Below are 222,797 nucleotides of genomic sequence, written 5' to 3'. Positions count from 1 at the left end.
TTCGGGGAATTAAAACTCCACCTGCAGTGGCATCGAACTAGTGGTTGTACATAAACTCATCATATATAGATACCAGGATTAAAAAAAAATATTTACGCCAGACGTGCGTTTCGTCTTCACAAGACTCATTAAAGATGATGAAATCAATATGCGCTGTTTAAAACCATACGCTAAATTACAAATCATAACACATCTGGAGGTCAATATATAGATTGCATGTTCTTACATCTTACTTGCATTTCCGGATAACATATCTTGCATTGAAACCGTAAACATAAAATATCATGCCTACATAGAAGCAAACTAAATATCACTCAATTACGAAGTCGGAAATGCAGCAATGTGTGAGGAATGATATATCAATTTTGATTAAATCATTGGAGGCTTAATTACATTTTACTTTTTTTTTTAGATTTCATGTCATTTTTAGAAAATATGTCGGTCTTGGTTTTTTTGGGATTTTTTTTTTTTTTTGTCTGTGTAACTTTGAAATTGACGTGAAAATGTCTTGTTACTTCATAGGGTTGATGAAGATTGTTATGTTTTTTAATGAATTACTTAAAAGACTGTTTAAAATATTTTTTATCTTTCATCTAACAATATATACTGCTTTTCTGCATTTTCGGTTTTTATTATTTTATATTTGACTATAGAGTTTAAATCTTCTATTAAGATCTAGGACTTTTTTCAAAAAGATAAGCAAGTTAAGTTCTATCTTTCTGAAAAAAATGAATAGTACAAATGTGAAAAAAAGTGCTATAAAAATTGTTTTATTTCCTATGTATTATCATATGTCTTTGCAATTAAAAATAATATTCTGTTTTTAACTGATAAACATATCAATTATTTCTTTCAACGAAAAAAACAAATGTATAGTTATTACTGTACAGGGACAAAACCTCGTCATTAATCTCCAAATTATATGTGCGGATACGGAGGAATTACTAGCTTCAGTATTGGCTGTTGAAAACGCTTTGAACGTTTTGAATTTGACGGCTAAGCATCTGGTCCTGCTTCTTCATTCCAGAAAATTTGTACATATTAGCTGTAGTGACCTGCGTCAACACATTTTAGACTGCATCATGTACTGAAGTTTAAATTTAATCCATCGTAGAATTTTGAATTATTTCCGCTGTTATTGTTGTATTAGACAAGCTATGACATTCGCTACTTAAAACAACTTATGAATCACATTCTGATGGTGCGATCATGACAATAGTTGATAACATCACCACCCTTATTCTAACTTTGAATTTCTGGAGGTGATTCTAACAGTTTTCGGTCAAATGTATGTCAGTTTTTTTCATGCTATCGTATAGTTTAGTTGCAGGGTTTATCTTCGATATGTATTTAGATTGTCCCTTTGGTATCTTTCTCCTCTTTTGTGTGATGCGCACTCATTCAATAGCAGCAGCATGATGGCGATTTCAGTTTCTACACATGTGCATGTGCAACTAGAAATTTATTTTCAGTTAGGAAAATATGCAAAAAAATGTAGAATATTATGTCGTTCATACCAAGGGGGTCCTCTTTCTTAGGATTACAGTCAATCTTGTCTCAGTTTCGAGTTTGAATACAGTTTCATACAACAATCCATGGCACATATGAAATACCTAATGCAGATTAAAATAATTCCAAATTAAGAGCATTTTTAAATCTTCAAGAAACCATAAATTTAACAGTAAGATAAAAAAAAATATGATAAATTTAAAGGATGAAATCTAAATATAAAAAGCTATAAGTTCATCAAAATAGACGATTTGAGAACCTGAATCGCTCACCTGACAAAAATGCAACAATGAAACCCTAAGCAACAGTTGAGCCCGCGACAAACATATAATTATATGAAAAAGAAGATGTGGTATGATTGCCAATGACACAACTCATCACAAGAGACAAAATGACACAGAAATTAACAACTATACGATACCGTATGACATTCAACAATGGGCAAAGCCTACACTGCATGGTAAGTTATAAAAGTCCTCGAAATGTCAAATTGAAAACATTTCAAAAGAGAAAACTAACGACCAAACTTCTGTACAAAAAAAAAGATCGAAAAACAAATATGTAACACAGCAACAAAGGACCACCACTGAATTACATGTTCCTAATTTGGGACAGGCACACTCGAAATGTGGCAGGGTTTAACTAGTTTGAAATATCCAACCATTCCCCCAACCCGGGATATTAGTGTAACATTACAACAGAATAACAAACTATAAAATCATTTGAAAAGGTGTAATTAGATGGATACAAATAAAAATACATTTTACGTTTTAAATTGTGATTTAGATGGAGCGTTGTATCTTTGACACTCATACCACATCTTCTTATACCATATTAAACAAAACCACAGAGTGGACGCGGCCAGGTACCACTACAGATAACGTTCGAGCTTCAGTAATATATATAACTCATAGCATACTATATGTAACTACAGGTAATCGTTGACTTTCAACAATGAACACAACTCATGAGTATATCTTTAATAAACTATAAGCAATTGTTTGATGTTCAACCATTAACACAATCCTCCACTGTGATAAACTATCTATTAGTTTTTCAACAATGAACAAAACGTCATGTCGATAATGGTTGGATTTGTGTTTTGTTTGTTTGTTTGGTTTTAATTGCAGTTTCAAATTGTTATACTAGGTTTTGATATTGTATTATCTCCCTTAATATTGTGAGTTTTACCTACCATGAATACACATTCACTGTGCTTAAACGGCTGTGGGTAACTTAAGTTACCCACAGCCCAAGATGGCGGACTCTAAACTCGTTGATATTTAATTCATACAAAATGTACCTTTTGCGACGTTTTTCATGCAGAAAGTAAATATTTATAGGATTATTGAATAAAGAAATGACTAACAATTACCATAAATTTGTTAATATAGAGTTCACTAAAGCGCAAGGTCAACTTTAAAAAATGCATAAGATGTCCGTAACTTTTTGATCGAAACTAAGCAGACTGTCCGTAACTTTATTTTTAAATGTGGGTAACTTTTGATTTAAAATTTTAAGAATTATAATTTCAACAATTAGAAGACAATTGACATCATATTTGTAACCACCGCGGCCGTTTATACTACTCATTCACCACCAAATGTGATTTTATTAACGCATCATACTCACGCCACAGAAGTTTTATGTGGGGTTTGTGGTACTCCATCCTGGTTATGGTTTGAACTTTTATTTACTGATGTGCGTCTTATCGACGTTTTTCGCTTGTCAAACCAAGGCTTTTCCATACTTTTTAATGTTTTGAGTTTAATTATATGTTTGCGGTTTACCTTCACCTCTGTTCCTTTCTATGTGTATTTTGATGAATACTCTTTGACGCGGCTCGGTATTTATACATCCCACAAGTTAGTTATAGTGTTATAATTTTTTGAATATGTTTCCTAGAATGTCTTTTTTTCTCTCTTTTTATGTTATCAGGGGTTGTTAGACTATCAAATTACCCTGTTGTCCTACGTAGTTATTTATATCTATGTCGAATTGTAACACTATGTTGACTGCTCTTTTCCTTTTATTGTCACTGACTTTTACCTATTGTGTCTTTTAGTTTTATTCAGTTTAATGAGATTTAATGCAACTTGCATACAAATGAAATATGCAGCTAGCTAGGTTTATTCATTTATACAAAATGTCCTTTTTTAGGTTTTTCCATTTACTGTAAATTTTGGCCATGGTGCCGCAATATCACCGTGCGCAACGTCCCAGTGTGTCCAGATTGACACCCCTTTTATTTTACTGTCAATGCTGATGGGATTTGTTTTTGTGGGGATGAGAGAAAAGTGTTTTTGGCTTTTTCAAAAAGACGGAAAAAGTTTGTGCACTTAAGTCTCGCATAGTCTATCCACTGCATGCCTGGGCAATTTGGGTTCCCCTCCAAAATCCCGGATTCACGCTACCCTTGTCGTTGCTGGCAGAAAATCAGTAAGTGTATACATGCTACATGTATGTGTAAAAAATACTTGTGTAGTCTACTTGTTCAAAAATAAAAACGAACAATGATGTTTCAACAGTTTATCTGCTATGATCGGAAACAACCCTCCGAACTAGGCGATTCGGGTACCCCAACGTTATACAAAATGAGACCCGAGTTTTGCGGATTTATCGTGATTTTTTTTCATATTTTCCCCAATTTTGTCTTCCATCGATACAATGAATTATATCATACTAGACATCTACTCCGTTTTGTGAATATGTATTCGATGCAATCTCTATCATCAGTTTAAAGATTACATCCGCGTATGTCGATTCTTTGAAAGTTACGGACATCTCTATTGGTATGATGAAAAAAGTTACGGACAAGTTGTTTTGAAGTTACGGACAGCCTAAGTGTTTTTTTAAATCGTGCTGTGATCGTTTATTTTGTAGAATTTAATCACCTTTCCAGTTTAGGGGTTTCCCTAAACGATTAATACAACTTTTAAATTCAGTTGTTTAATTGATGCATTCGTGGTATTGTTATTTTATAGAAGAAAAGTATCTAACCGACGCAAGGCGACTCCATCTTGGGCTGTGGGTAACTTAAGTTACCCACAGCCGTTTAAGCACAGTGACATTGAAACGCATGATAACTTCTAATTCCTGCAGCCAACTCCCTATTGTGCAAACAATGTTATGTGGTGTCAGATGTTCAAGCAAATGATTGAAGTTCTACAAAATTGATTTGATATGCATTCCATCTTCGTCAATGAACTTGGACAGTTCAAACCATCCATGGAAAAAAATTAATGGGAATGAAAAACTTAGTCTAGAAAAAGCAATTCATTTTAACTAGAGTTTTGAAAACTTATAGGATCAATTTGAACCTATGTTACCTATAAGATGGAATAATGGACATGCATTTGCATCAAAATTTGACAATTCTTGTGTACACCTTGCTCCACGTAACCTATTTTCAAGTTTAATTTTAGAGTAGAGCTCATAGAAGATGTGTTGAATGCAGAAATATAATTTGTAAAATAAGAATGTCGATGGTACAAAATAAGCAATTATCATAAATAGTACACTGTCACTCGAAGGAGATCACACGATACCATAGAAAAATAAAAACAAAAACAAACAAATGTTAACAAAACAACACAAAGAAAACTAAATTGATGGATCTTTATCGTGCTGTATTTTTTTTTGTTGTTTACTTATATATGATGATCACATTAATAATATGTTTGTATGCTTTAAATTTCCTACTTCATCGGCATTGGTTAAACTTTCCACCAGGATTTAATATCACAATATGACTTTTGTGTTGTACTGCAATCAATCACTGCGATGGTTTTTTGAAAACCGGTATATTACTGTTGCCTTTTTTACAATTTGATATTAATGTAAAAAAAAGACTTTAAAATCAGTTCAATATATATAAAAAAGGAGATATGATATGATTTCAAATGAGAAATATATCCACTAAATTTCAAATGAATTGGATGTAACCAATTATAGGCAACTGTATGGCCTTTAACAATGAGAAAAAATCATACCATATAAATTGTCCCAAATGAAAAATGTGAAAAACTAATAACGGTCTGCCAGTTTGCCATCAACCATGATGTATTTAAACAAATCCGGGTTACATATTAATTTAACCGAGGAAAACACATCAACTATAAGAGAGGAAAAAAGGAACAACAGAAACACTAAGTGCAGCAAAAACAAACCGTCAACATACATATAAACGGAATATTTGATAAAAACTACCATATTCCTGACTTGGTACAGGACATTATAAGAAAACACGGTGGGTTGAACTTGGTTTTATGACTAGCCAAACCTCTAGCTCATATGGCAAATATCGCTAAGACAGTTTTAAAATAACTGTATAAGTGGTAATGTGGCCACCGTGAGAACGATGTAAACTTTGTATTCGCAGATTGCCTGTGTTTAAATATCTTTTACACAAGTAGCGGCAATTAATAAATGTATACTATAATATTATAGGCATATTTAATTAAATTTCATATTTCTTTATAGTGTTCACTTCTTCCATTCAAATAAATTCCATTCTTCCGGATCAACATTCTCTTCTTGTTCATCAAATTCATTTGAATTCCATTCTGTAAAGAAATCTCGGCGTTCTCTATGCAAAAAGTTTGTTGCGCTCTTTTTATTCAGTTCAACAGTCGATAAACCTCCTCTTTTGATCTTATCTGCAATTACAGTATAATATTTCAATAATACCCAAACACGAACATGTTAATTCATTCATAGACAAATTAAGCTCCACTGAAATTCACCTAAAACGAGCTTGAATATGAAACTCACCTGAAATTTATCACATGAATTTCATGTGAACGCAGATTGTGAATTTTTTTGATGAATTTCATATGAATTTTACCCCAAAATGTTTTTTTTTAATCAAATTTGTAAATGCCGAAAGGTTTTGCCAAACACAGCTATACGTAAATTATTCTCTTCCTGGGATAGAACTTCATCGGGTGTTTTTGAAAAATTCAAAGTAGTTTACAGAATTAATCTGTAAGTATTATAATATCAATTTTAGTTCATGTCAACACAGAACTGGTGTGTAAAAAGAGAGAAACAAACTTAAACTTGCAAATACAAATAAACTCATCATAGATATGGATTTAATAAATATTCTTCTTCTTTTTACTCTTCTTATTATCATACTTATTCTTCTTAGATATCAGAATTGTGTGTATACGCCAGACGCGCTTTTCATCTACAAAAGACTCATCAGTGACGCTCGTAGAAAAGCCTTAGTATTTAAAACAAAAATCAAAGTTTTGTAAACAGTAAAAAGACTGGTATAAATACATACTGTTTTAAACAAATCTCATTTTCATTTTGTCATTTACTATTTCTCGTCCAAGTTGAAATTTTCCGGTCCAATTTGACTTTTCTCAGTTTTAAATTAATTATTTTACCTTCTATTCTATTATTCTAGGCTGTAGACAGGGGGGACCACTATCACCGTACCTTTTCATATTATGTACAGAGATTTTGGCAATAAAGGTTAGAGGTTATATGAAAATACAGGGTATTATCTTTAGAACATAAACTACCTCAGTTTGCAGATGACACTTCATTGATTTTGGATGGAAGTGAAGAATCTATGGAAGAAGTTTTATTAGAGATAGATTGGTATGCAAAATTTTCTGGACTAAGAATAAATTTTACAAAAACTCAAGTAGTAAGGATTGGAAGTAAAAAATACAGTAGAGAAATATTATTCCAGAAAAATTCTGGGAATATAATGATGTATAATAGAATCATTTTAGCATTAGATCAGACTAAGAAGCTGTATTCAAGGGGAGAAAATAAGCTCGCAGAACCTTGTATTCCCTCTTTGGTTCAAACCATTTTAAAAAGAAAAAAAGTAGCTAAAGATATATATTGGATGTTAATACCTAAAGTGGTTCCTAATATGCAGAAAAAGTGAAATGAAATTTTGGTACTTAACGAATTAGAATGCAGGGAAATTTTCATACTTCTTTTTGCAGTTACTAATAACACAAAAATACAATGGTTACAGTTTGGTTTAAATCATAGAATATTAGCTACAGACAAATTTTTGTGTAAAATTTTGTAAGGAAGAAATTGAAACTATAGAACATGTACTATGGAATTGTGAAAATGTCTAGAATTTATTAAAATAAATTGATATATGGTTTTTATCAAATGGTATAAGTATCTCAAAAAGAGTTTTTTGTTTGGTGATGTCTCACATGTATACAAGGGTGAAATTTCAAACCTGATTTTTCTGTGTCTTAAACAATATATGTATATTAGAAGATATTTCCAGAAGGTTTTATCAATTCATTCTGTGAAGAAAATACCAAAAATATCTTTATAATTTAACAAAGTGTATAACAGTAAGAAACAATAAACTTGAGAGTTTCAAAATTGTGGATTCATTTTACTCATTTGTTCGATTGTAATTAAAGTCCTATTATAATTCATATGTAAAAAAAACATAATAGAATGTTAATTTATGAACTAACATCAAAAATTATTATCAGAACATTATATTTATTTATTATTTCAATTTCTTTTTTTATGTACTAATTTTTTATTTATTTTTTTATTGTTTTAATTTTTGTTAATTTCACTTATTTTCCTCAACATTTCCATTTAAAAAAAACATATATCTGTGTGCTAGTTAAAACAATTATTCTAATATTATCATACATTTATTTGTGCTCCTTTTTTTAACATTTATTATGTTAATTTTTTTTTATAGTAACTAAAGCTGATATAATGTTTTGTAAAATGAACTAACAAGTACTTACACATATATATTTACATGATCTATTGCTAACATTAACGAGGCCGGGATAAGGTACCGGTATTCAATGTACAGATTTCAATAAAAAATTAAAATTTAAAAAATATGATTCTACCTTCCAAAAGTCATTTTAGTTCCTTTACGAAATTTTGAATTTTTCGAAAAACTAAGGATTTTCATATCCCATGCATAGATTACCTAAGCAGTATTTTGCACAACTCTTTTTGGAATTTTATGTCCTCAATGCGCTTTAACTTTGTTCTTAATTGGCTTTATAACTATTCTGATCTGAGCGTTACTGATAAGACTTATGAAGACTAAACAAGAGTTAGATTATAATCCTGGTACCTTTGATAACTATTCCCGCTCACTATATTTTTTTACATTATATTATAACTTAATTTTGGATGTAACGCGTCTTCTGATTGGCTGACGTTATTTTGTTATGAACCCATAGACATAATTTAGTCATGTGACCGTGACGTCATCAACGTTTTTTCATGGTTTTCTACGGTTTAAAATGGAATTTAAAATTAAATTATAAGACATTATTGTAAAAAAAAATCTGTCTATTCGAAATAACATAAAAAATGTGGTGCACACTGTTAAATAACCCGCTACGCGCGTTATTCAGTGTGCACCACATTTTTTATGTAATTTCGAATAGACAGAAAAAATATTACAGTCATTCCTTAAATAAACAAAACAATTGTCATGATTATACTAAATCGAGTACACTCGTGATAGCTTGACGACGCTAGTATGGCTAACGGTTATCAGGAAAGAAAAAAATGACCAAATTTAATAAAAACTCTCCAATTCATATTGTTGCCTAGACAAGGAAATTTTGTTATGGAGGAATCTTTTTATAAAATTACAGGAATTGGTGGGGTTTTTTTCCTTCTTTTTAGTAGGAAAAGGATAGGAGGAGTAACAAAATTGAATCTTCCCAATAATTTCGCATATTTCAATACAGTCATATAAGTAGCATGAACATGTACTACAATATAAAAAGAAATTATATTTATATTGTCGATTCAGTAGGATTTAGAAATTATCAATGCACTTGTGAAATTAAAAAAAAAGACTTATTATATAATGAAAAATGAAAGTAATAAATAAATGTTTTGTCAGATTAACATGTTTCAAAATATTGATACTCGTATATAGTAACGAAAAAAAATCAAAAAATTAAATCGTAAAAAATTGGATTTCCTTATGTAAAAACGAATATGTGACTTATAAATCAGTAACTAACCTGCCATTGGTAATGACTGCACAAATGCTGCCAATATCAAAATAACATAAAATGCAACACAAAGTTTAGAAGCCATTGTTAGTCTACTTGATGCTTTTATTGACAATGATCTCTTGTTCGAGGTACAATATTCTAGTTGATGACACTGAGGAAAAGGTTATACTATGTAGCTATTATCATTATAAATGTTGGAGGTGAAATTTTCAAAATGATGACAATTTTTCGAAGGTTATAAACATCACTTACTAGTATCTCTCAAGTTAAATACGTTTGATTACAGTAAATGGTGTCTGACATTTAAAGTGTACATGGACACGATGATGATACAGCTATCAATATTGGTACTACGACCTTAAAGAAGACAGTTTGCAAAGTGCAGAGTCAGAAGCGATTATCTTAGACCATTAACAAGAACCGGTTTAAAGCGGAATATTTGAAAGCCAATGATGTATAATAGAAAACCTCCTTCGTATAATAGAAAACCACCTTCGTATAATAGAAAAGCACCTTCGTATAATAGAAAACACCTTCGTATAATAAAAACCCACCTTATTATAATAAAACAAAAGACACAAAAGACAGCTATGGCGTTCCATATATATGCATAATTTGAAATTTGAGCTATGGAATACTTCTTACACACTATTAAACACAAAACGCAAAAAATCATAAATATGCACGATACCACTAAAAATTTCTGCCTCTGTTGACAATAATTATGCGCAATCACTTATGTATGTTTCCTTTTGTAAAAATAAAAAATGGCATGGTGCTTTGATGTTCAAAATGAAACCTGCAAAAAATATACACATTTATATATCGGACATAAAGCAAAATCAGCGGACAAAAAGCAAAAGTTTCGGACAAAAACAAAATTATCGGACAAAAAACAACGGACAAAAAACAAAAGTGTCGGACAAAAAGCAAAATTCTCGGACAAAAAGCAAAACGGACAAAAAGCAACGGACAAAGAGGAAAAGTGTCGAACAAAAATCAAAAGCGGACAAAGAGCAAATTGCGGACAAAAAGCACCGTATCACACGCGTTAGATTATAATCCTGGTACCTTTGATAACTATTCCCGCTCACTATAGTTTTTAAAATTCTAGGAAATGTCAACATGGAATATCGGCTCAAGCACAAAACTAGTTCATTTTGGAATCAACAATTGACCAATCTAAAGAGGGGTTTTCATTGATGTAAAGAAAAACTTTTCATGAGCTATATATTTTATAAAGAAATGTAAAGATATAGGAAAGATAGATGAGAAAGTCTCCACGTTGCATTATATTATAAACAAAACAATTGTCATGATTATACTAAATCGAGTACACTCGTGATAGCTTGACGACGCTAGTATGGCTAACGGCTATCAGGTTAGAAAAAAAATGACCAAATTTAATAAAAACTCTCCAATTCATATTGTTGCCTAGACAAGGAAATTTTGTTATGGAAGAAATCGTTTTATAAAATTACAGGAATTGATGTATTTTTTTCTTTTTAGTAAGAAAGGGATAGGAGGGGGTTACAAAATTGAATTTTCCCAATAATTTCGCATATTTCAATACAGTCATATAAGTAGCATGAACATGTACTACAATATAAAAAGAAATTATATTTATATTGTCGATTCAGTAGGATTTAGAAATTATCAATGCACTTGTGAAAATAAAAAAAAAAGACTTATTATATAATGAAAAATGAAAGTAATAAATAAATGTTTTGTCAGATTAACATGTTTCAAAATATTGATACTCGTATATAGTAATGAAAAAAAATCAAAAATGAAATCGTAAAAAATAGGATTTCATTATGTAAAAACGAATATGTGTCTTATAAATCAGTAACTAACCTGCCATTGGTAATGACTGCACAAATGCTGACAATATCAAAATAACATAAAATGCAACACAAAGTTTAGAAGCCATTGTTAGTCTACTTGATGCTTTTGTTGGCAATGATCAAGGTTATTCTATGTAGCTATTAACATTATAAATGTTGGAGGTGAACTTTTCAAAATTATGACAATTTTTTTAAGGTTATATACATCACTTACTGGTATCTCTGAAGTTAAATACGTTTGATTACAGTAAATGGTGTCTGACATTTAAAGTGTTCATGGGCACGATGATGATACAGCTATCAATATTGGTGCTACGACCTTAAAGACAGATTGCAAAGTGCAGAGTCAGAAGCGATTATCTTAGACCATTAACAAGAACCGGTTTTAAGCGGAATATTTGAAAGCCAAAGATGTATAATATTAACCGGAACTATGAAGAAATAACATAGAAAAATTGGTGCACACTGAATAACTCGCGTAGCGGGTTATTTTACAGTGTGCACCACGTTTTTTTTATGTTATTTCGAATAGACAGAAAAAATATTACAGTCATTTTTTATAATTTAATTCTAAATTCTATTTTAAACCGTAGAAAACAATGAAAAAACCTTGATGACGTCTCGGTCACATGTCTAAATTATGGCTATGGGCTGATAACAAAATAACGTCAGCCAATCAGAAGACGCGTTGCATCCAAAATTAAATTACAATCAGAAAGACATAATAAAATTAAATAAACAACTCCTTCAAAGGTCATTTTTCTTCTATAGGGTTGTGAAAGCATTGACCGTGCGCACATTTTAGAATAGAGCGCTTTCGTGCTTCATACAAAATGTACTTGTGACAACGCTTTTACACCCCAATACATTTACAAAAAGAAGCATTGAGTTCTGAAGTAATACCCATAGAGGAGCAGAAACCACCTACCCATCCGGCGCACCTGTACTCACTCTGAATTCATGACTATCGATAGGAACATAGAGAATGTATCGGGGTTAAACATTCTCCTAATAAGTGAGGGAACAACACAACAAATGACATATAATATTTGATCATGATTGTGAAATATATTCTAGAACAACATACAAATTCTAATTGGTAAACTAGCCTTACTGTGCCAATTATAAGTTGTATTTTTAATTATTGATGCTGCTTGGTTAGTGACCAAAGAATCGTGCTGAACATATCCTGTGTGTCATGAGTTTTTCAATGCATGTTCAGTTACTGTAGAAGATGTACCTTCCATTTTTATTAATATGCTGACGGTTTAGTTTTATTTTGTAAAAATCGTGGTTAAACCATATTTACTCATTCACATGATTTTTCAAAAGTTATTATTTTTAAATATTAATAAGAAATTATGACAACGGATAATGTCCTGATACTGACCTTCATGCTGTACTTGAATTTGCTTGTATCAAATATTGTAAACAGATGAATTTTTAAACATATGAATCCTATGATTTTAATCAAAGAGGATTTGGGGTATACGTCATTCAAAAGGTATCACAAGGACACAAATAAATCAAAAGGTATCTAGGAATTAATTTATACTTGAATCATGATTGACAAGTGTTAAAATTTACCTGATTTAAATCAATACCAATTTTACAAACAAATATTTCTTTATTTTTATTGTGCCATCAAAGATATACTTGCTACTTGGTTTTATTTTTTTAATGCAATTATTTATGTATTCTAAATGAGTTCACTTAGATAAACACAAGATGATAATGATGTACATGTTAGGAATAGTTTAATATGTATTTTAGATGATGTTACGATCATGTTTGCCGTTTCGATGATTGTCATACTTTAAAACCCCATATATTGTAAAAAAAACACTTCAACTATTTTAAAATTATATTCTGAATTAGTCCACTTTGATAGAATACAATCTAAGAATGGTGAGCATGGTCGTCATAGTGCAGATGAGTGTCGCTGTAAAAATAATTGTTACAAATGATTATTTTTATCCTAGGTAAGGTCCGGTGATCAAGAGGTTGTCAACAGTTTCCTGATCAAAATGGTGGTCAACAATTTCCTGATCAAAATGGCGGTCAAGGTCAACAGTTTCCTGATCAAAATGGTGGTCAACAGTTTCCTGACCAAAATGGTGACCAACAGTTATCTGATCAAAATGGAGGTCAACAGTTTCCAGATCAAAGTGGTGGTCAACAGTTTCCTGATCAAAATGGTGGTCAAGGTCAACAGTTTCCTGATCAAAATGGTGGTCAACAGTTTCCTGATCAAAACGGAGGACAACAGTTTCCTGATCAAAATGGCGGTCAAGGTCAACAGTTTCCTGATCAAATGGTGGTCAACAGTTTCCTGACCAAAATGGTGACCAACAGTTATCTGATCAAAATGGAGGTCAACAGTTTCCAGATCAAAGGGGTGGTCAACAGTTTCCTGATCAAAATGGTGGTCAAGGTCAACAGTTTCCTGATCAAAATGGTGGTCAACAGTTTCCTGATCAAAACGGAGGACAACAGTTTCCTAATCAAAATGGTAGACAACAGTTCCCTGATCAAAACGGAGGACAACAGTTCCCTGATCAAAATGGAGGCCAAAGGTTCCCTGATCAAAATGTTGGACAAGGGTTAGGAATGGTTTAATATGTATTTTAGATGATGTTACGTTCATGTTTGACGTTTCGATGATTGTCATACTTTAAAGCGCTAAATATTGTAAAAAAACACTTCAACTATTTTAAAATTATATTCTAAATAAGTCAACTTTGATGTAATACAATCTGAGAATGATGAGCATGGTCGTCATGGTGCAGATGAGTGTCGCTGTAAAAATAATGTGACTTTTGTTACAAATGATTATTTTTATCCTAGGTAAGGTCCGGTGATCAAGAGGTTGTCAGCCTGTTCATTTACTGTCATGATACAACGTAGTTGTCATCTTTTATACATTAAATATAAATATAAACAACGAAAGTATCAATCGGACTTGTGAGATTAAATACAATAAAAATTACACAGTGAAATCTCTTAAACCCTAAGGATGCAGGCTATTTGTCTCCTTTTAATAGCATGGTTTTGCGTTTCAGTTTCAGGTAAGAATCGATAATGTCTTCTCAAATTATCTTGAACCTGAAGAAGTCTATTTTTCGGTTATCTAAGATTTAAAAAAATATTCACAAAGTTGAGAAAATAAATCTTTTTTTTTTTTTTTGTCGAAGACTTTTAGTTCGAATTTTTAATAATGATTATTTATAGCATGCATGCCTTTACATCACTTTGAGAGTTCAAATCAATCATACTTAATATCAAAATGTCGGTCTTTCTTCATCCCCTTACTTTTTTCAGTATTGTTTGGTATTGTATAGTAATATTTATGTTGTTTTACTTTATATCATATAAAGCATGTTCACATTCAATTTGTATTGTTTTATATATTGTATTGTGGAAGAAGACTTTATAATAGATATATGAGAAGATATGGTATGAGTGCCAATGAGTAAAAGTAAACAATTATAAGTGAAGGTGCGGTCTTCAACACGGAGCCTTGACTCACACCGAACAGCAAGCTATAAAGGGCCTCAATAATAACTAGTGTTAACCCATTCAAAAGGGGAAAATCAACAATGACAAAACGAACAAGTTTACAAAACAAGATACATATAAAACTGAAGACTGAGTAACACGAGCCCAACCGGGATGAATTGAAGTGCTCCGGCAGGTATACAGTTCAAATGCTGCTTGTTGGATGTTACCCTTCGTTATTGGTAGTGCACTTCGTTATTTCGTTAGAGTACAACACGTTTTCTTTTAGATTTTCACCGTCAGATTAGGCCAAAAACTTTGGAAATTCTACAAAAAAAAGGGACAATTATTCGTTCTTAAAATTGTTAATTTTCTATTTTGGGACGGGAATTCTCCTTTGGTACCATCATACGGTGTTTACATTGTAGTTTGTTACCAAAAATACCATAAACCGTTACTTAGTTTTTTTATAGATACAAAAATTTGGTACTAAATTCTGGATGTACATGTAAATTGCTTATTACAAACGGGACAGTACAAGTCGTTCTACGATGATATCATTTACCGAGTCCGTAAATATTGATACGATCCGTGTAAACTTATCACTTCTTTGAATACACTAACTTTAAAGGCTTACCAGTTCAACACTGCGTTATCTTGGATTTTTTTATTGGTACATGTATAAACATTGAATTTGTTATCAATAAATTAAAACAAAATTAAGTATTATTGTTACATGCACAGTCCTATCATTAGTCAGTTACTGATATTCTAAAAATCAAATTGCTCGTCATTTTTTCTCCAACTATCAATGTCGTCGTTATACTAAATCCGTTAAAAAATTTTGGATGTGTACTGATTGGTATCTTAGTCTTAAATACACGTTTTTCATCATTTGTTTCTTCTGTTGTATTCTTATACCACTTTCAAAAGTAAAGGGGTATAGTTTGAAGGCGGCAAAAATGTAAACTCCGCTACATTCTAAGTGTCAGTCTCAAGTCAGGAGCCAATAATTCAATTGTCGTCGTTTGTTGCTGTACTCATAATATATCTTTTTTTTTCGTTAATGGTTTGTACATTTATCTTCGTTAACTTGTTTGTAGTCTTTTCGTGGTATTTTATAGGTTACCATGCAGTATAGGTTTCCATCATTGTTAATGACCGTACGGTAAACTATAGTACTGTTGGAGAGTTGTCTCGTTTGCAACCATATTTATCACGTCTTCCTGATTTTATATTGTTTTAAAGTTTGAGAAGCTTTCCTTTATAATACCATGTTGTACCAAATTACAAAGTCAGAACAGAATGACATCGTTGTACTCAAATACAGAGTAAGAACAGAATGACATCGTTGTACTCAAATACAGAGTAAGAACAGTATGATATCGTTGTACTCAAGTACAAAGTCAGAACAGTATGACATCGTTGTACTCAAGTACAAAAGTCAGAACAATATGACATCGTTGTACTCAAATACAGAGTCAGAACATCGTTTTTCTCAAATCTATGGTAGTAACTGTTGTAAAACTCAGTTAAAACCAAGAAAAGGTAGCAAATTTGCGTTTTTTCTCGTCCTGAATATGATTGAAATATTTGAAACTTAACACTGAACGATTCCATTAAGGATATTGTTTGAACACAAAACTATCTTGTAAAATCAGAACGACCAATTAGCAAGATTTAGTGTTATGACGTCAACATTAGTATTGAACACATAGTCTGGTTAATTGCGTTAGTACCCATCGTTCTACGATGATATCATTCCTGATCAAAATGGTGGTCAACAGTTTCCTGATCAAAATGGTGGTCAACAGTTTCCTGACCAAAATGGTGACCAACATTTTTCTTATCAAAACGGAGGACAACAGTTCCCTGATCAAAACGGAGGACAAGGGTTACCTGATCAAAATGGAGGACAACAGTTTCCTGGTCAAAACGGAGGACAACAGTTTCCAGATCAAAATGGAGGACAAGGGTTTCCTGATCAAAATGGAGGACAAGGGTTTCCTGATGAAAATGGAGGACAAGGGTTTCCTAATTAAAATGAAGGACAAGAGTTTCCAGATCAAAATGGAGGACAAGGGTTTCCTAATCAAAATGGAGGACAAGGGTTTCCTAATAAAAATGTCCAATAGATTTGTCAAAACTGATAGATTGTTTTTGCAGTAAAATCAACAGTAAACATAGTTGGTTTAAACTAACTGCCAGTAACTGCGACTACTCTATGGTTTTGTTTAATCTGACGATCAAGTTCAGTCTTTTTCGACCGATTTTTAAAGTCTGTTCTTATGTAAGATGTTATTCCACTGTTAAGGGAGGGTTGGCGCCTTGAAACGTTTAATCCCGCCACATTCTATAACTAAATTTCTCAAATCAGGAGCCTGTAATTCTGTGGTTGCCGTTTGTTGCTGCGTAACATATTTGTTTTTCGTTCATTATCAGGTATGTCTATGTTATTGTTCAAACATATAAAAGGAACATTGTGAAATTATGTTAGTAGATCCAAAACACAATACACGAGGATAACAATCTCTCCCTAAAAACAGAAAAAACACCTATAAATTTTTTTTTTTTTTATTACATAGATGGTCAACAATTACCTGATCAAAATGGTGGTCAACAGTTTTCTGATCAAAATGGAGGTCAAGGTCAACAGATTCCTGATCAAAATGGTGCTCAACAGTTTCCTGATCAAAATGGTGGTCAACAGTTTCCTGATCAAAATGGTGGTCAACAGTTTCCTGACCAAAATGGTGACCAACATTTTTCTTATCAAAACGGAGGACAACAGTTCCCTGATCAAAACGGAGGACAAGGGTTACCTGATCAAAATGGAGGACAACAGTTTCCTGGTCAAAACGGAGGACAACAGTTTCCAGATCAAAATGGAGGACAAGGGTTTCCTGATCAAAATGGAGGACAAGGGTTTCCTGATGAAAATGGAGGACAAGGGTTTCCTAATAAAAATGAAGGACAAGAGTTTCCAGATCAAAATGGAGGACAAGGGTTTCCTGATCAAAATGGAGGACAAGGGTTTCCTAATAAAAATGGAGGACAAGGGTTTCCAGATCAAAATGGAGGACAAGGGTTTCCTGATCAAAATGGAGGACAAGGGTTTCCTGATCAAAACGGAAAACAAGGGTTTCCTGATCAAAATAGAGGACAAGGGTTTCCTGATGCAAATGGAGGACAAGGGTTTCCTGATCAAAACGGAGGACAAGGGTTTCCTGATCAAAATGGTGGACAAGGGTTTCCTGATCAAAATGGAGGACAAGGGTTTCCTGATCAAAATAGTGGACAACAGTTTCCTGACCAAAATGGTGGTCAAGGTGGTGGAGGTGGTGGTGGTGGTCAACAGTTTCCTGACCAAAATGGTGGTCAAGGAGGTGGAGGTGGTCAACCGTTTCCTGATGAAAATGGTGGTCAAGGTCAACAGTTTCCTGACCAAAATGACGGTCAAGGTGTAGGAGTTGGTAAACAGTTTCCTAACCAAAATGGGGGAAACCAAAATAGGAAAGTCGATGATGAAATTAGAAAAAGAAACAATGAAAGAGATGACGATTCAGAATGGTGGGGTAGTGATTCCTCTGAAGGAAATTATATGTCCGAATTAGAGGCATGGAAAGTTAATAGAAAAAATCTGTTTGAAAAACACCATTGGCCGTTTTATAATCGAGATTCGTCAGACGAAAGTGATAGCAGCGATTGGCATAGCGACATATATACCAAAGAGCACACCGATAAGCTCGGCAAACGTAAAGATCGAATTAGAACAAGAGTATATTACGATTCAAGTAGCGATGATTCGTATTGGGATTCATTTGAGGAAAGGGACAACACCTACCCTGACCGGAACCTCATTATGGTGGGAAAACCACATAGAAAAAACAGAAGGGAATATTCAAGCGACAGCCGAGATTGGGATAACAGCATGTATTCTAAAGAAAATACAAAAACTAATAATCTTGGCATACATAAAGATAACGTAAGAAAAAGAGTAACTTACGATTCAAGTAGCGACGATTCGTATTGGGATTCATTTGAGGACAGGGACAGAGTTTATCTTGACCGGAAGGTCATTGTAGTAACAAAACCACATAGAAAAAATAGACGGCAAGATTCTAGCGATAGCGATAGTGATAGCATCTATTGGGATAGCAAGATAAATTTTAAAGAAAACACAAAAAACAGTAACCATGGCATATATAGAGGTAATATTAGAATCAGATTAAATTACCATAAAAGTAGCGATGACTCGTTTTGGGATTCATTTGAAGACATGGGCATAGCACGTGCTGACCGGAAGCTCATTATGAGAAGAAAACCACACAGAAAGACCAGAATGCAATATTCTAGCGATAGCAGTCAGTACGATGATTTCGATGAGGGTAACAACTATGCTGTTTATAATCATAACAAACAATCTATATTTAATAAACGGGGAAGGATAAACGATGATATCGATAGCTGGGACGATTCTTCTAGTTCATTTTGGGAAGATTCAGAGAGTGATGAAAGAGGATATTATAAATCAGCACGTAGTAAATCCAATTTAATAAATAGGCGAAATTCTTACGATGGTGATAGTTTTTACAGCGATAGCTGGGAAGATAGTAGCGAACCTCGTCCTATTAGAAACCGCAACGAAAGAACACATTTTAAGAACAATCGTGGAAAGAATGGAAAGAGTTATGACTGGGAGAGCGATTCTTGGGAAAGTGATATTTGGGATTACCGAAGTAAATTGAGAGACATTCCGAGAAGAAAAAGTATTTTTAGGCTGAAATAAAATCAAAATGGATGATGAGAAGTATACTGTTGTCGAACAATACTGTACAACGATTATTTTAAGATGGCGGCGATAACCGCAAAATGAAAAACATATTATATACAGGAAAACTTGCTTGATATGAAACTACAAATTTGATTTGAAAGCTAAAACAGTTTTTCATTTTAAGATGTTAGGTCTTGTTAATATTACAAAAATATAAAGACAATGGCGACAAAAAAAACCATAAAATTTATCACAGATTAAATACAGTTAAAATATTAAATGATAAAGAATGTAAAATATCTTGTCTACTATATAAACTTTTATTAGTCAATTTTACTATGTATGGATATGAAAACAAGTGGCTTGTTTATATAAAAAATATTCTAGACAGCTGTGGAATGTCAAACATATGGAATATGCAATTTGCTGATAAATGGGTAACAAATAGTGTTGAACTAAAATCACAAGACCAATATAAGCAGTCATGTTTGTCAGAAATAGATGTTTCACCAAATTATAGAATTATGTTATAGATTTTTTTATGTTTAAGAAAGATATAAGTTTGAGAAATATTTTTATGTTTTGTCAAATAACTACTGAGCCAATTGTATACATTATGTAAATCAAGATGTGGTAGTCACTGATTGCCGGTTGAGACGGAAAGATGGCAGGGTCTTGAAGAGACAATAGAGTATGCCATCTTTGTGACTCAACTGACATTGGTGATGAATACCACTACATTATGACTTGCGAAGCACTAAAAACAGGTAGAACAAATTGTTATCTGACTATTTCTGGAAAATTCCAAACACATACAAATTCTATGTTTTATTCAACTCTACAAATACTGTACAATTAGAAAAACTGTGTAAATTCATTAAAATTATTAATGTGAAAGTATGTCCCCATAGTTAAACTATGGAACTTACATGTAGTATTTCACACATGCATATATTTATTCTATTTATGTATATATATATATGTACCATTCTCTGTAACTTTGTATTTAGTTTATGTGAATAAAAGATTCATTCATTCATTCAGATTATATGAAAATCTATATTCGATTTAATAGCTGAAGCGGATTTTCATTTTAAAATGTCAGCTTTACATTTAATATATGTCCAATTTAAATCTTGATAAGAATAATAATTTGATATATTCGCAAGAAAATATTCAACGCGTTCAATACTTAGGTATGGAAAGCTGTTCTCGTCAAAACTATAATGTTTAAACCCTTTTTTCGAAGAAAAAAAATACACACTGAGATTTAAAAACCAAAAAATAACACACTGAGAAATCGAAATTACACAATGAGATTTAAAAAAATAAAAACACACACTGAGAATTTAAAATTACACACTGAGATTTTAAAAAGACTCACTGAGATGAATTAAATTGAAAAACACACACTGAGAATTGTTCATTACACACTGAGATTTCAAAAATACACACTGAGATTAGATAAAGGCAGATGTGGTGTGAGTGCCAATGAGACAACTCTCCATCCAAATAACAATTTAAAAAAGTAAACCATTATAGGTTAAAGTACGGCCTTCAACACGGAGCATTAATATGCAAATAACTAATGAATATTCATGAGATGAATTATTCAACATAATATCTTGATCTCAAGAACTCTTGTCATTATAATGAAATGTGATTCCTTCAACCAACATTAGTAATAAATTTCAAGACTTAACATCGCTCATATTCATAAGTTTGTTGCCTATAATTCAGATCATTACTACCAGTGTGTCGGGATTTTTTTTTACTTAAAACGGTTTAAGCATGGGTCCCTTTTCAAATGTCTTCCAACTATTACCCTGATTTTGGAAGGTAATCTTTTATATTTTTGTTACGTTTATATGCTATAATAGACACTTGAGTAAAAGTTTTGCATTCTTTGTTTTTTTGCAGATTGTTCCAATGTTTTCTTATAATTTCAATAAAGTTTTCACCATTTGGTTATATTTTGTAATAAGAGTAAGTGGGTATTTTTCGTGTTCTTGTAAATCTAAAGTTTTTTTATAAATAATTTGGAACCAAATCGAAGGACTAAATTCTCAGTGTGTGTTTTCAGTTTATTTAGTCTCGATGTGTCTTTTTGAAATCTCAGTGTGTAATTTTCAATTCTCAGTGTGTTTTTTTCATTTTAATTTGTAATCTCAGTGCGTCTTTATGAAATCTCAGTGTGTAATTTTTAATTATCAGTGCCGCGTAATTTTTAATTCTCAGTGTGTGTTTTGAAGTTTTAAAATCTCACTGTGCTTTGTTGTAATTCTCAGTGTGTAAATTTTTCGAAAAATGGTTTAAACATAGTTTTGACGAGAATGGCTTGCCATACTTAGGCTACTACATACAGTGCAATCCTTATTGTTTAAAAATAAACAATAATTTTAATGAACGACGACTAAAGCGATTATGAATTGATGTATGTTCGAATAAAGGATAAGTATAGAAAGAAAATGTATGAAAAATTATCATTTTTATTCTTCTTTTTTTGCACGTTAATTAAAGCAAATGACGAACGATTACACATTTCATGTAAAACAAATTGTTTCGTCATTTATTGATAAATGGTTACATTTGCTTCGGGGCATCAGATGAAAGTTTTATAGCGGTCAAAATGTCAGAAGGATAGTGTTTCGTGTATATTTTTGACAAATGTGTGTAAATACCTTATACATTAGATTATTTACACATATATAACGATTTTATTTTACAAAATCTAACTTAAGACTTCTAGAATTATTTTTAACTTATAAGGATGTACACCTGTGAAGAGCCAAACATTACTAGTATTAAACTTTATTTCTTTACCTGATTTTTGGGTTAATACGACAGTCACTGTAAAAAAAACAATTGCTAAAGAAACAATATGTGGTGGTATACTCTCTTTTTGATACGGACATTTGAAAGTACCCAATTCTGATGATTTTCACATTTGTCATCAATTTTTACCCTTTTTTGGGCTATTATCATGAAGAAAAAAAACAGTTTCAAAACTTTCACAATTTAAGTTTTTTTCATACTTTCGATAAAGAAGTGAAACAATCTGAAAAATTTTCACTAAAAAAAGCTATAGATAGGTGATGATATACGAATGTTTTATTAAATGTGTTGCTTTTTTCTGTCAGGTTGACCATGCTGTCAATTTTGTAAATATGGGATTTTTCTTTTTTTTAAGAACAAAAAGCATATTATTTCTACTTCTTTGTAATAATTGATTGAAAAACTACATATATATTGTATTAAACAGTACAACACAAGAACAAACTATAAAAATCAGTGTATGGTCTTAGTGACTAACTCCCAATTATTGGTTCTATGTCATAGTTCCAACAACTGTTTTGGTAAAGTCAAAAAACATCTGCGGAACTGAAAACAAATGTTCAAACATTCATTTATATTTAATCGGATATTAATAATACAAAATTTCAAATTTTAGCACAAATAGTATATAAATACAAGGAATATCAAAAACATGACTTGTAAACTTGTAAACACAAACACGTATTTCTTATATCCCTGGCATTCAAATGTCTACGCTGGTTATTTTAAAGTGTGCACCTCATTTTTTTGTTATTTCGAATAGACAGAAAAAATATTATAGTTATTTCTTATAATTTAAAAATTCTAAATTCAATTATAATCCGGAATAAATCATAAAAAAAAACGTTGATGACGTCACAGTCACATGGCAAAATTATGTCTATGAGCTGATAGATAACAAATACGCTGTCAGGCAATCAGAAGACGCGTTACATCCAAAATTGAATTATTTGATAAGCAGGGTTTCCGCTGGCGGTAAAAATAATAATTGTGGCGATAAAAATTCGTCATTTGCAAAAGAATTTGGCGAAAGGAATATATAGAACGATTAATCTTGCTCCATCTTGTTTATTTACTTTTTTCGAGTTTCTCGGACATTACCCGATCAAACAATACTCGGAATTCACCTTGACCTCATTAGGGTTTGGAGAGAAAATCAAGTCCTAACTACACAATAATTTTGGCCACTAAATTAGACACAACTAAAATATGCATTTTGCCGTGCAGACAGACTGGAGCCAGCATTTAATCAAATTTTTAATTCAGTACAATACAATAATCTTATATATACATATGTATACATCATCACTGGTGGTAAGCGGATGGTCGTAACTAAAAGTTACGACCATCTGAATATGGGAGACAACTCTAGGGATAAGTTTTTCTTTTCCGATTTTCGTGCAGTAAAAGGTTCATTTGAGTCAAACCGCTTGTATCATATACCCATATCGTGAGTGCGTTGTTTTTGAAACCAAATTTGACGCATAAAATCATTCCAATTTTCGTAAAATAGTCATTCAAAAATTCGAGCATGATGGTCGTAACTTTAACTTGTGATGGTCGTAATGTCAACTATAGTATTTTGGATGATGGTCGTAACCGACAAAAGATGGTCGTAACTTTGAAAGATGACCGTAACTCAAGTATTTAGACGAACTTTTATCAAATTAATTTAAAAGTACTGTGCACATGCATAACCATGTTAATAAACTCAGTTGTTATATAAAGTTTACTACAAAAAATATTATTTCATTTGTTACTCTGATAATGGTATGCAGAAATTAAGTTAAAGAATTATCAAACTTACATTTTTGATATGTTCCAAACGACCATCATTTAGGAGAAACATTGAAAACTAATCAACTCGCATTAAGCCAAATAGTATGTTAGGGTTGAGTATTAATATATTTTTACTGTACGTTAAGGCATAAAATTGTTGAATATTTGCTTTCAGATTTTTTTTTATTTACGACTTTTTATTACCTGCAATGATGTCGGCAGATGAAATTATTGAACGTACAATTTTGAACAATCTTCTTTAATTTTTAATCAGCTATTGCAGTTTTTATAAACCATTTACTTTCAAATATTCGGCTTTTGGTGAATTATGATAAATGAAAATCCACAAATGCCTGGTGTTTTTAACGTGTTGTCTTTATTTTTTATCGATTGCATGACGATCTTGCGGTATATCATTGATATTTGTTCTTAGTATTGGTTTAGAATAAAAAAAACCTTAATCCATGGTGTCGCAATGAAAATTGTGTTAACCTAGAAAGTATGAATAAGGTTGGTATATATTTTACAATGCTACACGCGTTGAATTTAAGAGTAAGATCAAATATTAGTAGTTTATAGACAGGCTTGTAGCCAGGATAATATTACAAGGCAGAACTAAATGTACTGTGGCAACTATCACATACATATGCAGGTTGAAAATAATGTTTATGCTATATGTTTATATTGTATGAATATACTCAGATTTAAAAGACCAGCACGCTGAGTTGAAGCATAAAGTTCTATCTTTTAAATCATATCCTGGCTACAAGCTATGTATGAATAGTGTTTGCTGAAATTCAAAAAAATACATTATCATCAGCATACAGTAAACAATGTAAATTGCTAACCCCTTTGATATTCTTTAGAAAAATGATTAAGGATTCATACTGTGAAGGATTTTTTTTACTCGTGTAGTAATTTTGACTCTAAATATGGCTCCTCTAGTAATGGAAAGATGATCCCAAATTGTCAAGCCTGTGCTAGTATCTGATCATAGACTTTGCAATGTCAAAATACAGAGTGAATCTACCGAGTTAAGAAAGATTGGCAAAATGTGTTGCTCTTTTGGTAACACCAAGTAAATGTTTACAAAATTTCATGCGTAGTCTTTCTTAAAGAATCTTAGGATAAGCCTGATCTACATTTGTAGTCATAGATTTTTGTTTTGTTTTTTGAAAGGGTTGAAATATCCCCAAATTTTAGTTCTATATAAGAGAATAGGTTTTATTGTATGCTCAAAAACATGAAGGCTGTTTTTTAAACTTGGATTCAGTGACAGAATGTCCTTGCGAAGCTTATAGTAGGCTTTTATCGCCTTATTATAAAATTCTCTCTGAACGAAGGAAAAAAATCCAGATGCACTAAAAGTGATTCCTTAATATTTAAAATGTTAAGCACAATCAATAAGTCTGTTATTAAAATAAAAATCATGTGTGATATGTCTGCCTGCCTTGTTAAATACAAGCACCTTGGTTTCAATGGGATTCATTTTCAAACACCGATCTTAATCCATCAAGTTTACTTTGAAGTCCTTTTGCTGAAGTTGAAAAAATGGCAATATCATCAGCATAATATATATAGTAAAGAATAAACTGGTCGTGAATAAACAACAGCTTGATCAGGGGTACTTTTAATACAATCGGGAAGTTCATTTATACAAATTTTAAACAAATTTGGAGTCGAATTGTCTCCTTCTTTTATTCCAACTTTAGTTCTATAAAGAGATCTTTTACCATACTCTTTAACTATATTCAATAGCTTAAGTTTTATCCCTGGGAGAATGACAGTATCAAAAGCCTTCTGGAAATCAACAAAGCAGGCAAACACTCTACCTTCTTTTGTATTACAATACTTATTAATAATAGTTTTTAGAATGAACATATGGTCAGATGGTCGTGTTTGTTTTTGGTAAACCCAATTTGGCTATCACCAATTATATGATATTTATCTAAGAATTTACAAAGACGTGTATCTTATTAAAAAAAAGCTTCCCCAATGAATCAGTAATTGTAATTCCTCGATGGTTATTAAGATCGGATGCATCATTCCCTTTGTGAATTTGGAATAAAAAACCTGTGGTCCAGGGTTCATGTTATTTTCCATAAGAAACACAAAGATGTATAGCGGATAGCATGGTACCAATAGGCGTATTCAGAACTTTCTAAAACCACGGGTAATAATTATACCTGAACTTCGAAATTGCACCTTATATTAAATCAGCTTGACTATATACCAAATGACCATACGACTTCTCAAAATCCAGGCTAAGAATAAGATGTATGTTCTTTAATTCGATTACGGACCTGCGAATTCGCGGATATGATTGATTCCTTACTTATGCTATCTCGACTTAAAGTATCAATTTTAAATTGTAGATTTTTTTTTTAATTCCGCCTAGTAAGTACATACTAGTTTATAAAAAGTTTATCTTTTCAATACATGCAAAATATAAAGAAAATAAATCAGGATACTGTTATTTTATGTGATGTCAAATTTGTTAAAAGCGCCTTTTCTTAATTCGTAACTAAGAATTATCATCACCAGAGCTGTGTTTTAAAATGAATTCTCCACTTTTGAGAAATTTATATTGTTATCAAATTTAACCGCTTATAATTAGTTGCCTCTTGGTCGTTTTTATACATTATATTTTAAGAAACAGTGATTGGTCATTTCATTTTGTATTGGGTTTTTTTTTTTTGATTCATTCCAATTTTCTTTCCTTTCGCACTTTACAGGTATCCCTCTCTTCATTCCTTTTAGTTTTTATCATTTAGTGAAATCAACTTCACAAATATATCATATAATATATTCATATAACAAAAGACACATTTAAAACTCTTGACTTGTCTTATTCGGTCCTATTTAATAAAGAGTTACGACCATCACAATTTTAAGTTACGACCATCCTGAACATTTTTGTTTTTTAGTTACGACCATCATGCTCGAATAATTGAATGATCATTTTACGAAAATTGGAATGTTTTTATGTATCAAATTTTGTTTCAATATCAATGCACTGACGATTAGCATGTATGAGACAAGAGGTTTGACTGAAATATTTTTTTTACTGCACGAAAATCGGAAAAGAAAAATTTATTACTAGAGTTGTCTCCCATCTTCGGATGGTCGTAACTTTAAGTTACGACCATCCGCTTAACACCAGTGATCATATATAACACAGTAATAGTATCTAAACTAAGTAATTTAACACACAAGTTTGTGAACCAAAAAATATACTTCCGGCAACAATAGTAACAAATATCTATTAACTTCCAAGAACATTCCAAATGATAAATATCGAAATATGAATACCCGTCATAAACAGACACACGCCGCCCAGGAAAAACCAACTTATAAAGTTTGGAAACCTGCGCACGGAGCAATGCAAGAACCGTTTCTGGGTAATGATGCCGTACTCCATCATGATCATGATTATACAAAAACATTTTATTTATGCAAAAAAGGAAGTTTTAACTGTACGATGTCTACGGCTAGAATGACCACCTAGACAATTTTTTCACGAACCCGCGAAAAACAAATTAACATAACAAAACATTAGGTCACCTGACCTATCGAATCATACATCATTGACCCATACAAAATATTATAGAAACTTTAAGACAGTATTTTTCCGCTATACTGCGAAACGCGGAAAAATATATTAATCAGCTGATTTCATTTTATAGCTATCGACACCAAAGGACTTTTAATAAAGGTGTTGATTGAATTGTTTGACAAAATGATATGGTAAAATGGCTTCCGCTAAATGTTACATACAGAATTTATTTACCACTTTGCGACGCACGTGTTTGAAGCAAACTTTTGACGTCTCCTCTCCTTTTAAAGATAGTTTAGAATAAAAACCTGTTGCTGTGACGAAAAATGTTCAAAAGCAAAAAAAATCTCCGATTTAAAACTTTAATTATCCTTTGACTTTAATATCGGTAATTGATTAAGGAGACCACTTTAAAGTCATTTGAGTGACACACATGTTTCAAGTATAGTCTTACGTCTCAACTTTTTCATTTACGATGGTCAAGAAAAGAAAACTGTCGTTATGAAGAAATCTATCCAAAAGGTTGGGAACAAGCCCTCGAATGAGAGTAGCCCTTTAATGCAATGACTACACATGCAACGATGGATCAATTTCATGTGTTAAAAGCTTTTGTTTTGTTGTAAAAACCACTTCTTAGTACAAAAGGGAACATCAGTATTTTTCTTTTTAAGAAACTTTCCCTACGAACTATACTGGTATTATATAATCAAAACATGTCCATTAATTTTGTTATATTCCAGGACTTATATCTTCTTTGTATAATGGCCCAATCATTTAGAAAAGTTGTTTAAAATACAATGAATATTTTTCCCTTTTCAGTTAAAAAAAATCTGTTGTTTTAAAGTAAATATTTAGTGTTTATTCATTAAAATGTTAACTCTAAAATAAGTTTGAGAGCATAATCATAGACACAATGGAGCAAACTCGTCTTATTTAAGGGAGGGGGGTAGAAAAAGGGGTAATTTTTAAACGAAAATATATAGTTATGTTACTTGGCGAAAGAAATTATAAAGTGGCGAAAAATATATTGTTTTGGCGAAAGACGTGGCGAAAAAAATAATTGACCCAGGGGAAACCCTGGATAAGGTACAGAAAAACGCTTCGGACGCACAAAATGTATAAAGTGTTATATCATTTTTTTAACGTAAGAAACAACATAACACAATAGAAAATAATACTTCACAAAATACAACTGTGCAAACTAAAACAAAAACAACAAAAAAAAAATCTTGAAAAAGTTTGATTTCCTTAATATATATATTTTTTTTTAGTCAAGCAGCTATTGCCCAAACGCTCCGATTTCCATCAGAAATATGATTGGATGTTACAAAAAAAACGCACTTCAAATTGACCTGGCCGTTGACTTCAATCGCATGGTCTTCAACAATGAGTAAAGACCGTAAGTAGTCCGCCTTACGTATGACAAAATAACAGCAAAATAAAGGCATTGATTCATAACAATTCAGAGCTAGACATTTTGTATATACACGTATTGCTGAAGACTGTATGTCGCCCTCTATATGTGTTTGTATTGTTGTGTTGGTGTCCCGGTTGACATGTACCCAACCTTTGCATTTGTTCATCGATTAATGTCTAAATTGAGATTATATATTCAGATAACTTTAAACCGTTTAATTATATTAATAATCTCTTTGACCCATGGAACATATCCACACAGTAGTCAGTACATTAGTTCTTGCGTGGTTTGTATAATATTAATTTCGGGAAAAACGCGCTAAAGGTCTCTTTGAATTGTTTAACATTGTCTTATCGGGGTCTTTTATAGCTGACTATGCGGTATGGGCTTTGTTCATTGTTGAAGGCCGGACGGTGACCTATAGTTGTTAATGTCTGTCATTTTGGTCTTTTGTGAATAGCTGTCTCATTGGCAATCATACCACATCTTCTTTTTTCTATCTCCCTTCAGTACTATAGATATTCACTATATCAATTTTGCAATAGTATTAAGGCTGCATGTAATTAACTTTTTTTATAACATGTGTTCTGATAATCAACAAAAAAGCTTGGTTCTGGGGGAAATCCAGTACAGAATATCTATAGAAAAAAGTAAGACACTAGCTATGATCCAAGATCACTCCGATCTACCGGTTCAATCTTTGAAATGAGACTCAAAAGAGTCTTTTGTGTATGCACTATAGTCGTCGGGAAAAATCTAGTAAGTATATTCACCATATCATGTTGCAATATACATCATTATTCAGTACATTGAGTATGCCATCTGACATTTGACAGATCCGCAATCTTGCTACTTAGATTTGAAAAAGACAGCTATACACAGGTTATTCCAGTGGGGGCGTACTAATTGGTATTGTAGCTTGGGAAACATGATTTAATTCATTTATTAATTGTCATTGGCTTTGAATTATATTTAGGTACGGTGCGTTTTTAGTCTTTTTTTGGTTGTTTATTATAAAGTCGTTTCGTGTAGTTTTTACATGAATATCATTTTCTATTGAAGTAAAATTTCGCTCCTTAAGTTATAGCTTTGGACTAAAAATAACGAAAACAAACTGCGGACATGATTGCTATTGCAGTGAGTATTATACTATTTGTATATTACGTTTTATTTATCGCAGTGTACTAAAAAATGTATACGATATGATTTATGCACCATTTTTTGTTATGTCTGTACGTTGACCTTTGTTTTATCCTCGTCCTATACATGCTATAGTTTCTATAATAAATAGTTGTCTCATTTGGCAATCCTATACCATACACATGTCCCTATCGTATGAACTTCCGGGAACAAAATCTTTTTGTTTATGTCACAAGTATAATGTTACTTATATGACAAATAAAGATTATTATTATTATTAACATATGTACACTTTTTACTATAAAACGCGTCACTCTTTGCCATAAATATGACAAATCACGTTTGGAGCATGTATTGGAACTGCGTAGTAACTGCATTTCTGTTCTTATAACTATTTGACACACATTTTTCAATTTAAAAAAAAACACATAAGATTTGGCGTCGATAATTTTTTCATATTAGTCTTTGTGGAGTTTAATTTCTTCGCATTAAAAATAAAATCTTAGTTGTATTTCATTCAATTAAATTTTCTGTAAAATAAGAAAAGTTTATTCAAAATAAAAATAAGAAGATGTGGCAATGAGATAACTCCCCATATGAAACCGAATGACACATAAATTAACAACTACAGGTTTCAATAATAAACAAACCACATAACGCATAGTCAGCTATAAAAGGCCCAAAAACGACAGAGAAAAAAATGAATGTAAAACGATTCAAACGATCAAACTTACGATTTTTTACTTTTCGATTGAAAAAAGCCGGGTTTTTTTCTAATAAAGTCAATAATCATTTACGATTTTGTGCCATCGTGTGAACATATCTATCACCTGTGAATAAACGTGTATTCCCCGCGCAAAACGTCGCATCTCTTTATGTACGTTTATTATTCACGTTTAACCTATTATACGCTGGCCTCAATATATTTTTTAAAGTCATTGAAACCACATAATTATTATTACATCAAATGACATTACTTGTATAGAGTTGTAGCATGATATATACAATGGATGATTGTCGTGGTAATAAACTCCTGCACCCGCAACTCGTGATGTTGATAACAATAGTTTACAAATAATTAGGTAAGGTCTGATGATCGAGAGATTGTCCGCCTGGTCATTTGCTGTCATGCTCAAATATTATTGTCATAATTTATACATAAGATATAAATAAACACGACATAAATATCATTTGATGCGGACTTGTAAGATTAATTTGAAGAAGAAACAAAAATGACATTGTGAAACTTTATCAAACATGGATGTGCAGGAAGTTTTTGTGCTCTTGTTCGCATGGTTTTGCTTATCAGTAGCAAGTAAGTATCAAATATCTGTTATTGGAAATATTTCATTGATTAAACCATAATGATAAAGTCTGCTGATCAGTGTTTTTAGATTAAAACAATCATCAACACGTAAAAAATTTAACCATAAAAACGTAAAAATTTTAACCAATCATTCACTTATTTGATTTTTTTTTATTAAAGGCTTAGACTTTCTCGTTATCAATGAAAATACTTTACTGTATTATCTAATATTTGTTTCCGAAATTGTTTTACTCTTCTTCTTTTTTTCGCATTGTAAACAAAATCTAAGGTATAGGATATCAACATCAAATACGATTGTAAAATTGAAATTGTTAACCGATTGAACTTTGGAGTAGGTTTAGTAAGACCCCTTTTTGGCCTTAAAATATAGCAGTTTTACAAAATTGTGAAAATGTAATCTTTTAGTTATTTACTGGAAAGTAGAATGCTTCTGCTACATAAATATAAGCGGTTTTTGACAATACAATACACATATATCGGGTACTAGCATCATTAAGTCATTCTAATTTACTGAAATCTTCAAAATTTTAGTATTTTAGTTAAATTTTAGACGGTTTCCGTCTTAAATGAAAGTGGCCACATTCGTGTTCATTCATAATATTGAAATGTAAGTTATATTTGATGATAATACATAACATATATAAAGGTTAAGGATGAACACTGATGCGGCCACTTTCATTTTTGACAAAAACCATCCGAAAATTAACATTTTTTGGCATATTTAATAGATTTTTCATATTTCAGCTTGAATCGGAGCGTTTCTAAGGACTAAATTAGTTAAAATCTTTCACATAAACTAATTGAATCAATTGAAATAGACACTAAAGTGTCTAAAAAGTGTTAGATGAACCTGAAATTTGAGGCCATAATCGGCCCTTACCGGACCTACTCCTTTCCTCAATAGTAATCAAACTTAAGGTGGTACCAAATAAATTAACTAAAATTAATTTGGCTTAAAATTTTGACATATATTTATTTTGACATTTTGACAAAAATAAATAAAATAAATAGAAATCCTTGAACCACACACTTCATAGGAAAATTTATATTGCATATATAACAGTTTGACCAACTCTAATATTGATCATTGAGAAGTTTAATATAAATCCTTAAAAACGTTCAACTGATTTTTAAAGAGTTATCTCCCTTAGTGATATGTTTCACCTTAATCAGTTAATGAATAGAAAAGATATTACAGCTGCATGTTTGGAAAATAATACACACATTTGAAAGAGCTTGGTAAATCTTTTCACATAAGTTTCAATTTCAGTTCAATCGTTAAAACTCAGTCAAATGGGTTTCCTTGCGTTTATTACAAAAATGTCAGATTTAACATCATTTAACTAAATAGACAATTTGCGTTAAACACTTCCAATCTGTGTGTGAGACTCATTTATCTCTCCACGTAGTTATTCAGGTAAATATCCATAACAGTAATATAATATAGCTTTACATGCTTGTTCAAACCTTCTTTTAATGATGTGCAATCATTCATCGAATACGTCTTTTTTATGAATCTATTTTAATGTAAAAGCGTTAAACGAAACCCGACAATTATCCTTACTTTACACACATTTTTTATTATATTTAACAGATCCAGTAAAACACTCACCTGGTGGCTCACAAACTAGTCGAGGAACAAACACAGAATATGTGGGAAGGGGACATATTGGTCGAGCGGGTTCGCTAGCAAATAAGATAATTGTACCGGGAAAGAAATTTTCAGGGATAAAACTATTAGAAACATCACATTTTTCAGGCACTGCAGATCCATTCGATGGGAATGTGCTGCCATCTCAAAACGATTTAGGGTTAGATAACTCTTTATCAACATCTACACGCAATAGTGAACTGAGAGACTCAAGGAATAACAAAAGAAGTCAAGACTTTGATGATTGGGATTCTTGGGAAAGTTTTGATGAGCAAAGTCATAGACGAGGAAATGAAATTCGTAGAGATCATTCCGATTGGGACAGTTGGGAATGGGATTCAGGTGAGTTTAATTCAAAAGAAAGATCAGTAAAAAATCATAATATACGTGGTAGTTGGACTGATAGAGATGATTGGGATGATTGGGATTTAGATATATCTTCAGAGGAAATGTATGATCGAGGGAATTTCAAAACCAGACCAATAGGACCACAAAGGGGGTTGAAAAGAACAGTCGATGATTGGGACGACGAGTGGGATTTGAAAAGTTCTGCAGAGGATATAGAATATCAAAGTAGACTCAAAATCAGACAACCATTATTAAATAACGGAAAGAAAGGAACATTCGATGATTGGGATGACTGGAATTCAGATATATCTTCAATGGAAACAGATAATTGGAGAAAAGTCAGAAACATTTTGCCAAATAACAAAAGGAAAGGAACTGTCCATGATCGGGATGACTGGGATTCAGATACATCTTCATGGGAAACAGATGATCGGAGAAAATTCCAAATCAGAACAATAATGCCAAATAACAGAAGGAAAGGAACTGTCCATGATCAAGATGACTGGGATTCAGATACATCTTCATGGGAAACAGATGATCGGAGAAAATTCCAAAGCAGAACAATAATGCCAAATAACAGAAGGAAAGGAACTGTCCATGATCGAGATGACTGGGATTCAGATACATCTTCATGGGAAACAGATGATCGGAGAAAATTCCAAAGCAGAACAATAATGCAAAATAACAGAAGGAAAGGAATAGTCCATGATCGAGATGACTGGGATTCTGATTTTTCTGATGAAAATAGGGATAGGGAACATAACCAAATGAACTCAAAGACAAACAATGGACTAAAAAGAAATTTTAACTATCAAAGTGATAGTAGTGAATGGTTTGATGATTGGTCGGATGAATGGTTCGAACAAAGCAATGGTAATATTCGGAAGCCACATATTAGAATGTTCTCTTCCAGGAAAGATGACAAAGACGACTTCTTTGGTGATTGGTCAAGCGAACAAAGTGAAAGGACAAATAGGAGAGTAGGCAGAAATAATAAAAGAACATTGTATAGCAATGACAGGTCAAATAGGTCAAACAAAGATAACTTATATTTCGAAAGTGATGAAAATGAAATATGGGATAATGCCAGAGACAATGATAATGAAATAAGAAGACGAAACAATCGACGTCAAAACATACATGATCCATTTCTGAAACGTGCGCAAAACGGTTTTTCATTAGACCTGGATGATATGGAAGACTTTAATAAAATGCCAATGATGAGTAAAACCAGTTTACCAAAAGGAATCCAGTTCATTGGACGATATAAATGAGACCACATAGAATTGATTAACAACAGATTATCGGTTCAAAAATCCGATTTGAAATTTTCTGTTTAACAACCTTATTTGATACAGAATGTCTGGTGTAAAAAAGAGAAATACAAACAACATAAACAATGGAATGTATGATCCTGGTTCCGATAAAAGATGTCTTTGTCCTGCTCCTTTGTTAAACATTTTATAGACTTTTATAAGGATGATCTCTACTGAGTTTTATAGTCAGTTAATACAAGTATTCTTATCAAATTTGCTTTTGTCTACTTTTTGATATTCATAAAAAAATATTTAATTGACCTTAACTTATCCTTTGCAACGATGTTATATTTCAATTCTTATGATTTTAGTGCGTTGTTGCATTTGATTTGTCACTGGGGTTTTCATTTCTTAATCACTAACCATTTTGTTCAAAAAGTAAAAAAAAAACCTTTTATATTAGTTGATTTATAATGTTCTATTTGGTAAATGTCCAACAACTAATATGGCATACACGACGTTAACGGGGCACTAGCTACGAGATATATGTTCAATCGTTAATGAAGGTGAAATAGTAAAATAATATGAAATTTGTAAAAATAAGCTATGAAACATTGATGATGAATTATTCACTTACAAGTGAATAATTCGACCTCATTGAATCCGTATTCCTGTGAACTTCAATTTTAACCCCTTTGCCGAGATGGATACCACATGAATTGTGCGTGATCAATTATTTAAAGGAAAAGAATGCCAACATTGAAAATGGAACAAACGTACATCATTTGATTGACGGATTCGATCCACAAACAAATCATTCTTATACAGATGAAAACGATGATTAACATATATTTTTAATCTATAATATAAAATTAATCAGACATAGAAAAATCCAAATGCACGAGTCTGGTATCTATTTGTATCTATATTTACGTTTATATCGCTCATATAGTAATCGGAGGTCTTCGGGGCCAACTCGACAGTTAATAAGATGGCGTATAGACTAAAATACACACGAAACGAAGCTACATTTTATCGAGCCCATGCCACTTATATTGTTAATTTTGTACTATTTATAATTTGGATAAATGATTGTTGTAAATAAAATATGAGAATTTGAGTCAAATCGGTGAATATGAATTTGACAGCTAGTGCCCCTTTAACATGAGAATTAAATATAAGTATATCCTGCTTTGTGCTGATTTTTACGAGTTATCCTCAACGGCTATACTCTACAGACAGCCACAGTATCCTACCTAAACACATTATTATTTCGCCTTTTACAACAGGTCTACTTGAATTGTCATTGATATGGTTATATTTATAAATTGACTGTTTACAAAATATTGAACTTTCTTAAATACTAAGGCTTTTCTACCTCAGGCATAGATTACATTAGCTGTATTTGGCAAAACTTTTAGGCATTTTGGTCCTCAATGCTCTTCAACTTCGTACTTTATTTGGCCTTTTTAACTTTTTTGGATTCGAGCGTCACTGATGAGGCCTTTTTAGACGAAACGCGCGTCTGGCGTATATATTAAATTTAGTCCTGGTAGCAATGATGACTTTATTTCCACTTCTAAATGTCACACTTTAGGTGGTGGAAAATGACTCTCCAGTTTTGAATAGCAAATTACTGTAATTTTTTGCATTCAATGCTCTTCAACTCCCCTCTACATGTTTTGATTTAAGTGACACTGATAAACCTCATGTAGACAAATTAAGAGTCTGATTTTTACAACCCTTGGTTAGATGCCACTGCTGGTGGACAGTTGTCCCTTGGGTATCACCTGCACAGTAGTCAATTATTTTTAGTTTGCATGAGATATCATTGATCATTTAATTTCTGTTAACTTACTTTTACTAAAAGTATTCGAAACCGAATGAATTTTAACATTGAAACAATACATAGCCGTATGTAGCTAACATTTCATAAATTCGAGGGTTTCAATGCTCTTCAACTTTGTATCTGATTTTACCTTCAAACTATTTTTGATTCGAACACAACTGACTAAATTTTGACAAAAAACTGGTCAGGCTTACTAGATGATAAGGTTGATATCATTGACGAGGGGTTACACAAACTTGGTGTATGCCAAGGCTGGCGGATATTTAAATCCCAAGAGTATCACCAATTCAGTTGTCGGCCCTTTAATTTTTGATATTTGATCTTAAATTTCCTGTTAATTTTTCGAAACACAAATACTGTTCTACTCCTAGTCATTGAAAGTCGAAGCCGTATTTGACTAGAATTACGATTTTTTTTCAAGCTCTTCAAATTTCGAGCGCCTCTGATAAGCATTTTGTAGACGAAACGTTGCTAATATTCTAACAATAAGTCGGATGGATAGGAGGATATTTTGTATAGAGTCTTATGATTTGAACTGGCTGTCAATCGATTCGCAATTCCTTCACTCTCTTGGTTTCAACCTTGTGTAAAGAAATTTGATATACACTAGAATTTACAAATCTATTTAATTTGTACAATGCATATAAACTCAATCAAGGTAACGGCAGTAAGGTTCAATATTATAAAGTATTTTCTATGATGCTTGAAGAATCTGGGTATGTCTTTTTCGCCCAATCACTGGTGTCCCAGTTCAGTGTGCCCATATTTACATTTTTCTTTCCGTTCATTTTGTCTGTTTGTTTAAATATACACTAGAACACACCCGTGATATCACGGGTCCGTGACTGAATTAAAGTATATAACTATGCGCAAGCCTTATTTTAGTATAAGTATTGTCATCTGATAAAGTCATGCCGATTATAAGATACACAGTTTTTCTCTGCTTTCAAGTCTTTCTGTTTGAACCCGTCGAACTGAAACAATAATATTAATTATTTGGAAAACAAAAGGTCCTGGAATGGAGTATTTTTTTAATCAACAGCATTGTCCTATATAAGTTATAAATAAAGTTGAATTCTTTGCTTCGCTGTTTTACGTCATGCCCACTAACAAATTGAAAACTGTACCTATACGCCTTATTTTGAGTCCAGATTTTTAGTATTCGTATTGTTATCTTAGAAAGTCTTACTGATTAAAATACTAAAATAGGTAACAATTTGACAATTTAGTAGTGTCAACCCTGTGGTTATGACCCGTGTATATAGCATATTAATCCTGAATACAACGTTTGGTGGTGCGCCTGTCAGATGCGGAACGTACAGATAAGGTAATAGGTAACAGGTGAATATACTATTGGTATCGGTAGCGGACTCGACCCGGAACTACTTAATTACTGGCAATATTAATTACGTGGAAAACAAAAGGGCCTGGAGTGGTGTAATTTTTAATCTACACCTTTGTACTATATTAGTTATATATAAAGTTGAAATCTGTGATTCGTCGTTTTTACGTGATGACGGCTGACAAATTGGACCTCGTAATTTTAGTATTATAGATTGGTGTCATTGTATATGAATTCATTACACCAAATACCATTTAAGAATAAAAGTATATTTATGAAAAAAAATGGTAAATAATCCATAGGCGAAAGGACTCTATTGGCAAACAGTTGGGCAAATATTATATTTGTCAAAAAAACATTCCATTGAATTAAGTTAGGTGTAATATTTTTACTTTTTGGATCACTGTAGAATTAAATGTACAAGGATTTAAAATTATTTTAAATGAACATATGATATACCAAATAAAAACAATTGGTAGATCCTGCAATAGTTGGTCGACCAGTAAAAAAGACGTGAAATTAGGAATCCTACTGGAAATTGAGGATTGAATATTTCGACAAATACAAATAAGGTAATTTATAAAGGCAACAGTACGTAGCATACCGCGGTTCAAAAAGAATAAATTGATTGAAAGAAAAAAATATCGGATTACAAATTAAAACAGAGGAAAACACAGCAACAACAGGAACACTGAAATGTAACAAAAAACAAACGCCCAACATACATAAAAACGAACTATTTGATAACAACTGTCATATTCCTGACTTGGTACAGGTCATTTTAAGAATAAATAGTGGTTTTGATAAGTTTCATGGATAGCCAAACCTACTGCTTATGTGACAATGTTAAAAAAAAACATGGTAAAATGACAACACTACGTGACATAAATTCAACAAAAACACATGCACGCAAGAACACTTATCACAAGGAAACGCTCAAACAAGTAATATTATAGTCGACACAACATGCAAACCGCAGAACAACAACGATAAGTCAACTCAGAAGATGTAACCTCCGTCAACAGTGTCATCGACCCAGTAACTCCGACTTTTGCCTTTAACAGCCTACCCAAGATCAAAGGTTTCCTGTTCTTTTCAATAGCCACTATTATTCTAAATGTGCAGAGATATCACCTAAAAATATATATATATGTGTCACAATTTCACTCTATCAATCATTTAACCTTAAACATAAAGACTTAAAATCAATAGCGATCTTCATCACTAAATGTGGTATTTGGAACAAACAGGCTAAATAGCAGTATTTATTGAAAAAGTCTTTAAAGATATCAAGATAGTTGACAGGTTAAATTATTTACAAAAGAGGTGTCCCAAATATATTTTCTTTGTGAAGGTCCAATACGTGAAGTAAATTAAATTGACATAATATTGTCTTTTTTTTCTTGTGATGTTCAAACGAAACCAAATATCATTTTTTGGGTTGAAGACCTTACTTTGACCTATAACGGTTTACTTTTACAAATTGCGATTGGGATGAAGAGTTGTCTCATTGGCACTCATACCAGATCTTCATATATCCATCGAAGGAAAGTGCTCACTTACTAACCCAAATAGGTAATGAACAGATGATTTCTTTATCAATATTACTGAACAAGATGCACATTTTGACAGCGACTCTTCAGTGAAATTCGAAACAAAATATTCTTAATTACAAAATATGATGCACACGTTGAATTGGGGAATAAGGACAAAACGTAAAGCCATACCGGGACCATGAATCTGAGCTATGCTGGAGTGAGATACATTCCTTTATTTTAAATTATTAAAATTGCTAGAACACACCCGCGAAATCGCAGGCATTCAGAGCGTAGTTTAAAGTATGTAAAGTGTTGTTTGGAGAATTTTGTGAAATATTAAAGTACTGGAGAATTTCAGCAAAAGTATCATAAATCATAGGTTATTGGGGACAGGAAAATGTTTTTTTTAATCCCTCCTCCTTTATTTCCAAAATTCCCAATTTGTGGTTTTCTATCAATTTCAATATGAATATACATTTAGTATGTTATGAACATTTAAGTAAGGAGCCTGTAATTCAGTGGTTGTCGTTTGTTTATGTGTTCCATATTTGTTTTTCGTTCATTTTTTGTACATAAATAAGGCCGCTAGTTTTCTCGTTTGAATTGTTTTACATTGTCATTTCGGTGCCTTTTAAAGCTGAGTATGCGGTATGGTCTTTGCTCGTTGTTGAAGGCCGTCACGATGACCTATAGTTGTTAATTTCTGTGTCTCTTGTGGAGAGTTGTCAACATGGCAATCATACCACATCTTCTTTTTTTTGTAATCAATGAATTTTGTAAAAGATTTAATGACTGAAGAATTTCAGAAAAGGTATCAAAAGTGCACATGAATAATTTTAGCGCTTATCTGTATCTATATATAAATAAAGTGTATTTACTTTCAATTCTAAGTTTTCTAATCGATCCATGGTGGTCATTGATATAGTATACAGACCCTCTCTATTTAATAAACTCTGTGACCACCGTGGATAGTAAACTTGAAAATGATAGCAGATAGAATTCTGAAAATACACTTTATTCGTAGTATATTTTCAGAATTCTATCAAAGTATACAGAAAAACGCAAACCGGAAGTATAATCTGACTTAAAATTTTGTCCAATGACGGGACAATATCCGGATGCCCTTTTTCTCGTTTTTCTCCCAAAATAACTAAATCTGAATAATCATATGAATGGATGACAAATGCGACTATGCACTGTACCTATAGGACACAGAGGCGTGTTGATTAATTTATTGTGGAAAGAAGAGAAGCGACACCCAAAATGAGGTCTTCTCGTTTAATAGTATAGATTTAATAACAGAATAATACAGTACAAAACTATTAATTTGTTCATGTTAGTACTGAAGTATAGATCGATTGGCTAGTGATACCTTCAGGGACTCAAAGACTACCAGCAGAAGTCTTTACCTTGTGGTATTGATGATTCAATGATGAAGTCATATGCATGACTGAAAGGAAATGACTGTATGATCAATCGTCACACGACTGTATATGTGAAGATATAGTAAACCCCAATTTTTGCCTCATTGAATTAAATAAAATAAAAATGTATCATATATCTACCAAATACTATTCTTCAGAAAATCATAAGAATTAAGTCTGTAACACATGTAGACTGGGTTCCAGCTATATACAATCGTTTGTTCCATAGAACTGTTGATATAAGAAATATGTTAGATGCACAATGTATATAGGAGAACTAATTTATAGAATATCATAATTTATATTCATAAATTTGGTTTTATATGTTAACATGGTTAAGCCTCATTTTGAGCTTTTACCATAAATTAGATATGAACAACAGCTTTATCCAAACAGTTTTATCTATTTGCTACAAGATGTATTCATCTTCGGTTCGTCTTATGTGTTTCACCTTATGATTTTGCCGTTTGATAGGGATCTTTCCGTTCTAAATTTTCTTTGAAGTTCGATATTTTCATCATTTTACTTTTTTCAAATATGTGTATGTGTGTAAAATATCATTTTGGTAAGACTGTTGTTCTGATCTAAAATATCCAAAAGGTGTGCGTAAAATGGTCGTTATATGTAAAATATGTCAATTTGAACATGTTTATGACATTGATCTGACCTCACAAGTAACCTTTCTGTAGTAAAATGGTCAGATTAAATTACCTTTTTCATTTATCAATTACATGAACATATATTTGAAAGCATTAGCAATTTAACTGTTTTGGGAATTTTATGGACCAAATTATCACTAGTATAATACATACTTCTTTGAAAGACAAAAAGTCATACAACATAGCTATGATGTACTAAGTTGAAACTAATTATATTTAGAATTTGAAATTGATACTATAATTCGGAAGAGCATTAGTTAAAGAACAAAATAAGCTTGAAATATTGCTGACTCGGACTTTCACCTTAAAGCTATGTTGCATGGTAATATTTGGGTCTCAATCGAAAGATAAGAAATCTAGAATATGCTTTTATATTGGTAAATAACCTTTTATGAGCTATTAAGTCTTCATTGAAAAGAGAAAAATGGATGTTATGAGGCAAAGTATATTCCATATTCTTTTGTATTCTAGATTTTATACTTTTGTATAAATATGGCTTCCATAAATGGAATATTTGTGATCCTTTTTGGTTTAAACTCTTTTCATTTCAAAGTAAATTCACCTTTATAACAGAGTATGTTTCTAAATTCTTGATTAAACGTGAGTGACATGCACTGTCATTGGTTAACAAAACGGAAATACGTTAGAGTTTTTTCGAACTAAATACTATTTTGGTAGGTCAAATTCTTCGGCATTTTGTAATGATCCTTGTAATGCTTTCTACTTATTTTCATTTGTTAAGACTATAAGTGGAACTCAATTATAACACGGTGGCTGTAACCATACATTTGTCAGGAAATATTACATTTGTCTCGTCGGGGTTTCATGTCTTAATTGATATTTTTATCGTAACTGTGTTTATTCGGGTTTTTTATACTATAAAGGTCATCTAATATGAGGGCTCTAATGTTGAGTTGTACATTTATTATGCCTTCATTGTTTATGCTTTTTTACTATATACTGTATTCTTTTGGCCTAGCAATCTCTTTTCTTTATGTTTAAGTGCCCAATAATTTTCTTTTTTTTTTAGCCCTTTTCTGTATTTCATAACTTATTTGATCAACTATTTTCTACTTTCTATTCTATACACCTTATCAAGATCATCTTATATAAATGTGTGCGGTTGACATTTTTTTTTCAAAATTTTTCAAATGCTAATCATGCTTTTAATTAAGATATTTAACATTTAAAAACCAAAACCTTTTGTGCATTTTGAGCACGATCATCAGTGAATTAAGCCATGATAATTCCGTCGTGTAACCCTAAGCTTGTAACGCGGAAACAGGTATCTCATTAACGATGTCAGGGCAATTTTTCCTGTATTTTATTCATGAAAAATTATTTTATATCGACTCAACTTACAAAATTGCAACTTCATACGTGCATTGTCGCAGCTAACAATATCACGCCATAAGATGAAATATGTGTTCTCTTTTGTAGTGGCAAATTCTTAATATTTGTGAAAAATTGAAATTTCAATATCAAAATATTTTAAACGATTATCAATTTACTGCCTTTTTTCATTGATTCAGTTATTATGTGTTTACTGTGATGTGAAGGTAGGGCCAATTTCTAATGTACCGTTTACTCACAGGGTAAAAAAAGAAATGAATACAAAAACTTTAATTTGTACCAACATTTTGTACATTTCTTCAAAAACTCAAAAATGATACTAAATGATTTATATTGCTGTTAAAGACATTCTGATAAAATTGAATTGTTTTACACAGTTTTATACATTTTTGCATAGGAGAATGTCACTAAAATATTTTAGTATATACGTATTAAATATCCAGAAAACATTGGAACTTACACAAATGTCAATTCACAATTTCACTATTAGAATACTATTCGAGTATTCGGAGTAAACTGAGATACAGAAAAAAGAAAATATGTCATCTCATTTCCAATTGTTTACAAAACGTGAATGATCTCCTAGCTGTAATTTTCAAAATAGTAATATACCACACACTTGGTGTATGACAACAGAACTTTTGTAAAAGAAATAACCTGACAACACCACAGAAAAAAAAATCAACAGACAAACAATAGTACATACAACATTTAAAACTCCAGACTGAGCAACACGAACCCCATTAAACACTGAGGGATGAGTAGAAAGATCCTGCTCCACTTTGTAAGTTGTATTTCGTATTTTCTACTGGATATGACAGATAGCAAATAATTACTTTAGACTTTCTTAGCTGTATGCGGCAAGACTTCTAGGAGTTTTTGGTTCTCAATATTCTACAACTTCGTTCTTTATTTGGCCTTTTTAACTTCAGTTTTTCATTTGAGTCGTACTGATGAGTTTTTTGTAGACGAAACGCGCGTCTGGCTAAAATACAAAATTCAATCCTGTTATCTATGATTAGTTTTGTTTTATATCTCTTAAAAAATCATGTGTTATTCTATTCATGTAGTGTATGACTGTATTTGATTAAATATCATTAGTGACGTGTTGATTAAGGAGTGTCTGGTTGGGGGTAACAAAACTCAAAATATTGGAAAAAAATGTGCAGAATATAAGGGGTAAAAACCGAATATAGAGAAAAAGATAATTTATGAGAATTGTGGATGTTAAAATAAAAAAAATAAAAAATAATATTCGAAATAAATTATAGAAATACTTGAAACTATGAGTTTTCCTACCCCAGGAGTAGATTACCTTAGCCGTATTTGGCACAACTTTTGGGAATTTTGGGTCCTCAATGCTCTTCAACTTTGTATTTGTTTGGCTTTTTAACTATTTTGATCTGAGCGTCACTGATGAGTCTTATGTAGACGAAACGCGCGTCTGGTGTATAAAATTATAATCCTGTTACTTTTGATAACTATTTACACCACTGGGTCGATGCCACTGCTGGTGGACGTTTCGTCCCCGATGGTATCACCAGCCCAGTAGTCAGTACTTCGGTGTTGACATGAATATCAATTATATGGTCATTTTTATAAATTTTCTGTTTACAAAACTTTTGAATTTTTCGAAAAACTAAGGATTTTCTTACCCCAGGAGTGGATTACCTTAGCCGTATTTGGCACAACTTTTGGGAATTTTGGGTCCTCAATGCTCTTCAACTTTGTATTTGTTTGGCTTTTTAACTATTTTGATCTGAGCGTCACTGATGAGTCTTATGTAGACGAAACGCGCGTCTGGCGTATAAAATTATAATCCTGGTACTTTTGATAACTAATTACAGATCATTCTCAAACATAAGAATATTTAAATATATTTAATGGAAGCTTTGTTCACCAACATAGATTTGTAATACATAAGCAGACATAAGGGTGTCAAATATTAGAAGACACAAAGGTGCCAAAGACATAAATAAGCAGAAGATACCGTCCATTGACTTTGCAACTTGGGAGATGTTTGTTGGTGATTAGTGGTTTAAATGAACAACTAATGGTATGTATCAATAATAATCCTGATATAGATTTACAATCTCAGTTACACAGTCGTTTAAGTTTTAATAAATGAAACTATGACATAAGGGAAGTAACTGTAACAGACAACTTCGAGATAATGAGATAGTCAAAATAAAAATATCCCAGCCATCTTATTGCAAAAATATGTACGAACGTGGAGGCTCCTCCTCACCTTAATCTTTAAGATAGTAATCTATCACACACTTGGTGTCTGACAAGAGAGATTAATTCAGATTGTAAGTTGTTTATGTGTCTTCTCTTCTATAAGAATTGACAGATAATAAAAAAAAATTGATGTACTGTATATTTAAAATAGAATAGAAAAAAATCTTTTTTTAATTTCTATTAATGTGGTTTATAAATTAAAACAATTAAATAGCATTAGTATGGCTGTGTTGATTAATGAATGTCTTGGTTGTATTAACAGGGGGAAAGGGTCCGAAAATAGAACAAAAATAGGATGTTAGAAATCAATGGAAATGGGGAATGTGTCAAAGAGACAACAATCCGACCAAAGAGCAGACAATTGCCAAAGGTGTTCAATGAGTCTTCTATGCAGCGAAAAACTCTCGCACCCGGAGGCGTGCTTTATATGGGCCCTAAACAAAAATGTATACTAGGTAAGAGATAATGGTCGTCATACTTAACTCCAAAATATACATGAGAAATTAAAATTAAAAATCATGCAAGACTTACAAAGGCCAGATGCTCCTAACTTGGAACAGGCGCGAAAACATATCAAGAGACTAATGGTTGATAAAATGTAAAGAATGAAAGTTAAATAATGGTCAAATCAAATAAAGAAACTCTTATATTGAGGAACGTATAACTGCGAGTTCCATCGAAATGTTTTACATTAGTTTTTTCATGCAGTGCTTCGTAACGATATATTCAGAACTGTCCTTCCGTAATGTCCGATAGCAGATTTGTTTGCTGTAATATCATATAAAGCCTTCTTCTGAAAAAAAAGGTTAATATCCTAGATATAATGACTGGAACTGTGATGAGATTATTAAAGAAGTTCATTTTCTCCTTTATAATATCTTTGTATGTTTTCGGTAAAATGCTTGTCGACAGATTGTATGCATTCTTATTGAAACCAATTGTGTCCCTCTTATACATGTTATAGCAGAATTGCTCCTGTATTGTTATGATAGTATGTAGTAAAATTCATTGAGAGAGAAAAAATAAAATCAGTTACCGTTACGTTTATAATATGGTTGATTTGATTAATCGAGACTGTAGCAATTTAACTAAGGAAGATTACTTAAAACAAATCTTATACAAACAGCATTAAGGTAGCACAATACAAAGATTTTTCATCCCCAATCAGACATCTTTAAACTAATGTAATTCCACTCATCAATCATTAAGTTTTATAAATGAGGTACCAAAAGAAAGAAGAATGATTAATCTTTCACAATATAGCAACTAATTACATAACAATTGATTATGTAATAATTATGTCATAATGAAATTATCACAATTTGAAAGATTAATCTTTTTTCTTTCTTTTTGTACCTCATTTTTTTTTAAATATAAAGAAGTATGAAATGAATTACATCAGTTTAAAGTTGTCTGATTGGGAGTGAACAAATCTTTGTATTGTGCTACCTTAAATGTCCTTTTCTAGATTATGATGTTTAAGTTTCACACGGAAAACTATATACAAGAAATAAGGACAATTTTTGTTCATATTGTAAATGTTCCCTTTTTGGGCGGTGATGTTCCTTCGGTATGTATATTTTGCAACCTTTTTCTCTATGCCCGTGTCTATATTTATAGTGACGTTTTAGATTTTAATGTAGGTGATTTGTGTATAACTAGTTGATTATTGTTTAAGGAATTTCTTTGTCGCAAATTCAAAATAACAACATTTACATAAAACACTTTTATAAAAAGACAATGTGTTATACATAAAAAGTAACCAGAAATGCTCACAAGTTTATTTACTCGTACTGAGTAGCCTGGAGGTCACGAATCACTACTCGGAGATTAGCACCGGGATAGTTCTTTAAATACAAGCTTTGCTAACTTTTATTTCTTTTACAGAATAACTTTTTGTAGAAATAAAGTTAAATTGCAAAATAAATGGAACAAAAAGTGTCAAAATATTCTACCAGAAATATATTACGGAAAAATAAAAAGATTACGATAAATTTCAGATTGGATGACAAAAAAAATTTAATATATGGAAAAGAAGAAATGAGATGTAACAAAATTTTATAAAAAAAATTGAAAACACTGGAAAAACACATCTTAGGACTATGGTTTTTGTTATGAGCAATGAATAAAGGCAAAAGTAGAATATCGCTTTTCAATAGTCATAAAATTTCACTGAACCAAATCCAGGTCACAAATCAAAATGAAGAGAAACACATTAACAAAAAGAGGAAAACAACTGAATAACAGAAACACTGACCTCCTACAAAAACAGACGACAACATTCATAAAAAGGGATTATTTCCTATATCTATTTGATAGCAACTGTCATATTGAATGAGAATGGTTGGTCGTATCTAGTTGTATGGCTAGCGCCCGTTTATACGGCAATAAAAGTGACACATTTTAGCCTTTCAACATCGTTTTTTTGTCTCATATATTTAAACTTCCCTTGTTTGAAATCATAATTTGTCATGTGTTACATTATGATATGTATTGTCTTATGTCACTTTAATGATGTGCAGCTGAATGACCCCACTTAAGATTTGAATTTGAACGGCATACAAATAAAGACTACTTTTAATTTTTCTAGACATTATAATTCAGCTGTACAATCGCAAGTGCATGACCGTATGGGTTAACTTTTGAATTGGTTTAAGCTATAATCAATGCAACTGATGATTTTTATTCGAGTGTCACTGGTGAGTCTTTTGTAGACGAAACGCGCGTCTAGCGCAAATACAAAATTTCAATCTTGGTTTTTATGATGAGTTTATTGTGAGTAACGATGACAACAAATCTATCATATACTGTTCGAGGTAACTGAGATACAGAAATATAAAAAAAAAATAGCTAAGTCATCTTATTTAAAATATGTACGAAACGTAAATGTTCCTCCTCACCTTAATGTTAAAGATAAGTAATCTGTGACACACTTTGTGTCTGACAGGATAGATAAATTTAGTTTGTAAGTTTATATTTCTTCTTTTCTATAAGATATGACATGTAATCCCCAAAAAATAAAGTTAAGTTTGCATATTTAAAAATAAATAGAAAGAACATTCATGTTTGAATTTTATTCATGTCGTTTATGAATACAAAAAAAAATCAATATTTTCAGTTTGTTTTGATTAGTGAGGTTATCACAGTACAGAACAATGATGGATACAAAGTGACGAAGAAAGTGCAAAACAAAATAAAGAATAGTGAAAAATAAGCAGAAAATAATCAAAAGAGAAAACTTATCCGAAAAAAATTAAAAGAATAAAACCATGATTTGAATGACATGTGTTTTAAAACCATGGTTGTAGTTCGTTTGTCTTTTTTTTAAATTGATTTTTATGCAATTTATGCAAAAAAAAAGAAAGGTTAAATGTGCGATTTAATTATTAAGGACAGTTACAACATTATTTAGACGACCAAGGATCTTTGTCAATTAAATGTATGGTTTGCATTAGCATTATTTTGTATGATCAATGAAGTAACAGATCCAATTAATTATTGGTTTATTTTTTTCAAAGGTATGCGTGAAGCGTTTGTTCAACACAATTCAACGACAACAGATTCATAATAAGCCTTTGAAGACGCAGTAAACGCATGATTTATATATACATAGCATAACTCAGTGTTGATTATGTCTACGCCGGGTCTTGAAATTCAAAATAGTATCGTTTTGAGTAACCGGTAGTCTTCATTGAATTGGGAGAAGATCCCCTGGACAGTTTGTGAGATTCAAATTTTCGAAAATTTACAATTTCTGACAGGTAGGTATCTTTTCTGGGGATAATATTGATGTAAAAATGTCTAAAAAAAACTATATATGAAAAATAATAAAAAAAAAAATACAATGTCAAAACGTTTAATCACAAAATTACTGAACTCCGAGGAAAATTCAAAACAGAAAATCGCTAATCAAATGACAAAGTCTTAAGCTCAAACACATCAAACGAATCACGAATAGACAACAACTTTCATATTCCTGACTAGGAACAGGCATTTTCTTAAGTAGAAAATGGTGGATTTAACCTGGTTTTATTTTAAAATATTCTTCAAGAAGTTGAAAATTTGAGAATTATTAATATTAATGGACTGACAAAAAACCTTTCATATATGATGTGGAAAAAAAATCAGAGGCTACAAGAGGATCGGAAAATTTTTACAAGAAGAATGCAGCATTACTTACTAAGACCTTGCTATGCCTTATAACACATAGGACAAGGACAAGTTTCCTCTGTTCTTTTTTTTTCTTTCTTTCCACTGTGCCTAAGGTATATCCTCTTTCCTTTATTTCATATTCTACTGTACGCCTCCCCGTTGGTTTTTGTCTTTCTCTTTTCTTTTTCTTTCTAGTGTCCATCTAAGGTCTACCTTAGTGATGTCTTAGAAGAAGGTTAACACTGAACATGACCAAGCTACCTCCATCTCTTTTGTATCAACACAGTGTTCATTTCCATGGTGTCTGTAATATCATGTAGGTCTTTTTGTATATTTTATTTAGCACGAATAGTGTCCGACATATTTCTGGAAACTGGAGGGTCTGTTGATGTCTTTTATCGGTCGTTCTCCAGCTCTCTGTGCAATCTAGGAGCACATTAGCACACAGTTTTTATTAAGTCTAAGGTTTGTCTTCTTTGAAAATCATGCATTTTTTCCATATGTTTCCATGTTGATCTAGCTATTCCTATTCTGACCTTTGTATCCTTTCTGCGGCAACTTCAGTAACTTTTGATCACCTTCGAATTATATTGTAATACAAATTCCTTGGTAATCAAAGGAGTCATCTGTATCTAGTTGTTTCCCTTCTACAAAATGACAGACAGTTTTTCTGTATTGATGTACATTAACTGCGTTTTCCTGGCATTGTTCTTCAGACCAAAAACTTATACATTTTCTTCTAGCTGCATGGTCTTTTCCTGCGATAAAAGCGTTGATCAGCGTGGTTCGTATTCTCATGCAAGATACGTAGTGTCCAACTCAGTCCGGTGCTACTTTCTAATGGAGTCGTTCTCATAACCAAATCAAATACAATTACAAAAAACACGTTGACATAAAACATCCGTGTCTTATCTCTGATTATACAAAAAAAAACTAGTGTCAGCTTCAGAGTTGGTGGTATATTTGTATAGAACTACTTGATGAGTTGCACTATTTTACTTGGTATTCCATAGTTTCTCAAAATCCTTATACTTTCCTTTTGTAAGCTGTCAAAGGCTTTTACGAGATCTACAAAATTCACAAGGAACAGTATTTCTACTAATGGCACTGTTCTAAGATGTTAAGTAGGACGTATGTGTGGCATATGCAACCTCTGTCTATTCGTAATTCACCAGGTTGTTCTTGTCGTAGTTTCTTATCAACAGATTCTATAGTTCTTGATATTAAAATTATGAAGAAGACCTTACTTATATATAGTAATGTGGTTCCTCTCCAGTTGTTGCAGCTTATTAAGACTCCAGATCTCGGTATTGTTATGATGTTGCCTTTAGACCAACTGTAAGAAGAACAACTTGTTCCCATATTTTGTAGTATACGGGTTTTAAAGTGTCCGTCGCTAGCACTGGATCGGTCTTTTAAAGTTCTCATTTCGTTTGTCGGTGCCATTTACCTTTTTGATATTAAAGACTTTCTTTATTTCTTGTTGTTAATGTAGATCTGTATGTATTTCTAGTTCTAAGGGTATTTCAAATTGCTTGTTTGTTCGTATCTTATCGACTACTGGTATTTTTTAAAGATTTTCTTGAACATGTTGCTATCATCTTAAAAGATGGACGAAAGATACCAAAGGAACAGTCAAACTCATAAATCAAAAACAAACTGACAACGCCATGGCTAAAAATGAAAAAGACAAACAGAAAAACAATGGTACACATGACACAACATAGAAAACTAAAGAATAAACAACACGAACTCCACCAAAAACTAGGGGTGATCTCAGGTGCTCCGGAAGGGTAGGCAGATCCTGCTCCACATGTGGCACCCGTCGTGTTGCTTATGTGATTACAAATCCGGTAAATAGTCTAATTCGGTAAGTCACATTCATGAAAGGGAAGGGGATTGTAGTTACGACGTAAGGAACATATCCGATATCATTTGTGAAACGGTTATTCCATAACGGTCAACCAACTCGTGATTGGGTCCGTAAAGGGATGATTTCAACTTCACCATTTGGAACTCTTGGTTTAATAGCTTCCTTGTGAGCAGTAACCCTCTATCAAGAAAATCATGATAGGAAATGCAAGCGGGAATATCGTATTAAGTGTTGTTCTGTTGAGAGCATATTGATGATTTTGTCTTCCCACCTGTAAGTCGTTTAGTTGCTTGGTAAGTTTGTCCAATTCTTAGATTTGAAGCTGCAGTTTCTGCTTCACTTGTTAGGTCTTCCGAAAATTCCTTCTTGTTCTTATGTGTTGCAATCTTGTCCTTCTTGTTCTTATGTGTTGCTATTTTTTTCCTTCTTTTTTTATGTGTTGCTATCTTTTCCTTCTTGGTGCATTTTGTCTATACGTTTTTAGCTTTTCATTAATTCTCTCAGAATGAGTTGCAATTGATATTTTACAGTCTAAGAGTGTTTTTCTATGTTAAAACGTTACACTACTATTTCATGTTAGGGTGAAAGTCTTCGCCTGTCAAAATGTTTTAACCAGCTGCATTTGTTTGCTTCTATCCTAAGTCAGGAACCTGTTGTTCAGAGGGTGTCGTTTGTTCATATGGTTCATAAAAGTTCTCGTATTTCCGTTTTTTATATCGATTAGACTGGTTTTTTTTCCTGTTTGAATTGTTTACACTTGTCACTTTTTTGGCCCTGTTCGGTGTGAGCCAAGGATTTGTGTTGAATGCAGAACCTTTAATTGTTTACGATTAACACATTGTTACTTGGATGGAGAATTGTCTCATTTTCCCTGATATCACATCTTCTTTCTTCTATTGACTTGTTTCGTTGTCACTTCTTTTCTTTCGACTACCAGTTTCCAAGTTCGATGTGTTATTCATTCTGTGTGTACTTTTCCTGTTCATCCTATTGTCTTGTTACTAACATTATTGTAGATTATGTGTATATATGTGCTGCCATTAATCATTGACTGATATTGGATGTGTATCGTCAGTGATAATGCGACATACGTAGCCAACCTTAAAAGTTCAAGTTTGCAACGTATAGATGGTCTTTAGCAGCATCTGCACCCTTTAAAACACGTTAATTATCATTGATATGGTCATAATTTAAAAAAAAAAACAGTTTACAAAACTTTGAATATTTTAAATACTTAGGTTTTTCTATCCCAGGAATAGATTGAAGACCGATTCGTGGCCTTCGGCTGTTGTCTGCTCTTTGATCGGGTTGTTGTCACTTTGACACACAATCAATTTCCATTCTTAATTTACTTTAGCTGTATTTGGCAAAACTTTAAGAATGTTTGGTTCTCAATGCTCTTCAACTTCGTACTTTATTTGGCCTCTTTAACTTTTTTTTGTTCGAGCGTCACTGGTGAGTCTTTTGAAGACTAAACGTGCCTCTGGCGCAAATACAAAATTTCAATCCTGGTATCTATGAGTGACTTTACGTACATTTTGTAATAATTAAATTTTGGATGAAACACGTCTTCTGATTGACTGACGTTGTTTTGTTTATCAGCTCATAGACATAATTTTGTCATGTGACCGTGACGTCACTAACGTTTTTTCATGGTTTACTCCGGTTTAAAATGGAATTTAGAATTAAATTGTAAGAAATAACTGGAATACTCCATTCGAAATGACATAAAAAATGTGGTGCACACTTTAGAATAACCCGCTATGCGCGTTATTCAGTGTGCACCACATTTTTGATGCTATTTCTTCATAGATAGAAAAAATATTACAGTCATTCCTTTAATAAATTTTACCACTTTCCATCGATTATAATATGGTCTAATTGGTTCTCGCTTCATTCATTATCATTTTGAGAAATCTATGACAGTGTATGTATTGTTTCTCTATGAGTGAAAGATAGTAGTACCCCCTATTACTAAGTTATTGACTCCATATACATGTACTAAGCATTCCCCCATGTCTTTGATTGTGCAGTAGCCGTATAGTCCTATCACTCTTTCAGTTCCAGTGTTAATAATACTTCTAACTTTGGCGTTAAATCACCCATCTCTATTGTAACATCATGTTTTGATACTTTTTCCATCTCTTTTTTTAGAGTTGAATACAGGTCTTTTTTCACTTCTTCGTTTGCTTCATTGTTTTGAGCAAGGCATTACATGATAACTACAGTATTGTTGTTTTTCTTCTTCTGTGTTCGTAAGTATTAATACTGTACATGCAATTTGTAAATATGACTGCTATGTTTTGTTTTTAAGTTCAGTTCATATATATAAGTAATCATTATTTATCTATTTATTTCAAATATTCGCATTTCTGATATCATATAATTATTTTTTGATATATAAGGAAATCATTTTTTGTCCAGCCTACGACTTTTGTCCCAGAAAGCTCGACATAGGGATAGTGATCCGGCGACGACTTTATCTAATATCTTATGATATTCTATAAGGTGAAAGACCTTGATGCTTCATACTTTCTATATAGATGCCTTATGTCAAGAAGTTCCCGTCTGTTCATTGTCCTTTACCTCATTTTCATGGTTTAGTGACTACTTGAAAAAAGTTCAGATTTTGGTAATGTTAGTTTCTCTTTCTTATGAGTAATATGATAACTATAGTTGGTATGTTACCTTGCAAGGTCCTCATGCCCGTCAGACAGTTTTCACTAGCTTGACCTCGACTTCATTTCATAGATCAGTGAAAAAGGTTAAGTTTTGGTGGTCAAGTCCATATCTCAGATACTATAAACAATAGGTGTATGGAAGGATTGTGAGGTGTACATGTCCAGCTGGCGGGTATCATCTGACCTTGACCTATTTTTCATGGTTCAGTGGTTAATATAGTTAAGTTTTTGTGTTTTGGTCTGTTTTTCTTATACTGTATGCAATAGGTCTACTATATTTGGTGTATGGAAGGATTGTGAGGTGTACATGTCCAGCTGGCTGGTATCATCTGACCTTGACCTCATTTTCATGGTTCAGTGGTTAATATCGTTAAGTTTTTGTGTTTTGGTCTTATACTGTATGCATTAGGTCTACTATATTTGGTGTAAGGAATGATTGTAAGCTTTACATTTCCAACTGGCATGTGTCATGGCACCTTGAATTATTTTTCATGGTTCAGTGGTCAAAGTTAAGTTTTTGGGTTTTGGTCTTTTTTCTAATACTATATATGATATATGCAATAGGTCAACTATATTTGGTGTATGGAAATATTCTATGATGTACATGTCAGTCTCACAGGTTTTATTTTACCTTGACCTCATTTTTATTGCTCAGTTTTAAGAACTTGAGTTTTTGCGTTTTGGTCAGTTTTTCTAATACAATTAGCAATAGCTCAACTTTATTTGTTGTACGGAAGGATTCAATGATAAGCTGTGTATATGCATGTCTGACAGGTATCATCTGACCTGGACCTTATTTTGGTATTTCATTGGTCAATGTTGAGTTTTCATGGTTAAGTTTGTTTCTTAGACATTTGTTAGATGCTATAAGCAATATATATATACTGTATAGGTCGACTATAATTAACCACAATTAATGCATATATTGATTGTAAGGTGTACATGTCTCAGTGCCTTTGACATGATGGTTTATCTGACCTTGACTTCATTGGTCCTCATTTTCTTGGTTCATTGGTCAATGTTTTGTCTGTTTCTTAGAAACTATAAGTAATATGTCAACTATATTTAGTGTACTGAATGATTGAAAGGTGTATATGTATTTCTCGTTTGGTTTATCTGACCTTGACCTCATTTTCTTAGATCATGTTAAGTTTATGTGATAGTGAACGTTATATGGGGACGGAGTCCCCAATAACAGTAGAAAATTCAATAAAAAAAAAATACGGGAAAATTTCCCGAATTTTTCATTGTACTAATTAATGAACTCAAAATCGTTCAAATTTTTTTTGTCGTGTTTTGAAATCCCAGACCTGCGCAGAAATGTACAATGTACTTCCTTTTTCCGGTCTCGTTTGTATGAAACTTTGAGTAAAATATATATTTATCAGTCTAGTATAATATAGGAAGGAACGCGCAATACCAATTTCATTTTTAATAATTCCTTGATATGAAAAAACGTTACCTGATGATAGCGTTTCTTTGTTTACATTGCATATGACGTCATAATTTAAATAACGTCACAACTAAATCCTTAACAACAGAACCAAAATCGGAAACGTTACGGCATTTCCGTTTCTTTTTTTTTAAACAAATATTTAAGTTACAAAAAAAATAATTCATACAGACTTCGTCCCCATTTACAGGTAATGCCTGCCTCATATTAGTAAAGCTTTATATTTAGGACCATCAACAGAATATCAATGGTTAGTAATTTACTAAAAGAACGTGACACATTGCATTGTAATAATCTGATATTTAGAATATTTCCCTGATATCATCACTGAAAAGTTTTGTCATTCGGAGATTACACATTGGACATTGTGACGTCAAACAATTCCAGGAAAAGGCACTAGTCATGAAGTTGGGAGTTCATCTATAATATATTACATTTATAAATCATCGGCATTATCAAAACATTAAATTATTTGGAGTTTTTAAAAAGCTATTCGTTTACCAAGAAAATCTAGAAAGTCAGCCAACCTTCTTTTTACTGGCAGTCGAGAGTTAGGGAAATGTCACCGTGTGGTTTGGGAACCAGTTTTCAAGGTCCAGTGATGCTGTACGCGTGTGCAAGGTTTCGTCATCTGGTAAGCTGTAAAGCAGATTTTAGCAAAATATTAAGCTTTCCTCTTTAAAATAACATTTTCTTTCATATAAAATAGACACCCAGTCACTACTTGAATGATAAAATCGTTATTATATATTTAAAGATATGTATTTACAATATTAAAATCAAACATTTACCGGTAAATTTCCATTGATTGCAATGCAATCTCGTTTAAAAACTATATTGCACTGCATTTATAGCAGACAAAACTTTTCGAACATTCTCAATCCTTTGAATAATTTTATAACAAATAAGTAATTACAGTCATATCTGATACAATATGCTTTTGCATTTATTGTAGTTGATATGTATTTTTTTGTATATAGGTTTGACAGTTGGATCACAGGAGGTTGAAACGAGAGAAGCTCTACTGTGATAGTCGAGTTGACATATTTATAGACCCTCATTGATAGGATTTCAACCTCCTGTGGTTGGATACTTGTTTTCTTTTTGTTTTTGATTTTTTTTTTTTTTTTTTTTGAATGGACGAAAATGTAAATTGTAAAGAAACTGAAAGTTTCAAAGAGGGTAGTAAAGGCGGAATTTACAAAAATAAACCATAGCCATTTCACCATGTTTACACATGAACCTTAAAGAATAGCCACAGGCACTATATATATGGACACTTTTTTCTTCCAATTGCCAATATTTTTATACTATTGACAGAACCTCTAGTGGAATAGCTTCAAAAAATGAAGATTAGAGAATAATGGGCAAAAAAAATGAAGATAAGAGAAATGCGTGGTCTAATTTTTTGAAGATTAGAGAAACAAGCATAAGCTTTTCAAAAAGGGCTAGTCGACTCTTAGCTGATGAAAATGGAAAGTGCTCTCCCTTTGTAGATTAATTCATTTACTAGAATAGACAGGTGCATCAATCAACAAATTTTACCACACACGTGAGGTCACACGTTATGAAGTAGTATATATCAGTCTTCACGCTGAACTGCTAATTCTACAGGCCCGCAGCTCAATTTTTGAAAATTTTTAGTTAGATTCTGTTGGCCTGTAGGTCTGATTTTTACAGGCCCAAGAGCAATTTTACCAGCCTGGGCTGCCTGGACTGCCGCTCGGCGTGAAGACTATTATATCGTTTTAACGTTGTTGTTTACGAAACTCCAGAAGATTCGACTATTAATAGATAAAAGTTACCTGTGTACCAATATCATGAATATGCATGATTAATGACCAGGCAAAATCTAATTGCTAAAATAGAGAGGACAAATCCGATACTCTACGGGATTGAAGGACATTTACTAGGTTTGGATTGTCCTAACCAATCAATAAACTTTGATTATTCACGTCTCGTAACATCTTCCAATCAGGTACATGTAGCAAGAAAAATTCATGCACTAACTGTCCATTGTTCAATTCTTAATATCGACTCCTAAGAGTTGATAAAAAGGGGATAAAATTAAATGTTTACAGAATAACAGACCCCCCCACAGACCCTCATATATACATGCAGCTTATACCAATTTCATGCAAAACTTAAATTATAATGAGCTTATAAACTACAGTCTAAGTTAGATATCCTACCGTAGTCTAAAATTGATCATCTTGTTAGTTTGTTCGGTTTTGTGTTTGAACTTAACACAAGAGGCAACTACGCATTGACGTCACTACGCTATTCCCAGCGTAGAAAATTAGTACAGAATACGTTTTTTCTACTCTTTTGAATAAAAAAACATGTCTAAAGGTAAGTTTTCATTGTTGTTCTCAATTATTGCTAAAAAATGCCAATTTTCTAATCCTGACTTCCAAATGTCTAAAAACATTCTAGAACTTCACAAAATCCTACTTCCAGCCTCCATTGCTTTGTGTACATTCCATTCAGCGTCATCAATCTTGTGGCAGGTAATACAGGTCAAGCAAATCGTATTCTTATGAATTTCAAAATGACATGAATGACAAGCTCCTCTTTCACGATTTTCCCGCAATAAAAACCCAACCGAAATGAAAGGAAAACTATATAAAAAAACGATGTCCATGCCATAATTTTGTGCAGGAATATAGAGTAGGTTAATAAAAAACAATTAACATTAATTTTTTATAGAAAAAAAAAATTGATTCATTATAAAAAGATCGATATTCTGACCATCATGACTGTAGGTAAATATTCATACATAATTCCATTGATGTCGAAAGGGATGGCAAAAAATGAGGTTTCCTGTTGATTAAAACCCCAAATTATTGCAAACTATTTTAAAGCAATATCCCACAAACAAATAATGACTTTTTTAATGTAATTGCCGTAAACTGAAAAATCACCTACATGTAATTGACAATAGAGCAATTTGATTGGGTAGAACGATCTTACATCACATGATTTTGACGCCATTGGAATTTGAATGTAAACAAAAGGTCAGTAGGTTCAGTATGGGAAAGCATCGTACATTGAGTTACTGAGAAACAATTATGAGTTACCAAGCTTGACAATATGCATGGTAATAAAAAATCAAAGCTAAGTTTACAGAAAAAATAAGAAAAAAATGTCCTTAGGTAAAAGACTTATGATAGCAGGATACATTAATCATTATACAGATAAAAATTAGATAGAGATTGCAAACATGTTGCTCAAAATTATGCTGTACGGTGTACCACCACATGAACAAGTCTTTTATTTTTAGGAGGTCATCAGTTTCATCTTCTTTTTTGTATGCTTATTACAATTTTTATTTAAAAGTAAAATAATGACACACAGTCATGACTTAATGTTATTTTAGAGAAAAGAGACAAATTGTAATAATCATCTATTTATGTTAAAAAGAGTCCATGGATTTATCTGTAAATCAACCAGAAATGCAACAAAATACCAAGAAACATAGGCGGATCCAGGGGGGAGGGGGGCCGTGTCGAAAAAAGAAACAATTATATCAATGTCATGCATGTCGAAAGGCTGTTTTGCTCAATTTGTCTGTCAGTTTTTGCAGATTGTTTGAATTAAGCATAAAAAGAATGATTTAGTTTTAAGTTTGGACAAAACCTTGCATGAGGTTAATAATAAACTAAAGAAGTCAATGAGGTAGAGTTGCTGATCCCTATCTTGATGATAGAGGAGTTTTGATTATAAGAAAAATCCCAAGGCTACATGTACTTTGAAAGAATAAGTCCATTAACTTACTAACTTACTGGACTTGCATACTCCTGAAATTTATATATATTAACAGAAAGGGACAACAGAATTATGTTAAAACAAGCAAATTACAAAATAAAATCATATAGTGCCTGGAACATTCATAAAATATGTACTTAAAGATCAAAGGAAACTTTAAATTCATTTAAATAGCCTGTTAATAGGTCATGTAAAAAAAAACATGTAGGTGTGATAACTAAAATTTGTAAGAGATAATAAAAACTCTTGTTAAAGTCATACCCCTGATTGTAGATGCAAAATGTTTAATTATGCTACTTAATGTTCATTTCCCAGGAACTTTGAAGTTAAAGGTCAGCTATATACTAGGTACTTAATAAATAGAATGATAGTATATTTCCATCTGACCTTGAAATTTGTTTGACCTTGACCTTATTTTTCTAGGAACAGAAACAATGTTACATTTAAATGTAATTTTCTGTTATACCTGGCTGTATTGAATTTGAAAAATTTCTGTTTCAAGACATCATTTATTTATATAAATACAGAAAAGACATTTCAGCCTGAGTAAACTTGTTTTCTAGCTGTACATTATTAAACCTTTGTTCAAACCTCTCTTAAGCTGGCTCAGGACTATTCGACTGCGCATAATTTCACGCATGAATTACAAAAGTATTTGTCGTAACTTTGATATAATTTTTTAAAATATTTTGATAGATTAGAAATGTTAAATCATTGTAGTTATGTGAATTATAGAATAATTTCGTTATAATCCGTGCTTGTTAAATGGTCAAAGTGACATGTCACCCATTTTCCCGCCAAAATTTGGGTTTTAAGGCAAAATATATTTTTTTCCTTATCGGTGACCTACTTTTTTTATTTGCTCATTCTTTGAAGCTATATTTCAGCTTTTTATATTACAGTTTTGGATCAAGTGTCATAGAACGTTTTTTTGATAATCCGATAAAATTATGTCAACACCTCTATTTTCCCTATCATTTCATTGAAAAATGGTCCCTTTTACATACCTGTTTAAAAGTAAAATTTTGAGCTTAAATGGTCCGTGACCCCCTACTCTTTTTCGACTAATTTGATTTAATTTCTGTAAAGAATAAAATAACAAAAAATACGGCACTTCTGATAGAAACTTTTAATAGGCCCCGAGCCACCTTAATCATGTTTAATCACTTCAACTTAACTTTAAAAAAAATGTTATGAATATACGCATTCAAGATATAAGTAGTTAAATCAATTACTGATTTGGTTCATATGAACTGATTTAAATAAACTATAAGGCCAAATAAAAATATATGTGTGGTTCCAGTAACCCTACCGTCCCTACTTTTTCTGCTGAAAAATAGCCTACCCTAAAGATTTTATTGTCATTTTTCATTAAGCACTGTTAAAGTCAGAATGTTGCTCCCATAGACTCAATGTAAAAAAAAACATAAAATAAAAAAAAAATCCCTACCTACCTACCCTAACTTTTTTTCAGATGTAACTGGAACCACACATACTTTTTAATTTGGCCTAATACATATTAGGAATTACGCAGTAGATTTTAATAATTTTTGTTTACAAAACAATGAAACACTTGAGTAGAGAATTAAATGCAGCATGAATTAAATATTATTCCAAACATTATTTAAAGGATTAAAAGGTAATCCACTATAGTGAGTTAAAGACAATTAATGATTTTGTAGTAATTAAACATTTGTGTATTGAAGTACAAGAAAGTTATTGAAAGTAAATTAAGATGCTTCTAAAAGTCAGCTTTATTGATTTAGATAATGTGACATGTTGTGTACAAATACTTCTAGCTCATTGTAACACTTTGTGTCTGTATTTTAGTCAGTTCTGTAAAAATATTTGTCTGACCTACAATTTATAGATGTTATGAACAGGTTGAATACCCTCATTGAACTTGGTATAAAAAGTTATAGGTGTAGTAAGGCCGCAGATTAATTACAGGTTGTCGACACTATGTCACATTTTATAATTATCTGTTTTGTTGGATGTCTCTTGTTTTAGGATAAAAACATCAGTTTCAAGCTGCATGAAGTATGCCTGGAAGTCCTATACTACTTAGCTCAGCTCCGCTGAAACTCATAGATAAAGAATCCATGATGTCGAACAGTTCTGATTCTAGTGAAGATGAAAATCCTGAACGTGGAAATTGGGGAAATAAAATGGAATTTGTTCTATCCTGCCTTAGTTATGCTGTAGGTCTTGGTAATGTTTGGAGGTTTCCCTATGTTTGCTACAGAAATGGTGCAGGTAATTCAGTTTTCTCTATTTAATCATATAAAATCATCATTAATGATAGCCTAGGCAAATGCATTTTTATACGACCGCAAAATTTTTGCGGTTGTATATTGGTATGACGTTGGCATCGTCGTCGTCCGCACTCAACTTTAGTATATATGTTAATAGAAATCTAAGAAATTTTAACACAAGGTTTATGACAACAAAAGGAAGGTGGGGATTGTTTTTGGAAGTTTTGGTCCCAACAGTTTAAGAATAAGGGACCAAAAAAGGTTCCAATAAGCATTTTTCTTGGTTTTCGCACAATAACTCTAGTATAAATAAAAATAAATCTATGAAATTTTAACACAAAGTTTATGACCACAAAAGGAAGGTTGGGATTGATTTTGGGAGTTTTGGTACCAACAGTTTAGGAATGAGGGGCTAAAAATGGGCCCTAATAAGCATTTTTTTTGGTTTTCGCACAATATCTGTAGTATAAATATATAGAAATCTATGAAATTTAAACACAAGGATTATGACCACAAAAGGAAGGTTGGGATTGATTTTGGGAGTTTAGGTTCTGACTGTTTAGGAGTTAGGGGCCAAAATTAAACTTTGTTTGATTTCATCAAAAATTTAACTTTGTGGGTTCTTTGATATGCTGAATCTAACCATGTATTTAGATTCTTAATTTTTGGTCCCGTTTTCAAATTGGTCTACATTAAGGTCCAAAGGGTCCAAAATTAAACTTGGTTTGATTTTAACAAAAATTGAATTCTTGGGGTTCTTTGATATGCTGAATCTGAATATGTACTTAGTTTTTTTATTATGGGCCCAGTTTTCAAGTTGGTCAAAATTGGGGTCCAAAATTAAACTTTGTTTGATTTTCAACAAAAATTGAATATATATGGGGTTCTTCGTTATGCTGAATCTAACCATGTATTTAGATTAATGATATTTGGGCCCGGTTATCGAATTGGTCCACAGTGAGGTCTAAAGGGTCCAAAATTGAACTTTATTTGATTTCATCAAAAATTGAATTCTTGGGGTTCTTTGATATGCTGAATCTAACCATGTATTTAGATTTTGGATATTGGAATACCACAAAGGGATGGTTAGAATTGTCTTTGGGAGTTATGGCTCAAACTGTTAAGGAATAAGGTGCAAAAAAGGGGGAAAAAGGGTTTCAAGGTTAATGGACAATTACTTAAGTACAAAACATAATTTAAAAGCAGTGTAAGGTTGGTAATTGAAACTCATTTGAATATTTCACCTAAACTGCTTTTAAATTATGTAAATTGGAAATTTGCCAAAAACTTTATTATCTATTAATTCCATTGGAAATTTGCCAATATAAAATGTTGCTGATAAAGCTCTTCTTTGTAAATTGGAGTTATCTTTCTTTGTCCAGAATAGTAGTTGAATCAACTTAAATCAATGCTATATATACAATATACAATGCAATTAACGTTTACTACCAACTGATAAATTAAAACAATCTTTGCCATTCAGTGATTACAAGCACTTTGATTACCATTCTAGGGTTATGCCTCTTTACAAGTGGAAAAATTGAAGATTTTTTTCGTTTCTGTTCTCTTAACTTAAGTTGGTCTCAACTAAATTTAATGAAATGTTTATATAATTCTTAGTACCTCTAAACTCAGTTCAAGTTCAATTTTTGGCAACTTCACTTTAACAGTTCTTGAGTTATGTCCCTTTTTAACGTTATATGCTAGTGGAGGCATCATCTGTGTCCCTTTGGACACATTCCCCATTTTTTTTTTAGAAGTTACTATTAATTAAATTTAATTTTAACCATGACATTTTATATTTTAATATTTTAAAGGGAAAAGGGGAGATGAAAAAAAATTGGATTTCTGAAATAAAAAGAAAATTTCTTCAAACATTTTTTTTTTGAGAGGATTAATATTCAACAGCAAAGTGAATTGCCAACAAAAAAAAAATGATAAAGTTCATTAGACCACATTCATTCTGTGTCAGAAACCTATGCTGTGTCAACTTTTTGATCACAATCCAAATTCAAAGCTGAATCCAGCTTGAATGTTGTGTCCATACTTGCCCAAAGCCTTCAGGGTTCAACCTCTGCGGTCATATATAGCTGTGACCTGCGGAGCATCTGGTTTATTTTTGTTTGAATACAACACTTATTGCAAAGTATTCTTAATTGGACATGTAAGTATGATAAGGCTTTTTTTTTTAAGAAATACAAATCTAATAGTATCTTTTTATCAATTTACAAAAAGGAAAAATTGTGTGACTGAATATAATATGAACTGAACAATCTTGAAATATGGATGAAAGATGACAATGTCATTGGGCTTTTTTACTTGCTCACATAATAGTACCATAATTGGGTATATATATGAGATTAGCTGAAATGATGATATAACTTCTATTTCAAATGCCTGTTTGTAGTTATTATAAAGCGCAATATTTCACTATGAAATTGACATGTTAATATGCAATGGCCATTGCGTTACTAATATCATAATCTGTTTAAACATAATGTTGGTAATTTATCAATGTCATGGGGCAGAAACTGAATAACACAAATAACAGATAACAAGATGGAATTCAGAGGAAAGTATGTTATCTTCTACACTATATGTCCATATACTGGTACACAGTATGACATGCTCTTACTAGTCATGAGTATGAAAAAACTTGTAAATAAATTGAACTGAATCTAGAAATAACCATGACAAATTCTCAAAATTAAAAACTTCTATGAACTAGTGAAGATATTCATGACACAAGTTATGAAGTCCAAATTCACAATAAGTGTATTTAACTGAGTAACCTCTTTGTGTAGTTTCTAAGAAGACTGGTTGAAATCATGTATAATATATTTATGTGTTTTATTTTCAGGAGCTTTCCTAATACCTTTCATTATAATGTTATTTATAACTGGTATACCATTGGTCTTTATGGAGCTATCCTTGGGCCAGTATTGCAGCTCTGGAATTGTCACCTTATGGAAAGCATCACCAATATTTCAAGGTATATGTCTTTACTTTTGGCCTTGTATTAAACTACAAATTTTGATTACATTATACTATGGCAATTTTTGGTTGGATGTGGGTTCTAGATACTTATTTAGTTCAATAAATTGCATTATCACCAATAAAATTGAAGATTGTTTTAAACCTGATTTGCATTTTCTGCAGAAACCATATTACAGAAATTGTAAAATATCAAAAAAAAGATCACTAAGACTTAACAAAAAGAGTGTTCACATGCAAATTACTCATTTGCTATTAGGGATTATTTATTGTTATATTTTTGCACATCTTTCCAGAGCTTAGAACTTAGTTATTTTCCAGCAAAATTACAACCTTTATGTAAATGCAACTACATTGTAAAAATAGTACAATGATTAGTCACAAAGATTGAAACCCAGCCAATTGAGACATTGACCCATTTTTGCTTGATAGTTTTTGTTGTTGTAATTTGTTTATTTTTGACACAAGACAGATACAGACATCAAGCTTGACTACATGTATACATTTTGAAGTATGGTCTTAAAAAATATTTGTTTCCTTTAAACATGTTAAAGTCTATTATCAAATATTAACTCTCCATAGCTAATAAAAAAAATTATATAAAAATAATTTTTATACCAGCTATGCAATACTTAATACATAGCTATGCAATACTTAATACATAAAACAGTTTCTAATGGCAATTGTTTTTATATAATTATGTATATTCTTTTTGTGTAGAGGACAAATGTTCCATTCTCATGCAATATTTAAGACAGTAGTTTCGGTCCAACGATTTACAGAAAAGAGCGACGATTTACAGAAAAGAACCGAAAAGAAACGAAAAGAACCGAAAAGAGCATACATATAAATTATTATTTAATATATATACACCAATTTTTCCCCCTCGTTATAAAGGAATGTATAGTTCAAATTTATTTTGAACATTTATAGGGATATGTAGACTTACAAAAAAAGTTAGATTTCCCTGTATCAGATTAAGGCATTTAAATATTTAAAAAAAAAAATCAAAGTGTCATTTCCTTGCTTTAGAAAATAGAATTGCAAAAAATATTTTAAGAAAATTTCAATTCCTGCTAAATGTAAACCATGGCAAACTTTAAGATGTTCCTGGTTCGATTCAGTTTCTTAATTCAATTTACGGTATAAAACGTTGGGCTACATGTGAATAAAAGGAGATAAATCAATAAAAAAAATACATCATTATCTACATATTATAAATGTTGTGCACATCACAGTCATTTCATTTCGTCTTTCAGGAAATATAGATAAATGAATAGCGCACCCGCTTTCGGTATAATGGATAACTGTTTACCCTTTTATAGGTATATTTAAAGGGTGTGAAAAAGTTAATGGCCTGTTGATTTCTAATAATTTTATCTTATAAATCATTTAAAACAGCTATGTACATTAGCGAAACGATGTCAGATGGTGATAAAATAAATGTTGGCCTGTGCTAGTATATGTATCTATAGAGAAACTTGTGCATGGAGATAGCGGACTTTTCCTTGAAGAATTAAAATCCTTGACAGGTTTAACGTGTCAAAGTAACAATTAATGTGTTTTCATTTAACATGTAAGATCAGGATAGGAATGGGGGTACCTTAATGACGTATAACGGTAAAAATTCTAACCAAAGACGTTAACGATAATTTTTAGTGAATGTCGATAACATGTACACTTTCTTTTAGACGATAAAAAAAATAAGCTGAATTTGACGAATCACGCTATTTTTTCCCAAAAATAACGGTAACGATAATTATTTAAGACATCGGACGAATCACGATAAGGATATTTTGACGAATCACGGTAAAAAATTATATATTTGACGCTTACGGTAGCCGAAAATGACTGTTTGACGCCTGACGGTAAAGGGCATTACCTCCCTCATGTAATACACATACACAAACACAAAAAAAAGAACGAAATATTCGTATTTATTCAATAACTACTGTAAAGTTTTCCGTCACGATATTTTGTTTTATTTTGTTTTTTGTCCGATTGTACGAATGTCCGTGTTATTATATATTCACTGATGAATGGAATATATATACACATTCCAAAAAAATATATATAAGGAACTGATGTAATGTTCGAAATGAATTAGCGACCGAGATTGGACAAAATAATGACACTTAGCTTATAAATACAATTAACGTAGAACGATTGTTTGACAGTAATGAATAAATATCTAATATGTTCTTTTCTGTTCTATGTTTTCTATTCCATAAGTTAGGCATCCGACCCTACCTATAATTTTTCACATGTACAGTAAGTTATTATATGTAGTCCTGTCGCAGTATAAGGTTTAAAAACCTAATGATAAACTTTTGTCAAAAATATCCTTTCATTTTTAATAGACTTAAATAATTTGCAATTTGCTTATTTTCTTCGATTACAAAAAACGTTGATCTCCTTTTCGGTTCTTTTCTGTCCTTTTCGGTTCTTTTTGGTCCTTTTCGGTTTTTTTCTGTAAATCGTCGCTCTTTTCTGTAAGTCGTCGAACCCAGTAGTTTTATCTCGTGAATTTTAAAATGTAACTATAGGAATAATATTTCAAAATTAACATTACATGTTGAACTGTATTATACAGCTCAAATGTTTGCAATACCAAACATAACATTTTTTTTGCTTGTTTAAAAGTTTTAAGAAAAAATAAAATAAAAAGGTTCCAATTTCTGTAGACTTTCCTAAATTGGCCATTCTTAAAGATAGTTTTCATAGAACTCTTTCTCTTTTACTACAGTCCAAGTTGCCTAGAATGTTGTTATGTTCATTTTTTGTCTCATTAAGCATTGCTGCATGTCAAGGTGAACAATTCGTAAAAGACTTAAAAGAGTTGTATTCACTGGAAACAGTTTTTATTAATGATTTATTTTTTTATAAAGGTCAAAAGTTGATGCTTTGTTAAATTTGACATGTAAATATTTGTATGTGAATGATTTATTATGTCACCTATTTGTCATGTTAAAACTATACATCACTTTTGTATGTTTATACAACATTTAGTAGTTAGCTGGATGTGTATTATATGAATTAGATCTTGCTTTATATCACCTGTACTTAATACTGGTGTAATGAAAGCCAAAATATTACAACTAAACTTTATATTTGTTTATAAATGCTTTTAAAAGTGCATCAGCTGTCGAATTCTTGTTAGAATCATCTGGAATAGATAATGACAAATTTTTATATGTTGCAAATATTTTTTTCCCATTCTTATAATGCTATGATGTTGTCATCGTCCTTGTCTTCTACATTGCTTCTTGTTTCACTTTTCAGTATTGACATTCCTTTTTATCTTAACAGGCTTTTAAACCCCAATTTGTAGCCCGTCCCAGTTATGGGTAAAATTGAATTTTACATGTACATGGATTCAAATGAGTTTTAATTTTTGACTTGTAATCCAACAATACAAATTATTTATCAGAGGTTTTTATTTTTTAACTTATTTTGACAAAATGGTATCAAAAAATGTTGCTAAAAGGGAAATATTATTTCACAATTCCATTTTTTTCTATGTTTGAAAAAAAAAAAAAACCTTTTAGATTTTTTTTTGTCAATTTCATAGCTTATATGGCCAATTTATAAATTTTATTCAAATCATATTATTGAAAATAACTGTATGAATTAAAACACAACTTGTTGTAGTTTTATTAAGTTGAGATCTTATTTATTAAAGATCACAATGCTCACAAATATATAGTGTAATAGCTCTACACTTCACCTACCTTAAACATCCAATAGAAACGAACAGAATTTTCGTAGAACTTCATGAATTTTCTTCATTTCACTAATTAGTCAATCCTGAAGTCTACCTTTACTCTCAAATTAATAACTGCCGTAAGGTTTATCCATACAATATATTCAAATAGAAAGAAAGGTATTTCTTCTCTAGAATCAAGTTTATGGATCACCTCTAATGAAAGCTTTTTCTCTATATTATTTCAGGAGTTGGCTGGGCCATGTTTGTTGTGTCAGTTCTGATCTCAGTATATTACAACATGATCATAGCCTACACGTTGTATTTTTTATTTGCATCATTTGCCAAACTTCTACCCTGGAGTGCTTGTGGATCTTGGAGTACTGAAGGTTTGTATATGAATGTTATAAAAAATTAATTCAGTCTCCTTTGTTGATGGGTAAGCCCTAAATGACATTTAAAAAAAAACATGGATAGCACTGAAAAAAGTTTTTTAAAAGTGAATGTTCCCCTTTAACTCACTTAAGACATGGTATATGTCAGCTATTGGCCTCATTAAGCTCCGTATCTGCCTTTTTTCATATTATCATATAAATTTAATTTTAACATTGTAACAAATTATCATAAGTTATATACTTTCAACTTGTTCCATATTCCTTTGATTTATTGCCATAATTAGTATACCATTAAAGGTTTCATACCAAATGTTGAGGCACTGTATTGCATAATAGTTCATAGTAAGGCATTAATCAAGTTTCTGGTGCTTATTGCTCAACTTTAATTGCTGTCAGCGGGTAACTTAATTTTTACTGCGATCCAGACTAAAAGGAAAATTATTATATGTCAAATTAAAGTAGCTGTCAATTGACCATGCTTTTTAGCCAGTTTTTTCAATGAATTTGACCACTACAGTCTGCACGGTTAGCCACTAGTCCGATGCCCCAAACTAGTGAAATTTTATTTGGACTAGTAAGTTTTTGCAAAACTTTGTTTGGACAAATAAAAAAAAAGCAGAATATTGGTCTTTCGGACTAGTAGTTGAAAAAGTTTTTGGTGCAGACTGCCACTACCTCCTGCCATCTCTAAATGTTACCGTTAGATTGACTAAAGAGTAAAATTATAGAACTAGTATAAGAACTTACAACTACTGAATACAACTAGGTATTCGCCCTACATTGTAACTTTGCCTTTACCACATGTCGACTACTTCATGGTGTTAGTTCACTATAACCATTAAATAGAAAAATGTACAAAAAATCTACTTATACTGTAAATTCAGAAATTATTGCCTGCATTTGTTATGTCATTTAAAACTAAAATGCAATTTTAATTTTTGCAATATTGAGAAAAATCCTATTTAATTTATTTTAAAAATTTCAAAATGCAAGTTTAAATTATTGGGAATATAACCCTGTTGCATTTTTCGCAAATTTTTTTTCTGAGTTTACAGTAGTTAATTGAGTAATTGAAACAAAATATGATAGATTGTGATTGTCTCTTGACCTTCTACTGATGATCATGTATAGGATACTCATGTTTCTATGGAACAATTGTTTTTAAATGGTAATAAAGTGCCAGTTCGAAATTAAGGGGTATTAAGTGGGAAATAACTGTTTTATACCAGGTCTAACAAATAAGGTTGTTTTCTTATAGTTTGTAACGATGGAGAATTATTCAAGATTAAAGCGTGTACGAAGAACGGAGGTGAATGGTGTAATGGTGGATGTATAGCTAACATGACAGCACTGAACCAGACATACAGACTGGCTATATCACCAAACTGTTCTAACTTTACATCAGAAATTAAATCACCTAGTGATGAATTCTTCCAGTGAGTATAAATGAGACATGGTATATATTAATTTAAAAGGAAGTCAATAGTACAGCATTAAAAAATTTACCCACAGAATGGTTAGGATAATGGAATAGAAAGGATCTGGTGCGTTAATTCATAAAACAAAATCAGTTACATGACTAAGCACATCTAAAAAAATCTAAAGCAAAGGAATAGTGCTTTTTCTCCTAATCACATGGAGTTTAACATGAAACAAAAACTATCACCATACTGCAAGTTAAAGATGGCCTTTGGTACTGGATTGGAATAGTCTAGCATACTCTATACCTAAGCATTTACTTGAGTAAAGAACACAATTCGGAATGATATCAGCATCTGGCAAAAAAACAAAATGAAAGCTATTGTTAAAAGCTGGACAAGCTCACTGTAAATTTGGAGAAAAACCTCATTGTAAAATAGAGAAGACATTCAAACATTTGGACAAACAACAGCATATACATATGTCAGATAACTTGGCAGGAATTAATGTTTAAATACGGTAATTCATTTGGTTAACAACTTCAATCCACAATAAAACAGAAAAAGTTACCTGCCTAGCACAAATAAATTATAGCTTTTCTTCATTTATTTCCTATGGTATCAAGTTTAACAAGATTTAGAGGTCAAGGACATTTAATATTTTCATGGATACATTGCATTTTGTTGAACACTTAATTTCATGGTTCGACTTATAAAAACAACTGAAAACATCATTTATTATAAAGTATTTAACCTCTACTAATAAAGTTTCTAATAATATCTGTGTTTTTAAAGTGAATATGTATTAGGAATAACTGATGGAGTTCATGAAATGGGAACTATACGATGGGAGCTTGTTGGATGTCTAGCTTTAGCCTGGGTACTAGTTGGATTATGTCTAGCAAAGGGCATTAAAAGTTCAGGGAAGGTGAGTAAAATGTCCAAACCCATTAGTGCTTTGAATTTTGAAATTGTAGATTTTAAGTTGATGTAAAAAAATGTGGAGAAACTAGGGTCATCATGAAATATGTGGCACAAAAAAACAAGAAATAAGCTTATAATAAAAAAAAAACATTAAACTGATGTGGTTCTCACTAGAATTTCATCAGGCAACTGAAGGTAACTTAGATATAAGAAGATGTGGTATGAGTGCAAATGAGACAACTCTCCATCCATATATTTTGACCAATCATAGACAAGACATAACCAAGAGGGACTTTACTGTGACAATTGCTATCTAAAAATACAATGAAGATGATCAATTTTACTCGTTGGACTTTAAATATGTATTTTGGTTTCAGGCTGTATATTTCACAGCATTTTTTCCCTATGTTGTACTGCTGATATTATTGGTGCGTGGATTAACATTAGAAGGATCTGTGGATGGTATTGTATATTTCTTAACTCCACAGTGGAGTCAACTAAGTAAGGCTCAGGTTAGTCATCTGTAGAAATTAAATCCACTCTTGATATTGTTTTGTCATTTTATATCAATTTATATTCCTTTTTGTCTGTCAGGGGTACTACTTGTACAAGTTATTTTTAATTACTTGACGAAGTAATATTAATATACTTATATAAGTAAATTTGTAGGATACTTATACAAGTGAACTTTATTTACTTGTATAGGTAAAAAAAAAATATTGGCTGAGTTATGTCCCTTAGACATTCAGATTTTTTTTACTTGTAGAAGTAAAAAAGTCATCCGATCTTCTTTTATTGAATTTTTATGATTTCTTCTCTCTAAAAGAATTTTAAATTATCTGCCCTTTGCAGATGTCTTTACTAATCATTTAAGTGTAATTTCATGGACAATGAAGATCCCATTTGTCTGTTATCTTCAGAACACTGCTCATTTACAAGCCCCCAAAGAGCAATTTTTGAAGGCCTTGTGCACATACTTAAGATCTTTGCACAATCAGTTTCTTTGTTGAATTAATGAGATGAAACATTGAACCCTAATTAAAAAAATTGAGCAAACCTGGGAAAAATCATTAAAGGCATGAATTTACTTTTAAAAACTTGAGGACTTTAGTGGGATTGTAAGAAAAATTTACTTATACATGTAAAATTTTGAGAAAATTAAGGGGAGATTATTCAAACATTATTTATGTACTTATATGTGTATATTTTTCTTTACTTCTTCAATTAATAAAAATAACTTTTACAAGTAGTACCCCTGACTGTTTGGGTAAAGCGGAAAATGTTTTTAAAAAATTTACAGATTGTTATTGAATTCAATAGATAAAAAGGTCATTTCAAAAGTTGCTTAAGTACTTTAAAAATTAAAATTTCTAGATCTGTTGTAAAGCCTAAAGGTTGTGACTGGTTCATTTCTATTTGAAGTAAAATTATATTTATATATAGGAAATAATTACGCTCTTTAAAAAAGTTGCAAGGATTTTGAGATTTTTTTTCTGAAATAACTTTTTACAGTTGTTATATTGCAAGCATAAAATCTGTATTTGATCTTTAAAGATAAGTAGACAATATGATCAAATATTTTGACGGGTCATGCATGTGAAGTTTGTCTTGAATGTATGTTTAGTTTATGTATCTATATAGTTACAAGACATTGCATTTGAATTTTATTTTGATCTTTGTCATTTTTACACTATAAATGGTGACCAGTTATAATTCTTGTTGAATTAGGCTGTAAATTGATAATATTTTTGTTTTTCACTGATCAAAAGGAAAGGGAGATATAGATAAAAAATTTCAGGGATGACACTAGAATCAATCATTTTCAGAAAAAGCAATGTAATAAACATCTTTTCCCTTTTCACATATGATGACCAAAACCATCCATGATGACTGTACTCGGCGTGGGATTTGCGCTTTTTCATATGACATTTGTGCTTTTTATTTTGGACACATGGGCTTCAAATCATAGCGCTTTTAAAAAAAGGATATTTGTTCTTTTGCAATATTTGGTTTTTATAACTGACCTCCTCTTTTATAAGGGCTTGGGACCCACAGGTTTGACCTGGCAGAGTAAAAGTCATATTTTTCTTTATGGTCAAAAGTTTAAAAATCTATTCATGGTACCTTTCATATCACATTCAGGTCATAACACATTGATATATTTTTTTCGCTTGTCAGATAGTTGAAGCCTAAGGAGTGAAAAATAGCTCTTGTTATCTGTTCTGACTTGTATTTTGTCCACAATTCAAATAAATAATCAAGTTTCTCTTTCTCAATTCTTGAGTGGGTGCCTGTTTATCAATACAATGAATCTTACTGTAGTTCTGTAATTCGCCGACTATTATTCAATGATACTCTTCAAAAAGAAAAACATAGCAGGATGAGTCAAGTAAAACTGTTCATTATAGTGGGCATTGGGCATGGAAGGATTCTGGACCATGTGTCGTATGCTTACTGTATGATGGCTGGAAATCTTGATTCAATTGTCACATAATTTTCTGTCAGGTAGTTGCAAATTTGGAACATCTAGGTTCACTTATACATAGATAAAAAGCGCAAATGTCCAATCACTTTAATACAGGTGAATCAAAATCTAAAGCGCATATGTCCATAGTATTTGAAGTGCAAATGTCCTATCGTTTTACAGGTAAAAAAGTGCAAACGTCCTGTGCCCACTGTACTAGTAGGTCATGACCTTGACCTTTATTGAATTGTTCATATTACCCTTTTTTATGGTAATATTTGATGAAATTCAATGAAGGAAAGTAAAGCAGGCAAGTCTTTGGGAATTTTATTTATCTAAACCATAGTTGCTGATCTGACATGATGTTAAGTAAGAACTGATCTAATTGGATATTATAAGCAAACTGATCTTATTGGATATTATAAAAGAACTGATCTGATTGGATATTATTAACAGGTATGGGCTGATGCAGCTGTACAGATATTTTTCTCTCTGTCACCTTGCTGGGGAGGTTTGATTACTTTAGCCAGTTATAACAAGTTCCGTAATAACTGCTTCCTGTAAGTATTTACAGGGGTGGGGAACCAGTTTACCTGATCCATATACTGCTGTGCAGTCAGTTACCTCCACTTGTCTGTGCACTTACAATTTGTGATTTTTGTTGTTGCTAAAAGAGTGCATTAGATTGATTAATTTATAAATGTGTTTTTGCAACAGTATCACTTTTCTAATACTTCAGCTGCTCCAAGAAAAATAAGCAAGGATCTTTGTAGGAACTTGCATATTTAAAATTTCCATTGGTGGTTATAATAATTTTTACAGTAATTGGGCTTTATCCCACATCTTCTTAAATCTATGAGTGACAGTTTTTTGCTATTCAATTTAAGAATACTAAATAAAGTGAGCTGCATCGAATAGAAATCGACCTTATACATATGAATATCAATTAATCTATTTACTTATTTCAAATTGAAAAAAAATCTTTATGCAAAGTATGTTACTATTTAAAAATTGAGTTTGATTCTAAAAACCATACTAAACAGACCTAAATTTGTCTGTTATTTCGTAATTGAATGTTCCAAAATCAATAAAAGTCTGATATATGTACATGTATAGGTGCAATTGCATTTGGTTGATTTTTATCTGACGAAGCTCAAGTGATACGTTTCTGGAGCACATTTAATTTTGCAGGTCCATACACAAGACATTTGAATTTACATCATATTATCTTATATAACATCAGTAAGTGCTAAAAAACAGTTTCATCAAATTAAAAATAAAAAAAATAACTTATTGACTCAGGGCTATTCCAGAAAAAAATGAATGGGAGGGTTGGAAGGCAGTTTTTGTCAGCACCCGCCACCCAGACAATTGTAATTGAGAATTATAGTGCATTATAGTGTGAAAAGTTGCTCTGATACCCATCACCCATGTATTATTAATATAAAGTGCCTTCCAACCCCCCCCATACATTTTTTTCTGGAATAGCCCTCACCAGATTGCTAAACCAGGCTTATTTCAAAGATTTTGCATGTAAGAATATATCTATATATTTTGGAAGTACTAAATATATTCTTAGATGATATGGAATTCAGATGTCTGATGTATTCTACCCTTGTGACTTAATTTTAATTTTTGATAAAATTGACATGGAGTTTCATACAATGAATAATTCCTGAGATATTGTGCATTTTTGGATTTAAAGCAATGATATCATATACATATATATATTATATATCTAAAAACATAAAATTTTGAGAACTTCATGTCAGTTAATATTTTGTGCATTTGTTTATTTCAATATTGTAATCTTTATAGATCTTATAGAAAATTTCATTGACATTCAATCTACAAGAAATTTTCCATTCCTACATAATATTAAGTGTAAAAACATTATTGCTGTAGCAAAGCCGTTCAATTTAGATATTTTTTTAATATAAAATATAAAAGATTATGTAAATTCATACATTGCTTGAATGTCAAAAATAGCTAGTTTATATTGATTTGTAGAGCTTTAACGTCATAAAAAATATCTGTAATTACATAAATTGTCTGTTTTCCAGCGATGCCATTATTGTATCTGTGATGGATTGTGTGACAAGTGTGTTTGCTGGACTGGTCATTTTTGCCATCATTGGATACATGGCACATGAACTGAACGTAAAACTGGACGAAGTAGCAAGTGAAGGTATATTATATTTAACACATTTTAGGAATAAGAATAAATTAGACAAAATGGAACTTTTTTTTATACTTTGTCAAATTGTATTTTATGTCAGACTGATCATACTTTTTCTATAATTACACAAAAAAGTCAATGTTATTGAGCTTGTTTTCAAGTTTTTGGCAAGGTTATACCAGGGAAATAGTCAAAATGTGTTTGAAATTAAACAATTAAAAAGACTTTTTGGCAGGAGTCAATAACCATGGAAATTACAATAAAGTACGGATATTATGTGGAAATGATTTTGTGTGTGTGTTTTTAACACCACTTTTGGGCTATTTCTGAGCAGTTAAATTTTATTGGTGGGGGAAGTTAGAGTGTCAATGAAAAATCACTGACCTTTATTATTAAAATTGATGTCGAGTGCACCCACACAAGCAGGGTTCGAATTCACAATCTCAGTGTTGACTAGCTAGTGATTACAGTAGTAACTACTTAGACCACTCGACCACCAAGGCCCCTTTCTGTGAAAATGAGATTTGATGATAATTTTGTTATTTTAGGTGCTGGTTTAGCATTTGTTGTTTATCCAGAGGTTGTGACAAAGTTACCAATATCACAGTTGTGGTCTGTTCTCTTCTTTGCCATGTTGATCACATTAGGTTTGGGTACACAGGTACGTATGATCTCAGCTTTCTAAATATCAATCTTAATTTAGAAATTTTATAACTTCAACATACATCAGTTGTTGTGAAAATTATCAGAAATAGCTATTAACCCTACATGTTTTTGGTGATTCTTTGTTTTGAAATGAAATCCAAATATGTTGTTTTTTAATGTATATTCCTGATTTGTATTATATAAATATAAAATATTTGAAAAGAAAAATTGATATCCATGTGCTGAGCTTTATCAATAACATTATAATTCATCTTTCAGATTGCTACTGTGACAACAGTCCATACCACTTTAATGGATTACTGGCCACATGTGTTCCGTGTCAATCAGAGACGCAGGATGTTATTATTGGTCATGATTGCTGTGACTTGCTTCTTATTGGGACTTGCATTTTGTACACAGGTAAGGTTCTGTATGAATGTCTACATTTTATTCTGATCAGATAAAATTTTGATTTTCAAAAGTCTTCTCTGAAAGTTAATAATGATATCATGTGGAAAAATTCCATATATCATGTCAAATTTGAATTTAATACACTGTTTGTTATCACTTTGTAAATTGTTTTCTGAACCCAGTCATTTATAATTTACATTTGTATTCAAGGACGCATTCTTACTGTTTTAAGTTAAATTTCAAATCTGGAAAAGATTGAAATAACTACTTTTCTATAAATCCATTTCCTTTTTTGTTTCAGGGGGGAATGTTTATTCTACAGCTGTTTGACAACTATGCTGCTACATATTCATTACTATTGATTGGTTTAGTAGAATGTATTGGTATCGGGTGGGTATATGGTGAGTAATACTGTTTATTGGATTAAAGGGGGGTGGGGCTGAGATATAATGCTTATGCAGAAAACAGATATCAAGTTGGAATTTGGGGGGCATTGCTTTTACTGTTCTCAAGTTATGCCCCTTTATAACGTTTTATGCAAGTGGGGACATCAGGTAAAAATTGTGTCATAGAAAGTGTTGTAAAAATATATTTGTTGAGGGTCAAATAATTATTGCTGAAATCATCTCCTTCTGTATCAGTGAATCACTAACAGCATATTCATTTTCTGCTTTTATTTTTATCCAGGTGCTGATAGATTTTTGGGAGATATAGAACTTATGTTGGGAAAGCGTCCTTCCAATATATGGAAATACAGTTGGAAGTTTGTAGCACCTACAGCTTTATTGGTAAGATAACTGTGCTTTACATCTATAGATGAAGTTTTGTTCAGTTTTACTTTGAAGACTCAATAATAAGATACCTTTAGCATTTGTTTAGCATAAGAAGTAATTAGAATTAAGAATGGAAATGGAGAATATTTCAAAGAGACAACAACTTCACCAAAATGCAGCAAACAGCCAAAAGCCACAAATTGGTCTTCAAGATATCGAGGATGGAGGTTGGCTTCAGCTGGCCCTACTCAAAAATGTGTACTAGTTCAGTGATAATGGACGTCATACTAATTTCCAAAATATATAAATAAACTAAAATTAAAAATCATACAAGACTAGCAAAGACCAGAGGCTCCTTCCTGACTTGGGACAGCACAAAAATGTGGCAAGGTTAAACATGTTTTGTAAGATCTCAACCACATGATTATATTTATTGCTATTCGGTTGACATGATGGCCTGGAAATAGAATAATGATGGGGGTGACATGTCTTCCTGTGAACTAGCATGTTACATATATACACTTGGTGTTTCTATCTTTTACATATATATATATATAGAAAAACAATGGATATGGGGCATCTATCCATGACACAAAATCAGCATAAGCACAGAAATAAACACACAAAAAGCAAATGTCTGTACCTTAAAATATGTGAGATTAATTTTTGCAATTTCAAGAATTACATAATGATATATGCATAAGATTTTGAATTGAAAGTATTCATTCAATTTGGCACTTGAAGTTAACAGCCATCCATCATCAACATGAAAAATTGAGAGCTGTTGTGTAGTGGTTAGAGCATCTGATAATCAACACAAAGGTTCCTGGTTCAATCCCCGTTCCAAGGAAAAAACTTCAGAGACTGAATGTTCAGCTCTCCCTTGACACCATTTGCGAGTATGGTCCTGAAATACAATGATAGTCTGTGTAGGAAGGCTGATAAAGGCTGACTGGTGTTAAAAAAGAGTCATATCTCTTGCTAGTAAATGACTCCTTCTGAAAAGAGCAGGCTAATGCCGCTACAACTTAGCACTCACACCAGCAAAGTGGATAGGGACTTATGTAAGTTGCAATAACTTGTTTCCCAATCCACTATAAATAAATATGTTTAAACTAACATAAAAAAAAATATTCTTTACATGTAACTTTTTTATTTCAGGCTATTTTGATATTTTCATGGGCTGATTTCAAGTCTTCCAAATATGACAAATACGTGTTTCCATTGTGGGCTGATGGTTTGGGATTCATCATCACCTTATCTTCTATCATACTGATACCAGCTATAGCCATTTATAAAGTGGTTTGTGCAAAGTGTACATCAGGACTTGGATTAGTAGAGGTAAAGTTTTTCTGTTGACTTAAGGATGTTCACTATAAAATTGAGAATGTTCACTACTCTGTTTCAAAATAACAAGCTATCAAAAAGAATGATATAAACTGATAGTATATAAATAAAGGAACTATTAAAGCCAAAAAGAATGAAGGGTCTGTGTGCTTGTTTTCTAAAAGCAATTGAAAATTTGGTGGGAAAAGAATATCTCTAGATTGTTCATACATTTAACATTGTCATCATTTTTCTGTCAAAAAGTATAAAAAAATTACAAGGATTTAATAAGATTATCAAAGATGACATTTTTAAATCATATGTAATCAAATGATGAAAAGAAAAGTAGAGGTTAGTGGGCAAAATAATGTATTGACCCTACATGAGGATTCGGAAATCTGGCAAAAAGTCAAAAACTTGAGGAGCTCACATCCTTAATAGAAGTTTCTGTTACTGAAGAGGTGTTAAGTTAAATAAGTCTTCTGTAAATAGATATAAAATTTTTATATAGCGGATGTGGTCAGCTGGACATGAGGCTACGCATTTTGTTCTGTAGTGTATCAAAAGTGTGAGTTCAAATCCCATTGAGACACCAGAATTTGTCAGCAAAAAAACTAATTCTAACACTGTTTGGTTTTAATTTTTAGACAGATACATATATACATGTATACAATATGTGTCATTATAAGAAATTGATGAGGGTTAATAAAGTGATTGGAATTCATATTTATAGCTCGTAAAGAATTTGATTCCAAAAAGTTGCATATGATAAATACTGATATAGGATTGATTTGATTTTGATTTTTGATGTTTTAATGCCACTTTTAAGCACCGCATTTAGGCTATTTTGTGGCGGCTAGTTTTTATTGGTGGAGGAAGCTGGAGTGCCCAGAGAAAACCACGACCTTTGAAGGGGAAACTATCAAACCTAGTTCATTCAGATTTGAATCGAGTGCTCCAGCACAAGTGGCCTTCGAACTAGCAACCTCACACTGATATAGGAAAATGTGAAGTGAATTATATATATTGATGTGACAGTGACCCAACAACCAGACATCTATAAAAAAAAAAAAAAAATCAGCCTTTATATCATGATACTTCTATTTAAATTCCAGTATTATATTTTTCACATTCATTTTATACAGGTGATAAAAAACTTGGCAAAACCAGCAGATGATTGGGGTCCAGTGTCGAAAGAACACAGAACAGAAAGAAAAATGATTGATGGAACTCCTACTGAACAGTTTGAATCTCAAATTCCATTTGTAGGCTCACAATACTCTGCTGAACAAGACACTAAAGTATAAAGGACAAACCAAAAGTCAGAACTGTTTGATGTTTCAATGTACTATTTAAAAATAGAATATCTGAAATTAAGATTTTTGCTGTATTGGGACCCTCAAGTAGTCACTTAAAAGTTAAAACACAAACAACTATTTAAAAGTCCTAGAACCTAGAACCATTTGTACAAAACTAACCAGATTTTATAGAATGCTCAAATTTATTACATTCATTTCAAGAAAGGATTCTGTAGGATCTGATACATTGGAAACCAAGCAGGATAACATGAAAAGTGAATTTTAGAACTTTGGCTGCAAAATTTGTCTTGATATCCTATTGAGTAGGAGAGGTGTTTGAAAAGTTAAAAAAAATATTTGTTGATCACTTAGCAGAAGTCCATATTTCAACATGGACATATGGTGTAAGGTAACATGCTTACTAACAACTTATTATAAAAATAAGTTTGAAGGCTAGCTTCATTTACAACACATACATATTTTTAGAAAGATTTTGTACAATATATGTAAAGAAGGCAACTTTCTCGAGTTACACTCACAGAGGATGAAAAATGTGTCTATTGAAAATGCAATACATGCATATTTCTCAAAAAATGTAAACTTTTTATAAGAAGATGCATTAAAGACCATAATCAAGTCACTTTTGGTCATTGTATATCCCAGTACCAAAAAAAAAACTAAATAAGAAGAAACATGTTATAGGTCTACACAACGAAATATTAGAAGTAAAAAATTATTTTATTTTTGACTGAGAAGTGCTATTTATTTATGTTTTAATGCTCATTTATATGGATATTTCTATTGAGAATGTGCCAAACTTGAATACAACAAACAATTTATTGACTTTTGAATTGAAGGGTAAATGATATATATTTTTAAGATGAAATTTTTATTATGCCTATAGTATAAATGTTAAGAATTTGATTTCTGGATGTAGATGAACAGGGCTTTGACTAAATAATTAGATTCAAAGGAAGAAAAGAAACCAAATTGCAGATAACGAAGTTTAGATTATGCAAGTTTTAATGGTCTGCTGCTGCCAAAGGGTACAAGTAAGTGTTTCTACTTACTTGGCATAGGTTATCCATCAGACAATACCATAGGAGTTTTTCCATTTGATGAAAATGTCTACCAATAATTTTTGCCTATTATCTCTAAAACATTAATACTACTAGTAATTGTTATTGAAGTATTGCATATTTGGTATGCATTTGTATTTGTATAATGGTCAGTTACATTTACTACTTGAATACTTTAAGATGAATCTCTAGAAATTTTTAGTTCAGAATCTCACTGTTTTTATGATATTAATGATTAATTTTATTTTATTTAACAATTTAAAACATAATTGAATTATGTTAATTTATTTGTTAAATTTCTGTGTTTTATGAAATCTCATATTTGAACTTTTTATATGTGTTTATGTTATTGTTTATTGTTTTATTACTCCTTATATTTTGTTTTGTTTGGTGAAGTCATTTATGTTGTGAATTTACATACTCTTAGTACTATTGCATATGATAGTAGAATTAGTAAAAAAAAAATATGATCTTGAATTAGTTGAAGTTTCTGAAGTGCTTTGTGCTTTATTTTTGTCATTTTGTAATTGACAAGATTGCTGGCATGAATAAAATTTATAAAATTGAGATGAGGCATCAATTTAAGTTACTTCGTATTTTTATCAAGCCATGCTAGATCTTTGTGATCCCTCCAGATTATGAGATGTTACAGATTTCAAAGTTGAAGATACAACATGAAAGTAATTTTTAAAAGGGTTGGCCTAACAGCTACTGTATTTTAGATATACACTTGCACATATATAAAAAAAGAAGATGTGGTATAAATGGCAATGAGACAACTCTCCACAATAGACCAAATGACACAGAAATAACAACTATAGGTCACTGTAAGGCCTTCAACAATGAGTTCAATGAGTCAACACAGTCAGCTGTAAAATACCCCGAAAAGACAAATGTTAAACAATTCAAACGAGAAAATTAACGGCATAATTTACAGATATATCCCAAAAAATGAATGAAAAACAAATATGTAACACATCAACAAATGACAACCACTGAATTACAGGCTCCTGACTTGGGACAGGCACATACATACAGAATATGGGGGGGTTAAACATGTTCGTGAGATCCCAACCCTCCCTTAACCTGGGACAGTGGTGTAACAGTTCAACATAAGAACAAACTATAAAAATCAGTTGAAAAAGGCTTAACTCATCGGATGGATGCAAATAGATATACATTTAACAAAAACACATAGTGGACGTGGCTGGGTACTTGTATATTCCAACAACCACACAAAAAGCACTTAAGTACAGATCTGAGAATACTTACAGTTACTGAAAGCTAGTTCAAAGCCACTAACAACTACCGGTAATAGTTCCTTTGTAAATTAAAATTTTTGTTAAATTACTATTTTTTTTAAATAATGTGAAAAAGTAATATTTCAAATTTAAGGTTTATGTACCCTTCTGTAGCCATTTTTGTACGAACTTTTCAAACTTCAATTGTATCAAAACTACAGATATAATGAATAATAGAGATAGGCCATTTTGTACATATTCCAAGGGGAAACTTGATGCAAAGCATTATTTTTTACTGTTCCATTGCATTTAATAGAAAAAGAGGACTTTGTGGCAAATAAATCAAGATTTTTATATAGAAAATCCACAGCCTTTATCCTTGTACTCTCATATTTGGCAATTTGATGACTGATAGGTATAGGATTATTGCATGCAGTGCTAGCATTGATTTCCTTAAAACAAGTTTATAAATGTAGTTATTGGTTAAGACAAGTATAAATATGGCCAAAATCAAGTACACCTTTTAGGATGCGCTCGACTTTAGTGACTCAGCACGAGGTGTTTTGGAATTTACAGGTTACTTAGAACTTTTTGTAAAAAATAAACACTAGCACATCATAGAAAATCAAGTGAGTAATTTATGTTTCAAATTTTATAACAAAAATCTCTGTATTAAAGGCTGTGGATTTTCTATAAAAATCTTGATTTATTTGCCACAAAGTCCTCTTTTTCTATCAAATGCAATGAAACAGTAAAAAATAATGCTTTACATCAAGTTTCCCCTTGGAACATGTACTAAATGGCCTATCTTTATTATTTATTATATCTTTAGTTTTGATACAATTGAGATTTGAAAAATTCGTACAAAAATGGCTACAGAAGGGTACATAAACCTTAGTAGTTGAAAAAAAAGTAAAATAAAAAAATACTGAACTTCAAGGAATATTCAAAAATGGAAAGTCCCTTATCAAATGACCAAATCAAAAGCCCATACACATTAAACGTGGAAAACAACTGTAACATTTCTGACTAGGTACAGGCATTTCCTGTAGAAAATGGTGGATTAGACTTGGGTTTAAAGCTTGCTTCAACTCTCATTTGTATGACAGTAACATAAATTTACATTTTTAACCGGATTTTTGTGACAAAAATGTCGGTTATTGATTTGGGGATGTACGGCGGGCGGCCGGGCGGGCGGGCGGCAATCAAATGTTGTCCGTGCATTAACTCATGAACCGTTCAACCAAAGCTTTTAAAATTTTAATATGTTGTTACTGACAACTAAATGAAGGTCAAGTTCAATAATGGCGATTTTGACTTTTACCGTTCAGGAGTTATGGTTCTTGAAAGATTGAAAAATGGAGTTGTCCGTGCATTTACGCATGAACTGTTCTACCAAAGCTTCCCAAATTTTAATATGTTGTTACTAATGAAAGAATGGAGGTCAAGTTCAATAATGACGAATTTGACTTTTACCGTTCAGGAGTTATGGTTCTTGAAAGATTGAAAAATGGAGTTTCCAGTCGTGTCCGTGCATTTATGCATGAACTGTTCTACCAAAGCTTCCGAAATTTTAATATGCTGTTACTGATGACAAAATGGAGGTCAAGTTCAATAATGACGATTTTGACTTTTACCGTTCAGGAGTTATGGTTCTTGAAAGATTGAAAAATGGTTTTTCCCGTCGTGTCCGTGCATTTTCTCATGAACCATTCAACCAAAGCTTTTGAAATTTTAATATGTTGTTACTGATGACAAAATAGAGGTCAAGTTCAATAATGACGATTTTGACTTTTACCGTTCAGGAGTTATGGTTCTTGAAAGATCGTAAAATGGCGTTTCCATTCAGGTTGTTGCATTTACTCATGAACCATTCAATCTAAGCTTTTCAAATTTTAATATGTTGATACTGATGACAAAATGGAGGTCAAATTTGATATTGACGATTTTCACTTTCACCATTCATCAGTAATGGTTCTTGTGATATTGCCAGGACACAAATAAATGTTAATAAATCCGGTTTGCTGTCGTTGTGACAGCCTCTTGTATTGATTAAAATGTGTAAACCAAACAAGTAAAAGTATAATAGGTAAAAATGTCAAAAGTTGCTTCAGATAGACTTTGTTTAGAGAAAGAACGGGATATTCTTTGGCATACACCTTGTCCATCAAACTTCTCCTCTGACACTATGGACGTTGAGTAAAGTCTGCAAACTCTAGGAAACAGAATGCGTTGGGATATGTGTATCCCATATGAAGGCGAAGTTGGTATGTTGCTACTGTAGTGGAGAAAATTGATAATTTCAAAATTTAAATCTTCTCGTTTGTCATAGGTTTCTCGGCTTCTGAGATGATCGCTTGAGTGAAATTCGAGGTATAAGTCACAGGAAGCAGTAGCTGTTTCTTAAATCTCTAATTCTGGGGGCTATTTTAGTGAAACCCTTTGGAATTTGGATTGTTAATGGAAAGGGCATCATTTCTACATCTGAATGTGAAATTAAATGATCTGGGATTTGTCTTGTCTGCGATTACTATAACACATTCACTATTAACAAAATATACCATATATTATCCCAAAGTAATTAATGTAAAGGGAATACTACTATTTTCATGTTAAAAAGCATTGTTGGTTATTTCTTAGTTCTTTTATACGATTTTTTAAATTTTTACATGGGGTATACAGTGTTGAAAAATCAACAAGTTTTGATAGAGTTTATTTCAGAGAATGATCGAGATTTAAAATTATATATAAGTTCTTGATCAGTATCTTATAATACAATGAAAGTATTTCATTAGTATTTATTCAATTCTACCATATAGTGACTGCCTTCAACAAATTATTATTGTCACAGGAGGAAACTTACAACAAAACATTGATTGATACAACTTTTAAAAAATACAAAAAGTAAGATGTTATAATTGAGTTAATATTGATGCTTTGAACTTGAAGATTTGAAAGAGTCTACCGAAATGCAATTTATAATGTTATCGGGTAGTTTGTTCCAGTCGGTAATAGTTCTTGGAAACTAGGAGTATTTTCTGTACTGTGTTTTGCAGGATGGAGTTTGGAAGATGTTCGAATTAGAATGTCTTTTTTGTTGGATTGATTTATTATTTTAAGGTATTGCAACCTTTTCGTGTTCAATTTTATAAAGCGTTACCAATCTGGTGTCTATTTCTGTCAGAGAAACTGCGCCATTCAAGATGTAACATGTTACCAACACTTGAGGTGTTTCTGTATTTTTTGGTAACAAAACGTGCATCCCTCCTTTGAACTTTTTCAATGCTATCTATGTCTTGTTGTAAGTATGGATCCCAATCAGAGCAAGCATACTCTAGTGATAGTCTTACTAGGGACGTATATGATTGCTCTTTAATGGATGTTGAGCTTATGTTCAGGTTACTCCTTAGAAAGCCTTGTGTGCTATTAGCTTTCTTGCATATGTTGTTTATATGCACATCCCATTTAAGGTTGGAACTGATGGTAACCCCCAGATATTTTGCTGTTGTTACGTGTTCTAATGAATGATTGTGTAATGTGTAGTTAAATGTGTTTGTTTTTTTTATTTCTGGTGACTGAAATTACATTACACTTATCTTATGTAGTTTCCTACGATTTCAGTTTGTCCAGATCTTTTTGTAATGTGGATGTATCGGATTTTGATTTTATTGCCAAATAAACTATTGTGTCGTCTGCAAATAAACGTACTGTAGATGTTAGACCAGTTGGAATGTCGTATATATAGTACCAGATAGAGACTTGGTCCAAAAACTGACCGCTACTGTCTGTGTACGATTGCTTATAAAATTTTGTATTCAGTAATTTAATTCCCCCTGTATCCTGTAATGGTAACTTATTCTTGTGTAAAGTATTGGAATACATTTGGTACAAATAAGTACGTAAGTAAGTAAGTAAAACTTTTTTTGGATTCGGGATATTGACAAACAATGCAAACATAAGCTCTAATGAGCTTTTCGCCGAATATAAAAACATGTGCAATAACAAATAAAACAAGGCATGCAGCATGCAATAAATAATAAAAAGCAGCACCAAAAATTAACTCTAAGCAATAGCATATACATGTATCTTGCAAAATACCAAAACATATATATGAAGCACTAAATTTTTTTTAAATTTGCAGTTTAAAAATTATTTTTTTAATAATTTATCATTTATAAAGTCAAAATTTCAAATCTTTCAAATTTTAAAAGTTAAAAAACAAAATTTCAGTTGCAATGCAAGCTGTTAATGCAGCATAAAAAGCATAAACACAAATTATCTACAGGCAGAGCAAAAACATTCTGTTCCACTCCAGGACTGAACAAGACTTAAAATGTGAGAAGCTGTTAACAGTCCTGAAATGGTCTGGTAAGCTATTCCATAAAGAAGCAGCAGCAAAACTAAAAGATTTTTTTCCATATGAGGTAGTTCTTACCTGTGGTATTTCCACAATATTACTGTATCTAAAAGAATATTTAGTGTGTTTAATTTGGAGTAAATTTTGTAAACATACAGGAGCCAAATTATTTTAAAAAAAATTAAATAGTGTTTTGATATCAAAGTTCCAGCACTATAGATATGCTTTTTTCCAATCCTTATACGCAAATAAGAGTACTAATACAATGTTATGTGATGATATACAAATGTTATTATTTATAAACAATTCATTTAAAGGTGGGAGTATTAATTGGAATCACCACCCACTTAAATGCCAATCTTAATTGACCACAGACAATAACTTTTTCATTACCATCAACTTCACACACTTTATTATATCTTCAAACACAATTATTGACGTTGACAATATTCAAATAATGTCTTGATCTACAGTACACGCACATTAGTCTGTAAATTATGCGTTAAAGATGATTGATTAAGGATTTAAAAATGCGCTTTTTTGGTAAAAAATACAATAAACAAGACATGTATACAAAATTTATTATAAAATCAGTGTTTAAATCATCCGAAATTAGTCGATAATTAAGGTTAAAAATAAAAAGGAGAAACGATCCTTTCCTAAACTTCCCTTTGCCAACAAAGGTCTCATTGCCACCAACTTGGACAATATCCTTCATCATGAAGTCAGCACTCGATAATACCCCAAAGATAAGTCTGTTTATAATCCTGATACCTTTGATAACTATTTATACCTACACCAAACCAAATGCAACTAAGATTTACAATTACAAACACGTTTTGCAGGATCTCAACATTGACGCCTTCAAGTCTACACTTTTCTAGCTCTCTCATATATAATCCGGCTGGCCACATTATAACAAGTTAGACCTGGACATTGTCAATAATACATCACTGCAAAATGTATTGTCAAAAAGCATGAATTCGGAAATATAATTGGCCTAAATCCATCAATTGGAAAGTCAACTTTACAGTACTAATTAATTCAGTCTTCCTGCCATGGTAGATTGAAATATCCAGCTGTAACTTCTATTGCATTGTGAATATGTGATGCCCTTTCTATATTCTTGTCGAAACTGTCAAAGGCTTTTCGTCAGATAGTGTTAATATTCGGATAGGTAGATGACTTTAATTCCAACTAGCTCTAGTTTGCACTATACCGTTTGCGATTCTGGAACAGATGTGGATATTTCTTACTACTTTACTTTATATGTTTCCATCATTTCCGCATGTATTATTCCAGTTGGGGAAAAAAACCTGAAAGTCTAACAGGCTGATTTTTATTCAGGTTCTGTCAACCAGATTTTGAAGCATTTTTTTTTTTATTTAGTTGATTGAAAATGTAATTCCAAGTTCTCTGATGTTGCTATGATTTTTTAGTCGTCGTGGTGGGTGGTTTTGTTAGTGCGGTTTCGTGGATAGGTTGCATCTAGTATGTTGTTGTTGGACTTAATTGCAAGTGGTTTGAAGTACCGAAGTCCATGCATGGAAACAGAATGTCAAATGATTCGGACAGTTACATGCAATGCATCCATACAACTGCGGGGTCATTCACATGTTCTGGGTAAATACTGGGTTTCCTTGACTTGCAATTGAAATGATAAAATTAATTTTTGACATGTTTATCATTCACATCGTTTGAAGTAATGATGAGGATTTGTTATGAAAATGATTTAGAGCATCTTAAATAGTTCATTGAAGTTATTCCATTGGAAATATAATCTTCATGTGATGAACATACTGGACTATACATGCTATATAGGCTTACCCTTCCGGAGCACCTGAGATCACCCCTAGTTTTTGGTGGGGTTCGTGTTGTGTATTCTTTAGTTTTCTATGTTGTGTCGTATGTACTATTGTTTTTCTGTTTTTTCTGTTTGTCTTTTTCATTTTTAGCCATGGCGTTGTCAGTTTGTTTTAGATTTATGAGTTTGACTGTCCCTTTGGTATCTTTCGTCCCTCTTTTATGGTATATTGTTTCCTCTGTTTATCCTCTGTCGTAGAGTTTTTGATCAAAAACTAATGTAGGAGTGACAAGAGTACGGCATACATGAGTACGGTGGTTTTCATCTTGGTTGGTTACAGTCTGTATGAACATTTGATAGTTTGCCATTTTTGTGGGATTTTTTTTTAAATATCTACACTTGATTATGATTTGATGAAGTGTTGGTGTGTTTGCGTTATTTGAACTGAATTCGAGAAAAATAAATTGAAGTGAGAGGGTTAGCGCTATAGAACCAGGTTTAATCCACCATTTTCTACATTTGAAAATGCCTGTACCAAGTCAGGAATATGACAGTTCTTGTCCATTCGTTTTTGATACGTTTTGTTATTTGATTTTGCCATGTGATTATGGACTTTCCGAATTGATTTTCCTCTAAGTTCAGTATTTTTGTGATTTTACTTTTTGCATACTTAAATAAAAAATCTTCTAGAGTATGCCAGATCAGTATGACCTCTCAAATATTGGTAAATATTGAAAATGGGAATAAAAGTTTCTCGTTTGCAACGTTTGCATACTGGTCTGTTATTAATATAAATAAGGTCAATTTAAGTTTTATAGATGCTATATTTGTGTTTTAATTTGCCTAAAAATGCATTGTTGTTGTTTTTGTCTTGTGAATCAGATGTAAATCCTTCCGATGACCTATTGACCTTTTATTACAAAGCGAAACCGTGATGATTGTAAAATTCGAGGGCACTAATACTTTATTCAGGTAAACCTTATCTAAACATGTAAGTACATAATGTTATCTTAATAGTAAGAAATGATAGTTATGGAATTCATTTTAAAACAGTGTAATGATAATGTAACTATAAATTATTATTGTTATAACTGCAACCAATGGTGTTACTGTGACACTTTATAATACTGAAGCATCTTATATTCTCACTTTATAACCACCACATCAAAAGACAAATCATAGAGATCCAATGGACTTTATTGTGTTCTATGTTCTGATTGGTCCAGATGTCAACTACGTAAATGATTGCACACTGTATTCTAATAGGAAGGAAGTTAAATTCTAAATCAGTTAACTTCCTTTGAACTAAAATAGCGAGATAGTTGCACCATACGAAAGGCCTGTCAAGACAGAGACAAACTAGATTGATACTGCATATCATATTCAAAGATATTTAAACTAGTTAATTTGATTTAACAAAGTAATCAAAATACATTATCCCATCGTAATCTATGTAAATTATCTTTCTATAAAATAGAAATTAATAGATTATCAGAAAAATATGCAAATGAGCGATGCAGATTGTTCGCAGACAACAAGACGCTGAGATCATGTATACTGATATTCAGTAAATATAACAAATACAAATATACAACAAATGGAAGTTTTTAACGACCTTGACCATGATACCAAAAGGACATAACATCCTGCATAATGTGAAAAATTTCCAAGTAACATGGTCGAAAAATTTCCGAGTAACATGGTCGAAAAGAGACACTGGGTTTTGAAATAAAGAAAATCAATGGATCATTAAACACATTGAGCAAATTTAGCCTACAGAAAACAAAAAGAGGTTGTTAAATGTTCAGGAAATCAGTTAACCTCTTGTATTCTTGTCTTTCATTTTTGCTAAGGTGCTTTGTCTGTTTGCCTTTTGGTGTTTATTAATACGACGTGACTCTGTACTTAAACATCCCGTTATTGTGTTATTGTAATACATTTTTGTACTTTTGTCTTTCATCTGTGCTAAAGTGCTATATACCCCCTTGGTTTCTTTGATACATATAATACGTGACTCTGTACTTATACATCCCATCCTTGTGTTATTCAACTATGGTAAATTTGTGTATTCTTGTCTTTTATTTTTGTTAATATGATTGTGCTATTTTGTGCCTTTTTGTTACATATTTTATAGTGATTAAGATTATAACACAATGTTGACTGCTGTACCCCTTTTTAACATTTTACTAATTATGTCTGTTTGTTTTGTTCACACATTGTTGTCAATATAATGGAATTTGATGCGACTGTCATACAAGTGGAGAGGTTTGACTAGCTTTAAAACCATGTTAAATCCACCATTTTCTACATTAGAAAAATCAGTCAGGAATATGACAGTTGTTATCCATACGATTGATGTGTTTGATTTCTGGATTTTGCCATGTGATAAGGGACTTTCCTTTTTGAGTTTTCCCCGGAGTTCAGTATTTTTGGATTAAGTTTTCAATAGAAATATATGATGCCAATTACTTAGCCTTGTCATCATTACGTTGGAGGCTACTATACAACACAAGAATCGTAACTTGACTTACTACAATTAGATAACTTCAGTATATTATCATCATTGCAAGCACCATAATGAACATGCTTTGAAGCATTAAAGACCAAAAATACAAACAGAACAAGTAATAAAAGTAATTAGCAGCTTGTTAACAAATAAAAATCGCTAAAATCTTCAAGAGTTTGTGCATATCAATGTAGATGCATGTAACATCATATTTACTGTTCATATCATCATGAAAACGCAAATGTTGTAGATCCAATCCTGGACCAACTCATAATGAAAGCACTGTATATCCCTGTGATCCACAACCGCAAACCTATAAGATGCGATACATGTAACCAATGATTTCATATGAACAAAATAAAATTTACTATGTTGGTGACCGAAATATTTCAACTAGATTGAATTGTCTCATTTACTCGAACTACCAATTTATTGTTTGACAGCATTTCGAACTAATAAAATTTTAAGCCTATTACTGAAAGGTACATTTGATACCAGCTCATCATATCTACCGAAACTATTATGACGAAAAATCAATAAAGACCGCAGTAGTATACCGCTGTTCAAAAGTCATCAATCGATTGAGAGAAAACAAATTCGGGCAACAAACTGAAACCGAGGGAAACACAGCAACGATAACAGGCAAACAACGAAACAACAGAGGCACTGAAGTGCACCAAAAACAAACGACAATGCAAGTTATGCAACATACATAGAAACGAACTATTAGATAACAACTGCCAAATTCCTGTCTTGGTACAGGTCATTTTAATAAAAACAAATAAAAAAAGTGGGTTGAACCTGATTTTGTGGCTAGCCGAATATACCACTATAATGACAACATTATATGACAAGAATACAGTACATATAAATGCAAGAACATTCAGGACAGAAAAGTACATAAATAAACAATGTAATAGTGCAATAATCAAGCGAGATTATAACTACTTCTTTCTTGTCACAAGTAGTTATGACAAAATTATTCGTCTGTCTAATTTTTATCGGTTTTTTTTATAATTTACGCAGAGTACCTTTGCATTTTTTTTACAATTGACGTTGAACCATGATCGCTTTCTCATCTGTACTTGTGATTTTTCTGGGTATTATCCTCACACTGTATTTTAACACAACGAGAAAAGATGAGGTGCTCAATGTTCATCTAAACTCAACATATGATTATATTATAAGTAAGTATAAATTAGAGTTACTAATTTCTGTCCACTATCCATGAAGTCCGTATGATTTGTGTACACACAAGAGCGTAACGCAACTATTAAAATATGTAAACGCCATACAATGTGATAAAGAGTGTTTCATTGCTGAGAATTGGAAAGTTAACAATTGAAAAGTTCATAATGTGTGTCATAGAATCTAGATGACTATTAGTTTCGAGTGAAATGTAGATAACAATTTTGAGAAGTGCTAGTTCTCTGTCATTCATTTATACAGCATATAAAAACAAAGACAAATAATACTTCTTTTAAAGATAGCTTTTGCATCAAAAATGTCTTTTACTATTTATTGCAGTTGGCGCAGGATCTGCGGGGTCCGTAATAGCCAATCGTTTGTCTGAGGACTCTGGTGCCACGGTCTTATTAATAGAAGCTGGTGGTTCCGAATATGGTAATGATAATATTAAAATACCATTGATTGGTGGAGGTCTGCAAAAGTCGTCAGCTGATTGGAATTATCAAACGCTACCTCAGAAAAACAGTCATTTTGCCATGAATGAGCATGTAAGATAAGAATGTGATTTATCATTGTATATCTATAATGGTTACATTGTTTAATACTAATTTTCAGGATTTAACTAATAGTTATCAAAAGTACGAGGACTATAATTTAGTACGCCAGACGCGCGTTTCGTCTACACAAGACTCATCAGTGACGCTCATATCAAAATAGTTATAAAGCCAAACAAGTACAAAGTTAACTAAATTTGTCTGTTTTTTGATGCTCATGCAATTTTAAAAAGTGAAAGTGTTTAATAATAAAAAATAGTTCTGGAACTAAATGAAATTAGTTTCATACATTCGTGATAAAATGCAACTTTAATTGTTATTGGTAAATAATTTAAGAATATTAAATGTAACTATTCACAGAGGAGTTACTGGCCACGAGGACGAGTGTTAGGTGGAACTAGTTGTCTTAATACTCTAGTATATATACGTGGTAGTAGACATGATTATAACCAGTGGGCTGAGGAAGGGTGTGATGGCTGGAGTTACAAAGATGTATTACCATACTTCATAAAAACGGAAGATTATCAAATGCCAAATGAATATGACTCTGGTATGTCTTTCTATTGTATGTGTTGTATTTAGTTAAAGTATTTCATTTGAATAACAACAAGAACGACACATTAATGTTCAATAAAAAAAGGATAATGCTCAAGATTGAAAGAATGACAATATACGTTATTAATTAACACTTAAACATTCTCCAAACGCAATGATCAAGTTATTGAAAGACAAAAATCCTAAAAAACGAATATTAGTTTAGAGACTGGAATAAATTTTGTGCCTAAGAGGTTAAACATCGAATGAAATCTAACGATGAGACAGAAATGAATCATATTTGGAAAAATACTTGTGGAGCTGAATTTAAACAAAACAAAATTCAATTTTAGCGTATCATGGTAAAGGTGGATATATGAAATTGACAGACAGTACACTAACCCCTCTAGTTGAGGTTTACAGAAGAGGTGCTGAAGAGATTGGATACAAAACCGTGGATGCTAACGGAGAAGATCAGATTGGTGGGTTTCTAAGACTTTTATAATTGTTCTGTGTCGATTAACATTATGTAAAAACAAAATTTATATTTCCCTTTTTGAAAACTAGTCCTGAGAGAATATAAGAATATAGATATAGGATAGTAAGGTAAATTGTAACAAAAATACCGAACTCCAAGAGAAGTGAAAATGGAACATCAAACGAGTGGGAAAATAACTGTCTTATTTCAGGCTTGCTTTACCAATGAGACCTTAAGTAAGTGTAACAATTATACTGCTGAGATTAAAGTATGGTCTGCAATAAATGAATATAATCAAGTATGATGTTGTTAGTAAATATATGCACTCAAATTGTGATAACTACAGGCGGGAACAAGGACAGAAATCGTAAGCAATAACGACTGGTTGAATTAAAGTAGTTGCCATCAATGAAAAGCAAAGATGAAAGCAATTAACTAGCTATTACAAATGATGATTCTGAGACCCAAAAAATAAAACAACACTTTATAAAGTGTATGCTAACGAAGTTCTTCATTTATGCAATTATCTGTGGAAAAGGAGATTGTAAGAACATCATGAGAGATTATCACACATGTCCTAGTTTTGTTTAAAGGGTATGACACTATATTGATAATCGTTTCTCTTGGCTTCAGGGTTCTCGTACGCCCAAGCTTCTGTACACAATGGCGAACGATGCAGCACAGCTAGTTGCTATTTAAGACCAATATTAAGCAGACCTAACCTTCACATTAGCATTGATTCATTTGTAACAAAGGTAAACACATACGTCTTTTGAAACATTCACAATACGTTCGTTATCTTCGATGTATACTTAATCAGTTATTTCATGATACTGAAAAACGACAATGTTTTGTGTCAACGTCAAAGAGGATGTAAAAAGTGAAATCACAAAAATACTGAACTCCAAGGAAAATTCACGGAAAGTCCCTTATAAAATGTGAAGGTCAAAAGCTCACGGTGTATGTTTTTCTCGCGAACTCACGTTATTTTTTTTAATCTTTTCTTTATTTTTCTAGTTTTTATCATGATATGACCTAGCGTTCATCGGTCTAGAAATTTGAATTGCCCTCTTTGAAAGTTTATTTTTTTGTCTGTTTTGTTCCATTAGAAAGATACATTCTTACATGCCTCCCTCGATCATTTATAATATTTTCACGGAATGTTAAAGTTAAATGGAATTGTAAGGTTCAATTCGGATGTTTAGTGTGTCATAAATTCTAATTTTAAGTTTTGTGTGATTCCATTTTATTTTCTAATCTTTTTTTTCTTTTCTTTGTTCCTTCGTCGTTTCTGCTGTATTTTACACTTTCTTTCATCAGGTGATTATAAAAAACAAAATTTGCACAGGCGTTGAGATGTTAAAAAGCAATAGAAAATTGAAAATATCTGCCAAAAGGGAGGTCATAGTATCAGCTGGTTCCATCAACAGCCCACAGATACTTATGTTGTCTGGCTTAGGACCAAAACAACATCTACAGAATTTGAAGGTAGCCACCACTTTAAATTTATTCAAATACTGCAAAATTTATTTGTTTGTCTTCTTTTCAATACTTTTTTTTTCACATCAGCTACTTTCGTAGACAAATAAATAATTAAGCAACATCATCATTCATCATCAAAAAGGAAATCACAAAAATATTGAACAATGAGGAAAATTCAAAACAGAAAGTCCCTAATCAAATGGCAGATCAAAAGATCAAACAAATGGATAACAACTGTAATATTCCTGGTATACGCATTTTCTTATGTACAAAATGGTGGACTCAACCTGATTTTATGGCTTAGCCTAGCTAAACCTTTCTCTTGTATGATAGTCGTATAAAATTCCATTATATTGAGAAGGATGTGTGAACAAAAAAATACACAAAAGGCAAACATGTAAAATATAAGGGTACAGCAGTCAACATTGAGCCACAACCTTAATCCCTTTAAAACAAAAATATGTCAACAACGAAGCACACACAGGCATAAAGACAAAGCACATTAGTAAAAACGAAAGACAAGAATACAAAAATCTACCATACCATTGCACAATAACACAATGACGGGATGTTATTAAAAATTTGTTTTGTGATATATCAAGACGTCATTTCAAATTTTGCTTTTTCTATGGAGATTACATTTTATCTAAAAAATGGATGAACCCTGTTTACTGTTGTGATATTTCAGATTCCAGTAATTGCGGACTTACCGGTTGGAAATAATCTAGAAGATCACCTCCAGTACTTTGTAAAACACAAAATAAACGAGTCGTACAGTTTATCATCAGAATCAAGAAATATGTTTAGCTCACTCCAGTATGCATTGACGAGAACGGGTAAGGTTTGACAAGATATCTCAACATGTGTCTCGATCTGTAGAATTTCGTAGTTCACTTATTCATTTATATTCATATTTGGTTATTACTATAACATGTATAATTATGTTAGAAACAAAATGCTGAATGTCATTTCAAAGTTTTTGTTGTTACCTAAGTAAAATTGTTAGCCACTCATTTCTTGATATTTTTTTATGTTTAGGTCCTTTGTCAGGAACAGGTTTAGAAGCCAATTTATTCGGCAGAATGATAAACAGGGAAGAAAGTTTACCAAATTATCCTGATTACCAGATCCTATTCTTAAGTGTTGCACATGATAACTTTTTCTACGACTATGGTTTACAACTGAATCTGAAGGAATCGGTAACTATTCGTAATTTCCGTAACATAAAAGATATACTAGTATATATACGTTATTCTGTGAATGATCCTTTAAGACTGTGGTCAACGGGAAAAGACGAACAGAAACAAAACACTACTTGCAAAACGAAAGATTGAATAACAAGCTAAAGTTATGGATCAAGATAGATTACGGGAAATCAATGATATTTGGTATACCGTTGTAGCCGCATTGACAGTCTTCAGTCATAATTCAAAAGATGGGATATGCAAAGGCAACAAATGATAAGGTGCTGTTAAAATAGAAAAATTCTTCCCGATTGTTATAAAACATACGAAAATCAAGACTTGAATCAAAGCTGATATATTGCTCGGGGTATAGATGTTTTTCTGATTAATATATAATGTGAGAAAAAAAACAGGATATATTTGTAGGTGAAAGATCTTATAAAAACAAGAACGTCAACAACAGAGTTCACATCAGTATTAATCCAACAACGACCTAAGAGTACCGGAACTATCCGTCTGGCCAGTAAAGATCCGTTTGATTATCCTCTGATTCAACCAAATTACTTAGATCATACATACGACGTCAAAAGTTTAATAGCTGGTATGTTCGTTTAAAATTTGAAATTTAACGCGGGCTAATAAAAAGACAAACCAGTTTAATTTCAACGATGAACAGCTTCAGTACATCCCGGTTAAGTAATCTGTTTGTAACCAATAAATGAGTTTCAATTATTTAGTATTCTCCTTAAAAAGATTATATGTCAATACATAGAGACTTTGAAAACCACTGCTTTGGTAAAATGCATTGTTTTATATTGCTCTCAAAATAAAAAAACTGAGAATGTAAATGGGGAATATGTCAAAGAGACAACAACTCGACCAAACAGCAGATAACAATAGAGGTCCACCAATGTGTCTCAATGCAGTGAGATAATTCCACACCCAGAGGTGGACCTCAGCTGACCAGTAAATAGAATGGGTACTAGTAAAGTGAAAATGGGCGTCTACTTTACTCCAAAACGTATAAATGAACTAAAATTAAAACACATACAAGATTATCAAAGCATATATATGGTAGATTGATGAATTTAAAATATGTTGTACTATACTTTAAAATTGCCTAAAAAGGCATGGATATTCCGAAAAATGTACATTAATGTTTTAGGTATTAGGAAAATACAAGAGCTGGCAGCATCGAATCCTCTCCAAGAAATCGGAGCAACATTAAATAGACAAGACTTTGATGGAATATGTGACAAGGCGAAATTTGACTCTGATGAATATTGGGAATGTATGTTACGTCATTATGCTGTCACGTGCTACCACCCCACTTCAACATGTCGAATGGGAGCGAAAGATGACCCGACTGCTGTTGTGGATACGAAACTAAGGTAACGATAAGATATTTTGGAAATTTGTCAATAGATTTTTTTTTTGTTTATCTTCTAAATATAGTTTCATTTTTTAAATTATTTTCAAAAGTAAAAAATCATTGTGTTATTGAAATTATTGTGAAAATTATGCAGCAACCACAGGAACCATCAAAGGCGTTTGTAAAGAAAAATGTTTTGATTTGGATGTGAACTAACAAATTTATTGATAGATGTTTAGTTTCGGGTGTGAACTAGATTTTTGATTAGGTAATGAATAACACTATGGTTATTATGATTGTAAAACATGTCTGAAATATTGTAATATAGACTACCAATTGATATTTTATCGTGATTTCTATGAACATTGTGATGTTATGCTATTGTTTCAGGAAAAAGGGAGAAGGTTTGGTACCATTAAAACGTTTAATACCGCTGCAAATGTTTGCACCTGTAGTCAGGAATCTGATGTACAGTAGTTGTCGTTTGTTTATGTAAATTATATGTGTTTCTCGTTTCTCGTTTTTTATATAGATTAGACCGTTGGTTTTCTCGTTTGAATGGTTTTACACTAGTAATTTTGGGGACCTTTATAACTCAGTCTCCGTGTTTAAGGCCGTACATTGACCTATAATGGTTTACTTTTATATATTGTTATTTGGATGGATAGTTGTCTTATTGGCACTCACACCACATTTTCCTATATCTACATATAGTGCATGTAGCATTTTGTATATGTGATGCCAATCAAAGAGGGAGAAAATGTTCTAATATTATTTTGTAGAGTTAGAGGAATAAAAGGCTTAAGAGTGGCAGATGCATCTGTGATGAGACACGTCATATCTGGGAACACCAATGCACCAACCATTATGATTGGGGAGAGAGCAGCGGATTTTATTCGTGGAAAAGATACAGTGCAAAAATTTAAGGAACAAATAAAACATTTAAAACTTTGATTAAAAAAATTCCATTACTTGTATGTTAAATTTAATAAAAGAATAATTAAAGATAATGACACAACATTTGTTATTTTTATGCTATCCTTGAAATTGACCTTGACATACCTGAGCCAAAAGCTAACGTGGATGTTGCTTATATCAGCTGTCTTGAGAGCAAAAATGTTCGCGTCGTTAAAACAAAATATATATGCATACATAGCAGTTCATAAAAAATGGTAACGGAAAATAAGTATAAAGTTTTTTTTCTCAGTAATCTCTGTCAATCCTATCTGAGCTCTGCCTCACCTGGCTCAAACTGCGGTGTGAGCTATTCCAATCACTTGGCGCCGTCCGTCATATGTCGTAGTTCGTCGTCGTTTTCCATTAACTTTTACTGAAATGGTCTCCTCTCAAACCATTGAGCTTAATTTAAGCAAATTGTGTTACAGTCATCGTTTGGGTATCTAGTTAAAAAAAATATGCCCGAAAATCCCCTAATTTTTTTTGGAGCCGATTATCTTGAAAACTATAACGGATAGATATAGATAGACACTTTAAATAGCAAAAAAAATATCAAGTCAAGATCTGCGTACATATATCTATTATTGTCAAAACGATGACTTTTTTACACTTTTTGTGTTTTGGGAGAAAAAAAAAACTAAAGGGAATAGAAATAAACTATAAACAGATAAAATAATCAGCAAAACAGATTTAAACCATATCCGTCAAAATATTCAAGCGTTTACAGGTTTCAATATAAATTCCTCTTCTATTGTCCGTCAACTTTTACAAAAATTGTCTCCTGTCAAACTATTGAGCTAAATAGTTATCAAAGGTACCAGGATTATAATTTAGTACGCCAGACGCTAAGTTTAACCAAATTTGGTTTCAGTCATCCCCCTTTAACCCTTTAATGAAGATGTTTTCCATTTTTGGAGTTTTTGTCTAAATTATATTGAAAACTTTAATAGATAGATATAAATAGACGCTTTAATATGCAAATATGACGTACCAGCAAGTCAAGATCATCATTTTTTTGTCATTAAATGACTACTTTTAACATTTTTTTGTATTTTTGAGAGAAATAAACACTATAGAAGATGGAACTGTATATATATATATATGAATACAAATAGAATAATCAGTAATACAAAATCAACAAAAAAATGATTTTAACCGAGAATTATATGTTAGTCTTCCGAGTGTTGTAAATTTATGTATTGTATGTCCGTTTAACATAAGATTAAAAATAATTGTGTATGCATAAACAGTCGTTCACGGCAATGTTATTCATATACAGTGATGTTACATCTTGGCAAATTCTCTTTTCTTCTGGTAAAATTACATATTTGGTCTTGACAACTTCTTATTTAAAAATGATACACAACAGAATAAGATGACAAGTTATACAAGAACTCTGTATGTTATTCAGGGATTAGGTTATAGACATCACATCATCAACAGTACAATAGAATTGAGAATGAAAACGAAGACTGTGTCAAAGCAATTACAACCCGACCATTTTAAAACAGAAAACAGCTCAATGCAACTATTGGGAATTCAACTCAGCGTTCCGCACCTGGTTTCCTAGTATGGTTGACTTATCGACAAAGGAGTTGAGAATCCGGATTACACTACTGTCGCTTAGCCTAGCGAACACCAATCCATTCACATCCTAAGTTTCTTGTTGGCTTTTTACGCACGCTTACGTTTTTATCGTTGTTTTTTTTAATTTTTTATATCAGTTGAGAACCTGAGTGTGTACCTATACTATGCCAGACCAACACAATACGTATTAATAGCTTAGCAAACACCAATCCATTCACATCCTAAGTTTCTAGTTGGCTTTTTCCGCACGCTTACGTTTTTATTGTTTCGGTGGTTTTTTTTGTTTTGTTTTTTTGTATTAGTTGCGATCCAGAGTGTGTACCTATGCCAAACCAACACAATACTTATTGCGGGTACTTGTAGCTAGTGCTATGTAATATAATTATAAATTAATATTGAACAATAAATAGATGTAAATAGACATTTTAAAAAGCAAATATATGATCAGCAAGTAAAGATCCTCAATATTAACAGACATGTTTTAAGACCAACAATACAGAACAGCACTAGCATAAGTTTTTCTGTAGTGGTGACATACATGCATGTAAACCTGCGCGGTCCAGTAAGAAATGCGGCTAAGTACCCATGTACTGTTTGTGAAAGGGGTGTGATTAAAACAAGCAAATTTTAAATGTTATACGTGTAAAAAGAAGACTCGCATTAAATGTATAGTCCTACGACCAAGCGGCAATGAATGCACCATCAAAATATTGCCGTTTGTTAATGATTAATTCTCCATCGGGATATGTATTTTAAAAACATACTTTAGCCATGGATTACACCAGTCTGTATCATAGTACATTCTGAGATAATCGTTCCGTTGGTTGGGGGAGGGGTCCAACCATTTGTCTCATTCAAATGCATTGATCGTCCAAAAAAGTGGGTAACCCCCGAAACCCCCTTCCCCCCAAATATGGCACTGGGTGGACACGTTTCTGGAATCGAATCCTGGTAATAGTGGGAGTAAGATTGGAAGGAATTGAGAGTGAGGCGGGAACCAGGTGACGAGGGTTGTAAAAAAAGGGGGCGGCAATTTGGAATCATCCTATGTGCACCCCCTCAATTACAAGGGTCAGTGTATTAATTAAGTCACTTTATTAATTGAAGAATTCTTTTTTTTTATGTTTCCTGCAATTATTTTACCTTTTCATATATTTATATATGCTCTAAATATGCATGAAATATTTGCGACTGTACATCAAGCAATCAACCAACAAGAGTTAATGTATGTGTTGCAAATTATTATGGTAAATATATATAAACAACTGACTTTGAACAAACCAATGCTAATAAATGACCACGAAGTTGGAGCACTATTCTATTAAAAACTGGCAAGATAAAACTAAATGTATAATATTTGGGGGTTAGTTCAAATTCCCGTCAATTTTTTTACCTATAAAAATGATATCGATGAAAAATTAATAAAGAGCTCTCGCAAGTGAAGATAATTTTTGATTGCGCTATTCTTTTGTATCCCCCACCGTAATAGATGGGGCACTAAGTTTTACCCTTGTTCAACATTGGTTTCCGTTCTCTAACTTTAGTTTTCCTCAAACTAATGTTATGAAACTTATACACAATGCTTATTAATACAAACACAGATCAAGTAAGAGCTTGGATAGCATCACTTTTACAATTCTACAGTTATGCTCCTTTATGTACAAACGGAATAATTGCGTAATTAATTGTTCGTTTCCTTTCTCTCTCGCTTTAGTTTGCCTAATTCAAATAGTATGAAACTTACATGCAATGCTTAAGCTTATTACCACAAAACATTGATCGTGTTTGAATTTTGGTGACCACACTTCTCTAAATGTTCGTCAAGCAAATGTTATGAAACTAATACAAACGCTTATTACCACAAAACACAGATTAAGCACACACTTTTGTAGTGTCACTTTTACCGGTCTTGAGTTACAAAAAAATGTATGTACATTGTGTATCTATAAAATCGTATTTATCCAAACGGAGGCATCATCTGTGTCCAGACTAAGCACACATTTTTTGTAGTGTCACTTTTACCGGTCTTGAGTTATGTACATTGTGTATCTATAAAATCGTATTCATCCAAACGGAGGCATCTGATCATCTGTGTCCAGATTAAGAACATATTTTCATAGTGTCACCTTTACCGTTCTTGAGTTAAGTACATTGTGTATCTGAATCTTATATCCCATGCAACGGGGGCGCATCATCTGTGTCCCATGATCACATTCCCCATTTATCTTAATATTTAGTGCCTGTTTACCCCTCATTGAATGTCGTTAAAAAAGTGGGTTTCCAACCCCCGAAACCCCCTTCCCCCTAAAGATGGCACCGGGTTGACACGATTCTATAACCGAAGCCTTTGAATGAGTGTGAGTTAAGTTTGAAGGAAATAAGAGTGAGGCGGGAACCAGGTGGCGAGGGTAGTAAACTAGAGGCTCTTAAGAGCCTGTGTCGCTCACTTTGGTCTATGTGTATATTAAACAAAGGACACAGATGGATTCAGGACAAAATTGTGTTTTGATGTTGGTGATTTTTTTGAAGATCTTAATTTATTGAACAATCTCGCTGCTTACAATTATCTGTACCTATAATGAACTTGGCCCAAAAGTGACAGTTGAAAATATTTTGTAAAAATTTACAAAATTTATGAAAATTGTTAAAAATTGACTATAAAGGGCAATAACTCCTTAAGGGGTCAATTGAACACTTTGGGCATGTTGACGTATTTGTAGCTCTTACTTTGCTGTACATTATTGCTGTTTACAGTTTATCTCTATCTATAATAATATTCAAGATAATAACCAAAAGCTGCAAAATTTTCTTAAAATTACCAATTCAGGGGCATCAACCCAAAACAAGTTGCCCGATTGGTCTGAAAATTTCAGGGCAAATAGATCTTGACCTAATGAACAATTTTGTCCACAGCAGAGCTGTTCTAAATGCTGTGGTTTCAGAGATATGAGCCAAAAACTGCATTTTAACCTATGTATTATTTTAAGATCATCATACTAGTGACAATAGCAATATTACAAATTGATATACACCCATGTTCAGTTTTCCTTAAAAACATTTTGGATCTTGACAGTGGCGGATCCAGGGGGGGGGGGGAGGGGGTGCTCCGGAGGTTGGAACCCCCATTTTTTTGGCCGATCAATGCATTTGAATGGGGACATATAGTTGGAACCCCCCCTTTGTTCTCCCCCCCCCTTTTAAAATGGCTGGAACAACACTGTTGCATTTCCAAATGTGGAACAAAAGGCTGCAAAACTTGTTTTTAGTAGAAAATAATATTATGTATGAATTTCAATCAGGTTTTAGAAATTCAGTTGTTGTACCTGTTTAAAAATATATTCATTTGTACTTCAGTCACATGTTTTAATTTAAAACTCAGTCAAATCATTAGACATTATAACAGTGTTATAAAAAATAATGTCTGTTTTGATATCTGTTTTGGGAAATTTTGATACTAAAGTATCAGCTGTATATTAATATAGTTGAAAAAAAGTTATTAAAATAGTTAGCCACTCTATATGATTATCGACAATCATTTCTCATTATCTATATTTTACAACTTTACTTTTGTCTGTCTGTTTACGGTACGGCCATGCTTTTAAACTGTTTATCCGATAAGACATTGATGAGGAAGACAGTTTACGTAATAATTCTGAGCTATAATAATTGCTTATGATAGGCATATTTTTTATATGAAATTATCTGAGTGTCTATAATTCGTTCCACGCACGAAAATGATTTACTTAATTTAGCGATTTCTGCAATACATTCGTTTCGTTTCTACATTTTCCGAATTAAAATTTCGGAATCGCGGGAAGTAAATCAGCAACTGAGAAAAACACAACATTTTGCCTTTAAATTCGTTGTCTGGGAGACAAAATGCCGAAGAAGCAAGTTAAAAATGCTTTTTATTTCTATATGAAAGAACTTGAACCACAGCTAAAGCGGGAGGGCCGAGTTTTCCCTCATGGAATGGCAGATATTGTTCCCATTGCTCATCCACGATGGAAGGTGAAGATTCTTTAATAATGCTGAAACAGTTTTTATTTAAAGTCGAAATTATTCAAACAAATACACAGAGCATAAACTTATCTTAGGTTTTCAATAACACACGTAACATGACAATAATTAACTGATAGACATATGAAAAATAAGTTAACCTGTTAACACTTTTAAAATTAATTGCTTAAATTAGGAACTGCCCCTTCTAGTCCAAATAATTACGACGTCTTGAAAGGCTATTATAATTTTTTCTTTGACGCCTTACTTGGACGTCATAATGCTGAAGCCGCCATTTTTGGTTGGACTTTGAGAGCACATTTTGCTCTCAACTTTGAGACCCAATTTAGCCATCAAATTTTCATTGAAGGCTAATAAAAATTGCATATATAAAGATTCTCACCTTTAATGTGTTTGTTTGATCAAAATATTTCCAATTAATTCCTACAGAAATAATAATATAAGTAACAATTCCATCCGATGCGGGAACATGTCGACTGCATTTTATAAAACGTTAATCTGATTTATATATTTACACCAAACTCTGTTAAATTTTACAGACCCGAATTTCCAGAACCTTTCTTTTACATTATCCGGAAATTCAGGTCCATCAAAATGTACTGAGTTTGGTTCAAAAATATATTTTATACTCCTAAAAGTGGGTCTCATTGGGGTCTAAGCGTGACGCGGGATTGCCGATTTTTGGTAAGCGTGACACTTGAAAGTCAAATTATTGTGTCGTGAAAACGGGAAATGAGGTCTTGCGGGACCTGGAAATGACCAAAAAAGTGAAAATTGCTTACGTACATAGTGTAAGCGGGATACGGGAATCTGACAAAACAGTAAGCGGGATCCGGGATCGGAACCCCCCAATGAGACCCCCCTAAAATGAAGCATCTTGAGGAGAAATCAGCTAAACGTTTTATAAAGCTGTAAATTCCCTCTTAAAGTCCAACTGAAAATATGATTTTGGCGTTATGATGTCGAAGTAAGACGTCAAAGAAAAAATTATAATAGCCTTTCAAGACGTCATAATTATTTGGACTATGCCCCTTCATGCCCTTAGACAATGGGTCATTTTGCTGTTGTAGAGCCCTGTTGTAGAAGAGTTAAAAGAAAATGTCATTTTTTTTTTTAACTTAAACTTGTTTAAAAAAGGGGAAACTGACTATTATACTTGTCACGTAACAACTTTTCTAAAACTTTAAGATAGGTCCACTTATTTTTAATAATAAAAAAGATACAAGTAAATAAATATTACAAAATTCATGGACATGTTTTTACCTTATTATACCAGGTAGATGTACATATATAGTTCTTTGGGAAATGTTTCTTCAAATAATATTAATATATGCCTTTTTGTTCAAAGAAGTGTTTTTAACTAAAAATATTTGTTATCACTTTAAATGTACATTTGTACCCCTCATAAAAGGGATGTCATAACACATTTACACTGAGGGGTTGTTCCTAACCTGACTAAGCTAAACAAGAATCACTTCTGAGTACTGTAACATAGCTATTAATTTTTTTGAATCACCATGATCACTGTTATATGGAGAATTCAAGTCTCGGAATCACATGGTCTAACAGTATCATTATAGGATGAATTGTAGACAGTTCAGAATCGAGACAAATCTGCATCTAATTATGAAGCTACATTCTTTATATTCCACTGTTGAGCTTTTAGAATTTATTAGTCCTAATTCTTTTATCACAGTCACTTGATACTAATACATGTGTAGAATATAATTGTAAAGATTAAAAACATATCTTCCATAAATTTGGAAATTTGGTGTAATAAAGCAATTGTTTTGATGTATGGTCACAAATCTTGTACAGAATACAAATGAACTATAGGATATGGAGTACATTAAGAATTCAAATATTTGATATAAGTAGAATTTTATTTGGAAAAGCAGGTGTTAATGACAGTTTCTTTAATTAAACCTGTTGCATGTCCTTAATCATTGTTCTGGCTTTTAACAACACACCAGGGGTGTGGAAATGCTATGCCCGACTCGCCCGACTCGTACATTTGAACAACCGGACAAGTAATTATTTTTGTCTTGGTTGCCCGTGGACAAGTAAAAAAATATATACATGTAAGACAAAGTTCAGATCCAACAAAAACATAAAATTAATTTCAAAACGTATAAAGATTTTTAATTTATGTAAAAGAAACCAATGTTCAGCAAGTAAAAACATCAATGTTCGTGACGATAAATATTACAATATTACATGATACCGGAAATAGATCGATAACCAAAATAAATAAAAATAAGTATGCGAACCTGAGTCGCGTAACATTGCATTGGCTTTGTCCATTGACCCGGGATCGTCGATTAGGTTTTATCCATCATTTACTGGAAGTGTCATTTCTTTAAATTTTGTATCGAGATTCAGATTGATAAATACTTAATAAAAACTGGGAAGGCAAGACAAAAAGAGTCATGAGTCGTGTAGAGAACCTTAAATGCAAATGGAGGACACAGTATTTAAAAAAAAAAAAAAACGGAAGAGAATTTCAGACATTGTGGATATCAGATTGCCCCTGGCTATCTATGGAAATTCGGGAAATAAATTAAGTTTTTGTCTTATTTATAGATGAAAGGTCAACATTATTTGTTGTCAAAGTGGTGAATAGAAGGGACGCTTTAAAGTCCATCAAGACAATAATAAATAATCAAGAAAAGAACAAGTGTGTCAGTTGAGAGAAACACCACAAAATCAATAGTTTATCTATTATTTAGTTTACATTTCTTCAATCACTGTCCTCAAATTTAGTATATGTACAGGTCTACTGGCTACAATTTTTATTCAAAAACTGCTGCAAAATTGTCCTTTACATGTCATTTCATTGGTTCAACTTGGTTTGCTGTTAGGTTTCTCTCCCATTGGTGTTCACCCATTTCCTATTTTCCTAATTTTTTACACATATTTAAACAAATGGATTTCATTTGTTTGTGTGATGCACAACAGTGCTAAGTAAGAATCATATATTAGCTAACAAGAAATACTTCAATATTTATTGGGATGATCAGGGCAAGTGAATTTTTTTCCAGACAAGTAAAATTTGTAGTTTTACTTGCCCAGGGACAAGTGCTCACAACAAATATTTCCACACCCCTGCACACGCTTACAGATCCTTTTATGAGACCTGCTGTATGCACTATGTTGTGCATGTAGCTTGTGTTAATAAAACAATACGCATACTGTTCACCATAGTGGTCTTTCATTTTAAGTTTACAGATTCAGATGTTATTGTACATGATATAATGCAAAAGTTTCTTATAATTCTATTACTATTTTGTCTGTTGTACATGATGTGCATTGTTCATGGTCATTTGCTCTGTAAAAAGTTCATTTACCTTAGGACTATCTGCATTTTGTGAGGATATTGTCTTTGTGGATATGAAATGCATGTTAATATTTGATTTTGATTCAGATTTTACCAGAAAAAGAAAAAGAAAGGTTTGAAAAAATATCTAAAGAGTACAAGGCTAAAATGAGAGGAGCTGAAGGGGACAAGTACAGACAGGATAATACAAGAACATTGTTATCTGTAAGTAATACAAGAACATTGTTATCTGTAAGTAATAGTAGAAGTATAATACAAGAACATTGTTATCTGTAAGTAATAGTAGAAGTATAATACAAGAACATTGTTATCTGTAAGTAATAGTAGAAGTATAATACAAGAACATTTTTATCTGTAAGTAATAGTAGAAGTATAATACAAGAACATTGTTATCTGTAAGTAATAGTAGAAGTATAATACAAGAACATTGTTATCTGTAAGTAATAGTAGAAGTATAATACTAGGACATTGTTATCTGTAAGTAATAGTAGAAGTATAATACTAGGACATTGTTATCTGTAAGTTATAGAAGACAAATAGAAACATGAAATAAAGCTCTTTATAATATTCCCATTTGTACTGACAGAAAGATTAATATTACAGAATATTTTTAAAAGTTAATCATATAAAAAATTATGCAATAAAAAGGAGCAGTCGTCAAAAATGATCTTCGCAAGTGACAGATAAACTCTTTATCCACAGTCAGGATAGTGTTTCAACTTTTGACTATTGATTAATATACTGTATATTAAAAACAATTGTAGGAGAGAAGAGATGAATATGCAGATTTACAGAAGAAAAGAACTAAAGAAAGAAATTCTGTAAAATCTCAATGGCCAACAGGAAAATGTGAGTATTTATCTCTTCTTAGACTCATTTTACTTTATAAAATTTTAGTTTTCTACAGGATATAACATATTTTTGCCAATGTAAAACGGTCCTAGCATACACGATAGCTGTTTTATTTATTAAGATGTGTGTATAAAAGCACAATGACTAAAATGGTTTTTTTATTGCAATCCACATTCTATGCAAACAAGTAAATTAGGTCTGAGTATTTACACAATTGTTTAACAAATATTCGAAGATGTAATGCAGAATAATAAGAATTGCACTGTAAACACAAATGTTTTTTTTTAACAGTATTGGCAACTGAAAAGTTTTATCTACTGAACATACAGACATTATGCAAGACAGATGATGGAGATTATCTCCCCTGTGAGATTGGTGCTATAGAATATAGCATAAAATCTGGGATAACTAAGACACTGCATAGATTCATTGAGCCAGGTAAATATTAAATGATGGAGATTATCTCCCCTTTGAGATTTGTGCTATTGGATATAACATAAATCACGGATAACCAGATGCCACATAGATTTATTGCGACAGGATTTTTTTTTTTTTATATTTGATATGATGATGTCTGTCAGGGGATTACCGCCCTTGTGAGATGGTACAATTGAATAAAGCATTAAATCAGGGATAGCTGAAACACTCCACAGATTCATTGAGCCAGATAACTATTTAAGTTATGTCGGGGGTTGCCTGACCTTGACCTCATTTTCAAGATGCATGATGTATTATTATGATGATGATGATATTACAGACTTTTAACATTATTTATATCATAATTGGGTCTGACGTTCAAATTTTTAACAAGAATATATCATACTAAGACTTTGAAATTTAACTATCTGAAAATCAACCAATCTGTATACTGGATTTGGTTTAAGAAATCAACCAATCTGTATAATGGATTTGGTTTAAGAAATCAACCAATCTGTATACTGGATTTGGTTTAAGAAATCAACCAAAGTACTGACTAAAAATTTTTGAACAATCCTGTTTATTTGCAGCTAATGCATTTCACTTTTTGTGCATTTATAAAACTGCTGCAATATTTTTTGATGTGTTTGCTCTTTATTCCTTAGAAATGATTTTAATTTACAATCAACACTTTTTATCTCTTTGAAAAGATAGAGGAAAACGGAAAAAACAAATAACAATAATTTTGTACAATTCCAGGAAGAATTCCAACTGGGTACAGATATGAGTGCAAAAGTAAAAGTAAGTCTATGTTTACTTTTTTATATTCTGAAAGTTCAGAAAGTATTACTTCCATTTATTTTTATGTTTTTCAAAGAATTTACAAAAAAATCAAGATTAATTATTGCAATTTCAAGAAATCATACAAAGATATGAGTCAGATGTCAGAATGTGAGTTCTAAATATAGCGATATTCACCAAGTAGCATTATTTCTATAAAAAACCTTGCAATAATTTCTGAATTAACAGAATTAATATAGATGAAGGGAGATCTGGTATGAGTGCCATTGAGACAACTCTCCATCAAAGTCACAATTTATAAAAGTAAACCATTATAGGTCAAGTTAACCTTTACTCGGCAATGAAAATAAGGCAGTTGAAATTTTTTTTTTATGGTTAAATATCTTTTTCTGTAAAAATGAAAAGAGAGGACCATTTATTATACACAAGAGTGTTTGATATTGTCAATTCAGAAGTTCAAAAGGATTGGGTGAAAATTGCTGATGGATGTTTGCAAAATGAGGGATGACTTTAGAACATGTGCCACAACCCCACAAATAACTACATGTACATATTTTGACGTTAGTGTCAAAATTACAGTGATTATGTAGTAAACAGAAAACGTCTGCATTTGACTGAATGCTTTAGACTAATAGAAACTTTCTTCTATTGATTATACATTTAATTTATTTTAGGTGAGGATACCCATCAAATTCCTATCGAGAGGTTTGAAAAATCTGATGCCAATTATCGAGGACTTTGGATTCAGTTGGAAAACTTTGTAAATCCAAATGGTGAAAAACCAGAGTACCCTCCATTTTACTGTATGGTAAGGAAATATTAATGAGTCTTTCAATTAAAGTTCTTTCATACTTTATTTAGCTGTTTAGCATTGAATTAAATTTAAAAAAATTCAAGTGTTAGAAGATTCACATGTGAAGGACTGAAGGTAAAACATGACTAATCATTTAGTTGATCACATTAGAGATTGATTTTAATAAAATATTGTCTTAATTCTATGAAATCAGCAGATCTTGAAATTTGGTGTCTAGCTTTATTAGGTCATGCATTTTCACAACAATCTCTCAGTCAGCTGCATATTACTGCATACTAATAATGAGGTATAATTAGGGCACTTATTGCTCACAGAATTGTATGCCCCATTTATGGGCATTACATTTTCCAATCTGTTCGTTTGTCTGTTCATCCATCTGTCTGTCCCGCTTCAGGTTTAAGGTAGTTTTTGATGAAGTTTAAGTTCAATCAACTTAAAACTTATTACACATATTCCCTATGAAATGATCTTTATAATTTAAATGCCAAATTAGAGTTTTGACCCCATTTCCACAGTCCACTGAACATAGAAAATGGTAGTGCGTGTGATGCATCTGTGTACTATGGACACATTCTTGTTTTGTTTATTGTTTATCTTTTATGTACTTAAAAGTGTATGCATACACAAATATGGATTTTATCTATTGTGATAAAATTGTAAAAGCAGTTAATGATTACTGCAAGAATTGAGATGGAAACTGTATTATCTTATATTATAGGGATCAGATGTTGAAGAGCTAGAATATTCATTAAACTGGGTCCATGACAAAGCTTGTTTAGGATATGCCAATAGACTGAAGAGAGTATATAATTTAGAAGGACTTGTTCAGGATTTATTTGGGCATATAGGACATTCTGTGTCAGAAACACAAGTGATTGATTTAATGACAGCACACACATGGGATTTTGAACCAAAAACCAGGTATTTATATAAATAAAACTATGCAAAATTCTTTTGTGAAATGACTTGATCTGCATGGAAAGCAACCTGCAAGCAATACATAAGTTTATCATTAAACGTCCGTTTGTCTGTCTGTCTGTTCTTCAGATTAAAGTTTTTTAGTCAAGGTAGTCATTGCTGAAGTCAAGTCCAATCAACTGGAAACTTAGTTCACACATTCCCTATGATATGATCTTTCCAACTTTAATGCCAAATTTGAGTTTTTATCCCAATTTCAAGGTCCACTGAACATAGAAATTGAAAGTGCGAGTGGGTCATCTGTGTACTATGGACATATTTTTTTTTTCAAATTTCATTGCCAACCTATTATCTTTAATATATTCTTTTTCTATGAAGAGGAATATTCTTTTTTTTTATGAAGAATTATGAATTAATACAGTAACTAATGATTTCAGATGTGAATTCCATGAAGAGTTAGAGTGTAAATTTTGCTCCCTTGGCTTTGTAAACAGATATGCGTAAGTAAATAAATAATAAAAAAATATGTGAATTTAATAACAACTATTTTTACTTTTATCAAGGATAAGATAGTATGCCTTGTTCAAACCATGGATGAAATATTTGCCACTGGACATTGAGCGAAATATTTTATCCATATGAAAACAACAAGACCAAAGACAAGGAAACAGACAAGAGTGTGAATGGGTCTTAAACACATCAAGCACAGCATCCTGCACCAAGAAGCAGGTTTCAGCTGGCCCTTAAACAAAAATGTGGTAATGGAAAAAGAGATCACATTAAACATGGAAACAAACAAAATAGCTAAAATTTAAAAGAACACACACAACTAACAATGGCCAGAGATTCCTGACTTAGGACAGGTGCAAAAATGCAGTCTGTAATACTGTGACTCAAATAAATATCTGGATTATAAATAGAAACAGTTAACAAATTAAGAAGTTTTGTAACATTCATTTCTTTTCTGTGTTTTGTATTGCAAGAGTCTTGGACCTGCAATCCTTTGCATTGATGATTAACACAGGATCTATGCCTTTGTTAAAAAGGGACATGACTATTCAAAAGGTCCTAGACCTTTTTTTTATAGACAAATTTGAACCCTTAAAGCAACACAAGAACACCAAAACTCCATCTAGAAGTCAACCTATATGATAAGATTAGAGCTACTTTCCTAATGCCTGTAACTGAAAAGTTTGGTTGGATTGCTTGCTTTGTTTGTATAAATGTTTGCTCAAGAATTGTAAATAAGAGTGACATCTGCAATAAATAGATAGTTAGGGCTACTGCTTATAAAATGTTATTGGATGCTTAAAGAAACATTTATACAAACAAAGCCAGCAAGCCAACCAAACCTTTGAGCTACATGCATTAGGAAAATAGCTCTAACAATTATCAACATACAAGAATTTGGTCTCAATCATACATGTATATATTTTCAATGTTTACATTCAAGATTTTCACTTCTTGTTAAATTTATGAATTCTAAATTTGTTTTTAGATATGCCATTTCTGATAGTGTGTGTCCATTGTTTGGTGTTCAGATAACACCAAAACATCTGCCGATCCGTGAAGAAGGTTCGGTATCCTGTGTCGTACTACCTCCCTCCTCCATGAAGATTGATAGGAACCAAGAAGCCAGAATGCCATCACGAAGACCCCAGAACGACAATAGACCTCAACAACAGCAACAGACATTTCAACCAGTAAGTTTGTTATTAAAGATTGCATGGTGTAGTTATAAAAAGAGACCAGCATAGCAACACACCATTGTAAAATGTTCTTCACAATATCATACTCATACATTGTGTGACACACCATCATAAAATGTTCTTCACAATATCATACTCATACATTGTGTGACACATCATCATAAAATGTTCTTCACAATATCATACTCATACATTGTGTGACACATCATCATAAAATGTTCTTCGCAGTATCATACTCATACATTGTGTGCCACATCATCATAAAATGTTTTACACACTATCATACTCATACATTGTGTGACACATCATCATAAAATGTTCTTCACAATATCATACTCATACATTGTGTGACACATCATCATAAAATGTTTTACACACTATCATACTCATACATTGTGTGACACATCATCATAAAATGTTCTTCACAATATCATACTCATACATTGTGTGACACACCATCATAAAATGTTCTTCACAATATCATACTCATACATTGTGTGACACACCATCATAAAATGTTCTTCACAATATCATACTCATACATTGTGTGACACACCATCATAAAATGTTCTTCACAATATCATACTCATACATTGTGTGACACACCATCATAAAATGTTCTTCACAATATCATACTCATACATTGTGTGACACATCATCATAAAATGTTTTACACACTATCATACTCATACATTGTGTGACACATCATCATAAAATGTTCTTCACAATATCATACTCATACATTGTGTGACACACCATCATAAAATGTTCTTCACAATATCATACTCATACATTGTGTGACACATCATCATAAAATGTTCTTCACAATATCATACTCATACATTGTGTGACACATCATCATAAAATGTTTTACACACTATCATACTCATACATTGTGTGACACATCATCATAAAATGTTCTTCACAATATCATACTCATACATTGTGTGACACATCATCATAAAATGTTCTTCACAATATCATACTCATACATTGTGCAACACACCATCATAAATTTTTTAACACTATCATACTTATACATTGTGTGACACATCATCATAAAATGTTTTACACACTATCATACTTATACATTGCACTATATAATTGACCGAAACTTTCAGATGGATGAGGCAGATGAAACCAATGGGATATTCAAACTCATAAGTAGATGATAAACTGACATTGCACAACTTTGAATAAACTTAAGACTGAGCAAAAGAAACCAAACCAAAAGTTAGGGGTGATATAAAGTCATATCATTGAATCAGCTGTCATGATTGACTGAACATAGTCAAGGTATTATTAGACAAGCTGTCATGAGACTTCTCAAACAACACAGTTGTTGTAGAAAAAGTAAAAAGGGATTTTTATTATTACCTTTATACCTGCTGATTAATACAAGTGTTGTCTTAACTCCTACTTTTTTAAAGGCTCCTACAAATAGATATGCTCCCACGTTAAACAGAGGTGGTGACAGTGACAATGATGATGACGACGAGGACGATGAAGAATATACCTCATTAAGGAGACCACATAATCCAGGTAATCTTGATTCATCTGGCATGTATTTCTCTTTCTTATTTATATGAATCACAACCTTCTGAAATTTGCTTTGATCTTTTATGTCATAATTTCTATCTCAAGGGACACAACTGAGATGGGTTTTTTTCCCAGGCAAATAGAGTGAGAACGCAATGCCTTCACAAGCCAACAGCATTAAAGTTGGCTTAAAAAATAACAGGAAACAGATTATCTATGATGTTTTAACTAAAGGAAGTTTCTTTCATGTCTATAAAACCACACAGTTCTTTGGATTCATTCATTTTTGTGGGCACCAATTTTCGTGGATGAAAGAAAACGTGCATGTTCATGGACATTTAGTTTCCTGGTTTTGCAGAAATCTTTATACAAGCATTTAGAAAATTTGTTATTGTTGAACATTTAATTACGTTGTTCAATTATACTCCCGAAATCCACAAAAATTGGTATCCAATGAATAATAATGAATTCACAGTTTCTCATATTAAAACTAGCTGATAGCATGCACATATCATTTGAAATATCCTAGATTTTTGGTGGTAAAATTGAAATACAAAACAATAAGCAAAAAGCAAAGATGACATCCAGCAAACCACAACAACCACTGAGTTTCAGACCCTAAATCATGCATTTGATCTAGAACTTTTAAAATATCATGTATTAAAAATATCTGAAGTATGATTAACATAATATGGATAAGTATTTAGTGCTTGTTTAGTACAAAATTGACGTATTTGTATTTAAAGTTGCATAGAAATAAAGGGTTCCAATTTTTAATTGTAATCAATGTTTTGATCAGGGTATGCACTATTTTTGCAGCCTATTCAGGAATGGGTGGGGTACCAGGAGGAGCAGGAAGAGGCTTAGCATCCTTAGCACCATGGTCTGGAGTTCCTGTACGACCCCAGAGTACCCCAAATATTATAGACCAAAGCAGTTTTCCTTCTCTTGGTGGTAGTCAGTCAACCATGGCACCACCTGGTCTGTCTGGCATTGGTCGAGGCAATCCAATCGCTGGTATTGGACGTGGTGCACCTGTAGCTCAAATTGTTAATCCAGGTTTGTACAAAAATAATTATTGGTTGACTAAGTTATAACACTTGAAATATTTGAACTATGTCAGTAAATTATCTTGTTGAAATTTCACATGTAAGCCATGTCCATCTTTTCTCATAATGTCCTAATATTCAATTGTTCCCTGGGACTATTTTGTTAATTCCTATTAACCCTTTCGCCGATGCGTCCCGGTTTACCGGGATTCACGCTTCAGACAGCTGACGATGAGTCCCGTTTTACCGGGATCAGAATACATCTTTTATATTTCCCGCTCAAAACAGTGCAAACATGAGTTATCTTTCTTTGATGAAAACCCGGATGAAAGTGTAAACATGGCGCTTCCGTTTGTTGAAAACCTTGTCAAAATGGAAGGAAATTTACGGAACTTATTTTGAAAGAATATGGAAGAATTGAAGCCAAACTAGTATACTTTTTTGACATAAAATGTCGTTTTATGTACAAAACACTTGGAATGGACATCGTTCAGTGTGAGGAATTTGTACAGCCTCATAAATTTTTTAAAAATTTTGCCGTTTTGGGTTAAAAAATTACGATTTGGGGTCAAAAAGCAGAATTTTGAGAATTTCACATAAATAATGCCGAAAATTTGAAAATTTGAATATTTTATGAAGAAAAAATTATCAAAACATAAACAAAACTGTGAACATTGTGTTAGTGAATGAAATAAATACACAAATAACTACAAACAAGTTTTTATTGACATTTATTATGAAGATCTCCCACTTGAGTAAAAGTAGCCAGGGAAGCTATCGTCTCAGAGTAGCTTCTGTCTGGGCAGCAATCGGTGAAAGGGTTAAGCTATTAAAGATTATTTTAGATGAACGGTGAAACACATACTTGTCGCTGGAATGAGCCCCCTTTATTGATACTCAAGATAAAAAGTCAATGGGTCAGTTATCTTCATTTTCCTATTAGATTTTTATACCCATGTTGTAGGCTGTTTGATTGTCCATCCTATTTTCATTTTATCATGTCATTTCCCAAAATTTCAAATTGAGACACTGGTGAGTTGAGCTGTCAAATTTATTTATAATTTGCCATTTGCTTACAGATCAGAAGTTTGCAGGACGTGCCATGGCTCCAGAGCCAACATTTGCACCTCCACCACCAGCTTCATGGCAAAATGATGTCAAAGAACCACAGAAAATAGTATGTTATTTAAATTCGGTAAAGCAAATAATATGCTGCAATACTTCTTAAACAGAATTATTTTCATATAGATCTCAGATTATAGATACAAGAAGATGAGATATGAGTGTCAATTTGACAACTCTCTATCCTAGTCATAACTTGTAAAAGTAAACCATCATAGGTCAAAGGACAGTCTTCAACACGGAGTCTTGGCTCACACCGAACAGCAAGCTATAAAGAGCCCCCAAAAATGACTAGTTTGAAACCATTCAAACAGGAAAACCAACAGTCTAATCTATTCAGTGACTGATAAATTGATTTTCATCTCTTTGATATGAGGGTATGTTATCCCCCACTCTGCAGTTTTGCAATCACCTAGAATTTTTAGTTTGTTGAATGAAAACAAAAAATATTATCACATACACATATTAAAACACTTGTATGCAAATTTGTCCGCCATTACGTAACATCACATAAGTTCCCGTAAAATTTGACATTACAATTTAAAAAGTTTAAACGTCACAATTAAAAACTGATTGTTGCTAGATGTGAGAAGGTTATTCAGACCAGATCTAATGTAATTTAGAGAGAAAATTCAGCTTTTTACCAAAATTGTAAATGCATTTGATTTTCTTAGAAAATACTGTACAAAATAATTTCATATTTGATCAGCAAATTGTTAGTGATATCTTGTTACACAAGAGTCCTTTAAGAATCTGTCAGAAACATTGAAAGTGGGGGTATGCTTAGCATCACAATGCATGCAGCTTTTTGTGTCTGTGTGTCTGCTTGTTCATCCCACTTCAGGTTAGAGTTATTGGTCAAGATGGTTGATGAAGTTGAAGTCAAATCATCTTGAAACTTTAATAGTACACATGTTCCCAATTCAATGATGTGATCTTTCTTATTGTAATACCAAATTAGAAGTTTGATGTACAAAGCAAAACAAGATTAAAATATTAGTTCCAATTCTTAATTATTGTTTTATAGACAATGGCTGACATATCCAGAGGCTTACAGCAGTCAAATGGACAATCTGGTAACCTGTCTCAACTCCAGGATAGAATGATACAGTCCATGCAATATAATGGGAGTGTCCCAACATTCCCAACACCTGTCAATCAGCAGCAGAGGAGCCAATCAAATGCCAGGGGTAAGTTATACACACTTTAAATTAAACAGGTGATGAAAAATCTAAGTTAACAAAGTTTATTTGTGATGAAAAAACTTTTGTTTTTAGATGAAAAATTATAAGTTTAGAAAGTTACAATTTCACCTGATAGTAACATCCATGAAACTTGGTGAAAGTATGCACCCTTTCTGCTTTTTAGACTATGTTTGACTGTATTTCTGTTCATAATTCTTATTTATTCCAAAATATGTAAGTCTTGACATAGTGTTGTAACACTTCACTGCAGTTTGTAAAAAATATGCACCCTTTTCATTTTGAAAATTCCCTTTTGGTTATCATGACCAGTGATGTAAAATTTCTACTTTGAAATGAAATGAAGGTTTATTTATGTAATAATTAGTATTAGAAATTACCCGCAAATATTGTGAGCCACTTTTTTCTTGATGACATTATATCAGTATGATAATTGACCACTTCTTTGCCTTATTTTGATGCAACTTTGTCAATTTTGAGCATTGAATGTACTTTGTGTTTTGTATTAAGAAATATGTTTATTCTTGCAGGAGGAATGATGGGACAGTTTCAGGGAATTCTGGGTAATCTGCAGAAAGGCAAAAAATTACCAATGGGAAGAGGATATGCACCACCTGGTGCTGGAGGTATAACAGATTCTATTTCTACTGTTTACTTTGTACTTTATATTAATTACTTATACATACTGTAGATTCATTTTTAATCGTTGGATACCTATTTTTGTGGATACAAGTAAACCACGAAAAATTCAAATGTTAGAAAAAATCACAAATTTTTTAATAGGCTTTGTGTGCACAGATTGATAAAACCATGAAATGAAATATCCAGGAAAATGCAATTTTTCCTCTCTCCACGAAAATTGATACCCACGAAAATAATTTAATCCACATGTACAGTATATAAATAAGAAGATGTGGTATGAGTGGCAATGAAACAACTCTCCATCCAAGTCACAGTATTTTAAAAGTTAACAATTATAGGTCAAAGAACTGCTTTTAATATATATGACTAAGTTTTTCTTCTTTTGAGTGTCCATATCATTTTTTTGGGAACCCAAGTGAGTGATTTAAGTTGTTGTTCTTCTGTATCACAAGGTTGATAGTTGAAATGTGTTATGACTTGGATCAGCCAGACGCCTTCAATTTTCTAAAACTTGAAATATGCTAGCTGATATTGAAGGTAACATTCTGCAAGAAGTCATGTCATTTAATTGTTTGTAAACATTATTCAGACTTGGAACTGATTTGTTTGTTCTTACTCTTAATTGTCACATATATTTTTGTATCTGGCAGCAAAACATCAAGTACTGTAAACCAACTAGTTGGCGCAAGCGATTTATTTTTGGGGCTTTTGCGAGTAAATGAATAACGCAAATTTAAGTTGTCCTGAATATGTATAACTTGAATCTTTCTTTATTCAACTGCATCAAGTAAATTAGAAAATTGCGAAATTAAATCTCCGTGAACGGCGTGAAGTGGAGTAGAAAAGGATAAATGCGAAATAAAATATCTGCGAAAATAAATTTGTTTACAGCACTGGTTTTATTTTGGAATGATCATGGCATGCTCTTGACAACAAACAAGCTAATACAAGAGCACCTAGCTAGTTGACACTTAAAAATAGATCGGGTATTTCAGCATTTTTAAAGACTTTGTTTGATAGGCCAGTTTTGGGAAAATGATACAAACCTTTTAGATTAAACTATGATTGAAGCTGTTAAAAGTTTCTCTGAACTTTCTATTTACTATATATCTTTTTAAGATTTTTCTCAAATGGTTGGACAGATGAAGATTTAAAACTAGTGCAATCTGGTACCGGAAGAACCAGTGAGAGCTGACTGTGATGTGAAGAAAGTGCTGTGATAGTGCTCAACAGACAGTTTTATGACAATTGTGAAGTTCTAGTCATTATATGACTTTTTTTAATACTCTGAAGGGATAAAGGTTCATAAGTATTGTATTGTGCCAAAAGGGATGTGACTTGTCAAAATATTGTTATGTATAATTCACTTATTTCATATTGCAATTATGAAAAAGTCATTCGAAGATGAGATTGAGATTTGATTCAAATCAGTTTCACCCATGTATGTATGATGTTAAGGTTTTAGACAAGATGTATGAAGTTCAGGTTTCTGATAAGATTTACTATCTTCAGGATTTAGAAAGTATATATATATATACATGTATATGATGTTTTTTGATCAGATAAGATAATATTCCATCATTAGTTGATTTAAATTCCAATAAAAAAATATGATAGACCTTAATGTTTTAAGAAGTCAAACTCTACGCAATTTGATAAAGGGGCTTTTTTTCCCCTAATGTTATAATTGTGGACTGTTTATATTTCAAAATGCAGTTATTAAAATTGCTGTTTTAATTTCTTTTTTCAGTTTCTGTACAATTAGATTTTTTCTTGTTAAGTTTCTTTAGTATTCAGATGTAATACATTTTAATAAATCAACATTTGCTAATTGTGTGTATTTTTTTATGCCCCATTTATGGGCAGTATGTTTTCTGGTCTGTGTGTCTGTTCGTTCATCTGTCGAGCTTCAAAGTTTTTGGTTAATGTAGTTATTAATGAATTTGAACACATATTTTCAATGATATGATCTTTCCAATTTTAATGCCAAATTTGAGATTTTCCCCCATTTTCACTGTCCACTGAACATAGAAAATGATAGTGCGGATGGGGCATCTGTGTACTGGGGACACATTCTTGATTTAATACATTGAGGTATACCTGCTATACCACTAAACTCCCTCAAGGCATAGTCTACACCACCTTTATATTAGAATGCTTGAATGTTTCAGTCCTGGTTAATTGACTTTGAATGTTTTGCAAAGTTAACATGTTGAAGTATTTTTTTAAAAGATGTGGTATGATTGCCAATGAGACAACTCCTTTCAAGAGACCAAAGGACACAGAAATTAACAGCTATAGGTCACTGTATGGCCTTCTACAATGAGCAAAGCCCATAATGCATAGTCAGCTATAAAAGGCCTTGAAATGACAAATGTAAAATAATTCACAAGAAAACTATTGCTTAATGTCGTTTTAATTTCAAATTTTGCATTAAACTATTAAAAATTACTTGCAAGCAACATATTTCAGTCAAAAGTATATTTTATTTTTATACACCTGTTTATGGGATCTATTATAGTATAAAATGGTCTATGTCCGTCTGTCCGTCAACATGTCTGACAATAACTCCAAAACTCTTTATCCAATTTTCATTTAACTTTGGTGAATTGTTTATATCTACTGATGTAAGCTCCCTGTCCATTTTTGTAAATTTAAGGTTTTATGTTTTTAAGTTGTAGGACTTTATTCATAAAAGAGGTGATTTTCTAGTTTTAGCCCGATATCTGGATGCTGTGAGCAGTTTTTCATGAAACTTTGGTGACTGGATTATCTCTATTAAAAGAGGCTTTCTTTAGTTTTAATATATTTCTGATGTTACATTGAGAAGTAAATTAATGGAATTTTATTTGTTGAAAAGTGTCGAGTGTATCATACTCTCATGACATAGCTTTTTATTAGGGACGACATCAAAAAATCAATGAAGGATAAAAAATTTAATTTAAATGGTTTGGGTATGAGGGAGGTGTCAGTGCAAGAACTATATGAATTAAGCTTTTTATCGAACAGTGAACTTTTGTTGTCTACTATTGAAACAATTTACCCTATTTTTTTTAAAGAAATTTAGAATCCATGGCAAAAGCAGGTCTGGTCATGACACTCATCTTCCATTGATCTTGTCTGTCAAAATCTTTGCTCAGTTTCCTAAATATGTGAGAGGCAAATATCATTCAGAAAATGAGATACAGCTTCAGTCATGTAAATACCTTGAGAAGATACATAATAACTGTTTAGACTTGTTACAAGTGTCACTCTAAATTTTGGCTTCTAGACCCTCACCATAAAATCTAAACAATGAACTAAATAAGAGGGCACACGCTGAAATGTCTCGCCTTCTTTACTAATCATTGATATTTTGATAGTCCTAAATACAAAGCTTTACTACAACTTTCACATAAACATAACATGATCCAAGAAATGAGGTAAAGGTCATATAAACCAAACAAGAAATATATGAACACCTAACAATCATTCAAATATAGTTGACCTTTTGCTTATGGTTTCTAAGAAACAGACTTACCCTAACCAAGAAAACTAAACATTGACCAATGAACCATGAAAATAAGGTCAAGGTCAGATGGACCCTGCTAGACAGACGTGTTTACCTTGCAATCATTCTAGATCCCCAAAATAGTTGATTTGCTTATATTACCTTAAGAGTTATATTAAACCACAAACGCTAAACATTGTCCAATGAACCATGAAAATGAGGTCAAGGTCAATCGACACCTGCCAGACAGAATGAATACCTTATAATCATGCCATACACCAAATCTAGTTGCCCTATAGTGTGTACTATCAGAAATGATAAATTGACCATGTAACATGAACATTGACCACCTTAACATCAAGATCAGGTGAACCAATCTGATGGACATGCATACCTTATAAGGAACCAGTTATCCAGTTACTCATAATAAGTGAGTATTTCACTTGACCAAAACGCTAAAAAAGTTTAAAGCAGTCACTGAACCCTGAAAGTGAAGCCAAAAAATATGTACTTGTGACAAAAGTAAACTTTGTAACAAGGCATCTGTTTACAAGGTATAAAGTACCCAGGTCTTCAAACTTCTAAAATATTTTGCTAGTTAAAAATAGTTTATTTTGGACTTTTCTGCTCGATTGTAATCCCCATCTCGCATTCTGCTGTTTAGAACCTTATGCGATATCTTCATATTAATTGAAGAACTTATTGTAACAGATTCTTGATAGTTTGTTTTAAATTCATTCTCATTTTTTTTTACCATCCCCCCTTTTTCTCTAATTTGCATAGTATCACATAGCTGAATGATACCATAAGCTTCTTTTTTTTTTAATTATAAGCTTCCAATTAATAGAATTTCTTTTCTTTTAACCTATAGACCCTTGTTCCATGAGCCTGGAATGAAACAATTAGTAATTGAATATAAAGATGAAGCATGATTTCACTGCAGACAGCTGGCTTGTATTGATATCTTTAATAGAATAGTAAGCATTCTATATATGTAATGCTATTTCAATAACTGTAAATTAATCTCTTCATATAATACATGATAAAACTCATTAAATTGAGTCTTTGATGTTTGAAATTGGAACCATGTATTATGTGTTTATAGTCATGACTTTTATAATTCACTATTCATACTGCAATATATATATAATACATGGTCTTAACAGGTGTGTGGTTAGATATAGTTTGTGATTTAATGATGCAGCTATGTTTTAAAAAATTTAAGAATAATGATTAATACAAAGCAGAGGCGGATTTAGGGGGGGGGGGGGCAGGGCCCCCCTTTTTGGGAAAAAAAATTGGTTGCTTATATAGGGAATCACTGAAGCGTGACTGGAGAGGGCCCCCTCTTAGGTTAGTCAGTGGGTCAATTTCTGGATCCGCCACTGCAAAGTAACTGCACATTTCTTTTATGATGAAGAAACTTTCTTATTATTTGTTTTAGAAGTATTTAGGCTTCCAAAACATTCATTTTGCTGAACAAGCATAAATTTATCTTACATTATCCACTTGTGGGACAAGCATTAAACAAACATCCTACATGATTTGCCATTTAAACATTCATTAATGCAATTCAGACAAGAGTGCACATGCTGAAATGTCCAGCCTTCTTTACTAATCATTGATATTATGTTGATAGTCCTTAATTTAAGCTTTACTGGTACTAAAACTATCACATAAACTTTACATGATCCTATACACTTGTAGTTCTCAAAAAACATGTTTAACCCTGCCACTTTTTGCACCTGTCCCGAGTTCGGAGCCTCTGGCCTTTGTTAGCCTTGTATGATTTTTAATTTTTGTTTCTTTTATATATTTCAGAGTTTTGTATGACATCCATTATATATATAATTATTACTGAATTAGTACATATTTTTGTTTAGGGGCCAGTTGAAGCACACCTACTGGTGCAGGATTTTCTCGCTGTACTGGAAACCCATTGGTGGCTTCTGGCTGTTTCCTGCTCTTTGTACAGGTTGTTTTCTCTTTGACACATTCCACATTTCCATTCTTAAATTTACTTGTGGATGGATTTGAAACTACAGGTTTATTGTTGGAACTATACTCTTTAATGTAATAATAAACAAGTATGCATGTGTTATCCTTCTATAAGCGTATGGGTAGACAAGAAGTAGTCATTCAACAGATCATACCAGCCCTTTTAACTATTAAGCTGCCTACCACTTATGAAGTCATTCTGTTTACCGGAAGTAGTATAGGAGAAATATTTGACTAAATATTTAAAGAACCTTTGTGAGCACACTCACATTATGACGTATCATTGTCACTCAACAAACATACTTACAGCAAATTCACAAGTTCAAAGACTCATAACTCCTACATAAGTCAACTTATAAATACTGCTTGTTGATATGCACATTTACATACATCGTCCTTATCAAGGTGGTATGGGTGTCTTTCACCATCTTGGATTGTGAAAAACAGAGAATCTAAGGTCCAGATTTTCAATCAAATTAGCAACATTTGATGCAGGAATGCAGTTAACAAATGCTAATTTGCATTTAAAAGACAAAAATTTATAAGATTATAACTTATAAATTTTAATATTTTAACAATTGTAAACTATTTTTGCTTGATTTTTAATGTTTTTTGAATTGGCATTTTAAGGAAAGATAACTCTGAAATAGTGCATTTTCTGAAGGAATCTTCATGGAATTTTGCTACTTTGAATTCTAGCCGGAAAAAACTCACAGTGACCTTATCTTTTCTTTTGATATTCTCAAAGCATTCACTAAAAGCTATCGTCTTGTATTTTATTTTACAATTCTATCATTTAATTTAGCTTCTAATCACATTTAGTGTTTTTTCCTGTATAATCCATACAAAATGTGTCGTTTTGTCACAAACTGTAGCTTGAGAAAATGCGCGGTGACCTATCATTTTTATTATTTTTCGAACATATATCAATAGATACTACGTTTTGGCAAAGTATGAACAAACTCTATCATTTTTAATTTAGACTCCCATACCACCCTACTTAAGTTTCATAAAATTCTGTGGTGTGGTTTCAGAGGAGTTGCAATGACAAACTGTTTAATTATGTGTATTGAGGCCAAAATTCTAAGTTTAAAGGAGTTTAACTACTTGAAATAAAATTGAATCATAATTTCTTGTCAATATTTACCACCGTGTATCATCGTACAGTGGATATAGGTACTAACCAAGCGGGCGTGAGCAATTTTGATCTTACACGGTAACGAAAAATCTTTGTTTTGTTCACACAGTATCAATGTGTACTACAATCTAAACATAATTGCGGTTTTAAGAAATGATTTGGTCGTAGGCAGATGATTATAGATGTCTCATTATTTTCCCAAAACAAGAGGGATTACTAACAGCATGTGCAAATACTTGTAAGTGAAGTTCGCCCTTGTCTCATCCGATATAATTCTATATTCATTGCAACTCTTTTTCTGATAGAAGGTTAATGTGTGTGTGTAATAAGTATAGCTGTTTCAATAATTGGCATTGAAATCTTTCATACATATATGTTATTATTCATATTTTATCCCTAAAGAAGTGTTGTGTAGGGTGTAAAGCTGACCACATAAATCCTTTTGTACAGTGCATAGTTAAGTTGTTGTACACCGTACACAAAAACTTTTTTTCATACTCGTTTATTACCCAAACAGTTTCAAGAAATGAGTAATCACATGTAGGTTTATGATTGGTAACTATTACCTGTTGCCCTGTATTAGGTTTCTTTCAGATAAAACATGTAAATGTCTCAACAACTGCATCGAAATTGAAAGTGGGTGTTGACTTTCACAACTATTTGCTCATGAACAAGTTAATTGTTCCTATTTGAATATCAAAGTTGTTTTATAAATAGGAAAAAATCGATGCAAAAATTATTTGGGAGCAGGAATTTCAAATGTTGAGAAATGTACATTGAATATTGATAAAGCAAAACGAAGATCTTTGTTACCTTGTAAGGTCAAAATCGATCATGCCCACTTGGTTAGTACCTATATCCGGTGTACTGATGATACACAGTGTTTACATCTTCATTGTATGTTCTTGTTATCTACAAAATTTTATGAAATTCTGTTGTGTTGTTTAGGAGTTGCGATGACAAGAACAGGACTGAAGGACAGACGGATGGGTCAAAAAGTGACAAAAACATAATGCCCTATAATTATAAAATTTAGTTTTTTCAACAATTTCATGATATTGAAAAAGGCTAACAGAAAGTAAATGTTTGCCAGATATGAAAATTACTCATATATTTCAACTTATCAGTGGCAATGCAAGCTGTTGACAAAATACCAAGTAATACTGTTCAGTTGTACTGGAGAAAAGTGTGGCTAAAATATTTAAATGACCAACCGACAGATAAGGTGAATGTGATATAGCTGCTACCTCTTCAAAATTAGGGATACAAAATAAATTTTAACTGGAAATATTAAAGATGCTGTATAGATCCTTTAACTATGAAACAATACCATGTTATTTTTATTAACAAAACACATATACAAATTTTAACAAGTTAAATATAATCAAAATACTAATACTGTGAACACAGACTAAATATTATGAATGACTTGTTTACTTTGATGATTATTGCCTATCAAAGGGATGTCTCTGGTCTATAGCTGGTACATACAGAACTTTTTGAAACAAACAAAATACTGTCATTGACTGTGGAATAGATTATTTTTCGTGGGTATCAATTTTTATAGAATGAGGAAAACCAGCATTTTTGTGGGTATTTGATTTCGTGGTTTTGCCAATCTCTGCATTACAAAGCCTAATGAAAATGTGTAATTCACTGAAAATTTGAATTCGTGCTTCACCTGTTCCCATTAAAACCACGAAAATTGGTATCCAACGAAAAGTAATGAGTCCACATTAATGAAAATTAATTGACACACTTGTCAAATCACCATCTTCTTTACGATCCCTTGGATAAATAAATGGCTTTGTATTTAGAAAGTTCTCTAAAAATAATGCCTGTCTCATCTAGCTGATAAAACCAAACATAGATACAAACAAATATATATATTAAATATATCTTTCAATTGGATTACATTTTTTTCAAATCATAAAATTACAAATTAGGATCACTTACTGAAGTCTGAAGAGTAGACAGATACTTTTGTTTGTTGAATAGAACAGTGACCAATGAATTATGTTAATTAGTATTTCATCCTCGAATTTAATAGAAAAATTTAAGTCAATTAATAACACAAAATGACTATGTGGAAATGAAAAAGAAAAAAAGAAAAACAGCAATAAATGTTTTCATCTCAAAGTCACAGTGACATCAAAATGGAACAAAATCTCAACTTGCTACAATCTCTAGACAAGTACAAAAGTGCACACCTTAAAATGTCTTGGCTGCTTGACTGATTATTAATTTTATGTTGATAGTCCTAAATATATATCAAGCTTGAATACATGTATCACATTAAATTAACATGATCCATGAAAATAAATCTAAGGTATGATAAACCAATCTTGAAATGCATGTACACCTTACAATCATTTCATACACATAGTTGACATATGGTTGACCTATTGCTTATAGTTTCTAAGAAACAAACTTGACCAGGAAAATTTAACATTGACTAATGAACCATGAAAATGAGGTCAAGGTCAGGTGAACCACACCAGACAGACTTGCACACTTTATAATCAATCTATGCATTAAATATAGTTGACCTATTGCTTATAGTATCTAAGAAACAAACTTAACCATGGGAATTAGATCAAGGTCAGATGATACCTGCAAGATAGACATACACACCTAATAAATCATAACATGCACCTAAAATATAGCTGACTTATTGCTTATAGTTTAAGAAAAAACGACCAAAACACAAAAACTTAACACTGAGCAATGAACCCTGAAAATGAATTCAGGTTATTTTTCTACAAAAAATGATTTCAGCTTGTTCATTTCAGAAGTAAATTGTAAATTATGAAGAATTATAAATTTCTAGAAATATATATAGCATATAAAGTGTGAAATATATCTACATCATGCAAATACAATTTTCAAATTGTAAAATAGCTTTATAATTAGATAACGAAAAGTAATTCAAACAATGAAGCCACTTAAGTTTGTTCAAATACACATGAACTGGCCATATAATATTTCATTGTCTTCTATTTTTGGAAATTAAAGCACATAAACGATTTACAGAGCACCAATAAATAAATAAAAGTATTGGACATCATAATTCCTCACTCTGTTCACCTCCTCCTGGTAAAGTTATAGCAACATCACTTAACATTTCTAAATTGTAGGTCATATGTTTCTCTTTCTTTTTTTTAGTCGTTGATAAGTCAACAACTTGAAATCCACCCTCTGGGGCCTCTACTATTGTCACATTTATCTCCCTTGGATGTCCACTTCCATCTATATCGGTTAAAGTTGCTATGTGTGAATTTTCCGATGATTGAGTCACCATGGAAACAATATTTCCTATGTCACAGACATTTGCTGATGGAACCATACCTATACTTCCAACATCACAACTTTGTTCTGATGGTTGAGTTACTATAGTAATAGTACTTGCAATATCACTTGTTTTATCTGATGGTTGAGTAACCATGTTGACAATATTTCCTAAATCACAAATCTGATGTCCTTGTAAATCTGTGGTTTTGATAACATACCCCGTAGATTCATCTCCTGTTGCTATGGTAACAACATCAGACGGGGGATTTGTGTCATCCATTTCCATGTCTGTATCATCGTTACAAATCATTTCAGAACTTTGATCATGTACAACAACATATTTGTCCTGGTTTTCATTGACGTCTTTTGATTCACTGCCATCTGTAGAGTCCTGGTTTTGACTAAGCTGCATACTTTCATAACGTACTGTCTGTAATCTCATGTATCCATCTTCATGCATTTTATACCTGACAAAAAAAATAAAAATCAGGTTTATTTATTAAGTCAAATTTTAAAGAACAAATAAAATTGATCTAAACAAAGGTGTTATAGAAAATTTATTTCTGACATGCAGATTGAAAGCTTTATTTTGAAAATATATTTTGTCAATCAATATCACAAAAATATCTTTTTTTAAATCTAAATGCTCTCTAAAATACTAATCCAACAAACTAAGGATAAAACTGCAAACGTTTTTGATGTGTAGCTAATTTAGATAATGTACACCCGAGGATCATTCTATACACCAAACTAAGTTGACCTATTAAACAAAGTATTTGAAAAAGTGACCTCATTACATATTTTAAAATTGAACAATGAGGTACAAAGGACTGATGCCAGTGATGGACAGAAATGTATATGTAATGTAACCTGTATTATCTTACAACAAGAGGCTGTCACAACGACAGCAAACCGGATTTATTAACATTTACTTGTGTCCTGGCAATATCACAAGAACCATTACTGATGAATGGTGAAAGTGAAAATTGTCAATATCAAATTTGACCTCCATTTTGTCATCAGTATCAACATATTAAAATTTGAAAAGCTTAGATTGAATGGTTCATGAGTAAATGCAACAACGTGAATGGAAACGCCATTTTACGATCTTTCAAGAACCATAACTCCTGAACGGTAAAAGTCAAAATCGCCATTATTGAAATTGACCTCTATTTTGTCATCAGTAACAACATATTAAAATTTCAAAAGCTTTGGTTGAATGGTTCAGGAGAAAATGCACGGACACGACGGGAAACACCATTTTTCAATCTTTCAAGAACCATAACTCCTGAACGGTAAAAGTCAAAATTGTCATTATTGAACTTGACCTCCATTTTGTCATCAGTAACAGCATATTAAAATTTCGGAAGCTTTGGTAGAACAGTTCATGCATAAATGCACGGACACGACTGGAAACTCCATTTTTCAATCTTTCAAGAACCATAACTCCTGATCGGTAAAAGTCAAAATCGTCATTATTGAACTTGACCTCCATTCTGTCATCAGTAACAACATATTAAAATTTGGGAGCTTTGGTAGAACAGTTCATGCGTAAATGCACGGACACAACTGGAAACTCCATTTTTCAATCTTTCAAGAACCATAACTCCTGAACGGTAAAAGTCAAAATCGCCATTATTGAACTTGACCCTCGTATAGTTGTCAGTAATAACATATTAAAATTTTAAAAGCTTTGATTGAAAGGTTCATGAGTTAATGCACGGACAACTTTTGATTGCCGCCGGCCCGCCCGGCCGCCTGCCGTACATCCCCAAATCAATAACCGACATTTTTGTCACAAAAATCCGGTTAAAAATGTCTGAATACTCAGGTTTATTCTGTAATGATGACATACTTTGGCACCATGCAAATGTGTTGGTTAAAGAAGGATGTTGGAATACTCAGGTGTCGGATTAGGCAGGTTACACTGTATCTAATAATCGTCAACTGACCAAATACAGTTGAAAGTCAATGATTTAACTTAAACAAGTTATTAAAGAAAACAACTGGTATACTGAAATATCTCTTCCTGTCATGAATTATGTTGAAGTAACACATGTTTGTTATTGTACAAAGAAGCAATGACTGTGATAACACCTTTCAGATATCACAGACTTTGTATTTCCACAATAACAGTACGCCAATCATTTTCTGTAATAACTTGTTTAAGTTAAATCATAGAATCTAATATTTACGCTGGAGAATAGTGTTTTTGAAAATACTTTTCTATCAACACTTAGCACCTTTATCAAGAATAAATACCTAAATCTAGAATGACCTGATGGCCATTTAAATTTGTGTTTTTTCTTGAGATGTACTGTAAGTTTAGAACCTCTGGTAAATACTGATGAACAAACATGGCAGGCATAGTTCTGTATAGCTACCTCCTGTAACAAAAAGTAGAAACTAAGGTGAGGACAGTTCTAAAATATGAAGAAGATATTTTTTATATAAAATAACATATAATAGTTTTCAAGATAATATGCAATTACACTTAAATTGGTAAGCAATATCTTAATAAAGTGCAATATAAGGAGTCAATTCCTATTTTTACAGATCTTTTATACTATAATAAATTCAGAAATTATTGCGATGTTTTTATTTTTTGCGACAGGGTTATAATCACAATAATTTAAACGCACATTTTGAAGTGATTTATATCAATCAATCAAAAAGGATTTTCCTCAATATCGCAAAAATAAAATTGCATATTAGTCAAAATTGAAAAAATGCAATAATAAGTGCACGCAATAATTTCTGAATTTACTGTGGATGACAATTTTTGCTGTTTACAGTCTTTGTTTATTTACAATATTTTCACCATTATCAGTAAAACATCTTGAATTAGGAAAAACTCATCTTTCAAGCACAACTCCTTGAAGAAGTCTATTGACAGTTTCGGTTATTTAGTTTTTAGTGTGAAGATATTGTTTTGATAAAAAGTTGAGCTGTTAACATTTCACAATAGTAAAAACAATAAGAATTATATGTTTCTTTGGTACTCTACATTTGAGTGAAAATGATTTATAAAAGCACTCTAGGTTCTTTCATTTAACATTTCATCTTCCTGTGGACTTGGAAAAGGGAAGTGAAGCTTTTTCTATGAAATATCCTACACAACCACATATGTCTGATACTTAATGGATAAGCGCATTTCCCAAATCAAAAATATACATATTTTCTAAATTATCTTTGCCAAAAATAAGCACACAATAATACATAAATAAGCACTATGCTACTGACTATGTAGTGTTTTTGAGTTTAACTTACTCATCAATAATATAAAGAATGGCTGTACAGTGACCTATAGTTGTTAATTTCTGTGTCATTATGGTCTCTTGTGAAGAGTTGTCTCATTGACAATCATACCACATCTTCTTTTTTATATAAAGATACCAATTTCGCATGCTATCAAAGATACATATAAAAATAACAAGATGTGGTATACTTGACAAGTCTATAATAATGATAGTATATGGTCTTAACAGTTGCTGTAAAAGTTTTCAAGGGTCTTGTGAGTATCTGTCTGTTTTATGAACTTTCCTTATGTTTTCGAGGGTCTTGTGAGTATCTGTCTGTTTTATGAACTTTCCTTATGTTTTCGAGGGTCTTGTGAGTATCTGTCTGTTTAATGAACTTTCCTTGTTTTCGAGGGTCTTGTGAGTATCTGTCTCTTTTATGAACTTTCCTTATGTTTTCAAGGGTCTTGTGAGTATCTGCCTGTTTAATGAACTTTCCTTATGTTTTCGAGGGTCTAGTAAGTATCTGCCTGTTTTATGAACTTTCCCTATGTTTTTTTGAGGATCTTGTGAGTATCTGACTGTTTTAAGAACATATTTTGTGTTTTCGAGAGTCTGTGAGTATCTGCCTGTTTTATGAACTTTCCCTATGTTGTGAGGGTCTTGTGAGTATCTGCCTGTTTTATGAACTTTCCTTATGTTTTCAAGGGTGTTGTGAGTATCTGCCTGTTTTATGAACTTTCCTTATGTTTTCAAAGGTCTTGTGAGTATCTGCCTGTTTATGAACTTTCCTTATGTTTTCAAGGGTGTTGTGAGTATCTGCCTGTTTTATGAACTTTCCTTATGTTTTCAAGGGTGTTGGGAGTATCTGCCTGTTTTAAGAACTTTCCTTATGTTTTCAAGGGTCTTGTGAGTATCTGCCTGTTATAAGAACATATCTTATGTTTTCGAGGGTCTTGTGAGTATCTGCCTGTTTTATGAACTTTCCTTATATTTTCAAGGGTCTTGTGAGTATCTGCCTGTTTTATGAACTTTCCTTATGTTTTCGAGGGCATTGTGAGTATCTGCCTGTTTTATAAACATATCAATTGTTTTCCAGGGTCTTGTGAGTTTCTGTCCTTTTTACCATATTTATGTTTCAGGGTGTTTTTAGTATCTGACTGACCTATGAACCTACCTGATGTTTTCTTTTGAAGTGATTGGTCAGACTAGCAAATGACCTTGTTACATATTTACAAGTTGCAAAATGACAAGTGAATGGAGCTTCAGTGTGGGTTTCAGCATGCTTTCTTAGATCAGAGAATGTTTTGGCACTGAAAAATTAAATAAAAATATATTTTGTGAGTCAGCAATGAACTGCATTGAATTGAATTAGAATAAAAGACAAAGCCTATATATACATATCATCTTGTAACAAAAATGACCGTAGGTAAAGCCAATTCAGTATTTTTTGTAACCAGTGATTAAATGTATTGGGTAAGTTAAACAATGGACAAAATTTGTGAGTTTAAGTATAATGATTTCAGGAATAGCTCTGCACACATCATGCTATCAAGTAAAATGCCATTTTTCTTAGTTGACAAAACCTGTTCAGTCACAATTTAGGCGATAATAAAAACATTGGAAAAGTTTGAATTTGCAGTATTCAAATAAGTAATTCAAACCTAACTGTACCTAATAATATTTTACTCATGTGTAAGGGCAACAATGTATGTTGTTTAACTTAAAAATTTTTGTAGAAATTTTGCAGACAGAATGAAAGATGTGTCAAAGTATTAAGTTCAAATTGGTCCAATAAATGCATATTAGGAATTGAAAATGTCTAACAATAAACAACTATAGAAAAAGTGATGAGAAAAGGTCATGTGACCCTTGAAATTAGGCCTGACAACTAACTAATGTCCTGTGAACAAATCACCAGTAATTGACAGATCAGTCATACACATAACCGATTTTTTTTTCGTCATAAGTTGGGAGTTAACAATGACATATACTTTTTAATTGTTTGTAGGAAAGTGGGTGAACAAAAACACTTGAAAATAAAAAGATTTAATCACTTTATAAATTACATCTGGTGTTGAAAATAAGACTATTTATAATAAAACTTGACAAATATAGATCAATATAAATAAATTTTAAAGTTATGTCACATGTTAAGGTTAAAACTGCAATTTTTTTTTTACTTGTTTTAATTCAATCATCATTAAAATAAAATTTGAAGCACCAAATGACTCACTCTAAAATGTGTTGCCTACTCACAAAATAAGAACATCAACACCAAATGTACTGCATGTAATCAAATATTTATAAATACATTAGAAATTATCTTTAAGTTATAAAGTCGGAGCCCTTTTAATTACGAGCATGTCCTCGTTATAATTAATTCATATACCAAATATTGTTTTCGAACCTAGCATGTTTATTGTTTCTACATAAATACATTTGAAATTGTTTTCAAGTTATAAAGTCAGACCTATTTTAAAAGCATGTCCTCTTTACAAGTAACTCAAATACTAAATATTATTAAAGAACCTAACATGTATTTTCTTTCTGCAATGATTTTGCCAATAACTTGCATACTAAACACTTGGTCGTGACAATTAAATAAAGTAATACACAAACACATTCAATTTGGAATATATTATCTATTATGATATCTGACTTCCTCCAGACAGACACTTATATTTTTCTCCACTCCTTATACCTTAATTGGAGCATAAGAGTACCTTGACAAGTTCCTCAAAAAATAAAGTTCCAAATCAATCACCTATTTTCAAAGTAAACATTTCTTATACTTAAAAGAAAGATTAAAATTTTGATATAAAGTACAAATGATAAATAGTTATTATAATATGATGTTATGGTCTGTATTTTATTGACAACACAATTGAAATTGCAATGTCAGTTGTATTTTAACAACAACAACTTATGTCAAAATAGACATTAAAATAAAATCTTCCTTAAAGTAAGTAATTTAAAAGTATATTTTTTATGGTGAAACAGTTGCTTATTCATAACATTCTGGTTTCATTACATCAAAATGTTGTCTTTTAAAGTGTACTATAGAGAATTGTCTCCTTGGCACTTATACCACATCGTCTTAATAATATATTGAGTCATATAGATTTAATAGAAAATTTAAGAATATTTTATAGGTCCCCTTCAAAGTACAAATATTCTTAAATTTTCTATTAAATCTTTCCTGCCATACTCATTTTAACATGGGAAGGCCATTTTATTTGTCAACATTTTACCTTTTGCTATAAGACATTGATATATGAGCATAAGAGCACGACATGAAACAATTATTTCTTAAATAATATAGGTCAAATTTAGATGTGAAAATGAAGCTGTTAATATGTGTTAGAGATTTTAATACTATGATTATCACCTTTAATATTCTGATGACCAACTTGTTTCTATGTCAAGCTTAAACAGATGTTCTGATTTTAAGATCAAATTACTTAATCAAAGTTCTGGTATCTGATCATATCTATGAAACGAGACCAAATCAGGTAAATTAAATTGAGTTGAAAATGGGGAATCCGAATGTGTCAAAGAGACAACAACCTGACAAAAGAGCAAAAGTGCTGAAGGCCACCAACAGATCACCTAAAAAATGAAGTTGAAGATTGATGTATGACACAAACCATGTAAGGCATCTGAATACAAGGTATGAAGGTCTTTTACCTTCTAAAATATAAAGCTTTATACAAATAGTTTATATGTCATCACTGCCAGACAGTAAGCCCTGTTCTGCATTTGCAACTTTGAAATCAGTAAAAATGGATGGTTCATATTATAAAGTGGAAATTCTGCACGATCTTCATATCAAACTTTATAATTTATCAAAGGGCGTAAGCTTTGATCATTGTTGAAGACAGTACCATGACCTTTACATCCTCAACCATTGGACTCTGATTGATAATTGACAATTTGCCTCATTTAATCTTAATGAAAAACATGGTAAGAACAAATCATAGCTGAAAAAGTGACCTTATCAAAAAACCTTAAAAAAAGCTTGACCCCTGAGGATAAAATAACAAGGCATACACTCCTCAACAGGAATCTTAATGTATTATAATATTGTTGAGGTGTCAGGCATATTTACTTTGTAACTTATTTCTTACAAAAAACATTTGGAATTTGATGCAACTGTCATACAAGTGAGAGGTTTAGCTAAATATAAAACCAGGTTCAATACATCATTTTCTACATAATAAAATGCCTGTACCAAGTCAGGAATATGACAGTTGTTATCCATTCATTTGTTTGATGTGTTTTGAGCTTTTGATTTTGCCATTTGATTAGGGACTTTTTGTTTTGAATTTTCCTCTGAGTTCAGTAATTTTGTGATTTAATTTTTACTACAACTAGAGCATTAATGATTTCACTCACATTGTATGACAGAGTTCTACATATAATGAACCGCCATTATCATTTACATTTACCTAGGTGAAAGAAGACATAACATATTAATTCATCTGCAATGTGTCTTATGTTTTACAACTTTACAAGTAGCAAGACAGAAAAAAACTATCTAAACATATTTAACAAAATCTTACCGATAGTCACAATGATCACACTTGAATGGTTTTTCATTGGTGTGACGATATCGAAGGTGGGATTTCAAACTTGATGGTGTTGGACAGGTCATTTCACAACAAGGACACTTGTATTGGTTGACTACAATGATAAAATAGTATAGTATTAAATCCTGTGCATTCATTCCCTTGTACAAATGGTTTTCTCTTTGAAACCTATTTGATAAAGAGTTATTTCCCTTAACATGCTTAAGGGTTATGTTAACAAATTCCCTCGTTAAAAAGCAAAATTCAGCTTGTTCAATACTGACTTCTAGACACTGAACTAGTATATATTTGTTTAGGGACCAGCTGAAGGACGCCTCCGGGTGAAGGAATTTTTCGCTACATTGCAGACCTGTTGGTGACCTTCTGCTGTTGTTTTTTTCTATGGTCAGGTTGTTGTCTCTTTGGCACATTCCCCATTTCCATTCTCAATTTTATAATAGAAAAATCTGTTTTCTAACGACTGACACACTATAGTATAGAACTTTTTAATTTTCACATACTTCAAGGAACTAATTTTACAGGATCTTTTCTGTATGTATGTGCCTGTCCAAAGTCATCAATTCAGTGGTTGTAGTTTGTTGATGTGTTACATTTTTGTTTTTTGTTCATTTTTTGTTCATTAATTAGGCCATTAATTTTCTCGTTTGTATTGATTGACATTTGTCATTTCAGAGTTTTTATAGCTGACTATGTCATATGGGCTTAACTTGTTGTTGAAGACTGTACAGCCAAATAAAGTTGTTAATTTCTGTGTCATTTGGTCTCTTGTGAAGAGTTGACTCATAGGCAATCCTACCACATCTTTTTTTTTTTTATAATTACGATACTTTGACATTAAATCATGGAAAATAATCATCTGCTTATAATTACAAAACAAACTGCTTGGTTTTTGTTTTGATTGAGGACTTCTCCTAGGAATTTCAGTATAAAATCAACACTGATTGTTTTATTTGGTAAAAGTTACATTCTTGCTTCAGGATTCAACGAATGGAAATAGTTTCCTTACAGAATTATTCTCGCATTTCAAACCACTACATTGTGATGTCATGCTTAATAAATAATTAGGATAACACATGTATGAATGGTATCTTAATGTACTGTATTTTTATTTATATCGTATGTTTCCCTGTAAATTTATATGTAGTTTTCAGAGAATAAAGTATCTATCTACTGTAAACCGGGAAATTTTCGCGCCGTCTTTATTTCGCGATTTACTAACACAATCCACATTCGCGCCGTCTTTATTTCGCGATTTACTAACACAATCCACATTCGCGCCATCTTTATTTCGCGATTTACTAACACAATCCACATTCGCGCCGTTTTGAATTCGCGATTTCCCAGTGGCCCATATCAATATATTCATAAATGATTTGAAAAGTGATCAGCTTTACATATATCAAGTGATCAAATCAATCAGACATCTTTAGTTTTCTGTTCATAAATGTTAAAGTAGATTACAAGTTTGCTTGTAAAAACACATACAGAAAAGTAGACCTAATTTAGATTGAATCAAAATAAAATGATCTCAGGATTAATGATAATTAATCAATCTTTTGATCTAATTAATCTGTGTAGTAGATTCAACGAGGTGATACTTCTATTACTGATTGACATGTATCATTAACATAATTGCAATGAGTATTGTTTAAATAACAAAATCCGTTATGATTGCTTTCGTCTTTATGCTGTCTGTTTGCATTAAATTCATAACTTCTAACATTGCTTTTCATTAAGAGATACAGTTATGATTTCAGTTATATATGTGTCGTCTATGAAATCAGTGTTATACAGTAGTCCTATATATATATTCTATTCATATACGTAGATATATGAAGATGTGGTATGAGTGTCAAAGAGGTAACTCTCCATCCAAGTCACAACTTGTAAAAGTAAATGTAATAAAAAGAGTTTCCTTGATATTTTCGCGTTTCTATTCTTACCGCGAAAATAGCGAAAATAAAACTACCGCGAAAATTTCCCTGTTTACAGTATCTATCTATGGATGTTGGACTGTTGTGTATTTCTACAATTTGATCACTCCTTTTAGCCCTCTAAATTGTCTATGATCTTTAATCTGTAATAATTGTAGGATTACCGTGATGTCTGACATGATCTCTGAGTAATCTCTCTGATGAGAATCTTTTATTACAATGGGAACACTGGTAACACTGAGCTGAAAATATAATGTCACATGATTATTACAATGGTAACACTGCGCTGAAAATATAATGTCACATGATTATTACAATGGGAACACTGGGCTGAAAATATAATGTCACATGATTATTACAATGGTAACACTGCGCTGAAAATATAATGTCACATGATTATTACAATGGTAACACTGCGCTGAAAATATAATGTCACATGATTATTACAATGGTAACACTGCGCTGAAAATATAATGTCACATGATTATTACAATGGGAACACTGGGCTGAAAATATAATGTCACATGATTATTACAATGGGAACACTGGGCTGAAAATATAATGTCACATGATTATTACAATGGGAACACTGGGCTGAAAATATAATGTCACATGATTATTACAATGTCATATAACAATGGGAACATTGGTAATGCTGAGATGAAAATATATTTTAACATGATTATTACAATAGGAACACTTGTAAAACTGGGCTGAAAGTATAATGTCACCTGATTATTTCAAAGGGAACACTGGTAAAACTGGGCTAAACAAGAATGTGTCCACAGTACATGGATGCCCCACTCGCACTATCATTTTCTATGTTTATATAGTGGACTGTGAAATTGAAATAAATTCTCTAATTTGGCTTTAAAATTAGAATGATCTTATCAAAGGGAACATGTATACTAAGTTTCAAGTTGATTGAACTTCTACTTTATCAAAAACTACCTTGACCAAAAACTTTAACCTGAAATTTGCACTACCATTTTCTATGTTCAGTTAACCGTAAAATTGGGGTCAAAACGCTAATTTGGCATTAAAATTAGAAAGATCATATCATAGGGCACATGTGTACTAAGTTTCAAGTTGATTGGACTTCAACTTCATCAAAAACTACCTTGACCAAAAACTTTAACCTGAAGCGGGACAGACAAACAAACGAACGAACAAACGGACAGACGAACGGACGCACAGACCAGAAAACATAATGCCCCTCTACTATCGTAGGTGGGGCATAAAAATATGATGTTACCTAATTTTAAAAGTATAAAATGATATAACATTGTGAACACTGGTACATGTAATACTGCCCTGAAAATATAATGTCACATGATTAAGTGCAATATGGTTTTATAATGTATTCATCATTATGACAGTTACACTGAGGTAAACATGTAATGTCACATGATGAAGTACAATATCATATTCTAATGGCAACATTTATAACACTGGAAGAAAAATTTAGCTACTTTTAAGGGAAACCGTGGATTCATTGTTTTTGGTGGGTATCAATTTTCCTAGACTGAGGAAAATTTACATTTTCAAGGATATTTGACTTTTGGGTTGAGCCAATCTGTGCATAAACAACCTATAGAAAATATGTAATTAGTAAGAATATTTGAATATATGTAGTTCACCTGTACCCACAGAAATGGTACTGTGGATTCATTATTACTCGTTGGATACCAATTTTCATGGATTTCATGGGAACAGGCCAAACTCAAAAATAAAAGTTCAATGAATATCAAATTTTCTAGTCTTGGATGCAGACTCTGGCAAAAACCAGAAATTTAATATCCACCAACGATGTAAGCTAAATTCCTTAATTCACAAAATTGGTACCCACGAAAATAAATGAATCCCCAGCATCCAAAGAATAATAATGTATCTACAGTATGTCAGTCCTTTGAAGTTAGGTTTATAGATATTTACCATAACAATGATGTGTTCCAGTAATGATGTCAGACAAACAATCCTTTCTATCCCAATTAGCACCTTATCTCAGTATTATGAAATCATTTCTTTTTATTTAGATCATTTTATTTCTGTTATATAAAAAGCATAATAAAGCTGACATTAAAAGGTCTCTAAACTATGAGTCATACTCATCACTTGGTTTTCTTTATTGTTTTGTTGATATTTCAGGCACATTGTTGGAGGCCCTTTCATGACCTATAGTTGCTAATTTCTTCATCATTTGGTCTCTGGTAGAGTCAGTTCTCTCATTTGCAATCATACCACAATCTAATTATTTTGAAAACAAAATATTTCAAAGAGAAACCATTTATCCCATTACTTGTGAGAGGACCATGCAGGCTTCCCAAATCCAAAAAATCAACTGATTATTTTATTTTCTGGAAAACCATACAGAACTATTTGATAGTCAAATAAAACAAAGATTACGGTACATATACCACTGATCAACCCTTGCAGAAATTTTTGTAGTACACCTGCACTAGCAAAATTTTACTTCAGGACAGCAAAAGATTTTCACCTTATAGTATATTAATTTTATGCTTTAAAATTCTTACATTGATGTGAAAATTGAGTGATTGCATTTTTGTGTTCATAATTAGAAATTAATTTTTTTTTGGTGTTTTCAATTTTCATGAATTTCTGAAAACTTGCATTTTTGTTGATATTCGATTTCGTGGTTTTTCCAATCTTATACAAATACAAGAGGCTGTCAGAGCAACAGCAAACCGGATTTCTTTACATTTATTTGCGTCCTGGCATTTTTCAATATCACATAAACCATAACTGATGAACGGTTAAAGTGAAAATTGTCCATATCACCCATCCCTAGATTTTCCATCATCTAGCATGGAAAACTTCATGGAATTCCATGGAATATTTTTCCATGGAATTCCATGGAGTATTGGAACCTATTTTCCATGGAAATCCATGGAAAATAAAAAGAGAAAAAAAAGGAAATAATATTTCCATCTGAAACATTTTCCATGGAATTCCATGGAAATATTTTCCATGATGTTTTTCCATGGAATACCATGGAAATATTTCCATCATTTCCATTTAAAATGAATTGCTCAAATTAACCTTTTGGCTATATACCCTGTTTAACTGTACCTGTAATAATGAAGGTATAAAATTTAGGTGCCATGCTTTTTTCGGTTTGATAAGGTCTTTTGAGTCTTGCATTGGTCAGTAATAAGCAATAAAACTCAACCATCATTTTAACCTTTAATTCAAATTCATTTGATGTATTATAATAAATACAATAAACAAGCAAAAACTTTCAAAATTGGTAAATGTTTGCACTGCCTTTATAGCAAGAAATTAAGGTTATAAATGTCACTTTTTTCAACACCAGGCTTCTGTAGATCCACCTTGAAGAACAGCATTAACCATTTATTTGGAGTTTCAGTTCTTCCTCATGATACCTAAAAATAATTTAACTGTTATAAATAAAGAGATATTCTTTAAATAATGTCCTTTATAACACAATAATGGCTAACAACTTTAGTCTTTGTCCTAAATATTTTTTTCTTCATAATTATTGTATATAAATGTCTTCATTGGTATTGTCCATATCTTTAGAACTTAGTTTTATCTGCAGTTTGCTGTAAAGATACACTTTCTTTTACTTTTATGGATCTATTTCTCATTGGCAACCAATTTCAACAGATCTTAAATTTTATAACCAAATTACTTCATTAGTGGATTATTTAGTTATTATGATACACTATATACAGTTTGACTTGTCTTAATACCCAATCATAATAATTATAAGTGAAAAATCTACTATAGGTGTTTTCATTATGTTATTATGTTGAACTAAAGGAACTTGCACACATTCAAAATGGTAGAATGTAATTCAGTGTACTTACCACAAGAAATGCTCCTAAATCCAACTGTCAATGCAAGTCATCAGAGAATAAATCTGCACTATTCGATGTCAAGAACTATTTGGAACTATTTAATCTACATCCAATATAAATTTTACATTTTGTTCAGGAGAGAAGACATCTTTGTTTGTTGCCTGCATATCCATTGCCAGTTCAAATTTTCAATGTGTTGGGGGTTGTATGAGGAGTTATCTGATTTCTTTTAAAAGAGTCCCAATTGAATACTGTTATTTACCTATATCTTGAATATTTTATATATATTTTAATAAAAGATTATCCATTTATTGTTTATTTACCATTTTTATGTTTTAAGTAATAATAATTGCACAAAAATGTATAAATCCATGTGCTACCCTCATTTGGCCTCACACTGTATGGTCATACCACTTCCTGTTTTCTACACAAAGACTTATGAAAAACAGATGGCATTTCTTTCACTGGCTCACATGTTTAATTGATGATAAAGAATTAATGTATGTAATTTGTGTGTACATTTTTTCCATGACTTTCCATCTCAAAAATATTCTAAGTTAAGATTCTATAATTTTTCCATGTTAAAAATATTCTAAGTCCAGATTCCATCCTCTTTTCAATCTCAAAAATATTCTAAGTCCACTTTCCATCTTCTTTTCCATCTACAAAGTTTTATTAGTCTACTTTCCATCCCATTTTCCATCCAAAAAGTATTTTTTCCATGGAATTCCATGGAAAGTTTTCCATCTTATCATGGAAAATGATGGAATAAGTAACACATATAAGTTTTCCATCTATGATGGAATATTTTTCCATGAAATTCCATGGAAATCCATGGAAAAAAAACGAAATTTCCATCATTTTCCATCATTTTTTCATGGAAAAAGTTGAACTGCATGGAAAAATCTAGGGATGGGCAAATTTGACCTCCATTTTATCATCAGTAACAACATATTAAACATCCCCAAATCAATAACTGACATTTTTGTCACAAAAATCCGGTTAAAATTTGAGAATGGAAATGAGGAATATGTCAAAGAGAAAACAACCCGACCAAAGAGAGCCTATTTAAATTATGTTATTTGTTGAACATTTGAAATTGTGGTTCACCTCTACCCATGAAACCCATGAAAATTAGTATCCAACGAATAATGATGAATCCACTGTAGTTCTTTTTGGTACTTTGAGATACTCAATTTACCAAGTGAAAAAAAGAAGATTTTTTAATTTTTTTTATTTATAGAAATTCAAGAACATTATAAAGCTTTATTTTCAAACAGTTGATTAAAAAAATTCTCATGCAAGTCTACAGTAGAAACAGTGACAAAATAGGCCAAAATTGAAACAGTGACAAAATAGGTCAAAATTTCGGCTAACGGTAATTAAACTGTTTTAATTCTTATGAGGATAATAAGTTTAGAACCTCTTTTTCAGGAAAAAGTATGTCACTAGACCAACAAGCACCATAGGACTGGTCTCTATTGAGGATAATGAGTTTATTATCTTTTCAGAAAAATGTAAGTCACTAGACCAACAAATACGACAGGACTGGTCTCTTTTTCAGATATTTGTTGACAACGTGACGTCCACTGATGTAAAACATTAAAGACATCAATACTTAATGTTTACAATGAGATTATGATAAATACTCCAAGAACAATTAGAACCAACGTCAATGTACCAAAATCTTTATATTTACACGAACCCTAAGTATCAATGATGCCTTGGATGTAGGACACATCAATACACAGTAAGATGACAAAAAGTATAATACCCTAACATCCTGTCAACACAAAAGTTTAAATTAGAAAATAAACAACAAAGTGTGTACTCCCACCGTTTTACAGGAAGTTGATCCAGATGGTACCTCTTCAAGTCAAATACTACACTGACGTAAACGGTATATAGTTGTATCCAGAAGTCAAGTCAAAATGACAGTATTGTTTGATTCTGATAATTCTATCAAATATGGTAAGTCACACATTATTTTAGATATTTAATATAAAAATACATATACTACACTTTATCAAATTTAACTGCAACCCTTCTAATCAATACTGTGAGTGCCACAGAAAGTTTTCTGGTGCTTGCTGTCTTGAAAAATTTCTCAAATAACTCTCCCTTTGCTCCCAAATAAAATTAAAAAAGCAACCCCCCCCCCCCCCCCCCCCCCCCAAAAAAAAATATAAAAAATAAAAAATTGCATAATCTTAAAAACATGTCATATTCATTATAAGTCTTTCTTTAATTTCTTAAAGTCTGATTGTCAAATAGTGTGAATATTATTGGGTTTTTTTTTAAATAATTGCAATGAAACTTTTTGAACTATATATGACCATACACAAGTTAGTTATCTTCAGTTATACATGTTATCAATCCATAAATACCTTGTGCTGCTATCAGAAAAATAAATGTTTTGTATATACATTTAACATGTTTTCTATGTTTTAAAAAAACAATATGATAGGTGGGTGGAAAATTGAAATTTATATATTTTTATCCTTAAAACTGGTGTGGTTTAATTTTTTGGCTTGATTTTCTATGTTTTTACGTTTTTGTTTCCTTTCTATAATTTAAATGTAAATATTTTGATCAATACATTTAATAAATTAATAAATAAGTAATACCAGAGCTGTTTTTATTTTATCAAATGTAATAATCTTGATTTAACGATTGCCAATATCCTGAAAAAGGACTATCATTTAGTGAACTACAGTAAAAACTTTGTTTCATTGAAAAATTCACAAGAATTGGTATCATGGATGAATTAATTGACAGAGGCAAGTGATATTTATAATTAATAACATAAGCATTATTTAATACAGTTAAAATCAATCTCCTGTTACTTTTCTTTATTAAAATAGGCAGGCCAAATAATGTGCATTGGTCTTCCTCAATAAGCATTAAATAATAAAACTAGATGTATTAAATAGTATGTAACAGTTGGTAAATCATTCATTCAACCAAGAAGTTTATAGCAGTAACAGTGGTGGATCCAGCCATTTTTAAAAGGGGATCCCAACCCAGAATAAAATTGGGGAGGTCAGTCCCCACCCAGAATAAAAAGGGGGGGTGGCAACAGTATGTCCTTTTCAAATGCATTATTTGTCCAAAAAAAAAAGGGTTGTTTCCAGGGATCAACCATCGAGTAAAATTTCTTATAAATCTAATGAAAGTTGAAATCTCTTTGAACTGTAGTGATAGCTAGTACTAGGAAACTAGAAAACTTAACTCCCAAAAGTTTGAAAAGAGGTCAAGGTCATATTTTGTAAAATAATTTTGGTTAATAGATGTCTCAAATTGTTTCACATACCTCTTACAATGAGGGATGTGTGTTCCTAGTTTTGTTTCTTCAGCTTAGCCTAGATCTGAACAGAAATTTAAATTTACTTTTTTTCATGTGACCTTATTTGGTAGGTTTTTACCTAAAATGGACTTTTTCCAAATTATAAATGTAATTGAATGACATAAATACAGTTCCTTGAAGGATACATTAGCTCTATAATTGAAATGATGTTAATGAGATTAACTGACCAGCTTATCCATACAGCTATATATATCAGGTGTTGACAGATAGATAACCAATGTCAGTCACCTTAATGTCAAAGATAGTACAGTGCACTCAAAAAACTTTGGTGTATGGACACATATTTCTCTTAAGGTATAAATACCCACTTCTAAGGCTGAAGTTAAATCTTTCCTGAAAAACTTTTAGAAGACTGGAACTTTTCTAGATAGTGAAATAAAGTTGTGCAAAGAAAGGCCTCTTTACTGAAAGACTTTTGGATGACTTTGGACAAGTCTAAGGTAAAATAAAAACATTAAGGAATATAAGCTGTTGGAAAGAAAGATTCAAATAGAACTGGACATCTTAACTGTACAATGAAATAAATATCTAAATACAGGTATTGTTTTTATAATAATTTGTTAACTAATCACATTTTTATTGATAATCTGGTTAAAGGATCAAATATGTTCTTTTTCAAAATTAAATCAAGTTAACCATATTGACAATGCGAGATTATTTATAAAAGGTAAATAAGTCTCTAATAGGAGATTTCTTAACACTTTCTTTACTGGATTGAACTGGATTGAGCGTCTCTATGACATTATCAAAATTGCACGCGACCGCCACCCGCCCGAATTGATTTCAATTAAAGTGCATGTTTTTTGTTGTCATTTCGGACATTTCGTAAACCGACGTGTTGATGCATTAAAAATTAAAATACATAGCTTATAGACTAAAATACCATTAGATATACTAGTTTTCAGCATTTTATATTTAATCAATTTTTCAAGTACAAAAATGTAATTTGGACTTTAATATTCAGAAACTAGCAGGGGGATGGGGTTTGTTATCTAAATTCTACATTACTATAAAGTGCCAACATAACGTATTCAAACAAAAACATTTCTGCATGATTTCCAAACTTTAAAAACTGACACTATGTACTAAAATTTCATCTTTCGTCAAGATTTAATCAAAAACATCTGATGAATCATAATCAACATTGGTCAGACTATTAAATTTAGGTCACTGACCAGAATAATAACCTTTAACATAACTGACCAACTGGTAATTGATGTCACAACTTTGATGTCAACACTCAAATATTAAAACAAAGAATAAATAACCTTTTACATAACTGACCAACTGGTAATATGATGTCACAAATTTGATGTCAACACTCAAATATCAAAACAAAGAATAAAAATTATGCTCAAATAAGGCAAGATTCAATGTTGTTGTTTTCTTCATTAAAATGATTGCTTGGGATATTTCAACAGGAATGGTGAGAGAAATACAGCAAAGAGTTGAGTTGAAAGCAATCAGTATGGACCTGATGATAAATGTGTCTTGGGCTACTGCCTCTATCTCTATCTTCCTCCTGTATGTGACTATAGTTTTACACTGGTATAGATCTCACACAGTACAACTAAGGATGAGGGACATTAATGGACTATTTGTGTTAGCAGGCCTAGCTTTCTGTCTAGTGAAATATGGACTGGCATTTCAAGGAAGCCTGGTACTTTTACTTGGGATTATGGTGTCATATCTACAGCTGGCACCAGTTATCCTCCAAATCAACAATAAGGCTATACTCATAACAGGTAATTTAAAACACTAGGCCAGTTATAACAATTTTGGTTTTGAAATATATATACAAGTCGGTTTTGAAATATATACAAGTCAGTTTTGAAATATATACAAGTAAAGCCTTGAAAGTTTAAAGTTACAGGTTACAGTTAGCAAAATAAATATGTATTATCAATTTATGTAATATGTTAATAATTCTATAAAAAAATTCACAAAGTTGGTTGAATTTTTTTAAATACAGAATATCATAATGTCTATGATATCATCTGTTTATTCTTTAGGTAAGGTTATTTATTGTAAGGCACTTTTTTCTTCGTTTCAAACTAAGGGATTTAAGATCTTATATTTTTGGAAGTTGCTAGTTGACCACTTTGTCTTATTTGTCATCTGTCTCAATGGTGTTGACTAAACATCTCTTGTTTTAGTAAAAAACATTCTATTTAACAAAAACTTCATTGACTTAGTTTCTTTAAAAAAAATCCATCAATATGAATAATACATGGTATAACTGAAATAAGTAAATTTATCAAAGGCTTTTTTCTGTTGATTTTTCATTAGCTAAGTCAGGTAAGTGTTAAAATTTAAAAAAAAAAGATATGGACTATGAACTATATAAATTTTAAAAGTTTTATACAAACTAAATTGTGTAGGAGCCCAGGGCAAGAAATTAGTTCCCCCCCCCTTTTTTCCCATTCAGCAAAATTATTACTTGTAAATAAACAAAAGAAAATGAAGGAAACAAACTAAATTCTAGAGTATTTTAAGACTATAGATATGACTGTGTGTGTGTTTTTTCACTTTTTTTGCTAAAAAAGCACTTTAAGAGGTCACTTTGAAACTTTTGGAAAAATAAGTATTATTGAAAATAAAATATGAGAATGAAAATGAGTCTTTGGATACTGACTTCTAGACTATCAAAACTATAGACATTTTCAGAAGTTTGAATCCCCTCCCCATACTATTCAGTCAACTTGTAAGCTAGCTATATAGAATAATATAAACAAAAAAAATTCTCACAAAATTCTATAAATTTGTAATTTGTAAAGCTTAGTCTTTTTACAAAATATCATGAAAAGGTATTCAAGATATGTAACTATAAAGATGCCAAAAAGACAAAATAAATGTATCAACATCGTTGATAAACAATCTTAACGAAACAAATTTATCATGGGTATATAGCCTTAGAGGACATTTGTAAATAAGATTAATTAAAAAACTAAAACCACAGAATTAAAAGGATTTACTTTGAACTATAAGTGGATAAACGATAAGAAATCTTTACCACAATTGTACCACTGTCAAATGACTGTTTAACAAGTAAATAAGGAAGTTTCTAACAAGATTCAAAATCTTAACTGAATACTTCACTATTAGTCTAATCCTTCATAAACAATATAACAGATGACGTAGATAAGCAGTTGACACACGTCACACGATCAATAATTTCCTAGAATGAGCCAAATAATCGAAGTTTTGTTAATTCATCCCATTGCTGCAACCAAGTGGTGAATTAATCTCTTTTACTTCAACTTAAATTAGGACACACATGCTACAAAGTTTGAAACTATTATTATTTATGTATTATTAGGAAAAGTTTAAGACAAACAAACGATTGACACCCAACCCAAAAAAACATCAGTAGAGTTCATCCTCTTTTTAAGATCATAACGCATACAAGTAAAAGTTAGAAAAGGATTGAGAGAGAAGTTAAGCAGAGGCGATTTAGGCAGTGAGGGCAGGGGGCCAGCCCCCCCTTTTGTGGGAAAAATTTGGTTGATTATACAGGGAATGATTGAAGCATGACTGGAACGGGCCCCTCTAATGCAGACAGTTGGCTCCAGTAGTTAATTGGTCTAAGTAGAGACATAAATAGTTCATATGAATGTAAACCCTATTTAGGTTGTGAGACTAATAATAATAGTTTATTTCAATGTGTCAAAGCATCAGAGTAGAAATTTGCAGCAACAAGAAAACTATTAATATCATCTGTTGTCACCTCGGTAGCTGTATATATAGCAAGAAGTCACACATAAATAACATGCAACAAATGTGTGAAATACTTAAGGCAAGACATAACATTTGTACTTTTCAAAGATATTTTATTGAAATTATATAATAAAAACACCTGGGAAGTGACTAAATAAACTCCTTAAAATGAATTAGAAATGGTAGGGTTAAAATCTCTGCAACCCAACCTGTTCCTTGTGCTCTAGTTTTCTATTGAGAAGTCTAATTGGGTTTATGAAGTTCAAATCCAACAATGTATGTAATTTTTTTACCATTTTCAACAAAACTGGAAACTGTTAATTCTCAAAATTTTCAGAGGTTTTTATTAATGCAAATTATGCATCTTCTTCAGTATTGCAGTAATAAGAAATTGCATTCTGAGATATGATACATATCTGTATGAAGTGTTTCCTAAAATTGCAATAAATAAACCAGCAATTTTGTTTATTCTTCAAAAATGCAACAAAAAATGCATGCAATAATTCTGAATTAACTGTATTGAAAAAAAAAAAATGTTTTATTATCATGATAATCAAAGACTACAACTTCTTAAGATGTTACACTTATATATAAATGTATCTTGGACATATAAGCAAATTCAATTTTAAAATTGTCAATTTTTCAACAATTGGTGTTTTATTCATTTCTGCAAATATTTATATTTGACCAAATTAAAAGAAAAGAAATTAATCTATAACAGAATTTACATTAACTGTAGTTGGACCAATTTATATGATTTCTGACCCTTATAACTTCATGACTTAATAAAATTGAATAAAATTGAGAATGTTTACCATTATACAATTCCTGTTTAATTTACTATTAATCAAAATTGACTTTTGGGTCAAGAGTTTGTCTAGTACAATATAAGACAGATCATCTTACTTAGATCTATTGAGAAATAGCATCAATTTTGGAAAAGATATAGGTTTACTGTCAGAGTAGGATATCATTGAAAAAAAAATCATTTTACTAAAGCTCTAGGGATAGAAAAGACATCCTCACCCCACCCCCTTTTTTCCCAAATACAAGTATAAAATTTAAGTACATGAAATGATTAGGATTAGATCTGTGCTGAGGTAAAGCACTGGAATGACATTTATAATCTCTCAGATAACTGACATAACTAGTGTGTGTAAACAACTGAACTTTTACATACAAATTTCTCTCAGACTCAAAAATATGCTGACAGTCTACTTGGGTTTTTTTTTGGCTACTATAACATACTGAAAAAGTAGAATGTATAACATCTCCATATATTCAAAGTAGAGGTAACTCATATATATTTTTCAAACAATTTCAATTTTCCACTTCCATTTTTTATTTTTTTTTATTGATTGATTTTGTCTTATCATAGTCTTTGCAGATATTATTCATATATTGATGACGATAACTAGACATAAGAAGATGTGGTATAATTGCCAATGAGACAACTCTCCATCTAAGTCATAATTTGTAAAAGTAAACCAATATAGTTCAAAGTATGGTCTTCAACACAGAGCCTTTTTGCACCTGCTAATGCCTATGTAACATCAGTCAGATTTTAATTATCTAGTTGTACTAAATATCAATGGGTTTCCAATCACCTGACTTTGTAACAAGAGAAGAACCTCACTTTTACCATTATCTATAATCGACAACAAAAAGAATTTGATATCCAGATATACTTAACTAATGAAATGATTAATTCGTTAATGTTTTCATCACAACTTTTGAATTAGATTTTCTAAAATATCAGTATAACACTTACCGCTGACCTGTACCTGTTTCTTAACTATAATGGTTTGAAATTAGTAAATCTGTATGACAAAGCAATGATAGACTTAAAAGTAACTGATATTTGGGGAAAAAGAGTAGCAAGAAAACATATATCAAAAGTATTCTTTACAAATAACATTAAAAGAATGATTTTTTTATTACATTAAACTCATTTGTTGCAGGTTGTGATCGTGGTATTGGCAAAGCTTTAGCCAAATATTTAGATAAGGCAGGATTCAAAGTTTATGCTGGCTGTTTGGAAAATGAAGGGCACGGAAAACAAGATCTAATAAATTCTTGTTCATCAAGACTTCAAACAATCCAACTTGATGTAAGCGATGAAAGTCAGATAAAAACAGCTGCAGCTTTAGTACAGAAAGAACTTGAAATGTCAGGTAAATAGAAGTGCAAAAGATTTTACAGAATGACCTTAAATGTTAGGTTAATACATGTCCAAAGGTTGAAAGGTTTGTATAGAATGACTTTGAAATGTAAGGTAAATACATGTCCTTACGTTTGTACAGAATGACCTTGAAATGTCGGTAAATACATGTCCTAAGATTTGTACAGAATGACTGAAATGTCCGGTAAATACATATCCTTAGGTTTGTACAGAGTGACCTTGAAATGTCAGGCAAATACATGTCCTTAGGTTTGTACAGAAAGACCATGAAATGTCAATTGAATACATGTCCTTTGGTATGTTCAGAATGACCTTGAAATGTCAGGTAAATACATGTCCTTAGGTTTGTACAGATAAACCTTGGATGTCAGGTACATACATGTCCTAAGGTTTTTACAGAATGACCTTGAAATGTCAGGTAAATACATGTCCTAATGTTTGTACATAATGACCTTGAAGTGTAAATTAAATACATGTCCTTATATTTGTACAGAATGACCTTGAAATGTCAGGTAAAAACATGTCCTTGAGATTTACACAGAACAACCTTGAAATGTAAGGTCAATACAATCAAATTCATTGTAAAATTAAACAATCAAAGCCATTCTTGTTTCATTAAAATAATATTCTCTTGCAGTTAAAAAGAAAATTAACTGATGTATATTTCAATTGTCAGTAAAAACATACATCATTTCTAGTTTTTTTCCAATACAAAAATAAACTATTGATTCTTTAAACATGTTATAATATATCAAAGCAATAACTTGATACTGAATTGATAATATCAAGAAAGAAATTCAGAAATATATCAGAATCTTTTTGTTTGTTTGTGAGGGTAATATTTATCCATCTTTATGTTTTTTGTGCAGTTCTTACGGACCAGTTTTGCTTTTTCAACTGTAGACTTTTTATTGTTCCACGCTTTTTTAATCAAGAATCATAATTAACTAATAATTTGAAGCGTTTATGAAACATTGACTTTTTTTTATGTGTAAGCATACATGTAGTCAAGTTTTTTGTAAATGTGGTAAATAAGTGATTAATATCTTATTTCATATTTAAGAAGGCCTAAAAAAGAAATTTCCTGTTATATATTTATCATACCACTTATATTATATCAAATTTTACATAAAAATCATTTTCAGGTGATTGATTTTTTAATACATTTACATCAATATAAGGTTTCCTGCATAATCTAAATCTAGGTTAAATTGTTGTCATGAGTTTACTCGTTTATCTGCTAAATAAATGTAAATATTTATATCCTTTTACTTCTGTTTAACATTAAAAACAAACTTAATCTTGAACTTGTGATAAATTTAAATAACATTGAAAGTTACAAAGTCAAAGTATTTATACTATTATCAAATTGTAAACTGTATAAAGGTTTCTAAACTTCTTTATCTTGATGAACTTTAAGGTCGTAACCTATTTGTACTGTTTAAAGTATGTTCAATTCTAATTTAAAAATGTCTATACTTTGGTTCCAGAAGTTCTCACAAAAAAACTTATATATTATAAAAGGCGCTGCATGGAGGATGAATATATATAAAAAAAAAAAAAACCTCATAAAATAACTTATTTAAGAGTTCTTCATGCTAACCTTTGCTAGAGGTATTCACTGGTGAACAAAATGGCTAAAAATGTTATTGCTGTTCTTCATTTTATCATTTGATAGAAATTAGAAGTATTTACTAATGAGCTAAATGATTCGCAATATACAGCAAAGCCAAGACAGCTACCAGTGTCAACATATATATAATTAGATGTAGTTGTCTCAATAAATATTCTTCATGAGATCTATACAAAGTTGTGCAATATGAATTCTTCACCTACATTTTTTTTTAATTATTCTAACAGTTATATATAATTATGTGGTATAATTATCAATGCTGGAGTGGTATTTGTTCATTTTGACAATATGAAGTTAAGGGGTTCACATGTTATTTACATGCTGGTATTTGTTTATTTTAACAGGTATGAAGTTATGGAGTGTAATTAACAATGATGGTATTTGTTTATTTTAACAGGTATGAAATTATGGGGTGTAATAAACAATGCTGGAATTTGTTTTATTGGTAATGTTGAGATGATGGTAACAGAAGATATTCATAAAATATTAGCTGTGAATTACCTGGGCCCAGTGACTGTGTGTAAACACTTCCTACCTCTACTGAGAGAAAGTCAAGGCAGAATTGTTAATGTAGCAAGCAATTGTGGTAAGCACTGATTGGTGAAGAAACACCAAAAAAAGAAATTATTTAAATTCCTGGCAATTTTCAATTTTTTTCACCAATAGTTTTCACAAATGATGACAATAAATGAAGATAAAATGTGATGTCAGCCCAAATTTTTAAAATTTGGTCAGAATCAAGGATTTTTTTTATTCCATGAAATTGGCTTTTTGACTGATGATACAAACTACAATTTGGTGAATGCTATATCTGATGTTAACAATTGCAGTTTAATCTTAGTAATACATGCAATATCACAGTTATTTAATCTTTGATACAAGAAAGTGACTTAACTTCATTTATAACTTTAAGAAATTGTTAAAAACAAGAATGTGTCCCCAGTACACGGATGCCCCATCCGCACTATCATTTTCTATGTTCAGTGGACCGTGAAAATGGGGTTAAATCTCTAATTTGGAATTAAAATTAGAAAGATCATATCATACAGAACATATATACTAAGTTTCAAGTTGATTGGACTTCAACTTCATCAAAAACTACCTCGACCAAAAACTTTAACCTGACATGGGACAGACGGACGAACGGACGAACGGACGAACGAACGAACAGACGGACGGACGGACGGACGCACAGACCAGAAAACATAATGCCCATAAATGGGGCATAAAAATCTATAAGTGTTTGTTTGATTTGCTATTAAAATATTTCATTGCATATTTTTGCCAACAAGAAATAGAAAACTGTCAATGTTTTACTTTTAGGCCTTGCACCTGTACCACTGATGGGAGCCTACTGTGCCTCTAAGTCCGCGCTAGCTACAATGTCAGAAGTATGGAGATATGAATTCAAAATGTGGAAGATAAAAGTCTGTACAATCATCCCTAGTGGGTACAAAACAGGTAAAGCATTGTATTTCTTATGACATAAAATCTTGCAATCTGATTGGTTAATTATCAACCCAAGTTAACCATTATTATATCAAATTATCTTTAATTTTATAGAGATTTGTGATAATGTCTAATAGAAGGAAATTTTCCATGATATGGACTTTTTCTGGAAATTTAGTTCTTAAAAAACATACAAACATTTAAGGGACAACATCAAAAGTTCAATGTAGGATAAAAAACTTAATTCACATAGTTTTTTCACTGACCCCCACCCCCTCTTAACTTAATTTGGTAAAAATTGATTTACCTATATGGATATAGGTAAAATCAATTTTGGATTAACAAAACTTGCAGCAATGTTGACCCCCTCCCACCCCCTAACTATTAAATTTCAGTTTTTTATCCTACATCCATCTTTTGATGTCGTCCATAACATGTCATGTTTAATAAGTAAGTGGTGTTTTTAAAATCTTTATTTTTAAATAAATATAAGGAAATGTTGTATGCTTGCCAATGAGATAACTATCCACCAGAGTTTAAATAAAATCAAAACAAGATGTATGGATCTCTGCAATTTATAAACAGAGCAATTGGTCAAGTTTAGTTCTTCAAAGTAAACACATGCCAATTTGCATAGAAGCGAGACTGTTTGTCAACTATTATAATTGGGTTGAGACCAATAAGGGATACTTAACTAGATAACTATGGAAACAGAAGATTGAATGGAATTTGAAAAAGGACAGTCATTTATGATTCTCCAGTGACATTTCAATAAACAACTAAATCAATATTATTGCAGTTATATAGAAAATTCACTGAATATAAATTAAAACTGCAAACAGACAAGGTACGTTTGTGATCTACACAATCTTATCCAGCAAATGGATGGTGGAATTCTGCCCTTTTTCTTCATAAACATTTTTTTGAAATTTTTAGGTATTATGGCTTATGACAAGGCTGCAGTGGCAGAAAGGTGGTGGAAAGGGGCAAGTAAATCTGTCAAAGAAAATTACGGCAAAGACTGTTTTTACATTAAACATAAGATTAAAGGTATGTCCAATTCTTTTCCCATTATAAAGACTGTTTTTACATTAAACATTAGCTTAAAGGTATGTCCAATTCTTTTCCCATTATAAAGACTGTTTTACATTAAACATAAGCTTAAAGGTATGTCCAATTCTTTTCCCATTATCTCTTCAGATTTTTTTTTTAAATACACTTTTATTTCTTATTCCAAATCTGTGTATGAATGATGAAAAATTCTGATATTTTTTCTTTAAATAAAATATATAGTTTCTGTCAATCAATTGTGCTGACCTTTTCTAAGCAATACAAAATCTCAACTTGTTATTGTAAACATATAAACAATATTTGTTGGTCATGATGACTTTGTACATTAATTGTTGTAGATATTGACAGAGAACTAAGAAGATTTTTATGTCAAAGAAGTAAAAGCTTGCAATCACATTGTAACTTAAATTTTGTATTCCTTCAATTAATCAGTGTCACAATATCACTAAAAGAAATTAATTAAACGTTGCAGAACTAGAAACCGTAATTAGATTTATACAATACAGAAAGGGAAAGTTTTAATAAAAACACATTAGTCATATTTCTTGCTTTCTCTTTTCAGATCCAGAAGCTTATCTGAACCCAGACTTCACTGAAATTTTAGACAACATAAAATTAGCACTGTTGTCAGTCAGTCCAAAGTCTCATTATTACAGTGGATTACTTTCAAGGGCATTGCCATTCCTCTACCTGCATCTACCATCCTGTATTGGAGACAGAGTCATGTCAATAATGGCCAACTGGTTTGACTTTGTACCGAAAGCTTTATTGCCACAGCCGAAATCATGTCACTGATTTACAGTTGTTTAACAAATGACAATTAAACATCAACAGTTCTGTTAAATCAAAACATTGATTGATTGATTGAAGGCTGTTTTATCAAAATATTGTAACCTCAGGACAAGACTAATTGGTGCATAATTAATTTATTACAAAGACATAGCTGTGATTATTGGATAGTGACATTGTCAATAGCTGCACACATGATACATGTATATGGATTTGATGAACAGCTAAAACAGTTTTGTTTTAATTTTCTATATATTGTAAGACTGAATTTGTTACCATTAAACATTTTCAAATCATTTAAATTCAAATAATAATTGATTTGTTTAAAATCAGAATTCTCTCATAATATCAAACAGATACTTAACTGTTAACTATAGCAATTACAGATAGTGACAAAGGGAGGTAATCAAATTAAAATTCAAAGGAGTAAAAAAAAATAAGAAACACAAGCAAGAACCTTACTTGTTAAAATAAATCATTCCTTAAAGTCCTATTTTTTATTTTTTAAGAAAAATAGAAAATTTTGAGATACATTTTGTTGTAGGATTCAATTTCTAGTTTATAGATTCTAAATCAAATAAACATTGAGTTTTTGTCTACAAACTGATGAACTGAATTATAAACATAACATATATCAGTGCCTTTACACAACATTCATTCTGAGATGAATATTGTTTATCTTATTTTTTGTTTGTGTGTTTCATAATGTAGCTTATTTAATTTCAAACACTCTATTTTTAAATAACACCTCACATGCTATTTTTGTCTTTTCAAGAAACCTAAATCAAATATGCCATTGCAAATGTTCTTTTATTGTATGTTTATCATATTATTATGGTGGAATCTGTCATTTCAAAAGGTCATAAGTAAGAATGGGTACATGGATGGAGGGTTGTCTCATTGGCACTCACACCACATCTTCCTATATCTACAAAAGGACAACACTTCTGGATGGCCACTTTACCCTCAATACATATATTGAGACATTTTGTAAGACTTGCACATACAATACACTGAAAAAGTGTTAAGCTTTTATAGTCAAAATCTTTACAAAGAGTTGGTTTGAATTGAATGGGTGATTTATGTAAAATGCAAACCGTTGTCTTGAGTTTGTGCTAGTCATAATTAGACATACCGGTAATTTATTTATTAGTCGTTTTTTTATTTTGTTAAATATATAATTTATATTATTTGTTGTTATAGTATGTTGAATGTTAAAAATAAAATGTTAAAACAATTTGATTGTTTATAGAGAAATAACCTTCAGAATGGAACTCCAAACTCTTTGTCTGAACTTGAATACACAGAAAACTTCACTACAACAAAAAGTTTGAAACCCTGACATCTTGAATGAGAAAAATTTTGAAATAAAGTCACCTAGGGGAGATAACAAGAATGTGTCTTACACAGATCCCCCACTAGCACTATCATTTTTTATGTTCAGAGGACTGTGAAATTGGGATAAAAGCTCACAATAAAATCAGAAAGATCATATCATAGGGAACTATGTTTCAAGTTGATTGGACTTCAACTTCATCAAAAACTACCTTGACCAAAATCTTTGACCTTAAGTGAAACAGACAGCTGTAGAACAGACAAACCAAAGAACGCACAAACCGAAAAACATAATGCCCTTAGGTGGGGTTTAAAAAAACCTAGCCACTAGTCAAATAAATAAAACCACAACCATATTTATCTCCCTTTCAGTAAATGTTTGCACATTAAATACACATACACTTACATTCAACCCCTGCCTGTCTTTTAACATGATCTACAAACTTGGTCCTTGATGAGAACAGTCCTCCACAGGTTGGACAAGCTATCACCTTCTCCTGTGTATGACTACGTAGATGTTCACGTAATTTATACTTATTTTTAGCAACAGTCTCACACCCTACAATGATAAAAAAACAAGTCAACCAGTTAAAATGCCTCTGATATTTCTAATATTGAGACTGAGAAAGATCTTTTATATAAGTTATCAAATTTTCAGGGTTTCTGTTTGAAGTTTCAGATTTTGAAAATAATAAACAGCTGCTCCATGAGCGCATGATACGCCTGTTGTCTTGTGTGTAAGTTTTATGCAATATTCATAATTAGTTTCTGAGATACAGCGTGACATGTGAAAATTCATCTTTTTTTACAAAAAACTCAATTACTCTAAAGTAAAATTTTGAATCATCACCAAAAAGTATACAGATCTTTAAATTAACATAACTAAGAAGAGTGTAAAGTTTAAAGCAATAAACATAAATTGTTTTTGAGATACAGCGTGACATGTGACCTCCGCCTACCCCATCCCCCCTTTTTTTTTATACAAAAAACACAATATCTCAATAATAAAATTTTGAATCAAAACCAAAAAGTATACAGATCTTTAGAATAATGTAACAAAGAAGTGTGTAAAGTTTTAAACAATAATCATTAATTGTTTTTGAGATACGGCGTGACATGTAAAATCCCCTCCCCCTTTTTTACAAAATGCTCAATAACTCAAAAATAAAATTTTGAATCATCACCAAAAAGTATACAAATCTTTAGATTAATATAACTAAAAAAAAATTTTAAGCAATACTCATAAATCATTTTTGAGATAAGGTGCGACATGTGAAAAAAAACACCCCTGTTTTAGTTACAAAGTCCTGTAACTCAAAAAGTTTTTATCTTATTTTCACCAAAAAGTATACAGATCATTTGATTATCATAAGAAACAACTATATTGAGTTTCATGAAACTGGATAAGTCGTTCTCAAGTTACAGTGCCACATGTTTACACCGGACAGACAGAGGCACAGACGGAAGCCGGACATTTGTATACAATAATACGTCCGTCAAAATTTTGACAGGCATGTATAATAATCAAAGAGCAGATTGCTCTGAGGGATACGATTGCCATTGTTTTCATTGATACATGTATTATTATTTTTTTCAAAAATAATTCAACTGTACATGTCCATGCAAAATACTCGAAAAATGTAATTTACGTAATCTGAATAGTTATTCAACTTTAAAAATAGCCAATCCTCGATACAAGTGTATGAACAATGTACTTATTGTCTTTTATTTTTGTAATATTAATTTCAAGTTGACTTTCCACAGCATGCACTGAGAGTGAGAGAAGGTATTTCACTTCGTACCTTATCACCTATTTTTCTACATGAATTCTAGGTGGAACCCCTATTCCTAATAACTCTTTAAATATTTAATTTCCTTTGGGTCAGTGGGCATGAATCCTTTCCGTACACATTCCTCTATTAAAAGTGCGATCTGTTTTAATATAATACAACGTCTATAGACAGAACAAGTTAATTTTTCTCAAAGTATCGTTGTTTGACGAAAGTTACTTACGGAAGGGAGACAACTCGAAGCGATAATATGGAAGACTCCATTTTGGCTGAAGGGGTGTTTTAGTTACAACTTAACGTTGTGGACTACATTTATTTTAATTTAAATGATGCATATGATTTAAAATTATGCAACAACAATAACCCTCAATAGCAGACAGACATAGAAAGGATCTCGTGAGTTTCAAATTAATCAATGGAGTGGGGAATCCAGAGCAACCGTTCAATCTGATACCTCCTCAAGTCAAGAAAACTATACGCATACACACAATTACATAAACAAACCCTAGACTTGTGATTTGTAGCAAGGACGTATATTAAATGTTAATTAAACGACCTCCATTTCTTTATGGAAGTACAATATCAAATATCAGTTTCATAACGGTGACATATATGACAAACCAACTTCAGTTCTTATATGACAGAAATAGATTTATCGATCGGAATTCAGAAAACTCTTGCATGTTATCACAAGAGTGCACACGCTGAAATGTCTCGCCTTCTATACTAATCATTGATATTATGTTGATAGTCCTAAGTATAAAGCTTAGTTTTATTACAACTGTCTCATAAACTTAACATTAACCAAGATAACTAAACAAAGACCAATGAACCTTGAAAATGAGGTCAAGGTCAGATGAACCATGCCAGGCAGACATGTACAGCTAACAATGCTTCTATACAACATATATAGTTGACCCATTACTTATAGTTTAAGAAAAATAGACCAAAACACAAAAACTTAACACTGTGCAATGAACCGTGAAAATGAGGTCACCGTCAAATAAAACCTGCGCGACTGACATAAAGATCATAAAATATTTCCATACATTAAATATAGTTGACCTATGGCATACAGTATTAGATAAAAAGACCAAAACTCAAAAACTTAACTTTGACCACTGAACCATGAAAATGAGGTCAAGGTCAGATGACATCTGCCCGCTAGACATGAACACCTTACCATCATTCCATACAACAAATATAGTAGACCTTTTGCATATAGTATGAGAAAAACAGACCAAAACACAAAAATTTAACTATAACAACTGAACCATGAAAATGAGGTCAAGGTCAGATGACACCTGCCAGTTGGACATGTACACCTTACAGTCCTTCCATACACCGAATATACTATCCCTATTGCTTATAGTATCTGAGATATGGACTTGAACACCAAAACTTAACCTTGATCACTTATCCATGAAATGAGGTCGAGGTCAAGTGAAAACTGTCTGACAGACATGAGGAACTTGCCAGGTACGCACATACCAAATATAGTTATCTTATTACTTATAATAAGAGAGGATTCAACATTACAAAAATTCTGAACTTTTTTTTCAAGTGGTCACTGAACCATGACAATGCGGTCAAGGACATTGGACATGTGACTGACAGAAACTTTGTAACATGAGGCATCTATATACAAAGTATGAAGCATCCAGGTCTTCCACCTTCTAAAATATAAAGCTTTTGAGGAGTTAGCTAACGCCGCCGCCGCCGTAGCCGGATCACTATCCCTATGTCGAGCTGTCTGCAACAAAAGTTGCAGGCTCGACAAAAATTATGAGAGCGCCCTCTACAATATCAATAACAAGATGGCGTAACATAAACAAACCACCTCGCCGTAAAATTGAAATTATTTCTTGCTTATTATACTCTATAGTCGGCAACCCCTCTGGAAGGTCCAATTTCGGAGAATAAAACCGTGGACTATACAAGCCTTTCTATAGACAGGTCAAGATGGTTTTTTTTTGTAAATAAAATAAAGTATGTAAACTGGTTCCCGTCCGACTACAACACTTTGTTTGAGTGTAGCGGATTCCAGTTAGTATGTAAAATGTATATATATATATAGTAAATATGAAACCAAGTGCGGTAGGCGGAAATAAAATCGACTTCCAGTTCTGCATGTTCTGGTCCATGGTATTGGAAAAATGCCGCTGATAGCGTCATTTTCCAAAAATGGTAAAACTTAGCGTATAAGGTGATAACTCCTATAAGAAGTCAACTGACATTTTTAACATAATGTCTGTTAATACTTTAGTAACTTGTAAACATTACCTTCCCATTCACACCTAGCTCCGTGTTCCAAATTATTTCCCTCAGGGAATGTCTCTGAATGGTTATCTACGTGGCGGTAAAATATCTCTGGATTGTCAATTATCGTCTAAAAATAAATGTAGCAAAAATGAAAGTTATATTTTAGTTCTACCCTTCTCAGGGTAAATATAAGCAACTTATTGTATTTAAGAACTGGCAGACCTTTATCATGTAATCAACTTACAATTGATCCCTGTTAATTTGACTTTGTATTGATCATGACATGTTACTTAAAATTTATTTTGTTCAGGTCTTGAACTCTGAATTTAAATTGTTTTATCCTTTAATTAACCCTATTACAAATACAACTGCAGCAATAAAAAAAATTCTCACAATGGAACTATGGATTTGAGGTAATAGTTTTGTATATGATATTATTTTGCTCTTTGCTTAATTGGAAATAATAACTAGACTGTTCTTTTGATAAGATGATAAAAAGTTGTTATTATTGATGTGACAATATTTTTATGATTGTGGATTTCTTGTATTTCTCCCTTAGGCAAAGTTGGCCTTGGATGATCCTTGACTTACAAATATTCAACTTTGAGCATTCCTGGTGAAGGTAAATCTAGAAAAGAGCTTATGACACATGAAATTTATAACATGCTGTTTATATCTCACCTCACACATATTCCAGCCACACTGCAGTCTTTCTGGTAACTCTGGTATAAGATTGCGACTTTGGTTCTCTAATAAACATCCCCTTAACCCCATCTTACGTATCATCTGCTCTCCTATATTCTTAATTTTGACATGAAAACAATGGAAGTAGGCATGGCGTAGAAAATCTGTTCTACGTCCTTGGACCATTGTGTTACATTCTCTCCACTCACACAGGAACTCTCCGTCTGAAATATAAACAGCAGTATCCTAAATTTCATATAAATTATATCATGAATATATAAACTACCAAAAGAATCATTCAGAGGGCAAGCATATTACCAAGTAGTTTATTCATATAAAATAGTAACACGCTGATGCATAAAGTTTCATTTCTTTTCTTTTTTATGGGCCAGGTGTCCTAAGAAAATATAAACATCTAACATATTGAACTATTTCAAAGTAAGCCTAATGTTGACAAAAGGAAGTTCTGTTATAAAACTAATATCCCTGGTATCTTTGACAATTACCAACATAACCTTTTAAAGCTAGAATTGACTTTAATCTATCATGTTAATTACTTATGTCATCAACATCATCTAGTTTCCTTTTACTCTCTAAGATCAAGATATTTCTCAATATCCATTGTATCATCATGATAATGAATCTAAATGAAGAGAATTCAAGCAACAATAGGTCACCATTCTAGTCCAAATGATCATGACGTCTGGCAAGGCTATTTTTAATTTTTTTTTGGGACGCCTTCCTACGACAAGGCTATTTTTTTATTCTGGGACGCCTTCCTACGGCAAGGCTATTTTTTTTTTCTGGGACGCCTTCCTACATCAAACATCATAATTATTTGGACTTATCACCATACATTTTTCAACAAAGAGCAAAATTCATACCATATAGTAAATTGTGAACTATAAAAGCCTAAACATGACAAAATGTGATACAAATGAAAACACCAATGCCAGTTGTCATGATTGTAGTTTGTAAAATCACTGATTTAGAAATGCAAGTTTTTGCACCATAAATAATGATATTACAATGTAGGCCAATATGAAACTTAAACAAATTAACCTCTAGTATTATTTGAAAGGGTTTCATATTGCTTTTACTTTTAGACTTTATTCAGTTTATATTCAGTGTTGTATTTGAGTATCCTAATTTTTAATAAATTTGTATCTTTGTTGTTTTGTCTGGTAAGTCTTCTTTATTATTTATCCTTGATGCTGGGACCTAACTATTGTAGGTATATTTATGTTTGTTATCTAAATCTGGGGCTTTGACTCCAGCATATTTTAGGTTTTTTGTTTTCTGTGTAATGTTTTGAAAATAAATGTTTGCATCATGAGGCCATAAAAAAGAATAGGTTTGTTTGCCCAAACCCTATATAGCTACCTACCCAGAAAAAAGCTGCCTACTCAAATTCTTTTATTGTCCTGATTTGAAGAAGTTTTTTTTTAATCAGATAGGCATGAAGACTAATAAACATCCGATACTTCAATTTCTTAAAAAAAAAAAAAAAAAAAAAATGCCTACCTACCTACCCACTGTCTCAACCTTGGGTAGGGTTTGGGCAAACCAAAATATTTTTAATTGTGGCCTGATTGTTTTTCTTTGACTTGAGGTTCTCAACTGCCTTTTTGGTTGTTTTTTTCGAATGGCAAATCTTCTGAAAAAAAATATGCCATAGGAATATAAGCTTATTTAAGTGTTACAAAGGTGAGTTACCTGTATTAGGATCATCCCTTCCGACTTCATAATGATGTCCTATAAGATGTTGACTCATGTGGGATAAGAATTCCTCCATATTATTAAACTGATGCGAGCATTCTCCCCACTCACACAGTAACATCAGTTCGGACATTAAAATCTTTGTCTCTTTGGTATTAGGTTTGGGTGGCATTTTCTTCTATTTATACTGTAATGAAAAAAAAAGTTTAACCAGACAATCATAAAAAAGAAAAATGGCAGATTTTTAAGAAAGGGTGCAACTCAAACTGAAAGAGATATAGGTTTGTATGTACAGTATACCTATGTTTCACAAATAAGCATAATACATGTAACTCTACAGGGGAACAAATCTATTATGACAGACATACATATGTATTCATACATGTACTACATGAAGGCATTCATATGCAATAATGTTTCCAGTTGCAAATGAATATTGTGTAATTTGCATTTTGGATTTTGCATTAGTTCGGATTTTGTCTAATGCTTAGTTCGTTTCTGTGTGTGTTACATTTTAATGTTGTGTCGTTGTTCTCTTATATTTAATGTGTTTCCCTCAGTTTTAGTTTGTGACCAGATTTGATTTTTTTTATCAATTTATGAGTTTCGAACAGCGGTAAACTACTGTTGCCTGTATTTGCAAGTTTCACTCTCTAAGATCCTTTTGTGTTCCATTCTATTAAAGGCATACCCAACAGTTAATTTCTGACGGTGAGAATTTGTTCCTTTTAAGATATATAGGCTATTTTTTACCAGCTTAAATTAAATATGTAATAAAAAATATACCTTCATGTGCTACTTTTTGAGTAAAATGTGGTCGAAATTTCCGATGTTTGCTCAAATTTCGGATTTGTGGACGTATATTTCCCGACAGTAATGCATAACTTTTTTGTTTTAAAAGATAAACACAAGCTGTTTTTGTTAAATTATTTATAAAATCACTTTTATATAAGTTTCATATAAATTTATAAAATATTTTGTTTAGAAATAACTAAAATTTATCAAATGTTCATGAATGTAGAAAAAAACGTCATTTTTTTATATATATTTATCAAATTAAAAAAAATTGCTTCATTGACTTTTTCATAAAAGGTGGTACAAATAATCTTCATACGTAATCAAACAGAATGTCATTTTAAAAAAAGAGGGGTCCATGAACTCGTTTAAAAGTTAAATCAGTTTGAATGATAAAAATCAGTCGAAAAATGAATCTTTTCCCATTATGTCACAGTTTGACATTGCAAAAATACCATTTTACGTTAGCAATGTCATAACCTCCCCTGTAACTGAAACATATATGCCCTTAAAGGAACTAGTATAATTTAAATGTAAAAAAAAATAACATATGATCTTTTTGTTCAATCTTAAATGAAATTGAAATTGTGAAATAATGATTTGCTTTGAGCAATCAATGTTGTCAAAATAAGCTCAGAAACATCACTAATGAATTCTGCACTTGCAAGTGAATAATTCAACCTCATTGGATTCATGTGACCTTCAACCAATAGCCAGAGTTGGGTTGCGCATGAATTGCATGTGCACAACCATCATGACCATCAAAAGGAAAAGAATGTCAACATTGAAAGTGAAACATGGGTAAACCATTTGATTAACTGATCTGATCCACTGAAACTCATGATCATTCTTATACAAGTAAAAGTGATGATCTACATATATTTGTAACCTATAATACAAAATAAAACAGACCTAGAAAAGTCAAATTGCATGACTTCACTATCTATTTATATCTAGATTTTTGTTTGTTTCAGGTTTAATGACTCGACTTTGGAGGTCACATTGATGTTTAATTAGATAGGGTTTAGGCTTAAATACACACGAAATGCTGACATATTATACATGTATATATGAAGCCTATAGATGCATTATTTTAGACTTTTTTTAATTTAATATATTTGATATATATATATATATATACAACTTGTCTAAACATCAACCCAACAATGTTAGATCTGTAAATTTGCTTTCCCAAATTTTTTGTTCTTCCCTCGCCGGGATTCGAACCCATGCTACTGAGATGTCGTGACAACAAATCGCCTGCACTGTATCCAGTGCGCTAGACCACACTACCACCTTGGCTTAAAAAAATAAAGCTTTCAGTGGCCAGGTGTTACCTTTCCTCGTCAGTTTTAATCTAGCGTCGTAATAAAGTACATGATATATAAGGCATGGAGATGTTATTGTTACAGATCAGCTGAATTATCTATAGTAAAGGGTCCTACTAATTAATGACAGAAAATAATTATATTTATAAGTACGTCTGAGTCAGTGACAACTCTACAACAGATTTATCCATCTGATCACCAACAATGATGGTGATACATGTACATGGCTGTGTACATTTTGATATATACAACTCGCCTAAACATCAACGCAGCAATGTTAGATCTGTAAATTTGTTTTCCCAAATTTTTTGTTCTTCCTTCGCCAGGATTCGAACCCATATATATATAGGGCTATTTAAAAAAAAATATGACTTTCCTTCAAACCTTTGTCAGTCCCTTGTGTGATACTTTATACATGTTATATGTGATGTTTTATGTCAGATAAAGTATTATGATAAGTTAGTTCTTACTACCAAAGATGGTAGCAGTATGTGCTATGTATAAAAAATAATGTCCAAAACTGTACCTCAAAATGTCAGGAGTGTAACCCTTTTAGTGTGACATTAACAAGAAAGCATGTGCATCCATTGATGTAAAATAAATAAGGGCAGATACACTACCAAACAATATCTCTCATCCAACTATTATATCTTGACTATGATTTCTAGTTTAATTCTTCCATCTATTTACATTTTTTTGAACAGCATAAGGTAAGTCAAATAAGTTTGTGTGAAACATAAAATGTTAGAAAAAGTCAATGTGCTGCCAGAAAATGGCTTTGTAGGTGAAATAACATGTTTTTGCACATCTTGCAGAGTTTATATTTTTTGTTTAGTATCATAGCTTGGCACTGGTGCATCCATATGACCCTGAAGTTCTACTACTTTAATACTATGGTTACCATAAGAAGACTACCCAAGTTTGTCAGGAGTGTATCAATTGAGTTAAGATGTTATTTTTTTAGAAACAATGTTGTCATACATGTTGTTTTTTCTTGAATTTCAGTGAACATTACCTGTTGCAGTTCATCAAAAACAAGCATTTATAATTACTATTTTGTGAAAATTATGAAGAGTCTAGACAGAACCTTAAGCACGAGATATTCTTTACACAGGATCATTACATATTGATTTAGAACTTTTTTGGTCAATAGAAAAAAACGACAACTAGGTACTCGGTCTCTAATGATTATAAAACACTAATTTTTAGTAATGAGATTGTTGGGTGACTTTATTTTTCGAGTCACACTGTTTTTATTAAGAATCATTATTATAATTTTTTAATTTTTCTTGTTGATTGCTAAATAAATGGATGTTTTTAAATTTTTGTCTAAATATGTTAAGGACAGTTGCCACCTGTAAGTATATATTTAAAGTACATGTGAGTTGTTTACCAAAGTGAAAATTGTACACGCGAGACTTTAATATTTACAAGGGAGACAATCCAGTGTCAACAGTGACATGCACCTACAGAATAAAGAATTCAACAGTATATAAAATAATTAAAGAAATAGGGTACATATTGCCCTTTATCATGTTTATGTTATTGTAAAAACAAAACATTGATGAGCCATGAGCACTTTTCTGTCAATTCTCACCACTTCTCCAAATCACTTTCATCATCAGTTTCCAAAAGAAAAGTCACTTCTGTCCTGAAGTGATGACTGATGTATCATCAATTATTAGGAGTAGGGTACATGAAAAACTTTGAGAGAACCTTATGAAGAAGATAATATTGAAATAAACTTAACATTACTTAAAATTCGTTCATCTGCCAATGCATGCACCATGTACACAAGTCACAAAATTATACACAAAATTATGATTTTTTTTTGTAATGTTGACACATTTTGAGTTTAGAATAGTTACAAACACATCAGACTAAAATAAAAGTCCATACGTTTTCTAGAAAACCGTTGGAAAACAAATGACTTGACGCCACATTTAATGGTTTTCTATACTGTTCAGTGGGTGAAAAAAACTATTCAATATTGTCGCCTGCAGTCTGCATTTTTCCAGAATCGGCGGTCGACTGATCCTGTGATTTTCAACGATCAACGAGCTATATAATTAAAAAATTCGTAAACCAGTTGTAAAAATAAATTAAAAACATTCTCGGTCACATTCGTGTACCAAATACGTAATTAATTCGCAGGGTAAAATTTGTGTCAACTATATAGTGACTGCAGGACGGTCGATGTTTTTTTAAGACAATAATGGTCAAAAATACAGAATGAAGGGGGAACAAGAAATAGGACCCAAAAAGGGGGGGGTCCGGGGGGTTGGACCCCCTTTTTTTGGACGATCAATGCATTTGAATGGGGACATGTAGTTGGAACCCCCTCTTTGTCCTGGGTTAGGAACCCCCCTTTTTAAAATGGCTGGATCCGCCCCTGTTCTGTTCTGTTCAGGTCTTTTTCTCCGTTATATATCGCAACACTCCCACTTGGGGATATATGGTTTTAAAATTTTTACATTTTTGTGTGGTGGTTGCTCAAGTTTAAAAAAAACTTTATATACAGGTTAAAGAGGGGGGGCAAGGGGGGTCCCAATAACAGCATAACAGCGAATTGATTTGGCTTATAACAGATAACATGGAATTAAAATGGACAAAAACAGATAACAGTAAATGAAATATTAAAATAAGTCAGGTCCTGGACTGATTAAAAGATTATGTCTCCATCATATGAAAATCAAGCACAATCCCTTCCGTTGCTGATTTTTTTCATTAATTGTAACTCATAACAAAACAGAAACATGCCAACAATAAGTGGTGCACAGTTATTCCACATTGGAATTCTGATAGCTTGACAATATACGTAAACTCCATAGCAGACAAAAATGATATCTAGTAAAAATTTAAGAGCAGTTATGGTATCAAAGCAGGTCCAATTGACATAGTTCTTTTGTTTGTTATTACTAAAAAATGACCTGAAAGAGTTTGAATATATATATTTGCATTCTGATTTTTTTTTAAATGCACGTTCAATGCATGAGGTGTGGGATTTTTTTTTCTTTTAATAAGACTACGAGACACAGTGGTATATAGGGTAGAAAAATCAAAAGCACAAATTATAAGCATGCAATTTATCAAGTACTTCAAAATAATTTTGACACTCCAATTATTCCACTATTTTCAAAGGCCTTATTTGAACATCTTATTATCAGGTTTTTGAGTGTACCAAGTGTACTCGTAAGTAGAATACATAGTTTAGTAGTGGAACAATGGCTTAAAGACGAAATACATCTTTGTTTGTAATGAGTTATGTGCAGCTTCGGAACCCAGTACATGGTTTGAACAAGGATTTGTCTTACTATACAAATCCTTGGTTTGAACTTTCATTGTACAATGTTTTTGGTTCTGCTTTGAAAAGAATCACAAATCTGAGTCTGTGTACTTTATTATATAAAATGTTAACTTGTAGTAAAGACCTCCATGTAGTTCTTAATTGAGATCCTCATCAGATATCCCTGGCCATATACTTTCCTTTTTGTCATATTAAGAAATGCTCGAATGTACGTACGGGAAACAAGGAACATTATCCCCATACAAAAAAAAATTCTAAATACATAGATAAAGCAAGATGTGGTATGAGTGCCAATGAGACAAATCTCCATCCAAGTAACAATTTATAAAAGTAAACCAGTGTAGGTAAAAAACCCAGCCTTTAACGTTCAACATGGAGCCTTGGCTCACACCGAACAGCAAGCTACATGTTCATAAAAAATGGATTTTATTACAAAGGATAATCATAAGATATACTGTAATTGTCCTGGATTTCACTGATATTAATATGTTTATGTGTTGATCTGGGTATATATTAATGAAATCCTTCGCCGAATACGGGACCACCATATTACTAGTGGTAGACCCCAATGTTCAATAATCTTCAATTTCTACCGAATATGGGCTGTCAAAAAAAATAACATTTCAATTTTCAATAACAGTTAACAGCAAATATATTATCACAATAACAGATAACAAAAAACCTAATAGTCCAATAACAGCTAACAATGAATAAGACAATAACAGCTAACAGCAAATATATTTTCAGAATAACAGATAACAAAGAATTAAATTGCCCCATAACAGCATAACAGTTAAACCCCTTGCCCCCCCTCGTTAAACTGTGAATTTTAAGAACAATTGTTTAAAAATTATGTGCTATTTACATCATTTATGATTCTACCTTGGTTAGAGTTTATGAGTTTAAAACCCGTTTTGATTCCTTTTATGAAACATTTCTATCATATGTTTAATAAATTAAAGGATTAAATGTGAAAGAAAAATGATAAAATCAAAGGATAAAAGGTAAAAATAAGTTGATCAAGCAAAACAATAAGAATGGGATTAAATTTTGGCAGTATGGTAATAGCTTTTAAGAGATAAGGTTACCAATTAAAATAAAAAATATCATTAACTTAAAAAAAACAAAAAAAACAAACTTTCATATATATCGTAAAATTTGAGTAAAAGGTGAACTCCTGCCAAGGCAAGGTCTTAGCATATAATTAGATGTAAGCAGCTAATCTAGTCGTAGATGGAGGCAGTTAGCTTGGCATTCCATGCAGACTGCTTGGTTCATCTTTCCTTTTTTGTATACATGCAGTTTGTATAGCTGGATACAATAACAATTAATGTTGTTGTTTAAATGTAAATTCACTTTGTTTATGGTCTTGAAGATAAGTACTTGGGTGTTTCAGCAGTTTCACTTCAGCCTCTACTTTATGTATCGTCATGTTTTCATTTTGGTGCGTTCCTTATGCATTTGGTGACAGAAATTTTGAGATTGTTTTTCTATTTCTATCAGGTCATTTTTTAGGTGGGATAAGCTAGTTGTTGATGGCTTCGAGCAGTCCATTATAATTTGAAGCACATCCTCCTCTTTATGAGGAGCTTTATCACCTCCCCCTTTCAACTCGGTTAAAGATAGAAGTTTGTTCATCTGTTTTAGTCGAACACTCTCCAGAGACTCACATTCCAGCAGAAAGTGCTTAATGTCCTCCTCAGCTTTGGTACATAGCTCACATATTCCTGATATTTGATTTTTGCTAAATTTTGTTTTAGTTGTTTGTAGAATGTAGGTTCTAGTTATTAGCCTACTTTTGAATTCTGCTTTTCGAATGTCATTCTGATTGTTTCTGGCAGCTTTCCAGATATTATGTGGGTTTTCAGTAGGATTTTCTTGGATTGTCAAGTACTTAATCGTTGTTTTTGTCAGGCCATTCCCTTTTCCAGATATTTGACCATTATATATTTATGGTTTTTTTCAGCATGTTTTTCCATTTGTATGTTGATGGCGGGTTTTCTAAAATTTCTTTTGGATTTGGCAGACTGTATTTATTTAAGATTTTGTCTATTCTGTTTATGAAGGATTCTGTGAAGTCCTTTCCAATTTCAAGTTACCATTATATACAGTTCATTAACAAATTTTGGACTTTATTTTTTTTTAAGTCGCCATTCAATCGTAATAACAAATCGGTAATGACCATCGGTAATGACCATCGGTATAAAATGTGTTTATTATTGTTTTGACAAGTAAGTAAAATTAACTATGTGAAACTTTTAATTTTTATTTATCATAAAATTAGCTAATCTTTTTATTATAATATAAATTAATAAAACTACCTATATGATAGCGTCTTTTTATTGAACAGTCATATTATATGACTAGTTTAAAGGCATTAAAAGTAAACTGTAACAAAGTGTTAATTACCCCGACCATACGCGTATGGTCCAAATACTCATATGGTCCGGAACATATATATATCAGTTTTTGTGCAGATTTGTACTTCCAGACCATAGAGATATCTTGGAACTACATATGTTTTCCAGATTTTGCAGAGTACTAGCGGACACATTCATGTACGTGCATGTAGGCCAGATCCTAGAAGTGCATATATGGTTTGTCTATCAGTTTTTTACTAAGCCTTTCATCAGTGTTTACTTTGTTTTTGACATTCCTTGTGATACCAAGATGTTTTAGCTTGTCGACTCTGTTGATTTGTTTCTCACCGAGGGTGTATGCTTTTTGTTGGTAGTTCTTTCCTTTAGATGTACATAGGACTTCTGATTTTTCTAGGTTTATTTTCACCATGTCTCTCTTTGTATGGAATTCAATAATATTGAGCATTGCTTGTATATCCTATGGTTCACCTAGTAGAGCAATGTCGTCCGCACAGGTTGGTGAAGCTACGCAGATGGTACCTGTCTTTGCTCCGAGCTCGAGGTGCATGACTGCCTGTGATTGCATTTAGGATAGTGTTGTTATACCTTTTGTACAGGAGAGTAGATATTTTAGGTCCTTGACGTATTCCTTGTTGTATGTTGACATGTTGGGTTGTTTGGTTTCCCCATTTTACTTTCAGTGTCATATTGGTATAGATGTTTTTCAGTAATACCCACATACATTGTATCTCCTCTAATCCCATCATGCATTATTTCATGGGTAACAGTGTCAAAAGCTTTTTCTGCGTCCAATGTTAATAGTTCTAGTACAATCTTTAGGAACTTGTATAGCATAGTTGTTTCGGAGACTATAAAAGCTGTAAATAGGCTTGATGCGCCTTCTGTGAATCCTCTCTGTATAGTATTTTGAGATGGAAATAGCTCAGGTTCTACTCATTCGTAAATATAGCTCAACATGCAGACTTCTAATACGTTCAGGTATTTCACATCCAATTTTTTATGGAAATATTCTTTATAAAGCACAAAGGTGTCAGTATTCACCTCAGAAACTTACAAAACCTTTGAATAGACTTATTAAGAAGGGATATAATTACGATACTGTTGTCAAGTCGTTAAAGATTGCATATTTTGGCGTTAATATTGAGTCACTGATAAGGTCTTTGCATCGGAACTAAACACATTTATTCTAAAAACAGTTGTTGGCATGACACGGGTTATGTTCTTCTCATATATGTTATGATGGTATGATACTAAACCCCTAACGGGAAGGATTGTGCCTGATGTTCATATGATGAAATCATAATCTTTCAGTCAGTTTAATTGAAGTCTGGAGCTGGCATGTCAGTTAACTGCTAGTAGTCTGTTGTTATTCATGTATTATTGTCATTTTGTTTATTTTCTTTGGTTACATCTTCTGACATCAGACTCGGACTTCTCTTGAACTGATTTTAATGTGCGTATTGTTATGCGTTTGCTTTTCTACATTGGTTAGAGGTATAGGGGGAGGGTTGAGATCTCACAAACATGTTTAACCCCGCCGCATTTTTGCGCCTGTCCCAAGTCAGGAGCCTCTGGCCTTTGTTAGTCTTGTATTATTTTAATTTTAGTTTCTTGTGTACAATTTGGAAATTAGTACGGCGTTCATTATCACTGGACTAGTATATATTTGTTTAGGGGCCAGCTGAAAGACGCCTCCGGGTGCGGGAATTTCTCGCTACATTGAAGACCTGTTGGTGACCCTCTGCTGTTGTTTTTTATTTGGTCGGGTTGTTGTCTCTTTGACACATTCTCCATTTCCATTCTCAATTTTATGTCTTTTATTATTGTTTCATTAAAATATCTTGGAGAATATACTAGTGACTACAATACCTCTGTAGTTTCCAGGTATAGTTTTTTCTTTTTTCTTTTTCAAGACAGGTGTCAAAATTTCATTTTTAGACTATGAGGTACGTCTAATTCTTCAAAAAATTGGTTTATAATGTCAATTACTTCATCAGTGATTACATCAATGGCATGTATGTAATGTTCAGATACGATGCCGTTCTCATCAGAAGCTTTTCCTGTATTTAATTTCCTAATTGCAGATTCAATTTCTGTTGGTATAGCTTTTTTATTTCTTTATTTTGAATGTTTAATTCCGTTATTATGTTATTTTGTAATTTTGATAATTCTAAACGCTCCAGGTCAAACCAATTTTCATCAAAGTTTGGTGTTCCCAGTGTTTCAAAATGTGTTTGCCAGGCTGATAGAATCTTTTCTCCTTCAAATGCTTGGTTTCCAATATATAATATATCTGTGTTGGTATCAAGTTTCGATCTTTGTTGTTTGACAAGTTTATGAAAGGTTTTGTTGTCTTTCTGGCCTGGGAGGCTTGCATGATATTGTTGATATTTTTTTCTTTCTTGGTAGGCTTGTCTTTGTAGCTGTCTTTAAAATAATTTTCGCTTTTTGCTAGTGAGATTGATTTTTTCCGTATCAGCATTTTGATGACTATTAATTTTCCTTTTCCATGAAGTATGGGCATTCTTTGAATCTCTAGATGCTTCGCTTATTTTTCTGTTTCAAATAGCCTTGCCTACTGTTTTTAGACTTTTGAGTTGCCTATATTTGGGTATGAATTTTTTTCCTGCCTTGTGAATGGATTTTTCGAGAAATTTGATACGTTCCTCCACGCTAGTTTCTTTTCTTCGTCTTTCGCATTCCAGCTCTTGTTTTAACGTTGATGTGTATATGTTAGTATCAAAGTTTGCCCAATTTGGTCTAGTGTAGATTTTAACCTGTACTAAATTAGATTGTTTGGAAAATTACAATTCTACGTTTTTAAAATAAATTTGTTTATTAACTGTGATATTTGAAATAAAGATTCAACTGCATTTTGTCCTATTTCTTTTTGGGAAAATACAATGGTACAGTTAAAAGAAAATCTGTTAAACCATGATTTTTGAAATAAAGATAGAATTTACTTTTTTTGGACTGTAAACAATTCTTTTTAAATGTTTAAGATAAACTACTTGCTTTTGATGGTCCATATGATTCTGTTGAAAATTTTGACTTTTCAACTTTTTTTACTTAACATTCATACAATCTTATCACTGACAAAATGTTTCCTATTTGATTAAATGGTCGTTTGGTAAATCTGAATGCACTGAAATTGAGAATGGAAATGTGGAATGTGTCATAGAGATCTTCAACGTAACAATCCGACCAAAGAGCAGAAAACAGCCGTGAAGGCCACGAATGGGTCTTCAATACAGCGAGAAAATCCCGCAACCGGAAGCGTGCTTCAGCTGGTCCCTAGAAAAAAATGTGTACTAGTTCACGGTCATAATGTACGTCATACTAAACTCCGAAATATATTTATAAATGAACTAAAATTAAATATAATTCAAGACTAACTAAGGCCAGATGCTCCTGACTTGCGACAGGCACAAAAATGCGGCGGTGTTTATTTGCAGCAACTCTTTAATGAAAAAGGTAAATATGCTAGATATACTTACTGGAGGTGTGATGAGATATTTGAAGCTGTTAATTTTCTCTTTGATAATATTCATGAACGTTTCGGCAATACAGTTTATCGATAGTTTGTAGGTATTCCTATGGGCACCAACTGTGCACATTTAAAGGCAGACTAGTTCTTGCACGGTTATGAATCACAATTTGTGACCAAACTTATCAATCTAAACCCGTCTAAATTGCATTTAATTGATAAATTCAGCAAGACTTTGTTTCGTTCCCTTAATGAGGAGTTTTTTTTAAAGAGACAACAATCCGACCAAAGAGCAGAAAACAGCTGGAGGCCACCAATGGGTATCTTAATAAAGCGAGAAAATCCCGCACCGGAAGCGTTCTTCAGCTGGACCCTAGACAAAAATGTGTACTAGTTCCGTGCTAATAGACGTCATACTAAACTCCGAAATATATAAATGAACTAAAATTAAAAAAATCATACAAGACTAACTAAGGCCAGATGCTCCTGCATTGCGACATGCGCAAAAATGCTGCGGGGTTTATTTGCAGCAACTCATTGAAGCTCTGCACTAATGAGAAAGTTAAATATGCTAGATATTCTTACTGGAGGTGTGATGAGATATTTGAAGCTGTTAATTTTCTCTTTGATAATATTAATGTACGTTTCGACAATAAAGTTTATCGATAGTTTATAGGTATTCCTATGGGCACCAACTGTGCACATTTAAAGGCGGACTTGTTCTTGCACGGTTATGAATCACAATTTATGACTAGACTCATCAATAAAGACCCGTCTAAATTGTATTTTATTGGTAAATTCAACAACACTTTGTTTCGTTCCTTTTCGTTAGTTTTCCTTTTTTGGACGGTGATGTTCCTTTCAACGGGCACCATCTAACGGGGATGTTCCTTTGGTACCATCTTATGGTGTTTATATATCACAACTAGTTCACTGTGCCCGTGTCTTTTGTAACGTTTTTATATTTCAATGAAAGTAATCTTTGTATTACTGGTAAATCATCAAGGCATGGATTTATAGATATAAAGATTTGTTTTTGAAGCTTGGTTGTTCCTGTAAAAACTTATTTCAAATGGGATAGCTCATCTGCATTTTTACGGAGATGTTGTTGATCTAGCCGTGAAATTTGGAAACGATCCGTGTAAAATTTTCGATCCTTCAAATACTAGTAAACTAATTCTATAAGGTTTCTAATTCAACACTGCAATAAAATATTTGTATACATGTATTGTTTTTATTGGTATTAACATTGATTTTGATGTCAGTAAATTAAAATCAAACTAAATATTATATTAGACATTTTATGCACATTCATCGCTCTAAAATCTGTCCATACCTGTATCTGATTATATAATTGACATTCACAAGGTCATGTTTTTCTCTGACTGTTAACGACGTCTGAATACAGTTACATTTGTATATCAAATGGACGTTGGATGTGTACTGATTGATATTTTAGTCATAAATGCATGATTTTTCATTAGTTGTTATTGGCTTTAAAATAGCTGTCAATAACTGCGATTACAATTTGCGAGGATGGACTTGAGAAACGATGAAAGTCCATCGGAAGGGGTCGACAATTGGCTGACCCGTGTTAAGAAAGAGCATTCTCTTGCACGTAAAAGACACACTTGAAGATTTCGAAAAAAGGGAGGCTAATGCGGCCGCTACAAAGCAGCACTCGCACCCGCAAAGTGGGAAGGAATTGATATAAGTTGCCATTACTTGTTTCCCAATACACTATAAATAAATATGAATATGTTAAATTAACTGCCATTTCTTTTAGGTATGTACTTAGTGTCTTTCTGTTGTGTGTATATATACGTGTGATACGGTGCTTTTTGTCCGCGATTTGCTTTTTGTCCGCTTTTGCTTTTTGTCCGATTATTTTGCTTTTTGTCCGATACTTTTGCTTTTTGTCCGTTGCTTTTTGTCCGTTTTGCTTTTTGTCCGATAATTTTGCTTTTTGTCCGATACTTTTGCTTTTTGTCCGTTGCTTTTTGTCCGTTTTGCTTTTTGTCCGATAATTTTGCTTTTTGTCCGACACTTTTGCTTTTTGTCCGTTGCTTTTTGTCCGTTTTGCTTTTTAGCTCACCTGGACCATAGGACTAAGTGAGCTTTTCTCATTTTCTCATTATTCGTCGTCGTCATTAATTTTTACAAAAATCTTCTCTCCTGAAACTACTGGCAAAATTAAAGCAAACATGGCCAAAATCATCCTTAGGGTATTTAGTTTCAAAAAAGTATCCGATGACCCCGCCCAATAATTAAGATGGCCGCAATGTCTAAAAGAAGAGCATCGCATAAAATGTAGATTTTGGCTTATATATCTGAAACAAAACCATAGAGACAATCTAACAAGGGATAAGAACATTTCGCCTCATAAAATAATGTGGACCAGTCAGAACTTTTCATGTGGGACAATATGAGCTCTTAATTTAAAAAAAAGTGGGACAATCGGGAATAAGCCCTACAGACTTGAGCAATTCTAAAATAAACACTGTTGATGTATCTCTTTTAAATTTTCTATTAAAAAGTGTTTTACATTTACGAATGCACTATATTGTATCTGTATCTAAAATATTAAACGCATTTATTTCGTGATTAAAATTTAGTAAATGCTTAAGTAACCATTTTATTACTTTTCCCCCTCTTTTCGAGTTTGTCAAACAAAAATAAACTACTTTGTTGAAAATGCTGTTGTGTTAACCAAAGTTTCCTTAATCTTATTACTTGAATAACCTCGAACTTCCTCGTCATTTGGATATAGTTGCTAAATAATTCCGAAATGTATGGATTAATACAGTTTATCTAAATAAATAGCTACACATGTATTACGTAAACTTTGTGATAGTGTTCCAAAAATGAAGTTTGTTTGTTTGTTATATTTGTAATATTTGTAATGTTTAAGACAAATAAAGTTGTTGGAAATATGACGAAAATATTACCAGACATAAAAAAGGTTTTTTTTAACTGAAATGTTGCAAAATATTTTTGGAGCGACTGTCAATCGGCCATTCGCATATAAGTGCAAATGGTGATTATATATTATTAGCGGGAAGAAGCAACTGTGCGTTTAAGCAATAACATGTCGTAAATGTGTGCACTTCCACATGTAGCAAACGCCGACACCATTTAACATAATGATAAAACTATTCAAACGAGAAAACCATTGATTTACAAAACACTATACGACAAACAAATACAGAAACAAACAACAACTATTGAATTACAGATTGAAACTCCGTTCCTGACTTATTCGTATGATTATCATATATAATATTTAGCGCGGTTAAACATCAATTTAGAATTTCAATAACGAAACCATCACTCAAGGATTATTTGATTTGATAAATTTCTAAACTATTCTAAAGTTTCGAGCATATAAAAAAGAAGATGTGGTATGATTGCCAATGAGACAACTATCCACAAAAGACCAAAATGACACAAACATTAACAACTATAGGTCACCGTACGACCTTCAACAATGAGCAAAGCCCATACCGCATAGTCAGCTATAAAGGCCCCGATAAGACAATGTAAAACAATTCAAACGAGAAAACTAACGTCCTTATTTAAGTAAAAAAATGAACGAAAAACAAATATGCAACACATAAACAAACGACAACCACTGAATTACAGGCTCCTGACTTGGGACAGGCACAGATTTAAATAATGTGCCGGAGTTAAACATATTAGCGGGATCCCCCCCCCCCCCTTACCTGGGACAGTGGTATAACAGTACAACATAAGAACGAACTATAAAAATCAGTTGAAAAGGGCTTAACTCATCAGATAGACACAAATACAAGTGGACGTGGCCGGGTACTTATACATCCCGACACAAAAAGTCACAATGAACAGATCTGAGAGTACTCGCAGTTATCTGACAGCTATTTCAAAGCCACTAACAACTAATAAAAAGTCATGCCTCTGAGACTTAACGTTCGTTTAAGTCTTTGAATATCCCATGTATTCTACAAATTGGTGTACGTACACCATTGCTCACACGTTTGAGGATGACAGACTAACTTACGACCAGAATGAATAAGAATTAGTCTATATAACAAGATCTAAAATATTTCTAGTGTAAAAGACTGTAACCTCGCCACATTATTTATGTATGTGCCTGTACCAAGTCAGGAGCCTGTATATTCAGTGGTTGTCGTTTGTTTATGTGTTACATATTTGTTTTTTCATTTATTTTTTTGACATTAATAAGGCCGTTAGTTTTCTCGTTTGAATTGTTTTACATTGTCTTATCGGGGCCTTTTATAGCTGACTATGCTGTATGGGCTTTCCTCATTGTTGAAGGCCGTACGGTGACCTAATGCTGTTAATGTCTGTGTCATTTTGGTCTTTTGTGGATAGTTGTCTCATTTGCAATAATACCACATCTTCTTTTTTATAAGAATGCCAACTCCTCACACGTACAATTATTACTTCATTTTCTTTTTTTTCACTCATCTAATTATTATATCTATTTTAATTCAATATTGTATCCATATAAATGTATATGAACGCTTACATATATATAATTATTGCGATATCATATATAAGAGAGAGGCAAAGTGTACCAAAGGATAATCACACTAAAAAGGGTTGAAACAAACCAACAAAGCCGCAGCTGAATGAAAAACAACAAGATACACAACAGTCCACAAAACAAATGGTCCGAGAACACAATTAGTTCGTAGTGCATTTCTTTTAGAACATAAATGAAAATTAAAAAAATCCCACCTGCGCTTTCTCAATGAAACTTTAACAGTGTGTTGTACTAATTTTGACACAAATTATATCAAAATTATAGAAAACTTCATCGCGTCTAACTCAAAATATGGACAATTTTGTGTTTAGGGTGTCTTGAAATCTTTTGACAGCTTCCGAAGTGCTAATTTTTAACCTTTTTCAGCTGGACCAAATCACTACTTTCCTGTAAAATTCTGGACCCAAATTTTTTTACAGTGTAATTTCACCCCCCCCCCCCCTCCCCCTACTTACAATGTGAGGCATTAAACAAGGAGAAATAAATTTGGAAGGGGTATAAAAATTATTGGCAAGTAACCCACTGTTATCACTAGGGACTAATAACGAAAATCAAGGGACGACAATTGTGGTCTCGGACGAAATCATTGAAATTTAAAATCTGAGCAACAAGAACCAATGCAACTGTGATGATGTATGGTTAACTGGAAGAGTAAGATAATCCTGCTCCGTCCATTAAGTTTTAAAAAGTCATGTATTAAACTCAAACTCTCGAACACGTTGTCTTGGAAGATCTTTATTCCAAGGGGGTCCTTAATAGTAGCTTTTTGATAATCCTATAAGGAGTTTATAATTTAACTCCTTGAGAACACTTTCATAAGGAACGAACATTCCCATCTGCATCTTTTTGAAAAGATTGCAAATATTGTTTAAATTAAATAGGGTATCCAAATTTCAAACCCAGCGTCTCGGAAAATCTCATTTTAGGGCACTAGACAATGATTAAATGCAGTAATTCGATAATAATACATGGATTTCTCGCGAAAACATCGTTAAGGCGAAATTTAAAGTTTGTCTTGGCTGATTGAAGAAATTTCACAATAAAAACTGAAACGCAAAAACGCAAAAATTCAGGACAATAACTTATATAAAACAACAGCAGAAATACATATAATGTATCACCAATGGAGGTTGTAAAATACTGTAGGTGATACTTAAACGTAATGTTCTATTTATTTTTTTTGTCGTTAAGGGGACTGGAGGGTATTAATCCATTATTTTTTAAATATACATGTAGGATTTTGCTTGTTTTTCTATAGATGAACTTTTATCATATACTAAATAGAAAAATCAAATAAAAACATGGGGTTATCGTTCACTTAAGCTCACAATCTGCCCTCGAAAGAAGCAACCATTTTTGTTAAGGTACTTTTTTTTTAAGTTGAACTAATAGGAGAAATAGAGAGATATATATATCGAAATAAAAAAAGAACTAAATTACAGAAATCGATTTAATTTTACAACTGTTTAGTTTCCGTAAAGCATATTTGAAAAATATCTATAGGTCACCGATGAGTTGAAAAAGACATTTTAATTCTAATGCCAAAACAAAATGTCATTATTGCACTAAAGGGAGACAATTTGGAGCTTTTACAGTGATATAAACATTTGAAAAATAAATCTGAGGCCAAAATCATTCGATTTTTTGGGTTGATTTTTGAGCCAATTCATAAAGTTATAACTAATAGTGTAATAAATAAAATTTGTAATGAAAACAAAAATGATAAAATTTTTGCTGAAATTACCCTCGAGCCTCCGAAAGAGCAAGTATTGCACACAAAAAAAAGAATCATCCTTTAACGGAAACAACTCTTGAAATCATCGGCTATTCGTCGATGACTAAAGGCTATTTATTTCTGAAATCTAAATTTTGTTTTGCTGTTCTGAGTGTTCAAGATGTTACATGCAGCTAAAATATTGGTAAAACATTTGAAAAAATACTGATCTGTATAAAATTTACACAAAAGTAAACGAATGAAAGCCACTGGAATGCAGTCCAGGACTCGGATAAATAAGCACATTTAAACAAGAGTGCACACACTGAAATGTCTCGCCTACTTTACTCATCATTCATATTATGTTGATAGCCCTAAGTATAAAGATTTATTACAACTGCCACATAAACTTAACATTAACCAAGATAGCTAAACAAAGACCAAATGAATTATGAAAATGAGGTAAAGGTCAGACGAACCATACCAGGCAGACATGAACAGCTAACAATTCTTCGATACAACAAATATACTTGACCTATTACTTATAGTTTAAGAAAAACAGACCAAAACACAAAAACTTAACACTGTGCAATGAACCGTGAAATTGAGGTCATGGTCAAATAAAACCTGGGAGACTTATATATAGATCATAAGATATTTTCATGCACCAAATATAGTGACCTTTGGCATATAATATTAGATAAAAAGACCAAAACTCAAAAACTGAACTTTGACCACTGAACCATGAAAATGAGGTCAAGGTCAGATGATATCTTCCCGCTAGACATGTACACCTTACAATCATTCCATACAACAAATATTGTAGACTCATTGCATAAAGTATGAGAAAAACAGACCAAGACAGAAAAATTTAACTATAACCACTGAACCGTGAAAATGAGGTCAAGGTCAGATGACACCTGCCAGTTGGACATGTACACCTTACAGTCCTTCCATACACCGAATATACTAGCCCTGTTGCTTATAGTATCTGAGATGTGGACTTGACCACCAAAACTTATTCTAACCTTTGTTCACTGATCCACGAAATGAAGTCGAGGTCAAGTGAAAACTGTCTGACGGGCATGAGTACCTTGCAAGGTACGCACATACCAAATATAGTCATCCTATTACTTATAATAAGAGAGAATTCAACATTACAAAAATTCTGAACTTTTTTTTCAAGTGATCACTGAACCATGAAAATGAGGTCAAGGACATTGGACATTTGACTGACAGAAACTTCGTAACATGAGGCATCTATATACAGAGTATGAAGCATCCAATTCTTCCACCTTCTAAAATATTAAGCTTTTCAGAAGTTAACTTACGCCGCCGCCGCCGCCGCCGGATCACTATTCATATGTCGAGCTTTCTGCAACAAAAGTTACAGGCTCGACTAAAATGACAGGTTATATGAACTGAGTGGCAATAAAAGCACAAGTCTAACACTTGCTTTTTAAAAAATTAAAATCTTTATTTAAAATGGTCATCTTTAAACAAACAAAAATTGAATATGAAAATTTACAATTCCAACAATAGATCGATATTAAACAGAAATGTTTCATTATCATTTTTCGGCTACAATTGGTATATGAACCATCCAAATGTCAAAATATCAACATAGAGTATTTACAAAGAATGTTTCTGTTATGTTGTGCAACTAAATCTCTACAGCAAATGGTAGTGACAACACTAGATGTTAATTAGGATCCAGCGAAAAGCCAGGCTTTTGTCCACGAAGGTAGCAAATTGTCGGTGTGACTATCGCTGACGGCTTTTGGTAACACACGATATGGTTGTTGGTCATGTTGTTATCACCAAGGGAAGGTCATCGTGCTCTTAATTTCCACACAAACTGATATAGCTCCAAAGGTTTAACAATGAACACCAATGGACACTCATGTCAATTGGAAGGCCACGCGGAATCAATATCGGAGATGTTAAAGACAAATGCATCGGTCATGCTGGGCTTTTGTTGCTTAATGTCTAAATGGACATGGCCTTTAATTAAAAGATCCTTTTGCGGAATTTGTGGATTATTTGGTCAACTGTATACAGTCTACGAGCAATTGCATCCTGGGAAAAGCCTCATTAGATAAACCCCAATTTGTTTGTAATTGGTTGTCAGAAAGACCTGGCATATAGTCTTATATTTATTGAACTTACTTACTTACAATAAGGGATAAGCCAGCGAGTAAGTCAGCAAAGGGTTAGGGAAGTACCTTGGTATATAAAAAAGTCGAAATAAACAATTGCCGGCTGGCCAAGAGATTCTCCACGTGGGGTATGATGCCAGAGGTAGAAGTAGGCATTGCCTTAAAAAAGGCACAGATCACTTAGGCCCAAGACCCGTACGAGTTTGACAACAATGAATTAAAAGGGTAAGGTGGTACCTCTGTTTGCAACGAAGTCGAAATACACTTTAATAATTGCCGGCTGGCCAAACTAAAAGATTCTCCACGTAGGCCATTTTACCAGAGATAGAGGAGGGCATTGCCATACAAATTTCTTATAGCACTTATGCCCTAGACCCGTACGAGTTTGACAATAATGAATCAAAAGGGGGAGATGGTACCTCTGTTTACAACAAAGTCGAAATAAAGTATTGGCGGCTGGCCAAACTAAGAGGTTCTCCACGTAGGCCATTTTACCAGAGATAGATATGGTAATTGCCTTTAAAATGGCATATAACACTAATTCCAAAGACCTGTACGATTTTGCCTGCAAGGGGTTAAAAATAAAAGGTGTTACCTTTGTTTACAACGAAGTCGAAATAAACCTCTACCTCTGGTATAATGATCCACGTAGAGAATCCCGGAGTTTGGCCTACCGGCTACAGTTATTTTGACTTTAATGTGAACAGAGGTTCCACCTCCTCATTTTAGATCTTTACTGACAAACTCGTACGGGTATATGCCATATAAGTGCTATAGGCTATTTTAAAGGCAATGACCACCTATACCTCTGGTAGCATGGCCCATGTGGTGAATCTCGTAGTTTGAACAGCCGGCAATATTTCATAACGACTTTGCGATATACTAGAATACCCTCCTTTCCTTTTGCTGGCATAAGTGATATAAACCATTTTAAAGGCAAGGCCCACCTCTACCTCTGGTATCATGATAAACGTGGATCATCTTTTATTTTTGGCCATCCGGCAATAGTTTATTTCGACTCTGTTATATACCAGGGTACCCTCCTTACCCTTTGCTGACAAACTCGTACAGATCAATGGAATAAGAAGTATGGGCCATTTTAGATGCAATGTCCACCACTACCTTTGTTATAATGGCCTATGTGGAGAATTTCTTTGTTTGGCCAGCCGGCATGCAATAATTCATTTCGACTTCGTTGTAAACATAGATACCACCTCCCCCTTTTAACACTTTGCTGAAGCACTGGTACGGGTCTACGGCATAAGTGGCCATTTTTGAGGCTATGGCCACTTCTACCTCTGGTATCATGGCCCATGTGGAGAATCTCTTCGTTTAGCCAGCCAGCAATAGTTTATTTCGACTTTGTGATATACTTAGGTACCCCCCTTACCCTTTGCTGATTAACTTACACGGGTCTGGGACATACGTGTTATGGCAATGTTAGAGGTAATGCCTACCTCATCCTCTGATATAATACCCCGCGTATAGAATCTCTTAGTTAGGCCAGTCGGCTTAATTTATATTTTCGTTGTAAAAAGAGGCATCGCATCCCCCCTTTAACCTTTTGCTGACAAACTCGTACAGGTCTAGGGCGTTAGTTTTTTCAGCCATTTAAAAGGCAATGCACACATTTAACCTAGGATTAATGGCCAACTTGGAGAATCTCGTACTTAAGCAAGCCGGCAATAATTTATTTCGACTTCTTTGTAAACAGAGGTTCCAACTCCCTTTTAAACCCTTTGATGATACCGCGTACTTCTCTAGGGAATAAGTGATTTAGGCCATTTTAGAGGCAATGACAACCTCTACCTCTGGTATCATGGCCCACGCGGAGAATCTCTTAGCCATCCAGCAATAGTTTAGTTCGACTTATTATATACTAGGGTACCAACCTTACACTTTGCTGACTAACTCGTACGGGTCTAGGTCATACGTGCTCATGGTCATTTTATAGAGACAATCCCTTCCTCGACCTCTTATATTATGGCCCGCGTGGATAATTTCTTAGTTTAGCCAGCGGGCAACAGTTTATTTCAACTTCGTTATATACCGGGCTAATTCATCCCCCTTTTAACTCATTGTTGACAAACTCGTTCGGGTCTATAGAATAAGTGCTATGAGCCATTTTTAAGAGAATGACTACTCCAACATCTAGTATAAGGGCGCACCTAAAAATGTCTTAGTTTGGGCAGCCGTCACTATTTTTGGTGGACTGTGTGATATACTAGAGTATTCCCCTTACCCTCTTCTGACCAACTCGTACGGGTCGAGGACATAAGTGCCATGGCCCATGGACCATTTAAGAGGCACTGCCTACCTATACCTCTGGTATAATGGCCAACGTGGAGAATCTCTTAGTTTGAATAGCTGGCAATAATGAGGTTTATTTTTACTTCGTGATATACCGGCGAAACTCATGTCCCTTTTAATTCGTTGCTGATAAACTCGTGTAGATCCAGGACATAAGTGCTATAAGCCATTTATAAGGGTTTGACTACCTCTTCTTCTGGTATAATGGCCTACCTGGAGTATGTCTTAGTTTAGCCAGCTTTCAATAGTTGTTTTTTAGACTAAGGGATATACAAGAGTATTCCCCTTGCCCTCTGTTGACCAACACCTACGGGTCTAGGATATTAGTGCTTTGAGCCATTTTAGAGGTAATGCGATATATTGTAAAAGACATGAAATTTCATGTACAAATCATTTATAATGTGAGTATGGTCTGTATTTAACTCCTAAAAGGACATGGTATTTTGAAGTTCAAAATGAAACCTGCCAAAAATATACACATTTTATATCGGACATAAAGCAAAATTATCGGACAAAAAGCAAAACGGACAAAAAGCAACGGACAAAAAGCAAAAGTTTCGGACAAAAAGCAAAATAATCGGACAAAAGGCAAAACGGACAAAAAGCAACGGACAAAAAGCAAAAGTTTCGGACAAAAAGCAAAATAATCGGACAAAAGGCAAAACGGACAAAAAGCAACGGACAAAAAGCAAAAGTTTCGGACAAAAAGCAAAATTATCGGACAAAAAGCAAAAGCGGACAAAAAGCGAATTGCGGACAAAAAGCACCGTATCATACGTGTATACGTACTCGTGGGCGTCTAGTGTTTTTAGATGCATTTCTATTTGTATACATCTGATGAGTTAAGGCAGCAACCATTTGATTTTCTGGGGGGGGGGCTATGTTTTTTTTGGAAAAAAAGTTTGTTTCCAGTTTTCGGAGAAAAAAATAATTTGTTTTTGATTCTGAGAAAAAAAAAATTGTTTGTTTCCCCCTCAGCTGCCACTATATGTAATGCTAAAATTGAAAGAAAAAAAATGTTTTCGACTTGTTGCGAAAAAAATAGATTGTCCAGAAAAAAACCCCATAGCCCCCCCCCCCCCCCCCCCCCCCCCCCCCGAAAATCAAATGGTTCAGTGCTGCCTAAGCTTTTTAAACTGATTTTTATAGTTTGTTCTAAGTGTTGTTCTACTACACTACTGCCTCTGGTAAGGGAGGGGGAGGGGTAACTAGTACCAACAAACTAGTGTATCCCCGCCCCATTCTGTATGTGCCTGTCTAATGTCAGGAGCCTGTAATATCAAATGTTGTTGTTTGTTGCTGTGTTATATATTTGTTTTTCGTGAATTATTTTCTGCATAAATTAGGCCGGTAGTTTTCTTGTTTGATTTGTTTTATATTTGTCATTTCGGTACCTTCTATAGCTGACTAATCTATGCGGTATGGGCCTTAATTGTGCATTGTTGAAGGTCATACGGTGTATGACCTATAGTTGTTAATTTCTGTGTCTTTGGTGATTTGTGGGTATATAAATTACTTGGTTTCGTTTAACTCTCCCTGACCGGAAACCATTATCATTTCTGTGAAACAAACAAGAAAATGAATTCTGAAAGATGAATACAATTAATTTACAATATGACAAAACCCTGAGAAATTTAGGATACTAACATATACTCCCATATCAAGGATATTGTGGCAAGAAATCTGAATTTACAAGGAATGTAAATATTTCGTGCCGAAGGTCGGTGTTTCTTTCCTGGCATTTGGGCTTCCTTCATCAATAAAAAGTGACTGCCACGAAACAGCTAATAGTGCTGAAAAAAAAGTAAAAACACAAAAATACTAAACTCCGAGGAAAATTCAAAAAGGAAAATCCAAAATCAAAATCGAAAGTGGCGGTAACAACAATCAAGCAATGGCGGGACTACATTGACCATGATATTTTAGAATATATATATAGTATTAATCGGACAAAGTCATAGATGTCAGAAGAGCATACATATAAACAAGCTTTTTTGAAAATGTAACATGTTTCTAAAGACCAGCGGTCTGATCCCGGATCTATTGAACATAATTTATACATAATTGCTATTTAAAAGTATTTGGGATTTCCGATTATTCTACTTTCACTATCGTCGTTAGCGTACGTCACACCTAGCCGACAAGTCAACAGGTATGAATTAATGTAACTATGTGCGATATTATATTTCTGCATCTATTTTTCTTTCAGATTTTATCACTGAATAACTGACATTTTGATTAAGTCGAAGTTAGCTTAAACATCTAAGATTTACGTCCAAGTTGCTAGTATCATATGACGGTCACCAATATCTGCAATGTTGTAGCAGTTTGTCTGTTTGTTGTCCACATCTCTCCCCTTCGAAATAATTTATTAGGTGATTATGTTTTTATTTCGTATTATGTATGTATTTATGAACTGGTAGATTGCTCCGTTATTCGGAGATTAACGTAGCTGTGTTACTAACGTGTTAAAACGATCAGTCTCCAGATTTAAAATGACAACCCCCATGCATCTTCTTCTTCATCTTCTTCTTCTTTATATACAGAAAAACATCAACTGGTTGATGATTACTTTCCGGCGCATGTCTGGTTTGATAATATTGTTAATGATTAAAAATATATATTTTTGGTTTCTAAATAATTTTTCAATTTTTATGATACAAATGTATATGTAAGTAATATTTTTCAATTTTTATTTTTAATTTTTGGTATAAGATAAAAACAAGATACATATTATACATGTAGGTGTTTGTAAGTGTCAAGGAGCATCTCTCTAGTGAGTTTCTCCTTGAAGCACTCAGTAGTGGTGCTGCAGGCTATTGGTTCTGGTAATTTGTTCCAGTCTTTTATAGTTTGGCAGAAAAATGAAAATTTGTAACTGTCTTTGCTGCATCGAATTTGTCGGTATGTTTGTTCGTGGCTAGACCTGGTGTTTGATTGGCTTTTAATTAATATGTCAGTATGTGGTATGGCAATTTTGTTGTTTGTTATTCTATGGAACATATTTAATCTGCTTTTGAGTCTCCTTTCTTGTAATGTTGGCCAGTGGAGTGTGTTAATCATGTTTGTTACACTTTCAGTATATTTGTAGTTTGAGCATACATATCTCGCTGCACGTCTTTGAACTTTTTCTATGGAGTTAATGTTCTCTGTTGTGTAGGGGTCCCAGACAGTGCAGCAGTATTCAAGTTTTGGTCTAATAAGGGCTTGGTATGCTCGGTCTTTGATGGTTACTGAGTTTATTTTTAAGTTTCTTCTGATGAATCCAAGGGTCTTATTTGCTTTAGATGTCATGTTCTGAATGTGTTTGTTCCATTTTAAATTTGATGAAATAGTTATACCTAAATATTTTGCATTTTCAACTGACTCAATAATGTGACCGTGCATGTTGTAATAAAAATGGATAGGTGTTTTCTTTGTGGTCACTCTAAGTATGTTGCATTTATCAGGGTGAAACTGCATTAGCCAGTCTTGTTTCCATTTGATTGCTCCTTCTAGGTCTTCCTGGAGTTTAAGGCAATCTGATGGTGATTTTATTTGTCGGTAAATGATGCTATCGTCAGCAAAGAGCCAGATTTGACTATGATGTAAGTAGTCAGGTAAGTCATTGATATATATCAAAAATAGTATTGGACCTAATACAGTGCCCTGAGGAACACCTGATGTAACTGGTAAGTTATCAGAGGAATGGTTTTCTAGCATAACTGTTTGTGTACGGTTTGAAAGGAAAGATTTTATCCAGTTTGCGGCTTGATCTGATACACCGAAAAATTTAAGTTTATATAGTAAACGGTTGTGTGGAACTTTGTCAAAGGCTTTTGCGAAATCCATGATGATAAGATCGGTTTGTATATTTTTGTCGTTATTTGAACATAGTTGGTGAATTAGTGATATTATTTGGGATTCGCATGATCTATTTGCCCTGAAGCCGTGTTGCAAGTCATAAAGTATGTTGTTAGATTCAAGGTGTTTCATAATGTTGCTTGCAATTATGTGCTCTAGTAATTTGCATGAAATACATGTAAGTGAAATTGGACGATAGTTACCAGGATGATGTTTGTCTCCTTTTTTGAAAACAGGTGTTACATTTGCGTGGTTCCAATCGTGAGGTACTTTTCCTGTTTGCATTGATTTTGTAAAAATTAGAGTGAGTATGTCTGTGCATGTGTTGATGTTTTCTTTAAGCACTATTCCAGTGATGTTATCAGGTCCTGTTGCCTTTTTTGGGTTTATATTTTTAATTAATTTATAGATGCCTTCTCTGTTGATGTCTTTGTCGTCCATTATTGGATGTGTTGATGGACCTTTGTCAGGGATAACTGTATTGGTCTCAGATGTAAAAGCTGATTTAAATTGTTCATTTAATATGTTAGCTTTTTTCAAGGGATCTGTATGAAGTAGACCTTCACTCCTAAGAGGTGCAATACCAGTGTTTTCATTGTTTTGGCCTTTTATGTATGAAAAGAGTTTTTAAGGTTGTTTGTTAAATCTCGAATTTTCAGGCTCTTGTATTTCAATGTCAAAAATCATGTTTTCGATATAATTCCAATAGGCATTTCTCATCTCTTTCTGTAATTGTGTTTTAATTTGTTTAAATTTTTTAGTATGTTTGCTATCATGTTTTTTCTTTTTATAAAATTTGTTTTTCTTATTTATCAGTTTTTTCAATTTTGAGTCTATCTAAACACAAAGGGAGTGCTAGGACACCGAGAAGCCTATTATTATCGTTGGATGATGCCTAAAAACTCAAAAAGAACTACCGGGACACTCGACGGGAACAGACAAACCGCAGAGATATCTGAAGATTGATCTCCAGGTCAAAGTAGGCTTGGGGACTTTGACCAACCGAGGCCCGCAATGTAATCATTCAAGTTTAAACTCCCGCCTCGGTCGGTATCAGAGAAGTGTGGTGGGTGAAAAAAACCTTTGTGATGAACTGAAATATCCAGCGTCCCGAGTCAGAAGGCAACCTTGTTACGTACCTTCAGCACTGTAGCCATCGGTATGAAACCATGAAAACTTTAAAGAACCCATGCTGGTATGCATCTGATATACGTTCATTTATAATGGAATACCATAGAACTTTCAAAACTTAATTTCATTGAGATATTAACCTTATAATACCACTGAATATTTTCATGTCCTTCAGGACAAGCTCTTATTCAGAATAAAAGACTGTAAATTAAAAATTCTCCATCATCCTGAATATCATACAACTTGTACATTTACATTTCTGCATATATGGTATCTTAATCTTTATTTATCAAAATTTTCAACTGAAGAAACTGGTCGAGGTAATCTATATTCATGCTATTTATTTTATTTTTGATTGTTTAATTGTGCAAATCAGTGCTTCTAGCTCTTATAACGTGTGCAATTGTTTATATCACAATTTTCTAGATATCAATTCACATTTTTGTTCTGGATCTCTATTTTGACATAGTAGCTGTCTTTCAAGTGAGTCTAGTATGATTTCATGTACCACATTTACATAAAAGTTCAACTTTGGACGTTGGGAGTATTATAATTAAACTGCCTCGAGTGTTGAAATATCGTAATACACTTGTTGCAGTTGTGGAATCTATATTTATCACACTGCAGTCAATAGGGGCGTGTTCTAACGGTTTTTTTTGTTTGAATTTGAACACATTTCAAATAAGAATAAAATTGCATACAAGAAACGGAAAATAGCAGATAGACGAAATGACCCTGAATATCAATTGATTATTAATAAAATGGAAACTAGAAAACTGTAAAAAATTGAATGATATTACAGAATTCATATTTGTATAGGAATTTCTTAGTTGAATCTTCCTTTTTTCATTTATGCCCTCTGGGGAAACTGTCCTTAACTTTCTTATCCAAAATCTTTCCCGAGCGACTCTGTCGACCTCCGACCAACCCTCGTTGTGGTCTATGATTGTGGTGGTAAGTTTTTGAGATCAGCTTGGGCGTGCCCATGTGATCTCAAATGACGACTTATGGGTAGGTAGGGCTTGCAAGTGTAGTCACTTCGATGACCATTCATGCGTTAGTTGAATGGCTGCTCTGTCTCGCCAACATACTGCATGCCACATCGACACTGAACATAGAATGAGTCACTCATTTTCCTGTAATCACTTGTTTCCAGTAACTCCGGCTTCCGTACTGGCTTTACAGTTTGAAGATTTTTTTAAATTACCAGTTTAAATTACAGGGCTCCATTCATTTGGGATGGATGTATAAGGACGTAGCCACGTTCAATTATTTTACCTTATTAGATAAAACTTATTTTTCTAATCATTGTTAAACTGCTATTCGTTTGGGAGGCTTAAATATGTAGTTTCTGTTGCAATTGCCCTAGTACCGTTGTCAAATTTAAAATGTTATATCAACTTGGATCGGTTAGGGCATTTTTGATTTTGTTTGTTTGAGGACTGCCCTCTATGCAGTTATCACATCTAAACTGTCACAACCTTTGGAAATTTAGAGTTGTGCCAGTTCACATCGCAAATAACTATTTTTATTTGGCATATCTTTGTAATCTTTGCGCCGTGTTTGGAAGTTTTAAAATTGTACCTGCGTCTGTGGTGTCCGCTTAAATTGTATAAACGTTCAAGATTTTGATAGTGTCTCAATTTGAATGTATTGACATGATTCATTTTACATCGTGCTATTACCGAAGAAGGATATATATATTGATATATATATTACTTGATCAAGATCGTAATTCCCATAAAAACCCGGCTGCTGCTATAGTAAACTTCATGCTAATGAGAATTTCTACGTGCTTTCAAGAATTTCTACGTGCTTTTGTGAATTCGTTTTCTTTATGGTGTGTATATGATTTAGTTCTTGACAGAATTTTTTCTTAATGTATTGATTTGTCTACATTTAGCATTTCTTTGTTTACAAGATTAAACGTCCAGTTGTGGTTGTCTTTTTTTTGTTTTTGTTTGTTTAGATCTTTGCTTGAGTGATGACACTTTTCTTTGGTTGTAGAGTTTAATGGTTTATTTACCTGTATTGTAAGGCATGGTTTACCAAAATTTGTAAATTATATGGATAATGACTTGGTATTATGATGTCACTCAAGCGTGAAACATTCTAATAGTTGATTTTAGTCTAGCCTTTTTTTACAGCCTTGACAACATCAAATTCTGATTTTGCATCGAGCAATGCTATATATAAAGGACTATAACTAGTACGTCTATATTCTCTGTAAATATAATTTCTGCATTTGAAGGGAAAGTTTTAGGTGTAAATTCTCTTTGATTGATTGATTGATTGTTGGTTGCTTAACGTCCACTGGCAAATATTTCATGCATGTTCAGGACGAGAACAATTTAACAATAAATACAATGAGTAGTTCTTGTAATAATATAGTGCTCCCGGGAGGATGACAAGGGAAATTTTGACTGCCACTTGAAGTGTATATAATGAACTGGTACAGACACCACAAAGAGTTGTTGACAGGGTTCTTAACGTGTTAAGAGCATGGTACTCTCTTTACACGAGGCATCGGTTTTAACGTCCCAATTCTGACCAGACGTTGAGCACTGCCAAACTGACACCCCACTTTGGAAAGCGTTTTACTGCCGATCGGAAGAAGACCAAGTGACCATATTTCTCTTCCCCAGTCATCCTTTGTGGGTAAATCCTCCTTGTAGTGGTGATTGTTTTCGCAAAAGAATTTGTAAAAAGTCTATTCTGGGGATGTGTTAAATGATTTCACATAACATGGATAGCACAACAATTCCTCGTTAGTTCTTGGAGTCTTTTTTTCTTCCTTTGTGAGCGATACATCATAATAAATATTTCAGGTATTAATACTACGTATGATGATATTCACAAAGGATAGCAGATAATACGTGAAGTTTTCTCCTGCATGTATGCTATATGTTCAATTGATAGATCAAAACTAACTTCTGAGTTTTCTGTATTAATATTTTAATTTTAATTTTAATGCTTCAACAAATTCTGATCTTGCTTTTATTCTGTTTAAAACTTGACTGCGTAAGTATGGTATTGCTAGGTAATCTACACCACATATGTTTTGGTGTTTAAAGTCGTATGAAGAATTATGGATAAGTTTACAAATGTAGCTAGGGTTTTTAAATGTTCGTGACAACCATTAATCACTTCCTCATTTCCATATGTTCTATCTTTATATAGTAATACATGGAGATTATAGATAGAGGTTTTTGTTATTTCTTTGGTTTCTCTTTCTTCTAAGTCAAATAGCTTTTTATTCTGCGAATTTTGAGTTATAATTATGTCTCTTTGTATACTGTATGTTAACGTTTGTTTTCTTCTTTTTTTTTCATCAGTTTTCTAGTTTCCATTTTATTAATAATCAATTGATATTCAGGATCATTTTGTCTAAAGTTCTGCTATTTTCTATATCTTGTATGCAATTTTATTCTTATTTGAAATGTGTTTAAATTCAAACACCGCTTTGCTGTTGAGTCCTGTGTCGAACAAATTAATTGTAGATGGATTGGTTGTATCCATACAAATTGATTTTGATGAGCTGATTGATTATGATATTTTAGATCAGTATTTGTAACTGAAAAGTCAGTGGCACTATGGTGTTTTGTTTTATAAATGGTAACTAGATTGGGTGTTTAACACCACTGTTCTTGACTTCTGTTAATTATTGGAGCGAAACGGTTCATTGGTGGTTCCTTAGAATACCTTCGTGTACGCCATAGTTAATCTTTTGATCAGTACGGTTCGAGTTGTTGACAGTGCCTACCACCTCCCTTTTTGTTTGTTCGTATTCAATATGGGTACTCAGATTCAATGTAATGTGTGCAAACTTCGACTGTCCTGTTATATTTATATATTATCTTTAATAAACTACAATTTGTGTTTACATGCTAAACTGCCGTTAATAAAATGAATTAAACTTTAACTTCCTTTATATACGTGTGCTCTTTCGTTTCGTTTTTTTAACAATTAAAATAACTCAGCATGTTGACCTTTTAATCATTTACTTGCCACGTACACTTATTACAATCTATATGCATGTTTATAAGAGTGATTTATTGCTCCATGCATATTGCCATACTAGTATATTGAATGCATATCTCAAGAAGAGAGATAATTAGTAACTAATCTACAATAGCATATAAAGCAGACAACAGCTGGAGATGAATGGCGAGAAATTTTGATTTGGACTGTAAAAGGAGGGTATGTTTTATAAGGAGAGACATTTTACCTTGCATAAGGTAAATTTATCAAAATTTTGAGAAACGTGAACACACCATTACAGCAAAATTATATAAACAATTAACGTTAGTAAGCCGAAATCTGCAGTTGAATCGTTTCAGAGTCATAACCCAGCCTTAAAAGACATTTTTAATCTTTTTTCGTGTTTATGGCTATGTAATCTTGAGAAGTATAAACGATTGAAAGATAAACTTTGAATAGCAAAGATTAGACATGATGTGGTTTATTTCACTTGAAGACGTAGAAGAGATAATCATCTACACGACGGCTTTCGAAACATTTGCAAACAAGTACTGGATAGAAGAAAACAACCAACAGCAATTGAACCACAACAACAAGAAATGGCACATACCTACAATCACTATGAGGCATGGCATAGCAAACTAAAAATCATGTCATCTATGTGCACATAAACAATCTATGTGTTGATAAGACATTCTCCAGAAAACTCAAGCCAACATTAAAGCCAACCAGATATAAGTAGCAGTTAGGGAAAATCAACGTCCAACATCCAAGAAATCTCTAAATATGAATAACATACTGTCGATATTTCAAGTAGGACTTGTCGCTCAGGGATTCGCCGACAAAGCCATCTCCCTCCTCCACATGGAAATTTGATAGTAATTAGCTTTAATATGTTTTTTTTTTTTTAGTAAAAACGTTTAAACAATGCACAGAAAAAAAACCATATGGCTTGAATTAACTCGTTGTCTGAAATTTATAAAATACAAACGTAATCTTAAGAATTTAAGGTTTCGTTTTGAGAAGTAAAGATATTTAAAAGCGTTAAAAGTTTCAAATCTAATGCGCTTCTGTCAACGCTTTGACACAAAAATAAAACTACAAAAAAGCATTCAACTTTTGAATAAAAGTTGCTGCAGTATTCAATTTGTTAAAATGACTTGATAAAAAAAAAAACTTGTGAGTTTGTTTTATAGGACCCCGCTATACTAGTTTATATGGTCAAATGTTATATTTTTTGTAATTATATACTTTTTGCAGCAAATCTGACAAAATGGCATCCCCGAAAGAAGAAAGAAAAGGTAAAACTAAACATCCTACAATAAAGGACCCAGAAACAAATCAGCGCAATAAAACAATTTCTTCTTCAACAAACGACACAGAACCTAATCAGCGCAATACACCAATATATTCTTCAACAAACGACCCAGACCCAAATCATGAGTTCTCTGATAATGAAGAAAACAGTCCAACTGTTTTACAGACGTCATCAAAAGATCGAAAAGAACAGAGTTTGGGCCGAGCATCAGACGTATTTACCTTTAAATTGTCCATGTAAGTTTAATTTGTAGAAATGTTATTTATTTAGATAAAATTTGACGAGCTTAATTCAGTTATTATATTTAAGTGTATTATTTCTTGAAACTCTACATCACTATTTAGATTACACTATTTCCAAACTTTGTTATCACGATACAGTAAGATATACTTGTAGTTAGTGTTCTGTTCTTTCACTGAAATAGCAGTTTCGTTAGCTAGATTGTCATGTGTTATGTTAATGTAAACCCTTTATCAGGTTGAAAGTAAGAATGTTGTTTTAAATCTCAGATGATTTATGAAATCGCATTGCTACTGATGTACGATAAACATGGGACTATTATTTTCGGTTCCAGAATAAAACTTAATTAATTTGTTTTAAAGTAAAAATTAAATAGTTAGCGAATAATTATAAATGTGTACCACCAATTCTTCTTAATCTCAAAACGCAAATTAACCTATACAAAGACGTCATAATATGTGTTCTCGTTCATTGGGAACTATATCAATATTCTAAATCTTAATTTAATTATCTTACATTCTTGTAATCCGTTTAATACGACCGCAAAATTTGAAAAAAATTTCGTCGTATATTGCTATCACGTTGGCGTCGTCGTCTGCGTCGTCGTCGTCGTCCGAATACTTTTAGTTTTCGCACTCTAACTTTAGTAAAAGTGAATGGAAATCTATGAAATTTTAACACAAGGTTTATGACCACAAAAGGAAGGTTGGGATTGATTTTGGGAGTTTTGGTCCCAACATTTTAGGAATTAGGGGCCAAAAAGGGCCCAAATAAGCATTTTCTTGGTTTTCGCACAATAACTTTAGTTTAAGTGAATAGAAATCAATGAAATTTAAACACAATGTTAATGACTACAAAAGGAAGGTTGGTATTGCTTTTGGGAGTTTAGGTCCCAACAGTTTAGGAATTAGGGGCCAAAAAGGGACCCAAATAAGCATTTTTCTTGGTTTACCAACCATAACGTTAGTATAAGTAAATAGAAATCTATGAAATTTAAACACAAGGTTTATGACCATAAAAGGAAGGTTGGTATTGATTTTGGGAGTTTTGGTCCCAACAGAATAAGGGGCCCAAAGGGTCCAAAATTAAACTTTGTTTGATTTCATCAAAATTGAATAATTGGGATTCTTTGATATGCCGAATCTAACTGTCATGACTGTGTATGTAGATTCTTAACTTTTGGTCCAGTTTTCAAATTGGTCTACATTAAGGTCCAAAGGGTCCAAAATTAAACTTAGTTTGATTTTGACAAAAAATGAATCAGTTAGGTTCTTTGATATGCTGAATCTAAAAATATACTTAGATTCTTGATTATTGGCCCAGTTTTCAAGTTGGTCCAAATCGGGGTCCAAAATTAAACTTTGTTTGATTTCATCAAAAATTGAATAAATGGGGTTCTTTGATATACCAAATCTAACTGTGTATGTAGATTCTTCATTTTTGGTCCTGTTTTCAAATTGGTCTACACTAAAGTCCAAAGGGTCCAAAATTAAACTTAGTCTGATTTTAACAAAAATTGAAATCTTGGGGTTCTTTGATATGCTGAATCCAAAAATGTACTTAGATTTTTTATTATGGGCCCAGTTTTCAAGTTGGTCCAAATCAGGATCTAAAATTATTATATTAAGTATTGTGCAATAGCAAGTCTTTTCAATTGCACAGTATTGCGCAATGGCAAGAAATATCTAATTGCACAATATTGTGAAATAGCAAATTTTTTTTTACTTAGAGTTATCTTTCTTTGTCCAGAATAGTAAGCAAGAAATATCTAATTGCAAAATATTGTGCAATAGCAATATTTTTTTTTAATTGGAGTTATCTTTCTTTGTCCAGAATCAACTTAAATCTTTGTTATATACAATATACAATGTATATTCACTTTTTACTACCAACTGATAAATTAAAATAATCTTTACCATTCAGTGATAACAAGCAGTTTTTTTACATCTTAATATTTTATGATGTATTTAAATGAGTAGTTATTGTTGCAAACTCCATTAGAAATTTTAATTGAGATTAGTTTTGGAATAAGGGAAAGGGGGATGTGATTAAAAAAATTGGGTTCAATTTTTCTCATTTGAAATTTCATAAATAAAAAAGAAAATTTCTTCAAACATTTTTTTGAGAGGATTAATATTCAACAGCATAGTGAATTGCTCTAAGAGAAAACAAAAATTTTAAGTTCATTAGAACACATTCATTCTGTGTCAGAAACCTATGCTGTGTCAACTATTTAATCACAATCCAAATTTTGAGCTGAATCCAGCTTGAATGTTGTGTCCATACTTGCCCCAACCGTTCAGGGTTCAACCTCTGCGGTCGTATAAAGCTACGCCCTGCAGAGCATCTGGTTTTCAAATGTCAACACTAGAATATTCCTTGTTTAAACTGTTCAAGTAGAAAGTATGCTTAGGCTTCATTTTGATTCAATGACATTTTTTAGTGTCGGTTATCACTAGACCTTTGTTATTGTTTATAGGATACCGTCATTGATAATTTAAAATTCATTGTTATATACCTACTGAGTTAATCCAAATATTCTTTAAAAAATTGTTAAAAAAAACCAATCAAATATCGAAACTTCGAAATTCTTTCATTTATATATTTGAATACAAACAACAACCTTACCACAACGGAAGACAAACATGTTCGTTGGTGGGAATTGTATGTATCCAAGAACCTGTCAATTAACAGAGTTATTACAGGAATACAGAAGCCAATATTTCTTCTTGTGTATAACTCGAACATGGTTAAGATAAGAAACGTTTACTTATCATAACAAATAGACATTGGTTTTGAGTTGAAGATCTTTCCACTAATACAAAACGGTCAAGTGTGTTGTTTTGCTACTATTAAAGGTTTTTCCAATTTAGTAACATCTTCCTATGCTATTTTCATCAGTGATCGCGAGATTAGGCATTTTGGATCAAACGAAGTAATGATGGCCAAAACATATGAAGTTGAAAAAGAACAAACATAAATATAGCAAAAACAAATCTTATTTCATACCACTTTGTAAATACCAATCACACGATATATTGTACACTGTGCAGACCCATATTTGTTCCTAAATATATGATCGTGAATAGTGAAAACTGTCTTACAGAATATATATCTTCTGGCTAGATTACGCAAGGCATATTTCTCCATTTTGGCGTCCATTTTTGTTTTCTGATCATGAATAAGTTGTGATGTGACACGTTTTTTTTAAATCAAAATTGCCAATCGTGTAGGTACAGAGCTATAAGAATTGTTTGGTTCGCGTATTATGTTACTAGGAAGATTGTTATGGATTCAGAGGTCAATATTTAAAGGTGATAGTCTCTGTAAACAAATATAAAATGCGTTTATCGATCATATGTCCAGGACTAAACATATACTGGAACCAAACTTAGATACCGTTAAATGGTAGCACACAAGGGGAAGGAAATCCCTATTGATTTGTTTTAAATAATATTGTCAAAAGTGTGTATGTTACAAGAGTGTTTGTTACGTTTTTGTCCATGTCGAGCAAAACAGTTCATTTCAATTATTACCTGTTGGGAAGTTTTCAAATTTAGGGCTTTTGGCACCTGTTGTAGAAACTAAAAAAAAGTCCACTGCAACATCCAGTTTTTGATTTTTTTGTTAAAACACAGCTATTTTAGCCAAAGGGTCGACATGCGATAAACAACGAATGTTAACCAGATATTTGAGGGTTTTGGTCATTGTTGAAGTCAACACGGTTACTTGTAGTGTTTATATACATCATCGTATTTTGTTCTATGTTGAGAAATTGTCTCATACGATATATTGTACACTCAATTATATCCGACATCATTATTTTTACATTGTACCAACGTTGCTTAGTGATGGCATACCAGTAAAGTTGTTTTGTCACAAATGGAACACTGTTACTTGTCGCAAATACAATCGCGTAAATTGCAGTTTTTATATATTATTGTGTAATTGCCAGAACTGTGCAATATATGGTATCTTTGGATAACTAGAACAACTGCTACACAAGGCTTTCACAGATAATATATTATCCATTTTTGTCATCAATTTGCCATAATTTTTATGTAAAATATAAATAGTTATCAAAGGTACCAGAATTATAATTTAGTACGCCAGACGCGCGTTTCGTCTACATAAGACTCATCAGTGACGCTCATATCAAAATATTTATAAAGCCAAACAAGTACAAAGTTGAAGAGCATTGAGGATCCAAAATTCCAAAAAGTTGTGCCAAATACGGCTAATGTAATCTATGCCTGGGATAAGAAAATCCTTAGTTTTTCGTAAAATTCAAAGTTTTGTAACAGGAAATTTATTAAAATGACCACATTATTGATATTCATGTCAACACCGAAGTGTTGACTACTGGGCTGGTGATACCCTCGGGGACGAAACGTCCACCAGCAGTGGCATCGACCCGGTGGTGTAAATAGTTATCAAAGGTACCAGGATTATAATTTAGTATGCCAGACGCGCGTTTCGTCTACATAAGACTCATCAGTGACGCTCATATCAAAATATTTATAAAGCCAAACAAGTACAAAGTTGAAGAGCATTGAGGGTCCAAAATTCCAAAAAGTTGTGCCAAATACGGCTAAGGTGATCTATGCCTGGGATAAAAAAATCCTTAGTTTTTCGTAAAATTCAAAGTTTTGTAACAGGAAATTTATTAAAATGACCACATTATTGATATTCATGTCAACACCGAAGTGTTGACTACTGGGCTGGTGATACCCTCGGGGACGAAACGTCCACCAACAGTGGCATCGACCCAGTGGTGTAAATAGTTATCAAAGGTACCAGGATTATAATTTAGTACGCCAGACGCGCGTTTCGTCTACATAAGACTCATCAGTGACGCTCATATCAAAATATTTATAAAGCCAAACAAATACAAAGTTGAAGAGCATTGAGGATCCAAAATTCCAAAAAGTTGTGCCAAATACGGCTAAGGTAATCTATGCCTGGGATAAGAAAATCCTTAGTTTTTCGTAAAACAGTATTTTAACTGAATTTGTTGGGATAATACGTGTGTGAAGACTATTTATTTATTTATTTGAATATGAAAAAAAAAAGTAAAATCACAAAAATACTGAACTTAGAGGAAGATCAATTGGGAAAGTCCATAATCACATGGCAAAATCAAATAACAAAACGCATCAAAAACGAATGGACAAAAACTGTCATATTCCTGACTTGGTACAGGCATTTTCAAATGTAGAAAATGGTGGATTTAACCTGTTTCTATAGCGCTAACTCTCTCACTTTAATGACAGTCTCATCAATTTCCGATATTTTTACATTGATGCGTTAAATAAACAGACACAATAAATACAATAGTCAAAATATGACTTGTTACCTGGATTTGGTTTGCTTAATCGAATTATGACTAAATCTAAATACTTCTTTTGCATTTTGAATTATTTAAACTTGAAAAGCATTAAACTGACGTAGCCTCGTATTTTGTTCTATTGTGAAAACTTCTCTCATACGATATACTGTACACTGCAACTATACCAGTCATCATTATTTTAACATTGTACCAACGTTGCTTAGGGATGACATATCAGTGGATATGCCATTAATGATACCACTGTTACTGGTCGCACAAGCAATCGCATAAAGGTGTGATATATTATTATATATTTGCCGCAACTGTGCAATATATGATATCCATTTGATAAAAAGGACAAATGCTTCATAAGGCTTTCACAAACAATACTTATCAATTTTCGTCATCAATTAACCATATGTAGAATGTAAGAACAGCATTTTAACTGAATTTGTTGTGATAATATGCGTGCAGACAATATGTATTTATTTCTGTGAATATTAACGACTTGATTTTCCTTTTAAACAGCGATATACTAGTTTTGCCTTTATTTAAACTTTAAATGTATCAAATGTTTAAGGTATAAATATATTTTAAATTAATGAGTTTTTCATAGAAAACACCTGTAAATACTTTGCAAAACCCAAAGCAACTGCATAGTGACATATATAGAGTCATATTGAGTGAAGTCTTAAACACAGAGCACCTTGATTATTACAAGTACGAGACAACACAAAGCAGCTGTTTGTGTAATTTGTTTCGTATAATTATATGTCGATATGTGCTCACTTAATATGAACAAATCTTTGTTTTAATTTTTCTCATTAAATTCTGTTCATATTTTAGTTCTTGTAGTTGTGCTTGCAATGTATATTCGGTTTTATTTTTTCTGCATGTTTATAGTAGGTATCAAAATAACAATCCACACACGCACATGGATAGTATTTTGCAATCCCAAATTGAAAATTCAAATTAAATAGTTGTCTCAAGAAAAATAATATTACACTGCTGTTTGATCGTTTGCCTTAACTTGAGTTTACAAAGGGACTTTTAAATGGTTTTGAAATATAAGAATTGTTTGCGATATATTTTACCAATCCACTTTTCAGACCTGCTGTAGTGTTTACAATGGCTGTGGCAGTATACATAATTCGAGCTCAATACGAGATCGAAAATAAATTTGCAGTGTTGATGAAATATGAAGAATATTTGAAAAAAGTGAAGACACTTTCCGAAAAAGTGCCAATTTTAGATGTCGATTTATTGAAACTAGAGGAACGATTAGTACATATTGATACACATGTCGTTATTTTGCAAAGTAAGATGACTACAACAAACGATACCTTGAAAAACGTAGAAATGAGAATAAAGTTAACAGAGGGGATCAGTAGTAAACTGGAAGTCGATTTACCACAACAGCAGCAAACATTTATTGAAATTACTAAAACCCTTGCCAGGGCAGATAATGATATTTCAAACTTCTCAAAAACTATCGACTCAATGAACAATGAAACGACCGATATTAAGAAAAAACTTGAAATAGCATTTCAAAATCAAACAAGTCTTAATGTTTTGCTAAACAAAGCAAGTGATAAAGCTGAATATGTCAACACATCTGTCTCTGAAGTACATACAGTAATTAATGAAATTAATAAACATTTGCCTACTTTAGAAAATATGAACAAATCTGCTACCTTGATTAGGAGCAGTTATCAGCTTTTACCTCTAATGCAAAGGAGCCTTGAGGATAATAAAGTTCAACTTCGTGATTTAGAAATGGAAGTAAATAATACTGAGTCGAGATTAAAAGATTTGAAGGAATCATCAGAAAGTGTAAGTAATGCAGTTTCTTCTGCTGTGGAACAACAGACAAATATTGAAGAGCAAGTAAAGCTGTCTAATGAAGATATAACAAAGCTCAAACAACACATATCAAAGACTGACGACAACTTAACACATAGATTGACGAAATTATCAGAAGATTTAGAAACATCGAAAGGTAAAATTTTAGAGAAGACAAGTGAATTAAATACTGACATTTCCAAAACAGAAGTTAAAATAGGAAGCATGGTTACCAAAGTAGACGATTACAACGGGAAGCTTGGACATTTTAAAAGTAATGTGGATTCCCTCAGCAAAGATGTTAATAAAATGAAATTATTTGAAGAATACACGGGTCCCAAAGTCAGGGAACTTGATATCCAAGTTAGGAATCTGCAATCACAAAATACGGGTATGTAGTTTTTTTTAGCAACTATGCAACTTTTTTAATAAGTAAATATAAATGGGTATTATGAAGTTGGCATGAATCGTCACAGATGCTTTTATATCTTAAAATTTGATAATCTGCAAATAAAATCAATGATAAGATTACAGAGTCAGGTCTCTGAACAATACAAATGAGGCCTGCATCCGTGTCTCCACGTTTTAAATCGATTCGGCTGTGAAATATTTAACATAATTTAAATATAATATTTTTTGTTTTGCAGTAAGCATTCACGATTTAGGATGTTTGTAGTTGGACTTAAATTCGGGATTAATCTAAACAATATTTATATGCAATTTGTAAACCGTTATTGTTTAGATTGTATCTGGAATACGATTCCTTATATGATACGTTATAATCTTAATTGCAAAATTAAGCAATCATTTTTTTTAAAACTTGACTTGATTTACTTTTCAATATAGGATATCAAACTTTAAAACTATCATTGTAAAAAAGATGTTAAGCATACTTGTTTTAATATTCCACTTAACATCAATCATTATTTTGGTAAATAGTTTTGAAAATGTGTCCAACAACCTCGCCTCAATACCGAAATGGCCCTAAGCATACTTGTTTTAATATTCCACTTAACATCAATCATTATTTTGGTAAATAGTTTTGAAAATGTGCCCAACAACCTCGCCTCAATACCGAAATGGCCCTAAGCATACTTGTTTTAATATTCCACTTAACATCAATCATTATTTTGGTAAATAGTTTTGAAAATGTGTCCAACAACCTCGCCTCAATACCGAAACGGCCCAAACTAGAACAAAGAGGTAAAGTTTAAGTTGTGTCCTCTATATCTAAAGCTGTTATACATAGACAAAATCCGTAATAGTTAAAAATAAACTTTCAAAAGTATTCAAAGTACTGAAGTACTGAACATCGGATTACCACAAATTTGAGTGGATGGTCACAAGCACTTGACTCAAAATAAAAATCACATTTCTATACTTGAAAGTTAGGTTAAGGTATATAGATATAGTTTTTCATGTGACAATTTCATGTGTAGATGTGAATAAATGACAGGGAATTCAACTTCACCGTATTATAAATTAAATTGTAGTGATATTATCATTTGTTATAAATATACTCTAGTTTATTGTTATATATTATATCAATATTTGTATAACAATTTTCCGTCAGAAAAACAAGGATATAAGAAAACAGTTGAAATTTGATAATATAAATGAATTATAAATTATAAGACTCCACAGTCTTTTTTTTTATCAAAATATTTATATTTATTTTTATTAAATAATCATAAAAACATATTTTCAGTAGGCACTGGCTACGATGAAGTTGAAATGTTACAGTAATTAAAGAGTTACTTTTACGTTTGACAAAACATTCTAAAAGTGAGTTAGAAAACGTTCCCTCTCATCGTAAAATTCAATTTGACTTATTCATGCACTTATTTCGCAAGGTTTACTCAATTGACTTAACTTTTTCAAGACACATATAGGAATAAGAATATTAATTGAATCCAATAAGTAAAGTTTATTTTATATTGGCATCAGAAAAACATAAAATACTATCAAATACTTCTAATTTAAGAAACGTTTCATTGTAGGACTGTTCCAACCCATCAATGTATGTGTAGCTTTGGCATTTATGTTGATTGGTGCGCTTTTTTATATGACATATTATCGCTATGATAATGGCGGAACGCAATTTAGAGAGCATGAGAGAATAGAATCGCATTCGACTCCACCCTTTTTGTCACAGGTAATTTTGTTACAAAATTAAAAAGCCAAAAAACAAAAATAATTAATGTTCAGCATGAAATTAATCAAAAGAACAGAACTGTTATTTGAGTGCTTTTTGTTTTATCGGCTAATAAATAGATCACGATTTCCCAGAAAAAGATGCCTATATGCACACCTCCTATGGATTCAGGGGAAATAAATTTCCTGCACTTTAGAAAATCAAACCTTGTGCAATGCCACATTTAAATACCGACAAAATATAGCATTCAGTATTAGTGTTTAGTTTAAACAATGTTTTATATTATTTTATCTAACTTATCTATCCCCAGTTCATGTATTTGGTTTTGATGTTATATTTGTTATTCTCATATGATTTTGTCTAATGCTTAGTCCGTTTCTGTGTGTGTTACATTTTAATGTTGGGTCGTGGTTCTCCTCTTATATTTAATGCGTTTCCCTCAGTTTTAGTTTGTTACCCCGATTTTGTTTTTCGTCCATGGATTTATGAGTTTTGAACAGCGGTATACTACTGTTGCCTTTATTTAAAATTTAAAAAAAGCGCAAAAAATATAATTATACAATATAAATAAGAAGTAGTGTTTCTATGGGTTAATAAACATGAACAGATATATGCTATAAACTACTACATTCTTTGAAAATTAATTAATGGTAAAGCGGATATAGACGAGATTTATAAACTACAGTGGAAAATCTAGTGACAAAATATTACATCCCCTGTAAAAACTTAAAACTTTTTAATGTTTGTCTCAGTTTAACGCGGGCGGTATCAATTATGATTTCACAGGAAAACGTTATTGTATATAATGATAATAAAAATAAGTTGAAAAACAGATAAAACTTCAATTTAATGTTATCATTTCCCTCTGTAAATAGAAAGAAGACAAATCATTTCATCTTGGTAAAATATAAGAATGTCTTTAAATATTTTAAGAAGCAATGAGAATTTATGAAGTTACTAAATATATACGAACGCGTGTATATATGAACATGCAACAACACAATTTCATATATATTATTTTAATTCATGCGTGCTTTACTAATTCATTTTATTGTTTAATGGTAGGCGCAACATTAATTCATTCTTTTGATAAATGCATGGAAATTTACATTGGAAAGGGGAAAAAATGAGTCAGTTTCTTAAAATTCAAATAAAGACTGATGCTTTAATGGGGATATACGTTCGTATTTGACTTTGATATATCATCTTCTGCACATGAAATGAATAAAACCAAAGTGTTATGAGTACTCTTTTTTTGGGTGCATTTTTCATTACAGAGCTGCAAATTTATGGCTGAGTGACTATTTAAAAAAATATTGTGAAAATTTGGTATTTTTTATATCTGTAAATTATATTTGTTTAAAGAAACTTTAAACCACAAACAGAAGAATATACGTTTGATTATTTTTATTTAATTTGAGATTCTTTACCTTGACATGTTGAAAAATTAAATAAATGGTCAATTACTGAATTACGAAATTTAGGTTCAAGTTTGATAAAAGATATATGAGAACACATTTATATCCTTTTGTAATACTCTAATACGGCCAAAATATCAAGAATCAAAACTTTCTGCTGAATAGAAGTAGTAAAGTTATAATTTTTAATCAATTTTTATTGATATTTCTGCCTTTTTTGTAGAGTTTATATCTCCCATTTCAATGCAAATCTCCATAGGAAATTTAAAATCGTGATTTTTTAATTTCCTCAAATTATTTTGTTTGACTTTTTCTATGTATAATTGGGTTATAATGCTAAAGATTAAAACTTAAAAATATTCTGTTGCAATTACATTTTCCTAGGTTGACTGGACTAATTAATAGTGTAAAGAAATATTTGCTAAGATAGATGCTATCATATACAGTATTAACAAAAGAAATACATGTTTAATTATTACTCATATTTATTTTATATAAGATTTCGGATTGGAAATGGGGGATTTGTCAAAGATACAACAACCCGATCAAAGAGCGGAAAACAGCCTATGTGTATTCAAGACAACGAGAAAATCTCACACCCTGAGTCTTTCTGCAGCTGGCCCCTAAACACAAATGTGTTCATTGATAATGGACGTCATACTCATCTCCGAAATATATAAAAGAAACTAAATCTAAAAATCACACGAGACAAATAAGGCCAGCGACTCTTGACTTGGAACAGGCGCAAAAATGCGGCGTAGTTAATATGGTTTTTTTTAGATCTCAAACCTACCTCAATACATCTAGCCAATTCTATTTAAAAGAAGACTGAGTGTGCTGTCAGATGAGGTAACAAAAGAAACTAAACAAAATGACAATGATACATAAATCAAAAAAGGACTACTAAACGTTACTGACATGCCAGCTCCTGATCTCAATTCAACTGATTGAAAAAATATGTCTTCATCATATAAATACCAAGCACAATCTCTCCTGTCAGGAGTTTAATATCCTACCATCATAAAATATATAAGAAGAAAATAACCTGTATCATGCCAAAAATTGGCCATATAAGTGAATCAATATAAAGCCAAATATGCCATCTTTTATAGCCTGACAACAGTATCGTAACTATATCCCTTGTTTCAAATAAGTCTGTTGCCGACATTCTTGTGCTTTGTAAAACATATTACCATAAAAAATTGAATGTGAAATACCTGAACGTATAAGATGTCTGCATTTCGATTTATATTTACGAATGTTTTCCATGTACACATACATGTATATACAGTAGATTTAAAAGTAATAAGGTTGTTTTAATAGTCCAAATGGTTTAACACTGTTGGAAAGAATTGATTTAGCAAATTGAAACGAATTGGTTGATTCACCTTCTCTTTCGCCTTTGCAGGGGGTCGCGTCGCACTTCACACGTTTGCACCCTTTTTAAAGTTTTTTTTAACTGATTAATTTTTTAAACGACTATCAAATTAGTAACAAACTGTTAATTTTCATTTTTTCATGAACATTCCTCATTGTTTTTTCTCCTACACGCTAACTTTAGTATTTTACTTTACACCAAACACATTACACTAATATCAAATAAGCTTTGAGAATACCAATTAAAAATAATCTTATATAAAACATTATTGATAATCAATCTTTTAATCACCAAAAAAACCCAGAGTTTAACGGACCCAAGTTGTGAACGTGTATGGTACGAATGTGTTTTTGAGTGAACGAAACGATTCCCTATGAAAGCAGGATCAAATTTCAGATTTATTTTCATTTACAAAATGAAAATAAGAAAACTCATAACGGCATTGTGTCTTATCTAGCATGTGTACTCACTTGGAGCAGGATAAACTTACCCTTCCGGAGCACCTGATTTCACCCCAAGTTTTTGGTGGGGTTTGTGTTGCTTAGTGTTTAGTTTTCAATGTTGTGTCTTCAGTTTGTCTTTTTAGTTTCAGTCATGGCGTTGTCAGTTTATTTTCAATTTATGAGTTTGACTGTCCCTCTGGTATCTTTCGTTCCTCTTTTACTTAATAGTATTAACATATTTAAACTGTTTGAATGGAGTTTTTCGCTACTATTTTAGAGGGCTCCTAGTATACTGGATAGGATCCAAAGAGTTCCGGTCTTTGATAACAAAGTATGTGTATTGAGTTTTTACTCTGAAACTATGAATTTGCACAAACAATTGGTAAAGTCGGCTCTAGCAACAAAGAATAGAGGAGGAAACATAGAAATCATTCAGCATCTGGTCAGGAGACATGAAGATATCCTAAATATTCCAGGTGCAAGATACATCTTTGTATTTGTCGACTTCAATGAGCGCAATGTGATCTTAGAGAATCCTGGACAGGACTTAGGCGATAAGAAGCTTGTGACTGTACAAGCTGCTCAGAAACTTGGTGGTAAGTCTTTTACATAAAACAATTGTACATACAGGCAATAGTAGTATACCGCTGTTCGATAGTTATAAATCAATTTAACTGAGACTAATCTTTGTCAAAAAACAAAACACATCAAGTGTAAGAGGAAAACAACGAAACACAAGAAACACTGAACAGCTACAAAAACAAACGCCAACATATATAGGAACGAATTATTGATAACAGCTGCCATATTGTTATACAGCTCGCAGGAAAACATGCCACCCTACCACGCCAATTTATTTCGAGCCCACTATTTTTTTCGCTGAATCCTTTAATGTCTAGGTTGGATCCTGGCTGGATCCGAACCCATTATTTCCAGCAATCGAAGCTATAATGCTACACCAAGATGCCTTCCCACGTCATCGATAATACAGATCACATTAATCAGTCCTGTAATCATTTGTTGCACTTTTTAATGGACCGTCGTCTTAGTAAATTGTTTTGATACATAAAGAGTTAAACTCTGTGCACGTACATGACAAAGAATCATTACAATACCGTTTAGCTCATTCTTAGGTGACCTCTTGCCATACATAATAACAGTCGCTGCCGCAGACATCATATTGTGTTTTGGCGCCTCCACTGTGCAACACAACATTGATGTGAGGTCAGTTCTCATTTTATTGTTGACTAAGACGATTAACTTCCTGAGTTATTTTGATTAGAAAGTTTTTTTATGCCCCACCTACGATAGTAGAGGGGCATTATGTTTTCTGGTCTGTGCGTCCGTTCGTCCGTCTGTCCCGCTTCAGGTTAACTTCCCCTATGGTCCCCTATGATATGATCTTCCTAATTTAAATTCTAAATTAGAGTTTTACCCCCAATATCACGGTCCACTAAACATAGAAAATGGTAGTGCGAGTGGGGCATCCGTGTACTATGGACACATTCTTGTTTTATATGTTTAACAGTAAGTTTTATGCATCAAAAACTTATCTAATATTTATGTTACAGCTGATGTATTTGTGACATATGTGAGGGACAGAGGATCAAATCAGTTAGTTCCGGGTAATTTGTATAACCAGGAATTGTCCGCTTTTACAAGTCATCAGGTCTTAAGGGGACTGGAAAGCAACCAGAGATGTTTCAGTGTATATGAAACATTTAACAACACACAAAAAGAATCTATTGTCCGTTCAATATCATAAGACAATTATCATGTCTTTCAGAGATTGGAAAACAACCAGAGATGTTTCAGTGTATATGAGTGTATATCAGTGTATATAAAACATTTAACATTTCACAAAAAGAATATATTGTCCGTGCAATATCATGAGACTTTATTCTTTGTTAAATTATCATTGACATGTGTTGACACTTCATTTTCTTATCCTTAATATTTTAGGCAACTGGATGTTGTTTTTTTTTCTTTTACTTTTACTTTATTTAAACGGTGAGGGATCATCAGATAACAAACTCTTACCATGAATTTTTGTTGGGTTTTTCTAACGTCATGCAGTATTTTGATGTAGTGAGTTTTAATTTCAGTTGATGCGTGAATACTAATAATGTACAACTTCCATTGTAAATATGATATTTATAGGTTTCATAACGAGTGAGAATTAGATATCGATTGATATCAACTCGAGTTATTTAATTTCAATAATAATAAACGAGCCTATGGCGAGTTTATTATTATTGAAATTAAATAACGAGAGTTGATATCAAGCGATATCTAATTCTCACAAGTTGTTAAACCTATTTCTCTTATGGCAAAAAGTTGTATGTGCGTGGCCTATTTGTTGCGAGTTGTGTTGCTACGGCCGTTTTTCTTTGCAACGCGTACTGATCTTTCTCTTATGGTTGGGGCTTGTTATCTAGTTTGTAACAAGTGTATTGACACGTTATTTCTACAATAATTAACAAATAACTCACTTGTTGCGCCTTAAAATCTTCTTTTTATCAAATTTTATTACATTCTGAAGCGGCACAGAAGCCAGAAAATGCCCGGTGTTTATGTATGACACCGGAAGCATACCTATGACGTCACGTAGTGTAGGGACCAAAGAAGATAACATCTTTTCGCGGAGTTTTCTTAAATGAAGATTTTACACTGAAATTTAATTATGAACTTGTGTTGCATTAGAATAGAGATAACTGTATTGTATTTGAAGCTTTGCGGACGTCCATCGGTAGTTTTACTGTCGCATACAGAGGGAAATTGAAATTGGAAGTTGTGCCAGTTATAATGCCCTTTGCTCCGTTACATAACCGTTCACGGGTTCCTTTCTTTATTTCTTCGTCCATAATAAGATTTATATTAGATAATGCAGACGATAAAGCAGACGAAAATCGCGAAAACCGGAAGTAAACAATCAGTTGTCAAGAAAAAAAGTAGTCCCGTCATGACCTTTTCCATTGAATAATGACCTGATCAACGGCCAATGAAAATATTGGAAATTTACAAGATAAGCCAATCAAATTAACGTAATTTTGATATCACTTTTTCATATCACACTCCGTACGGTGTGATACGAAAAATATCTATTCACGTGGGAGTTAGATAACAGGCCCCAACCATAAGAGAATATAATATAAATGATACCGATGTCAGCTCATATGCCAATTGTTTCTTGGTAAACGTCCATAAGATTTGTGTGTGAAGTAACTGAAATGTTCTTTTTAAAGCATTATCAATTGATAGAACATGAAGAGGATCTGTACGTCATAATGTGAACAATAAAATATCAATGTGTTGCATCATTTAAATCATATCTTTCCAAAACTCTGGCTTAGGGGAGTAGCTGTTGTAGTTTAGTATTGTTTTGTAAATGAAAACTTATGAGTGGTTGCATACATGTTACTAAATGTTATGCAGTTTCTACTTATGCTTGCGTTCTGTGTTCATATATATTTGACTTGCATATTAAAAGATTCAAATATGTTTATTTCAAAGTTTTATATCCATGTATTATAGTTTTCGTTAAGGTTATGAAAATCAGCATGCATATTCGTTAAAATTGAGAATGGAAATGGGGAATATGTCAACGAGAGAAACAACCCAACGAAAGAGCAGACAACAGCCGAAGCCCCAAAAAAGGTCTAAAACGAAACGTGAAAATCCCACACCAGAAGGCGGTCCTCAGCTGTCCCCTAAATAAAATTGTGTACTAGTTCAATGAAAATGGACGTCACACAAACTCCATAACATATACATGAAATGAAATTAAAAAACTTAAAAGACTAACTAAGGACAGAGGCTCCTTACTTGGGACAAAAATGCGACAAGTTTAAACACGTTTTGTGAGATCTCAACCTTCTCCCTATACATCTAGCAAATATGGAATTAAGAAACACATAGCAATTCGCACAGTTAAAACTAGGTTTAAAAGAAGTCGGTGTCCGATGTCAGAATAGGATACAAAAAATCTTAGTAAAACAACAATGATACATGATGAACCAAGGATATTCTATACTAATTTTTCATCTTTTAAATAAAAAATGAATTTCACCAATGCTTGTCGAATATTGGTAAAAAAGCGTTTGTCCCCGCAAATACAGTCGAATATTGTCAAAAGCATTAGTTCACGCAAATACAATCAGTTCACCATTTACATGAAGGCAATCAAAGTAGCTTTTCCTACTTTGAATTTAGTACCTCCTGATATAAATAGTATGCATTTTACTACTATTAAAAAAACTCATATATAACAGCAAAGCAAGCAAGAATGACTTGGATCATGAAAATGGCAGTGATGTCAAGTGGTTGTAAATTCGAAGGAGTAAATGTATAAAAAGAAGATGTACGTAATCTTGAATGACATTTGAATTGAATGGAATATATTATAAACAATGGAATATATATAACATATGCCTGAAAATGATGCCTTTGAAATATAAAAAAGGAATGATTTACATCAAGAAGTATCTGTTTGAATCGATATACTGTAACAAAAACCGAGCGGTCACGCTTTGGTAATAAACTATAAATGTGTAACCCTAAGAGTATATATGTGTTTTATAACAATATATAAGTATATATATGAACTAAAGTTATAACTGGCGACCCTTCTTTAATAGCGTGGTACTCTGGTATCGTGGTACTTTGTGGTATTCTAGTAGATCTAAGGATTGTTCTGGATAGGTTTTGTGGTACTTTGTGGTATTCCGATAGATCTAAGTTTGGTTCCATTTAGGTTATTGTATGAATAACAGACTCATTAAATAAAAATCAACTTGTATTTACTTTAAGATGCATTAAGTATCAACAATTCATACAAATAGTATATCTCTCAGCAGTATTCTAGTCTAACAAATAAATACTTTATTAAACTTAAAATATCGTGAATTAAAGAAAATGGATAGCGGAAATATATATATATATATATATCAGTCTAAAGATTTGCACAACGGTACTGATATAAGATGTTATAATACGAAAATGTTGTTAAATAACAACATTTTCGTATTATAACATCTTATATCAGTACCGTTGTGCAAATCTTTAGACTGATATAATTTTTTCCTTATCTGCATAGTATCGCCTATTCTAGACGATCCGGTACATAGTAAATTTGCTGGTTGGTCGTTTTTATAGACTTTTATATATATATATATATATATATATATATATATACCCCGTAAGTTTAAGAACTATAGTCTGGTAATCGGCAAATAGTAAATCAAATTCAATGTCAAAGATAAGATTTCTCTCGAGAATTTATTCTCTAAATGCAACTTGTTAACGAACTAACATGCCTACATTATACGGAAATAGTCTGGTTACTACTTAGTCTGGTAAATGGTTTCGGTACATGTATAGGTAAATTGCTTGGAATTAGCGTGTGTTACTTGCCTAGGGTAAAGTCGTACTGAAGTCTTATCAGTTTTCTCCGCCGTATTTATACTAAGGTAAACCAATCTTCCAATTTAGTTTACCTTTAACCATTTTGCCTTACCATTCACCTAAATTACCAAATCCAGAGCAGACGTCATAACAAAAATAGTTTATGACATCATTGTGTTGTACGTCATTTAAAGTAAACAATTCACAGGTGTTCCGATTGTAAAAACATAGACAAGAATAATAAAAGGTAACAAACATAGTTACACAAAAAATATATAATAGGAACAGTCAATTAACGGCAAGGTTTTAACACACGATTTTAGTTCCATTTCAAGGGACCTCCATTTCGTTACACTCTCCCCACCTTTGAAAAATAATGTTTGTTCCCAAATATGAATAGACTTTCCCTAAAATTTAAAACAAGTTCTCCCATATCTTTCATTAAAACATTCTATAACACACATATTCAAAATTATAAAACAATATTTGATCAAATATAATACAATCTTCTGTATGTTCATTGTTCAAATACGTCATAAGTATATACATGTATACGTCTTCACGCAAAGTTTGAATTCCGCACTTGTTCTTTATCATCCTAAATTCTTGAAAATGTTCTTATAGTACCACCATCTCTTTTTTCTCGTAACGATTGTTCATAAAACACAAGTTCTGTTTATTTTGATTAATGTTTATAGAGCACTGACATATCTTCTTTACTTGCCGAATATTCATAAAGCACCATCACATCTTCTTCGCATAATGAAAGTTTTTAAATCGGAACTAATTCTGTGTATTTTGACAAATGTTTATAGAGCATCATCAAATATTCTCCGCGGGACAAACTTTCAAAAAACAAAATTTTACAATTGAATTTCCTGACAATAAGTTACATATTACACAACAATCAACAAATGTAAATAATATGAATAAAAATCGGAAATGAATTGACTTGACATTTACTTAAAAAAAAACTCTTTCCCTTATCAAATATATACATGGACTTTTATCTTTAAAACTCAAACTCAATAATCATTGATACAAGTTTATCTATATCTACAACAATGAGACACTATACCCAGTATTTATTAGACTGCGTTGGTAATACAGCAGTCCCCATCGGCATAACTAAGTTTCCTTTAGCCAGGGGTAAACCACTACGTGCATTGGTTAACACTGTCTTCACAATCTTGGACATGGTATTATTCATGGATGAATAACAAACAAAAAACACTAACAATGGACTTGGTATCAATCAACTTAATTAATTTCATGTCAAAAACATTAACAATGATATATAAACTATCAGAATATATGTATCTGACTCAATTTTACAAAATGATTGGTGTGTTCCAAATCATAATTAGTCTCAGCTAAAATTTAGTACTCAGTTTCAGCTAATTATAGAATCCCCGACAAGTCATTTGGCCTGTCACTTTCTTGGATTAAAGTTGTTAGTTCTGTTATACGGCATTTTTGAAAGACGACCTGAAATGTCATCGACTTGTTCAGACAAATACATTTCCCTATTATCATATTCATTTACGCGTTATCAATATTTTTTGCTTTGGACTGGAAAATAGCCCATTCCATGTCGGCATCATGAAGGGAATCAATAAAACAATCACTGGCTGAAAGTTCTTTGTTACCCGCCATTGGAGCTGATGGATACGCTAATATTACTTGACGTTTTATGTCTTGGCCTAATACAGGTATTTGTTCCGTGCGTCCGCGTATTTTACTTTTAATTTGCGCCCTGTACATTTCTGCTATGTTTTCTGGTTGAAAACGTCATGTTAAAGCAGCAGTCAGTTGTACAAATTGGTCCGCATCTCTGGTCTTAAATTGGTTAAAATACTTTGGGCGGTACCTCTTAAGCTAGTAGCTAATTCTAAAGCTTTCTCTAGGTCAGACCATTGATTAATTGCTGCAATTAATTCAAACTGAACTAAATAGTCTTCCCCTTTACCCTCCCAATCATAAAGTCTTGGTTTCTTTTTGTAGCAGTTTGTATTTTGTAAGTTTATTTCTTAATCACGCGCAACATTTGGTTTATTTATAATACCAGAATAATTAAAATTACTGGTCATTTCATCAGTACGGTGTTTATGGTCGGTCCCGTTAACCCCAACTCTAAATCGTCCGCGGGACGTCAAAGGTAATGCTTGGTACGTTTCCCCATATTATGCAGTAAGCCCCGGTCCAAAGGCCTAGGTTAATTTCCCGAATCCCATCTGGATTCACAAGACGTCGGGACCCGTCTTGTATTCCCAGAAACTCCCTCAGCAGAACCCTTTGCCTCATCAGTACCCTCTGCTATAGTAGAACCCTCTGTTTTCTGACTCTGATACACATACCTAGACCTGGTAGCATGGTTATAAAAAGCGCTTGACTCTTCACCAAGATTCTGTTTTACCGGCCACGACGCATTTGTTTCCAAATGCACAACCACTGCCCTATTTGAAACTTCCTTATTTTTCACTTGGTCAATGACTTTCGTTGATGGTGATAGACCTCCTGGCAATGGCTTTTTGTCAGTATGATATATACCATCCTTTTTGTATCTATCTGTATTCTCTTGTGCGGGCCATTGATCTTGGTTCACTCTTATGCTTATCTCTCCGGTCGTCGTCAGATCATGGAATATTTCACAGGACCGAGATCTGGGGAGCACTGGTCTACCCTGGGCAGTAAACCTAGGTGTTTTAAATTTATTTACCGCACTATCTATTCTTCTTATATTTATTGATGCCTTATCTTAAATATTATTAAACTTATTGTAAGAATATAAAAATGCAGGTACGTGCCTCCACTGCTACCACTATAACGAAAACCGAGCGGTCAGGCTTTGGTATTAAACTATAAATGTATAACCCTTAGTGTGTTGCTATAATAATGTGTTTTATAACAATGTATAAGTATATATATGAACTATAGTTATAACTAGCGACCCTTCTTTGGTAGCGTGGTACTCTGGTAGCGTGGTACTCTGTGATATTCTTGTAGATCTGAGGATGGTTCTGTATAAGTTTTTGTGGTACTTTGTGGTATCCATGTATATTTTAGTTTGGTTCCATTAAGGTTTTTGTAAGAATAACAGACTCGTTAAATAAAAATCAACTTATATTTACTTTAAGATGCATTAAATATCAACAATTCATACAAATAGTATATCTCTCAGCATTATTCTAGTCTAACAAATAAATACTTTATAAACCTTAGAATATCGTGAATTAAAGAAAATGGATAGCGGATTATAAATATACCCCGAAAGTTTACAAACTAAAGTCTGGTAATCGGCAAATGGTAAATCAAATTCAATGTCAAATGATAATGTTTCTCTCGAGAAGTTATTCTCTAAATGCAACTTGTTAAGGAACTAACAAGCCCACATTATATGGAAATAGTCTGGTTACTACTTCGGCTGGTAATCGGTTTCGGTACATGTATATTTAAATCGCTTGGAATTAGCGTGTTTTACTGTCCCAGGGTAAAGTCGTACTGAAGTCTTATCAGTTTTCTCCGCCGTATTTATACTTAGGTAAACCAATCTACCGATTTGGTTTACCTTTTACCATTTTGGCTTACCATTCACCTAAATTACCAAATCCAGAGCTGACGTTATAACAAAAAATAGGTTATGACGTCATTGTGCTGTACGTCATTTAAAGTAAACAATTCAGAAGTGTTACGATTGTAAAAGCATAGACAAGAATAATAAAAAGTAACAAACATAGTTACACAAGAAATATATAATAGGAACAGTCAATTAACGGTAAGGTTTCAACAACATCATCACACAATTTTAGGGAAACAAGTTCCATTTCAAGGGACCCCTATTTCGTTACACTACATTAGCTAGATGTATGTTTATACAATATGATACTACAGCATAAACAAACGTGTTTAATGTCTTTGAACTTGTTTAGTATTTTCAAACCGTAATATACTTTTAAAGACAACATTTTAACACATACAACTTCTGTTTTATCCCTCTATATAACATTTACAATACTCGAAAAACCTGGACTGCTTTTGACAAAAACCTTGTCATATAAAAATTAGTTCATTTTAAAATTTATCTTATTTATGCAATAGTATTGGTAATTTCAACGTCTAAATCTAGGGATATACATATTATATGCATGCATTTCCTTTGTTACTTTTGTGTACCACGTCTTACCAAAAAATATGAACATCATATATTCGTGAAAATATCAGATCAACATGAATATACTCGAAGAACAGTATCATACCGGACAACACTATATACATAAAGTGACTATATTCTAAAGATTTATATAATGAGTAGCTAGTGCTATTTTACTTTGATTACCTGGTAACTCTATTTAAAATTGAGAATGGAAACAGGAAACGTATCAAACAGACAACAACCCTACCAAAATAAAATAACAATCAAGTGCCGCATAGTTTATGTGGCTATATTATCAAATGTGCATGTATACATTATTTTGATTGGGAGATGTAAGAATCTGTACATAAAAGGAGTCTTAATATTGAAGAAATTGAAATAATATTTTTCAAAATAAAAACTCATTTATGATGCAGGGCTTTTAAATATTTAATTCAAATGAACGTTTTTTCTGCATAAAAACTAAAAGTGGCTCTAGCATTAAGGCATTTTAAAGGCTAAAAAGACCACGAAAATATCGAACATTTTTTAAACGTTGGGCTTTACAAGCTAAGTGTAAAACAATGTGGGAAAAGGTGTAGAAAATATTAGTGTTTCCAAACATTCAATATTTTATATACACAACAAAATTATATAAAAAGTACGTCTCGATGATTTTGCAAGGAACACTAGAGTACATGTCAACTATGATAGTCTAGAGGAAGAAATGTCCATCAGCAGTGTCATCGGTAAAGTAGATATAAATAAAGGCAACAGTAGTATATCGCTGTTCAAAAGTCATGAATCGATTGAGAGAAAACAAATTTGGGTTACAAACTAAAACAGAGGGAAACACATCAACTATAAGAGGATATGTGCATGGATGCAACAAAAACAAACGCCAATTAAACATACATAGAAACAAACTTATCGATAACAACTATCATGTTCCTGACTTAGTGCAGGAAATTTAAAAATAAATGGTGTGTTGAACTTGGTTTTATGGCTAGCCAAACCCCGCGCTAAATGACAATATTAAATTACAGGAATACAATACAAATTGAATACAAGAACACTCATGACAAAGAAATACATTGCTAAATATTGTAATAGTACATTTTCACATGTTAACCACAAAATAACAACGAACACCTATAAATAATTAACGTTAGTACAAAAAAACAACATAATAGAATAACAAACTGAGCGTCACACGAATTTATCAAAAACAATAAAAAGTATCATTTGGTGCGCCAGACGCGCGTTTCGTCTGTTAAGAGTCATCTTTGGCGTAGTGAATAACAAAATTAAATCTTTTTGGTAAATGTAAACAAGACAAAACAAACAACCATGTGTATAAAAACAATAAAAAATGGAAGAAGAAAAAAAACCCAACAACATGCAAATACACAGATTTTCATTTAATTTAAACATTTTTTTAACAAAAGATATACATGCTATACTTTCAAAAATACATATTTAAATTTGATTTTTATAGAAACCCAGTAAATCTTCAAAGTAAGATTTGGCACTAACGCAGATTGTAGGTGCTTAGTCTAGGACTTTCCATAGACATGTTTCCTTCGAAAGATAGTATATAACATAAAGTATCATTTCCTTTATAACTTTCAGCACAGAAAGATTATATACCAGATTTTTTAAAGGATATGAAATGAAGGGATGTATCAGAATAGTTAGGTTTTGTCTGTGGTATAAAAATAGAAAAAAATATTTGTGCAAACTATAACAAATTCAATATCGATACCCCTGTATCTAAGCGGATGTAAAATCTTTTGAATAAGCACATTACAAATATCTATTACAGTTGGGTAATTGTTATAACCCGATGTTTAAATCTCTTAAACCGAAGGAAAGGAAAAAATGAAGGTAACAATAAAAATCTGTGGAAATCCCTGAAATCTTCAAGTAGCGTGTATGCATTGTTTAACTTAATAACTGTTTAAGATTCGACTTTAATGATAAAGATTAATTCCAGATCATAAGTATGTAAACACATCAAAATCAGGTAAGACATGTATTTCATGGTTAACTCGCGGTTTAAAATTTTTACATATGGTGCAAACAATGACAAACAAATACAAATTTGAATACACCGGTAAAAGGTTAGAAGAAATAATTTAGTGTGGTGTGGAATGTTGTAATATTTGTTTCAAGTCAGTGCGTCTCTGCTTAATCAGTTTAAATAATAATGACCTCTATGAACGTTTTATTTTTTTCTTGAGACTTAAAAGCAAGGAACTGTTTTATAGATATATAACAGATAACTGATTGTTCACGGGAGGAGATCCATGAGTGTTTTGTTCCAGAGAGGGACGTGGGTAACGAATGTGGTTATAAGTTAGATTTCATGATTTACATATTCACATATTTTTTCTTCTCGTTTTTCCAAAATTATTTCCCCGTATTGTATCCTTATAAACCTTCCTTTCTTCCTTGTTTTGCTATTCAATAACCTTTGCTGTTATAATAGACTGGATTGTCTCTCCTTTACTTCAAATGAGGGTGGCATTTCATATTTTTTATCTGTATTTAAATTTGGTAAAAGAAAATATTCCACTCTAAATCAAACTTGGTTCAAATAGTTATAAAAGGTACCAGGCTTATAATTTGATACGCCAGACGCGCGTCATGACGAATATAACATTTTTTTCCGAGATTTAATGAACTATATCGTTTTCTACGCATTCACAATTTCGTTGATTCGACGTTATTGACAACGTCTTTGCAAGGCCTATTGTTGTATGACATTTTTTTCCGAGATAACAATAAAAGCAAGTAAATACCAAAAGACAAAAAGTCCTTGGTCTTTCACTTTTTATTTGTTTGTTATGAATCTCACGAATGAACCGGTATAAAGAAAAATGATCAATTTGAATAGTTTGGAGTCGCATTGGTAACATATTCGTTACTTATTGTAAAATGGTTTGTTCACCTCTGTATCTGTATTTGTATAATACAGGAAATGAACTTAACCTATATTGTTAATTTCTGTGTCATTTGGTTTGCTGTAAAGAGTTGTCTCATTGACAGTCATACCACATCTTCTTTTTATACCAAATACTGCTGAGTCAATCAGGCTGATGTGTGCTCAAATGTTTCAACTCGTTTTCCGAGATAACCATGAAAAAAGATCAGAAGACATGAAAAAAATGTATATTTTCATACCTAAAAAAAATTCTTAAATTTGGTCTTTCATATCTAAGGTATGAGGCAAGTATGTCCTTCTTGTGATTTGCATAATTAAATCCCTGAAGCGCATTTCTTGATTAACATCCATAAGGAATGCTTAAAACTAGTTATGTCAGATATGGAGCCCTTTATAGCTTGCTGTTCGGTGTGTGCCAAGGTACCATGTTGAAAGCCGAAACTTGACTTATAATTGTTTACTTTTATAATGTTTTACTTGGATGGAGAGTTGTCTTATTGGCGCTCTTACCAGATCTTCGTATATCTTGTAAGCATTCGAACAGAGCATGTAAAACATACCGAATGAAAAGGGCCGTAAACTTTGTCTGAGAAGCTTAAAACCTTGGTTTCTTAATATAAAAAAAGGAAATGTGATATTACTTCCAATGAGACATATATCCTCCAAAGACCAAAAGAGGGGCGGAAGATTCCAGGGGAACAGACAAACTCATAAATCGAAAATAAACTGACAACACAATTGCTAAAAATGAAAAAAAGACAAACAGACAAATATTAGTTGACAAGAAACAATCACAAATACAGGGACGACCACGAGCAGTAAAAGGTATCATACTTTTTCTAAATAATCTGTAATGTCAATTGATCAATCCTTTCAATG

At 32.1% G+C, this 222,797-nt stretch overlaps 7 protein-coding genes and 1 long non-coding RNA gene across 12 annotated transcripts; 6 read left to right on the top strand and 2 right to left on the bottom strand.

Moving 5' to 3' along the window:
• Nucleotides 1-5,950: 5,950 nt before the first annotated feature.
• LOC139524563 (uncharacterized) lies at nt 5,951-9,697 on the bottom strand. Its single transcript, XR_011664816.1, has 2 exons — nt 9,525-9,697; nt 5,951-6,167 (listed from the first exon to the last, which is right to left on the bottom strand). It is a non-coding gene; the product is annotated as an uncharacterized lncRNA (long non-coding RNA).
• Nucleotides 9,698-10,881: 1,184 nt separating this feature from the next.
• LOC139525271 (calcium-binding protein P-like) lies at nt 10,882-13,973 on the top strand. Its single transcript, XM_071320473.1, has 2 exons — nt 10,882-10,899; nt 13,380-13,973. The coding sequence occupies exons 1-2, from the start codon at nt 10,882-10,884 to the stop codon at nt 13,971-13,973; spliced, it is 612 nt and encodes a 203-aa protein (XP_071176574.1).
• Nucleotides 13,974-56,032: 42,059 nt separating this feature from the next.
• Nucleotides 56,033-81,710, top strand: LOC139524574 (sodium- and chloride-dependent glycine transporter 1-like). Of its 2 annotated transcripts, none has more exons than XM_071319429.1 (15): nt 56,033-56,145; nt 61,290-61,535; nt 64,395-64,526; nt 68,480-68,620; nt 69,885-70,062; nt 70,840-70,972; nt 71,346-71,480; nt 73,889-73,992; nt 75,496-75,620; nt 76,160-76,272; nt 76,536-76,676; nt 76,969-77,068; nt 77,355-77,455; nt 78,602-78,781; nt 79,912-81,710. In XM_071319429.1, the coding sequence occupies exons 2-15, from the start codon at nt 61,322-61,324 to the stop codon at nt 80,071-80,073; spliced, it is 1,959 nt and encodes a 652-aa protein (XP_071175530.1). In that variant the 5' UTR covers nt 56,033-56,145; nt 61,290-61,321; the 3' UTR covers nt 80,074-81,710. The 2 variants fall into 2 exon arrangements, with proteins under 2 accessions (XP_071175530.1, XP_071175531.1); XM_071319430.1 differs by lacking the exon at nt 56,033-56,145 and adding an exon at nt 60,789-60,918.
• A 10,358-nt stretch (nt 81,711-92,068) lies between these two features.
• Nucleotides 92,069-98,799, top strand: LOC139524562 (glucose dehydrogenase [FAD, quinone]-like). The gene is made up of 11 exons (XM_071319416.1): nt 92,069-92,238; nt 92,579-92,787; nt 93,154-93,343; nt 93,681-93,809; nt 94,439-94,560; nt 95,126-95,293; nt 95,976-96,123; nt 96,326-96,486; nt 96,898-97,072; nt 97,637-97,862; nt 98,626-98,799. Exons 1-11 carry the CDS (start codon nt 92,115-92,117, stop codon nt 98,795-98,797), a joined length of 1,824 nt encoding a protein of 607 aa, XP_071175517.1. The 5' UTR covers nt 92,069-92,114; the 3' UTR covers nt 98,798-98,799.
• A 5,335-nt stretch (nt 98,800-104,134) lies between these two features.
• LOC139524575 (protein maelstrom homolog) lies at nt 104,135-120,640 on the top strand. The gene is made up of 15 exons (XM_071319431.1): nt 104,135-104,398; nt 107,832-107,948; nt 108,509-108,593; nt 108,888-109,034; nt 109,773-109,814; nt 110,489-110,622; nt 111,347-111,549; nt 111,984-112,046; nt 113,045-113,249; nt 114,686-114,797; nt 115,614-115,853; nt 116,923-117,020; nt 117,993-118,155; nt 118,698-118,793; nt 119,929-120,640. The coding sequence occupies exons 1-15, from the start codon at nt 104,267-104,269 to the stop codon at nt 119,961-119,963; spliced, it is 1,872 nt and encodes a 623-aa protein (XP_071175532.1). The 5' UTR covers nt 104,135-104,266; the 3' UTR covers nt 119,964-120,640.
• A 6,122-nt stretch (nt 120,641-126,762) lies between these two features.
• On the bottom strand, nt 126,763-188,219 carry LOC139524578 (histone H4 transcription factor-like). 2 transcript variants are annotated; one of them, XM_071319437.1, is made up of 10 exons: nt 188,006-188,219; nt 164,329-164,518; nt 162,610-162,836; nt 161,950-162,055; nt 158,283-158,435; nt 138,656-138,733; nt 136,531-136,651; nt 133,143-133,278; nt 130,989-131,113; nt 126,763-129,193 (listed from the first exon to the last, which is right to left on the bottom strand). In XM_071319437.1, exons 2-10 carry the CDS (start codon nt 164,501-164,503, stop codon nt 128,500-128,502), a joined length of 1,815 nt encoding a protein of 604 aa, XP_071175538.1. In that variant the 5' UTR covers nt 164,504-164,518; nt 188,006-188,219; the 3' UTR covers nt 126,763-128,499. The 2 variants fall into 2 exon arrangements, with proteins under 2 accessions (XP_071175538.1, XP_071175537.1); XM_071319436.1 differs by lacking the exon at nt 188,006-188,219 and adding an exon at nt 168,354-168,526.
• On the top strand, nt 143,768-157,778 carry LOC139524580 (estradiol 17-beta-dehydrogenase 2-like). 3 transcript variants are annotated; one of them, XM_071319438.1, is made up of 7 exons: nt 143,768-144,304; nt 147,122-147,445; nt 151,379-151,591; nt 153,630-153,818; nt 154,556-154,693; nt 155,618-155,731; nt 156,315-157,778. In XM_071319438.1, the coding sequence occupies exons 1-7, from the start codon at nt 144,265-144,267 to the stop codon at nt 156,545-156,547; spliced, it is 1,251 nt and encodes a 416-aa protein (XP_071175539.1). In that variant the 5' UTR covers nt 143,768-144,264; the 3' UTR covers nt 156,548-157,778. The 3 variants fall into 3 exon arrangements, with proteins under 3 accessions (XP_071175539.1, XP_071175540.1, XP_071175541.1); XM_071319439.1 differs by lacking the exon at nt 143,768-144,304 and adding an exon at nt 144,776-145,113; XM_071319440.1 differs by lacking the exon at nt 143,768-144,304 and adding an exon at nt 146,002-146,140.
• Nucleotides 188,220-188,411: 192 nt separating the features above from the next.
• LOC139524573 (putative leucine-rich repeat-containing protein DDB_G0290503) lies at nt 188,412-211,473 on the top strand. Its single transcript, XM_071319428.1, has 6 exons — nt 188,412-188,510; nt 196,574-196,867; nt 203,310-204,433; nt 206,043-206,197; nt 209,714-210,032; nt 211,008-211,473. Exons 2-6 carry the CDS (start codon nt 196,587-196,589, stop codon nt 211,199-211,201), a joined length of 2,073 nt encoding a protein of 690 aa, XP_071175529.1. The 5' UTR covers nt 188,412-188,510; nt 196,574-196,586; the 3' UTR covers nt 211,202-211,473.
• The last annotated feature ends 11,324 nt before the right edge of the window (nt 211,474-222,797 follow it).

The sequence above is a fragment of the Mytilus edulis genome, chromosome 5 (genome assembly GCF_963676685.1).
Source record: "Mytilus edulis chromosome 5, xbMytEdul2.2, whole genome shotgun sequence".
In the NCBI taxonomy this organism is placed as follows: domain Eukaryota; kingdom Metazoa; phylum Mollusca; class Bivalvia; order Mytilida; family Mytilidae; genus Mytilus; species Mytilus edulis.
Note: the sequence above shows the minus strand (reverse complement) of the source record. Positions and strands in the feature narration are given on the sequence as shown.

Excerpts from the sequence above, each read along its gene's own strand:
- LOC139524574 (XM_071319429.1), top strand. The coding sequence starts at position 61,322 with ATGCCTGGAAGTCCTATACTACTTAGCTCAGCTCCGCTGAAACTCATA. Across the intron at positions 68,621-69,884 it reads TGGATCTTGGAGTACTGAAG|TTTGTAACGATGGAGAATTA; the intron begins GTTTGTATATGA and ends GTTTTCTTATAG. Across the intron at positions 76,677-76,968 it reads GACTTGCATTTTGTACACAG|GGGGGAATGTTTATTCTACA; the intron begins GTAAGGTTCTGT and ends TTTTTGTTTCAG.
- LOC139524562 (XM_071319416.1), top strand. The coding sequence starts at position 92,115 with ATGATCGCTTTCTCATCTGTACTTGTGATTTTTCTGGGTATTATCCTC. Across the intron at positions 93,344-93,680 it reads GCCAAATGAATATGACTCTG|CGTATCATGGTAAAGGTGGA; the intron begins GTATGTCTTTCT and ends ATTCAATTTTAG. Across the intron at positions 94,561-95,125 it reads TTGATTCATTTGTAACAAAG|GTGATTATAAAAAACAAAAT; the intron begins GTAAACACATAC and ends TTCTTTCATCAG.
- LOC139524575 (XM_071319431.1), top strand. The coding sequence starts at position 104,267 with ATGCCGAAGAAGCAAGTTAAAAATGCTTTTTATTTCTATATGAAAGAA. Across the intron at positions 109,035-109,772 it reads GCATAGATTCATTGAGCCAG|GAAGAATTCCAACTGGGTAC; the intron begins GTAAATATTAAA and ends GTACAATTCCAG. Across the intron at positions 114,798-115,613 it reads AAGGAGACCACATAATCCAG|CCTATTCAGGAATGGGTGGG; the intron begins GTAATCTTGATT and ends CTATTTTTGCAG.
- LOC139524580 (XM_071319438.1), top strand. The coding sequence starts at position 144,265 with ATGACAGTATTGTTTGATTCTGATAATTCTATCAAATATG. Across the intron at positions 144,305-147,121 it reads TGATAATTCTATCAAATATG|GAATGGTGAGAGAAATACAG; the intron begins GTAAGTCACACA and ends ATATTTCAACAG. Across the intron at positions 151,592-153,629 it reads GAAAGAACTTGAAATGTCAG|GTATGAAATTATGGGGTGTA; the intron begins GTAAATAGAAGT and ends TTATTTTAACAG.
- LOC139524578 (XM_071319437.1), bottom strand. The coding sequence starts at position 164,503 with ATGCCACCCAAACCTAATACCAAAGAGACAAAGATTTTAATGTCCGAA. Across the intron at positions 131,114-133,142 it reads ACTTCAAAAGAAAACATCAG|GAGGTAGCTATACAGAACTA; the intron begins GTAGGTTCATAG and ends TTTTTGTTACAG. Across the intron at positions 129,194-130,988 it reads TCAGGTCATTCTAGATTTAG|GTATAAAATGCATGAAGATG; the intron begins GTATTTATTCTT and ends TTTTTTTGTCAG.
- LOC139524573 (XM_071319428.1), top strand. The coding sequence starts at position 196,587 with ATGGCATCCCCGAAAGAAGAAAGAAAAGGTAAAACTAAACATCCTACA. Across the intron at positions 204,434-206,042 it reads TCTGCAATCACAAAATACGG|GACTGTTCCAACCCATCAAT; the intron begins GTATGTAGTTTT and ends GTTTCATTGTAG. Across the intron at positions 210,033-211,007 it reads AGCTGCTCAGAAACTTGGTG|CTGATGTATTTGTGACATAT; the intron begins GTAAGTCTTTTA and ends TTTATGTTACAG.